This window comes from Lipophrys pholis, assembly GCF_963383615.2.
Source record: "Lipophrys pholis genome assembly, chromosome: 13".
In the NCBI taxonomy this organism is placed as follows: Eukaryota; Metazoa; Chordata; class Actinopteri; order Blenniiformes; family Blenniidae; genus Lipophrys; species Lipophrys pholis.
In genome coordinates, this window is record NC_137632.1 from 7,283,860 (window position 1) to 7,572,217 (window position 288,358).

General features: G+C 40.6%; 7 protein-coding genes across 18 annotated transcripts; 6 read left to right on the plus strand and 1 right to left on the minus strand.

The window, feature by feature from the left end:
* The first annotated feature begins 1,797 nt into the window (after positions 1-1,797).
* Positions 1,798-46,139, plus strand: itgbl1 (integrin, beta-like 1). Its single transcript, XM_080478404.1, has 11 exons — positions 1,798-2,090; positions 6,343-6,545; positions 14,938-15,084; positions 16,910-17,032; positions 17,905-18,045; positions 22,590-22,730; positions 22,919-23,065; positions 32,837-32,953; positions 39,140-39,286; positions 42,278-42,391; positions 45,790-46,139. The coding sequence occupies exons 1-11, from the start codon at positions 1,999-2,001 to the stop codon at positions 45,876-45,878; spliced, it is 1,461 nt and encodes a 486-aa protein (XP_080334530.1). The 5' UTR covers positions 1,798-1,998; the 3' UTR covers positions 45,879-46,139.
* Positions 46,140-49,547: 3,408 nt separating this feature from the next.
* On the minus strand, positions 49,548-162,595 carry fgf14 (fibroblast growth factor 14; the record flags this gene model as incomplete). 4 transcript variants are annotated; one of them, XM_080478408.1, is made up of 6 exons in its annotated part: positions 49,548-49,707; positions 49,973-50,077; positions 51,707-51,905; positions 78,791-78,894; positions 80,387-80,497; positions 161,623-162,595. In XM_080478408.1, the coding sequence occupies 6 exons, from the start codon at positions 161,828-161,830 to the stop codon at positions 49,694-49,696; spliced, it is 741 nt and encodes a 246-aa protein (XP_080334534.1). The 4 variants fall into 4 exon arrangements, with proteins under 4 accessions (XP_080334534.1, XP_080334533.1, XP_080334531.1 ...); XM_080478407.1 differs by lacking the exon at positions 161,623-162,595 and adding an exon at positions 90,926-92,146; XM_080478405.1 differs by lacking the exon at positions 49,548-49,707 and having other exon boundaries at positions 49,935-50,077; positions 161,623-161,830.
* Positions 162,596-175,270: 12,675 nt separating this feature from the next.
* On the plus strand, positions 175,271-175,929 carry cfap97d2 (CFAP97 domain containing 2; the record flags this gene model as incomplete). The annotated part of the gene is made up of 3 exons (XM_080478168.1): positions 175,271-175,366; positions 175,589-175,669; positions 175,807-175,929. 3 exons carry the CDS (start codon positions 175,271-175,273, stop codon positions 175,927-175,929), a joined length of 300 nt encoding a protein of 99 aa, XP_080334294.1.
* A 1,948-nt stretch (positions 175,930-177,877) lies between these two features.
* Positions 177,878-187,355, plus strand: cdc16 (cell division cycle 16 homolog). 2 transcript variants are annotated; one of them, XM_080477970.1, is made up of 18 exons: positions 177,878-178,057; positions 178,240-178,294; positions 178,517-178,614; positions 178,715-178,753; positions 178,860-179,000; positions 180,230-180,389; positions 180,513-180,607; positions 180,974-181,107; positions 181,445-181,524; positions 181,948-181,997; positions 182,096-182,169; positions 182,245-182,370; positions 183,334-183,486; positions 184,221-184,284; positions 184,366-184,427; positions 185,172-185,307; positions 185,390-185,480; positions 186,310-187,355. In XM_080477970.1, the coding sequence occupies exons 1-18, from the start codon at positions 178,010-178,012 to the stop codon at positions 186,561-186,563; spliced, it is 1,860 nt and encodes a 619-aa protein (XP_080334096.1). In that variant the 5' UTR covers positions 177,878-178,009; the 3' UTR covers positions 186,564-187,355. The 2 variants fall into 2 exon arrangements, with proteins under 2 accessions (XP_080334096.1, XP_080334097.1); XM_080477971.1 differs by having other exon boundaries at positions 186,316-187,354.
* Positions 187,356-250,942: 63,587 nt separating this feature from the next.
* On the plus strand, positions 250,943-258,404 carry upf3a (UPF3A regulator of nonsense mediated mRNA decay). 6 transcript variants are annotated; one of them, XM_080479211.1, is made up of 10 exons: positions 250,943-251,137; positions 252,172-252,278; positions 252,375-252,457; positions 252,611-252,709; positions 252,878-252,988; positions 253,082-253,137; positions 253,220-253,378; positions 253,481-253,614; positions 254,239-254,524; positions 257,157-258,404. In XM_080479211.1, the coding sequence occupies exons 1-10, from the start codon at positions 250,997-250,999 to the stop codon at positions 257,343-257,345; spliced, it is 1,365 nt and encodes a 454-aa protein (XP_080335337.1). In that variant the 5' UTR covers positions 250,943-250,996; the 3' UTR covers positions 257,346-258,404. The 6 variants fall into 6 exon arrangements, with proteins under 6 accessions (XP_080335337.1, XP_080335335.1, XP_080335333.1 ...); XM_080479209.1 differs by having other exon boundaries at positions 250,951-251,137; positions 252,351-252,457; XM_080479207.1 differs by having other exon boundaries at positions 250,951-251,137; positions 252,351-252,457; positions 253,463-253,614; positions 257,157-258,403.
* Positions 258,405-260,369: 1,965 nt separating this feature from the next.
* On the plus strand, positions 260,370-264,821 carry p2ry8 (P2Y receptor family member 8). Of its 2 annotated transcripts, none has more exons than XM_080479213.1 (3): positions 260,370-260,639; positions 262,120-262,439; positions 263,629-264,819. In XM_080479213.1, the coding sequence occupies exons 2-3, from the start codon at positions 262,147-262,149 to the stop codon at positions 264,362-264,364; spliced, it is 1,029 nt and encodes a 342-aa protein (XP_080335339.1). In that variant the 5' UTR covers positions 260,370-260,639; positions 262,120-262,146; the 3' UTR covers positions 264,365-264,819. The 2 variants fall into 2 exon arrangements, with proteins under 2 accessions (XP_080335339.1, XP_080335340.1); XM_080479214.1 differs by lacking the exon at positions 260,370-260,639 and adding an exon at positions 261,226-261,424 and having other exon boundaries at positions 263,629-264,821.
* Positions 264,822-266,438: 1,617 nt separating this feature from the next.
* asmtl (acetylserotonin O-methyltransferase-like) lies at positions 266,439-273,748 on the plus strand. Of its 2 annotated transcripts, none has more exons than XR_013935943.1 (15): positions 266,439-266,502; positions 267,168-267,283; positions 268,477-268,608; positions 268,700-268,747; positions 268,841-268,905; positions 268,986-269,050; positions 269,241-269,349; positions 270,144-270,381; positions 270,459-270,674; positions 271,157-271,319; positions 271,535-271,734; positions 271,820-271,952; positions 272,048-272,192; positions 272,539-272,658; positions 273,299-273,325. XR_013935943.1 is itself a non-coding variant. In XM_080479205.1 (15 exons), exons 2-15 carry the CDS (start codon positions 267,191-267,193, stop codon positions 273,502-273,504), a joined length of 1,932 nt encoding a protein of 643 aa, XP_080335331.1. In that variant the 5' UTR covers positions 266,439-266,502; positions 267,168-267,190; the 3' UTR covers positions 273,505-273,748. The 2 variants fall into 2 exon arrangements, 1 of the variants encoding a protein (XP_080335331.1); XM_080479205.1 differs by having other exon boundaries at positions 272,048-272,188; positions 272,536-272,658; positions 273,299-273,748.
* Positions 273,749-288,358: the final 14,610 nt, after the last annotated feature.

Here is a 288,358-nt window from a genome sequence, read left to right on the forward strand (position 1 = left end):
GTGGCGATCGGAAGAATAATGTAGCTGAGAATATAAGAAGTCAACGTTCATCCATCTATCTTGAGTGAATGTTTAATTGGAACATACAAATAGAAAAAAAGAAACATTTAAATGAATAAAACAAAAACAAAGGAAGAACACAATCTACTTGATCTACATTTGTTTGGATGTAAAGAAGTGGGCAGAAGTAAAAACGTATTTACTCCTACCCCTCAAACACGCCTATATCCCTGTCAACCACTCAGTGACATAAGTTCCTTACAATTTAATGTAACGCCAACAGTTCCACAGATGCTTCTAATAGACTATGGTACATTTGGATGCAATATTCTCCAGTGAACAAGCAAGCCCTCACACAACTATTGTACTCAAGAATCAGTTCTTTATATATTTTTTTTAAACTGACTTATATTTCATTTTAGTTTTATCTCCATTCCTAATTTATTCCACAGCATTACTCCACAGATGGTGACACAGAAACTTTTCAAAGTAGTATCTTTGAATAACAATTCATCCTGTGCAGGGTCACGGGGCGCTGAAGCCAATCCCAGCTGACTATGGGTAGAAGGCAGGATAAAGCCTGGACAGGTCGCCAGACCATCACAGGACAAAACACAGAGACAGACAACCGCACACACTCACAGGGCAACTTAGGGTCGCTCGTTAATGTTGATGAATGTTTTTAGACTGTGGGACGAAACCCATGCACACAGAGAACATGCAAACGCCGTACAAAAAGGCCTGAACTCGCCATGTAGGGAGAGCGCAAACCACTGCTCCACCGTGCGGCCCACCGCTGTAAGCCACCACCACAAAATGAATTGAACACTTACATCAAACCCTCAATGAAAAAATGTAATCAAAATCAAAAAGCCCAACAATGTGACTTTTTTTTAAGGAAAGTTTTGCAACCATGAGTTAAAATGGCCTCACAGTGACTTTTTATTGAGAGAATTACTATGCTAACAAATATTCAAATTTAATTGCAGATTTTCCAGCCAAAAAGGGACCATTTGTAATGAATGGTTTTCCAATTGGCGAAAAAAGGCCGGTGCCTTTTGTGGTGACATTTAATAATGTGCTGCATTGATTATTCTAAGTAAATATGAACATCTTAGCAAAAGGACTGGAGTCATTTGAAAACAGCTCCCACTGTAATTAGTATAAATCAGACCTTTGGGTTTCATGATCGAAAAGTTCACTACTTCTTCAATGCTTCAATTCTGCTTTCATTGATTCTGAGTTGTAAAGAAGAATATGCTTCATTACTCGCTCCACTTTTACTTTCATTCAGTCTTCAATTAGCAAGAAATGTCATTTAATTGAGGTCGTTCAATTATTTATAATCTGAAAGCATCATTATCCCTGTAGTCATGTTTTCCTCTGTTGATCCACTTATTTGGCATCCCCCTGCATTTGACAAGTATTATATCTTTGAGTATTTTAAAGGTGTTGCACTACTAAGTGTGCATTCAAAGCAAAAATGGTGTCGTTATTCTCATTTCAGTGTCCCCACCTGATGCTTTTAATGCGTCACGCCAAACTGTCTTCCAAGACAAAAGGATTACGATTCATTCTGGGTGTCATTTATCATGAATAGCATCAAAAGAGAAGCGAGAATCAGAACTACTGCTCCACAGAGAGATCATCTGGAAAAGAAAAGGGAAAAAAGAGAACCAAAAAAAATTAGAAAAACAGTCTGCTTCTAATTACATCTCAAACTGGTGACTTAACTTCTCATTTTTTGGCAGTTTTCCCCGTTCCAACTCCTGCCCAGGACTGTGTCTGAGAGTCAACACTAATCAAAGGCACTTGTACGGAGACGACTGTTGGCCTCTGAAGGGACTGAGCCAGTTCAGGCCAGCCCGCTGCTCTTTCTCTCCTTCGCTCTTTTTCTTCTCCCTCTCACTCTCTCTTCCTGTCCTGTGTGTTTAAGGAGAGGACGATTGGGAAATTCCTTCAAGCTACTTTACTTCAGGGTTTCTGTGGGATTTAAACATGCACACTGAGATTTTGGTGCAGTCCATGATAGCACCGTTGTGTCTGATCCTGCTCTCTGCCGTTGAGGAAACTTTGTTACAGTCTGTGAGGTGAGTTTTCACAAAGCTTTGTTTTGTTCTGGTTTATCTGAGAGTAGTCTGCAGAGCAAGAAGGAAGACGCTGGGGCAGGATGTCCTTTTCTTTTTTTTTTACAAAGACATATTTCAAGAGTTTTGGTAAAGTTTGTTAACACCTTTGCATAAAGTCTGAACTTAAAAGGTTTCTGAATAGTTTTATGGTGTTTTACTTACTGTTGATTACTTATATCACATGAAAATATTCTTCCACTGTGTTTTGATCCACAGTGCTTGTAAACTTTTTCATTTCAGTATGTTGTGGAAACAAAACAATGCTAAGAATGCTTTCATGAATGTGGGCTTAGTGCAAGAAGATGCACGAGTGACATTTTGGCAGAAGCAAGAGATACAGATTGAAACGTTTTTTACAAGAGGAATAATACGCCACGAGAAAGTAAGAAAGAAAAGGCAAATATGTCACTTAAGATTCGTGCAAAATGTTTTGCTGCAACTGGAAAGGACTACTTAACATCGCTTTCTACACTGAGTTGGAATCATTATGGAGAAGGAAACGAAATAACAAATATCGAATTGGTTTCTGTTTACCTTGGCCTTTTACTGTGTGGCAGCATTTAGCTGAACTGTAAATATTGTCAAAGGATTCAAACTTAACTCAGGTGCAGAGGGCTTCGCTTCAAGCAGGTGCACCATGCCTGTGTAACAATTATATTGTGAATGTCTTCCTGTACAGTTCAATTTTAATAAACAGCATTGGCAAGCCCACAAGTGGTTTCCATAAAGCAAAACCCCCAGAGAGCCCTGTGATTACAGTGTTTCCTCAGTTTTACCATTATTCGAATAATTGCTACCTTGTTTGCGGGTTATGTCATCATAATAATTTGGCATGTGAACAATATAAGGTGTGAAACACTGAGTCATGAGGGTCTGCTTTGCTTTCTCAGTTACCCGTGAGTATAGCTACGTTATGTAAGCATATGAAAATGATTTTAAAAGCACATATTCTTTATTTTGGGTTACATAACGCATTTATGACCCACCCACCCATTCATAAAACAATAATTCAAGAATAGTTTTATGTACATTTTTTATTCCAGCTATTATCAATCACTCAAATGTTGCTAAAATAAACAACATGGCCTACATAATTAATAGAAATATCTAAATATAAGATATGCAGCTACAAAACTAAGTAGATGACAGAATAATATAGGAAGCAGACTAAAGTATTGCATGCCGGGTCTTTTATCCAGTCTGTGGCAAAAGTGCATTTCAATCATATAACAGTCATATTGTATGGTGTTAAAATTAATTTGCTGGCTTTGTGGTTTTGGAATGGAGATTGTTGACAGCTTTGTTTTGTTTATATCATGTTGTGACAGAACATAAGTGCGTGTCAGTGGTAGGATATAAATTGTGCCTACAGTGGAGTGCTTGCTTATCATCAGACACATTGTCCCTCCAATTATGTCTTCCATCATGCTGATAGAACAGAAGTGGATCAGTATGCAGCAGGGCCAACGAGTTAGGAAGGCTAATACTGTGGCCTTGTGTTTACTGCAGTTGTAAACAAACAGTACATAACAAACCTATTCCATAGGCTACTTCCACGCATTGAATGTGAGACATACATTTCACTTTGAACCCTATGTCTTTTCTCAGGAAAGGTTGCGGTTTCAATCCACAACTTCCTGTAAATGAGGATTCGATTACTATTGAAAATCCTGAACCAAATATTCTATATGTATTGCCTACAACTGTCATCCAACCCATGTTTAGCTCTCACGGCTTTACTTGAAACCGTCAATTATAAAACTGCATTTAAAACTTTGTTTCTATCATTAATTCTAAATAAAAAATCTATGTAATAAGTCATGCTGGACAACACTAGTCTGCTTCTCAATGTTTTTCTCTTTCTACATGCGATCATCTCTCAGTTCCTGTTGTAGCTCACATGCATATCTTAGATTTATAATTACTTTTTTTCATAATTGAAAATCAAGCGGGTCTCCAGCTAGCTCAGTTGGTAGAGCATGAGACTCGCAAACTCAAGGTAGTGCACCTTTCCTGCACCACCTGCAGGAAAGGTTCTTAATCGGTGCAATGTGATCTGGGTGACAGTGCTCAGACTGTGACCCGGAAACAGATAAGCAGGAGAAGATGAATGGATGGAAAATCAAGCATTCTTTATACACTTGGTGGACCGCATGTATATCCACACGCACACATGAATTCATGCAATTGAAATCCCACTTCAGACTGAAGTCAAAGTTGTTTGTGCATGTGCATACTTTTCCCACCCAAAATTGACAAAAGTAGTGATTAAACAAAATGTAAGCAAAGTTGCTTGTCTCTGTCCTCATTTTTCCAACTGATCCATCCAAACACTGTTGTCCTCAATGTGAAACAAGATCCAATGGGACGGGCCACATATTTGAAGTGGAACGACTAGTTTAACAAACAGAGAGCCCAAGCTGCAAGGTCAGTGCCATGAACCAAGGAAGCTCCTAAATGGGCCAAACAGTATAGTTTAAGAGAACTTTGGGACTTGTGAGAATGATTTACTGGTAAATTGATACGCACACAGCAATATACAGATGGCAGGCCCCTCGGAGACAACCTTTTCACCCGTAAACACGTAAACACACTTCTCATCGGAACATAATCAAAAAACATCACATTTCAGTGTGGCTATAGTTTTGGGTACAGGGTTGTGATGAAGACTTTACAAGCGACTAGCAAGTTTGTTCAAAATCAAGTTAAGTCATAAAAAAATGTCTTCACCTTGTTTTCACTCTAGTGTGAGGCACGCAGCCATTTAAATTCAGTTGACGTTGTCGTAAAACATGTGCATTTGATTTCTTATTGCCTTCAACAATGGAAGTTATACTTTGACGTTAACCAAGATTAGCAGCAGTTAAACAAAACCTTATGGAAAAGATTTACGGATATGGGCACACAAACCTATAATGAAACGATTCCTACCACTTGTGCGGCTAAGGCGGGAAAAAAAATTTGGTAAATCACAAATCAAACAAACAAAGCTGGAAGAAGGCCAGTTAAATGCTACAGAGTCAAGTCATCTGAATGTCCCCATTTCTTACCAAAAGCAGCCATAACTGTTTCAAAACTTGTTTGAACCAGAAGTTTGTGTAACCTCGTTGTGACACCCAGAGCACACCCACTCTGTTTTTAATTTTAATGGGAGTGTCAGGAACACTTGATCTTTTTATTGTTTGGAATGTCTCTCAGTTTCCCAAACTGGACAGCTGGCCAATATCAAGAGAGTGTAGGAATAGAAAAAGAATGTCAGATGGCATCCAAGGGAAACAGCTCTCACTAAGAGACCCTATGGAGGAACAATGAAGTGCAGCTGCTCAAGTGTGCTCAGAGAAAGGTGAATTTGTTTCTGGGCAATTCAGACTTGTTTGATTTTCATTTTAAACTGTACGTCTAATATTGTTGTTAGGATCAAAATCTGTTGGCACAGTCACATAATGAGGACATAAAAAAAGTCATAGTAAGGTTGGGATTACATAAAGTAAGTAAGGAGGTTGTAGTTTCGACTGACTGTTGAGATGCAGGTAATAGAAGTAAATCAATGCAAGACTCCTGAGAGGCAAGAAAAGAACATCTGTTTATATGTGTGAGTGCATGCCTTTTGTATTATTAATGTTATGGGAATCTTATTCCCATGAAACATCCATGTTATAGGTCTGTAACATGAGTCACAACATAATCCCAACATAAAGCAACATAATGTTCCCTAAAGCCATGAAATGTACTCCCGGATTTGACTCAAAAAGATGAGCAGTATCTACTCTCTCGCCATGGCTGTCTTCTTCTCCTCAATATTTCATTGAAAAATCCTCAAACAATGAGGAACCAAGCTGAAAAAATGTTTTGGTTTGTTGGATCAGTTAATTTATGAAAATATAAATGACAGACAACAGAAAATGAAATTAAACCATGGAGAAATAAAAGTGTGTTATTATTCAAGGATACACATTTTGACAGGCAACTCAATAAAAGGCTTTATTGAACGAGGTAATTATTTCTATAACAGTGCATAAGCTGAGAGTAAACCTCCTGAGCAGATGTTTTTTTAATGTGTGAAGGTAGACTTTGCTGTTGGAGCCAAGCGAAGGTATTTTCGTTCCGACGCGGTATTTGGTATTTCAAATAGACACAGGTGGCGGCAAACTTAACCTCTGACCCCGGAGGTTTCCAAAGCTGCACAACAGCTGACCTTCTTTCTTCTTCCCAGCCAGGTGGGCGGTGTGTGCAAGCTGTCCACAGAGTCGTCACTGCGCCGCTGTAGGACACCTGATGGCAAAATCTGCAGTGGGAAGGGCAAATGTGACTGCGGCATCTGCGTTTGCCAGGCCACAGATCCAGGAAAATTCTACGGCCCACGCTGTGAATGCCACGACTGGGTCTGTGGCACATACAATGGGAAAGCTTGCAATGGTTTGTACCCTACCTTCATGACATATGCGTAGAGCATCGCATATTTCATCCCTGCCTGCTTTTTGGTTGAAGTCACATGTGACTCATAAGTTCTTTACAGGCTGCATATATTTTACTGCTTGAGCACGGTTGTTAGTGATGGGTCCATAAGTGATGCAGCAGCTCTACTTGACATCAGAGGAGCTTGGCAAATAGACTCTCCAGCCGAGGTTCTGGAAAGATGGAAGCATTAATATACAAAACGTTACTGAAGGAGTTTGGACCTTAGACCTAATGTTTGTCATTTTGCTAGGAAAAATTGTGGAATCGAATTTGAGTCATACTTTCTGCATTGTCACTGATGCAAGGTTCAATTCACAGCATTAGCTTGAGAGGCATTTTGAAAACTACATGTTGAGTACTGTTGATACTGCAGTGCTGGAACTGAGGAGTAGTATATAAAGAAGGTTTTCCTATGTTTTCACCACTCTTTCACATACGTACATTATATGGCAGAGTGAAGGACTAAAAAGAACACTATAAGCTCAGTAAGGAACACAAAGTGGAAAAATTTATATTTCTGATGAGCTTAGATGAAAACCGCAAGCTTTCCAGAAGTAGAATCCATTACAGGGCTGTGTTATTGGCTCTCAATAGAAATGTACAAGTGCCCGATGAGTGTGTATGTTTTCAAATAAAGGAACATATCTTGCAGAGCTGGAGTGGTTCTGGAGTATCTTGGTTTCCGCTGTTTCTTAATATTGCAAACTCGTAAGGATACATTATTGTGCGCTTGAAAGCCCAAATTGCTTGACAGCACTTCAAAGGTTGTTTTTTTTTTTTTTTAATAGTAACAGGTAGCTTCTTGTTTCAAAAACATCATAATGGCATATATACTTTTGTTGGAAGATGCAGCTTTGTTCATAACATGTTACCAGAGATTTGACACTTCAGAATGAATGATAATTAGCTTTATAATTTCTCCTCAAGCCAATATTTTTATATTTCACATATTCCTGCTACTGTTTGGTTCAATGTCATGACTAACATTTAGTTTTTTCATATTGCATTATTTTTTGTTGTTTTTTTGTTTGTTTTTTTTCCTTTTTTTGCTTTAGGCTGCCTCGTTTTTACTAAATTATTCATCATAAACTAGAAAATTTGCTAAATAACTAAATAATTTATATTTAAAAAAAAACAGAAATTTACATAAAATGCTTTATCAGGTGAGATATGTGAGAAGTTATTTATCAGGCTATGTGATTGCAGAGAACAAAAAAGTCACATCTTTTTGTCGAGTGTCCTCTATGGCCCTCTGTGGTTATAGGTGTCACAATCTAATGGAGATATGTGTGCATCCCGAACAGGTTTAATGGAGATCTGTGTGCCTATGTGTTTGTGTGGATGCATGCACGTGAAGGGTGGAATGATTTATTTGGGTAGACAAGTTGGCCGCTGTGAGGAGCTCATTATGGTTCAGCAGTCTGGAGCAAAGCCCTGCTTCAGCCTGATAATAGGGTTTCACTCACTCGTACACAGACTGCCAGTGGAACCGAGATGCATCAGAGTAGGGAGGTTTCATACACACACACACACACGCACAAGATCAGTCTAATTATCAGAGTGTAACACACGTGCAAAAATGCGACACCAGCCAAACACTTACACAATCATGTGGCTATGTCAATATGGAGAATAGCAATTACACTTAAAGTATATTGAGAGGTAAACCATCCTACCAGCGGCCCATGCAGCACGCATGGTGTGTTGTGTGAGATCAGCAGCCAATTTCTCTCCCCGTGGCTCCCTTATCTCAGTCTCTCACAACTGCCCACTGATAAGATCCGATAGATTTTTCTCTTTACGGATAAAGTGTGTGTTTTTCTTTTCCAAAAACATTAGCTTTCCTGGCATTGGGGTGTTTATTTATTCCTGGATTTGAACCAACACCGTCTAAATCAGATCCTCAAAAAAACAACAACATTGACGTGAAATGCTGGGGGTTTAATTACAGTTTTGAAATTTAGGGATGTTTGGAATATCTTTCAGATTGGAGGACAAATTGTCGACACAGTGAAGGAAACCCAGCTGAAATAATTCCGTGTTCTCTTTCTTTGTGGGGTTATGTAATAGGTAGGACTGCCACAGCAGGCGTCAGAAATTAGATCCCTGTTCCTTCGGGATTATGTTTCCATGGTTTTGTGTTGCCTTTATTTTCTTTGGATACAGTCAGTATACACACAAGTCTACTGAACACACAAATCTTTTATCGTGATTGGCTCAAAGACCTTTTGCTCAATGCATAGCGGGGTAGTTACATTGACGGAGCACTTGAATAGTTTATACTGAAATAATGTTTTCATGAGAAAAGGAAAATGTTATAAAGTTATTATATATTCATTTTTTTCTCGTCACAAAAGTAGCTGTGACCCTGGGAATGGATTCTTGGTATGTTTGGACAAAATCTCTGTCTCTCATTGTACAAGTTTACGATATTCTCTGACTTTAGCATACATTTATTCTAAATGTTCACACGTTTAAATGATAAGGTTGATCATGAACATCCAGCATTCAAGAGGAACTGTGGACTAGTAAATCAAACTTCCCAATACTGAACCTTTCATGTCTGGAGTCAATACTGTGTGCATGCAGTTGTGATTTTGTTCTATTCCAGGCCAGACTTGGTCAGAAAAAAACCAACTGGTATTTCCGTGATAAAATTGTAATCTTCACCCATTCTGTCACAACAGTTACTTTAAAGATCTAAAAAAACTAAAAAATACTAGCCCACCACGTTGGAGCTTAGTTCAATAAGCGCTGATTTTGTAGAATTCCCATAAAGCTCTGATGCTGTCATGTGTTTTTCTTCCCACACACATCCCATCAAGATTTTATAGCAGCGGAGCACTGGGCTCCTGACCTGAGCTAACATCTGTTCACCAACTGTGCAAAAGCGCTCTGTCATTTCACTCCTTTGTTTGTTTTTTTGACTGTTTAAATCTTCCTGTCTTTTACTTTTTTTTTTAATTCAAGCTAAAGTACACACAAAAAAAACAACAACACACAAGTGATCCAGCACTTCAGTGTTTAAATGGTTTGAAGTAGCATTAAAATCAACACTTGCGGGTATTTTGCAATGCCTGTGATAACTCTCCTGTTATTAAAGATGGAGGTCAACGTGGCAGAGTTTCCACTGTTCCACTTCTCTCTTTTTTCCGCTGCACTGATACATCATGTGGAAACATTCTTCCCTCAACTGTGTGGCTCGGTTTCTCTCAGCCACCACTTGTTTCAAATTTTGTGTGAACACTATGTTATTTAAACTTTGTTTGTTCAGAAAAAAGAACACAGATGGCCAAAGAGCTGTTCCCATTTTTCCCTGGTTTGAGTCTGGGCTTGTATGGAGTTGCATGTTCTCCCCGTGCCCGTGTGGGTTCTCTCAGGATACGTCTGGTTTTTCCAGTCCGAACACATGAGTTTTAGATTAACTGGTAAATCTAATCGAGTGTGGCTGTCTGTCTCTGTTTTCTCTGCGATGAAAGGGCGACCATAAAATGAAGGGATGCATGTATATCCCAACTGGTTATTAAAGAAAAATATTTTATATGATGTAATCTGTAGCCCAATCAAGGACACTGAAAACACATTACTAGATTCATTATTAGAGTTATTACTTTTTAGCGACATGCAATGTGTATCCTATCCTTGAGCGATCAGAGTAACTACAATTAAACCATTTGCCACTCAAATCAAAGCCTTCTTATTTGCAAACTCAAAAGGAATCTTATTGCAGAGAAGTATTACTGATTTCCTGACCTCATGTTCATAAAGAGACAATAATGCGGATGATTCTCCTTGTGGAGAATAAAGAAGAGATCTTATGGCAGGTTTTTTTCAGACTGAGACTGTCAACAAACCCAACTTCCGATTTGGATAGGTTTAGGGAAAATCTGGTGTGTAGAAAGCTGAGTGGATGCAAGCTGTGGGCCAAATGTGTGATGTAAGCGTGGTACCATGGGTCCTTGATTAAAAAAAAAAGAAAAAGAAAAGCAAGAACACAATGTATCATTTCCACAAGGCCTGGTTTCAGTTTGGTGCACATATCTGCACAATGAGATTTGCTTTTATTCACTCATATTCATTGGGCAAGCTCGCAGTAAGGCTTGCTACGATGGCTGGCTGTTGTAGGGAAAAACCTGAATGCACTAGTCAGACTTAAGTCTTTTTTCGGGTATCGGTCACACTGAGTTTTGTTTCCACAACCACCAGTGTTTGCTCATCAACTTTCCCCAGATTCCAGAAAGGTAGTTTTGCAGATTTATGGATTGACCGAAAAACTGTTTGAATTTTAGTATGATTATTCATTAAGTATGCTACATTTCTTCTAATAAATATATAAAATTAGGCCACACGGAGCAGCAGTGGTTAGCGTTATGACAGTTATGAGTTTAAATACAGCTCAGGCTTTTCCGTGTGAAGTTCGCACGTTCTCCCCATGTGTACATGGATTTCCTCCGGGTACTCCTGTTTCCTCTCACGGTCCAAAAAACACGCACAGGATAAAGTGTTATAGAAGACGGATGCATACAATAACTAATACAGACAATTCAGGAAAGATGTACTTTTATTTAACTAATTTAATTACATTAACACAACACATATTTAGCACAAGAAGGGGTTGTTTTCACCTCAAATTACCATTATCTCTGCATGCTCTAAAGGCTTGTTTTCTCTAACTGCTAAGATGCTTTTATAGATTTTTCTACCTGATCATCTGCTTTTGTATTTTTTCCACTATAGAGCAGTAGTTGCCAACTTGGCATCACAGAATTAGAAACACAATCATTATAAATCACAAAATAAGACACGTTTGAGAATCTGAACCAGACCAGCTGGAGAGAGTAGGTGTGTCCATCAGCATTTGGTTTCACTGTAGTTTAGAGAAAACGTATTGGAGAGACCAGTCCAAGAGGGAAAATGCTGGGAAGCACTCCTATTGTTTCAAGGTCTAAATTAAAATATCTGCAGTTTCATGTTGAGTTAAAATATTTCCTAGATTTTGACCTAGTTTTGTTTTTCCTCCCTATCAGGATCTTACAATATAGGATTTAATAACATCAGATGACTTTTGATTAACTTAATGATCAACATGTGGCCTGATTGAAACATCTTGATACAACAACTCTTACTGTAATGCCACAAAAAAAAAAGTTCAAACGTGGGTCAAGTGTTTTCTGTACTTTTCTGTACAAAAACCTCCATCCCCCCACAAGCACTGATGTGGACTGAGGCAAGGCAAGGCGAGCCAAGTACATCTGCAATTCAGAACAATCTGTAACTTTGCGATTTTCTGGCAGACTTTATCATATGCATGTGCTTCTCACCCTATCTCCAAGGACCAGTTGAAATGGAGAGGCGCAAGCATGAGAGCAAAAGCAGGTTTCCCCCGATGGATAGCTGTTTGGGTTTCTGTCAGAACACATTTTAGCCTCTGTACCTCTTTCTCTCTCTCCCACTGCCTCTCAGGCTATGATTTTTTAGAGCCTCAGTTCTTTCCTTGGCTTTGCCTTGAGCCTCTGTGCCCTCTTTCAGAGCCAAAGAAGATCCCACCCAGGGGGGCTGTTGTGTCAGAGGCACACATGAAGTCAGTTTGGCCAGTGCTGTTTCAAATCAAACTCTGCCAGAGGTACTTTCCCTCAGTGATACATAAGCTTATGATGTTGCCTCCAATGTAGACTCATTACAAACAGATTATTTAAACTAATCACGGGAGCGCCCCTTAGTATTGGTAATGTTTTTAAAGGTGCTAACAGGTTCACTGCATAATTACTGTAGAAGAGAACAAATAGCAGCAAATAGGCGGACACGGTGGAAAGCAGTCCCTGAGCTATTACAACCCATTAAATTCTTCATCTCCGTATTTCATTCTCGAGCCCATATTTTGACGTGCTCTTACTTAGATATTCTAAGCTTTGCTGGGCAGTGTGCCTGTGTGGTGAGTCACGTAATGATTCCAGCGTGGGCTGCGAGAAGAAAAAAGTCACTCAAGTCCATCCAAGGCTACAAGTACAAGGCAATTTTGATTGGGACCCATTATGGCTCCCAAGACTTCATCCTGTAGGAGCGAGTATTTTTGTATTATTTTGATATTGCCTAAAGTGACTTTCAAAATCTGTAGTTACCAGTGTTTGCGATGAATACCTCAGTAGAGTATTGTAAAAAATTAAATAAAATAAAAAAATACCTGAAAGGATAAAAGCAGGAGCCTCTTGTTATGAGGACAGCACAGACAGAAAATGAGTTATTACCTGGCGCAGTTCTCCTCGATCTTTTCCACAGAACACTAGCTGATGTGCTGTCGTTTCATGCTCCACAACCCACAGGCAGAGAGACGCGAGGAAGAATAATTACTTTGTGAAATGAGTATCATGTTAGGGAGAACTCAATCTAAACATAGGCAAAGAAATGAAGGAATGTCATTGAGAGAGGAAGAATCAAGTGCAAGTAATAAATGAGCTCAGAAACAGTCTCAGGGAGTTTCTGAATTGCTTTAGCTATATAATTTATGTCTTACATTACAATTTGTTTGCACTTGAAACCGCACTGATCCCAGAATAGCCTTAAAATTGTCTCTAATCTAAGTAATGCTGGTGTTCTCCTCTCATGGAACTTGATAAAGTAGCGGTACATACATTTAGCGACTACCAACAATTATAATGTTGCATAAATAAACATTTTCTTCTTTATCTCACTTCCACTAAAACACTTTGTTTATGATTAGGCACAAAACACCCCTAAACCTGAAATTACCTTGCTGCATGAGTCACCAACCCCTTCTCATCAGCAATTAATCATGGTAACCCTACATCACCTGTTATTAGTGCCATTGATGCTGGCACAAAAGCAATCGTTTATCCTCGCCCCATTGGCTGTATCCCAGCTCTGGCCAGGGATTCGATTGGCCGGGTGCATGTGTCCATCGATAGAGCGTAGGAAGGACCCCAAGGCCCTCACACCACAGAGAATTAGTGCTCAGGAAGCACCACAAAAGATAAACAGTCGACAGACAGGCACCTTCCCACCCACAGAAAAAATTGGCCCCGCAGACAAAGAGGGCCATTTTATATGTCACGTGATTGTCAAGCAGAGATTAATGGGGGCGAGTGGGTGGCACTGACTTGGTAATATTCTGCAGAATTAGGCTGGAGTGTGTCTAATCTAATTTAGTCCAACAACAGGGATTTCTTTTTTCTCAACACTTAAACAATTAATGCAGATTGACATACCACAAGCATAATCTGCTGGCACATAAATGAGTTAGTGGCAAGTGAATACAAAGTAAAATAAATCCTAATAAAGAACCAATCCGATAGCAAAAATGGACAAAACAATATGTGCTTAAATGAAAATAATATCCTTAAAATCGTAATTAGCTCCATGGCAGGTCTGGATGAAACATCCATAGGTAAGGAAATGTAGCTTAGTGGCATTTTTATTATATGCAGGTGAATTAAAGCAAATTGAATTTGTTTAAGAGAATCATATCTGTACACAGATGAATGTCAGATTTCTGCTCAGAAACCCACCAAACCATCTTCTTGTGGTCTTTCAGTTTGAATAGTTTATATTGCGACAAATACAAAAACCACTGAGATTTATTCATGACAATTTACACTCTGGGGTGCCGCTGTCTTTGAAGAGCACGTTCTTGATTCTTGTCTTCCTTGAACCTGTCTCCAAATGTCCCCTAGGATGTATCAATAATGAGGACAGACAGGGGGGCTCGCGTGTTGTTAATGACTGATGGATAGCCCTTGAAAAGGACACCACATTTACATGATGAACGAGTCAGAAGAATGATTGAGCGTGACATACAAGGCCCCTCACTGCTAAATGCAATGAGAGAAACATTTATAATAACTTGTCAACAGCTTTCATTTGCATCATATGGTTTTTTTTCAGCTTTTTCGCCTTGTTCACCATGAACAGCCGAATGATGAGAAATAGTGACACTGAGCTGCCTGTTATGGTCCTTTGAATACGGCAGAAGACAATGTTTTCCCTGAGTGATTGATGCAAGAAGCTTGCGTACAGTCTTCAAGTGTTGTTTCTTTAAACAAGAAAAGAAGTTAGTATTGCAAACAAAAACTTTGTGATCGAATGGAAAACTATATCGGAGCCATAGGAGTCTGTTCACTGCTTACTATTAAGAAATGTGGAAATCCCGAGGGAACCACAGTACATTTCACTTCCATTAAAACGGTTGCGCGCCACAAGATTCTGTTGCTGTCTTGGAAGAGCATCTATACGCATTTAGGATAACACTTGCAGAGTGTGTGCTTCTGTTTACAGGGGGATGGGAACGCATTTTAACACTGATAAACAGCGTGTGGTGTGTTGTGTTTACCCTCAGATCGTGGCTACTGTGACTGTGGGATGTGCGAGTGCGATGAAGGCTGGTACGGAGACGCCTGCCAGTTCCAGGAGGATTGTAACCTACCCAGCAAGAAGAGCAAGGAGCTCTGCAGAAACCAACAAGGGGTGGTCTGCTCCAACAGGGGTACTGCAACAACACAAACACACATGCTGTTTGCCCACATTTAGGAAAATAGACTCAACAATTGTCAATTCAATTGGCAGGGTAGTGTCTAGTTTCTAGTTTGTTTGTTTGTTTGTTTGTTTGTTTTTTAAAAAACATATGTGTATGATACATGCATTTTCAATACCCGTTTAGAAGGACATAAAAACAAAACACAAAATGACAACATCAACAAAAAAAGGACCCTTCCTTCTCTTCCTCCTCCCCTATCCTTTTCCTCCTATTGATATAGTCTTTTGTCATTAAGTAAATAAAAGAATAAAAAAATAAAAAAAATGAAAATTACCTTTTCAATATATACTTTCCACAGCATGCCCTCCATGCAAACAACCTTACTGGAGGTCTGTCAAAAAACCTTCCACCCAATCAAGAGAAGGGAAAAAAGACAGAGAAAGATGGATGCCCTCCGTATCCTTCCTATTCTGTGTGTCTCCCTCTATATCTATTTATTTTTCTCCCCCTTTCACCATGTGCCCAGACACCCGCTTCTTAGATTTCTAAATAACGTAATGAAAATATACTAAAACAAATCTGAGTAATGCAAACACAAAAAGTAAATACATTAGTTAGATATGTTCATTAAAATCAAAACAGACACACGGAGGAGTAGCAACATTCTTTTTTACCATTTTTAACTTCTATTAATATTATGAAGAACAAAACACAGCTTTTACTCCATTATTCTGGGTGTAATGGTGCTCTTTACTTTTAACTTCAGTATATGTAAATAATCTCATATTTTGCTGGCAGAGAGACTTTCGCCAGAGGCTCTATCACTTGTGACTAATCCAACAAAGTAATTTTGCACAGTAAAGTCATTTTCAAACTACTTTCTTGCACAGTACTGTAAATATGCACGCCGTTGTTTAGACTGTTATTGTATTACTTGAGCTCAGTCTCAGAATGCATTCTTCATTTGCAAATCACATGTAAAATAATGAATAATTTCTTTGCTTTCGAAAATCTGAGATTATGAAATCTTTGTGAATTTGTATGAGTGACCACTTATTTGAAAATAAGTTACTGAGCAAAACATGATATGTCATCATAATGAAACAACTTGTCAAATGTCAACACACTTTACTTCTACCCCCCCCCCCCCCCCCCCCCCCTTTTTATTTTTTAAGAAACCAAGCAAATTTCCTAACAATTGGGACATTATTGCTGCATTTTGAGTTTATAATGCTGTTATGTGAACTCTGAATTAATTTCAGGCTACACATTTGTGAAGTAGCATAAGAGTTTGATGCATACTGTGAGGTCACGCCTGGGTTAAAGTTATTTTCTACACACTGACAGTCCCTCACCCACCTGGGTTTAACCTCACCACTGGCCTGCCTGCTGCTAAATGAAGGAGAAACTTGTATTTGTGTGTCTGTGCCTGTGTGTGGATGTGTGTGTGTGCGTGCGTGCGTGCGTGCGTGCGTGCGTGCGTGCGCGGGGGGGGTAAATGCAAATGTAGTCACGGCATGTAGCTGTCTCCCCTTATGCTGCTATAGCACGCATGTACACACACACACACACACACCCACACACACCCACACACACACACACACACACACACACACACACACACACACACACACACACACACACACACACACACACAAATGAGCAGTCCAGACATGTTGGCACTAAATTCACAGCCATGTTCCTCTGGTTTCTTCATCATGTGCTGTAGTATATACAAATATGTACAAATCTTTCCATCTAGAACCAACCACTCTATAAATATTAATACACAATCTGATTAAATAACTAGACTTCAACTCTTTTTGATTCATAGGAACATGCCACTGTGGGAGTTGCATGTGTGCCAATAAGGACAACAGAGGTTTGGTGACTGGACGTTTCTGCGAGTGCGATGACAGCGAGTGTCTGGATGACGATACAGGAGAGGTTTGTGGAGGTATGCCAAGCGGTTGCTGACAAATTCTTTATTCTTTCCTGTAAAATAGAATATTAATTCTATTCGTCATATTCATTCGAAGACTGTCCAAATGTGTTTGTTCTGCATTGCTCTCTTTGATATTTTATGCTTGCAGCTGCCCAACCAACTAGAGTATTTTCTGTTTTGTATTAAATTGAAGAACCGGTACTACAAATTGCTTACCTGCCTGTCAGACCACATGAAAGTCATCCAGATATTCTCATCAAGCTAACAAGCTGGTCAAAAAGCAAAAAAATAAATAAAAAAAGTAAACCTCAACAGTATCAGTTTCAATTTCATTTATGGCCTATCGAGTGTATTCAACCTTTATTTTCCTTTTGTCATAATTTAACACCAGATTTCCAGCCAACCTCAACCCACTGAGGGTTAGGGTTCTATGGTTTCCTCCCACATTCCAAAAATATGCATGTAATCAGTAACGATTAAATGTCTTTTTTAAGACTGATGACCTGTCCTTTTTCTTTTGACACGTATTTTCACCGACGTCCAGACAAGGCGTGCATACAACATCCAAGAAAGACGTCTAAAAAAACATTCATTCTGGCCTGAGGACGTCTTCTGGATGTATAGAGATGACACCTTTTAGATGTGTTTTGGACCACTTTTTGCTCAGTGGGAATGTATAGATTTGATGCATTATTTCTTTTCCCTCTAGAAGACATGAAAATGTAATTCAAGAATAATATATATGAACATAATCAACTGAAAAACTAGATATTTAAACCTGAACATGGTGAACGAGGCTGAGTAGTAGTCTGTATAAATGACTGTCAGCCTTTCATTGGATCAGAGGTGCACTCAGCAGCTGTTGCATGTGTTTGTGCTTCCAGGCCATGGCCAATGTTACTGTGGAAACTGCTACTGTGCTGCTGGTTGGCATGGAGACAAATGTGAGTTCCAGTGTGACATCAGCCCATGGGAAAGCAAGCGGAGGTGCACATCCCCAGATGGCAAAATCTGCAGCAACAGAGGTATGTTTACCCACTTGAGTATATAGTGCCTGGTTAATCCTCCTGTTTGATTTAATTATGACAGCATGTTGCAAATGGTGTGCTCTGATCATATATAATGGAAAATGTATGCTTTTCAGAAATAAGCCATACGATGAAGACCACTGAAAAAGAGAGCCAATATTTTTCTTGGAATTGGGTATTAAATATTTGGCATGAGGTAAACATTTTGTCCTCAAAGTTGAAGTTAAGTGGATAGTAAATTGGTAAGCAAGCGGTTAAACAAGGCGGACACATCATAAACTGGGATAGTGAGACGAATCGGCCAACATCCCCAAGACTGCAACTCATGAGGATTTTTCTGCTCTGCAGTCGTCAATATCTATTAAACTGGTTCAAGAAATGAAAAGCACTGAGCCATCAACTGATTAATGGATGGCCAAGGCTCATTGATGCACATGAGGAGCACAGGCTGGCCCGCAGGGTCCAGTCCAACAGATGACCTACTGTAGCTTGTATTGCTGCATAAACCAGTTTGTTTTGTTCGGGGCTGTATAGTTGCAGAGCAGCCAGGGTTGCCAGGCTGACCCATTTCCACAAGCCTCCAACAGTGGGCGTGTGAGCATCACAGAAAATGGAGGAGCGTCTCCTGGTCTGATAGATCACTTCTTTTCCATCATATGGATGCCAAAGGGAACTCTTTGATAATGAGTAAAGGACAAGTCAGTGGAGCAAGTATGATGTTTTGGGCAGTGCTCCGCCATTTGCATAAATGTTACTCTGACATATATCACCTACCAAAGCATAGAGCATGCACGCCCTTACAGGGAAATGGTATTCCTTGACGGCAGCGGCCTCCCTCAGCAGGATAATGCACCTTGTCACGAAACAGAAATGGCTCGGGAATGGTCTGAGGAACACAACAACCAATTCAAGGGGTGGACTTGGCCTCCAGTTCTACACATCTGCAGATCTCAATCCATTCGCCCGATGCATCAACTGACAACTTGAAGGATCTGCTGTTGACATCTTGGTACCAGATATAACGATGTCTTGATCGGAGCAGACCACACGATATTCGTCAGGTTGCCATAATATTATTGCTGACCCATGTGGGATTTGTCTTTTTCAACCATTATGCTGACATTTATTGTCAGCCATTAAACATTGGACAGCAAGGGGCAGGATATTTCCATGCTCTTCTGCACAGTTTCAGATGGATCATAATAATACTTTCAATAGATTCATGTTGCTAGGAAACAGGAAACAAACAAAACAAATCAGGTTAAAGAAATTTCCTGTCCGCTTGCTCGGAGGACAAATACGAGGAAAAGACACTCCATTTCTTTGCATTAGTATAATATTCATGTGCTGTATAGTTATTTATTTTATTTTTCTAAACCCACATATACAAAATGACAAGATATATAGAAAACATATGCATGTGTTATCTTAGTGAAAGGTAAAGTAAATTATTCTCTAATCAACAGAGGTTGTTTGCTCCATTAGAATACTGAAGTGACGCAATTCAAACATTCTGGGTATAAATAATCACACACGCATTCTCATCGTTTGTATTTTGGAGTTGATCAGACAATGTGCTGAATTTCATACTACTGTTTCTTAATAAGCAGAAGTAAGCATACGTCATGATGAAGTTTGATTTGATTACAGTGTTTATCAGTCAGTATGGGATTGCACACCAGAGACATTCAGAACAAAAAAGAAAAAACCCAAAAGAGTCTTTCAGCACTCTATATAATCAGAACTGAGTTATCACAGACAAATTACAGCTTACATCAATTTTCAAACAAAATTGAAAAGGGATGTGAGGTCTCTTCCTTGCAATGAAAAATTATTTTAGATGTGAAGCTGGGTGATTGAGGTTATTTCATAGGCCAGCATGTGTAATAAGGGAACTCTCGGTCAAGGTGTATTTCTTTTTCATTTGACCGTCACAGATGAAATAGAGTCACCTTTACCATTTACCTTTGAAACTGAAAGGGTAGATGTGCAGAATGAAATAATCACGGCTAGAAAAAAGATTTAAGGAGAAGGGGCTGCCTAAAAAAAAAAGAAAAATCCTAAAAACCATTAGAGCTTGGCGAACAGGGAGTCAGGGAAAAAAGCTTAACCAACCTGGCTGAAGTGATCCAGCGGGATTTCAGTAAACCTCTCGGAAATTAATTACAGTGGACTGGCTGAGGGTGGGCTAAGTGGCAGGGTGAAATAGTAGGTTACATGGATGGTGCCCTATCGCAGACCTGTGGTTTGTGGTTAAATGCACAACTGACACCGCATGAAAAAACTATGTCTATGAAGTAGCATCATTTCCCTGCTCTTTTTCATAAAGGACAACTGGGAAAATCTTTTAATGTGAATGCAGCTGAAAGTGGTTTATAAATAGCCGTGGTTTATTCTAACCTATCTTATTTAAAGTTTGTCTAAACATCTGTTGTTGTTATTTTTTTTACCTTAGATCCTTATAGTGATAATAATATGTCTCAAACCTGTGCAACTCTTGCGTGAGTCTGAGTCCATTTTCTGAAGCTGATGTCAGTGGACTTTGGATAAAGGCAGGGTTGTCCGTGCACAGTTCTCCAGTCCATCAACAGGCAAACACAGAAAGACAGACAACCACACACTCGCATCCACACTTATAGGCAATTCAGAGTGACCAGTTAACCTCAAATAGTTTTTGGACTGTGGGAGGAAATCGAAGTACTCAGAGAAAATTGCACAGAAACCCAACTGGACTAAAACAACTGTGAAACAAGAGCTCTAATCACAACCCCACTGTGCAGCCTTATGTCACTTTATGTACAGCTTTTTAATGCTTTGGTTGAATCTCAGACCACATGGTGTTGTTTAAAGAATCTAATGTTACAGCATATATGAGATGATTTTCTGTTATTAAGAAAAGTGTGGTATTTATGCATGACAGAAGCCGCTGCATGTAGCTGGTATGTATTTATGGGGTATACTGTCATCAGTACTGTTTTACTTGCTGGAAATAGTACAAATGCTGCACTTTGCCAAATTGGCCACCTGCCACCTTGTTCCAAACTGCTAAAACACGCCAACACATTTGAACATCAATCAAGTCTGCTCCATTAAGGTGCTAAATATGATCTAAGAATCGGTGGTGATTATAATGAGAACGCTTCTCAGTTCCTATACCTTGGTGACATGCAACCATTTTAACCAGAATTAACCCTGCTTTAAAGCTCTGTGAAGATAATTCCCGGTGATTAAAGACAAAGGAAAATGATTACATTATATAAGGTTGATTTAATGTCATCATCCTGTGATGTGCTGAGGTGAGAGGTCTTGTATAAAACTGTCTTCTTTCTCTCTTTCACTTTGTTCGACAGCAATTTTAATATCCTGCTTGCACTTTGAAAAATCTGAGTATGATTTGACTGACAGCGTCCAATAGATTATTCTTTTTGATTCCTGCAAACTCTTAACCTGCCTGTCTCTTTTGGTTCACCTGGCTTCCACAGCAGAGATAATGATCCACTGGCTGGGACACACAAAGCCAGAGGCTAAATCCATGCATACATTGTATATAGGATTTCTTCTTGATCAAAACATTTTCCCTTTGACATGTCAGGGTTGTTCTACCCTTTGGTTAGAGATGGATGTTGCTTATAGCAATCCATCTCCTGTACCTGCTTTATCCAGCTCGGGCTTGTAGGTTGTAGCTGATCCCACCGGAATATAAGTGAAGGCAGGCTACATCTGGGACAAACACAGAAAAACCGACCCCCCTGCCCTGAAACATTCACTCATCCAGGGATCCAGGGAGTCACTATTTAATCCAAAGGCCATGTTTTTGAATGGTGGGAGGAACCCGGAGTACCCATGCATGCACAGGGAGAACATGCAAACTCTTCCAAGAGACCCCAAGCCCAGAATCAAACTGTGGGTTCCCCGCTGTGCTCACCGCTATTCCACCCTGTGGCTTAAATTCTAAATATTCAGGAGATTCCCTTACTTTTTATTGCCTAATATTCTGTGTTTTTGCAAATCATTTACAAGCAATAACAGTGAAGGTGCCGTAACCTGCTCCGCTGAAGCTCTGCTGTGACATTTGAGGCAGACATAAAAGTGCATGGGTCTATTAATCCAGGACTTCAGGGTATTGAGGGAGACCGAATCTAAGGCCAGGGGCCAGACAAGCGCCAGCCATAGCCCACAGGCTTGCCAGCTGGCCCGGATCCCCTGGGGTTCCCCAAGTTCTGTCACTGCCGATAAGAGAAAATGGGATTTCCACTGGCTGCTCCTCAGCTGATGTCCTGGCTGAGATGCAAAACAAATGACGAAAAGAGGAAACACAGACATGGATGGAGGAAAAGAGCAGTATTTAATGGAAGCACATATTCTCAAATCTTCTGCAATAATCAATTTTTATTTTTTTTTTTAAATCCCTGGATGATATCCATTTGATTTAGTCTTAAATGTTATGCTGTTAATTTTGTTGAACTGTACCACTGAAAATTAAAAAAAAACTATGGATTGACAGGTGTGTTTTTTTGTGCTTTGTTGACTGTGTTTGTTAGGTACCTGTGTGTGTGGAGAGTGTAACTGCTATGACGTCGACCCCTCTGGTGACTGGGGAGACATTCACGGTGACAGCTGTGAGTGTGACGAGAGGAACTGCCATGCGACTTACGACCGATACACAGATGACTTCTGCTCAGGTTAGAACAAAACTCTTTTCAAAATGACAAATACTATCAGAAACATGGTGGGTTGATTATTGCTGGTGAACATGATTTCTTCAAGATTTATATTTAGACGTACAGTTACTCCTTTCGTTCAAGTGAATAAACCACTTACAAACTTTGTTTAACTTACGGTTGTAACTCTTCTTTGACCCTGCTGGCAGGTCACGGCCAGTGTAACTGTGGCAGATGTGACTGCAAGGATGGATGGTCCGGGAAAAAGTGCGAACACCCGCTGTCCTGCTCCCTGTCTTTGGACAGCAGTTTAAAGAAGTGCAGAGGAACGTCCACTTTGCCCTGCTTCGGACGAGGTACCTGGTCTTTCCATTGCCATGGTTACTGTAGTAAACCTATAGTCCCTTTGTCCATCCCTGAGAGGACTCGGGAACTATTAGTGTGACCCAGCAATCAGATTGGAATATGTCTTTTGAGCAAATCGTGAGCTTAATCAGCAATCATTCATATTTGTCTTTAGTATCATACACATCAATTGTCAATTTGTCATAAAAAATAACAATTTATGCATCAATCTAAAATGGTGTCTATAACGGAGCCTTATGGTGTGTGCTCATCGATTCTATTGTCATGTGTAGTTGTGCATGGTGTGGACGCTTCAGATAGATTAAGGGGAACCTTTCACTTGTGATAATGTAAGCTGTGGCTGTGCCAGCTCTCTCAGTAGAACAGGCTGTGGGTCGATGTGTCGAGATTTATTACAGTCCTCTGTATGCTTCATTAGCAGCCCTTCTGGACAGTGGAACCTTGTTCTCACGGAGCCTCCAAATGTAAGTCTTAGTATTAATATTAGGTGCAAACACTGAACTAACAAAATAAAGGTCCAGGTTGTACTTGTCTCAGTCATGCACCCTTGAGCCGGTTGATGGATGATACTGAGTTGAAGGATCGGGAGCATTATATATTTATGAGGTTTAGAAACCCAATATACTATACAAGGTATGATGCTTTATTACTTCTATTCAAGAAATGTTTGCACTGGTGCCATGATTCATAATCTAATATTGAGGTCAATCAAGATCAAAGAAACTACCTTTGTTTGCTAATATTTATGAAGACGATATGACTTAATCCAATTAAGTAGCAAGTTCAAAGTTCATTTTTCAAGTTGGAAAGATGTGATGATTCAATTTGCTGACGAATCAATAAGGTGAGAGCATCTCCGAAATTGCTGCTCTTGTGAGTTGTTTGAGGTGTCTGATGTGGTCAGTGTCAAAAGTAGTGAACTGATGTCATGGCATGGGCAGTCAAGGCGCTTTGATACATGTTGAAAATGCAGACTGGCCTGTGTGATCTGATCTAAAAGACGAGCTGCTGCAGAAATCACAGCTGTTTCTGTTTGAAAGGTGTTAGAATATCACAGTTTCCTGTGTACGGTGCAGCAAAAAGCGAAGATCCACATGATATTAGGTGTCATGGCTGATCACTGTATAAATGGATTGTAATTTAGTCAATATATGCTTTTATGGACATGAGGTCCAGTATTACTATTCAATTCAGGGTGTATTATTTATTGTCATCGTAAGCGATAAGTGCAGCCCACTTGTGAAGTTGTGCACTAAATCAATGAGATTGATCTATCCTCAAATGAACTGTAGTGCATTAAGGACGAATTCATAATTGATAACTAATTATTTTCCTTCAACTTTGGTACAAATGTAGGTACTTCAAAAAAGTGAACACAGCCTCACAATGAGATTGTGTAAACATTTAGCATAGAAACCCAGATAATCTGAGTGAGCGTAAACGTGTGCAAAATGTACACTTTAACATGTGTGCAGACATAATTTCTCGAAAACGCCACTGAGAAATTATTTTAATGAGTATTAAGTGGACACACAAGGAAAACATATTGCACCCCTGGCCTTTGGCTTTCACCAGCAAGGAGGCATAAAAAAGATATTAAGGGATCATAGAGAGGTAAAGCATGAGACCATTAACTTGCCAACTCCTACATCATCAGCGTGCAAACCATTAATTAAGATTACCCTAAGCTTCTACAAATATACATAACCCAAAGCTCCTCAGTCAACAGAGAGAGAAACAAATTACCTACTTTTTGCAAGGCCGTGCTGCTTAATCTTTACAGGCAGTGAGCACAGTGGCCTCTGGCCACATGTAGCAAATATGTAGATTAATTTGAATTATAATAGAACTAATTACGTGATGTAAGAATCACACCATTGTGAAGACAAAACAAATGTACTCCACTGCAGGAGAGCAGTTTTAAAACTCTCCATGTTACTTTTAAGTAAAAGAGCAAGTTGATGAACCACAAAGATTGAAAAGGGACAGCGAGCCGACAGATATTTGTAGTCATTGGAGATGAAATACCCCCACCGTGCAAGCAAACAAGAGAGAATTACTCTCTCAAAGCAGGTATATTTTCAGTAAAACTTTGGAAAGCTAGTTTTTTTCTTTTTATCTCCGAGAAAAAACGACTTGAAACTTTCCATTTTACTTGAGGCTCCCAAAAAAGTAACAAGTGATTAAGTAAAGAGGAATGAATGACTCCGTTGGAGTTAATCAGAAGTTGCTCATGGGGAGTGAACTATATGAATAATAAATTACTTAATATTTCATCAATACAGCATTTCCAACTCGTTCATCGGTAGCAAATCATTATCTGATATGAAGTCCTTGATTCAGAGTAATTTCCCCAGGCAGCACTGTTGTGAGGCGGTTAGCGCTGCCTCAGACTTTCTGTGCGGAGTTTGCATGTTCTCCTTGTGCAGGAGGCAGATTTGTCGTTGTACTCCAATTTCCTGCCTCACTCCAAAGACATGCTGCGTTAATCGGTGAGTTTAAGTTGGCGGGACTGGTTTCCTGTCAAACGCCTGTAACCCTCGGATTAAGTGTTACAGATGTTCAAACTGTGTGTAATTCCAGTGGCGAGATTAGAAATTAAAGAACCGCTATCATCTACTTTGTTTATCAATGGATTGATTTGAACACCGATTTTCCTTCAATATGTTCAATCATTACACTCTTTTTTTTTTTCTTCATTCCAGTGCATAAAATTAGAGGTAGAAATAAACCTGAGAATAATAGAAAGACAGACAATTATTTAAAAACTCCAACATAGGGTTAAGGTGGTCAGTCCACATTTCAAACACATACACTCACATTTAAAAGCATTTTAAATAAGTGCCATTAAGTATGCAATCTCCAAACCAGAACAATGTGCTGAAATTTTTTGTCATGAAAATAAAATCCAAATCTAATTTACCAGACAACAGAGGAAATATTGTTCACGATGCACAATAGTCACATTCTAAATTCCAATACACTCGATGACTCCATACATTGTTCAAAAGTGTGCTCCGGCCATTTGTTAATAAGTCAAAGGAATGTCTTCAGAGGGATCTCTTGTACCCACATTTTACACCAATGCAGCAGCTTTAATCAATCAGCCTTACAGCTCTATATAGGCCATTGTTCAGCGCTCCTTTACTCCATTCATTGTGGCCTCGCCACTGTTGTTGATTTCGGAGGAATGCCTGTTAGTGTCTTTGTACTTCAGGAGTAGGAACAGTAAAGCCTCCTGTATTCTTCTGGTCTCAGTGATTCAGCTTAATAATGCAGTTGGTGGTGGGCGATGCTGCAAGGACACAATCTGCTCGGTCTCAGGGCTCTGAGGATTTGTCAGGGGTTAATGTGAAGCATTGATTTCATGTTTCATTTGACTGTGGGGGAAGTCGGTAGGGAATTCGCAGCTTTTCAACTCGCCAGTGCTCCAAATGAAAATAGAGGATATGCGAAATCTTGTTATTGTAGTGGCCGCGGATTTTCCTCCCTCACACCGGTGAGATCAGATACCCACAACCAGGTTTAGCTAAAGCCGCTACCATAGTGATAACCACATTAAAAAGTAAACACCTGCATGGACTAGCGGTGGAGCAAAAACAGCAAACGCACACAATTATAGTAGGACCATTTGGTGCTCTTTAATATATCAACTATTCATGAGGTTTTGTGTCAGGCTTTGATTTTTCACGGCCTTAAATTACGGCCACAACAACAGGACTGCAGACACGTTTTGCTGCCTTCCCCCCTCACATAATGAACCAGCAAAGATTAACTTGTGCTGGGAGAGTTAATTAGCTTTAATTCCTCCAGCAGCACCTTTAAATTATCTCCAAATGCTGCAACAAAATGGAACTTTAAATTACTCTGTGCAAAGGAACAATTAATGGGATTCATGAATTCTCCCCTTTCAAAACAGTACAGATATTTTTTTTATTCCATTAAGTGACAGTTTAAAGTGCTTATTTCTATCACCTAGAGCAGTTCTGAAAAAAAAATAAATAAAAAATGTCCTGTTCATGTGCCTGAAAGAGAAAATTGTGATAAAGACTTGAAATAAAACGCAGTTTTTCGAAGGGTTTCTATCACTTGCTTACGACAACTATATTCTATCTTGAAAGCCTTCACTGTACTTTATGTAAATTCATTATGTCTGCTTCTCCTCTGTAATTAGTAAATAATGTGTCGCCCTACACTGCTGTTCAGATGATCTAAGGGAAGCGGGATTTGTCAGAACGGTATCTCACCGTTTCTGGTGGCATGTGTGTTTCTATTAGCCGTCTTTTCCAGAGACTGCCCGCTTGGTTTAGTGCTTGGGAAATCACAGGATTTTGAAGGGAGTGAGCTTGTTTGGTGGCAAAATATGCGAACAAAAAGAAAAAACGGCCGACAGGAAGCCGGGCGAGAGGGTGAGAGACAGAGAGAGAGAGAGAGAGAGAGAGAGAGAGAGAGAGAGAGAGAGAAACTGAAGGAGACAGACGTAGAAAATCACTTAGGCATGGATGAATGCAGCGGGTGCAGATGGCAGCCTGAGCGGAAAAGCCTTGAAATTTGAAACAGCAGCTTCAGAGCTTTTCTATCTGAGAGATGGGGACAAGACGCTGGTGGACAGCACATTCTTTCTACTGTGGTATTTCCTCAAGGAAACACCTGCTTTCAACATCTTTCTGCTGATTCCTGGGATTCCTTTCTCTGCTCTCTGAAGACTGGCCTGTGGTAGACATTAACTATGAGTGTGATTGTTAATATTTAATAGCGCATACCTTTTGCAATACAGTGCTCCAGTGTCCCACCACGGAGGCATTACCTTGCTTAACCAGATGTTTAACGTATGGGCATTAAAGCCTGTATTTACCTTTAAAACAAAATCCTCTCCCGTTATAGCTAAACATATAGACGAAATAGACTATTTTGTCATACTAATATCAGCATTCGTTTGAGGTAGCCATTGCATACATCTTATATGACGGGTAATGCTTTCATTCACACTACAGGAGGAGCGCAGAAGGAGCCGCCATTAGGCTGAATTTATAATATTTGCTGTGATGATGGATTATAGAAAATCAAAGTGTTAGACATAACGACCAAGGGTTTTGTAATACTGTTAATAATATGTGCTGTTGGATGAGACGCCTCTTTTTGACAAACAAAATCAAAGTGTAGTTGTGGCCACTCTTTAGTTTCTGACGTGCAGCAGAAATCCGCGAGTATATTTACATTTCACGTGGCAACCTCAATGCATTGTTGAGTCAAGGAGCTCTGTTTGTCTCCAGGTACAAAGATGGAAGAAGGACTAATCAAGATGCAACGCAAGTGTTAGTTTCACAGCTCTATGGTGAGAGGAGTGTCACAGCTGTGGTCCTGTTTATGCAGATCAGGCACTGCAGCACAGTTTTGGTATTCATTTCACCATGACAATGGGTATTCATTCTCAATGTGCTCAGACCACGTCACTGAAAATGAGGAAAATGTGACACCATCGAGATCAAGGTTAGACAATTAATATTCCCTAGGTTCCACTTGCCAAGCCAGCACTGCTGCACAAGTCAATTCTGCTCAATGTTAGTATGTCTCTTAATACAATGATGTTCTTCCTGCTCTGCACCAGACAAGGCTTCATATCGTTCTTTGTATTTAGTCTAGAAATCTTTTCATTGTGAATCAATGTTTTTTCTTTTACTATGAAGGGACAATTTTATGGGAGAACAATTCTTACCACTTCATTGGACATGTATAAACTTACAGCCTCATGCACAGTCTCAATAATCCGAAAGAATTACACTCATCATTCACTCAAACTTAAATTTGATTCACAACTTCTCACTGATTTCTTTGAAGCCACACGTAGACAATCGAAGCACTGTCAGTGATCCACAATCCCCGGGTCTGGTCTCAATAATAAAATACCTAACAGAGATAATTTCACTTCATCCAAATCACATACAAATTCTTGAATTTTGCAGAAAACCATTAAAATAGCTATATGGATCTCTAGTTTTGTGGTTATAGACTGGCATCAAGTATTCTGCTATGATAGGAATTCTCAATGAACAAATTACAAATAAGTAATCTGTATTATAACGATAATACACACTCTTAATTAATAATCACAGACATTCTGCGGAGTAAAGAAGTAGTGTAGCAAAAGAAAGCCGCATTTCCAGAATGTTCCAACACTCACAGAGATTTGATTGGATGTCATGGTGTGTTCAAAGATATTGAGGACGTTACGTTGTTTACAATGAATTTAATCATATATAAACATGCATATCAAGACATGATTTTTGTTTGTCCATGCCAATGGAGTTGGACCTTCTACTTTTACACAATGTTGGCGGCCCCTTCCTTGAGTTAACTACGTTCCTGCAGCCATGTTCTTCCTGATGTCTCTGTGCATGATTTTACCACACTTCTAAAGGTTTCACTGTAGTTGGTCGGATTAATCAAGATTTAACCTGTTAGTGGCTGTAACATAACAGCAAAATACTATTTTATAATTTATATACACAATTTTACACACTGAGTCAAATGTAAGGTTAAAAAAAGAAGAACTTAGTAACCAGTTTAGAAAGGACCTTATCGAGCTCTGAAGATGGCGCTTTTACATTTGTCATCAAACTTGCTTTATCACTCATTAATCGGCTGTTTCCATATTTTTAATGGGAAATGTAGAAGTTGAAATGTTGTCCTGCTGGTCAAGCATTCATCCATTTTAATGTTTTGAGCAGATAATTCCAAATCTACCCATGTTCGATGTAGCATGTCTGAGTCTTCAACTCTTCTTACTGAAAGTGCTGATACTCTTTTATTTTTCCACGCACTCGCCTGTTCTGGTCTGTACACACGTGTGGCCCGTTGTGCAAAATCTCGTCCATAATTGCTTCAAGCTGGTGTTTGCTGATTGTCATTAAGGTGCTGTTAACCTTAAACAAATGAAACATTAACACACAGACATGCATGCACGCTCTGGTGTGAATGGTTTGACAACCGCTAGGGTAATCAATAAAGCAGGGGTATGATGCTATCATGGGTTGCCCGGGGTAACAGAGTGCTCAAGGCAGGGCTGACATATTTGAACCAACAAGAGTGTGTGTGTGTGTGTGTGTGTGTGTGTGTGTGTGTGTGTGTGTGTGTGTGTGTGTGTGTGTGTGTGTGTGTGTGTGTGTGTGTGTGTGTGTATGTGTGTGTGTGTGTGTGTGTGCGTGTGTGTGGTCATCAGAAGTGACGTTGACGTGCGCTTGGACCACATCGGGTGACGCTGCCAGTCGTGCCGCTGCCTTCTAAATTCATATTCTGCACTATTAAACGCCAGTCGTTTCACTCAGTGAGTCATCGCGAGATAAAGGCGGAAAACATACACATTATGGATATGTTTTTAAGTGTTATGTAGTGGCACTAAAAACAAAATGTACCCTGCAGGGGTACAAACAAGGGAAACACTCAGAGTGAATAATGATTGTGAACAAGGACGCACAGCTCAATAAAAAACAGGAGAAAAGAGAAAGAGAAGCACTCAGCGTGCTGTTTTTTTAACCATCTGTCTTCGCCGAGCTGGGAAATTCCCTTTGTGCTATTATTTTTCTTTGTGGGCAGGTTACCTACTTGTTAGCCCTTCTGGGTGTCTTTTGTCTGCAGCGCCAGTGAATAGGAACATTTAAAAGGTAACCAGCTGTGGGTGTCTTTCTCCTTTGTCAGTAAAGCACAGTATTAAAAAGGTACAGCCACCCCAGTGACACTGTTGCACTGCTTCCAATGAGGAAGACAAAAACACAACTCAGCTGTAGTATGTAACATACAACGCTTGTGACAAGATGAACATATTGAAAACATCATTTAAAGACCCCCGTTGTGAGCCGTATGGATGCATCTATTAGAATGTATGCTAGACTGTGTTGCTGTTCTTTATTAATGCACTGCTTTGTTAATGCAATGCAACAAGAGACAGACAGAAATTTTTAAAAGCACTCCTGTCATTTTTATTTGACCTTCATTCACGCAGATTATCTTGTTCTCAAGTGAGACCTGCCCCACATGTAAAGACAATCAGTGACATTTTATAAAGAACAACATATTTCAAATCACATTTTCAATAAAAGAAGAGATTCAACAACAGTTTAAAATGTTTGATGAAGCGAGTTGCATGTTGAGAGAGCTTAGTAGGAAAAATGCATTGTTGCTAAACTTTGAACGCACAAACGAGACAGTGAAGCAGATAGTGGCCCGTAAAAGTAGGGAGGTATGATGGGAGCAGTCCAGGGATTGATTTGTAGATGAAGGTGTAAAAGTGTAAAACTATGGGAGGATACTAAAGGCCAATTGACCAAAGATTGCAGTGAAGAGTGAACGATTTACATCCTGAACCATAATGCCAAATTTCATGATGAAGTGAAATGGCCAAGGAGTCACGCTTCAAGGACTACTGCTTTAATATTTCTCACCTGCTGTGTCTGGAGTAAAACTTGTCGGTATGGAGTAATTCTTGTGTGCTCGGGCCTACAAAACGCTGACACTTTGGTCAAAATATTGTCTTTCTGTCTGCCACGTCGGAACGGTTTAATGGCGCCGCCAGGATCTTGATGATAGGCGTAAATCAACATGTGGTCGCCAGGCGTTTTGGAGTTTCTCTTTGTGCATAAAGATAGTACTCCTATTGCAGTAATCTGTGTAATTTTACTGCGCCAATGAAGTGTTGAAGTCCTGGACAGAATGCCATAGTCACCAGAAATGAACCCAATAAATTTTTTTTTGTTTTTGTGGGAGCCCACTCAAATATTTCTAAAGAAAGTATGCAGGTACTCTGTCCAATATTTGATGTGGCAGAACATTACAGCTGAGCTAAATGACACCTTTCTAAAAAGTGCAATAGTCTTTTATTTAGCATGTGCATATCTATCTTCTCCAACTACAGAGCTTGTGTAAACGCTGTAATGTCTGTGGACATAAAAAGTACTTATCTGTTTAGGGGAGTCGGGAGGTTCTGTTGAGGTTGATTTCATCATTGATGAAATGAAAATGGGATTTGATGGATTGACAGAAAACACTAATACGTTCATGTTAATATTATCTGTGAATGTTGTCGCTCAATCAGACATTGCAATTCTAAAGTCATTCAGTTTATATTTAAGAAAATGTTTTTTCTGGCTTTATGTAAATGATGACTATCAAAATGTTCCCGTGTAAGCATACATCATAATACCTTATGAAGCATTATGAAGTGAGCATACCCTGTTTAAATACTTCATAGTGGGTATTTAAGTAAATATAACTGGTAAATCTCTACATATGTGTGGCCTACCCTCTGCACATAATTAATAGAGCTCTGAACAGAGTGGTGGAATGATCAATAGGCAGGTATGCTGCACACCTCCAACCATGGTTCAGAATAGATGATGTTTTTCTAATGAGCTTCACCATTAGCCGGCACGCTCGCTCGCTAACCTCCCCCGTGGCCTTCTTCACCGGCAGCTCGCTGATTGAAGTGGGATAGCGGCATCTTGAGATGTGTGCGCAAGTGTGTTCCCCTCGTGGGTGTTTATTGGAGGGAGTGACTTACACTCGAAATTATGTGACGAGAGGGAGTGTTGTCAGGTAGACTGAGTTTAAAACCAGCGCGTCGACTACCGGTACGCAAATCAAGCCCCCGAGTTTGGAAAAAAAGCGAGACCTCGCAAAGCACTCAAGGAATAGAAACAGAAACAGGAAACAGTTTCAAACAAAAACTGTACCAGCGCAGAGCTGAGAAAACGTCTCTGTTTTTCCAGGTCAGTGTCAGTGTGGACAGTGTACCTGCCACCCACCTGGGGACAGTCGTGTTCATGGCAAGAACTGCGAGTGTGACGATCGTCAGTGCGAGGACATCAGTGGGGAGGTCTGCGGAGGTGAGCGCACACACACACACACACACACACACACACACACACACACACACACACACACACACACACACACACACACACACACACACACACACACACACACTCATGTGCACTGCCCTCAGCAAGTTGTGTCAGTAAGAGAAACTTGATTGACAGAATGTGGCGATAAACAGTCCAGATGGTGAGTTTGAGTTTTAATATCTGTGTTGGTGTGTGGAGAAGTAGAAATGTTTTCCATGCATCCACTCTACCAGCTAGACACTGCTCATTTTCAGCATAGACAATAGACTTACTCAACACTACTTCCAGGTTGTCACACCACCTGCAATTGTCTTTTTAACCCCAAGACATGTTTGGATTACTCAAAAAGGGGCACTTTAATAGAATCAAGTGTGGGAATAATGGAATATTTCACAGTATTAACAGTTCAAAGAAGGTGGGGAGTGTATGTTATGACACTGGAACTAAACTAAAAGCTGCTAAACTGCATGTTTCAATTTGCCTGGGTTTTGCCGATGATTTACAAAGTTAACACAATGACTGACATTATGCAGAAGCAGGAGCATTTACTACTGCACTGTGAGCTTTAGATGTTTTTTTTTACAGGAGGATGATTAACTGGAAATGGCATCATTTCTGTGTTGGTTTGTTTGTGGTCAGCATGAAGTCATCGAATTAATCGAATTGGTCACTGAGGCTGCTCCTGCACAGACATGTGGAGTTGGACATGTTGGCCGAAGAAGTCCTCAAACATGTTACAGTAAAGCTGCGAACAAAAGTTGAGTCTCCTCACAATGCTCACTTCATCAGCAGCATCTGAGCTAGAGAGATCACTTAATTTCTCACTTTGGTACAGAGGGAAGTTTTGTTCTTCAAAGTGATCCGAGGCAGGTAATTCTTAACCTTTATCGGTGTGCCTCTTCACTTAATTCACTCTCTTATTATCTGGAGAAACTATTTTTGTTGTCACTGTCGTGCATGTAGCAGGAGTTACACAGTAGATTGACGTGAATCCAAATACATCAATGGTGTCTACTTTTTGATCAGTGACAGTATCAGATATGGCTCACTCTGTGTGTTTGTTATTTTTGAATTCAACAAAAAAAGTAGAAACGGTGAATTTACAAACACAAGATTAACACAGAATATTATCAAAGCTAAATTAAAGAAATCACAGCTCCTTAATCTATGCAGCAGGGCTTGAATAGGTACATTTCTATTATTATATAATCTAAAATACAGTCAAGTAGGACATAGTTAGATTCAACAATTTAGAGCCTCAGTTGCTTAGATCAAGTCATGGTGCTTATAATTCCATTGACTGGGATGTTGCTTATCTTTGCTTTGTGGCACCCCGAACACGCACGCGCACTTTGATACTATGCCAGTGGCATGTGGGTGAATTTGGAGATCCCATCATTGATATCCACAGAACCCTCTAAAAACCCTCGAGCCTAATTTGTGGGAAATTGCTTTAAGCCTTTGAAACTACTGTTTGAGGTCTCTGGAAGTTTTGTGCTCTTAATCTGAGGAATTTAGGCAGAGCCACTGTAATGGATGAATCACACGGAGACATTAGAGGCACAACTGAAATTTGATTTTTCTCAATGAAGCCCATTGCAGTCTTCAGTAGAGATCAGAGATCTGAAATGTGCAATGAAGTAAACGATAGTTTCCAAGAAAAGCGGGGGGGATTGTTGCAGAAATTTTTCTTTATGAGCAGAGTTCAGATGACATTGTGTCCTCTTAATAATATGTGACATTTACTTTTATGTTTATGTGAGGCTTAAAGTGTGGAACAAGTGTTAAAACATGACAAATTGAAATTGACACGTGTTCCGTGTCCCTGCTGTTACATACACTTTCAGTGTGTGTGTCTGTGTGTGTGTTTTTTTTTTTTAATGTTCCTGTGGGTCGTGCCATTTTGTGTAAGTGGTGCATTGCAGCATCTGAGGGTGCATTTCTCTTTTTTAAAGAGGGATGCAGTATTTATGTGAATGGGTTACTGGCACTCAATGCATCCTCGGCTGTCTGGAGACATTTCTCCATGAGACTTCTGGGAAGAGTCTGTCGCAGCACCAAACACCAACACAGTCAAACAAACACACAAACAAACCACAACTCATGCGGCACACACCCACCCCTCGACACCCACACACGCTGTGAGGCTGACAATTAAGTGTGTGTACTCACAGGCTTGAGGAAGGTATTGGGTGTTTTGAAGAACTGAGGGATGCTCGAAACTGCAATCCCAGTGAAAAGTGGGGAAACACATTTTCAGAACTTCATCCACATTGTTTTCTGATTTTCTGATTGATTTCTGGACTTTGCTGGAATTCTGTGTTTTTTTCATAGAAAAAGTTCTCAGTTAAGTCAAGTTGTTATTTTTCACATGGTTTCTGATCAGGAATGTGAAGAAAATGTCTTGTTTAACACACCAAAAAAAAGTAGCACAATAATTGTCTTGATTGGGTTTCCTGGTAATTTATGGACACAATAAGTACGGGATTAATGATCGTAAAGGTAATAACGCATCCCATGTTGGTGTTTTTTTTTTTGAACAATGTCTTTTTATTTTCAAATACAACCAATAAACAATATAATCACAGAACTTTTACATCAATTTCTCAATAACCCCACCCCACCCCACCCACCCACAGTTACTGGACCATCTGCAAGCTTACTAAGCACATTTGTAAACATATTGACAACAAAAAGGAAAATTAAAAATAACAGGTACATAGTCACTTGGGTTATGTTTCAATATTGGCAGCTGCCATGTTTTCCACAAAAGAGATAAATGGCTGCCAGGTAATATAGAATGTTCTGGTGGACCCCCTAATGGTATATCTAATTTTTTCTAAATGAATATGGCGCATGACTTCCCTTATCCATTGGCCATATGTAGGAGGCCGGGCATCCTTCCATTTAAATAGAATAAGTCTCCTGGCGAGCAGGGTGCAAAAGGCCATCATATTTCTGAAGTGCCCAGGGAGAGGAGTGGCCCCCGGGGCCACACCGAACAGTGAGATCATTGGAGAGGGATCTACTGTTGTTCCACATATTATAGAGAGTGTCTCAAAAATAGACCGCCAAAAACTGTACATCTTTGGGCATAGCCAGAACATGTGTAGTAATGTGGCTGAAGCTTGTTTGCAACGGTCACATGTAGGATCAATATCTTTATTAAACCTAGTTAGTCTTTCTTTGGTCCAGTGAAGACGGTGGACTATTTTAAATTGAACCACAGCATGTCTAAGGCATATTGAGGAGGAGTAAATTCTTTGTATTATTTGTTGCCACTTTGCTTCTGGAATTTTTTCATTTAAATCTTTTTCCCATCTGTGTTGGAGAGAGTCCAGATTATCCACATTAGATGTATTTAGTAATATGTACATTCTACTTATTATTTGTTTTGTGTTGACTTTACATTTGAGAATTGCTTCCAGTAGAGTTTCAGGTGGACGTAATGGAAATTGAGCAAAGTTAGAGGCCACAAAATCTCTGGTTTGTAGGTACCTGAAGAAATGGGACTTGGGGAGATTAAATTTCTGTGATAGTTGTTCAAATGAAGCAAACCTGTTCTCAACGTAGAGGTTAGATAATGCTCTTATTCCTCTTCTTGACCAAATATCAAATGCCTCATCCATCATTGATGGGGCAAACAAATGGTTTCTTAATATTGGTGCTGAACATGAAAGGTCGATAAGGTCAAAAGACCGCCGAAACTGATACCAGATTTTGAGTGAATGAATGACAACTGGATTTGAGGTAAAGGATGAGATAGGCTGATTTAGTGGTAACTTGGAACATAATAAAGCTACTGATGAAGTAGAACCAATGGAAGTTTTCTCTAGCACCGCCCATTCAGGGTCATTGACATCAATGCCATCATTCTTCACCCAGTATAACAATGCTCTTATATTGGCAGCCCAGTAGTAGTACACCATGTTGGTGTTTAAGCTTCATCATACAACAGTTATTACTGTTGATGGATTTATGAGCCTTTTGACTATCATAGCGTTAACAATACAGTGACAATTCAGCACTATACACATTGAATTAGAGATGTTATACCAGATATTTTAACATTTGCTGGATTTTTTTCAAGTACTTTCGTTATAAGAAGAGCTAAATCTTGTGTACTTTGCACAATAATTATGTGAACCCTCACCGGAAACTAACATGGCATTAGTGTTCAGACAGTTTGCAGGACTCCGCTCTGCTTTCTTGTTTTTATTAATGTGCACTTAACCAAAACTGATTCAACACAATAATTATTAAGCCCATGGAGCCACTGCTCATGTTTACACACTGATCACCCACACCATTAAGAGCACCAGCCCAATTATCTGCAGACACTGAGCTGTGGAGATGAGAAGTCTACAAGACCACTGAAAGTGTCTTAGAAAGACTGACTTATTTTGCAGACACGTCCCACAGATGCTCGGTTGGATTGAAATCTGTCAACACATAGCATTGTTTTGTCATGTTCCTCAAACTACTGAGGACATTTTCTTTTCTCAGTGTGAGAGGAGTCATCTTCCTGCTAAAAGAGGTCATTTCCACAGGGAGTAACACTGCAGTGTACGAGTGTGGGGTGGCATGCATCACAGCAGTATTGACTATGACTTTTCATTGTTGAAGGACAACTATGAATAAAGATAAAATTTCCACATACAAAATAGTGTAACTTGTCTCCTGTCCCTCACTTATTCCTTTGCCTTCGTCACAGTGCTCACGCTGTGCTCGCATTGTTTCCCTGTGATTAAGAATACTTAGCCTTCATCAGACTCGCTCTGCGTACGCTGCCAATCTTTGCTGGGCTGAACACCAATTTCACAATCGCCTCCCCTTCACCGTGCATGTCTAAATGCTGATGTACAATGCTTGCTCTGTGAGAGGCAGGTGCAGACTAATTGAATGAGGACTATGTTGCTGTTCCTCCAAAGCAATTAACCGCTCTTCCAAGCTGCCTGATTGAGGTAGCCATGCATGGCCTGCCATTGCTGCCACTCCACTGTGTGAGACAGAAGCTAGTTTCCTTTATAACATCGCACCACAACGTCCACATTAATGCATCTTTGCATCACCATTTCCCATTATACTTCCAATTAAGAAAACAACAACAACAAACATTTAAGGAATTTGGATGTAAGGTGACAAAGAGAGAGGAATAATTGTTTTTCCGCCTGGATCGGTCTATACCAGAGTGTGGCAGCTTGTAGGCCACACACAGCCCCAACACATCCCCCCGGTAGCAAATTCAATTTGCCGCTGTCACAAAACTATTCAAATGTCGCCTTCAACATTGATAACTTTGCTCAGTTTTTTGTTCCTGATTTTTTGTCACAGGAGTCTAACAATGTATTTGCATTATCAATGTGTAACTACAATTTGAATGTGTGACGCATTGAATAGCATTGAATAGCAGTCAAATCGAACAAAAAACGTGTTGAACGGCTGCTGGATTTCATCAATAAGCCTCTACATCAAACAATTTGCAGCAAGACCGTATAGATTTACCATGATGGAAATGATAGAAGAACCTTCTGCTCGTTACCACCTCTTCAACCTGACGTCTGCTACCAGATGTGAACATAAAGGAATCAATCAATGATGCAACTGCCTCTACATAAGATTTATATTGATCTACATCCAGAGATCCGGTGGTCTCACTGGCGATGAAGAGCATGAATTTGATCTTGCTTGTTATAAAACTACACGGATGCTAACAGCTATTAAAGCATCCCAGCACCCAACCGACTCTGTCAACCAATTAAACTACCATGGTTTCTGGAGTGTGTGTGTGTAAGAGAGGCCGCTATTGTCTGCCATTGCAATTCTTTGTTTTTCATCTCTCCCTCTGAAGTGCTTGAGATTTATTAAGGACAGTACAAGACCAGTGATGACAGCTCCTTTCATGTCCCTGGGGGAAATACAATAAGCTCCCCGCATCTCTCTCATCTTCCTGCAGCTCTGCCTCCTTGTACTGCCTATTAGTGTCAAGGTTCGATGTCTGCACTGTCAACCCTCTGTGTTCATATTCTTTATTGCTGTCTTTTTTTCCCCTCCACCAGCGTTTCTCTTGACTTTTTAAAAACTTCCTTTTATTTCTTGTGTTTTCCCATGGCCATGCCCCATATTCTGTCTCCTTTAAATGAAGGCCCTTCTGCCCTCCGCCGCCAGGTCACGGTTACTGTTCGTGCGGACGTTGCATTTGTGAAGAGGGCTGGTTCGGTAAGCATTGCCAGTTCGCGAGGTCCTGTGGCATGAGCGACGTGGAGAGCAAGGAGCTTTGTGAGACCTCGGATGGGGTTGTGTGCAGCGGAAAAGGTGAGCAAAAATATGTTTATTTCTACAGAGCTATCCATCATCTCCATGGAAAAGTTTGCATCAAAGATGTCAAGCGCCACATTACTTCAACTTTTTCAAAAGATTCACATCCATCCGTCTTCTATACCACATTATCTAACTTAGCAGTGCAGCTAGGGGTTAATGCAGTTTTTATACCCTGGACAGGTCACAAGCCTTCGTGAGGCAAACACAGAGAGACAACCACACACTCCTGTTTCTACACCAACAGCCAAGCTCGAGTCACAACTTCACCTCAAACACTCTCTTTTAAAGAAATCAACAAGATTATGTAGAAGAAACACATGTCAGAAAAGGCAGAGAGGTCCCAAAGCCTTAATGTTACTACACCATAGTGTGGCTCAGCCTTATCTAAAACCAGCATTTTACAAAAGTTACATCCAGTTCTGGGTTATCCAACGATTAGGAGACACAATTCAAGCCATTTATCTTCTGTTCCTGCTTCATCCGAATCCATCTATTATAGCTGACTATAAACAAGGCAGGCAACATTCAACAAGACACCAATCCAACCAAGGGAGTGGCACAACCACTCACCCAGCCTGGATGGTTGGAACCCTGATAAGTCACAGGAAGTATGTCCAAAGTATGTCCATAATCCATACAGTGGTCTACACACAGTGAGGCAGTGTAGCCCAGAAACCTGATTATACAGCCTTTACCATCCAAAATATATATTTGTATATGATCTTGTGAGAGACGGAATGCATGTGCACACACACAAACACGATATCAACATATACAAACATATACATTGCAAGACTAAACTGTGATGAATTATATTTCCCTGTACTATGTATTAAATCCTTGCAAATTCAAAGACAGAATATTAAATGTGTGAAAAAAAAAGGAATTAATTGTACTTTTACTGTAAGATGCAAAAAATGAATTGAAAAAAGTTAACTGAGTCACAGAATTTATAATCTCATACTTGATCGCCACAAAGGCAGAAGTTAGCAGCTTAAAAACAAGGAAAAATGGAAAACAGACACTGCTCATTAGCATCTAAAGGTACAGACACGTAAAAAAGCCTGTTCTCAATAGAGCTCACTAGAGGGACATTTAGATTGGCTGAAATTCAGGACCAAAGCTGGATTTGGGGCATTACACTTTGAATACAATGTTGCTGGAACTCTGACATCGTTGTGGAATTGTTGAAAAATAGTATATTTTCGGACCTTTAAACCACAATGTTTAAAAAAAAAAAAAAAAAAGTAGATTTCCATTCATAAATAGTACAATTGATTTCAGTGAGAAGAAAAAAATATGTTTTGTCAATTATTTCTTTGTTTTGACAAAGTTTTTTGGCAATAAATGGTAAACCAAATAATGCTACATTTGTAAGATCAGCATCAGAGCTGAGTACATGGGTTGTGCCAAATAAAAATGTTATTGATTACAATACACCTCGCTTTATTTATTTATTTAATTATTTATTTATTTATTTATTTGTCAGTGCTCACTGTTTTTTATTGTGATGTTGGTAAGACCTTTCTAGATATGTTTGCAACATAAATTATCAAATTATTTTCATTATTAATTTACTTTTTTATGCAAATATATTTTTTCTTTCTACATTCTCACGTTGAAACATGTCTGCTGTCTTCTTCAAATATTGATGCAAAGACAGAAACAGAAACAAACCAGAGAAGTGATTATGTATATTACTGTAAAGTAGCTGAATAAAATTACAAAACAGTTCACTCAAAGTGAGATTACGCCTTATCTCTGTCTCAGTGTCTCTGGTGGCCTCATACTTCATAAAATGCCCTCCTATGTCTGAGTTTATAATATAAAGTAATTACACAGACAGCAATGCTTAACAACAAATTGTACAAGATTAATCATCCAATTTCCATTCTGAGCCCAAGTGTGCTGCTCTGTCACAGGTTAATGCTGTTAATCTCTAACTAATCAAACAATAATCTAGACAATATCAAGGTGTCTGTAGTCTTTTACCTTCAAACCTCTTCAAAGGACATGAGCGAGTTACACAATAATCGTTTCATTGCAGTTTTATCAAGATATATGTGAAACTGACCAAATAACTGACAGAAACTGTTATTATTCAGACCATGCACTGATTATAAAGACCAAATATGTTATTGTTTTATCTTAGCCTATGCAATTACAATTGAGCTGCTTTCAGTTATTGTTGCACAAATATCACTTGCTTTGGTGGTGATGAATGATCAGCAAATTGAAATTTAAGCTTGTATGAATACAATGAAATAAGTAATTTTCATAATTGGTGAGTTGCAATGACAAGACATCATTAGTTGCAGCAGGTGCACCTGTCAGCTGTATCTTGTGCAGTTATTAGACTAGATTTTTTTGTCATTAGATGGAAAAGGACACGATACAACAAGCTTTTATGCAGCAGTGAATCTGCAGGAGCAGAGCAGCTGCAGTGACTCCAGCGCTGCAGAGCCGAGCAGGGTGTGAAAATGAAGATGAGCATGTTCATTCTCTATGCTTCACTAGATTCAGACACCACAACTATCTCCTCTCATCTGCTCCCCTTGTCTCACCTCTCTCTATCACCTCCCTCTCTTCACTTAATCCTCCCCCTCTTCTTAACCCAGCGTATGTGGGCTGAAAACACTCTTGTCAGACCTCTGGATGTGAGCTTTGGAAACAAAAGGAAAGCAGACAGCCATAGATTTGTTTTTCTCTTCCACTTATTATATACACCTTATTATACAGCTGCTGTCCTTCAGTGAGAAAGTCAGAGAGAGATGAGTAGACACTGAGGTTTGAAGTGTAGGTGGGCTGTTAGTATTTGTGGTGAAACTTTATTAGAAATGGTTTTCCCCTGGGAACATCTTATATCCCCTCCGCCCAACATGCACTGAAAAGATGCTGCACAGTCGAAACCTTAGCGTGGTAGCGATGTTAATTGTGTGTGTGTGTGTGTGTGTGTGCGTGCGTGCGTGTGTGTCTGTGTTACAGGATCATGCCACTGTGGCCAGTGCATCTGCTCGCCCCAAGATTGGTGGGTGTCTGGAGAGTACTGTGAGTGCGACGACAGAGAGTGTGATAAACATGACGGCCTCATCTGCACAGGTAACAACACACACATGCGCACACACACACACGCACGCACGTGCGCGCGGCTAATTAGACTGTTTGCAAACTGATCTGCAACATGTTTTCTCTCAATACTGCAATAATAGATTACTAATAACAAATGGGAGTGTATGGATTTAGATTTTTTACTACATGCTTTAAAAACTCATTTAAAAAGTAGAAAGGTCTGTAAATTAAATGTTACCAAGGCAGCCAGAACTCGCACTGGGAACAGAATAGCCTAACACCGGGTGTGACACAACAGGTATTGAGAAAGGTAACGAGGATGATTTGACTTGGACTCACACACGTTTTTAGCTGGGAACTGCAAAAATGCATGTCGGCTTACAACATGGAACTTCCCATTTGAAAAGTGGGCATTATCTCACAGCTTTGAATACTGTAGCTTTTATTTGCCCTTTACATGAGAAATAGAATTCCGTGATGGTGTACTCCATTATGGAAATAGTATATTCCCAACTGGTATCTTTGTGAGTTTCTGAGTAAACTAATGCACCATAACCAAGACATAGGTTTGACATATTAAATATGTTTTATAAAAGTATGTAAGTTTCACCAACTTTATGTTACTTTAGATCTGTATAACATTGCATTTTAAAAGTCTTATAGTCACAGTGCATTTTCTCCACTGTACATTCCTGTTTGGAAAGACACATCCCATAACATGAGCAGTTTTGGTTGTGTCGGATGAATTTGGACGAAACATACATACCTTCAGATTGTCGTTTATCCACCGGAGCTGGATACCCCCCCACCCCACCACCGCTGATAATGGAAAGCTCATTACGCACATCAGCATTTGTGCCCAAGGGTCTGCCAAAATCCAGATAGCAGCACACATGTGTGTTTCTCATTACGACTTGATGACTCCAAATGTCAGCATTAATGTCATTCAAACGGGCATCAGTGGGTTCAGAGGTAGAGCAACGTCGCCTGAAAACACATGAAAACAAGACGCAAAACAAAGCAAATGTCTCGTGACATCTGTTGAACGCTCTCAGCGGGTGTGTATACATGGAAATAACCATATGGAGGAGAATTACTTAAATGAAGTCATGTTTTATGGATTGAATACTTAGATATAACCTGCTTCATTTAGTCTGATAACAGCGATTAAGTCTTTTTTCCGACATTCAAGAGAGAGAAAAATTCTTTGTTACGTTTTTTTAGTAAACTCCTCTGCATCCAGAGATTTAATGGAGCCTCTAAAGCTCTAGATTCTCATTACACATACTACTGATGAGTGATGTGGAAAATTTAGCAAATTAGGAATGCTCGCTGGTTAATTTCATGCGATGAATATGATAATTTCAGAAACCGTCCCAGGAATCAGACTGAGAGGTCTGTGACACAGGTAAATGTGTATAAACAAATAAATTACAACACTTGGTCACAGTGCTGCACGTCTATGGGCATGTAATCATCCAGCGTTCGATTTTCCCTGTATTCATCAGTCTCAAATGATTATGTATCAGGAAGAATATCAACCATCTGATATGAGAAACTTCCAAATGAAATCCAGCATTGATTCTCTAAATATTCAGTTTTACACACATGGATCACTGTCACTTATTTTTCAATGTCAGGTGCGTCCCGTGAAAACATCCTGGGTGAATAGACATCAATGAAAAATTCTGTTCATGCATGTAAAGCTTGATATATGAGTCACATCCACTTTGCCACAGTCCTCCATTGTTGTCAAAACTCATTACAACACAACTGAGCCTGGCAACATGTTCCAACATAACGATGAACACGGACACTTTATAATAAACTGTCTCTTTACTAAAAAACCCACAGCGAATCTGGATCTGTCTGCCAATACATATACAAAACACTTGCTTAAAGATGTTTCAGTCCTTTTGGAAAAAAGAAATATAAAATCAGTTAAATTGCAATCACAAGAAGCCGGGCAGATCAAAAACGTTGGGGGACAGACAGCAAAAAGGCAATGTACTGAGAGAAAATAAGAAAACCCCCAAAATACTCCTAGACAGACACTGTGCTGGAAACCACTGCACAAGCTCAGGAACACTTCTACAACTCAATTTCCTTGAACACAGTTTACCTGAGCAAGTTAAGGAAAATCTCAAGTGCTACTGTCCTCTCTGGGTATAACCTATCGTAAAATGTTCTGTGCTCACTTTAATTAGCTTTTGCAATTATTTCAGAAAGCTACGGATATGTAAAAGTGAGAGGAACATGCAGCTTCTTTTCACTACATGGTCAATGGTATGGGTTTACATTATTGCCTATGCATGCACGTCATCAATGCTGAAAAGTACAGAGATTCTAGAGTAATGTCAGCTCCCATTAGATTACCATCTTTACAAGATTTTTGAATAGAAGAGTTGAAGTGGCGTATCTCCAGTCCATTCCTATCTGTAAACGACAATTAGATGAAGAAAAAACCTGTTGAGTCCTACATACGATGCTAAGAATTCATTCCCTGTGATCAAGTATTAGTATTTGGTTACTATGAGTGGGGATGCCTTAAAAATTATAAACATTTACTGGTCCAACTTTAGAGATATATTTCTGTAATCAAATTCAAAATGAGACTTTTCCCCTCAAATAACAAAATATTTCACATTCAGACTTCTATTGTAAAAACAAACTATAGCTACAAGATGCATCCTGTCTATCTTTTCGCATTGTAACATTTTTGGAAACGGGGATGTACTTACTCATTGCTGCTGCTCTAATCAGCACTTTTCTCTCCTGGGGCTCCTCCTTCCTCCCCCACAGGGATGTTGTGCAATAAATATGTCTTTTCAACGGTGTGACAGGAGGCCAGCAGGAGTCCTCTTCCTAACCTCGGGCTCCCTGTCTGTGACAGCTTGGGGAGCTGGAGGAGAGCTCGGGGGCATCGGTGTATTGCTCCTGCTGCAGGATGTTTTTCCTCTCAGAGCTTTTTTATGAACACATGCCTCACACACACATTAAACATGTTTTTTTTGGGGGGGAGATGTTGGTATTTCAATGTTGAAAACATGTCCAGTTATCTTCAGTGTTTACACACTGATCTGAGACTTTTGGTCTGTTTGCTGAGAACTTTATTATATCACTGCTCCAGGAGATGGAGAGTAGGAAAGACTGAGTTTTGTTCTAATGCGGTTGACTCTGACATACAAAGGATTCTTTTTTGTAAGGTAATTAAAACAGTCCCCCCCCCCCCCCCCCCCCCCCCCTTACACTGTGTGGGCAAACGCAGTGGAAAACCAGTCTTTCCTGAGCAGTGTAGTTGGCTTCCATCCCCTGTTGGAGTTCTGCACCCGGGGAAGCAGGGCGTGAAAAGAGGAACCTTGTTAAAGGTCAGGCATGATGGCACGGCTCTTTTAATTCACAGCTTTTCTTCTCACTTCTTCTCACAGGGAACGGGTTGTGCAATTGTGGAACCTGTGAGTGCTGGGACGGCTGGACAGGGAACGCGTGTGAGATCTGGGTGGGAGCAGATTACTGAGGAGGACTGGACAGCGGGGTTAGAGACTTGAGGCGAGGCTGCCCGCAGTGACCGGGGAGCTCCATCCAGCAGTCACGACCGAGCCGGTGAAGCACCTCAGCCTGGACACCGTGACAGGAGGGAGGGGACTCGTCATGGATGTAATTCTGCATATCAGCAACAGCATTCAGCGTTTCATTGTACTGGTTACAAATGGTCCTTCTTTTTACAGACAAAACGTTTAAAAAAAAAACATATAATAATGTAAACTTTTCTGCTTTCAAAACAGCTGTATGTATGATTCTTTTAAATATATATATATATATATATATATATATATATATATATATATATATATATATATATATATATATATATATATATATATATATATATATATATATATATAGAGTGTCTACATTAAATAGGACGCAGGAACACGACAAATCCAGATGCTGGAAACATGAGAACATGTGACATTTTTTTAAAGATTTGCGATGCTGCAGAGGATAATGTAGGTGTTTTTGATATGCAACGAAAATTTACTCCAAAGCTCCAGGCAGAAGGTTGCTCTTTGAGGTTTTTATTTCATTTCAATAATAAAACAGTAAAGGTGCCGCATGAGACAACATTTTGCATGGAAAACAATGCGAAGACCTTAATCATACATGATTACAAATTTGTTATAACATGACATAACTCCAATGGGCATACTTGCAATGGTATATATATATATTTTCTGAAAATAAATAATTTCAATAGTGCCTACTTTTCTCCACCAGAGACTCAAACCAAACATTCTGAGGTGTAATCTACACTGTCCTAGTGGTGATCAGATTAAATTCTAAGTGGAAAAGAAACAAAGAGAAGGGCATAAATAGTTCAGTTGTGGCATGCTGGATGTCCATGTCACTTCATCGGGTGGTTTCAGGGGATGAGAGCTGCATTGACATACGAGCTCAGTCAAAAAAGGACCAACAAGGAGTCACAAAGAAAATTTAATGTAAATTCTACTTTGGCCTTTTTCATGCTTAATCTAGCCAACCCCTCTGTTTTCTTTGTCCCATCCAAAAATGACAGGTGCAATAATATACTGCACACTATATTGCATTAAGTATGTTACTGACATTACAGTACACCTTTATATAAATATTTTTATTCAATATGTTGTATATGTGTATACAACAAACACAAACTGTATAGTGTAGACAAACTCGTTGCATATATGTAAAATTAGCGGTACATACCAACAGTTCTTGATAGACATAGCCTACTACATGCAGTTCATCAATGCCATCCTCTCCCCATGCAACAGATGGGACAATGTATAAAGTAAGAGGTTAAAAACAAAAGCAACAAGGGAACAAAATTCCTAAAATGATTTTTCAACACTTCTTTTTTTTTTTTTTTTTTTTCCCGAAGAAGAAATAGAATAAAAAGAAAAGTGATTGGGACAGCACACACGACCCGTATACCAGAGAAAAACCAAGGGCCAACTAAAAGAAGAAACGGTGGCTACAAAGATCCAAACATGATGTACATTTACACACTGGTCATTTACAAAAATAAAGTCAGCCTTGGAGGAGCCAGTTAGCTGGATTGCAGGGCTGGAGTGGTACCCAGCCCAGCATGTAGAGTTTGTAAGAGTGCAGGACGACCAGCCGTGAGGACGGAGATCAGCCCCGAACACGGCGACAGTGGTGTTCAACTCCTGCGAGTGTGTCTGTGTTAAAGCACGCCGTTTTGTTGTAGCATTAATAGCTTTGTACAGACAAATATAGAGGTCTAACGGATGTGCTTTGATGTGCAGTAACAAGAAATGGTCATGTATAACCCCAATAAACTAGATTTCGCAAATCAATTTCTCAATATAGTTGCAGTTTTAGCAGCATACAGCAGCAAGAATCTTAATATTCTACTTTTTATCCAACAAAACTCTCAGGGGAAAAGAAAGGCAAACATTATAAATGTATTGATCAGATCAGAGCTTTGATAAACTGCTAACAGTCATGATGACAATGCAAAACAAAGTGCAGTGAGTTACCTTCAGATTAGCCGTGAGTGTGCCGGAGCCTACGAACATGCCCATTCAACCCCCCCCACCCCCCACACAATGAACTTCAGTGCTCTTCAGTTTACATGGAGTGAAGAACAATGCCCACACCTTGATCTTTATAGAAAATACATGCATGTGAATATTTCAAGGTATACGTACTTCTCCAAAATGACATCAGTCAAGACCTTTAGGTGGTCTGAGCAGAGTTGATTCTTTCTGACAGAACAAGTGCTATCACAGTGAAAGCTTCGATGAATTGACTCAAATTAGTTTTTTTTCTAAAGAATCAGGTCTTGTTGGGATGAAAAAAGACTTTGGTCATTTCAGAATGAATACATCTGAGTGTGGTTTTTCCATGGATAATGCTACGTGTCCTCTACACGGATGTATCGGGTGGGTGAGGCACCTTTGGCCCAGTGGGGACTGGGAACCTGTTTTTGCATGCCGGGAATCAAGGTCCAAACAGGCACGTGATAGGCCAAGATGATCAGTACTGGACTCTGCATGCTGAGCTAGAAGACAAATCCTCTCAATATAATAATAATATCTAGTCCTTTAAAAAGTTATGATTTTTAATAGTCATTTTCCCTAGGTTTTTATACAGTGAAAATGTTACAATATAAGCCGTCTCTTGTATAACTGCTGCAAGAAGAGAGAACAGAATATTAACCTTGTCCATGCTTCAGTTTGCTGAACCAAATAGGGATGCAGCCAGTATAAATGTCACCTACTGGTTTTCAGCCATGTTGTTTTCTGGCTTTAAGTCGACTTTGCCATAAGATGGCTGCCAGTGTTGCAGTTCTAGACCATCTGGGTCAAAGCCACAAGCCTTGCCTCGTAGTCCAAAGAAGTCAGTCTGTGAGAGAGGGACAGAGGCCTACAAGGCCTAGAGATATTCCTAGAGCCCACGCTCTGAAATAAGATTAAAGAAAAATAGACTTCAGGTTTTTCTATTTACCAGAGAAGGCGGACTGAACCGCTGGTGGGACATAGATAGTGATATGTATACACCATTCCTTACAGCGCTCTCCCACCCACACGCACATCAGTTTATAAATGTGTGTATATGTGTGTTTGTATGTGTGTAGACAGCTCCTCGCATTGATTGCAGTGGCGGTAATTAGCACTTCATCAACTATGATTGCAGGAGCTATCCGCCAGCCTCCAGAGTGTTTTTATCGGCTGTAAGAAAGAAAAAAAAGAAAAGAAAAGAAAGAAAAGAAAAGAGCAACGTCTCGGATTTTCCGTATAAACTTTTTGTGTCTGTCTTTGAAGTGTGTGCAAATTGTAGGAAATTTGGACTGTTTTGTGTGTTGTGTGTCTGTTTGGATGCCACGTCTGTGTTAATGTGTTTCTTAGAAAATCACACAACACCCTTGCAAAATGTTTTTATCTTTTCTAGATTACTTGACAAAGAGAAAAGTGTGTGACGAGAGATAGAAAGAGAGGGAGAGGGGGAACATACTCGTAAAAAATAGAGGACAACAGTCCAAATATTTACTCTAACTATACAGTCTCTATCCCAGAACATAGCTGGTGAACTGTGGTATAGAAAATAGATCTGAGGGTACACAGACTCTGCTGCAACAGGGGTTTAGAGAGAGGGGCGAGGTTTTTCTTTTTTTTTCTTTTTTGGACAAACCGCCATCAAGCGAAGTACCACAGCGTCATTGAGAAACACGCCTTATTCACATGATATCTCACAGTTTCAGGGAAACCTGAAGGCTTTCCATGTTCAGGGGTCCTCGTCGCCTCCTGGTGCTGGGCAAACTTGAACGCCTCAGAATCCGTCCGCTAGAGAGGGAGGGGGGTGCGAGGCGGGGGATAAACGAGGAGGAGGAGGAGGAGGAGGAGGAGCAAGAGAAGAAAGGAAGGGAGATTCGCCAGGATCGGATCCACAGAGGAAATGGTCTGGAGTCTGGTTGGAGTAAAGCCCCACCTCCGTCACGTTCCCCCACTCCACACACGCACGCACACACACACACAGTCACACACACACACTGGGCACTGGTCAGGTGTGGCTATGTGGTGGGTTTATCGGGCTTGCTGACAGGTTTACCTCCGTTCATCACTGCTGGTTCAGTTGTGCTTTTACTGGGAGGTACTGCTGCCTTAGGCACAGTCTCTCCAACATCATGCAACGATGGCTCTCTGTACATGGCAACTGGAGGAGCAAACATGGGAAAAAGCAGAGAGAGAGCGAGAGAGTAGTAAGTTTTTTTCAAATGTACAATCATCAATGCATCTATTATATTTCTAGATCATCTCAATGCAGCACGCGCAGTGTACGGGCCCATCACAGACACACAATCATTCACTTTTAAGGCAATATAAAGATACCCATTCATCAAGCACATTTGTCTTTTGACTGCAGGATGAAACCAGAGAAAAGCCCAAATGAATAGGGAGAACATGTAAACTCCGTCCAGAAATATATTGTCTCTACAGGGTGGGAGGTGTAACCGCTACACCACGGCGCAGGTATCGTCCATTTCCTCTATCTCTCTTCACAGATACATGTTTTGCAGATGAAGCAACCAACAACGTCCTCATTTTGGCTATTCTGAAAGTAATAGCCAAATAATAGCATAATAACTTGTCATTACAGTATTAAAATATGAATATGAAAGGATTTGTTGTAGGGTTTCAGGGACTGTTCCCAATGACGACTATCCCATCCATTCTAACTATTTTTCTTAAACAAACTGCAAAACCTGTCAAAAAAAAAACCCACAAAACTAGTATTTCCAAGACATTCGGTCCTATTGCTGTATGATTACATTATTGGCTGCAGTTGTTACATTTTGAAAGGTGTTTTTAAATGCAAAGTCCATAAATTGTAGTTATATTGCTGTGTGGAATGATGAATATCACAAAGTGCTTCACAGTGAGACATGATGAGACCTCAATCATATAAACACTTATTACATTATTGGATAATTGTTATTACAGTTATCGATCAACTGTGTTATTACATTATGGGCAAGTTATTACATTAAGGACTTTATTACATTGACAAAGGCCAACATTATTACATTATAGGTCAACATTATTACATTATTGGTTGTTTCTTTCTATAATCATCCCACTAATCGTCTCACTGATCAAATGTGACTCTCATTGTCTACTTGGCATTTTTAAAATGTTGTCAAAAATGTCAAAAAAAGATCTAAAAAATGGATTGAAGATTATTTATAAATGAACAAAAGCACATATAGACATTTCCTGACTCTATTCTTCATCAGGACTGAATGTAAGAGCTTGCTTTTTTGATAAAATCCTAAAAAGTGTCTCATTATCCCCACTTTTCAGCCAGTACTCTACAGCTGTATTACTGCCTTGACAGGAGACTTCAGCTTGATTCTGTGTTTAAACGACGGGAAGCAATCAGCCTGATGGCTGACATGAGTGATCGTGGCATCCGCTGGACTACCGACATTTTCATGCTGCCCTGCCTCCGACACTGCATGCTTACAGCAGCAAAACAGAGGATAGGGACAGAAATATATTTTTAAAAATGTCAAAAATGTATATTTAATATAGAGTAACTGCATCATTGCTTAGTATACAGGCATGTCTTGCGGAATTAGCTGTCTTGTACTATGAAAGTACGCATGGTGGGGATAGTCATGCGTGTTATTCCTCCCACATACACCTGAACATCACTGCTCTGTGTTGTAAAACAGTGACAATTGAAACAATTTCTCAAAAACAAAAGCAGTCAGGACAGAAGAGATATCCAAGTTAAATGCTTTGGTTGCAGCTGCCTTGCTCTGTGTTTCTTGCAACATACCTTCTAATGGCTTGGGCAGGAAGTGAGCAGCTGGTTTCGTCTTTTTCACTCGGTTCCCCTTCATGGCCTGGCCATCTTTATTCAGACCTAAAAACCAAGCCCTCCCAGACTCCTGTTGTCTGTACAACATGGACGAGTAGATCACATAGTAGTTCTCGAACACCGACTCTTTGAACTTGCATTCTGCTGTGAAGAGTTCCTACAGAGACAGAAAAAAAAAGAAGAGATCCGGGTTATTTCTTTTCTTTTTCTAAATTCAGATGGGATTCTATCGGAGCTTTGTGTGGAAGAGATTCATCCAGGCTCAAATTCTTCATTCATATTGAGTATTGTGTAAAAATGAAACAGATGTCAGACTCATAATTCCTATCTGAACTGGCGTCAAGGTCACCATTACAAATCAAACCTGTTTCTTTTCTTTTTTTTCAATGCATACAACCAGAATAATGTTCTGGCAGGTAAAGAAACTGCCTCACAAGGTAAAATGCAGCTCACACCTCTATCTGTCTCCACAGAGATGAGCTCCTCTTCCTGTAATCATGTCTGATTTGAGCAGAGTCTAATGACCTGCTCTGATGAAATGCAACTCTCATTCTCTCCTTGGCCTTAACCTTGACATGAGACGTAAAAGCACTCGTTTAGTCAATTAGTTGATGCTCCCAGCAGAATGTATATATTGTTAGACTCTGACCTCAGGACACAGCACTGGCAATATCAGTGCCCCCATCTAAAGATGTCAAGCCAGACTCACTCTGCTGGCTCCCCTTTTTTTTTTATAATTGGGAAGACTCAAAGGGGTTCATTCTTCCCACATGCTGCGTCTGCTTTTAGCAATTTATCAATGACTGTGTTCTGAACTTTGTTCGAATAATGATAGCACTAATCAAGTGACTCTTCTATCCTTTACTCCTCAAACTGGCAATGACAAATGAACACAGAGGCACCACATCTCTCTCTGCTCTGCTGTTACCAATTCATTTCCAACCGGAAGGGTAATAAAAAGCACTTCCACGCTGTCCACCCTGCTCAGCTAAAAATAAAGGCATTCATCGGGGTGTATTAATCAAAGTGCACCCACCACACTCAGAGTTTCACTACATCTGTTTTGGACAGTTCACACAAAAATCTCTGGGACTGGATGTTAAATATCCCCAGACTCATCAGGGAAGTTCTGTGGTTCATCATATCAAAGTCTGAGGCCACTGATGTTAATCATCCGTCTTGATAAATACAAAAACCAAACAGTCACGTAACTTTCAGAAAGTATGTAAATATCAGACTGGACTTTACAGACTCATTTCACTGTTGCAGCCATCTTAACACACATGATCCGTCACATTCACCCATTCGAACACACAATCAGTCACACACTCACACAGCAAGGCAGCAGCTACGGTGCAAGGCGATCACACAGTGTGGAGCAACTGGGGGATTCTATGTGTTGCCCAAGGACACTTTGGCACATGGACAGGGTGAGATGGAGGCACCATAGTCACCTATGGTTATTACATACTACAGATCATATTAACGCTAACGTTTCCAAATTGGCACATGGCACGATATCTTAGGGTCCATACTTCTTTGGGTATTTGCTCAAAAACCAAGTTTAGGTGTCTGTATTATGTGGACTACAAGTCACACTATTTTTCAGTTGTCAAAATATACTTGAGCATATCGTCTGGGACCACTAGAGGGCACTGTATCTCAACAGAATGCAGCTACAGTACCACCACAAATTATTTTTTATTTATATTTATCAAAAAAAAAAAAAAAACAGAAACAAAGCAACAGAAAGTGTCTGAGAATCTTGTGAGGAGACAAGCATCTGTCTGGAGAAAAGCAGAGAAACGGTTTTTGATGGATGCAAATTAAACTCGGGTGACTTATAGTTCAGAAAATATGTTAAATATGGTCGTAGGATTAGATCTAATCTGGACAGTATACACGCCCTGCAAAGCCCTTTGGCTGTTCCTTATTGGCCGGGGAGAAGATATTATAAATCAAATGAAAGTCAATCCACATGGCTTTACCCATCTTTCCTTTGTCGACAGATTACAATTTGAATCATCATTATGAGACAAAACATGTATTGAATGTAAAGTTGTGAGTTTTCAGTAAAAGGAGTTCCAGTCGGTCGTTGATGGATCCCTTACAGTCCATCGCATACATAATCTGGGCAACATGATTCTCTGTTGAGTTCATTGTGGCAGTCTATCAGACAATGGATGTTGATGAATGTCATTAGAAATGTAAAAATGTTGATGTGATGAATGAAAAGTCGGATGAACAAGTCTCTCCGATTCATTCTGTGTGCACGATGAAAGCCTGCAATAAATTTCATGGACATTTATCCAGTTAATGTGAAGAAATTCCACAAAAATAGTCAGCGGGGTTTATCTCATAGAGCCATCACGGTCAAAAGCTTGTTGAAAGATTTCACTCTGGAAAGAAAGTAGTGACGTGACTGACTGAAGGTTCATGTTTCTCTGGAGTTTTAATGGCTGTAATGTGAGGATCCCCTCCTCATAAAGACCCTGTATTAGACAACTTTATGACGTTGTTTATGGGGTAAATGCTCAGCTTAGCACTTGACACGAGACACCATGATTATCATGTAATTAGCCCTTTGGTGAATTACCCCTGTCAGAGCTTCCCCTGCACACATTTATTAGCTGAAGACAGAGCGGCGCAGAGCAGGAAGGAGCAGAGAGACACTTGGGATGACAGTAATGATCTTGAGAAGCACCCGGCTGTATTGTGAGTGCCCTCTCCATCCTGGCTGGAGGACTTATTGGCCTTCCTGAGCGAGAACACACAAATGTGTGTTGCTCAGCATCGACTGACAGGTCCAGAAAGCTCCAGAAAAGGTGCTGCGATTCTGCACATTTACAGTTGGAAACAGTCGGAGCTGTCAGAGGAGGCATTGAGTGGTGAGCTGAGAGGTGTTGAGAAATTCAGATTTCTGTCTGCCTCGGCTGTGATTTCGTTACACAAGAGACTTATCTCCAGACTATTATGACGGTGCATGTAGGGATTAGAATCTCAACTATTAATGCTGTTTCTCCAGCAGACCTCTGAGACTGAGCAGAACAATCCATTGACAGGCAGACACATTGCAGTCTGAAGCAATAAAAAGCGCGCCTTACACGCTAAAACCCTGAGCACGAGGACATGGATTGCATTTCATATCGAATAAACAAACATTCCCCCAGGACGATGCACAAGCTCAACCCTCTGGTTATTTATTGTGTGTCAGCAGCACGCAGTAGTTTATCAAATGACTGCTTATTATGTCCAACTTGTCAGGAGGGGCTGGGATGTGTCCTGACTGCCAGAGAGGTGACAGAGTGCGAATTCACAGGCTGTGCACAATGCATACAGTGTAACAGACTAAAAACTTCAGAACCCTCTGAGGAGAGGGCTGTGATTTATATTTAAAAGACCTTCCTTAGGTGATCCTCAGCTCGCAACACAGAACAAAGACTTAATTGTCAAACTAAATGACCATTCTTCTGCTGGGAAAGTCAAACATGCTCTTTTCACGCCAAGGCGAACTTTGTTTCTGAGCCGATTAAAAGGAAGAGCAGTTTTACCTTCATGCTTGTGTGACATGCTTCAATTATGCGCTTAATTCGAGTTTTTCCTCATCGAGTGAGCGGCTCCAAAATGGCTGGTTTGCAGCTGTAATTGGACGCATCATTTTGATGTCGGTCCAGATTTAGCCCCGCACTGATTACTTTATATAACGCCTACAAAAACAGCCTCGGGTCAAAGTAATCATACAAGCTGGTGCCAGCGCTGTAATTGTGGCTAATCAAATACCTTTACACAAGCACACGTCTTTGTTTACAGACGCTAAACGGGTGGAGGTGCTTTGTTTGTGGAGTGACAGGGCCGCTCGCTGTAATCAGTTTGATTTGGATTTCAGAGCAGTCATTTCATTTTGTCAAGTATGAAAAGTAAAAGCTTTTCACATTATTAGTATTTTACACACACAAAAAAAATGTATTTATAATAAAACTAATTTCTTTTCCACAATGAAAAAGGGAACTGGACACTCAGCAAAAACTCTCACTGACCTCCATATTGTGACTATAATACTCTGAAAAGGTGAAGGGCTTCCCCAATTTTGCCACAAATGTAGAAATACGCTGCGGTCTGAGGCAGTTTGTTTTTCTTAATAATGTAGGAATAATTGCCACTACATGTGGGTTGTTCCAAGTGAGAAGCTTCGACAAAACCTATTAGACTCTTTCAGGTCTTTCTATTTCCAAACCACAGATTTGTTTCAGTAATGCTATACGCAATATAGCATTACTGAGTATAGCATTACTATATTTCAATATGTCCATTTCTCTGGCGATGATCCCAGCTGACTATGAATGAAGGCAGGTTACACCCCGGACAGATCCAGTTCATCACAGGGCAAACGCACGCAGACACAATCACACACACTCAAATTCACACCTATGGGCAACTTTAGACTCACCTGTGAAGCTCAAATTCACGTTTTTATTTCTAGTACAGGAAATGGTTTGACTGAGCTGATGCCATTACACTTTTTCATCCATTCATTACGCTTCATCCAACTACGCCCTGATCAGGTCACCAGTCTCATTCACATCTTTTACAACTGCCCTTTCACTTAAAACTGATTTTTTTTAGACTGTGTGAGGGACAAAAGAAAATCACCAGAAACCCTCAGGGAGAACATGCAAACTCTGCACAGAAACAACCCCAAGTCTTGAACCAAACCAGGGATTTCCTATTGTGAGGCAAGAGTGCCAACCACTACACCATAGTTAATATGTAATCCTAAAACACATTCACTGAAATGGAAAGGAAAAAAACAGTCAGTATTGAGTTTTCAGCTTGTTTTTGCAAATAAATTTGAATGATTAGATTTTAAGTTTTTATGTAGCCTGCTACTAATTTGCCGTAAAACGTGAATGTGTTTTTTTTGTTAAATGTTGTTATTTTAATATTCACCATGTCTAAATTGTTTGTGTTTCTTTTTAATTCTTTTTAACGCAGAGATGATAAAGGACTTTATGTCTGCGCAGATAAAATGTGTTTTATGGGACGTACTCAAAGTTTGACGGCATCCATCCTCGACAATCAAAAACATTAGTGTCGACAAAAAAACTAAACTCAAATCAAAACGGAATAGTGTCACAGCGTCTGCGATCGAGTGATTCACAGTTTTTAAAAGGAGCGGACGAACTGGAAACAGCCTTTTCCATACGGATCCACCGTCCGCGTAATTCATCCTGTTACCGAACTAATATTTTGCGACAATATGGGTGACATTGAAGGAGAACAAGGAGAAGGAGACCCAGACGCAGAGCGCACTTTCACACCAGTGGAAAATCAAATCATTTTTGAGGCACCAAACGGTTGATTTTCTTCCCGCTCGATCTCCCTCGCCTGGCGCTCCACATCAGTGGCTCCCCGGCTCCTGATTGGCCACGCTCTGAATGGGAAGGCCATAATTGACCTTGGCCACAGACAGCGCGGGGGCCAAAACTGCTCAGCCCTACATAATAAGCCCCAGTCACCAAAGCAAAAAGACAGGGACAGAAATAAGGAGCATTCACAGGCCACCCATATCGACTTAGAGAAATGAGACGAGAGAAAGAAAAAAAAAAAAAAGACAGGTTGACTCAAAGAGAGAAATGTGTGTGGTTGTGGAAGAGAAGAGAATTTACAGATTAGGAAAAAAAAAATAGGCACACAGATACAGAAGGATGGAGGGAGTAGGAGTTTAAAGAAAAAGGCCTTGACAAAGAGTGAATGCATATGCAAAAGGTAAGTAAAAAAAAAAGGTAGTGATTACAGAGCATGCCCATTGAAAAGGGTGTGAGCGGAGGTTCATGGGGGGGGGGGGGGGGGGGGGGGGGGGGGGGGGGGGTTACATATTAATATGCAGAGTGACTGCTCACTACTCCACTGTTGGAAACCAAGAAATTGTTTATTAATGCTGCCAGCATAAAACCTATTAATCCATGGAAAAAGGTCAACCTCCAGAAAGCTGAGCTGCATTCACAATGCTAAGCTGCTCTCATATGTATAAGAGTCACGTTGACAGTGTGTGCAGACAATGGGGGCTTCGGCAGACCTGTCTGATTATCAAACACAGGCGAGAGAACCGAGACAGGCTCCAAATGAGGAGAGCTAAACAGCTGGATGAATCATGTACACGGAGTACATTCTCCTTTTTTATTTTTTTTTTACCTTGGCTGCTCTGAATACAATTATTATTTGCATATGTGTTTAGAAATGAAACTAAAACGCAGAAAAATGACAAACGATATTTTAATAAAATAGTATGTACTTTGCAGGTTGGTATGTGAATTACATCGACAATATATTTGAATAAAGATCCTAATTTGTCTTGTTTATACCAACTTCATTGAAATATACTTCTGATCTCATGTATGTTAGTATATTGTTTGTATGTCATAGTTAAGCCACTACGCTACATTAGTCCTATTTCCAGCATTGAAATCACTTCTTCAACGCGTGATCGCTGATACAGATTTAACTGTATGGTCAGTTGGTCGACATTTTCAAGAGAAAACAGAATCGTTTCGTTGAACCTTGTGACCGCTTGTGAGGAAAGCCACAAATCTCAACACGGCACAGGCAAATAATGTCTTTGTTTGAAAGTTTTCTTTCTCTTTGTTTCGGGTAGAATTAATGCTCTTTCACAGGCCTCTGGTCTGTGCTGAAAACTGGACTTTAACAGTGACCACACGCTGATTTCCAAAGATGGGGACACGTGACCTCATGGTACTTACTCAAAGTTTACTCAGTTCACATGACTAGTACTAAAGTACTTTACTAATCCACGCAAGGCACCACTACATTTTACTACATGTTGGCTGGTCTCACGAAGCACAATGAAATTCAGACATTCTCACAAATTTATACCAAATGCTGAAACATACATTTTAACAAAAGCTAGTTACAGCTCAATACCATTTATCAAAGTATTTTTGCATTATTTAAGTGAATACAATCTCTTCTATCAGCTGCAGAAGATTGTAAAAGCCTTGAAGATTATTTAACAATTTAAAAACACTGTTTGTGAGGTAACAATCATATACTAACCTCAACATGCTACTGCAACACATCCATTTTAGACCAAGAGCATGTGTGCTTTACAACACCACTTTTTACAAGATGAATAACAACTAAAAAAAAAACCCAAAAAACAGTAACACCTTTAAAGTGTTTGGCCACCAGAAGCACTTAAGCTTTCAATAAGAATTTCCCTGAAGGTAGAGACCCTTTAACAGTGAACCAGTACAGCTCCCCTGGCTCATCTCTCTCTCTCTCTCTCTCACACACACACACACACACACACACCCACACACACACACACACACGCACACACGCACACGCACACACACACGCACACGCACACGCACACGCACACACGCACACACACACATACACGGACCTGTGGCACGCAATGTCCAAAAGGTGTGTTAAGGATTTAAAACAAAAGAAAAAAGTCTGTACTCTTGTTCTAATCAAATTTTAAGATTTAAATCAATTATCTGAAGTGAAGACTTTGTGAAAAACGATTCACAGCAATCATCGGTTTTTGCCATTTACACGTATTCAACATTATCTGCATGAGTTCCAAAGCATCCGTACAAAACGAGTCAAAAGCAGCTATATAGAATTGATTCTGTACATTGTAAGAAAAGGCAAGCCTGCGAAGTGGCAAAAAGGAGTGGGGAACTTCTGAAAAAGATAATCAATGCAGAGCGCTGTAAAGTCTGCAGGAAAAGGCTTTGCTCATGTGAGAGAAGAAAAGACTACATTGTGGGAGAGCCCGCTGGGGAGCGCACACACACACACACACACACACACACACACACACACACACACACACACACACACACACACACACACACACACACACACACACACACACACACACACACACACACAATGCAGCCACCCACGCCAGGATCAGCGGGGTTTCAAGAGAGCGTGTGTGTTTGTCCACTCTGCTGCTGTTGATCCGCAAATTGGTGCCAGATTGATGTCAAGGCAGCCAGATTTATTGTGAGATTGGCTAGTTATCTACTGTCAGGCAAGCCAGCAGTCTACCCTGTGCAACAAGGTGACAAGCACATCTCTGCAACACACACACACACACACACACACACACACACACACACACACACACACACACACACACACACACACACACACACACACACACACACACACACACACACACACACACACACACACACACACACACACACACACACACACCTGAAATACATACACACACACACACACCAGAAATACACAGGCACTCATAAGGCAGTGTGCATGGAAAAAAGTGTGTTTGCAGGTACAGAGCTTATTTGGTGTGTGTGTATGTGTGTGTGTATGTGTGTTGTTTACACCCTCAGGAACAGTGTCCCAGTTCTTTTTAAAGAGGAAGTGCACGGCGTCTGCTTGTAGATTTCCCTCCTCGATGATGCTCTCGAGCTACTTTGCACCCAAACATCTCCTTTATTCCTTCTCTCAGTTCTCGTAAACATTCATTCATGTGAACAGACTCCCAGCATGTCAGAAGAGAGCTTATGGCACATTAAACTGTAACACCTGAAACATGAACGTGCTAATGTGGTGTTAAAGACATTAGGTGCTCTGTCACTCATGTTGCTGCTCTATTTATGGGGCGTATCGTGTCATAGGTGCTGCTTTCTGGTAATAGACGATACTGTTAATGGGGTAATCCAGGGCTTAACTAAACATCAGCCCAAATATGTGAAGGCATTTTTTTTATCATTCTTCATTCAATCAGATTACATGGTAAACCAGAAAGAATAACATATTAAACTTGTTGCACACTAACAGTCTGATATGCTTTTCTTCCATAACACAAAACAATATTTCTGCGCAAAGATACCCGATTTAACCATAAATACTTCCTGTATTCATATTAGTGCATCAGATTGAAGACAAAAAAAAAAAAAGAAATCCCAAAACAAGCATCAAAACAGGCATACGGACTAATCTTGGGTTATATCTTAATAAAATCACACTGGTAAATTAATAAAATTAACCAATTCTAACTTTTCAAGGAGGGGCATTTTTTTCTCAAATTCTGGTAAGTATAAACTATACGTGGCTTCTTAGTGTGGGAACCTGATGACTTGCATTTTTATAGAAAGTAGTTATTTTAACAGTCAAAGTTCCTCCTTTTTGTCAACGTTAGTTTGAAAAATGTATTCTTTCTATATTTTGCTTGTAATCCTAGTAATGTGCTTTTAGCACAGATATTTTACCCACGTGACAATTAATGGTCAGACATGAACTAATAATCTGAGTAGTTTTCGGAGAGTATTTAAACTTTTTTTACGGCATTACATTTACTTTTAATTGGGTGGATTTTAAGCAGTGTAACACAAACTAATTCCTTCTTGTCTTCTCTCCTCTGGGTACCACTTCTTGTTCATGGGTTTTTTTTTCTAGTTGGACTTCGCTCCACTTAATTGAAACCCACATTTCAGATAGAGGAAATCCATTTTTACTAACTTCTTCCTGCAGTCAAAGTAAAAGAAAAACACAAAAACCAGCAGCGGCTGACAGACTGGCTGAACCTGACAGAACATATGTAAACATAATCTGACAAAAACCAGTATGAAAAATCAAAAACATGTACATTAATATCAGGTTCACATATTTAGTACAAGTGGGCAGAAATTCTGTTCTGCAGAAAGTTTTCAGTTATCTGATGGACTATATACAGACTGCTATTAGTAATATTCAGTCTTTTTTTAATAGGAGTGCTCATTTTATAATGTGAAAGGGCCACTGGTCTTTCAATCTCTTAACATCTGATGATAGCGCTTTGTTTAATTAGTTTTTTTGTGTTACGCGCTCGCCATTTGTTCGTAAACTGTTCTTTCCGTTCTGTTTCTACAAGCAATGCAAGACAGCAATGTTTGTGACAGGTCCACTTGTCCTTTGCATGTACGTCTCACAAACACACTGCCACCAGGAGGAAAAATTATAACTTCATGTTGCATTTGTTTATTTTGTCAGGAACTACCATATAAAATCTGACCCTGGGACTTTAGACATGGCTTGCCTATTTTGTATTCTGCATAGAATCTAGCTCATTTACACAGTGATTAAAACTATTTAAGCAGCATGAACAAAATTAAAAACTACATTTCAAACTCTACTTGAAGCAGTGCTCTCATGGATTTAAAGTCACCGCAAACTTGCATTCACACATAGAGTCAGCGATGAACTGAAAACTCATGTCTTTTGGACTTTTTGGACTATATAAGCACACAGATCTGAGGTACACATTAGTATGCGGATGATAATGTGCAGAAGAAACCACAGTGCAGAGGGAAGCAGGACGACGTGACGAGTCCAGAAGTGTCAACTTGATAATAAATGGCCCCTTCTTTTAAAGGCAACTCCACATCTCCTCACAGGATCACCGTGGACATGCTCCCGAACTATGAAATCATTTTTCATTGCTCACCCCAGGGATTTAACGTCACACTAACCATATTGTGCAGGAAAGAGCTGCACTGTACCTGCAGCAGAAATTTGCCATTATACCTTCAAATAAATCCCTCATCGGCCTGAAGGGTAAATAGCAGAGTCAGACCGAATACAGGTGCAACGCCATTTCTGCCAGGCACATCTGCATCTTTTTTTTTTTGGTCACTCTTTCGTCTTTTGTGGCACGTTACTGCATGCGGGTGGAATGACACAGCAGAGGTTGTGTTTATGCAGATGATATACAGTGCGGTGCAGTTTTGTACCAGTTTTGGCGTGAAATCGCGCTGGAGCGCCACCTTCCTTTACAAAGGCATGCACACACTCCAATTCACCATAGGTTAATTTGATGCCAGGTATGGAGACTAAATGATTCAGGGGGACGAGAAGCTTGACAAGGGTCTTTACATGTGATGAGAGTTTAAATGAGCTGTCTGTACAATTTCCACAGTACACTTGATTGTTGCACACTCGCCTACAGAAAATGTTGAATTGAAAAAAGCAACACTATACATGAGATCCAATTTTTTTTCGAAGATATCTGCTAAATGGGTGAACCACCTGTATCCTCGTCTGTATTCCTGCCTCTTTTATTCCCCTCCTGAAGTGTTTGGTTCTCCCTTGAGGAATGCGTTGTGTTTCTTTAGTGTGAGTAGCTTTTCTGTTTTTTAATGGACTTAGTTGGAATGGATGAACTAAGTGGAATTATAAAAAAAAAAAGGCAAACAATATTCACAGTGTGGTTCATGTTGACGCTCTCGTCACACAGTGCGAATGATTCAGAATATGGAAGTGTCCCGATACATCTTTCCCCAAACTGACCACTGTACAGCAAACAAGTCTTGTTTCAATCAAGCCAGAAAGAGTGCTGAGCTTTGCCGTCTGATATTTATTTGGAAAAACCTTGAGAATGTGTCAGGTTCACATGCGCATACACTTGGAAAAAAAAAAAAAAAAGTTCTACGGACAATATATTCATCATAAAAAAAAATGTTCTCTTCACTGAAAGCCATATCAATATATATGTCCAGATTTAATGTGGGAGAGATAACAGATGTCTGAGAAGCATGTCCAAAGTTGTCTTTAATGGTAATGTGATGAGGAGGATATGATTCATGTGTCAGTATTACATTTTTAGATGTAGCTGTAACCTTTGACATTAAGCTGGCATGACCAGGTTGTATCCAACATTTATCGTCACATTTTTGAAATACTGGAATCTTAAACAACTTTAAATGAAAAACCACATCACAATTGTGATTTGTTCATACTACCTTGTTAATTATGTACAATATGAATAGGGAACTTAGTAACAGAAAGCTTTCTCTTAGTGGTTATGAAACTGGGACTCAGGGACCATTTTACGCTGTCCGGCTCTTCTGAAGTCCTGCTGACAAGCAGCAAGAGCACTCAGCTCCAGCGCCTGTGCACGAGGGGAAGGCAGCAGAGGATTCCCTGACAGTCTGTCTCTCTCTGAGGATGAAATGTGGCATGGCTACAGCTGGAAGGCTAAGTGATTCAGCCATTCAGCCAGAAAGGAATCATGAAACCAACCAGCCTGCCCATCAGCAGTTCAACCACAAGCCAAATCCTGTTGATCATTCAGATAGAGAGCCTGTTTTTCATACATTACACACAAACTGAAATGTGAATGTACAGAAACTCTCACTGAAGCTCTTGATAAATTATTTGTGGGCACGTCAGACTTTGGCCGGTGTTTCACCTGCAGCCTGCCCTGGCCAAATCATAATTCAAACACATATTGCATATATAGGGTTCGATATCCAAGCAGCCACTGTTGGAAGAGGGTACTAATTATTTAGTAATCATAACTTCAGGGTCTCAATTGGTTTTGGAGAATTAGTTAAAATTGTCTTTGATATCTCTGGTGTTTAATATCAATCGGTGGAGAATAAGACCTATACACTTATCATTCAGGATATTATTCTGTAACCTGGCTTAACCTCCTGAGCATGGTTGATATCTGGCTACTATCTGACTCAGGGTTGGTCAACTGATAGGTTACATTTCAAGACCCGTGATGTTGGACGTGGTGCGACAAATCTCACCCAAATCGACGAGTCCGTCTGTTCCCGAGACAACAATGCAACATTTCCCATTGACATGCCCCGCAATTCATTGGAACAAGTAAATGGAAAGATATGTGTGACATATGCTCGACGTTTAAGCCGTAATTCAATGTGTGTACGTTCATTTTTTTAACTGGTATTTATGTTCTTGCTCTATCCACACCGTTGAATTAACCTGAGACTCGATTCTGGTGTTACCACTTCCCAGCCTGCGATGTTTCTGTCTGCTTGTCCAGAGACAATCAGCCCTGCTCCCCGTACTTGAACATTCAATTTAGCTTTTCATTTCACCCACAAAAACCTCTGCAGTGGTAACCCCCCTCCACCCACCTCCACCCACTGTCAGCCCTTTCTTTACTTGACTTGTTCTGACTAAACTGGTGTCATTTCTTCGCACCGCCAGATGTTCAGTTATGTAAAACACACCTGAATAAACGTGTTTCAAGTGAGAAACCCTAATGAAACAATGCACAAGATATTGTTAGTGTGAAGAATCCTAAGCTATTCTGGCAAAGGTTTCACCAAAAATGGTAAATTAGCTTTACTTAAAAATAACTTTTTACACACACACACACCATGCGTGTACTCGCATGTGTTGGAGGTTCAGTGTTTTGTCATGGGACACTTGGACAGGATGAGATGGGGAATCAAATCTAGGGGTTGGATGACGGCCCGCTCTATCAACTGAGCCACAGCTGCTCCAGACTGAGAAACAGCCACCTCAAAAAGGAAAGGGATATTGCCTTTGGCTCCGTTTTCAATTCCCAACACCACGTCTGCTTAGCGTCCGGTGCACCTCTATTTGCAACGTGCTGCGAGACATCTAATTTTGTTTGCATTCCCCTGCAGAATACCAGCCTTCAGAGGACTGTCCTTCACAGACTTTAGAAGGATTCATCTCCTAAATTTAGAAGCAGCTTTTTTTTGAACTCCTGTCAACAAAAAGGATTTCTTGTAGGATAACAGTTTCCAAAACCATGCTGAAAAATCCTAATTGTTTATGATCATAAAAAACATGTTTTTAACCTACTGACAATCAAATCAATCCTTACAACATATACTACTATATAATAAACTCCTGCAAGTTCTAATAAGAATATCTGGGTTTCCACTATGCTCGGTAGTGGTGATTTATGAGCCAGAACTACAAGGTACGATTTCAGCTCAGCTCGATTCTGGTGAGACTCTCGTTGGGTGCATGAATAAGATCTTAGGTGGTTGGGATTGGATGCTGTGGAGTGAACAGCCAGGTCAGGGCGTTCAAGTTAATTTTCTCCGCATGTTTGAGGTCAGCAGCTCTTGACAGTCACACGATGGTGTTCCCGGCTCTCAGACGACGTCCTTTCAAGGAGCCCCAAGCAGAGATTCCAAGAACACCACATTTCACAGAATTGCTCTTTGGTGTTCGGGGCACAAACAACACGTAACATGCAGGTGCACGGAGTCCAATCCTCCTGTTCCTCTGGAGGAAAACTGTATCGCAGACACATTCATCTTAGGGCATCATCAGAATCCCCTCACACAGCTGCTGCCTGTTTCATTTTCTCTGCAGGAAAAGCTACAATACAAAAACTCGGGAGTCACATTCCACTAAGTTGCTTATGCAGCGAACTCCTTTGGTGTCGAAGAAAATTTTTTATTTCTTTGCAAGAAAGCTCAAGTTTTAAAAGGCCTTATCGTAAATGAAATATGTGGCATTTAATAGCAGAGGAAAACTATCTGTGATAAGATTGTGAGTGTAGATATTCAGCTGTTGCTTGTATTTTTATCTAAAAGCTGTACAAGTCTTAGCTCCCACTTACTTTGTGCATGTTTCCTCGTATGTGTGGGCGGAACACAATAACTTCTCCTGACCCTGTTGGCCTCGGCAGGGAAGCTGCGGTGTAAGTATCGTAACCACAAGATGGTGTGGTACAAACACTCACATGTAACAGGTCAGAGCTATTTTCATGAGCGCCGAACAATCCTATTTGCATTCAGAATAAATGTGGTCTGAGATGTCTGATTAACTACAAAACACACGAGAAGGGGTAAAATATATCAGGGGTCTGACGTCGGATGAAGAGTTCAACTCCTTGACAAACAACGTAATCTTTTATTTCACATACGAGAACACAGTTTTGTCCCTGAGCCTGCCTTATCTTCACGCTCGTCCTGTATCTGCGGTGTTGACGGGTTCACAGTGTGAGGAGCTACAAACACTCAGGAGACAGGCTTAACTCTGATTTAGGAGAATGCATTTTCATGATTTACAGCCTTTCTGTAAGAGCGCTCACTGTATTGATTTTTGCGACTACAGGGGTGAAGCTGGATAAAATGTTACTTTCATTTCACGGGTGGAAACAGAAAAGGAAGAAGGATTCTTGGGGAGGGATAGGAGAGCACCGTGGCAATTACACCTGCTGCAGAGCTCAGCGCGGAGGGCTTTTCTGTCACAACAAAAGACCCTCCATCCTTCACACACACACTCACACACATCGATCCAACCACTCCGGAGAACTTGAGCAATACTTCAACCTGCACCTCTCTTATCGTAGCAAAACTATTGTTCTCTTTCAACCTCCTTTTATCTTACAGGATAATCAACTTTTCGCACATACAGTAGTATGTTGTAGTGAGGATGTCTTAATTGAGGGTTGCAGGGTGCTGGAGCTGGTCATGGGGGGGGGGGAGACCTCGAAGATCACCAGTCCATCACACACAAACTAAAAGTGTTTCCTGGGTGACATTTTAGTTCAGCGTGCTGTGTTTGCAAGAGTAGCTTACACACATGCATGCTTACGTTACGCCTGTAACAGATCCACAGTTACAGAATCGCTTGACCGAGGGGCAGCTACAAATGTGTGACATGGGCTGTGTTTGGGACTGAGACAGATCACGTTACTGTTTGGATACCGAGTTCCCAAGTACTACTTGTTGCATTTCGAGGTCTCATCTCTCTGCTGCTCATTTGCACATAACGCCACTCTTGAGGCAACGGGCACAAGTGTGCCATTTGTATTTGCATGGTGCTTGACATTTACACACTGGGAAAGCAATTAGGCTGAAACTCGGGTCGTTAATACAGTGCGCAGGCTAGACGTGTTTGCCGCGATAGCTGCCGCGATTTGCATTCATGGAGAAGTGACAATGATGCCATCTGCATTTCAACATACCAACGTATCCTCTGAGGGTCTCGCGGAAGAATAAAGATGAATTTCTCAACTGGCAGTTCCTCGCGCCTACTCTTCTTCTGTTTCTCCTTTATTCTGCGGCTCAGCGGTGCCAACACACACACACACGCACATGCACGCACGCACACATGCACGCACACACACACACACACACACACACAGACAAGCAAAGCCTTGCACACAATAAATCTGTCATTTTGTAAAACTGCATCCAAAATCTAAGCAATATAGAGAATTATTGCGACTCAACATGGCTTGTTAAACTCTTTAAATGCACATGAAACAACCCTGAAAATATACATAATAAGAAACTTATGGTGCTTTTGATTAAATATTGCTTATCATAGAGTAAATACGTTTTCAGTGTATGTCAGTACAATAGTCACACAAAATGGGAGAAAAAGTTTGACAAAGACAGTAGTGTGATGACAAGAAAATTAAAGTTAAATCAATTAACTTGCTTAAAATCACGCATACCTATCTGTGTGCATACTGAAACCGACATCGAGAAGAAAAGGTAGAAAAGAAAGACTGGTTTCGTAGTGTCACGCAGCAGAACCTCATCAGTAAGCCCTTTTAAGCACTTACTTATTTCCTGTGTATTTATTTTCAACGTGTTCCTACATAAAATGAAATAACAGTGAGTTTTTGTATAAGACAACTTAATGATGTGAATATTAGTTGTTTAGAGTTTTCAGAAAACAAGGCTTTACCTCATCTTCTGCAGAGCTTTAATCCAGAAACCACTTAAACTCCACCCAACTGTGCAACAGCAATAGCAAATGTTCATTTCAAATACAGTTTGCAGTGTTAAACTCCTACAAGTACCTGTGTCTAATGAACACACAAAGTATAACTTGAAACAAAGCTCAATGCGGAAATGTATTTTGGAAAGAGACCATTTTTAGTTTATGTGGTCTTAAAATATAGGGACACATTGTGGTAATTACTGAGATGAGCGTTCTTTTACAACTCTACGCTCCTATTTTACTCACGATAATGCATCTGATTAATACATATATCCTGAAAACATAAAAAAAAACTAGAAACTGTGCTTCAACAACAGGACTGGACACAAACTACTGTTCCAAACACACTCTCAATTAGTCATAATGCTTATTTGTATGGAGCACATTGCATTATAGGAACATCAATGATTCAGGCTTTAGGCAAAAAAGCCTATCTAGAGTCAGTTTAAAGAGATAATGGTGAAATATGTGGAATGTGGCCAGTTGTACACCACTAATGCAAAAGATTTAATTATATAACTGAAACTTTAAGTTGGTCACCACACTCTGTCCCCTATAAAGGTTTAAACTGTAAAACACAAAGAGTTAATGTTGCTGTCTGCTTTTTGTAGGTGGTCATTCCTTGCATGCAATCTATCACACAAAGGAACAAGAAATATTTGAATGTATTTGATCCATGTTGCATATTTATAGTTTTAAGTTACATGGAAAAACATTAAAAAAAAAAGATATTGATATGGAGACAGGCGATGAACCTCACAGTTAATATGAACAGTTTAAAAATATCCTGTTTAAATCAACATATATAAAAAAAACACCATTTATAAACAGCCACATTCGATAGATAGATCATTAAAATATCCAAAATGTGACAAATGATGCAATATGTAGCAAATTAGACATGATATGAAGCTTTCCTTAACTGGTTATAGGATTATAATAAGTGGATTAATACTTTTATGTGCGATTTAAAAGGCTGTATTGTTTTGTTTGGATAGTTTGCTCATAATTGTTAACGCCTTGAGGAAAAAGAACTCCAGACAAATGGTCGCTACGAGCTGAGATTGGCTGCACTCTCCACTGATTATATTGACAGTAGTGTGGCTTTCCCTGACAAACACACATTGGAGTTCCCTCTCTTCATTTCTCTCCAAACAGCCGGTCTCCAAACAGTCGGTCCACGACTTGGATCTTTTCTCATCTCCTGCTCTCTCATTATCTGTCCTCAGCAAACAAGCCGTAGCCTTCCCTGCAGCATCCACACCATGCCAGCTAACCACTGTTTTTGGCCGCTCATTTTCAGCAGAGATGTGAGGATTATCCCAGATGGATAAGGGAGACTCGATATAAGCTCGAGCTGGCAGATCGATAGTTGGCTAATGGCCACTTTGGTAGAAAGTCAGCCAACTGTGGGCGGAGAGATACCGCTGGAACATGCTTCGACCAGGAAACTTTTTGAGATGCAGAGGAAGGGATATCTGGGAAGCTCACAGATGCTTGCACAGTCTCCCTCAAGCCAGAGTACACATGTCTATATTTGTTGTATGTATTGAACTCCACTGGATTGTTAACGGAGATAAAAAAAAAAAGTGGGTTATCACAAGATTAAAGGTCAGAAACCGAAACGAAAATGGCAGATGGCTGAAGCAGATGCACAACGGAGCAATTCAATGAGTTTCTTAAAGCAAAGGGTAAATGTCACATTCACTGTGATTTAATGTTTCTATTGACTGCCTCATATTAGCAACTACTTACAGACATCACTATCCCACATTAGTTGAGAAAGGGGCTATTCATCACAGTTTGGATGTTTCTGGCACTATATCATCCTTCTCTCAAGCCGACGACTTCAGAATTGAATTCAACCAAACTTTACTGGTATTGAATCGCGACGCACTAAATTTATATATTGCAAAAGGTAGACTGATAAATTATGTTGCTATGCACTGTGCATTAACATATTTGGCCAATCAGACTTAGCCCTGCTGCCTGAGATGTGAGCGAGAGACGTAGACGTGAGTGGCTGAAGTCATAAGATGCCTGGAGAACTTAGTGAGACGAGCAACGTGTAAATTAAAGGCAAGAGAATGAGCACTGCTGGCAGATCCCAAAGAGCAAACACACTTACATAATCTATTGAAGTGTTTACATTCATTGTAAATCATGTTGTTATTGCAATACTCATGTTGACTTGCCATCATGCAGCCATACTACCTACACACACACTGTAGGTGACATCACTGGCGTGTAGGAACCAGGCATTTGTCCCGCACAAAAAAAATACCACATGGAGGATGTGTCACTTACTCTGGTCTGCATCATTTCAGTACATTGGTGACTGAGGCACTTTTGGATGATGTAAACCAGTGTCTCAATCATGGAACAAAACACACACAAAAAAAAACAACCTTCAACATGTGGTTGTTTTTCTGGTTTACAGGCGGAGATTAGTGACAATTAGTGTTGTAGAGTCTTGCGGGCTAAGGTACAATATTTAGATGAGTTCTCAAGTGAGACCACATTTCTGGATGTAAACTGATGTGAAGACACTATATGTTGCAGTATAAATCAACTTAAGTAGTTAGTAGTTCATATTGCAAAAGTTTTTTTTCAGGTGTATAAGTTCAGAGAGCAGGGCAACACAATCTGAAGGTGAGTTGATGTATGTTTTAAATATAAAGAAAAATAAATGATATACTGATTGTAGTTGTCATAAAGTACTGAAATATATTGCACACAGCCCATTTGCAATAACTTAAGAGTACGTCGTGTGGCTCCCAATGTTAGCCTTGTTTCTACAGTGTGAAAGGTGTTGGAATAACACATTCTTTTAGTTGCTCTAAAACCAATATAACAGACATCAGACTATAATCAACATCAGCTTCACCCTGTTTTCACAGTATCTAATATGATAATACTTGCCATTCTACTTGAGAGAAATTAAAAGTAAGTTTGCAGTAGCTGGTGGGTTTTTTTTGTTGTTGTGGCGCAAAGTATACATAATGAAAATCTTTGCAAAACCCAAAGAATTACAACCAAAATGTGATACAATCTCAACATAAAGCCAATTCTAATGACACTTTCTGGTGCAAAATAGAGTGAAATGTCCCAAAAACCTTTCCTATAGCTGCTGCATGATGAAATGTTTTTACAAACTCACCCTGACAGCATAGCTTTGAGGTAGTGAGCTTTCATGGCTGCATCCCTGAAATCTTAGCTTGGGTCTCAGTGTTGCGTTGTGTCCGCTACACGTAAGAAATTTGCTTTTAAAAAATCTATGTTTTCGTTGACATTTTTACAATTTGCTTGGTGTTTTGGCGACCCCGGATTAAAGCCTCTTGCTGATCAGCTTTGGCCCACAGGCCTTATTTTTGACACCCCTGGAGTAGAGTAACTTTATTACCAAATGTGACAAAGTGTTTACGGTTGTATTGTATTAATTATTATTAGGTACTTATTAATCTATTACAAAAAAAAAGAAATAATCTGTCTCACTTTCATTCTTTTTTTTTCCTTCCCAAACCCTGATGTCACCACACACTTCAATAAAATTTGAAACTGTGTTTTTGTGATTCAGATTTTTGGGCCCGTGACTAAACTGTTTCCTGGGTTAACTTACCCAGACATGGGGCGATCTTGATAAGTGTTAATACGAAACAGGTTAACAAAGGTATTTCAACATCGGTCGTTCAACTCAAGGTTTTTGCTTCAGGATCAGTGCGAGTTCACATGAAAAAGGCGGCGTTTGCAGCATCTGACCAATCACACACCCGGAGAAACCCTGCAGTGCAGATTACGTATTCAAGGAGCAGTTATTCTCCGGAAATATGAGCAATTCAAACACATCCACCAGGCTAAAAGCAACACTGTTCCCACAGCCAAAGCCAGAAAATCCCAGGCTTGTTAATGCATAAATTTGTGAGATTATACAATATTAATTCATCGGACAATATAAACAGGCAGGCACGGCATTGTGATCAATCTATTTATTACTTTATTACGGCAGAAACGTTTTAGGCAGAACTTCCTCACTGCTCTTCTTCTAGCTTATATTTTCCATCAAGTTGCCGAGAGTCCACTGCTCACTGTGATCTTATCCAGAACATAACCTGGTCCGGAGCAGGTTAGACATTCAGAATAAGTTACCGGGGTGATTTATCCGGGAAAGAAGTGAACAAGCGTCGCAATTCAGAAAACGCAGGGTTAATCCCTGAAGTCACCTTGATAGGAGAAAATCCAGAGTCGTAGTATAATGTTCATGAACGTGAAATTGGATCTACAGACATGGTGTATTTTATACAGTTTTGCTCACTTCCCCATGCCTTTCACGAGGGTACATCCTGTGTTGCTCTATCACACTCAGCAAAGCGCTGTGGCCGCGTCTCATGTCAATCGTGGGTTAATTACACATTTGCCACGACAAATAGCAAATGTGCCACTTAACATCACTTTAAATAAGCTCAATTTTCATGTTTCACCACTTTGTATTCTTTTCCGTTCGCAATAATAATCACTGTTCATCGATAAATCAATCACCAATTGGCAAAAAACGTAGTGCATCATTTGTGGCGCAAGTTAATATACTGACAAGCAAGAAGTTTTGGTTAGAATTTATCCGAATTAGGAGCATGTAAAAACCAGGGTAGAATAATTGAGGGAAAACCTTCAGCAAACTCACTACCATGAATAAATCAACAGACGAATACAAAAAACGTAGTTTATAAAGTCTTACTGAATGCTATTCGAATTAGCTTTTAGCACAGAAGCTAAGAAATGAGCTAATAATAATGAGGTAGCAAGTACAAATCAGATAACACAAGAACAGCATGTAGCTCACATAGCCTACTGTACAAACCCGAAATGCTTTGCAGGAATCTCTCTGAAACTGATTTATTCTTCCAGTCATAAATACGTGTCATGTAAACCAGTGGCTCAGAAAACAGCCGCACTCGCTGACTCTTAATTGCATTAAATAAACAGGGGAATAACAGAGAGGGAAATGTGACATTATTAGACCTTAAGCTGTTGACCTGGAAAGAGATGGAGGACAAATCAGGCGTGGTGTGTTTCATGATTTATTGTTCAGAGAAGTATAATCCCCACAGGTAGCGCCAAACACGCTGCACGGGGACTCCCTGTTTTAGAGTGTGCAAACTCACTGCAAACTCCAATCAGAGCTTCACAGAGCACAGCGATGGATCTGAAAGTGCAGTGTGGGACTCCCCTGGGGGGCAAAAGAGAACCTCTGGAGGGGCGTCACAGCAGGAGAAATCTGGGGGTCTCTCTTTTATTGCCTATTGAGCCCTGTTATCAATAATCTGTGTGTGTGGGGGGGGGACATACAACCCACAATTCCTCCAAAGAATGAGGAGATGTCAGATGAAAATATTCTGTAGGATCTTACATAAAGCCAAAAGTGTAAAGTCATTAATAACAACAGCGATAAAAAAAAAAAATGGCTGCGTGATCTATTCTTATCTGGTCTTGGCCCCCGAGCAGCAGTTCAACGGTTCAGCATTGACGTCTGCCTCCAACCTTGTTGTTTATTAATGCATGAAGCTGCTCTTCCTCCAGCCCCTCTGACCGCCTCACTCCCTCACACTGACACTGCATTAAAGGCAGTCGAGAACAACACTGGAAATAATGAGAGTCTCCACACTACAGCTCTGAGCCTGACACACCTTCACAAGAAAAAACACCTGAGTATGTCTGAGTAAGTGATGATGGAAAAGAATGTTTTTATTCTTTTTGTTGTTGTTGTTGTTGTTGTTGTTGTTGTTGTTGTTGTTGTTGTTGTTGTTAATTCACCTGCTATTCCTGAAGCCTTAAAGGAGCATCGTGCTGTCCAAAATGTCGACACGCCAGCAAAGCAGGGTTATATTAAAGCACATGTGTGACACAGCTCATAAACTGTGATAGATTCTACTCTTTGAAGGGGATTGGTTTTTTTTTTGGTTCTCTTAAATGTCAGCACTGTCAAGTTGGTGGGGGGATTGGTCAAAGGGGAAAAAAATGAAGTTCCACAGACGACGGAAGCAGCATTCACACAAAATATCTGTTGAATTTATTAACAATGAAAACAATCTTAGAATTTTCTCTGACCTCCCGTCGCAATGTTTTATGTCAGGTAAATGTGAATCCTTCACCCACAAAATATCATGTCAACTACAAGACCCCCGAAGAAGAACGCCGCGTCGAACACGGCAGCACATAGGAGAGGAGCGATTGAAGACGTCTCAGAGGTTGGGAGATGAACGGGAATGTTGAGAGGAAAATATCAAATAGCCGGGCTCCAGAGACTCTTGGCTTGAACATTCCCAAAGGACTCAGTTGGTTTCACACCACCGACTCCAGAACATGTAGCTCCACTCTATTCTTCCCGACACTCAACCACCCGACACTTTCATTTTCATATTGATGCGAACTGAAGGAGCCCTGGCGCCGGGCTTTCATACACTCTGAATGGGGCACTACAGGAAACAGATGCCCTCCGTCCTCTGTGTTCATTCGGCTGATGATACAGCCTGTAACAAGTGAAGCTAAAGCTGCCGCGCTGCTCTAGATTGGTCTTCTCAAGGATTTCATTTCCAAAAGGACCACTCAAGTGATGTGGCAAGTCAATTTGACAATCATGAAAGGTAGCACTAACAAGTGCAGGCTCCTGATAAAGAAAGCCCGCGGTGAGAGACTCCAGTGAAGTGAGGGAATGGGGAACTAGTTCTAAAGAAAACCAGCCAACCATGAAATGCCGAACCTTTACACTTGAGAGATGGTAGAAGACTGCTATTGCAGCATGGGAAAACGACAAGTGCACTATAGAGTTGCATTCTCAGCTAACACAATTTCGTCATTTGTAACAAAACTATACCATTCAACACTTCCTTTTTTTTGCTTTTACGGATTCATTATTGTTATCTCTGTAAAGTAATTAAGGTTTTTTTTATGTTCTATCTCCTTTGTATTTGCCTGTTTTTGCATTACGAGCTGTATTATAATCACTTAGAGGCTCTTAGAAACCCTGTTTCTGCTACCTCCTAAACAAGCTGGGAGAATTACGCTCCTCTTATTAGATTTCAGAAGAAATGCCCAATCCCAGGAGCAGCCTGGGAAAGAAATTAGCCAGGAGTTTATTGGCTCAGATACAAAAGGAGCAGATTGAAAAGGGGTGAGATGATTGAACTCTCCTTTATTCCATGGCGTGTCCTTTGTGCCAGGCTGCACAGTCACTTTGATGCTATCTCTGTCATTTGAGCCGCACACTGCACCTTGGGTTCTTCACACAAAAGAATATGATGCACCACTAGAGGCCTTGAAAGGGCTTTCCATCTATTTCCTGAAAGAGAGGAACTCTACTTTTGATTCACCTCGAGTGTCACTCATTATCAAAGTACATCATCATGGTAAAAGCCTCCGTAATGTATTTTATATTGTGATACAATGAAACTGGCCCCCCAACAATTCTGCTTATGTACAAATGACCCCAGTTTATAGAAATTCTAGTAGACAAGAGAAAGAATATTTTCCTACCTCATTTCTCTGTGCACTTCAATCATGTTTTTAAGGATTAAAAGCCAGCCTTCAAAGTAGCCTCTGAAAATGTGAGTGCACTAAAATCAAATATCGCTAATGGTCAAGAAAAGGTCGACTGCCAGATTGTCACTTATGAAGGAGCGGAGTGATAATAGGAGGAATGGCTGCACCTTGCTTACAGAGGCAAACCAAGGAGGCAGAGCGGAGGGGGTGGAGAAGATGGAGGAGGAAGAAGGACGGCTTACAAGGCCGCCATTACCAGGGTAATTCAAACACTAAGGAGCAAAAAAAAGAGACCTGTGAGTGGGTGGGTGGAGAGCGGAGGCCTGATCAGAACCGCCATTAGCGGAGAAATAAGCTGTAAAAGGAACGGCGGGAGGTTTGTGAGGAGAGACGCAGGGCAAACTGCGGCGGAGGAACATTGTGATCCGGCCGGCCAGAACAAGACCCACTTGACAGCACTCCTGTCTGGACTGAACATGTCAAGGGGCCACAGCGGGCACAGTAATAACAAACCACTTCATTTAACTCAAACCCAGGTACTAACGCTGCTGTCGGAGGGGGATCAACTCAATTAACAGCATTCATCAGCTTTTAAACATTTCAAGCAATCAACACTATAATACTATAATAATGAATAGTTTATGATAAAACAGGTGGAGCGGCTTTGAAAATCACACAAACATATAAGTCAAAGAGGCATCTAACCAACAGAAGGTTTCAGGGCTGCAAAATATCTGAACATCTGATGTGCAATAATGTTAAAACTGTGATCGAGGGATGATTTGTGAAAAAAACAAACACCTGGATAATGATGTTAATGTCATTGTGTGACATTTACTCTAACAGTAGTTTTTCCCCTGCAGCCCCAATTATAGCTGTAAATTATTCAATCATGCCATTTTTGTGAACTTGACTCAATCTCAGCTGACTATTGGTGAATGCAGGACAACATAGAGTCAGGATCCACAAGTCGGCAGGTAGTTTGAAACCCACATTTGTGGACTGTGTGAGGAAACCAGAGTACCCAGACAATATCCACAAAAGAAAAGTCCAATGGTTTCTACAAGTTGTACCATGAAGTACCTCACTTTAGCTACAAATTTATTGTATTTAGTTTATAATCATCACTTTGTATGATGAAAACAATCAGAAAACATCATATTAATTGACTAAACTTAATTTAGACATGACATATCTGTGGCCCTCATGATGATCAAAGTCACCCACACCCGATTAACCCATCATTGCAATCCAGCACAATGGCTCTGGCATTAGTTCTGCCTTTTGATCCCTACATTACCATTGTGTATGATGGGGAAAATATCACATGAAGCAGTGAGGCTGAGCAAGAAACCGCAAACAAAAAGTTGAACAAAGAAATAACTCGATTTAAATAATCTACTTTGAATTATTTCTGTCATCGAGCTAAACTGACTATCACTACCTTCCTATATTCAAAATTTGAGGAAGAGCAGTTGAACAGGATCATGTCACATTGTGCAAATGTACCGAATGAAGTGGTGGGAGAGAGCACATGATTGGAGCTGGAAATCAACACTTTGCATTCAAGCGTGTGGCAGGATGAAGTGCGTTTGCAAAGGAGACAGTTTGTGTGCAAGCAACAGTCGGAACCCTCGACAGCCTCTTCATTTTGTTTTGGGAGGAGATGAGTGTACTCATTGTTGATATATATTTATTGATTTATAATCCTCAGTGTGCAATTTGATGATAAAATCCATAGGATTCTAGGTCAATCCTCTTCAAATGAATTTCATTTCATGGCTTAAGTCAAGCAGTGATTAAGCGTTGGAGAAGTCTATTGGAATAGCGCTGCATGGTACAGTAGGTGAAGAGACCCTTTAAACCTCCCAGGTAATGAATGAGGAATAAGGTGGCTATTCACAGTCTGCGCTCTGAGGATTAGAAACATGAGGACAGCCGAGGGAAGAGGAGACAGTGATTCTGATGGATACGTCTGTCTAGAGGAGGGGGGCTACTCCCAATCTTCCTCCTACTGATTGATTTGAATGACTGGGGGAGGACTGATTGGAGGAGGGAGACCAGGAGCACTCTCTGTGCGGGGGTGAGGTCTTATCAATTCCCCGGCTGCCTTGCCCACTGAGGCCGGGTTAATTTTGAAGAGAGGCAGTCTCTAAAATGTAGGGAAAAAGAATGGCTGCCATCAAATGTACACGACTGCGCAATATTGTACCACAATGTTATCTAAATATCTAACACACAACTTCAATATATCATATACTTCATATCACATGACAACAGCATTTCCTGTTTATAGTGTATCACACCCAATTTGAGGGTTATATATTGCGTCCTGCTAATTTGCGTCACATAATACAAATTTGTTTTTCAGAAAGCAATTGAGAACATTTAACCTGATGAAATGAAATTGGTATGCATAGATTTCTTCTTAATGGGATCCCCAACCTTACTGCAAATACAATTATCCTGTTGCAAAAGTGTAAAATATTTCAGACATTTCCAGAGACCCTCACTGGGAATGGTGTCGAGCTTCTTATGAAGATTGATGACATTATACGTTACCGCATTTCAGTCTGTTTTACATTTATAAGGGAACGGGGGAAAAGGGACTCTGTTAATAGAATAGAATAGAATAGAATAGAATAGAATAGAATAGAATAGAATAGAATAGAATAGAATAGAAATAGTATAGCGCTATAAAGAAAAGAATATCCAGAGAATAGAAAAGAATAAACTGAAAAGAATGTCAGAGGTCTGAATAAAATTAAATAGAATAGGAAAAACAGGGAAGAATAGAATAGGATGGAACATGAAATAGAAAAAAGAGTTGAGTAGAATGGAGTTGGATGGAACAGCATGCGATAGAACAGAAAAAAATACAATTACATAGAATAGAATAGAATAGAATAGAATAGAATAGAATAGAATAGAATAGAATAGAATAGAATAGAATAGAATAGAATAGAATAGAAAAGTGCTTACTGATGTGTACAGATGGCCCTCCCCGTTCATTGCGATGTATAACCCTGTCTTCACGGACTGAATGGCGACGACTCTGAGGCCCACAGGAATAAGGTTGAACAAAGCTGGAAAAACACACACACACACACACACACACACACACACACACACACACACACACACACACACACACACACACACACACACACACACACACACACACACACACACACACACACACACACACACACACACACACACACACACACCAACAGAAGCAAACATCACTATGAATCATCAAGATTACAGACAGACAGACGTGATATTAACTCGGCACTAAACACATTAGGAAAAAAAAAAAACCCATGGGAATACAATTCATCATCTAAAGACGAGCTGTAAGTCATTAATGCTTCACAAAGTGCAGATAATACAATCGCTGGCTGTTGCATTTAGGTAATCTCAAAAGATGAATTGCAGTGCGGTCGGTGGACGTGACGAGTGCAGCATAGCCCCGGCCGCACCTGAGAAGCAGATGTAATTGAGGCCATTGCTGGTGTGTGGTGGATTTAATAGCACCTTTGTTGTTGTAGGTCTGCTGGGTAATAGAAACTGTTTGTACTGGTGTGAAACAACAGGAATGTCCTGGCTGTGGCATCAAGCATGTGTATAGCAGATACTTAAAAGTGCATATTGGTTTCTGCTGACCCTTGAAGTGATCGGTATTGGCAGGTCTGAAGCAGCCTGGGAGAAAGTATGAGAGAACGAAGTGAAAGACTTTGAATTTCTGGTCAATTTAAAGAAATAAAAAAAAAATGCAAAGCGTTGCAAAGACTGCCAACACCTGATTTGATCTCTGAGTTATACTGACACGATCTATCCCCAGTGCAATGCTTACTGTTTCAATAAACCCCCTCAGCTCCATCAGATGTGACATCGCCTCATAGTGGCAGGAGCAAGTGACACAATGTGGAGTGTCAGGCTTAGCGTTAGCACCGAGCCCAGGAATCAAATTAACCACCTCGCCTGGAGCAGGAGAGGAGCAGTGCCAGAACAAGCTAATAATACCTCTTTCTCCCTGTTAAGCCTACGGTTTCCTGGTCCACTTTCCCTCTCGGAGAGGAGGGCAAATCTGTGTAATCCTAAAGGTGGAAATCAGGAGGACATCTAAAAACAATAGATTGGTCTTGACTGGAGGTTTTTCCCTTCATCAGAAAGTGTCTCTTTGTTTAATTCTAAACTACAAATGGTAAAATAATGGAAATGATAGAATCACGAGAAAACTGTGGCGTTAATTATTGAGCGAGTTGTTTTCTTTGTGTATTTCCTATAGTAGCATAAACACCATAGGGTTTGACCTCTTGGCTCAAGCAAAACATATCCTACTACCAGTTAATACAACTTATTGATGTATAGAAAATACGGGGTTAATCTAGCTTCAAATATTGTTAGACTGGACTGTGTTAAAGTGTAATGCATAGTATAGTGTGGCCTTGTTTAAGGAATGTCTATTAACTTTCTGCGTCGCAGTTCACTTCATACTCTTTTATGATGTTTCTCAGACACCTTTCAAATGCTTCATCCACAAGGCTGAAAGTTAACATCAAGGGTACTCACAGGAATTACTGCTGTCATCCTTGGTCCCATCAAGAGAGCCATCGGGGTTCATTTGCAAGTAGTATCCCTGCCTGCAATATAACCTGGTCACTATACCCTTGAGCTGGGGATCTGTAAGAGATGAAAGAGAAAGAATGGTGAGAACGTATTTTGGACAAAACGACCACAAAACACCATGAAATACAGTGCAGATCTATTGTGACTCGTGTCTGTTTTATTGCCACAGACAACGGCCAACTTCCAGGCACATAAGCCCCATCCTGCTCAGAGATAGTCCGTCCAATTATAGGTGGCAGAATTAATCTGTGGTCGCCTGATTCCCACAATGAACCCAACAGCACCCTCTCTGGGCCTTCCGTGTGCAGGATGTGAGCGTCTAATCTCCGTCGCTTCGAGCTGACCCACCGGGGGAATAAGCCACATGCTGTAGTTACTGTAAATAAACCAAGTGCCATTAGATTGCACAGAGTCCGAGTCATGCTGCAGCTTGTTACAACATGAAAAAGTAAAAATGAAAAGAACACATTTTAATAAACTCGCGCGTGTATAAGCGCTCGCCGGAAAAATCCCTTGAAAAATAGAATATTGCTTGTACTCGCGCCGTGCAACAATATTCTTTTCGTGGTTGTGGGGTGGGGGGGTGGGGGGGGGTCTGGGGTCATATACCATCAACCTTATTGTAGAGACAGCCATCACACCAGATTTCATTTTATGAAAGCCCTGGGGAAAGTGAACAGTCAACTTCACCTGAGCCGAAAACCACCGTGCAACTGAGAGAGAGAGAGAGAGAGAGAGAGAGAGAGAGAGAGAGAGAGAGAGAGAGAGAGAGGACAACTCAAGAGGTCTTGCTGAGGGCAGAGTCAAGCTTTTTTTTTTTTTATGTTGCTGTGCAGCTCAGGGCATCCTCCTCTGAAATGGTTCTGTCAGGTGATGGCATGAGGTTGCTCTGAGACCTTTCCCTGCTGCCCGAGCGACAGAGAAAAGGCCTCTCTGCTGATGCGTCGCAGCAACACTGCTTCAGCATTCAATGCAGCCGCCGTGAACAGTGAAGCCGGCTGAAGCAGAATCGGACCGCTCTGCTTGACGCAGGCTGACAGGAGGGTGACGCTATCTTTCTGCTTTACATTAATACCGAGCTCGCTCTAAACTATTGCTGCCATTCAGCCCGAGACAGACGGCGGCTTTTCTCTGCTCGCTGCCATTACTGTAATACCTGACGACCTTTGGAGACATCAGACATCTTTTCAGCACGCAAACTCAATCTTACCTTCATATAGAAGGATTTCTGTCATAGAATATCAACTAATATAGGAAGAAATTTCTTGACAAGCTTAGAGAAAATGGGATTTTATGAAATAGCCTCCAAGTATAGTTGCAATAGAAACTGGACTGTTGATTAAAGCAGGGTAGGTCCTTGGACAGGCCACCAGTCCATCACAGGGTAAACACAGAAACAAACGCACACACTCACATTCACATGGTCAAGCAAGTTATAGTCACAAGTTGGCTGCAGAAAACTAATGGATGCAAGAAAACTCCACAAAGAAAAAAAATAATAACAACCTGTGATCTTCTCACTGCAACGTGCTAATCACTGATTTGATAAAACACAGTATTTGGATTCATTTGTTAGGTCGAATGATGATTCTAGCACTCGTAACAAGTGAGCCAAACATAGCTGAGATGAATGCATTTAAAGTAATAAATAAAGTTGTTTTTTTTAAAACATAAAGTTTACTTAGATGATGTAAAAAGGAGATAGTGGTCTTTTCAATGAATTCCAGGATTACCACACATGTGACGCACATGTGTAAAATAAAAGCTAAAATAAAGTGATGGGATGAAGAAGGGGATTGATTTTAGTGAGCAGCCACACAGAGAGAGAGCTGAGGATTACCACAGACGCACCAGTGATCACTTTACACCGGGTACTGTTACTCAGTGTGACCACAGGTATACACAATAATTATCTGCTGTCACTGATGAACAAGAGCAAACATCCACCGACATGGCAAACTGAGGCGTCACTGTCACATGTTAGTTGATAGTTTGTGCACAAATTATGATTGTGTTTGCAAAACCTGTTGGATATTTCATTTCGAGGCACACGTTTGGAGACAAGCACAAAATCTCAAAACGGTGATGCTCAATTCTAAGTATTTGCCAATTCTTTTAACCCATGAAACTTGGCTTATTGGCTCACATTTGTCTCTGGTGCAGCAAAAGCTGCTTGGTGGACTTTCAGGAGGGGTTAAAGCACAAGTGGACAAACAGCCCAACTCAAAGCTTCTCATGAGTGGGAGCAGTTCACAAAAAGCAAGTGGGAAGTGTGTAATCTGTAAACTCTGCAAGGGAAGCCGTGGCAATAAACTGAAGCACAGCAGGAAGACAAAAAGCCCCGAGGCAGTTCACTTTTGATAAAAAAAAACCTCACAAAACTTTGGAATCATAAATGTTAGTGTCTTTGGTAAATTGCTTCCTGCTCGTGATTTCTCAACGTCTCTCTTTATGAGCACAAAAGGTTTGATAGCATCTGCTCGTGCAGCGACGTTTAACCAACCAGGGAGCAGCAAAGCACTGGGAATTTAAAAACAATCATTGCTAAGTTGCTTTAACTTGTCACACACGGATCCATTTAATACTCTTCACTTAGGAGGAAGTAGATACTTGGAATAAAACAAGACTTGTGAAAGTATTCGTTTCACCTCTTCAAGTAAAACTAGAAAAATACAGGTTCTGAAATATACTCAAGGATAGAAGTATCATGTCTTTATCATTACAGATTGCCTATTTAAGACACCTTAAACCTTAAATATGGCTGGACTTTAAAAAAAACAAAATGCACTATGAATTCCAAGCAAAACTTTTACAGGAGGTCTTGGCATTCAGCCATTATGAAGTAACCTGATCACTACTAAATGTGTCAACTTCAGTATGAATAACTGTTACTGTTGGCTGCTTTAATCATATTAATACTTTAATCTTGATAAGGAGGAGAAGCTACAGTTCCCTCTGGCAGTGGAGAGGTTATGACTTGTTAATTGATCAATGATGCAGGTGAAGAGGTGGCGGGTCAGCAATGGATATTTAAGAGAGAGATTCTGGCTATTATCGTCAAGGTCTAAAATTCAAAGTTATTTTTCCATCCGATTCACGCGGTTTGAAGTAAACTTAGGATCCAAGCTAAACAGCCGTCGCTTCGACTGTTTTGTTTTGAGTGTGAACAGACTGAGAAATAAGCACCGATACTGAGAAAAAGGTGAATGAAAAAGCTCTCAAGGTCCTACCTGCCTGCAATACCACGAATTAATGGATAACTTTTTTTTTTTGTTTGTTTGATTGGTGATGATTATTCATTTAAAGGTTTAGAAAAGAAAAAAATATGCCATGGCTAAAAATAGATTTAAAAAAAACTAAACATTGAGAAGTTCCAATATGTTATTCTGTTCAACAACGAGCAAAATGAAAAAGCTGAAATAGAAGAAAAGCAATTCAATATTTTACTCAAGAAGTAATTTGATCAAACAAACCATTTTATATTGAAGTTTAGAATATAATGAGTTTATAATCAAATGAAGGAAAATGGTAAACGGGACAAACTTACAGCATCTGGAGGATGTGCAGAAATATTTCTCCTTTTTCAAATTTAAAAATCAACTACATTACATCTGTTGTCTTGAATCTTGCACTGTTATTTTTCAGAAAACGCAACATGTGCAGCCATTTTTTAAAAAAACTATTTTTTTTTTAAGTATTATAACAGCCACAAATCTAAATTTCTTAAAATTGTGGGATGCAAGTCGGCTCATTTATGTGATTATTTCTGGGACACGGTGAGCAATTACACAATTGCAAGGCATAGGGAAAAGTGCTATTTTTTTTTGAAGCAGCTGTTCCTGTTAAATTACTCATGTAATCACCTCCCATTATGTGGAGATAATGTTTAATTGAATTATCTTCACTTATATTCTGATTAAAAACTCACCTCAAAGTTGCAATCTATGAAAAAAAACTAAAACATTTTAGGACTTTACATTCAGGGATAATTTATTTAGTTTCAGATTAATGCAAAAGATTAGGCAACTCTTTTTAGATTATTATTTTTTTTTTTTCAAAATGAGACTAATTGCTCCTGTGACACTGTGATATGATCGAACAGGGGGTAATGAAACTCTAATTACATTGTAATGTGACAATTATACCAAATAATGTGTTCAATTCGGAATAAAATCTGGATTTTCTTTTTTAAATAATGGTGCCAAAGTGAGTGTCGGGGACCTGGGTCTTAATCACTGCAGTGAAATAGACACTCACAAAGGCATTTAAAGTAAATATTGCGATTTGGGTTTATTCAGGATCTTCAGTTCAACGGTTTGTCTTCTGTCGTGTGAAATAATGCCGCTGTGGAGAGCAGCAGGATAACATAAGACTGGTAAGAAAGCAGTAGGACATGAATACATCCCCATTCAATACAACCTCCTAAAAACTATAGGGTGAACATGCAGGGTGTTTCCCCCTGCAGGGAAACGTGACCCCATATTCCTATAAAGCGCTGTATTAGGGACAGAACGCTGATGATGGATCGGGCAGCCGCTTCTTCTCAATCCTCAAGCACCGTCCTGCGCACGTATTCACAGGGATTTTTAATGAGAGCACAATTACTCTGAGCAAATACTTTTGCGCAGAAGCACAAAGTTGGCAAACCTGTGATCGATTAATGACTTTGACCAGCATTTAAACACTGGCTGAGTGTGAGATTGATTCGGAGCACAAATCACTGGGGAGCAATCAGTAATAATTAAAACTGCATAACCATTGGCTGGATAGTTGATGTGTGCGTGTGTGTGCGTGTGTGTGCGTGTGTGAGTGTGTGTGTGTGTGGGTGTGTGTGTGTCTGCGTGTGTGTGTGTGTGTGCGTGTGTGTGCGTGTGTGTGTGTGTGTGTGTGTGTGTGTGTGTGTGTGTGTGTGTGTGTGTGTGTGTGTGTGTGTGTGTGTGTGTGTGTGTGTGTGTAACTTGGCTCCTCCATCATACTATAAATCATGTGACGCTGGCTGTGTCCCCTGAGGCGACCGATCCGGTATATATCTCTCACACACGCACATGTGCACGCGCACACGCACACACGCACACACACCCTCCAGCTTCAGTATATCTAAGTAGCTGGCAGTGAGCTGAAAAACCTGTAGAATTCCAGCTAATTCATCCAAACTGAAGCAGAGAAACATGTAGCATGGGTAAAATGTGAGACGGGCCTCAATAATATATGCTAATTGATGTCTAATCTTCTTCTGACTGGCGTCTGAATGAATAAGTCTGGGATTCAATCATGCCTTCAAGTGTATTATTTATGACTGACAGTTTAACATCAGACATTCATGTATGCCAGTTCATGCATTACCGTCACATAATGGCTTTTGTAGTTTTAATAAAGCTGGTAGCCAACTGATGCAACGCAGGTTGAAGGTCAAGCTCGCTTGCAGTCAATAGATGGTAATTTATTCTCATGTGAACCAAAAATCATTTATTTTCCCCAGTTTCCACACCACAGAGACTGTCACTTGTGTTGCAACATGTTTAGGAAATATGCATGAAAGAGGTTACAGGTAGAACAAGGTTAAGGGGAAGAAAATTACAACAAAAGTATGAGAATTGGATGATATTTTATGCATAAAATTACTGCAGCAGCAGTGCGTCTTGGCAATAAATCGTAATCGAATACCATCTGAAAGCTTGTTTATTTCGTCACGTTTGTAAGGATCATGCATTTGTGGGATGAGTAGCAGAGCTGAGAATATGGACTCGGTTGATTAAAAATCTTCTCTGTTAACGCTAAACAGCTTTCTTTGCTGTTGCCTCTTGTTTGGTTTTGTTAGATGGATTGAAGAATCAAAGAAATTACTGAAAAAAATACTAATTGTCGCTGTTTAACTATATATTTGAACGGGAGCATTGGTTTCATATGGAAGAATAGACTGCAATTGGATGATTGATATCTCTATCTCTCTCTATTGATATCTCTATTGGCAATTGATTGTCAGCACATGGAATACCAGAAGTTTAAACCAAGAGACAATAGCAACAGCAAAGAAAATCAATTGTCTATTTTTTCATGAATGCAACTCACATCCCACATGTGCTCTATTACACTACTGGCAAAAAGTATTGTTAAACAATAGAAAATGTCTACAAAATGGAAGTTTTCTCACTTCTTGCACTCTTCAAGTGAATATATAACACAGTGAAAACAAGCTTGCTGTGTTGCAAACTCTCTTTAAAAACCAGAGCTGATTTTTATTTTTTTTTATTTAAACCTCTGTGGTATAACTGAAGATGAGGTTGTTCACCTCCTCTGTGTCTCACTCCACTTGTCGGCCTGACTACTCACTTTGCATAACAGACCCAAATGGTAAAATAACAATGCTGTTTATCACAGATGGAGTACCCAGCTTCTACTCTAATTGGACTTTCCCTGTCGCACAGTCACACTTGGATTTTTTTTAAATTCCACAATAGGAGCACTGTGCACGTGTGTGTGTGTGTGTGTGTGTGTGTGTGTGTGTGTGTGTGAGTGTGTGTGTGTGTGTGTGTGTGTGTGTGTGTGTGTGTGTGTGTGTGTGTGTGTGTGTGTGTGTGTGTGTGTGTGTGTGTGTGTGTGTGTGTGTGTGTGCACTTCTTTGTTTCTAGGGAAACAGAGGGGAAGTTTGGCAGCAGCAGGGGGTTTCCTCAGAAAACTGCATCAAAACTGTAAGATCTCAAATTGTGTTGTTCTGCGGCAGAAGTCCTCTCCACATAGATTAATTGAACTCTCGTGAAAAAGATGTGTTTAAGTGGTCTCTCTGCACCCCCCCCCCCCCCCCCCCCCAAAAGATCCCTTATTTAGTGTTGTCATGCTTCTACACACACACACACACACACACACGCACCCAGCTGCAGCACTTGTAGACTGCCGTTGGTCCTGCCCTGCCTGACCCACTTTGAATGTTTCTGGAACAGTAGAAGGGCTTTTCCAGCCTGCAAAGGAAAAGGAAAAACCCCTCCATGCAGCTTCTGTTCTCACATAGAACTGGATCAAGCAAAGGTAAAGCGTCCCTCCCTCTCCGTTTCTCATGCATCAACAACATCTCTGACGTCTCACCAATATCTCTGGGAGCTGACTGATGATGCACTGCGTGTCCTGTCATGAATAAACAGGCATGGTGCAGGGAAGCCTTCGTGGCACACGGGTTCCTGATTCATGCGAGTTAATCTAATGGTTTGATCTGCGTAACATGATCTAGTAATTTATGGATCTAATCTACAGAGATAATTAGAGCCAGGGCATTGAGATTATGGACTAACCCAAGCTGGATATGCCCCCAGCTCTCTTACTGGGTTTCAGTGTAATAGGATTTACAACTCACATCTAATCCCTTAAAAAATCAGGGTGATCACTGGCTCTGCAGCTGCTGTCAAAATGCTTTGGTGATTTCAAATGAAAGCTGATATGACAGAGGACTCGAAGTGTTTCTACCTGTTCTGTAGTCTCTGCTCTCTCATCTCTGTCCTTTCTCTCTCGCTCTCTCTCTCTCTCTCTCTCTCTCTCTCTCTGGACCATCCTGCAAGATCGTTGGCTGTGGAAGCGGAGGTTCTTCATCTTTGCTCCATACTTCCACCAAGTCTGTGGCTCACGGGTTAACTTCCTGTGTGTTGTCAACTTGTTTGTTAGTTGTTTTCAGTCTTCTCCTTTCCTTACTATCTCATAACCCCAACCTGTGGCAACAGAAACCAGCCATAAAGTCTCGATCTGCTGGAGGCTGCTGATGCATTTTATTTTTTCTCCTAATTTGGGATTTTTTGATTTTTCTCTGTTTAATAGATTGTACCATCTATGCTCAAATCAGCACTATACAACTAAAAAAATACACGTAAAAATGCAAAACAACAACTAGAAATATTTTCTGCAATCTCAGCATTCCAGAACCGATCAAATTGATATTAAAAATTTAATTATGGGTGATTTTGAAAGATTTGTGAGAGTTAATTGAGAAGTTTTCTTTGTATGTAACCAAAACGCCCATGCATAAAACCACAGCGCCAGTCAATCAATGGAGCTCAGAAAAAGAGATAATGCCTCTCTCACTAAATCAATACTGAACTAAAATGTCTTTTTTTAAAGGCATTTAAATCCCTCATTCTGTCACATTTCAGGCAGAGTGTAGTTTCAATACACAGTCACAGTCTCGGTGGCCCAGAAGCTGCTCTGCTCTCTGCAGGCTCAGCTGCCTCAGTGAAACCCAGGGTGTTTTCTTCTTTTCTTTTTCTGCTTTTTTTTCCCACCTGGGAATTGAAGGCAGCTGTGTAAATCAGCCTGCGTTATCACAGCACATGTGATCAGTGGTGCATTCAGTTTTATTCACTTGCTAAAAAAAAAAAAAAAAAGTCCTTTCGGGGTCTAATATTAAATTAAACACCAAACAAGTCATTAGTCTTCCTAAGCTGTGTGCTCGTGTGATAATGGAGGAAATAAGGGAATAAGGGAGAGGAGAAAGGGGAGAGATATGGGGGTGTGAGGGGAGAAACGGTGGTGTGTGCGGAAAAAGTCTAATATCATTTGGTAAAGATTTTTCCTAATTCTCATGTGAGTGTGCAAATTAATGAAATATATTCCCACGAGGCCTTTAATCGCAAATAGTACAAAATTAAAACAAGAGAAAACAGAGTGTTTGCTCTGATTAGACTTTTAAAAATGAGGACAAAACTCCTTTGATAAATCAGCCTTTCCCTTCATTTTATTCGCATCTCAGTGGGAGTCTTTCTGATCTTCCAGGCGGCAGGGTGATACTTTTTGAAGATGTGACGCTGTGCACTAATACTGACACTGTTACTGTGGATTATCACTAACAGGGATTCTGGAGGCCTCCAAGTTGAGGCGTTTTCAGGTGTGATGTTTTCAGGATTTGCAGTGCAGGTTTACTTGGCTTCCACATTTCTCACCCACAGATTTATAACTGCCAAACCAAATATTTACACTGATTGCAACATAGACCAAACCTGGACAACATTTCAAGTTAACAAGGCCGGTTCACTTTCTTTTTTTTCACTTGGCACAGTTGATCCCCCAACCAAACAACCAACAGCATAATCTGTCCACATCTGTCATCTATGGGGCTTCTGGAGTAGTGAGAATTAAAATTAAAAAAAAAGATAGCTATGCAACAAGCTAATTGAGAGATGACTCAGGAGGACAAGCGGTTTAAGGACACAGATATTGGAGAGCCACACACAAACAGACAGATCCTAAAACATGCACGCAGTGAAACAGAAGCAGCAGCCTGAAGGACAGCTGATAATAATCTCCCATGCTGATGCACCCTGACCCGTGTCCAGATGTGTGCTCGATGGGCTATTATATAGATCCTGTTTTATCAAAGCCATTTTAATCCATGTAATCAGTAAGGGCTTCTGAGGGAGACATTTCACAGTGTTGTTTAATTTCAGTGTGAAACGAATGAATGAATTTATTTGGATTTTCTACATGTGCATACAAAATAAAACGTAGAAATATATATCAATCATTTTGATGACATGTTAAAAACCCGAGGATGACACAAAAACATCATAAATAAGACTTATTTCCACCGTGGTCCTCATAGCAGACGGGATGAGACGCTGATCTTCTAAAATGTTATTTTCGTCGTAAGACGAGACGTTCAAAATGTGTTCAATCTGTTGGAGTTACAGTATGTGTGGTGCAACAGGTCTGATGCCTGATGATTCAGAGAGGAACATGCATCTGCCTTTTGTCATTGAGTAACAAAGGAAAACAATCAAAGTCATTTCTTTCCTGGGTGAATTCTTCCTGTTTGTTTTTTGAAGGATAAATCTGCATTGGTGACACTGACTCTAGCAGTGAAATAACTGTTGACAGTGCTCTTTAACAACCTCAGGTTGCCAGATTACAGCAAAAATGTTCATGACATTTTCATAATTGGAGTGAATATCAGCTGGAGCAGTGGGAGGCCACTGGCCCCAGAATTGGTAATATTATGCGAGAAAAGATTACGTTTGGAAGGCGTAACCTCCATTCCATGGGAGAGATTGACCTTTTTACTTGCATAGGAATTAGTTTCATTTCTGGCTCTTGTGATGTGCCTAGCTACTAAACAGTTCTACCAATTTCTGCATGTGCTTCATAATGATCAAGCCCCTTTTTCACAACTGCAGAGGTGACAGCTCAGGAAAACCAGACTGGAGCATTTGTTACCACCATTTGTCAGGAGCCTGGGATGCTATGTAAATTGAAGGCAGCTTGGTTATTTTCAACTGATGAGCTTCACACAGAAAAAAAGTGTTCTGTTTTTAACTTTTTTAAGCTTTTTTAAGCTTAGTTAATGTGCATAACGAGCAGTGTGGGTTATCTTTACAGGTGTAATCACGGTAGCAACAGGCCTAATAATTGAACTGAATCAGTCAGTGTCTGGATGTATGCACATGTTTTTTGAAGACAAAACGCTCGAGGCGAACAAAGAAGGCACTTTGCACACTTAAGTTCCCAGACCTTGTCTCCGTAGTCTCCGCTTCCTGAGGCCAAATATGCGCACTTTAGAGAAGATGTCGACCAGGTTCCCATTGCAGAGCCCCTTGTTCTTGTTGGGGCTTTTCCTCCGTCGGTTGGTCGCGGGTCGGTCCAAATGCTGCTCCCGCGCCTGTCTCTTCTGTCTGATCAGCCCACTTGCGATAGCAGCAGCCATGGCTCAAAATGTCACAACTGCTCAGGTCCAGTCTGTACGCGGAGCGCAGACTACACAAACAGCCGCCTCTCGGAGCTCGCAGCCCGGGTCACAGTCCCATGTTGGCGGCTAAGTGGTCAGTTCCGCGATGTCAGATGTCAAAAAATTTGATTTTCAGTCGCTGGATTTGGTTTCTCTCCAAACACTACATGATAATTGCGATATTAAACCAGCTGTCATTATCATTCGAAGAATTAATGAGCATGGTGGGGAAATAATGGGATCAGTTCATGCGTAATTCCATACATCAGTGACCACAGCCTTGAAGAAGAGCTATGCCAAACTCGCGCAGCCCGAGATTTCAGAGGATTATTCGTACCGTTACAGTGTTGTATTTGTCCATTGTCTGTGAAATGTTCGGCAGCGTCGCCTCCATATATGTCCAACACCGGCTGCAGTCTTCACGCGGTAAATTCACCCACTCCTTCTTTCTTTCTTTTCTCCCTCCGTCTTCTCCTCCTTCAAGCCGTCGCTGTTGCTCTGTCACACTAAGTCACTGTTTAGGTTGCAGTGGGGACGCCTGTGCAATGTGCATGTGCGCCGCCAGCTATTAATCAAACACGACGGAGATCACCACCCGGCTGAAGGCGCAGCAGCCCGGACGAAGCGGAGACAACTCCAAGTTTGCAAAAGACGATCGGCGACGGGGATCCACAGCTGCCCGTTTGGAGACGCATAGAAATACGCAATCGTTGGTGATCTTCAAAGCTCAATTAACACCAAGTTATATATTCCAATCACCGGCCGATTTATCGGATGATACTCAGGAAACAGGGTTTTCTTCACTGTAATCCACACCAAAACATAAGCGGCGGGGTGAGAGAGGAGCCGGGGAGCGGGTGAAAAAGCATAACCAAAAGCTGATCGGAGTCCTGTGGAGATGACGTCTGCATTGTGTGACAGGCTGCATACACACATATATAGAAACTTGAACCCCCCGGTGATCAGCTCTCAATTCGACCCGTGCATTTTCCCGAGGAGCCGACAGCAAGGGAGAAAGAAAGAGAGAGAGCGAGAGAGAGAGAGAGAGAGAGAGAGAGAGAGAGAGAGAGAGAGAGAGAGAGAGAGAGAGAGAGAGAGACGCAAGTATGGCGATCAGTGCGTAACGGGGATAAAGGATGAAAGCAACGCCACGGAAGAACGGCGCAGTTTGTTTTCCCCCGCTCAAAGAAAGAGAAAAAGATGGGAAGTGGTGGTCAGTCGTTTCAGCCTATATATGCCCCAGATCAACAATCATTCCCCGTCAACAAGTCCTAACCATTCGTTTGCACACGCCTGAGAGAGGCGTATGCCCCCCCCCCCCCCCCCCCCCCCCCACTCCCTCCCTCGCGACCACCAAGACCCTGCTTGAAAGGGAATAAACAGCTGGTTTGCATGCTGCCATGAGAGTGTAAGATTTCACTCTTCAACGCTTCAGTGGGGCACATTTACTTTAAGAACAGAGATCAAGCTGAACCTGAGCTCAGAGAAACATGTGTGCACCCGCAGGCAAATCTGAAATGTAAATCTGAAAAATCCAAAAGGGTGATTTAACTTTTATTTATGTCGTGGCACAAACACCAGCCGCATGGTTCAGAGGCTCGCGCCTCATGCAGTCTGCGCTCGTTTGGCTCTGTGGTTTCAGCACCAAGGACAGCGCCTCTTATTTCAGCACCGCGCAGCTCCGAGACGGAGGAAACCAGAGACGTCTGGTTCAGTCGGACACCATAAACCTGTACCTGTACGTCCACCGTGTGATGTCTAAGGTACAAGATGCAGCTGCAACTGCACCCCACCCACTTTCTGCAGCTCAACGTGGAGCCTGAAACAGACGATTCTGTAAAAAAAGATATAAAATAAATAAAAAACGCAAGTCTAAATATGCGATCATATTCCTGATTTGGGAGGCGAATTACATCTAAGTCTCAATCACAGGAGCAGAAATTAAAACTCAAGAGAGCCATCTGCTGTTTGTGGCTGTAATTAAACATTCGGGCTCACGGGGGACTGCCGTGTTGTGTTACGCCGCTTTGGCGTGCGTTCTGTGCGTAAAGCAGCCTCACCTGTTGATATCCAGCTGGAAGAATATACGAAAGGACGTATGACTGAGTGACGTGGCAAACAAGTAACAAGGATGTTACTTACAACCACTGGGCAGTGAATGAATATGCTTTTCCCGAAAAAATGCACGCAATCCACACTGAAGTGCTCATTTGCGTTGTTGCAAGATGTTTACACTACAACATCCTGAAGGTAAAATCATCCGCAGGTGACGTGCAGCATAGGTTTGGCCACGCAATTCTCATCCTCACACATCTAGCAGCGGACAAACTTTATTCATGCCCAGAGAGTGTGTGTGTGTGTGTGTGTGTGTGTGTGTGTGTGTGTGTGTGTGTGTGTGTGTGTGTGTGTGTGTGTGTGTGTGTGTGTGTGTGTGTGTGTGTGTGTGTGTGTGTGTGTGTGTGTGTGTGTGTGTGTGTGTGTGTTCAGGTGCAGGCACAGACATGCAGTTAACGCTCCAACCAGCAGCGGACACTGTCAGCTCAACAATGGTCCCCACCACATCCTGCACAGCAGCGTTGCCACCATCACGCCCCTCAAGCTCACGGGGTTTCCATTTTCCTCACATGGATAATCAATTCTCTGCAGCGCTCTGGGCCACTTGCAATGCCTGACTTTGTAAGCAGTTTACCATCCTTGCAGCTCAAAAGAAAGAAGAAAAAAAACCAAAGAAAAAAACAATAGGATGCCATAAATTATGGAGTATTTACCCTGCAGGGTAGCCTTCTTCTGCAGATAAAAGTAAATTAGCAGTAGCATTTTTTTTCCTTCTTCTTTTATACAGAAAAAAAATCAATTCGAGTAAATACGGAGTTTTAGAAAAGTGACTCAGCAAAAAGCCAAAAGTACATTACCTAGTGCTTTACATATTGATATTGCTCAGCTATATTCTTTTTTATTCAGGATAAAACACAAATGATTTACAAGTGACATCTCATTGTAATTGCAACAGAACATAATAACATACATATATCTCAGTTACATGAGGGTACCCATATATAAAAAGTAAAGCATCGGATTGGGCTCAGTTCAGTCGTTATGAGGCCCTTAACTGAGGCTTTTCCTTTAAGTCAGACAGCGTGAGGTGAAACACATGGATGCCCTTCGACTGGTGAGACAAACATTCACATGCAAGACAGCAGAGTTAAAAGATCAACAAGGATTTCCTATGGTGTAAATAAGCATGTTACACTTCTTATGTACCCACCCAGCAAAACAAGTGCTCACATACCTACATTTTTTTTCCTCCTGCATGTAAATGTATGATGGTCCATTGCAGTCCCATTCCAAAGCCCTCTTAGCCAAGACTTTCCCTGCAACTCCTAATGCCCCATTTATACTTCCCCCTTCCAAGATCTAACATGGTTACGGTGAAGGGAGTCTGCCCCGAGCTCTTCACATCAATTTGTTTACCAGCACCTTAAACACTTCATTCATTCTTTAACTTGAGTCAAGGAGAGAGGCAGCTGGATTAACATGTTTGGACACTTTGTCTGTAGCTTCTTTACAAATGCAATAGGTCTAAATGTTGCCTTAGGACAGAATCTGCATGGAAGGAAGCAGCAGGTGCTAATAGGAAACAAATAAATGCAATACCGACTGGTTTCTGCACATCTGATATGAAGACAATATTGCCGTAAAATATCAGCAAACAGTGCACATCTGTCCTGCATAAAAGAAGATGACAAGTGAAATGAGCTAAGATTCAGCGAAGCAGGGGATACGACGTATGCAACAACAGCCTCATCAGGTCAGGACATTTAAATCCAATCTCCTCAGAGGAAATTAAATTATCTTAGCTTGATGTCCTGCTGCCAAGCCGAAACAAATGTCACCCAACAGAACCAGGGTAAACAACCCATTTGATTATTGCTATCACTTTGCTTCAGGGCCATGTTCTTTTATCACTCATCCCGATAGGAAAAACAGGCGGTGGGGCTCAGTGCTTCTGAGCCTCACTGAAATAACAGAAGCCAAATTTGCCGGGATTCAAATTGCATTGCTTTATCAAAAAGAGAGGGCTAATTTAATTTGCAATGAGAAGTGAGTTTGCGGAAATGGGATTTATGTCATTTTCTTTTCTCTTGTCTTTTTCTTCCTCCCAGTGCTTTAGCTGTTTAATCACTGAGCATCATGAGTCCATCTAATGCAGCAATAAAAGCAGAGAAAGCCCATTCATGGACTGTGTGTCCTACACTGCTTGTGTATGTGTCTCATTTGTTTTGATGAGTCTAATAGTTCGAGGTAATCGCAGGGCTGAGACAGACGAGTGCACATCAAGAGCTTGTAAAAAGAGAATAGATATGAGGAGCTTCTGTTAAGTGCTCATGAATTAAGTGTGTATGATGGGCATAAGCCACAAAGGTCAGGGGAGCCCAGCCTGAAGATAATGAGCATCAGCACCAGCATTTATGAAGTGTACTTGGAGATTGATGGACTCCCGCGGTGGTATAGTGGTTTGCACTATCGCATCACAGCAAGACTGTCTGCAGGTCGAGTCTGGATCGGATATTTAGGCCCTGCTGTGTGGAGTTTGCATATTCTGCTTGTGCATTTGCATGTTTTCTCTGGGTGCTCCAGTTTCCTCCCACAAAAATATGTGTTTTTGGGGATAACAGCTGACTCTAAATTGTTCCGAGGTGTGATTGTCTGTCTCTCTCTCTGTTTTCCTTGTGAAGGACTGACATCTTGTCCAGGTGTAACCTGCCTTTGCTCAGAGTCAGCTGAGATCAGCTTCAGCAACATGTGACCCCAAAACACAATAAAGCAGTACAGGCAATGAGGGATGAACGGATTTAAAAACAAATCATAGTGAAGTTTTTGCTGACACCATAAAACCTGTTCCCGTCAAATTCCTTAAGGATGACTGTCAGCACTGTTAGAAGCAGGTTTTGTTTTTTTACATCCTGTCTCCCCTGAAGTGAAACTGACATGTTATTCGGCCGAATCCATCAACATGCAGACTTAAAATACACGTTTGGAGTTGGCGTTTTGCTGCCGTTGGAAAAGTTGAAGCTGGAATGCAAGAATCACTCATCTTAGCGCAAGAATGTCGCTGGTTCGATTGCTGCTTTGGGGGACTTTGTGAGTGGAGTTTGCATGTTCTCCTTTGTGTATAAGTTTTCTTTGTGTGCAGCCCAGAAGGTGCTAAACTGTGTGAATGCGAGGGCGTGCAGTGGCCTGTGTTTCTATGTCAGCCATGTGAGTTGGGATAAGCTCCATCCTACAGCTACGAGTTGGATAAAGTGTAAAAGATGGATTGTGGTGGATTGGTTTTCTCTCTTACCTGAATGCTCAGTTAATAATTCAGTCACGTTTGTTTGACGGTGAAACTCGTGGCTAAACCTCAATGGTGGCGACTTAAAAAAAATGTTGCTGCAATGATGCTTTTATTTGTCTTTTTTTAATTGTGCACCGATACTGATCAGCATTCTGGCCACCTGCATGATTATGTGTACTGAAATGTTTCAAGCGGATTTCACAACTCTCAACTCCTGGAGGTTGAGAGGTGTGGCCACCATGAGACCACAAGCATTAATAAGCCTGCAAAGACCATGCCACTTGTTCACTGCTTGAATAATTTGAAATAAACTACAGCAGTTGCACTTGCTGAATAATACATCCCTCCCACTAACAGGTGCTGGTTACGGCAAAAGATAATCACCGTCATCCGCTTCAATTGTCCGTGGTCATTATGTTCTGGCTGATGAGTGTACACTGTAATGGTGCAGATTTATTTAGTGTGGTTGTTGGCAAATGGGCTGCATCAGCATCAGTGTGAGAGCATTCGTAGGCCCACGTCCATCTGTGGTGGCAGGTATTTTGTTGGATCATGCATTTCACCATGCACTGTGTCTTAAGTTTCTAATTTTAATACAACCTGGGTCTTGCTCTCCTGACATATAACAGCATCATTTCATTTGTTTGTTTTTTGATGCCCAATTTCACAGCATGCAAATCTTTCCGTGAAAATATAAATCCAAGGGTTTCAGGGTGCTGGAGCTGACTGAGGGTGGAGACAGGGTCCAGCCTGGACAAGTCACCAGTCCATCACTGTCTCACACACACAGTTACACCCATAGAAACCTTCTGAGTCAGAAATGAATCTCAACAAATTTGAGGGGGGGGGGGGGGGGGGGGGGGGGGGGGGGTTGAGTGAGGAAACCAGGGGAACACTTACTCTGTGAATGTTTTCACAGTGAGGCAAGAATGCTTCCCATTACACCAGTGTGTGGCCCTCAATGCATCAAACAGCCTTCAGAATTTACACAAAAGGACACATCCAGGCTTCTGCATGAGGAGAAAATGCTATTGAATATGAAAACTTTTCATAATAGAACGATTTTTATCTGCTTTGGTTCAGGTTGACCAGTAAAATCAGAACCTCTTTAAATCATCCAGGTTAGAAACGATTATCTAGTCATATAATGCAATCCAAATGGGATTGTCACTATAGGGATTACATGCTTTCATTCTCAACACTGAAACCCCAATATTACTGGTCATGAGCAATAACTGGATGGATGCTTTCAGTCACAGCGAACATGAAATTGAACCATTCAAATGCAGGATGAGGGCTTTTCTCATGACTATTGTTTCTCATTTGCAAGGGTTTCTTCGGGTTATTCCCTGCAGCCGTCTGATAACACGGATGGACGAATGAACGAATGAATGAATGAATGAATGAATGAATGAATGAATGAATGAATGAATGAATGATAGAGCTCCCTGAAGTGAAAAATCTAGACGAAATGTATGAATGCTGTTTTATTGCCAGTGGGATCACTCCTGCTTCACTGTGAATGAATGATGCATGTGAAAGGGTGAGAAAACAACCCTGGAGAGACATTAGGCTCCAAACAAGTGGAGCAGCTCCCCCGACGTCTGCTCACAGACCTTTTAATAGACGGTTCATCATCTCATGCAGAGAGTCATAAAATCACTTAACTATACGTCACATAATCGCCGTAAGGTACACTAAATATGCCACCGGAGAATATGTATAGCCACATTACAATATGTCCCTTTGTTGTGAGCGTGATGGAGTGCTGCCCTTCCCCCAGGGAGGAAAACTGGAGTGGGCCTGAGGCGTGGAGACCTCCGACGGTGACATTAATGAAACAGAGTGACTTCAAACTGTTAGCCCCACTTACCAACACCCTAAACCCAAATAAGAAACAAGACATTTTAACACTTGTATAGCTGAACTGCACATGCAGTAAAATGACTGACACACAGTAAGTATTTAATGAAGATGCGTTCTTCGTTTTTAGCGTGCATTTATATTACATCTTACTGCAGCTGCACCTGCAAGTAAAGACATGAGAGAGGGGGTGTTTGGGTAGGTAATGCTGGTCATGAAAGTAGAATGGTGTTCTAAAAGGGACATTTTGATTAGCTTGTGGAGCTAAGGCTAATGAAGGCTACTAATTATGTCTTCTTGACCACTATAGCTTTAGGATTAAAGGTCACTCAATAAGGAGAAAGGATAGATGCACCTGGGGGGCTTGGTTACCGCATATTGTGACTTTTCCACATTTAAAGAAAACCTGATTACAACAAGTGGAAGGAGAATAAAACGGGCACAAGTGGCAGTGATTAAACAAAGCCCTGTGGAACCCCCCCGTAGCAATGATTGGCTAAGTAGTGAGTAATGGCACAAATCACAAAACAACTCAGTTATATTGGTGCATGATTTAAGAGAAGGCAACTTGAGGATGTTTAAGGACTCTAATGTGAGAATGGAGGCAAATATAAAGACGGGAGACGGGAAAGCAAAAGGGAAATCAAAAGTAAAGGCTCAAAACCCAGACAGGCAGAGCCAAAAACACTGTCACAACTCACGAGGGAGTCCACATACTGGTGGCAGCCGTCCTCTCTGTTCTCCACTCTGTAGTTTTCTGTCGCACACGCACACGCGCACACACACACACATACGCTGCCTCTTCTTTTGATCCTATTTTAAGTCTGCAGCAGTGATGAAATGTGCCTTGTCAGCAGCATTGCAGAGTGAGGTTCCTTGGAGAAGCCCTGGGCAGTGTGGGAGAATATCAATTAGTCCAGACCCCTCTGGCAAGGCCTGCTTCTGGAGCTGAAGGCTGACACTAAGTGTGCATATGTGTGTGGGCGTTTATTGTTCACTATGCAGTGCACGGGGGTGTGGGGTGTGAGCAAAGACAATGCGCTTGTCCCGCTTGGAAATGCATGGTTGTTCACATTAATATGAATCATTTTCTAGTCCAGGTGAAGGGCCGGGGTGCGTTTCGATGCTTGGAGGCTTAATCGAATGGTAATGAGGGTGATTCCAGGTCATTTCTGTCGCTCCATTTACACATGCAGAGATGAGATATGAAGGAAATCAGGTCAGTAAATGCACCTGTGGCGCTAAAACGTATCAGCTTGGTTGTGACTGCGACGTGGGTGTGCTGGCAGTGAGTTTGCAAACACACAGGCGGCAAAGAATCTATGATATCATTTATGACAATGTGCCCATACCTGATAAATGTAGCAAAGCACAGCCACTTAGAACAAACACATTTGCAATAACCCCAGTTTATACCGTTTCTTGAAATGAATAGGACAGTGGGAATGTGCCTGTCTATCAAAGCAATTTTCTAAATGAGTCACTTGTTCAAATAAAAGCCGAGCCAATGACCTTCAGGTGTGGTCAGTCTATTTTTTTTAGTTGGCTTTCTGTCAAGATGGAGATTATACCTGATGGGATTGCAGGTGTACAAAAAGTACAGATCCATCAGATTTGATTTCCACCTTTGATAGCGTTACGAACAATGACAGCTCCTGTAAATGAGCATCAGATTACCACACACGGAAAAGGAGGGAAACGACTTCAGCGTCAGAAAGCTGGTTATGCAGAAGCTAAATTCGACACTACATTATAAGCAGAAGGTTTTTATCAAGACAGTTTCTTCAATCAAAACTTTTGTGACATTAAACTGAAAATTAAGTTCCAGAAGAAAAGCTGGAATGTGAACAGGGCATATTACCGCTGTGAGGAGAATGTGCTAACCACTGCCCCACCACTTGACCCAAATTAAATTAATATGATCTAAATACTTTGCCAAGGAACCGTGAAACTATAGAAAAACTGATCGAACAGGGATCTTCAACCTGAAGGAGTTAACATGTTTGTTTACTCTCATGGCTCCCTGCAGCTTTTCACAAAATCACATGTAAATAAACATACGACAAACACGCCTGTTTTGTTTTGTCATTTAAAATATGCATCGCACCGTACTATGCCACCACAAAGGCACCTTTTAATGCACATGATTAACATCGTGTTTCCAAACAAAAGCCCTTAATAAGCTAATATAATCACAGTGTTATCATGAAGCAGACTTTTGTTTCATTTCGACACTGGATTATCGTCCTGCCACAACTAGAAATCCAATCCTGGTTCCCCACATCCAAAGGTCAAGACTTCATCGCATGCACCATCCGGGTGAAGAGTAAGATACAAGTATAAACCGAAAAAGTTTACACAATAAAGTTTATGACAACAATAACAGTAAAGATTATGACGATAATAAATTAGAGAATGTCATACTTCGTACGTTCTTGCTGGCAGTTAGGAAAATGAAGGTTGACACCACAGAAGCGCCGCTCTGCCTCCTGCGTGATGCACATTCGGGGATTTTATGTGCAGAAGCGTCTTGCTGGGACCGTAAACCTCTCAAAAATTTCTTCTGGCTGTCTGGCAACTAGTCACAGCCAAAAATAATCTGGCACATAACTCCAGCAAGAATGACAAATTGTTGTTTTCACACATTGGCTCTTTTATGGAGGAAACAAATGAGATGTACCATAATAATTACTGAGCTTCAAAGGCGCTGGGAACAAATTGTCTTCCTGCTGCCCCAGTCTTATTGCAGAGCAAAGCAGCAGCAGGAGCAGCGGCAGAGGTGAGAGTGATACCTTCACAAAGATACCCAAAAAATATGACACACAGAAAAAAAATGCTCTTTTCAGTGGTTTAAGTCTACATCATTGTCTGGTGCAGTCAAAAGCCCTGATGAATAAAAACCTTCCTGGCCTAAGCTATAATTATGCAATTTAATCGACTCCAATAAATATAATCACAGAATAATGCTAACTGAATCTGCAAAGCTTTTATTAATACTTGTTGTATCAGGTCAGTGTTCACATTAAAGGAAGAGAATGATCTGAATAAGGACTCATTTGAAAATAATACCTAATGAAGCTTCACGTTTATGAGCTAATTTAACGAGGAATAAATGCACAGTCAAGCTTGTATAAACGGCCTCTGTAACCACATGACAAATGTCCACTTCTTAATGAGAGATTCACAGTCATAGCCATAAAAATTACACCTCAGTGAAATATTCCAATAGGTATGTTTCATATTGCTCTTATTTTAATGACTCTCCCGGAGGTTTTTGAAGGTGTGCTCATATGATATGCACCATAGATCTCCAATGAATGTAAATGGGACCTCGGCCCCCCGTCTGATTGAGAGCACCAATAAAGTTTTCCCCACGAGACAATGAAAGACTAATGACGCCTGTAAAGGCAGAAATTATGGGGCTAACTGTCATTAGTCGGGGCTGCACTCTGGCCGCTGTGACCCCTTCGACCATGAGAATAAAGTGAGGGGGAAAAAAAGAAGAAGAAAAAAAAAACAACAGATGATCCTCTGCTGCTTCGGAAGTAATGTGCATTTCCACAAGAGTTTGACTGTGAGTGACTGGAAGTGACGGGGGAACGAGAAGTGCAGTGATTAGTCTGAAAGGAGGAGGTTAATACTCTGGTATGACAGCGGTCATTAACCAGCAGACATTACGACACACTCAGACACCCATTAACACCCTCACAAATCAAATGTTAGCACAGCTCGGGATAGATCAAATACCTCACAATGCCAGGATCACAGCAGACGCTCTAATCACATGTGTACAACACTGATTTTATCAGTATTCCGACTCCTGATCTGAAAACTACGTTATACCGTTTACTTCTGATAACCATGCTGCTGCACATGCTTTGTTAACCTTTCAATCACATGTATTATAGCATATTAGTAGTTCAACAATTCGCACACATGCCATCTTAATACTAAAGGTACACTGATTTACATATTCAGAGGCGTATTTATGACATATGTATGTGGTGCTGCGGAGATTTTCTCATTATTCAATAACATAATGAACAAGTTATTCTCTCAGGAGTACTAACAGATGCTTTGTAATTGAACTGTATATCATGTGCTCGTTCTGTTCTTTCTTCATAACTTTTGTATTTTTTTTTTATATAATCCTAGACTTTTTAACAAGAGACTCTATATTGTACAGTTTACATTTGATGTGCATGATTGATATTTGTGTATTTAAGTACTTTGTATAAGCTTTTCGATATTTAGACAGTATTTTTTTATTTAGAAAAGATAATTCAGAACAACAATACTATGTAGCTGTAATGTTTACTACCTGCAAATAGCAATTAAAATGTGTCTGTTAATCTTAATACAACGTTCCAGCAAAGATTTCCTCAAAAAGAGGATCATTTTCCTCAGAACAATCAACAATAGGGTCTGGAAACAAACAATTCAGACAAATAATCTAAAATACTGTATGAGGAGAACTGGGTATTTTAACTGAGAAGACACCAGTTTCCCTCTCTTGTATCACACAGCAGCCCCGAGGGTGAAACAGCAGATGATCCTGTACTCTGAAGTAATGCATGAGGATTCACATGTGTGTCAAAACTGATTCCCATGTCACACACGCTCTGGTTTTCTAAAACACTCCTGTAGTTTAAAACCTTTTTTTCCAAGCCTTTTGGAGAATTTGCCACAGCTTTAGTGATTTAAGCTTGTCTCAGTGTTTCCTGTCTCTTCACGTAATCCCAGAGTGACTCAGTGATGTTGAGATCGCAGCTTTGTGTGAACCCTTCCATCTGTTGCAGGACTGCTTATTTTTCCTGCTGAAGAAGACGGCTTTTGATGACTTCAGTTGTATGCTTGGTGCCGAAGCATGTATTCTGGACTAAATGGAACCTAAGGTTTTGGTAGTTGTATGGATGAATGGGCAATCGAAAGCCCGCAAACCTCCGTATGGATACTGTGCATATGATACATGAATATAGCAGAATTGTGTTCATTGTAACATTCTAAAAACGTACATCATAGACTCTTTTGTAACAACAAGTAGATGCAGGAAATATGTTTTCCTTGCTGACGTAACCATCTTTCCTGCATCTACCTGTCGTTACAAAACAGTCAATAATATATACATGGATATAGTTCTTGCAGTAGGATGACGACCAATTCAGGCTCATTTGGACCAGATGCCAAATGAAAATACTCTAAATTACTGCATTACTTGGTTTATTTCAAGGTAAGTACAAAAAAAAAAATTAATTCCTTTTGATTTAAATGAAAGACGTACAACTACTTTAAATTAGCTGCCATAGCTACCACACGAATGTCCAAATGTTGTGGCTCCTCAAAAAAGATGAATATATGAAAGAAAATGGTTATCTTGTTTTTTTCTTTGTTCCTCTTGTGTTATTATTAACTTCTCTTGAATTTCCATATAGTTGTGATTGTCAAAAATGGAAGCTGAGTGTTTATACCGGCGCCTTTCAAACTGTCACACATGAGCGTATTAGATGCAATTACCCAGATCATACCCAGCATTTCTCCATCAGTTACAAACACATTGCCACCAGCTCACAAGTATACTGTGGTTTGTTTTGACAGCTTAGTGTGAACCTGCACTCCTGGAGTCATATCAAAGATAAAGCCTACTGTTTTAAAATGAAGATGTAAACACAGGTTTGGTTTTGGAGAAAATTATCCTTAAAATTGCTTTAGTACCCCTCCTCAAAGTGCCTTACTACTTATTGGCCACTAGAGAGCAGTGCAGAGCTCAGCAGGACACTGCTGCAGAATTATTGTGATGAGCAGAGAAGCTGCTCTGCACAGAGAATATGTGGCTCAAAATAAAAAAATATAAAACTTTTTTATTCACTCAGAAGAAAAAAATCCAAGTGGTCATGGAGATTCTAAAATGTCCAAAATAAAGACATATCTCATCTGATGTGCCACCTTCCTCTCGAATCTGAAGAGCAGCGAAGGCTCGTGTGAAAAAGATCCAGTGACTAAACACAGGCTGAGCACTGTGAAAGTCAGTGAAGATGATAACCTGTACAGAAAGGAGTCTTAACATTTAGACATGAGATGCTCCTCTGCATGTGGACAGCTATCCATCCCAGAACTGCACTAAACTACAACTGAAATAACAAGGCCTTGACAACAAAAAGAAAAGTCAAAAAGTCTTTTTTTTTTTTGGCAGGCTACCTCCCAAAGGTTTACTTTGGACGTGATGACTTTTGCTTCCTGTTAAATTCATAATTTTATATAAATAAACTTTCTCTGAAACATTTCTCACCAGGAAAGTTAATGGGAATCTGCTGTGTGCTGCAGGTAATATAAGAGCCAATAGTGTGAAATTATAATCTTATTGTTGGTTTGTAGGGGCCGTAAAACACTGATGGAGCCTCTTCTTTCCACTGGGTGTTGCTAAATAGTGAAATGTGGTTGTGTGTGAATGAGAGAGAGCGAGAAAGATCAATTTTCTGTCTTTGTAAGGTCTCAGAACTAAGAGTTCACTACAATGTTGTTGTCTGACTTACCTCATGGGTGCATTCTTTACACTTACAACGAATTGTAAGTGTAAAGAATGTCAATGTGTTATAGACGTACTGCAAACAGCAAAGAGGGAAACAGAATTAAGACAAAAAAAATCAGGACGGAAGTAATTGTTTTCATTTCTACGCGTTATGCAATGTCGTTACATGGTTCTGTACGACGCGTGGACCGGAGCCTGAGGACACACAGTTTCCAATATTGGTCAATATTGCAGTGCAGCAGCTTCACACAGTAACTGAGCCGATCACTGCTGGTGTGAGCGAGTGAACACAGCCCAATGACCAGAGTTGGCGCCGTCTGCATGCGGTTGATTTATGAAGAAAGCTGGCATTCGCCACCGCTAATCAATTCCTAACTCTCCAGCTACAATATGTCAAAACAATCACGTCTCCATAATGGCACAGGTTAAACACATAAATGCTGATTATTTCAGACCCTTTTAGCTCGCATATTCATCTTTGCTTTTGGCGTCATGAGTAAAAGGTCTTGGTTGAGATTCAAGTCGTGCGACGCGAGCCAAAGTGAAGAGGTGAAAAAAACAAACTGGTCAAACATGAGCAGCAACTGATGGAAAAAAAAGACCAAGAAAAAAAAAGAACAGGCGGTAAAACACCCGAATCAAAGCCCAAACAACATGCTTTCTGTTTCTCCCCAAAGGGCCTAATTAACATACATGCAAATGCAGATAATAAATTAATAATGACAGCGATGTGAGCCTCATCAAAATGGAGGCATGATTTCCTTAAAGCTGTTTTTTTTATTTTACTCTATATCAAACTAAAAGATAGAAAGAGTGGAGGAAAAGATTAAAAAAAAAAAAAAAAAAAGTCTCCCAAATGGAGTTTCATTTGCATGTCTGCTGTTAAGGCCTAATGAGAAATGACACATTTGTAATTACAGTGGACTATAATTAGCCAGTGTGTAAGTGAGATCCCAGAACTTAGGCCTTTGTGGCTGGGCTTCACGTTGGGGAGGGGTATTTTAAATAGATTTAGATGCATATTAAAAATGAAAGAAATGTTAATACCTCATTTTCAATGCCCGAGAAACAGACTGTTGAGGTGGGACACGGTTTGAGCGCCGGAGAAATAGGCAGGACAAAGCATGCAGCGTGGACATCCATGTTGGCCTCCGTTGTACCGCTGCAGCTCACTCACCTCCTCCATCCCGCCTACCTGCAGAAGAGTTGGAGGAGGACGAAGAGGAGGGACACGCTTTCATCCAGGGCCTCGGGATATTTAAGATGGAGGTTTTGGCAGAACGCAGAGCAGATGATGTTGATCGTGCTCCTGCAGAGCGACACACCTCTGACCTGCCGCCGAGGCTCCAAGCGAAATGTGTTTCACAGTGTCAAAACTCATGACAGGGGCAATGTATGCTCTCCAGTCAACTGAAAACAAAATAAGCTGATCTCTTGTTTACAAAGAAACCGGTCTCCTCAACTTGATCGGATGGCATACAGCGGATTGTGAAAACCCTAAATATCACACACTGCATTTGGGCTGCTTTGATTTGCACTGGTTTTCATGTTTCATCCAGAGTCCATTCACTAGGCCACTGTGCCACCAAATGAGCAAAACAAAACTGAATCAAACAGTGGAGACTAAATTGAATAATAGGTCCTACCTTTAAAATGAAACACACAAGTTTCCCTTCATTTTTTTCCCGCTTGAAATCTTTCCCCTCGCTTATGGAGAGAAGTCATCATTTCTACAACATGCAACTACTTTACACATTTGTGAGAAGTGAAAGTGTTGGGGTAGTTTTCTACATCACATTTCTTTATTGTGACTGCCTTTTTCTTAGCAGCCAGCTGGATCTCAAAAAGAAAAACAATGTTCATGCTCAGACCATCTGGAGGAATCCTATGAACTGGAGGTGATTTAAACATAAAACCTTCCAAAAGCATTCAACTGGTTTCTTTCTGATGGTCTGAATGGTCTGAATGGCCGGACTGACCGATTTTAAATCACCTTACCAAAAGAACAGTAACAGCTTTGGAAGCCAGTTTAGATGTCTGTTTGGTGGTATCAAAATCAAGTTCTTCCAACAGAAATCCCTCCAGGCTCTGAACTCAGTGGATAAATAAACTTTAGAAATATGTGTAGATTATTTTGTACCAGCATGTGCCAACAATGCCGCAGACACATTTTAACAAAACGACTATTAATCTTATAAATCAAAACAGTTGTTGACAACATCTGCCTGATTATTACACCTCAACTTTATTAGGAATTTTTCGTTTTTTTAAAGTTGCAAAATAAATGATGCAACAAGATATTCAGCACTGTGTTCCCACTTTCAATGGAGCCTTGCTGAGAAGAGCCTTAGTGGATTTTGAATAACTTATTTTAGACACAATTAGACTCGGAAGCCATTGGACACACGAGATAAACACTTAGACTCAAATCGACAACAACAAAAATCGTTACTGTGTTGACATTTTTAGAACAAAAGTAGTGCGAAAAAAGAAAAAGCTAAATTCTGAGTGGTTGGAACATAAAAAGTATTCTCCGTCACAAACGTGAGCCTGTAGAAAAGCAGCAGTTTCATGAAACATCACTGACTGACTTGATACTTCTATTTGAAACTTGTCAGACTCTAAACCCACTTAAGAGAACTTAATCCATCCACATCCTGCCGTTAAGCTGACAGCGGTGATAATTTGACAGTTAAAAGATGCTTCTGCTGTGTCATTTAGATAACAAAGCTCTTATTGAGTTTTTTCTAAACTAATCCAAAAATCTTGTAATTTTGTAAACGTGTATTCCTCATACCCTAAGATGGGTAGACAGATAAAGGGAAGCAGTTTTTCACATCCACACGGTTGATATTTAGTGTCGAGTTTCTCCTCAGGATGACGTGTGATGAAGCATGATGGTGACGGAGGGGAAATGAAAGCGGACCAATGAGAAATTTTCAGTGTTAAAACAAAACTCTCAGGCAAGTCATTAATAGCAGCCGACTGGATTAGCCACGCGTCACACCGTGTCATCGCTGTTTAGCATGATGTAAAGCGAGCGCCAGGTGACTCAGACAAAGCCGTGTCCACTTCCCATGGGATGCATGCTTTCTGGTGAAACGTCGTTTCAGTGTTTCTCCAGCCAATGGAGGAGCTGACCTTTCGACACGGCTCTAAAAATAGAAGCACTAAGAAAATAAAGGGGAGCTCCCGGGATAAGTGAGACGCTGGTGAAGTACGGACACACACAAAAGCTGGTCCACACGCACGCACGCACGCACGCACGCACGCACGCACGCACGCACACACACACACACACACACACATATTCACTCACGACATTTCCCTCTTCATCAGCCCCCTGACACCTGCTCAATTTCTGCTCAGAGAAATGTGCTGCTTTTCTTTTGACAATCGAGCATTAGAGGGGTTTAACACGTTGGCCTTAAGAAGTGTATGTCCAATAGAACATGCAAACGTCCCAGAGAGCGGTCATCAAGGCTGGAATCCAACCGCAGATATTCGCGCTCGCCTTTTGACTCAGCTACAGTCTTTGAAACAAACACTGAATGCAAACATAACACCTTTCATTGTTTGTAATTCAACTCCAACAGCCACAATAGAGCGTTGACTTGCCAGTGACTAGAGGTGTCAAACATACCGTACGCCCCACGGGACAAAACCAGGCAGCCAGCCAGAGCAGTCAAATCTGGCCATGAAGTGATTTTATACGTCATGAGAATGGAAAAAGACATTGATTGTAATTCTTAATTTGTCCGCCAAAGGCAGGTATAGAATACAATTTTTGAGACCAATGGCAGCAATCGTAACATTCCTTTTTGATAGCAAAAATGTATGAAAGTCACGCAGAGTGAGTTTGTGAAACCATGCATGCGATATGCAGCAGAAACAGTGTGACCCAGGAAGCAACAGTATCTCTGCCCATTTCTAAGGGTAGTTTAATATTGGTTTTAGTGAGTGAATTATAGCAAACACATTCAGAAGGTACTCTCATTTCATCTCAACAAAACTAGGCTCAAAGTCTGAGCTGTTATTATTCAGGCTATCTTTTACTGACCCTGTTAGGATCAAACTGGGCTGTATGTGACCACTGAAGTAAAATGAATGTGACTCTTGTGGACTCGATGGTGCAGTCAGGGAGCAGTTACACACACAGCTGCACGCAGGTGAACTTCTTCTCCTGAGTCGAGCTGGGCTCCCGGACTCTCCGTCACATCTGTTGATTCGCCACACAGTGAAGTCAGCTCTGTTTACCTCTTTCTGTTTCAGCCTTTGTTTCTCTCTCTCTTTTACAGTGTTTGTACACACACTCAAATATACATTTACAAAGTTACATACGAGAGGTTGAACACTAAAGGAAAGTCTGCCACGCAAGTACACTGTTGCTAAGTAACACTCAAGAAGCTCCCTGAAGTACGCCGAGGTAAGTCCAGTGGCTTGTCACAAGCCTACACATGTTGCACAGGTAAACACACTGAGTCAAGTTTGCACCTCTCTCACTGTGCAGTGAGCATCCCGAGGCACTTCTGCAGAAGGCGATTGCTTTTTGACAACGTTTACATGAGGGTGAACGACGTTACAACAGGGAGAAAACGTGAGAGACGAAGGAGAAGAAGGAGAATGAGTGAAGAGAGAGAGAGTGAGATGGAGGTAGAGAGAGAATTGCGCTGTGCTGTAGCAGCAGAAAAGCTGGGCCATGTAATTTATGGGCACCTATACTCATAAAACATGAATCTTGTCCATGAAGTGCTGAATCATTTGGTGTGCACACCCACCGATCTGCCTCCTGCTTCCCACATAAATGCATGTGTGTACACAGGCAAATATGCACAGTAGCCAGGACACACACACACACACACACACACACACACACACACACACACACACACACACACACACACACACACACACACACACACACACACCGCCTACAACAAGCTCTCATTCACACGCTTCAACATGATCCTTCTTCACACAAAAACAAACTGCCCATCTCTTTATACATACCGTGAACCTTTGAACATGTTTCATTGACAAACTAAAGATTTTAACACACAACTGTGGCTCAAGTGAATATATTCATTACCGTCACCATTTCTTCCTTACTCGTGGTAATCTCGTGAAAATAGTCACAGAATCTGAGTTCATACAGGTAAAACACACAACATATCCTATTTTTGGTACTTGACATGTATTTTGTATTTGTGATATATGACATTGTATGACAGTAGCACTCGCCAGTGTAAGCAGGCTGGGAGAACCTTTTATAGACATTTAATATGGAATCTTTCCTATTTAAAATATTTTTAAAGCTATAAATGAGGTAAAATGTGTGACTTTTGTCAGTTTCGTACTTCTTAATAGATTGAATTTTATAGAAATGTCATACATTTATTTTGTACTGTATACTGTTTCAAAGTTTCTAACATTAACTTATATATAATAAATATGATATACAATCCATCCTCCCCTGGCCTCTGTTTCAAATATCCATTATGATTCATTATTTTTATAACAGAGGATACATCTTATCCGCCCTTCTAGTTGTGTGTCACTCACACCAAGTAGTAAGCTTTGGTTAATGTCCGACTTCCTGAAAAATAGATTAACACTGTTTATGTTGTTGGGACTTTCTATATATTTAGAGGAATATTCATTTTAAGTATTATTGGGGTTTTAAAAGATCAGTAGTAATATTTTACTGTCATTTTGTTCGAAGTTCTTATTTGTTTTAGGCGAGTTGTGGTGTAAAGTAGCACAAAGCACTTCATTTTATTTTACTTAAATCTTAGTATGTCCATGCAGATATTGTCAACGCTTTCTTGAGTGTGCAGTATTCTGGAGGCTGACTGGAAGCTAAATCTAGATGAAGCATGAGGTTCATATATAGGCATGAGACCGTGGTGCCTGGCACGCTTAAGGTGTGAGGTCTGGTTGTATTATCTGAAACATCCCTCCCTCTGGTTTCATCACTCATTGCACCCTGCTTATAGTCACATCTTACCCCATGGACGCTTGTAAAACTGTGAGGGTCTCTTCATGTTGGCCCCACATAATAAAGACATTCTGCAAACTGTTAGAGCGCTTCCGGTTTTTGGACCTCACAACGACAGAACAACAAGACCACACACACATACACAGAAAGACACAAACAGCTCCTGTTTGCCCAGCCTACCTCCACCACCCCCGCCCCCGCAGCACCCTGCCCACCCACCTTCTCCTTCCTCCCACTGCATTTCCAATAAAACAGTTTTATTATAAGCCCTCTCCCTTTGGATCAAGTAAGTGGCTGAGTTCAGCTGTTCGGCCCAGCAGACACTCAATACTACCGTTAGCATGACTTCATCTAAATGAGCCAACCCAGCGCAGCATTAGCTGATTAAAGACGTTGCCACCTCAGCCATGTAAAATGGGATGGAAAAGAAGACGCACTCGACAGACACAACCTCACGTTCTCATGTTACAGAGGCATTTGGAAATAAATGAGATTTCAAACACAGAGTAACACCGACATCGTTTGGCTTAGTGCCGATCATTCGTCTGTAATAATAGCGACTAAACAATATATAAGGCTCGATATGTGCCGTTATTTCTCATAGATGAATGTAAATGATTGGAGGAAGACCAAATTAGAATAAAATTATTTGCCCGACAGCGTCACAGTCCAACTCTGCAGCCAATTAGAGAATGAGTACAAACTCATAAACTCAATATTTGTTTGGCATGCTGCTGAGAGGGAGTTGTTTCACTCTGGAGCTGTCCAAATGTTTAATTTTCCACTTATTCATGGTGAGCATTTAAGCACAGGTGTGGTGTCTACGGGGCATCGCTTCTACTGGGAAACAGCCAAGCGATGAGTGCACCGAACGACAAGCTGGAAACTTTTTTTTTCGTGACTCCTTCATGTGTCTTCTCCATCTTCTCTGCCTTCATCTTTATACTTCACATGATTACAGAAGAGTATCCACATGCAATCATCGCAGTGCAGTCCAGGCACAGTAAGAGAGAGATTAGACTGTGTTCACATGCAGAGGGCACACATTGATCTTTGGTGCATAGCAATACAGAGTGGACACTTTGTTGAATATTCATGGCCCTCCCTGCTCCAAGGTGATGTGTCTGGGGGTGGACAAGGGAAAAACCTGTCGGTGAGAGTACACTAGGACATCGGGGGAGACTGTGAATACTGTGGCTGGATCACTTTGCTCACTCCCTGGACTCCCTTACTTTTGCATTCAAAAGATTTGATAGCAAGCAAACAGCATCTTTCTAATAAACTGATCTGTGTGAGATCACCAACACCAAATTGGACATTACAAATAGATGTCATCAAGAAAAAAGTGCAGAACACCAAAAAATATCATTATAATATAAAATAACGTGTTTGTTTTAAGTATTCTGATCTGTCAAAAGTTCTCAGGTCAAATACAGAAAACATGCCTCGTATAATTAGCGGATCTCTCCTCAGCCTGTCACTGACACTGACTCGTATGTTTCATATAAACACCTCTGATCCTTTTCATTCAGGAGGGCGATGTAATATTGCCACCCCATGCTGTCGCCACTTATTCTCCGTTTGGCGTGAGAGAAATACAGGCCATTGTTTTCCACGTGTGACTGCTGTGCAGGTATTGTGTGAGTGTGACAACAACACTTTGACGTGTGTTATCTCATAACCACCAGGTAATTCATCATGCATGCTGCCCCAATAGAGGCCCACTCCTTTGTGCTAAAAGCCTCTACGACTGTGCTACACAGTGGTGTAAATCACCAGGACAGAATCAGGGCTGATACATGCTGTCTTGGCTTTCAAAATGCTCCTATCTGTTTTAAAATATCTTCCAGCCTTCGATAATAAACACTCCTCACTTAAAGAAAACCCACTTTAAGAGGCTGTTGAACAGTCTGAACTCATGCAGAAACATGCATTTGAGGTTAATTGGTGACTTTAGAATTCAATGTGAGACGTGAGCATGTGTGACCGACTGCCTCTCTGTGTTCGCCCTGTAATCGTCTTCCTGTCCAGAGCATAGCCAGGAATTTACTCTGGGTACTCTGGTTGCCTCCCACAGTCCAGGTTAATTGGTGCCTGAAATAACTAACCTAGATGTGAATGTGAAGTTGTCAGTCTCTCAGTTCGCTTTGTGATGGCGACCTGTCCAGGGTGTTCACCTATAGTCAGCTCGGATATGCTCCGGCAGAATGAAACCATAAGTAAGAGATATGGAGATGGATGGATGGGTGGGCGCCACTTGGTAAATCGGAATTCTACAACTCAGAGAAAAGCACTTTTTATACGAGAATACATTGTTGGTTGAAACACTGAACATGGTAGGGACTCATTTGCGAAATGCTCAGCAACAAGCTCCTTCTTTTTCCGTTAAGCATCTAACAGTTTCTGTACAAGCATGAGCGTATCAACCTAAACCAGGAGAAATAATGAACACATTTTCATAAAATAGTAAAACCCACACTCGCCCAAGTAGAACGGTTGTATACAAACCTTTTTGCCCCGTAATGAAATTTGACATTCAGCACATGAGTTCACCTTCTAGAAGCACTCTGTAAAAATAGTCAAAACAAACAGCCTTTGGAACACCAATTCAGTAAAGTTACTGTGACCCACTGTGGATTAATTAGGTACAGCTAGAAAAAAACCAGTAAGTATTTGTTACACAAAGTAACCAGAAGGAGCACTTGGTGGAGCACATACATTCACCAACACCACATTTGTCACAATGGAAACCAATGAATTCTGAGGTTATTTGATCCACCACACCATTCCCACCATCATTAATCATCGTTGTTTGAATTGCTTCATGTTGCTGCAATGTTAAGGTTAAATGATGATGTTCTCTGGGTTCCTATTATTTCGTGTTACTTGAGCGCACCGTTAGAGCGAGTTGGCGTGTGATTGGCTGAGCGTGGATGAAGGGGGTTAGGTCAGGTGTGCCGGGAGGAGAGTGCCTGTGTGAGCGACCGGCTGGAAAAGAATGAAGTGTCCACAATAGAGTAAATATGTTGCTTCTCCAGGAGCTGTTCGATCCCAAAATCTAATCGATTGGTCATTGGATGACGATAAATCATCTCAGAAGAGTTCATGCAATTCAGGTGAGTAGTTTTTTGCGAAAAGTTGGTCACATACATACACACATACATACATACACAACCTTCATTGGCGAAGGTAATCATCATGCAGGTCGGGTTTGGTCCACCTACAATATGTTTGATAATCCAGATGCCGACTCGACATCATGTGGTAGACACTGGCATGCAAAGAGCAGCCATGGCTTTGTTTTACATTCTAAAAAACAGCATAAAGTATAGTATTGTAGAAGGTAAACTTTGTGAAACCGCAGCATTCAACAAGAGCTCTTCACTTCATGTTCAGGAACTAGGAACAAATGAGACGCTATATAGGCATCCATGCAAAGGAAACAGAAGTTATAAGGGGAATTTAGCCAAGACTGCCCCTGTGAAATCCAGGGATCCTATAGAAGAACATATGCTCTCCTTCGGTAAACAGCCTTCCTGACAAAACACCTCATCAGCACCTGCAGGGTCTTTGAGGAAGTTACAGAAGACTTTGCCAAACATAATAGCACGCCTTACAGTGCTCATTATGCCCTGTAATACTATTTAAAAAAAAATAAAAAATCACCACCATTTTGTACGTCTGTGGCACATCACGTCTGTTGTAACCGCAGCAAGTTAATCCGACATGTAATGCACTACACTACAGTAGTTGTGGAAACACAGGAGTTTTTAAAGTCACCTTGAATTCAATAGGAAAGCCTTCAATCAAACACTTTGTGCCAGCCTGTAATTAAATGAATAAAGAGGCTCTCCAGTTTCTTCAAGAGCCTCACTTAACCTACAGGCAAGCTCCCAGGAGACCTGCAAACCTCCTACTCACCATCTACTCTCCAAAGATGCCTGGCTTCTATGTCTTTATCAGTTTCTATCTTTTTAAAACAGCATCTCCTGATCTGTATCCATCCATCTAGTCAAGCTATGACAACCAGATACATTATAGTGGGATTGGCTCCGAAAGAAATATTCTCAATCACAATAAATCATAGAAAGTGTGCATATTTAAAGTTGACAGCATGATGTCATGACTCTAACAGTATCCTGTATCCAAGCAAAAAGACATCACGCATACTGTAAATGTTGCTTTGAGCAATGGAACAGAAATTAACCATTCCAAATTAGCAAGTAGGATTAAGAAAATCGAGCAAATATGACAGATGACATTCAAATATTCAGCATGTAGCCTATATAATTGACTCTAAACTCCTAAGTTAAGTTTAGTTTCACCTCAATGTTAAACTCCCTGTCGGGGAAAAATGTGTTTTAGTTGACTGTTGAAGGGATTCAGGAGGTTTTAGGCTACTAATTTTAGTAATTCGTTAATATATATTATATTGATAAATAATAAAACACAATAAGTAAATATTACTTTGCACCTTGTGCATACCTTTTCTCTATTTGAACAATTCAAATCTAAACCTTCTAATTGTCTTCATTGTTACAAATCCGTCCTAAAACATTTGGACCTTAAACCACCAGAAATATAAAACAATTTGTAAAAATGCGAAATTATTGAGAGTATAAATAAATCGACTGCCCTTAGATAACAATTCATAGAATCTGATCGGTTTACAGTAATTTCATACAATACCACATCGTAGACAGATTGTGAAGCAGTTTACAGACATTTATAGTTTACCAGAAAATGTTTAATTTCACCCAATGTGAGAAACCATGTGTCTGTTTGTATGTTTATTTTTTTGTTTGTTTACATGCCTCTATATTTTATTTTTTCAACAGTTTTTATTTGTATATTTTAATTTTGTGTTCATTGACTGATTTTATGATTTTTAAATCTCGTACTTGTTACAATGATAATAAGGATTCTATTCTATTTTATTCTATTCTATTCTACGCTGACACTATTGCCTGTCCTCTGGCAGCCATGTTTACAAAAAGCTGCCTTTTTCTATGCCAGTGTTATGAGCGCCCACCCTGCACTTAGTCAGTGCGACTCTATCATTAGGATCGGTCACTGCGTCCAGGTATATGGCAGTAGAATATTGTGTTTTACTGCAGTTTCTCCTGTATGCTTGATGTTTGCGCTGCACTATGAGAGGTATGTGTTGTTTTTGTAGAGTTAAAAGCTGCTTGGTGGTAGTTTTGTTGTCAGATTGATCCCAACTCCGAGTGCCGTTTGAACGGGTTTACGAACCAAGAGTCAGGATCAGATGGGCGAGGGAACTGCTCTTCTGAGTGCCTCTTGTCATTACAGTGCTCTGTGGTTGCTACAGTAAGATTTGTGTGACATTCACTTGTTTGAGATGAAAACAATGCTGAGTTGTATTTTGTTTAAAATGGAAAATTATCCAAATTCACCTCATACCATATTACAAGTCTTCTGAAACCATCAGTGTTTCCTGCAGAAGATCAAAAATCACATTTCTTCCTGATATCATAGAACGGGATCCAGACAGGACTGAATTAACTTTAAAAAAAACAAAAAAACTGGAAAGTAACTCTGAATTTGATCCTGGCAGCTGGATCGAAGCTTCTAGTGGAGTTCATTTTCAGGGAGTAATTAACATTTTAGCAACTTCTTCTATTCTCACACATTTTTTTTTACATGCTTGAAAACAAGATGCTACAAGCAACAAGGCTTTCACTACATATTCAAGAAAACAAACATATTTTAGCTACCAAAAGATAAATACACACTTTTATTTGTTTGTTTGTTTGTTGGGGGGTTTGTGACGAACCTTTGTAAACATATGGTAAAAAGAAACATCTAAAGTTATTTTATTTTTCAGTTACAGGTTCAAATATTATGATGGCACAGGGAAAAGATGGTTGCAGGAGGAAAGTAGGTGTGAAACAATAAAAAAATGATAAAAAAAAAATGTGATTTGTATGTTGAAATGTATTTACAGAGATCAGTATTAAAAAAAGCTTTCCGATTCACTATGGCCCGAGTAATGAACGGATCAATGCAAGAGTCACAAAGGTGAAAGCCTGAGGCCTCATTTACTGTTGTAAATAGTTACCACATGCAATATATTCACCAAGCAGCCAACTAACAGATTTGGATGTGTGGGAGGGGTTTAAAGCAGTCGGGATTTGACATGTGGGGGCAGGCAATTTTTTTAGACATCTTGATGCATTTGAATCTGAGAGACAGGACTTCTAAAGAAAATAAAAAATCCATTCGTCTATCTTTTATCCAAAGTCTGACAATCCAACTTAGCGTTGCAGGTTGGAGTGATCACAGCTGGGTAAACGCAGGGTGTACTGTGGACCCCTGTCAATCACAAAGCGATCACATCACATAGAAAGAGACAATATTACACACTGGCAGGTGATTAAGAGTCTTATTTAACATGTTTGGATTGTTGGTAGAAGATACTGTGAATGCTCACCATGACACCATTAGAGCCATCTGACACATTAAGCTCACCAGCAACATCCTGACGTAGATACTCACTGGCCAGCCAAAACACACTCCAGATTTTTTTTTAAACATGTTTTGATAGCTGGCTTCGATGATGATGTAAATGTACTGAAGGTTATTGAAAATATGCAAAACAGAAGCTTTGTCAAAAAGACACTTGAAGCAGTAAACTGTGTGTCTTTAACTGTGATCTGCTCAGTGTTTGGATTGGGGTGACTGAGGAGACCAAACTTTTTGATTCCTCTTCGTAATGAATAACTTAAAATAGAAGATGTGGATTCCCTCCCATTCTGAGACTGACAGCTATTAGCATTAGGAAAAAGGAAAATGTATGCTCAAAAAGGGAATCGACTCTGTAAGGACTGCTTTTGATGGAAATACAACATGACAAAGCCACAGCCCCAAACTCTCAAACTAAAACTCTATCAATAATTCACTAAAAGGCATTTCAAGCCTCTCTCAACATTCTTCACACATTGCATTAATAACAAAGTACAAGTCGACAACAGCAGCGAGGAACATATAAGATATTAACTTAAAAAAACTTAAATATTAACTAACTGAAGGTTGCTGAAGTTCACATGGGCTAAGTTCACTGTTGTCATTTACAGCTGTGTGTGTGTTAAATAGACGTTAACGTAGCAAAAAAAAAAAGAGGGGGGGGGAACTTGAATCACCATCAGATAAAGAAGCATCATCACAATGACAGCTATTCACTGAAGTAACAGGTCTGAGACAAAGAAATATGCAGATGCTCCTGGTCAGGTCAGGGTGGGAGCACCTTAAGGCACTCTCTTTAAGCTCCTACCCCGCCGCCTCTGGTTCCTGACTGTGGTCGACTCGGCACCTGCAGGGCCCAGAGGCCACGAAGGCATCCAGTCATTGTCTCCACCCATCAGTCGGGGCCTGTGTTTTCAGTCGGAGAGTGAAGCACACCCAGCAAGCAGCTGGCAGTGCACTTATACATCTTTGTAAGTGCACTTCCGCCGCTTTCCACAACAAAAAGTCATCAAATATGTAGAGAATATCAGCTCATGAAAAAGTAAACGTGGTCTTACTTTGAGATATGAATGTGATGATTCATACTTTGTGTTAAATGTCATATTTCACATATTCAAACCATTAATAGGCTTAAAGATATATTTACTCAAACTGTAAACAGCAGGACCTTTCACAAAGCTGGCCGTCACTTCCAATTAATGATAAAAGAATTTCATGATTATAGCATGATTTTGCCATCTCAGCAGTCTGAAAGACTTTTGCATGATCAGTCATTTTCACACACACCTGCAGCACACACATCAACGGAGACAAAGCAGACATGCAAAGTGCTCACCCAATGGGAACAACTAAGACAGAGCCGGGTGCTGCTGGTCCTGAAGGACCATGGTCCTGCACATTTTCAATGTCTTCCTCCTTCGACACACATGAATGGGATGAATCTTTCATCATAAAACTCTGCAGGAAGCCTGATAACAAGACACGGGGAGTTGTAATGGGGGAGAGTTGATGACATGCAAATCAGTGGCTCTCAGGGTTTGAACCTCTGAACCAGAGGCTTATTGTCTTACCCAAGGAGGCCAAAGACAGAGAAGGAAATCAAACTGATTTTTGTGAATGGAAGACGACCTTCTCTATCGGCTCATGCTCGGACCAGCAAGGAATGTATACTTGTCTATTGTCGTTTTTAACTAGGAAAAATATGTAGAAAGAAACACTATTTTTCTCACAGCATTTTTGTTGATGTTGGTCAGTTTGGCGGTCGAGTGGGAGAGACGACGTTGAGATGACATGGTCACGTATCTAGGAAACATGATAGCTTTGCAGGAAAAAGGATGCTGAGGATGGAGCTGCCACACACGAGAAGCAGAGGGTGGAGGGGGAAGTTGATTCCACTGTGTGACTGTGGTGAAGTAGTAGACAGTTTTCCTCCAACTGCAAAGTTTGTGGTTCAATCCTCCGTCTCTGAACTCTGGACTCCCAAGTTCCTCAGGAGGTTAAGCAGCATTACAGCCTTCACCATTGACGTGTGAGTAAAAGTGTAAAGCACTACGACAACTGATGCGACATGATAAAAATACACGGAAGTGAAGTTTTTTCACCATCAGCTGCAGAAAACATCAACAAAAGAAATAAAAAGAAGAAATGCATGAAGACGAAGTTCTGTAGTGTTCACTTTACAAGTCTTCAGTATGCATCAAAAACAAACGTTAGAGATACACACAGATGCGTATGCAGGCCTGCATGAGGCTATCTGATTGGTCAGAGCCTCTCATCAGTCACTCCGACGACACACAAGCTGATTAAGCTGCAAGAGTCTGAATCCACCATGAGAGGAGAACAGCTGGGATGAAACTGAAACATTATTGATACTAGTGTGAAACAAATGGAAACTGAGTGAAATAACCATTTGGTACCTCGAACAGAAATCTGAGATGTGCCACAACACAAGAATATAATGTCTGCATTGGATTTATTCAAGGTTATTCAAGAAACACATATCAGAGAAAAAAAGCAAAATTTTTCTACCTTGAATTCATAATTTGATCCTCAATCGTGCACGCTTACATTCAGCCACATGCACACGGCTGAATCACCGGAAAAGCACAACAGCCAGAAGGGTTCAAATGAAGCAGAGAGCTGTAAAGGATCCAGTCTTGACCCACATTTTAACTACACTATCCAGGACAACCTGCTTTGCTTCACCCAACTGCTCTCTTATCATTACACAGTAAGTGGGTCTTGTCATTGTACACACAAATGCCACTCAGTACTTTTCAACATCCGCAGACACTCAACCTTAATATGCACAAACCTCATCTCTCAGTCAGACACTTCAAACCGACACAGGTATCATTCATACGTCCCCAGCCTCTCACTGAGAATTGTGCGTAAACTGCAGCAGCACAGAAGACAAAAAGGATAAAAATAGGTAATTATTTCACTTAATGAGGCAAAAGCAGATGATTAAATGTGAATTAATGGGCTTTTCAAGAGACAAAACTCAGGCTCATTCTAAAAGTTAGCAGAAGAATTATTTTTGAGTTTTGAGCAACTGCAGCAAAGCTACCGTAATAATTTTTTTCAAAATATGTTGGAAAAAGCAAAAACTAATGTCAATGGAAGTTTAATTTTAATGTTGTACATTCACCAAGTCAGTTGCATGTTTGATGAGTTGTTCTATTGCATTTTGTCCCATTTCTACTGCAATAAAATCTCCTCTTAGACAATCAGAAAACATTTAAGTAAATACGTACACGCCAAATTTTATCAAAATTCCTGGTAGGACTGGTATGTTATGAACATTAACAACAGTTTGCTGTTTGCTTTTCAAAGGAACATTAGCAGAGTCAATAAGCTCCCTTTCATTAAGATTCATTCAGGAATCTGAAAATCTGAAAACCTTTGTTCTGTGTTGTATTGTTTCTTTCTATTATTTTTATTTTTACGATGGATGACATAAACTGAAAAAAATAAATGAATAAAAAATGCACGTTCAACTGAGTATTGCGATCACAATATGACTTACAATAAATACTCGAGTACATGATGTCGATGTCTTTGATTTGGGATTTAATCGTGGTCTTTCTCTTCTTGGACCTAATTTTAATCCAGTTCAGTGCAGTTCAGATCAACAGTGTTTTAGGAACAATTGTTAACGAGGTTTTAGTCATTTCTTTCTTGATTGTTGTTTGTTAGCGCTTCTGTCATCTTTCCTTATGCCACCAAGTATTATGTGATGTTCAAAAATGTAAGTGACATATGATCTGTCATCAATTCCATCTGATTGGTCAAATATTATGACAAACAGCAAATCTTGTTGTAATGTTAATAGAGATGATGTTACATTTATGATATAGCATGCATCACGTTTTCGACAGTCGTCAAGTGGTTAGCTCATTCTCTAAACATGCTTCCTAATATGTGTTGAGTTTGCATGGTTTCCTGTGTATGTCTTCAGGGTTCCCCAACTGGTGACCTGTCCATGGTTTACCCTGCCTGATGTGCTTTATAAACTTTGACGTTGTCCAGCTGTGAGCAACCCCAATCTGAATGGAAATAAAAAGATGGTGTCTGAAACACGAGTAGAAGTGAATTATTTAGAAATCCTTCCCAACAAACTGTCATCACATCAATCCTCAAATTACAAAAACCAGAAATTCCTTTTAAATCCACTAAATAAAGTCTCATATTTACAATGGGTTAAAATGTTGATATTGGATCAGTGATTTTACCTTTTCTCACACTGTCAGGGTTTGATGCTTTAAAAGAAGATTTAAATTGAATCTGAGATCAGTAAAAACTCTTCACAAACTATCAGAAAACTCTTTAGAAAGTTTAGGTCCATGCGTTGACGTCAACATGCAAATGCTGAACGGGTTGACAACCAAAAAACCCCAAATAAATAGGAATGACTTTGTCTGGACCTTCAGTGTATTAGAAGCCCGATGTGGTCTGACACCTCCTCCTGTCTCTCTGGAGGACCGCCTTGTGTTGACTCTAAACAACAGATGGGCATGAATATGTCAAGCAGTTCCTAAATGCTCAACCATGAGCTACTGTAGCGCCATGTTCACACACAAGCCCGCACACACACACACTATACTGTAGGTCAGCCACCTCAGGCAACTTTTTTTTCTCCAAACCCCCCCACCCCACCCCCCCACCCACGTCTGAAACTGCTCTGTAATCAGACATAACAAACTGCATTATAATATTCAAGCATACTCCACAGAAAAATATACAGGTTTTATTTATGTAAGTAACTGTGTTCAAAGCTGCACATCACCGGACTTAACGCACTAAAATAGTAACGTATGTTATTTTATTATACTTGTTAAATAAATAATAAATTCTATCTTTAAAATGATCATAAGCAGTTACACAACTTCTATATATTAATTAGCACTGCAGTCAATATAGAAGTTGTGTAACTGCAGTGGTAATTAATGCATGCCATGCAACTCAGGGGAAAGAGAAATTACTTACTGAATACCTCACGTCACCCTTATTGCTCTTTTTCATGGCCAATAAAAGGTGCAAGTTATTATTATTTTTTTTTTACTTTTGCCCTACAATAAAAAAAAGCACGTGCCTCAAGTGTCACGTGTAGTTTTGGCGATACACTGTTGTCACAACAGTTACAGTTTCAGTATCTGAGACACACTTGATTCCAACAGCCCACACACATAAAGTCACTTTAAAAATAATGTGTACAAAATACAAGTTTTCAGAACATAAAACGATCAAATGTGGGAAAAGTGGTGGGAGGATGTTAACACATGCTACTGTATCAAAAAAACTAACAAAAAAAACAGTTTAGACTGAAATGTACTCTTTAATTTGAGTGTTTTAGTGTTACTTTACAAGAGCCAATAAAAAAAAAAAAGAAATACAATTTATCTGTTTTTGTAATTGAGCAGATTTCGAGCTAATATGGATCAAATGTGAAAAAAAAGAAAATAAATAAAGCATAGAAAACTATTTAATAGACACTTTTTTTAAAAACATGACAGAGCTAAAGTAATCCATCCCTCCATCCAGCCATTCATCCATCGAATCCACTTCATCTAGTTTATGGTCGCAGGAGGCTGGAATCAATCTCTGCTGAATCTGGGTGAACGCAGGCTGCATTCATTACAGGATCAACATACTGTCACACACTGACAACTGATTCACTGGGAGAACAAGGAAATTCCACATGGAAGATCCCAAAGCTTGGAGTCAAAAGACAGATTTCCTGGTGTGCGGTAAAATAGTGACCGAGGCGTAGATGATGACAAATTGATCAAATATACAATACTTTTGCAAAAATGTAGAATCCACTTTATTTCCCCCTCCTATTGAATATTCATATTCATAAGTAACAGACAACCATTGATATTTAGAAAAAAAGCTGAAGCACAGAAGCTTGTGCCCATATACTATTGATTAAGGTGGCCTCTAGGACTTCTGCAATACGGCCATCCAATCACACACAAGATTGATACGTTTGGTACAAGAGCTTGTCAAAAACACACAGTGATCTTGAATAACTGCCAGGTGTTGAAAGTTGGAAGTTAGGTGCAGAGGTGCTCACTCATCACACTTTTAAAAATAATCTGCAGCCACAATAGAAATAGATATGGACCCAGTCACCTGAATAGATTGTTCAGTCAACACATAAACTCACTTTGTCAATCCAAACTCAGTGAGAATCCTAAAAGTAGAACTTGAGTTGGGACCGATTGGCTAAACTATTGTTTTTAAAGTCAATCCCGAGCTCCAACCATATCGAAGAGGGGGGGCGTTCAAATCCATTTGCGGACATTGACCGAGTGATGCAGGTGAGATCTACAGAGCGCCTGTCGTCTGAGCTGAACTGATGTCAGCTGAGGATACCGAGCATGCACGGGGTGAAAATGCCTTGTGAACAGCAGGTCTTTGCTGGCCTTCCACCGTGCATGCCAAAATGTAACTACAAGATCTAAAAAAAAAAAAAAAAAAAAAAAGTCTACCTGGTGACCAAGTGACATCTTCAGTATCCCTTTACTTCCTCTCAGTCTCAGCACTTACATCACATCAAAAATATATGACTGCAACAAGATTCTCTGGCAACACCACCTGTTCTCTGTTGGCCATGAAGACGGCAAAAATAGTTAATGGTCAATTTGTCGCTTTTTGCATGATGGGCAGACCCCTCCTGAACGCACGGTGAACCTGAGACAGTGGCGACACCGCGCCAGTGAATCATCCGCGGTGGAGTCACAGTCTGTCGGAGCCATGCAGGGGCGCCACTTTCTGTCACTGAATGAGGTATTTAGGGGAGGTGATTGCAACGGTTCTGTCTGTAACCCTGGGAAGGCTTCTCACCTCCTGGAACATGATGAGAGCTGACTCACAAGGTGGGAAGATGGCACCTGAAAGTCATCTGTGAATCTATCACTTACAAATGCTGCAAAACAGGATGTGAAATTGTATTAAAAAAAAAAAGATAAAAAAATTTTTTATATATATATATATATAAGTCTCCTTGGTAGACACTGTAAATAGTAATGCCGCTCATGTACTTATTTAGCTATATTTATATGGTTTAGTCCTACTATTGCTCAAAATAAATAACACAAAATATGTAAAACCGGCCACAGCTGAGCCATTCAGCACATCTTTGTTGATGCCTGTTAAAATATTTGTATGCATGCATGCATGTAGGACCATATGCTCAAGTTTGCTCACAGTAAGTGAAGCTTTGCTAGACATTTACCAACATTCACGTCCTGAGCAGGAGTGAGTTTGCAGGATCTGTGTTACACAAATTAACCGTGCCAGGATGGCACTTGTTGTAGAAAAATCATATCTGATACATTAAAGAGGCAGAAATAGACAAGACAAGCAAAGGCAAAAAAAATTTAAATATGGATCATTTCAAGCAAAATTCCTCCCAATAAAAGAAAGAATTAATTGCAATGCAGTGTATGGTTCGTCTTCTTTAAGCAATGATAACAATACACACGTTAGTCAAAATTTCTAGGGAAATGGTCAATTTCATCTAGAAAACAAGCCTGATGTATTTCCAGAGAGGAAAATATTAAATTTTATGTCAAAGTAAATTTGCAATTGCCTTCATGAAAGTTGTTTTAGTGCAGCAACAAGATTTTTCCAGTGTTTGATTCACATTTCAGAACAGGCCCCCCAGCATTGACGTGGTTAGCACACAGTCCAGTTTGAGTCCAGGCTTGGGGGCCTTCTTGTTTGGACTTTGTATGCTCCCCCTGCACATGTGCGTAGGTTTTCTTCAGGTATTCCAGTTTCCTCCCACAGTCCAACAACATGAGGTTAATTAGTGACTGTAAAATTTCCTTCACCCACAGGCAACTAAGACGGGCTCAAGTGGCCCGCAACCCCAACCTGGAAGAAAGATGGATGGACGTGTTACACATTCATGCAAAATATAGGTACTGAAGCCTTAAACAGACTGTTGCATTGTAGTAAACACACAACAAAGAGGGTGTTGTGTGGGAAGACTTCATAACCCCCTGCTGGGAGCATTACCTGCCAGGCAAAGATACTCTGCAGTTGTTTACCAAACATTGCCTCCGGAGACACAAAGAAGTCTTAAGACGGTGGCAAATATTAAAGAAATGCAAAACCATGATACAACAAAGAATTGATTTACGCTTAGATAATCTATAATATTTATGATTCATTGAATCACTATATAACAGTAGGAACACTTTCCCAGACTGCACTGTGTTAGTCAACGCATCACAATGCTTTATATGTATATTTTAACCAATTACTGTGCATATTTTGGCCGATAAATCAAAAATCGACTCTAAATTTTACCCTATCAATGGAAGCCAGTGGATATGTACAATGCTGAACAACTATTTGATCTGTCTGAAACAACTAGTCACACTAACGAAGCAACACACATTTCTATTTCCATCTACCAGTTATCAGACAGGTTCCCCTGCACTACTTTGAGTAACAAATTAATAAGGAAACGATCGCAATAAGAGACAAAACGTCACTTGGAAAGCCAATGAGGTCATTATTTCACTCTTCCATATTTACATCTATAATGCAAGTCTGGATGTGAGTGTTTGAAACACTATTAGGATCATTTTCAGATGAAGTTTCTGCTACCAGACATGTCGCAGTAAAATCTCACAAATGTCTCTGTGTTTTCTTACTTTGGTCTTGATACTACCTGCTCGATCATAATAACTTTATACAAGGTTATTTTAAATGAAAACGAGTATGTGAGTCAAAGTCACTTCAAAAGCGATGACCTCTGCTTCCTTTCACAGAAAATCATTGAGGGGAGTTGTTTGGGTAAATATGTTACACTTGTAAACACTTCCAAGAGAGGCACGATGAGAAGACAAAGCCATTACACTCAGTTTGAAGCTCTATCCTTCCCAAAGTTGGTGAAAACTGAAGCCAGTTTTGTCTAAAATATATGCAAACTGTTTCCATCAACTATTAAAACCACTCTAGCATTTCTCTGGTGTCCTTCATCCATATTCTAGATCGAGTTTATCTAACTTGGTGTTGGCAAGGACACCATACTCACCGGACATGTCACCCATTGAGCAGGTTTGGGACGCCCCGGATCGGCGTATACGACAGAGAGTTCCAGTTCCGGCCACCGAAGAGGAGCGGACCAACATTCCACAGGCCACAATCAACAACCTGATCAACTCTGTGTGACTGCGAGGCAGATAGTGGACACACGAGACACCGAGCCTGCTGGACCCCCCCCCCACCCAATACAGTAAAACTGTACATTGTAGAGACAAATCTGTGCAATAACTCTGCCGTCTCATCAGCATATTCATGTGCCAAACCTGTGAGGTAGAAGTAGATGCGCTCACCAAGACACATTTGGACAAATGTGTGAACAATATTTAAGAGAAATAAGATTTTGTGTACAAAGAAAAAGTGTTGGCTCTTTCACTTCAGCTCATAAAAATTGGGAGCAAAAACAAAAGTGTTTATATTTTATGTTCAGTGTATTTGAAGCAGACGTAAACACAACATCATTAAAGGTTGAGCAAAATGAGATGACTTTCTTTCCATTCCTCCCTCAAAAATGAAGCTTCTTTCCTCCAGACGAGCCGGAATAATGCCCGTCCGCCCCAATGCAGTTTCCTTGTACAGCCGCTATGAATAAAGCATGCGGAGTGTATGACAAGGCTTATCCTCTGTGTCCAGTCACTTGTCAGTAAGGAGAGTGACACACACTAACTGCACTGTGTCACAATTACACTCACTTCACTTGGAATCTTAGCGCACATGACAAGTTTGTACCGCGGGCTAAAACACAAACAGCGGCTGCAGCGCAGCTCCCTGCCGCTGCAACTGCAACAGGACTTTTAACCACAGTCCTGTTTTCTAAAAACAGGCGCAGCTGCGTCTTGGACTTATTTTCAATCCTGTGTGTTTTTAGAGCGTGTCAGCAAGCCAAGTCTTTTTTTTATTTTTTATTTTTTCCCCTCTAGTAAGTTACCTCTGCAGTGAAAGTTTGGCCAGAAGATAACAAGCAGTGGTCCATCAAAATAAACAATTTTTCTTGAAAACCGTGCAAAATTACAACCTTCTCCATGTGCTTGAAAATGTATCATTTATTTATCACGTTAGTACAATGCACTAAGCACTACTCAGTGGTTTTCACTCTTCCTTCACATCGAGTCACCCCAGCGTTTGATTTCAGCCTCGCAGCTTTTAATGTGTTGTTTTCATGTTCTCACTCTGCACACGTGGGTTTTCTCCAAGAACATGAGATTTGTTTATCATGTCGGCCGAAATGACTCCAGCTCCCTAGAAGATGCATAGATTAAAATTTTCATTAAGCTCTTTTATCAAGCACAAATTATATCCTTGAATATGAATTAATGGATAACTTCCCATTGTAGTGATTTACTGATGTGACTTTTTTCTTTAATTAGTATACTGTAAATCCATACATATATCTTCTCATCCATCCGTCCTCTACACAGCTTAATCCTGTCCAGGAGCCAATCCCAGCTTACTGTGCTGAAGGGCAGACAATCACAAACTCACATTCATTGCAACGAGCATTTTTAGGGTAAATAAAGCTGAGATGCATGTTTTTGGTCTGTGGGATGAAACCAGAGTATACAGAGAAAACTCATTCACATATGAGGTGAACATGCAAACTCTAGATGGAAAAGACCTGGCTCGAACCGTCGACCTTCTCACTATGAAACGAGAGCAAAAATTACTGCAATCTGATCAAACTTTCACATATTTGATACTCCATTCATATCAATTAAATTAAACATATTTGAGAAGGTAATTCAATCAGGTCACCTGGACTTGGTCATATGTAATGAAAGACGTTTGGCTCCTTTTCCAAACGGATTCACGAGTTCATGCTGGTCCCTCGATTAGTCTGGCAGATCCACATGCCTGGAACAGACTTTAAAGAGGGCGAAAGCTCATCCTTGTAAGTTTGAAAGCAACAGAAAGGAAATCAAACCTAAAGGAGGGTCAATAGTCAAAAGTTCGCTTCATCGTGGCTCACTGGTGCAAAGTGTTTCAACAGTTTTCCAGTATCTTGGCGTCACATCACACGCTCCTGCACGGCACAGCCGCTGTAGCCTTTTGAGGACAACAGCGTTTGGCTTTCGCTGCCTGTTTCCTAAATCCCCTGCTGTGGCTGAGGCTCTCTGAGCAGAGTGGACGTAGCAGCTGACCCCTGATGAAGACAGTGCTAGATATATTTTTCATGGCAGCAAGTGCAACTAATAAAATACAGTATGTATGAATAGAAATATGAATGTAAACGAGTACCGCACTTTGCATGCATTTTTCAGGAAGCAGCAGAGAAATGACACTGGAGACAAACCCAGTCATTCACTGTAGCATTTACAGTCATAGTAAATGTCAAACTGTTATTAACCCCTGAGCCGTAGTCACAATAATCACAACATGGCGTGCTTGAGCAACAGGACGTTTAGATTTTATTTGCTCATGAGGTCATTTGTTCATATTTCTAAACTTGACAGTGCAACGTGAACTAAGATAAAGGAATACAAGGTTCAACGGACCAAGGCTTGAAACCAAACACACCCATGTTGCCATTTAGATCCATGGTTTTCATTGTGTGAAGCAAGTCGCCCATATGGGGAGCCAGAGATCTTCAGGGAGAGAGCAGCAGGGAAAATCTGGAGACTCAGCGATGCTTTTTCACAGCTTTGAAAGTTTGGGGAAAAAATCATGATGAAAAGAACAAAATGGAGTTCAAAGCTATTATTAGAACAGAAAAGAATATTTACAGTTTACTAATTTAAAAAAAATGTAGCATCAGTAAATTACTACAATGGGAAGTTATCCATTAATTCATATTCAAGGATATTGTTTAAAAATCGTTTGTGCAAAGTTAGAGGCTATGTAAAGACTTTATTTCACTTAAAAGCATCAATCTACCATAGATTTCTGCTTTTATTGCCTATTATTCTCTTTGTTGATATTTCCACTTATGAGTCACTATGGCGAATACCATATGATGGAGTGAGACTCCACTTACACTTTAAATGGACCACTAAAATGAGATCATGTTTGTCCCTTTGAAAAAAAAAAAGAGAAGAAGAGCAGGCAAAGGAATTATTATAATAGCCCAGGTCTGAGTCCCTGCCTTCCAGGAAAGCTTAAGATTAACCATGACTCAAATACCATCTTTGAAAATTCTGGGCTGGATTATCAACACAAAGAATGCAAACGGTCTCGATCTGCCTCTGCTTCTCTGCCCCCCCCCCCCCCTTCATATAATAGCATGCAGGCAGAGTACACAGTGTTTTCCACTGAATGAACCACATGTGTCATCACAGAAGATCCAGTGTATGATCAGCGGAGGGAGGCGAGAGGCACAGGAAAAACGTGGAAAGGTTAAGTGTACACAAAGATATTGACGTGTGACTCAGACAGAAGAAAGAGGAGAGGAAAGCTATCCAATAGTGAGGCATGACTAAAGAGAGAGAGACACAGGCAGGGCGGACCAGGAGAAGATGAGAGGCAGGTGGAAAGAGTGGAGGGTTAATGTAAGAGGCAGAGGGAGAAAGGGAGAGAGCGAGGGAGAGAGAGAGGGAGAAGTACAGTTGTGTGTCCCCTGTCCCTCTTGTGTCTAGTTGCACTAATCAGCAACACAGTGTCCCCCCGGGTGACTTAAGCTCCTGCAGAACAGGACTGTGGATGTCAACAACCCACTGATCCCCTGCTTCCTGGTGGAAAACACACATGCACGCACACACACACACACACACGTACACACACGTGCGAGCACTTGAGCAGTCACTCACTCATTTTGCAGCGGGCCAATGTAGGGCTGGCATCAATACATTATTATCAGCCCCATCAGGTGACATGGCTATTCTTAGAGTTTCCATAGGCACACATGAGGGGGATGTCAAGGGGTCAAAAAGGGAAACAGAGCTGGGATGAGCCTATTTCTACGGCCAGTGTGTTTCCAAGTGGTAGTAGAAGTCTTTTCAGTAAAAAGATATCTGATTGCCTAAATATGCTAGAAGTAAACAACCTGTAATCTCTATTAATTTGACTATTTAAACTGTATTGTAACTGGTTTTTGGCCGTTTTCTTTTTTCTGGATTAAAGGTCATAATTATAATTCTAGTAACTAGTCGTCAACAACATCCTTCGTCTTGTTCTTGTTTTTGCAGATCTGTCCTAATTACGCACATGTTTTTATCTCTTTATATTTGTTTTGTGCAAAACAATTAATTTGTGACAGTGTATACAAGCGAGAACACACATGCAGAAAAGTGCTCATAGGTATAGAACATGAAATTGAGGGGGACTGATGTAGAAAGCCTGAGAAGACGGCGGGGAGTGGTGGCTTTGCTGTGGGGAGAATCTGCACTGAAACAGATTCATCAGAGACAGAGCACTCTGGTCTGGATGGATTCCATTTGTATCTGAAGGCAGAACCACCCCACCACTATAACTCACAGACAGGACACTCACATAAATACTGAAATGAAATGTGCTTTCTCAAACTGCATGGCCACTACATTTTGATGTACAACACGAGCAAACAAGCACACACAATCACTCAAATGACACTAAATAAAGACACAAACTAGTTTAAGCACACAAATACATTCATGGAAACTCTGCCGCGGGGCTCCACCTTTGACGGTGTTTGCAAGGTTTGCAAAACGGGGCTCAATTATGTGCAGTATGCTAACACATAACGAGGGAAGGTACATTGAACTGCTCCCTGTAAGAATGAAACATTTGTACAGACGTGAATGACTTCTATCAAGTAACTTCATATAAACAAAACAAACATAAAAATGAATGACCAAGTTAACAAAAAACAACCAGACATCGGAAACTCTCCTCAAAAAAACACCTGAAGACATTTAAAGTTTGGAGGGATTAAAACATTAAAACAAAAATGAGACGTGAAATCTGTTTAATTTTAGCTAAATCTTGGGGTGAAAGTGCAGAAAACCCCCTGAAATGATGTTCATGCCCTCACCACTGCGGAGCCCCACACCATCAACACAGTGTGCTGATAAGCAACAAGGATGTTTTTCTTAATACTGAACAAATATTGTCACATATTTGCAGAATTACCTAGTTTTTTTATGGCTAAAGCTCGTTTACTCTCAGGTCTGTGTGTTGTGTCCGCTACTCTTTTTTTCTTTTTTCTTAAATCTACATTTTCACTGAATTTTTGAACCATTTACTTGGTACTTTGGCGGGCTCGACTGGAGCGTCTTGCAGGCCACTTTCGGCCCATGGGCCTTATGTTTGACAACAACTGGTTTCGACCCTGTGTCGAGCTGAATGCACTTGTCTCTGGAATTATTCTGCATGTCAAGATGTCAGGGAATGATTGCCTAAAATGTGTTGGAGCAATCTAAGATAGTGTGCTACCTAATTCTGAGGTTACACCATCAAACTGTTTGTGGACGGATCTGAAACAACAGGTTGATTATGTGCATGGCCATCCAGATAAAATGAGTGAACACGCCAGCTATTAAATGTTCCTCTATATGTACAGTACATCTTACTTGGAAAGCAGGACAAATAACAGCTTAGCATTATTAATTAGTATTAAAGAAGTGAGAATTGCCCCAATACGTTTTACACTAAAGTAATTCCTGTGCACTTTACATACGCTTATCAAAGAATACAGATATTTTAAGTACTGCCTGTTTCAGAACTTACTTTAACTTACTGCATGTGTGTGTTTTATCATAGTTAGTTACCGTTGCTGTTTTTCAGCTGGGGGTTGTTCATTTTTCAGATACTCTGTATTTGAGTTTGTATTTGCCTCGAATCCACTGCAGAGAGAAATGTTTTTTTTTAATACCAGTTGTGATGTTATTAAAAAGGTTTTTGCACTCAAACACATTGTAAAGTGACAAGCTGACACATAAACTATATGGCAACATTTACTGATAATTCCTTAATATTTTAATGGATAACGATGAGGCTATGATCTTGAATAAATGAATCTACTTGGACCAGCCGGAGCCTCGGTACATTTTCTAGTTGCCAGCAGTCGTTGGTGATAAATCAGATGTCTGAGCCAAACGCCCCGCTTCCTTTGCTGTGATGGATAGCATGGAGATGGAGGCTGATTTGACTTTAAGACAAGCAAGCCGTAAAAACACAATTAACTTTAATTAATTCAGTTTTTTTTTTTTCCAAGTACAAACATTAAAAAAAAGCCCGCAAATAGGTTGCAAATGCCGTGTTGGCTTTCTAAGAGACTTCAGTGCTCCACTATACAAGCACAGAAAAAAAAGAAATGTTTGCATCATTTTCGAATAAAAGAATTATTCCACCAACTGGTACGCGCTCATCAAACAAGTTTGTAGTGAAAAAAACACCTGCAGCTTGTAAAGCATTTGTATCATTCAGGAAACAGAAATAATCTTTTACACATGTAAAACTGATTAAATTAGCTCATGCAAATATGTTGTTGATTAAACTAGACAACACGATTTTTATTTAAGACCACTTATGTTCCTCAAAAAAGAGGAAAATATTAAATCTTGCACCATGTATTCAGACAGTAACTTCGTGAAGTCTATGCCTCACAAGATTTGCTTCCACTTGATTTTGTTGGTGTTGAGCTGTATTCTCCTCTCAGGTGAGACGAGACAACAGCATCTCCAGGTGATCTGTGACAAATAGGCCTGAGTGTGGCGGTCGTGTGTAGGTTAAACTCCAAACGCTTGATATGAATACGGTTGCTTCTTATGAGATGGTTTCTTTGGGTCACAGCTTAGAGGCTACAGTGTTTTCAAGATAATTGTCAGAGAAGTGACTTTGTAATGTTGATCTAACAGCGTCACAAACTAACGCCGCCTGCAACACTACCTTCAATTGAGTTACGTTTGACCTCCTTCTTCTCTCACTTTCCTTCATGGTTGTTTGTCCAGCCGTTTGTTTTTCAAATGTACTCAGTAGAGAAGCCAACAACATGCATTTTACTGCTACAAGATGTTATAGTAATGGGTGAGTGCAGGTGTGTGTTTCAGAACTTCTCATGTTATACAGCTGGAGTCACTATAATTTCTCACAGGAAAACTCAGTAACATTTCACTTCCTTTATTAAAGCAATAAGAGAATTCATGAGGAATAGTTATCAAATTTATAAGTACTGCGCTGAAGCTCGGTGAATGATTCATACTCATGCTTTTGTTTACTTTGCTTGCTAGAAAGCGGTTTCTCGGGAACAAAAGAGGTAATCATGATGGAAATAAATGTAAAAAGAACAATTGTCCATCATGAGCAACGCGGCCTGCGTATTAAAGCATGTCTTGCAGTAATTCAACATAGAACTGGAATGTGTTCATGAAAAGCCGTCAACGTTTTCTGCATTTCAACTTTCATCACTTGACAAAGTTAACACTATCCAGTGTATAACAATGAGCAATGTGGCTCCTGTTTACACAGACAAAAAGATCCAAGTTGCAGGCTGAGAGTCGATTTGTCATTTTCTGACACACAGACACAACAGTCACGTCTTTGCTTGCTCCATATTTATTAATGATTTTACTGGAACACCACAAAGCACGTCATGTGTATGGCCTGTAGTTTAAAAAACATCCGTTATATTCTTACCGTTACTTAAGAGCCTGCTTTAACATGCGTCTATACCCACAACAGGCAGTAAAAGTGGTTCCTGCTCCATGTTCTAAAGCAGAGAGGGGGTTAAAGCCATTATAAATTCAACAGTGCAGAGTGCAAGCAACAGCTGCTGTACTGTATTCAACTGTAAAGGGCCAAGACGGCTCGCCCGGAACACACGTGTGCAAAGATACACACATGTGCAGATGTCTCCTCTTTAACAGACGTGCAGAGAGTGCTATCCAAAGCATACTTCATATCTGATGTGTATTTAGAAACAAGATTGTTCTTTTAGAAAAAGCTTTCTGTAGACTGCGGTTCCTCATGGAATAACAGTAAAGCTTTGAAAGGAACATCAGGCTCCATTCATACTTGAATGCGATCGTTGTGAGCAGAAGGCAAGAAGCATGCGAATAAAACTCCACAGATGAATGTTGACTTCAGGCAGAAGCACATGTTTGCTGTACACACAAATATATTGACCCAGAAATAATTAGCTCCTATAATTTCCCAACAAGTCCAGACATGACTTGTTGGGAAACGATAGTCCGCCAATTAGGAGTGAGAAGCAACGCGAAGAGAGTCTGTGTGCATGCATGCACGAACGCGCATCTGTGTGAGTAATATGACCCTGGATGAAGTTGGATTCAATAAAAACATCAATGTGTTAAATGAATCCCGGGTGATTCAGAATCAAACGTGTGTGTGCACACTTCTTTCTGCACACCGAACAACCTTTTAATAGTTTGACTTTCTGCATGTCAGCGTTTCCTCTGTACTCCAGCTCTTCCACATGGAGACGCATAACACCTGCTATTACCTGTGGAAAAGCTTTTGTTCATTCATTAATGGAACCTATAGACAGGTATGCATGATTTTTACAAAAGGGTAATATACACAATAACAATCAATCAAAGCAAAACCCTTATTGTATGCATTCGACAGCAGGTGGGACCTCAGTGAATGAGCCTGTATTTTAGTAATCCACGACTGAGGTCACATTTCCCCAGCCTCACAACAAACAAACCAACTTTTAGCAAAAGCTGCATCACTGGTGGCAAAAGCCAGCCACTGGATTCCCAACACAAGCAGTGGTCTCCTTACTGTAACCAGAATATGGGACAGGGGGAGCTATGAAAACAAGGCCAGCATAGCTAAAACACTCCATAGGTGGAACAGCAGCCTTCTGCAGGACCCGGCTGTTTCCTAAGCGTGTTTGTCACACAGAAGCTTTCCCCTAATTTCCATCGCATGCAGCGCCTCAATGAATAACACATTTTCGAAGCCATGACAATTTCATTATGAATATTTCACAGTATTGTTTTTTATATTTAACATTACACACTGCTGAATAGTTAATGCTTCTCCAGCTTTGGCTAAGATCTCCTCCGAAAGAGCCTTTTACCTCTAAACACCTTCTAGAGCAGAGAGAAGTGTCAACTCATCACTTCACGTAGAGTTTGAATAGAGTTTAGTCTTTTTATAAGGGCAGCTGTGGCTCAGCTTGTAGAGTGTGTTGTTTTCCAATCCTATGATGGCGGGTTTGAGCCCACAGCTCCCCCTTTCCATATGTCGGAGTGTCCTTGAGCAAAGATGTTGAACCCTAAATTGCTCCCAATGGATTGCAGCAATACAAGTAAATGATGTATAGAACAGCTATACCCTCTCTGCTCCTGGAACCTACAGCTTAAGTTTACTGAGAGGGCTCCTAAAAGACAAAAACTACCTCATACCACCAAAATAACTAAATGTCTATAAAGCGTTTGGGCGCATGTTTTCCTCGGTTTCTGTCTGTGTTTTCGAAAGAAAAGCTCAATGAGAAAACCAAACTGGGTTCTACAGCTTAGTGTACTAAGCTTGGGTAAATATTCAACCTGAAAATCAGGATTCCAGTCTAAAGCCAAGATCATATCTGCAGGAGAGGAGAAGAAACCAGCAAGAGTTGTCCTTAATAGAGATGAAATATCTTTAAAAAGTCTACTTACATAGGCTGCATGGCCAGCCACAAAAGACTAACAGGAGCATTAAAAAAACAACAACACAAAACACTCATAAGGCAAAGAAGAACTAAAGCAAACACCCAAAGAAAGTATGTATATTCCAGCATAAAACTAAACAAGAAAAAGGAAAATAAAAGAGAAAGACTCCAGGCCAGACTGAACAGGAACAAGGCAATCTGATGCACGGAGCTGACATAACAGGCAAACTGAAGAAGGATTGAAGACGAGTGCAGCAGACACCAACAAGGAAAACAAGCAGCCCGTTAGAGTGGGACAGACAATTACAGACAGGAAAAGTATTGGGAATTCAGAAAGTAAAGGCATCAGTGTGACAAGATTTAAAACACAATATATATATACGTAAAACCCAAACTGGGAACATTGGAAAGAGTGGAAAGAACATAAGAAACAACAGCTTGCTGGTCTCTCAAGTGTGGAGTTTGAATGTTCTGCCTGTGCATGTGTGGGTTTGAATATCATGAAAATGTTCAATATTTTGTGTCACTCATTTCCGAAGGTCAAACCTAAATATGATATAGGTTCATGACACATAGAGTGAAAGATTTCAAGCCTTTATTTCTTGAAATGTTGATGATTATGGCTTACAGATAGTAAAAAAAAAAACAAATTCAGTGTCTCAGAAAATTTGAATATTACATAAGATCAAAACAAAAAGTGTATTTTAAATTTAAATTTAAGGCTTCTGAAAAGTATGTTCATTTCTATGCACTCAATACTTGGTTGGTTCCTTTTGCATGAATTACTGCGTCAATGCGGCGTGGCATGGAGGCCATGAACCTGTGGCACTGCTCAGGCGTAATGGAAGCCCAGGTTACTTTGATCGCAGCCTTCAGGTCATCTGCATTGTTGGTCTGGTGTCTCTCACCTTCCTCTTGACAATAGAACACAGATTCTCTCTGGGGTTCATCCATCCATTCATGTATTGTTGGGGGGCTCAGGGAGTAACCAACGCCTCGTGATGGCTTTTTTAGCAAGCACATAAAAGTGCACCAGTTAGTTATGTGTCTGATCGCGTCGTGGTAGGGGCTATGATTCCTAGGAATAGAGTGGGGAATTGAAGATGCAAATTGATATCTAGTATCACTTTTAAAGTCTTGTGAGTCTCAACCCAGAACAGAACAGTCTCAAAATATATGCCAATGGACTTTCATGCTCACTACTTTGTTTTCATTGTTTCTTTTGATGCATTTTCACTTGAAACATTGTGTAAAAGGGGCTTAGCTCAGATTGACTCCAGCATTTTGCAACCCAAAGGATGTCGATCTGCCATTCTGTGAACCACTTTGTTCCCCAAAAACATTTTAACTACTCAATGAATTGCAATAACATTTTGTACAAATGTATATTGTATTCAATCAAAAGTACATTTTCCTTTACACTTAACTAATGAGCAGCTGAAATCTGATATCTACCACCAAATCAAAAATAAACTGGTCCTTTGTGCCACCACTTAATGACAATTTACACACAGGAATTACCAGGAAAATTCTAATGGGTCCTGACATGTACACCTTTGAAAAGACGTGTCACTCCTGGTGATGAAAGGGGAGAACGGAATAACAAAACTACCTTAATGTTTTGGTCTATTTTCTGCAGTGAAGTTTGAAGCTGAATGGTAGCAGGTACCATATCGTATTTCATGGCTTAAGTGCTGTGTCCTCCACGCAACACATTACATGACAGGGCTTTAAGAATGGCCCCGACCACACATCCATCTATCTGCTCTGTGATATAGTGACCCACTAAAGTGGCATGATCCTCTTCTCACTGTGACATTACATGAATACTGGGACTGTAACACACACACGCACACACACACACGCACACGCACACGCACACACACACACACACACACACACACATAAATCAGTCATGTTATTTTATGGGCCACAAACACCTTGTGTACTACATTAAATAATGCGATGGCTTCAACTTATCACTTGACAGCAGCTGACATATTTATGACAAAGGTTAGTGTGCTCTGAAATCACTGAAGGGACAATTAAAATTTATTTCGCACCATTCATGTTTTATTCTATTTTAATTTCCCAGTGAAAATATTCCCATTATGATTACAGAAAATGTGTGACGTTGACATATCAGATGTGACAACATGCATATCTGGTACCTCACAGCATTAATGGACAGTTCTTTTTTTTTGCTTATGCTGTAGTTTTACACTACAATACCATTAACCCTCGAGTGTCCTGGCATCCACTTTCCCCTGCATAAATATACACTATATAGTGTTCGGCGGTCTATTCTGCCATCTATTTTTATCCAAGCACCTCTAATACGATTAGCTGAAAACACATATTAATATTGAGAGTCTGAGGAGGCAGTTTTCTGAAGAGCTCAGCACCAAGTAGTGGCACAGTGCAGGGTGTATATGACACAAGGACCTTGGTGCTTCACTCAGTGTCCTTGTCAGTAACTCCCCCCTTCCCTCACCATCAATGTTGCTTGCCAACGCTTCGCATCAATGGGGTAATCAAATAAATACCGGTGCGAATCAGTAAATCTGACAACTGGATTTAGAACCCATATGCGCGAGTGTGTCGCCAAAGTCGCAACACAGAAATAGTGTTTGGATAAGAATAGAACGAGTATCCTGGACATTATCTTCACCAGAGAACATGATTCATGCCTAAAAAAAAACATTTTTTTAAGATTTTCACAACCTGTTCAAAACATGATTGCACCACACTGCACTTCTGCAGCAGTTTTTGTGCCTGCAACCCTACGCACCACTATGGGATGTATCCTATTGAAAGAGTCTGAGAGTGAAGAGTGAAGGATAAAATGAGGCATTATCCATGTAACTTTACACCATCTCCTCAAATTTGACTGCATTTATTTAAAAAAAACAAAAAACAAAGCTAGACTTTTATCCAGACAGAAATTCTTAAACAGCCATAGCCACCATAGTATACTTTCAATGAGATATACCTAACAAAATTACATTAAGTTGAACAAATGGCAAAGGAATAGTGAAGTAAAACTTTCTGTTTACCAGTCTGAGTATTCCTCCTACTTTTACCTATGCTAGAATTGAGTTGATGGTATCACAGTTACAAGTGAGTGATATCAGTTTTCTTCTCAAGGCTGGTGGGCTGAAACCTTTGTGATAATGTGACAATCTCGATCAGCAGTGAAGCTGCTACTCCACCCTATTGGGAGAAACCAGTTGAGGTGATTGGGGCATTTAATGAGGGCGCCCCCTCCTGGATGCCACACGTTTAGCCCAGGAGACCTACTCGAATGGGTCTCTAGGTAGAGCGAGCGGTTCCTACGGTCCAACCACAGAAGCTGGATGAACATGATGTCTGAGCTTATTTTATTTATAAGATTAGCCATTAACTGCATGAATCAGCTCAAGCACCCTGCAACACGAAGTAAAGTGCTACAGAAGATGAGTGGATGGATTTGCTGCTGTCGTGTGGATTCTCAGGAGTGCGTCACATTGGATGAAAGCATTTGCGAAGTACAATTGTAGCATGGTAGAACCTAGAACAGACACAACTCAGGCTCTTTGAAAGTACACATTTGTTTGACAGTTTTACCACCGTAAAGCAGTTAAATTTATATCTACTGTAAAAGGAAAACAAAGATTTTGTTGAGGTTTCTTTTTTTTCAATCTATCCCCAAATCTGATGACTCAGTGTTTTGGTTGGGGGTTTTTTGTCTGCTTGAGAAAGTTAAGCAGTGGATGACACTCAGCTTCCCTGTCAATGCTCATTTCATTACACAGTTTGAAATTTGGCATATTTTCCTCCTGCTTTCATCGATCCACGATAGTCACACATCCCTATTCCAGCTCTATTCTCCCCACTCAGACACTGCTGATTTAGTTAGAGGGAAGTATATGCACCCCTCTGCTGTTGCATCCTCCTTTGTCACAGTCGACAGAATCTAGAGTTACTGTGGAGATATTAGGAGACCTTTTCTTGCTGCCGTTGGTGAGCTGGAGGGCACTGGGAGGACATTTGGCCCCCCATCAACAAGACTTTGGCATGCAAAAGACAAGTCCTGCTCAATCTAAAAGGATCAGATTTTACTGACGGGTCGTTTCGAAGCAGGTCTAGGGGAGCCAGTGTTGCCCTTGCAGGGAAAAGTGATACAGCAGAGAAGGAGAAAAAAGAAAGGAAGTGCACCACAAACAGATAAGGGGGAGATAAGGAGCCCACCACAGAGGCTGCAGTGGATTACACTGCTGGCTTAAAAAGGCAGAGAAACGTCTCATGGTGGCATACAAAATGCAAGTAAACGACAAATACACACCCCACCAGAGCTTTCATACAGAAAACTGAAGAAGATAAGGGTGATGGTGAACTTAATCTACAAAGTCTCTTTGTCACTTGACATTTGGCCCGGTAAAATCCCACATGTAGCTGGTGCACGGCATAAACCAGGAGAGCAGACAGCCGACAGCTCAGCTCTCTTTGCTTTCGTGCAGCAACCAAATGGGAGCGTCCTGAAAGTATCTACAAGTTAAATTGATCAATCGAGTTGGTTTGAAAAAACAACGTGAATTAAATGTAGTAATACAAATAAATACAGAACCAGCTACACACATGGAAAAACAACAGTGGAGAATTAAAAATGTACTTTCTTTCGTCTTTATTGTCAGTCTTATCATTTAAAAAAAAAAAGGATCAGTATTTGGGCTGTGAAAATTATCATGTCATGTATGGGGCTCGAAAACAACAACAAAAAAAGAACAGATGGCACCAACAACGTTTTATTTATCTGAAGGCAAAGGCTTTTTTAAATTTTCAATTGTAAATCGACATGAGAAGTTAGTTTCTGTACATGTATTTAAGTACCTGGAACAGTCTTTTAGAAGCAAGATATTATATTTCATTGTATCACTGTAGGGAAGACAATTATAAAAACACCAACAGTGTTTGAATTTCTGATTAGCTATTAAATGTCACACAACAAAACAAAAACAAAACCTCCGCATTCAAAGAAAACTAACAAAAACAACAAACCACAATTGAGAAAGTTGACTGGTACATTTCTTGTGATTTATCAAAGAAAATATGAGTAATTTATACAAGTGTTATAAATATATACATTTTGTTGTACGTAAGAAAAAGAAAGACACTCCTTCAACAAACCAAAGGAGTTTTGGGTTGTTTTTCTTTTGCTGGTCTGGCAAACCTGTTACATACTATACTTTCTAATCCCTCACAGAACAGTTTCTAATTGTAAATGTAAAATAACAAACAAGATAATGGATTTCATATTATGTTTTAGTGTTTTACTGCAAATGTTTAATTTTTTATTTTTTTTTAAAAAGGCAGAGACATATATCTACATATAAATCACCTTGTTTTCCCTAGTGTTCAAATCTTCCTTGAGGAGTTAGGATATAGTGAAATATATTGACAGTCTTTCAAATGTTTACTTTAAAGAAAACAGTTGAAAAGCACCTCATCGAGGAAGGGATACCTTTACTATGTTCCTTTTTTCAGAATAACTCCATTTATGAGTTTGACCAGCATCACTTTAAAAGAAGTGCATCTGAAGATACTGTGTAATTCTATGCAAAAGACAACACTGTTCAAGTATTTGTCAGTGCTATGAACCGCAAGAAACTGTCCCGTGACAAGTTTAATTTACCTGCAGGGCAGTTTATATTCTATGACATTTCACAAGTGATTGCCTCCCTCCACAGAATATCCATCACCGTTTTACACCACTGATTTGGAAGGACCCTACACTTCATTATAAAGTGGCTTGAAGCTTTTGCTCACCAGGTGGTGAGCTGGTGTACAGCTCTCAGTTTCCACTTGCACAAGGGTGGTGAATTTTTGATTCTCATCAAACTCTTTTCATTAAACTCTTTCAAAGAATCTGTGATGTGATTTTTAGCTGAAGCTCTCTTCATCTCGCCGGGGGAAATGTTGCACCTTTCTCTTACCCCTCTATTCCCCTCTGTTTCTAAATGTAATGCTCCTAATTTTGGATTATGTCCTCAGTGTTTTCGGAAGCTGTTGCTTCCCAACTGGAGGTGTGGGATGACCAATAGAGGGGCAATGCTATTAGGTTGTTCAGTTACATTTGTACAAGAAAACAATAATAAAGGTCTTCTTTCTATGTTTTACTGTAACTTGTATTTATATAAACGTATATATAATCATATTTTATGGTTTGTAATTAATTCTGTGAAGTGCTATACAAACAAATAAAGAAATAGATAATATAGCATCACTTTATATTCTAATTCAGCACACCTAAATAAAAACAAAAATCTATTGTCCACTGTGAGTTATAGAATTGCTGTTTTCCATTCGAATGAGTAATGTATATAAGAAAAGATCTAGAAAGGTATACTGGTAAGTAAGCCATATTAACAATGACAATAAAGGGATTAATCCTTTTCCTCAAGAATTATCCAATTTTAATCCAACAACATTCTTCCTGGAAGCATCTGGAAGCACATAAATGAAAGATTTGTGGCCCCAATTTCCTCGTTGATACGAGGCTCATTGGCGTGTGGGAGTCGTAATCCAATCCCTTTTCTTCTCTCCCTCCTTCCGAAAGACACCAATATTCAGGTCATCGAAGAAGAGCATAAGAGCAAGTTCAACCCACATGATACAAGCTCCACATACAGCCACTCCAAAGGTCTGAACAATGAAAATCTCCATGGAGCTTTTTAAGGTTAAGGGCATAAGGAGATAAAGCCTTAGATGCCTTTGTGTCTAATCTAAGGTTCTTTCTCTGGTGGGTTTAACTAAACTAAACTGATATAGATAGATAGATAGATAGATAGATAGATAGATAGATAGATAGATAGATAGATAGATAGATAGATAGATAGATAGATAGATAGATAGATAGATAGATAGATCTTTCTATGAAGTTCTTGTTTAAGTATGCATATAGCATGCAAGAGATGGAGAGAAAGAGGAAAGTTTCCCTTTTGTCCCTTTTGTTCCAATTGTTCTCTATAGATCTCTATAAAGATTTCCACGGCAGTATAGAATCATGTTGCACAGATGAACAAAACACGAGGAAGAAAAAGGAAGAGAACTAAATTTAGATCCTAATTATTCACACGCAGTAAAGGTTACTTTAGATAATCCATTTGTAATAAGAGTTTCTGACATTCATTTATAATAGATGTGCGACAAGTACACAAAATCAGGCATTCGTATTTCTATTTTCGGTTTGTTTTGCTTTGTGATGATTAAAGCTTTAATGTGTTGCACCCTAGTTTGTAATCTTATAACAAAATTGCATTTTGATTTAAAATTAGTTACAAAAATGACACAGGAACACATACAAAAGCTGGTAATGGTAGTTATGAAATCAGGTACTGCTGGCTATTTACTCCCCTCCATTTATTGTTTTCTGCAAAGTACCTTATATCACGTGACCGTGCCACATAGATCCTTAATCATCAGGACAATTTAGAGATCACAACCTGTAATCAGGATCTCACCAATTAGGAATTTCACTTTAACTTTGCGTGATCACTATGAAGCACCATGGTCAAGGGTTTTAAGTTGGGGGTATTTTTGTCCAATTTATTATGCGTGCTGTATCATAATTCACTCCTACATTCACGCAGCAAAACCAATTTCACAGGGAGGTTCAGAGAGCATCATTAAAACGCCACGTAAAACACCTAACGATACAGCAGAGAATACTGTCCATTTCACACCCACCAGAAAATGTGGGTGAAAATGGCGCAGAATTTAAATTGTAATTTATCAAAAACCCACATCTACTCTACTGTTTGTTTACAGGAGCAATCCCATGTCATTGCTCCTAAAACTGAGAATCCATACATATTTATTTGTAGTGTTGTTAATGAGAGTCAGGAGAAAAACTCCCATTTTCTTACAACTAATTATCATGGCTTGTTTGGATCAAATATTTTATCCCTGACCTTGAGGGAAAGCAAACATTTCAAGTCAAAAAACTCAATCCAATAGAAATTGTGTGGCCATAAAATATCTAGGAAAATAGTGAATCAAACTCTTATTTCTGTGATCTCAAACCTGAGGTTTGTCCTACACCTTGTAAGATGAGAGCAACACATCACGAGAGGTGGTGGGTGCACAAATCATTTGCCCCAAATCATAATAACACACATTCTACAATCTCAACCCAGGAAACTCCCAATTGATTTTTATTAAGATGTTGGTGAGAGTCCATGTGTCCACCAGTATTTGGCTTCACTGTGATGTTTTGGTCAATGAGAACTGTAAATCAATGAAGAAGAGAACTAAGTAAGACACAGACAAACAGAGATTCCACAGACATGCTACAATGGTCACACCTATAACTAATTAAACAACTCAATCTGTCCGATTTCATCCCAGTTCTCGAATTTGTTCAGCTCTTTCAGTGCTTGCATATCTACATGAATACAGGAAACCACAATAACGCTCTTAAATAAGCCTTAACTTGAAAGAGTAAATAGTGTCATAGTGATCAAGGGAAAAATCATGAGTACGCTGTATGATGATGTAAAAATGCTCGCCAATTTAGGTGGCAGACTTCCCACCTCAGCTGCAGAGGCATGAATATCTCTTCACACCACATCTGTGGCCTTTTTAAAGGCAGTGCATTGGTGTGCTGTATTACAACATTTGTTTTTAAGCCATTACATGACTCCTCAATGTACGTTTAAAGAGGAGTCTGGGAGAGATGATCCTTTTGAGAGCGCTACAATAGACAGTCCTGATGTTTGGCCTTGGAACTTGTGGATCGTGACTCAGTTGCTTTAAAAGCCGCTCTGTCTTATTAACCAAGTTTTAAGAGCAATTCTGTGGTTGCATGTTAGATAAGGTGCCGCAGCATTACTGCAGACAAGGCAAAGTGTTCGGCTGGCATAATGTCTCTTATGTAAGTGTGCATGTATGTCTATGAACATGTAAAGAAACAGAGCACCTTGGAGAGGAGAGGAGAGGAGAGGAGAGGGGAGGGGTGGGGAGGAGAGGAGAGGAGAGGAGAGGAGAGGAGAGGAGAGGAGAGAAGAGAAGAGAAGAGAAGAGAAGAGAAGAGAAGAGAAGAGAAGAGAAGAGAAGAGAAGAGAAGAGAGTCTGAGTTCAGAGTTACTGTAGATCTGAATCCATGCATCAATCAGCTTGGCTTCCATACGTGGCCTCGGAAACGGTTAATATTTAATGCAGGGCAAATAGTACGAAATCATATCCAGAAGCAGTGAATTCCTAATGAAATCTCCTCCTCCTGTTTGGCACAATGCTGCATAAAAAATAATTGGGAGAGTGAACCAACACACATCGACATGCATACACACACACACAGACAGACAGACACACACACACACACACACACACACACACTAGTCTGACCTTCAGGTGTGATCATCTGCAATGCAGTGATTAGTTTTATTGGTGTGGAAGGAGACTGCATTGATAAGACCGGCACACATGGATCATCAATCTACCTCTAATATGTTGCAGACTATTCATGTCAGTCATGCTGTAAATGGAGTAAGTGAACTGGTAGCAACAATGAGTATGTTCCATGTTCGACCTGTTGTCACGCCTATGCATTTGGAGGTAATATCAATGAAAGGGCAAAATATTTAATATGATATGTTGAGTAGGTTTGATCACAAATTGTTTATCAAACTCTTTGCTGGAACTCACCGTTCTCTTCTTCTGTCTTTATTGCCTTGAGAACACGCTGCTCCACAATCTTTGCAAAAGATGTTACTTCCATGGTTTGCAAAGCACTTCTATTTCAACTCTTTCAAACAACATATCTCTAACTATTCCAAATAAACATCTCCTTTTGAATGGCTCCTTATGTTCTCACACTCCGAACATCCCACAGAGCCCGACACAACCTTATAACTCAATCACACAAGCATGGCCACCTTCTCACACATTTATAACAACACACATACCTTGCCTGTCACGCACTTTAAAAGACCCCTCTGACATCTTCCCACCAGAGCCTTCCAACATGCAGATAGCCTAATCCAACAGATAGTATTAACACTTTTGCAGCTGGCTGAAGGTAACCAACAGAAATGTCAAGAGCTGCCATGTCACGGTTAAGTGGTGTTGGTGACATGGCAACTTACAAACTGCCTGTATGGCATGTGACATCATGTGCGGCGTTGCACTGAGACAACAACCAGAAAGAGCCATGTCTGAAAAATACTGGGCATCAGGTAAGTTTAGCTCCATTTTGTTTGTAGAGAAGTGTTTCAGGTCCACTATGTCCCCGGGTGCTGTATCTGCCTGGAGTCTGACATACTGTACCTGAGTGCCTCACCATCTCTAGCCTAGTGTGTATAACTGAAAACAACTGGCCTCTCTGTGCAGAGAGCCAAGCACTCACCACCACAAACAGGTTACTTAGTCACTGCCATCGTCTCTGCCTCGCTCTCTTTGTGTCTGAATAAAGGACGACAGCCACAGGGGGGGAACAGGCTGAAAATTGTGGGAACTGAACTTCAAGACAGCAATATGCAATAGGTGAAAACAAGATCAAAAATACAATCTTCCAAAAGGTCATCATAAAACTGTTGACAAAGCTTCAGAAGTGACCAAGGGGGGAAAAACAAAAAACTGAAAGCAACAAAGTGCAGGGTGTGATGAATGAGACAGAAGATTTAGGGCTAGTGTGTGTGTGTGTGTGTGTGTGTGTGTGTGTGTGTGTGTGTGTGTGTGTGTGTGTGTGTGTGTGTGTGTGTGTGTGTGTGTGTGTGTGTGTGTGTGTGTGTGTGTGTGTGTGTGTGTGTGTGTGTGTGTGTGTTTCATTCAGTGTTGCCTTTTTTTTTTAACCAGCCAAACTGTCTGGAAGTGTTCCATTGCTCCAAAACAATATACACAAAAAATGAATGCAAACAGGGAGAGAGAGAGAGAGAGAGAGAGAGAGAGAGAGAGAGAGAGAGAGAGAGAGAGAGAGAGAGAGAGAGAGAGAGAGAGAGAGAGAGAGAGAGGGAGAGGGAGAGGGAGAGCAGGAGAAAGACAGAGACAGCAGCACAATACTGCCTGCTGCACTGCAGCAAAAATCTACACAGCATACCATAGCCACCACACAACCTCCAGCACTGCACAGAGCAGACCGTGTACACAGGGAGAGCAGGGAGAGGAGTGATAGACACATGGAGCTAGATAGTGTGCATGTGTGTGTGAAACAAGCTGCAATGACAGTCGAGGAAGCGCAGTGCTATGTTTGATATGCGCTTCATCCAAGAGATTCAACAAATAACATCAATCTGTCACATCTATCAAGGCATTAGGAGACTGTCAGACATCTGCAAGTGTTGAAAAAAAAAATGTACATGTATATTTTTAAGGACATTGGACTACAAAGGAACACAAACAATGGGTGTGCTGAATTAGGTCAGTTTTCACTTTTAATCAGGCTTCAAAACAAAGTGATGAGATTCTATGAAGAGAATAAAGCCAATGAGTCCCAAACACCAATTGTTAAATAAAAAGACAAAAAAGCTTTGTCGTAACAAGAACGTGGAGAGGAGTCCTGCTCTTTCAGCTGGTCTTCAGCCTCAGCAGCCCTGCATCAAAAATGTGAAGGAGCAGGATGACCCAGCATTGTGGGCAGGCAAAAGCTGAGCCAACCCTGCAACCCTCTGCACCCCTGTTGCACCACTGACTGGTCCCATTCAAAGGAAGGACAGAGATTTTTCTTTGGGTTTTTTTCACCACTAAGCTGATGTGTATACAAAAACATACTCATGCGAAGTGTAAAGACACAATGAGTTGTGGACATCTGATAGATCTCAATCTAGTTCCAACCTAATTTTAGAAAGAAAAAGATATTAAATACCGGACTGATCACAACAACTCACAGTGAAGTTCAGTGCGATTTGGCACAGAACAGACAATGCAGAAGTTGTCTGGGCACAGTTAGCGCTTACAAAAAGTGCAGCTTTAAGGCTGAATGACCACAACCCGGCCAGAGAGACAAACCTGGCAGACTAAAGACAGCAGAGTCATTTCTGCCAAAAGACATTGCAACACAGCAGGATGTATAAAGAGAGAAGAAGCAATTTGTTAACCAGGACAAATTGTAAATATCAGGAACTCGACACACTCCCCAACAGAATGTTCTGAATTTAGTCACTGAACGGGTTAATAAAATCTGATGTTGTCTTGGAGGGAGTAAAACATAATGCGTCAAAGCAGGGAGAAGAACCTACATGCATATGTATGTATCTTAATGATTTTTTATTTTTTTTTAACCATCATTGTTAGATTCAATTATTGGTGAATATCAAGTGATTATAAGGGAACGACTCCATCGGGGGAGGTGTATCATTCATTTGCCCTGTTTGGGGTGCTAATGCTAATGCTCATAGTGTCCGTGGTGTTGCGTCTATGCCATCGTTGGACCACTTTCTTTAGTGTGACTCACACACTTCTTTACTCACAACCTTTCTCCTCTCTGTCTCCCTTCGTCATGTTGGTTGTGGATGTCAATGCATGTGTGTCTGCAGGTTTCTACTTGCAACCTTGTCGTGTTTTGTTGCACCCTACATTGCCCCGAGGTGTCAGAAGTAGTCCAAAAAAAATACTAATTTCAAAATGTGAAAGCCTCCACCCTGTCTTGTTTTTGTAACTTACAGGAAATTATTTTATTTTAATTGGAAGCCTTGCACTCTGGCAATATTGCCCTATAATGATGTTATAGCCACTGAAGTGAGAGTGAAGGAGAGAGGAAAAAAAAAAAAAAATGAAAGAGTGCATCCTGCTCCGCTGATTTCATCAGTAGGAACCCGGGTTGCATGATGGACAACAGTAATAAATGAGCTACAGGCCAGCAGTGAGTCATGAAATCATATCAGCAATCAATCATAATCAAATCATTAAAATGTACTTTCAGCACTGGAGAAAAGCACACAGAGTTCACGTTGCTTTGTGTTTTTCTGTCTTCACCGCTGTAGACGAGTCCGGCAGCGAGCTGTGGCGTGAGCGCTGCCCCTCTGGCTGTGTGATTTGTACTAACATATAGTGCGGTTCAATAGCACAAACACGCACCCATGTACAGCCCAGTATGTTGCGCGTGGAGCGTTTGATAAAGGTTAAAGACGCTACATAGCTGTCATCAGAGCCACAGGGAACATGACCCAACCTTCTCGCTGTATAGCATCAGAAACATGTTAATAGGTCTGTATCATCTCCTTTTTCTCCATCATAAATGGGGAAATTATTATTTTTTGACTAAATTGTTAACAATTTCTTGCTGAGTCAAGTTGTGAGTCGAATGCATTAAAAACAACAACCCATTTTAGTGGTTTCATAGTATTAATTTCTTTATATTGTTTCTGAATTAACTATGCAAGTTTTTTCTTTCTGTCTTTCATAGCCACGATGACGGATATCATCCTCCCGACAGTCAATAGAAGCCCTAAAGAGGAGTATCCACCTTGTTATTGATGAACAGATTTTCTGCATGGTTATATCAGTGCCAATGGCATGGCCATCTCACCAACTAAGATGTAATATTAATCATACCTTTGTAGCCTTTCAGAACATGTTGCGTTAAGTTATATGGCAGAAAGTACAGTTCTCCACCGTCTCATAAAATTCCTAAATTATTCCTTTGAAAACTTCTCCACTGTAATCATGTGAGCTTTCAGTATAAAGTGGAAACATTAGTATAGGTGAGGCTATTTAGGACTTAACTTGCTACCACAGACTAAACACGAATGAAGTAGACAGCCTATTGTGGCAGTTTACAATGACAACATAGAAATACTCTGCAGTTTTATCACTCACGATCCAGGTTTCAGATTTGGAAGGATAACAGGCTAAAAGGTTGACATGCCAACAAAAGAAAAGACGGTAATGTAAGAATAGTACGCAAGGTTTTCACTATGTTATGTATAACGTTCAAATACTAAGAACAGGAACAGGAACATTGTGTGAGTCAGAAGCTGATAACGACAACACTGTGAAAAGTGAGCATTGATTATTAACCAATGATTGTCTGACGCTCATTGGAAATGTTGGTTTTTAAAGGGCAAAAGAATCAAAAAGCTGCAAAAGTTATTACCCATTAAGATAACATAACATCAGGTGAACACAGAGATGTATGTGAAAGGGAGCGAATGCATTAGGTTCACATTACGGTTCTGCATGTTGTTGTTTTTTCTCTTCAGTGTTTATGAGTAACAAAGAAATTAGGAATTTTCCAACAACCACTCAGGAAAAACATCAGAGATCTGTCCCACTCAGAACTTGTCTTTCTTTAGATCATCTCGGAATGGCTTGGCCGTCTCTTATTATCATGTAAACTTGGAAGTTAAACTTTCCCAACTGGTAACTTCCCATCTTTCCGTGTTCATGAATGCACTAATCATTGTTATACAGTATGTGCTACAGTGGACGGTTGGGTTAAGAACAGAGAAAGGTGATGTCATGTTGTGGGTTTCTTAAGAAGGATATGGTACATATTATCAGCTCATCTCTTGAAGAAGACAAAGGCATAGTTTTGTCTTTGGTAGTACACATGCGAAGTTCTACAAATACTTTAGTAATGGACAGAAAGATGTAACAGAATGAGAAACACGACGCCCCTGGTGCTTCTCTCACCATTGCACAGCTGGCCTATCACAGTACGATATGAGTGTGAATGTCAAGTCGGTGGCGTCAGAAAGTTACAGCGACCGTTCAACACATACAACCCCTGTATGACACCAGGAAGGCGGGGGTGGAGAGTGGGGGGGATGGTGGCAGACATATAGTAGCTCACTCTATGACATGCAATTTGGAAAGACAATCATATTTTACACACCGGCTCTGAAAACAACAGCAGTCGTCCACTTAGGAATGTGGGGTATGTCACCAAGCTCCTACTATTAAGGCCAGAGGATGAGCCAAATTACAAGATGATTTATGGAGCCTCTGTAAGGCACAGGGCAGAAAACCAAATGGGGAAATGTACAGGCTACAAAACCTCCCGGTTGAGACTATTTTCAGATGGACCTCGATTTTTCAGGGTTTCTGGGAATAAAAACGTTCTCAAAATGGCCAAGTGTTTCTACACAGCAAGTTAAGATTTCCGAAAATAAGTCAAGTCTTTATAGCACGGCAAACTAAATAATGGAGATGTGAAGTATTATCTTTATATTATTTCTATTCAGTGCTGAATATTAAACAACATGCAGCTTTAAGTTGAGTCTAAAAAGTGCAGCACATGTCGCTGTAGGAGAATTTCCAATGGTTGTATTTATGTGTACACTAAAGACTTTATACTTATCGTTATCCATGTGGTGGTGCAAACAGCATGTCACATGTTTATAGCAGCAGAAATCGGATTAAGGCGACCAGATTTTTCCCCAAGACACCAATGTCATATTAACAGATATACAGTTGATGAATCCTTACTTCAGGAGGGAGGAGGAGACAAATTCTGTGTTAAATGAAATGAAAATTCTCAACAAAGCTAATACTAAGACCATAAGAATCACAATAGACAACAAGAAAAGACCAGGTGATTTTAAAATAACTGGAAATTTAAGTCTTACGTCACAAATGTACTTTGAAAGAAATTGGATCCAGGGTTGTAATGTGCAAACTGGGGTTCTTAAATTATCACATTTCTGAAAAGTATGTAAGCTCATCAGTTCGGATTCTAATAATTATCTATACAATAATCTACATTTACTCTTTCTTGTTGCATTTGATCATTTAAGCGACTTCACTGTCTTATCTGATCATCACGAACACTCACCTAACCTCAACCCTTACCCAACAGGCAACAGGGACATAAGTCTCTTAAGATGATATCCCCTATACACATCCTAGGAAGGAAAATGCTGAGTCAGCTGTTCAATGTTCAGTTCAACTGGGGGATTGAGCCTACATGAGCTTGAATGTACAGCTAATGAATCTAAACTTGACTAGTTCAGATTACAATCAAGAGAAAACCACTAGAAAGACTGAATGTCAATACAGATGAACGGAACAATAAACATTGTGTTTGTTTTATCATAAATCCATACAACCAAAATAACCAGCCAAATGTGAAAAAAAAAAGACAACAGTCCTCATGTCGTTCCAAGACCATTTGTAATGTGCTGCAGGTAAAGTCAGCAAGTCATCCAAGTTGTCCAAGCCAATGTAGCAACTTTCATTTTACACTCATCAAACAGTGACAGATGGAGCGACTTTTATCTGAGACTGACGTGAAAACATCATCCTCACTGCCCTCAGTGAGCAGCAGGCGCTGCTGTGGCCTCTCCCTCAGCCCGAAGCAGCCCTACGTGGCCCAGTAATCATACAGCTGGTTCGTCCCACGTGCAGTCAGAGCAGGACCCCTCTGCATTCACACTGCCAATTAATTGTGTCTCGCAAGAAGCCACTGCTGGCTGATCCCACTCTAATTTACAGTCGGTGGTATTTGTGCATAGCCAGTCTTTTTTTTCTTTTTTTTTAACTCACTTTCTGTCTCCCCCGCAGTCTTCTCACCGACAGCATCAATTACAATTATATGCATATAGTCAAATATGGAAATCTGTGGAATCTGTACCACTGCAACTACCAAAACAAGTGAAAACAAAACTTTGAAAGCAAAATGAAGAACTGAAGGGTGCTGGAGTCCTTCAACAATGCCACGTCATGTACAAGTAGTGCAGCAACTGAAAGTTCTCATAGTTCCCCGATAGGTTTTCTTATCAAGCTGGATTTCTTATGATACATTATTCCAGGTCTTAGGCAACAAGCGCTTTATCCACATCTTATTCCGTTGGTTAATGATGTGCTGTTTTTTCTCCCACTGGTGCAGTGCCGTGCGAACTCACTTTCAATCTGATTTGCTGTCATTCAATGGGAACGGTTCTTGAGATTAATTGATCAATTGGTCTCGGGGCTGCACTTGAGAACCGTGGTCAACATATCACTCACGGACTAACCAGAAATTTCACCGACCTTAAATGACACTTGAACACATAGAAGTTCATAAAACTGACAACTGTGAAAGAAAATTTATCACTGTGAAGTTATTCCCTCAGACTGAACAGCGCCGCGCCTGTATCCATCCACTAATGGCAAGATTCACCAGCCAGTGACAAACACACCTCAAAACAGAGACTGAAAACAAAGCTGCCACCCAAAACTGAGAAAAAGGGAGTCCTAAGTGCTGTTGAGCATTATTCACCGGAGGTTTTACAGGGCGGCTGCTTTGATTATGCTTTGTGTATTGCGTGCAGAAAGCCTGATAAAAGCAGCACATACAACGCTCCTTCACAAAGCGGTTTAATTCTGCTAAATCAGCATCATTCACAGTAATCACACTGTAATTCTCATTCAGCCGCACAGCAACCTTTCACACAACGGGGAGCACACTGTATCTATGACTCAGATCACAAAGCAATCAGCTAATTGTCACTCCTCGCTCACGCTCTACCTGCAGCTCCTACTGGTAATATTAAGTTGGCCTAACACTTCAATGTGCTTGATATTGCCTACTTACATGCGGTTGATCGTAATGCTGAACAACTTACACAACGCAGAGATGTCATCTTTCCAGCTTTATCGGAGAATGAAACGTGTAATAGAAAGTACACTAAAGCCTGGTATTGTTTTATTCATGTTTTATTCAGAACCAACACCATTCCTAGTACCTTTCAATCTACTAAGTGCAAGTTACAAAGAAAGGAGGAAAGTCTTGCTCAGTTTGCTATAATCATATTTGCACCCCCAGAACTTTACCAAAAATGCCCAAAACTGACAATTTCAGGATGTTATGATCCAATATACAGGTAAATATCAAGCCTGTTGCCTGACAGCGAATGGATCAGATGAGTCAAGTTGGCTTGAAAGGTCACGTGAAAAGAGGGATCTCAAATGACAACGTTCAGTCTACTCCGACTAGTGTGCTTCAGCCTCCATGTACTCTACTCTGCACAAAGTGCTGAACCCTGCAGAAACAACTAAACACAACACTGACATGATATCACTATTCAAGTTGATGTGTCCAACTCGTGAGCAAACAGCTGATCATTGACACCTTCAATGCATACGATTCATTCAGTGTAGGTCTGATAGTCATTGTACTGTTAGCTCTGGGATGACCTACATGAAGTCCTAATGGAAATATCTGATTCTCAAACTGCTAAACACTTTGCTTGCTAACCATCCCTTCGCCAACTTTGGGGCTTCAGTATTCAGCAATAGGAGGCTTGCAGTATAACCTAATTTGATTTGTTTATCTTTTTAAATTATTTTGTGGCGTTATTTTAAGTGACACGTATGAAAGTAGTAAGACTAAAAATGCCTAAACTTTCAGATGAAGAACAAAATAATGAGATGTGGATTCCTTTCAGAGATCATAATTTCTAATCTAAAGCAATTGTTTTAATAGCTTTAAATACAGAAATACTTAAAAAATTAAATAATAGATAATGCCAATAAAAAATACTGGCACTGTTTCTGTGAATAAATCTAGACTTTGTTCAGACTGCAGGAAAACATGGTCCATATCTGACTTTTCTTCATGATAGCCAGAACAGAGCAAATCCAATTTATTTAAATCAGATCCAGGCCACTTTCACATGTGGTTCATCTGACTTTTGAAGTGAAAATAGTGTTAGAATTCTGCCTCTGAACTGACTGGAAACAGCAAGAACACATTTAAACAATGGATGAATGTCCACATTCACATATTCAGCCTGTATTAAGACCTGTCATTTCATAACAGCACAATCCTAGAAACACTAAAGATCAAAGTATTGCGCAAACAAGAGATATTCTCTCTCTCTTTGTACTCTTGGACCATTTCTCAGTGCCAGCTCTTTAGGTGAGGTGAAAAGAGGGCAGCTTTGTCATTGCCCACTGAAACCATCCACCTGCAGCTCCAGTGGACAGAGTCACCCTCCGAGGCACCACATGTCGCATCCTTCCCCTGACCACTGCAATCAGCAACAGCAAGATGAGAGCATCCTCAGAGATGCTTGGTGTGAATTCATCTCTGCGGAGTTCACCTTTGAAAAGCAGCCACCCCTCGCTTCTTTCTTACGCCTAGTGTATATAACTATCATGGGATTTGTACGTAAGCTTATCTGCCTTACATTTGGTAGGTGAATGGCAGTTATCAAAGAGAGAACACGTACACCACAGATTAGTTCACACTGGAAAATAATCATTCCAGTGCCATGTCAGTGTCACACCAAAAAGAGAAGCAGGTTTTCTCAATGACCTGTGATGTATCGACTGCAACAACATACAACTCGATCTCTCTCACTAAATGGTCATAAAGCATGAACAGAATCACGGTTTATGAGTTCTCTCCAGAGAAGCTTATTATTACCCCCACACTTTCATCTTTTCTTCGGGTTCCGGTTCCATTATGAGGACGTGTGTGCTCTCGGCTATTTTTAGAAACAATAGGTTCATCGATGTGACACACAGTTTAAAGATGTAGCGGCTGTTTCAATACAGTCCTCGCACAGGACTATGCTGAACCTCTTAAGTGTACCTCTTGTTTGTGTTGTTTTCTTCAACAGTATGCACCCCCCCCCCCCCCCTTCCAAAAAAAAACAAAAAACATGCACGTGTGAAGCTACTGCAGCTTAGCCACTTACAAACTTACTGCAATGTTTTTATGTGAAACCTAGCAACATGCAACGGTGGTTGGAGGAGGATATTTTTAGTCAACCCTGCTGTTATTCTAATTGTAGGAGTTCTTGTTTGAGTCTTACCCATCCCCTTTAATTACACTGTGGTTTCTTTGTTAACATAAATCAAACAAGTGGGATTGTATTAAGCAAATAAATTAGGCTTTTGCATTTTTTAGACAGTAGAGAAACATTTAGAGTTTATTAAAACGTCAAACAAACAGGATTTTGAAGCATGTTAAGTTTTAGATAAGCTGTCCTGCATGTAGGAAAACCGTCAAAGCATTATATTCCAATGACTATATGACAGTCAAGGCATCTATACTGTAAAGACTCTATGACGTGGTCACCCAATATGTTAATTCAAATGAGTCTCTTTCTTTATAAAATGTATTACACGTTTAGCCATGAAGCTGTCAGCAACAATTGATTGTTAAATGAATATACTGTATACTGTGTAAACACGTGTCTTCACAACTTTGCTCTGGCTGCTTTGTGTTTATTTATGTCCCTCTATGTTGAGTTTTCAATCATTCAAAAATGATGTCATACACAATAAACCTACATGCGTAAATTAATTTTCGATGTTTTTTTGTGTGCCAAATAAAAAATGTCACAGCACTCAGTTCTAAGCTTCAACACAAGGTTATGGGCTCTTCAAGAGTGAGCGTAGTTGGTTATGGCAGGGACGTCTATAAATTATGTTGGGTGGCAGAAACCAGGGGCATATCTGAGCTCAGGTTCTGTCTACAGTTTTCCTATGAAATTGCATTACTTTTCAAGTGTTTACGCAGGTTAATATTTTCTTGTACATAGACTGAGCTTGGACGGACTAATTTTGGATGCAAATTATAGCGTACTATTGATGAATAAAAGTTGTATGTTGATTTGTTTACATGAATTTCACTGACACCCTCAACGTCTCTCTAAGCATATTAAAAATATCTAGCACTTCATTACATTACTGGGAAGAGAGAATCCTTGCCAAATCTGATTCGACCACCAACATTGACAGTGACAGCTCCAATGATTTATTGTTTGTACTTACGGAAGACTTTTTTGAAGCTAGGTAAAAAGAAATATGAATTAATGTAACAAACTGGATAACCGTGGTGTTGTTTTATTTTTAATATAATGATTCACTTCACAATGGTAGCAGTACTGTTGGACTATACAAGCAGTTTACATGCTTTAATATGAGCATAGTTTCAATTCTGATATCAGGTTTGTTTTAAGAGGCTATTTGGCTGGTTTTGTCGATTAAACCTGGCGACCCTGGTGATTATGAAGCTTTGGTTTGACCCCCTGGCTCTGTCACACACCATAGGCTTGAGTTTCACTTGATGCGCTATGAACCATCATCATGTGGATTCCCAGGTTCTCTTTGACCTGCACTGTCACTCTGCTGTCAATGAGAGGCTGCAGTGAGACTCTGAGGAAGCCACACTCTGGCTTTACACATCCACTGCAATTATACTCTTTGAGCAACCTGGCGATTATACTTGCAGGATTTTTCACAGTGTTTAAGACCAGGACATGTCAGTGAGTACCAATCAAATATGTGCCTTCATTACACATGGCAGTTCATGACATAACTCCCCCCTCAGCCATTTACCACAAATGCCCTAATTACACTACTGCCGCTCATAATGACTGTACGTACCATTGAGTGACATTCACAAAGTTTTATAATAACATCTATGTGGACTTTGACTCGGTCGACATCACTGCAAAAGCAGAGTGAAACTTATTGTATCGCCATCCTTTTCGCTCAGCTGATTCATTACTTAATTGAGTTAATGAAGTACATTTACTCCAAGACATGTACCCATACTGTTACACAAGAGTGAACATTAAGGATAAATCGGCAGTGCCAGCTGCACCAGACCACCAACCCTGAGGGCAGGGCAGCACAGATGAAACAACAAGCTTGCTGGAAAACATTGACACAGCTGGAGGAATCTTAGAGGGTCAGTGAGTATAAAGGCTCGCTGGCTTTATCTGATGGCAATTTTTCAAGAGTGCCAAAAGTGGACACATCGTCTTTACATAATGGCAAATTGCCACATCCACCAAGAATGTGAGTCACCGTGTAGTGTGCTGGACAGAGCTTTGCTCCAACGTTGCACTTGTATCAGAATGCAGCATCTCTCTGTGGCTTATCTTAACCTCATCCACGTGGAGCCGAGTACAAACAGTATATGAGACTCCAAAGATGCTTTAAACCCTACAGTGTCACCACAAGGCCCAATCCATTTAACAACGCAATCATGGCATTCGTGGTATTTTAATTATACTCTGAACCATGTGGTCTGCCTCGATAAGTACTCTATACATATCTATGTAGCTGCACATCAAAACAGCTGCCATGAATGCATCACCGCTTAGTTTTAAACAAGAGAGGGGATATTCGTCTTGACCTTTCCTGTACAATGAGGGTGGAAAATAAAACTAATGCAGATGGATTTTCAAAGAATCATCTAGATGTAGCGTAAATGTATGGTGAGTAAACAAAGCAGAAATGTCAAAATATATATTACTTTAAGTATATAGCTCTCGTGTGTCTGATGTAAACATTGTAATTGCAGATAAGGAAACAAATTCTGCACACACATTTTGGTTCATACAAAATAGTAAGAAATAAAATATGAAATGATAATGTCCTTAACAAGGAATTACTAACAATAATGGATATAATCAAGTCAAATCTACTGGAGCTTAACCGATTTGCTGCTTTCAACGTTTTACAATGAACTGATGATCTTCAAAAAGTGAGCCTTTGTGCATTGCAGAGATCATCTATGAATTATGAGACTGGTGTTTAGCTGTTGACTAACCCCGACTTCACTGATTCACTGTGGTTTGTGTATTTGCTCTGTGTTCTCACAGTTACATTGTTGTGTTTCTAAAAATACAGCCCAGGAGCTGGAGCACTATAACTAGGCCCTTGCAGCTCAGGATCTCTTCAGCGCTACAGTGGAGAGACTTGACAAAGGCCCACATGGTGGATTGACCTGTCCTGCTGTGAGAGAAGTATTAGGAAAGAAAAAAACAACTCGGCTTCTTAAGGCACTTCAGAAGATATTTCAGATCAGTTCATTGATGTGTCTGACAGTGCGAGTCATGGAAAAGTAGCTTTTAGTTTTGACAAACACTACTGCACCCCACTGGCACACTATGCATTCTGCCCTACTTCATTTCTTGGTCAATTACATGCTCTGTCTGCTACTTTGGCCCAAACCCCTGTCCATTTTGAGCATACATCTCCTCTTTAAAAGTCAATAATAATCCTCTACACGTTAAATATGGCCGACTCTCACAGTCGAAGACACATGGCTTCAAAATTCAGACACTGAAGCCCCTGCATTGATTGATTGCCTGCACCGAGTTGAGCACAAGTCAGAGTCTATTACTCTATCGCTGCAGCTTTTCCACTGAGCAGTGTTATGTCACTTATAAACCCCAGAGTCTACTGTTGCTTGCACATTACATGTAATCAACCAATCATCCTCTTTTCTCTGATATTGCATGACAACACAACAGTTATTGCACACCCAGCTCTTAAACAAGGCCATTTTTCTTTTTCTTTGTCCAACTTCAACTAACCTACTTACTTCCCACGGAAAAAAAACAAAAAAAAAACTAAACTTATTTTCATGGCTATTACATTATGGCTAAAACATGAAGTTATGAAATTCTGTCTACTTCTATTACATCAGGATAAGAAATGCTTGTAAACAATGCTTGACCAGCTTGTGATTGTGTGGATAAGTGCTGATTATGCCCTTTAACACATTTTATTTTTCAAACCTCACCATTTTATTTATTTTATTTTCTAGGGTATGTTGGTAACTTTATTCACAAATGGAGCAGAACTATTTATGAATGCCTGTAAGGTGTTTTCAGTGTTAGTTTTGCTAGCTCCCGAAAGCCCCTGTTAAGGCAACACAACACATCTTTTGAGAATTAAGTGAGAATAACAACATTAAAAACTTGATTTTTTTTACATATTTCAACTAGGACACAGCAAAATGTGACATAAAACCCATTTCTTTGGTATAAAATGTATGAATACAGACTGCAATCATAAAATAATGTCAATTCAGAACTGTAGGGTGCTTGTGTTCTTTACAAATATAAATTAAGCAGATTTTTTTCAAATGTGGCCACCTTTTTTTTTTGTAGTTAATTACTGTAAATCTAGTTGGATCAAATTATACAAAAGATGTGTAGCTGTACATTGGGAATCGAACTTTTAAATGTGGATGTTCAAAGCTTTCAGAGTTAACTTCTGCAGCTACTTAAAGCTCTTTTCTGGCTCAGTCACAACACTTCTATCACATTTAAATTGGAATCCACCTGCAATAAACAATCCCCCCCCCCCCCCCCCAGATTTTAACCTCGATTGGGATTTGGAGCTAATCTATGAAAGAGTTAAATGTGACAAAACTTTATTCTTTTGCAACCAAAACTATAAATAAAGCATGACATTATAATAGTATGCACTCTTCTAATAAAACAAATAAACTGGCAAACTGTATTTTGGTTTCAAAGAGAGATACATAGGAGTGATGTCTGCAGGTGAACCAACTTTTGTTATAGCTCGGAGTTTAAGAGCAATTTAGATGAACCTGGACAAAATATACTCTTCAGTAACACACCTCTCCTTCCTTCCTGTTAATTTTCTGAAGTGCCTTGAAAAAAAACGTATTACTGACCCTAAATTAGAGTTAAGTCTTTTCAAAAGGCCTCTGGGGTGATTCCAGAGTTAGTTCTGGTCGCTACAAAAGCCTTTGTTTGACTCTGGCACTGGAAAAATCCTCCTTACTCGTGAAAGGCTCAATCTAACCTTTGATACAAATGTTTACAACACTTAAAAACACCTACATTTAGCACCTACTGCAAGAATAGAATGCTGTAATCACAGAGCCTGTTTAGACGATAGCAGACACTGTTTTTGTTGTTGCTCCTGCAGTGTCTGCAAGACATAATAGTCCCACTACAGTATGATGATGATGATCTACTATACTGCAGCTGCAGTGTGGAGGAACTGTACTGCTGCTCAGCACATCATCTTCAAACTGCTGCTCCATGAGGTAACAAGTAGCCGCACTACATGCTGTCCACCTGGGGCTTTACAACAGCCTGTTGAAATCAACATTGCTCATCCACTGACCCTCTGCAGTACAATGCATAGCAGCGCTAATAACGACTGCTTCACAAACCACAGCCAGTGGTCGTGCATCGCCTTGCCCGCAGAATAAAGTCAACAATCTGAATTGAATGTGGACTGGCTCAAGTGCAGGGTTTGCATTTTAGTGCAGCGTTTTATTTCTCCATGCCCCACACGCACCTCTGCTCCCTAAAATCAACTCGAGTGCATACATTAAATCTGTCTTCAGCAGGATGGCATGATGAATATTGGCCTGCAAACAGCAGAGTGACAGACATGAAGGAATTGTCTGTCTCCTCCGGATGGTTTGCTGAAAACAGAGCGAGGAGCTCGTTTAATCGAGAAGTGGTGATGCAGAGGGGGGGAATGCTGCTGCAGTCAACCCGGGGATGGAATAATCTGGTTAGGGGGAATCACGTTGGACAGAAGGATATATAAAATAAGAAATTGTAATCCACTGAGTGTGGATGTGATGAAATAGCATCTCGTGTATGCAAGGGAAAGCGGCAGAGAGAGAGAGGGAGTCTTATTTAAAAAGTTAGAAGATCGTGGTGCCGTGGTGATGCAGGGGGGGTTGTGTGTCTGCGTGCTGCTGCTGCCCCCCCCCCCCCTCTCTCTCTCCCAAAAAAAAAAAAAAAAGATCGCCAATGTGGAAGCTGCACGGAATAAGTTGTTCTCCAGCGCCACTGCATGATCCACACTGCATTAATATGATTGCACGATCAGAACAAACAAACAAATAGCGCAGTCTCTCTTCCTCTCCCTCTCACACACACACACTCACACACGCATGCACACACAAACACACTCACACACGCGCACGCACGCGTAACGCCGGTTCACAGAGACGGAGGAGTATAATGGTGATAAGCTTACCACTTGGATTCTTGTTTTTCTTAAGACTCTTGCCACAAAGACACTGCAGCATATGCGTTCCTTTGCTGAAAATGTTCCAAAGAAACCACATTGATTTGGGCGAAGAGCAATCCAGTGGCTTAAACACCCAGATATAGATGAGATCCTTGCGGTTGCATAATAACACAATTGGATCAGTTCTCCCGAACAAGGCTACCAATTGTATCATAGAAAAAATAGGTATATCCAAGTCCTATGCGCTTTCATGCACGTGACAAAATAGTCAGTGTCTGTCAGACTTCGTGATAATGGTGTGTTTTCTTCTTCTGGGGTGTAAAGAATGCCTCCTCAACTAGTCGATCATAGAAAATACACTCTGTAAATTGCATGTGTCGCACCGGGAGGAGACGGGTCGCCAGTAAACAAACACAACTAACGTGAAAACAGTACACCACGGTGGACTTCCGAGGAGAAAATCATTGCCTATTAGTTCATCACTCTGAGGAGAGGAGGGTGGATCTGCACAGCATCAAAAGCCAAGGGAGGATGCATCCTAAGCACAGACTGCTGCAATGATAGCCCCAACAAAACAGCACATTGCCGGATCAAGTCCAATTCGTCTCTGGCGAGGTCAGGCTCCACCAGCCTCAGCTTTCATTTCTCTCCAGTCCCACGCTGCAACGTTTCTGCTCAAGCCAGTCTTGGGTTTCTTGGTGCGCGTGTCAGAGAGAGAGAGAGAGTGTGTGTGTGTGTGTGTGTGTGTGTGTGTGTGTGTGTGTGTGTGTGTGTGTGTGTGTGTGTGTGTGTGTGTGTGTGTGTGTGTGTGTGTGTGTGTGTGTGTGTGTGTGTGTGTGTGTGTGTGTGTGTGTGCTCGTGATTCCTGGAGTGTGCGTTTCTTTCCCTTTGTGGGGAATCTTCCTCAGGCGTCCTCAGCACCACGTTACTGGATGTCTCCAAAAGTCCGACGCGCCCGTATCAAAACATTTGCGTGTATTTCCTCCAGCGTCGGACCTCAGTTAGGAATAGGCGAGGAGGAGGGGTTAAATTGAAAGATTGGCTTTCCATTACGTAAACACGTGGTTTCTGCGCCGTCATATCAGTGATGCTCGGAATTATTATTTTTTTTCCTCCCCTCTGATCCGGCTGGGATCGTTGTCCCGAGCTGCTTCAGCTCGGACGCACGGACGTGACCGCGTCTGGGGGAGCACGTCAGAGAGCCCGCATCCACAAGCATCATCCCCCTGTCATTTCTTCCTCATGTATCACATCTTTGCCCCCAGTTACTCAAGTTGTCTCAGCTCTGTGCCCCCCTAGATGGATCTCAAGCGATGGATGAGCAGGTTTAAAGTCACAGGTGCCAAAAATAAAATAAAATAAAAAAACTCATCTATGTGGGTTAATGGGGAGTGAGCCACTTTGTCAATACCGTGAAAGATTTATTCAAATGTAACAAAACACAAACACTGCCATTCATAACTCCCAACATACAAGCACAAAATAAATGGAAATGTCAGGGCACATGCACACACACAAGTTGTGTCTGTTCCTCCATCCCTGAGGCCAGAGAACCAGTGAGTGTTGCTCATAGCTACTGTTTCCCCTCTACCATCAGAGTACTCCAGAGCTTCAGGTTAAAGATTTTCCATCACGTGCCAAAGGAAAAGAAGACAATGTTTTCACTTGATTATTCCTGCCCATCACCAAAGAGATGGGTAGTAGAGAGGTAAAGTATTGTGTTTGCACACTGAAGTTCACCGTTTCCAATAAGTACACGATGAGAATTGATTTTGAATGAGGGGTGTTTTTGTAGTTTGAAGCTCCCCTGTGCTTTCAGTCCTTCAGATGTTAGGGTATAATCACCCAATGACATCTGTCACCATGACTCCCTCTCAGCACAAATGTCAGAAGTCAGTTTGTCTGCCAGTGTTTGGAAAGAGGACCCATTTGTTGCTCGGTATACAGTTGACGCCACTCACAGGTGTTAGACACTGTTGCCAGTAAGTAATATTAACTGTAGTGCAAGCAGAACAAATAGCCATTTTGACAACCCGTAAGAATAAATTTCATATTTTCAGCTATAATGTTTGAATGATTTAAAAAAAAAAGTGCAGTTTTTACAAAAGAGTGAAACACTTAATGGATCCCCACTTATTACAAACGACCCCTAAAACCATGTGGTGTGTACAACTTTCACATCTGATACTTCTTTCTTGACTTGCATGGAGCATATCACCCAACCTCTTTACATCATTTATCTTTTCCATGTTCATTTCCTTCTATAATTACACCATACAGCTGCACATCTGCTTTTTTTTATTTTTTTTAAAGCTTTTTATATATCCAGCGTGATGTCGAGTGAGCAGTACGGAGAAAGAGCTGAGGTTTGTGTAAACAATATTAACCACAGCACAGGAAGCCTGATGAGAGACTGGAGGAGTTCATTAGTGGGGTTGTGTTGTGTGTTCATCTCCGAATTACAGCATTAATCCACTTTAATGACCTAGTTTTGTGGCGCCCAGGTCTTGTCAGTTGTCTGTGATAACTGGTTCCTCGGGGATGTGGGCCACTTTTGAAACAAAATGCTTCCTGATTGACTTTCTTAACGCAGCATTATATTTTTGCACTGTCACCATTTTGAAGACTCAGGATAAGATTGTTTTCTAATTGAATTCATCAGATGGCAGTCATTCTTTCAACGTATGCTTATTGAACAAAGTCCTCCACATTACCATGCTTGCTGCACATAGAATTTCATCGGACATTCATATAATGCCCATATTTGCCCCTTAACCCATACTTAGTGCCCAACTATAATCGAAACTTCACCTAATCTATTCATAACCATATTATCATACGTTAACCCTTATCAACTCCAACATTTTACATGCTGCAGACGTTGACCCCATTGTGTGATCAGCAGTCAGAAGCAGCGCACTGCAATCTCTCTGGCCCTCTCCCCCTGCAGAGGCTTTCCATGTCATCTTTGCTATCGATCCGTCTACTGTAATGTAAAGTATCATCGCACCCTGGAGGATATCGTCTGACTATTTTGTCAGGGATCATTAGAATACTTCTTTTTGATTGCTCAGCCTGCGGCCGGCAGGAAGTTGCTCCCCTGTGAGTTTTTAACAGCCTGTTTTCTCTCGATGGGAAAAAATAACTTGATTTAAGATGCATGGAGATAAATGGAGTGGTTCCAGTTTTACCCGTTGTCTCCGTGGTTTTACTGCACACGTTTAAATCCATCACACATGGGGAAGACTGCGCCAACGAGCCTCATCACTTAGAGATCGGTGGATTTGAATAGATCTGAATTTTTAATTTTAATGTGGAAAATAAAATACCAACAAAAATACATTAGAAAAAAGCATTTAGACTTCTTTCATAAAAAAAATTAATAAATAAAAAAAAAAGTCAAAGTAACGGTCAACATCTGCATGTTCATCAATTTTTTTTTCTAACAGCTTTAGTCAGACATAACAGGGAACCCTCTGTACAGTCAATCGTAACACTGACAACCAATTTAGACTCACCAATTAAGCAAACATGCATGTGTTTAGGAGTGTGACAGGAAGATCGGCTCCACAGTTAATGGAGGCACAGGGAAAACATGAAAACATGCAAACGCCACACAGACACAGGTCTGGCAGGATCCCATTCTTCCTAATGTGCTGCTTGTTTATACCACATATCGGCTACTAAAATCTCTCTGGCCTCTTGGGGGGAAAAAACATGTGTCCTAGTCAGTATGCATTTGTTTTTCAAGAAAACATTATTTTCAAATCAACACAGTAATTAAAAGAGTGGCGGAATAACCTATACATTAAGAGGAAATTCAGTAGTATATGTCTTGTGGAATTCTGGGTATTGATGGGTTAGAGGTACACAGGTGCAACTAAAGAAGAATATAATACAAGAGATAACACCATTCAAATATCACAATTGCCCCAAAAATTTACAATTAAATTTTTTAGAAATTTCAAGGAAAACATTTTTTTTTTTCAATAATTTTCTTATTATTTCTTGAGTGGGCTAAGATTCTTTCTAAAAAAAAATAAAAAAAATTAAAAATTAGCTTCACGTCGTACAGTTTGGATTTTTATCATCGTCTATGAGAGAAACACAAACTTAGACATGCATGCAGCGTTTAGCATTTCTTACCGGGCATGCCCACGGCAGAGATGTCTGTGGATCAGAGGAGAGACGTGTTTGGCACAGCTTGGAGAAAGTCATCCTTCATGAGCAGCTGATGTGAACCCAGCTCTCACTAAAGTCTTCACTCAAACACACACATATTGACATAAACACTGAGTCAATTCGGTACAAGCTTCTATTTTGACACTCGCTGTCTTGACAATTTGCCCAGTGAATGCCCTGTAACAAGTTGTTCATGACACAGCCGCAGACATCCAGCGTCCAAGCTGCCAGGCTCACAGCCACTTTCTATGCTTTCTCAAACTCAAGAAGCTCAAACGCTCTATATTAAGTTTCTTTCCTCAGTTACAGAGTGTGTACGTTTGCATGAAACATTGTACATGGAGCAAATGCACACTTGATGCTCTTGCACTTTTAATTTACTGTCGGCTCCCACTCAGCGATACTCTAGTAAAGTGTGACACCGTATTTGATGTTTAGACATCGTCTCTGAAACCTCTCCACTGCACCCACATTGTGAGTAATAAGGCAAAAGGCCAATGAAATAAATAGAGGAATCCCACACACATCAGAACAGACTCCTCTTTAAAAACCATTGTGACCAGCACTATTCATTATCGTTGACCGATGAAGGCGATGCCATCGGCCCGTCAGTTATCAGGGACCCTTCACAGGAAAGGCACACCAGCCCACATTAAAGTTAGTATACAGTTGCACATTAATTCTATTCATTAGGACTTTGATAATCCAAGGTCTGTGTATCTCTTTAATGTAAGGTTTATTATATATAGTTTTCCACAGCAAGAGGATGTTATAGTATAGAGTTTTATGAAAATATTTAAACACACCAGGTCACCCTTGTAAAAGAGATCTCGATCTCGTCTCCTGGTTAAATAAAGGTGAGATAAAACCTTGGCAACTATTATTAAAGACATAAATACGACACTAATAGAATAATGCAATCAGTAACATGCAGAGGCATTCAGAGCGCAAAGTGGATTACAATAACGACATATCACATATGTATATGTGTTTATGCTTGTGTGTATACATATATAACGTTGCTACTATGCACCATTACAGAAAATTGTTTTGCCTCCAGCAACTTCCTAAGTTCAGCATTTTGAAATTAAATGGAAAATGTGTTTTTACAAAGGTGTACATATGAATCTAAGGTTAACTGAAGTGTCCTGCTTCTCAGCTCAGTTTAGAGGTGTCAGATGGTGGTTCTGGACCCCCCTCAGTAGTGCAGGTTTTTCATGTCTCACTACTTCAACACTCTCAGATCTGATAAATTTGTCATCGTCCAGTTTGGCAGGAAATATCAGGTGTGGAACAGGAAACTGTGACAAACATGCAAGACTTTGGTCCTCCGGGATAACGGTTTAACACGACTTAATCAAGTCTTCATATCATGTTTTATCCTAGAGGTTTTTGAGGTTTGTATCGTTGAGTCTCTCTTTAGACACAGCTTGGAAAAACTATTGTTAATTTCCTTTTTTTTTTTGTTGCATTAAATGACGTCAGTGAAGTTATGTTTTTTATTCAACGACAGAGTCAGGAAAATGTTTCCACACATATCTTCAATCTATGTCTTCGTTACGGCCATAATGTTAAGATAAACCAAGACTACAGGAATGAAACAGCAGCTAAATATCAAGAAGGAAGCCAAAAAACAAGATTAATTTCAAATCCAAGATAGTTAATGCTTGACTGCAACCAGAAACAACAAAAAAAAGTTTTGTAGAACCAGTCCAAAATGAATAAAAAATAAGGAAAATCAGAATATGCGGTACCTTCAATCTACTTTACAAGGAACTGCACCTTCGACAATGGTTTTCAGCAACTATTACAACCAAACCACCAAATAAAATTCAAAGTTTTATGCATAATTACGTTTCAAAACAGGAATACCACACTTCATACATTTTCATGTATAGTTTCATGAATATTACTGAGGTTTCTGTTGCATTCTGGGAATTAATGAGCTTGATAGCCAGTTATATGTCTTCACTTTTTTAATGTTTTGGGGGATTTTCATGGTTCGTTCAACTGGGGTAAAACAAAAAAATGTAAATGACAAAATGTTTGAAAAACTATTTCAGTGTGACATTTCTCAGCAAGAACTGAAGAAATGTTGGCTGTGCGACACAATCCAAATTACTATGATTTATTTTATGTGTATTTCTTTTTTTAACACATCATTTCAGGAAAGCTGCAGGGAGCCATTACAGAAGGCTGAGGAGACGCAGGTCGCAGACCTCCGTCCCAGACAAACAAAAGATGAATCAGTGAGCTGCCAGTAATCTCCAGCCCAAATAAACAAAATCGTACAAATTAAAACTGGTCAATGTATTCTCCTTTATAGCTAATGTCTGCGTTTTGTCATTTCTATTGACTGATCTAATATTTAAACTGTCCACAGTTTGTTTGAGGAAGTCTACTTTCCATTGTTAAATAAAAAATCAAGAGTATATTGATTTTCTTCGAGGACATGTCGCCTTTTGAACACGTTTCCCTGGTTTTCAGATCTTCATGGTTTCAAAGTTGACTTGTAGTATCGTCTATATTTAGAGGAAACTGTCGCACAGCCATGTGGCTGAAACCGAGAAGAAGGTGGACGTCTTCTGTTTTGCTTTGCGATGAGGGAACGAGTGCCTTCAATAAATCGACACCCAACGCATGACCGAGGGTCAGCTGGTGAGCAGATGTCAGTACTGAATGCTACAGTCGTCACACTCATACCAGGGAAGCTGATAGAGCCTCTTCCACCACACCTTTTGATGGACTTCTCCCACAAGTAACACACCCATACACAGGTATGGGCTGAAACACTCTAATCTCATCCTTTTATGATCGTCTCTCTGGGACTTTCCTGTTCAGTGAGAATAGCCATAAGCAACATATTGCCTTCCTCATCATGAACACACTCTCTATTTTTAGCCATTGGGCGTTCTCCTGTACTGAGCTGCAATACTCTATATGGCTGCAACAATGCCGTTACATAGTCATGCTCGTGAAGCCAGAGTTTACCCGAACATACAGCCATGTGCTGTCATGCGATTGATTGGTTCCTGCAGTGCCAACAAGATAATCGATATTTCAGCTATTTCAACCCCTGCTTAACCACTGATCTGCCAGGAAGTGGACCATTTTGTTCTCATCTGTTCCATTCCTCCGGTACATATTTTAGAAGTGACTATAAGGGCATGGATAAGAGAGGATCTCGTACTACTTGTACCAGAGTAACGTTCAACGAGTAGGTGGGCCACCACTGTGATGGCATCGGGTAATTTTGAGGGCCGTTCATGAGGTGGATGTTTCTTCTGCTGGATTCTGATACAGTGTGCAGCTTTAAATGCATGACCTGCCAATAACAGAAAAAAAAATAATCATTGTTTCTACAGTTAGTGGTGTGATTCCCACATCTGGTTTTGTCCATATCTGGAAGTGAACTTGAAAAGAACAATGAACCACAAATTGTTTGAATGTTCTCCTTGTGCCTGAGTGGGTTGTTTTTTTTCTCCACAGTCCATAAACATACATGTAAGGTAGTTGGTGACCACAACTTGCCTGTAGGAATGAATGTGTGCGGTTATCTGTCTCGTTGTGTTTGCCTGTGACGGACTGGGACCTGGGTGTACCGTGCCTTCGCCCATAGTGAGCTGGAACCTGCTACAGTAACCCTCCACCTGGATGAAGTTGTGTAAGAGATGAATGGATGGAGGTCAACCAACTTGCATGGCAGCCCTACTTATAGTGTAGCTCTTATTATGGGTTGATATGTAATGACAAATATAACAACTATACATGCCGTTTACCATCATATGATCCCTTTCAGCTTTTGATATTCGACAATCATTTGTGAAGTACAGCTGCATTCGATTTCTCTGTAAGGAGGCACATTAATACACAATAATTAATTTCCACATAGATTTCTATACTGTACACATTAAAGACTGATTAAATTATAACTGATGTACTACATTGATTCCATACACATTTTATATTGTATGTTTTAATGTGAAGAATCGTCCGACTTATGATCCAAAAGGTGATATACAATCAAACTTTGGTTATAACCATATTGCGAAAAATTATCTGGGATTGGTGCCGGATATGATTAAACCTTTCCATAAACAATTTGTGTACTTAGTCGGGTGGTATCTAAATGAATACAATTAGCATTCTTTCACTGTTATTCCTTTGAGTTATCGTTATTTGATTGAGATTCCAGTAGATAAAATTCTCCAAAATCTGAAACGTTTCTGCATTGTCAAGAAACCTTGAGACTCAGACAGTGACCTATGTTCAAAAAGAATGATTATTCCCTCCAAATCATTTCTTTTTAACCAAAATACAAGTGAGCAGGACCTTTGCCAGTCACAGAGAAGCAGAGATGTTAAAAAGAGGTGAAGTTGCCAAGGGAAACAGAACATGTATGGTAGTGAAAGAAAAAAAACCTCAAAAAAACTTCAATTCAAAGGATAAATCTGCACTTAAATCTACATTTGTGTTCATGTAGTGCAGTCGATTAGTCCTGCATGTTAGCGTACGTGACCTTACTCCAGATAATTTGTTATCCTCATAACTCATCCCACTGTTATGTAACAGTGCTGTGGGTCTTTTTAAACTTGTAAAGACTGCAGCTTTCATTATTCATACGCTTTCATAGCACCGATCTATCTGGGATATAGGCCTGTATGGGTTTGCGTATTAAAAATGGGACAAACTTCTTGCATTTACAAGGAAGTGCAGCATGTATGCGCCAAGCTGCCGTCAAAAGAGCCACTTTTAGACGAATAAAGCCTATTTCTGATTCAAGGCATCCATCCCTATGTAGCTCGGAGCAGCAGCGGGACAGAGTATAGTGCCTGAGAGTCGTTACCCATTCTACCATCCATTAGCTGAAAATCATGTTGACTTTAAAACAACGTGAAATATATCAAGTCAGAAGGGTTTTCAGATTTTGTTAGAGTTACATTTTAAACAAGGGAACTGTGAGAGGATTCATCTACTTTGGGGAAAAATAAAAGGGTGGCTCATTTTACTTCTTTATAATAAAGTTTTTTTTTTCATATAATTTAGACTGTTATGTTACAATGATGAGTAGGGGGCTTTACTGTGTAGTGTGCATGCTTTCCTGATGCATGGAGGGGTTTTCAGTTTCCTCCCACAGTCTAAAAACATGTATTTGAGGTGAATTGGCTCCTCAGCATCAGCAGTACATGTGAACGTGAGTGTGTGTGACTGTCTTGTGATGACTTGTGACCTTTCAAGGGTGTATTCTGCCTTGACCCCTCGTCAGCAGGGATTGGCTCCAGCACCTGGGAATTTGATAAAGCTGTTTAAAAAAATGAATGGACTGATACTCTAAAATAACGCAGGAGCGTGCCTCGAGGCGTGTCCAATGTCTCTTTCTATTTTTGAAAAGGTCAAGACAGTGCTTGTAATGGATGTTTGATACCAATCTGATAGACAATCGCTTGGGAAGGCAAAGAAGACTCTAAAATGTCAAGCTGACTCGTTTTGCTTGAGTAAAGTTTAATGTCGAAACATTCTAAATTTGACAAGTTTTAACATGACTTTAGCACAGGGAGGTTATCCAGATCTGTAAATTAGAGAAAACAAGTGAAGGTTTTAGTAATAGAAATGTCTGCTCAGTCACCCTGACAAGCAGGAGGCTGGGAGCCAGTGTGATGCAACCACCTCTAAACAAGATCCTCTCATGGGACCCGTTACCATAGTCGCTTCCATCACACAGATGAAGAAAAAAGACTTCAGCTTGACCTTGGGGAATTTGCACAGACTCCTCCTGCTGATATGACTTCAGTTCTGGCCACAGGCATATATAAAAAAAAAAAAGACAATACGCAATATATGAGCTATGAGGAATCTCTGTGTATTTGTCTCAATCATAAGACAACATGGCCAACGTGGGTCACTGTTTTTGCTTCAGTAGAGATGGCGGAATGAACTAGAAAACTATTATAAAGAAATGAATTGACTTGGCAAAAACACAGCACTCCGCTCCTCTTCTTGCAAACTGATTCATATGCCACAGCTGACATAATGGAACAAACACAGCATCATGCAAAGAGCATGATGCTATAATATATGATGTCAGGCAATCTACATCTATTGCTATAGAGTCCACACAATCATTATTTTTCTTATTTGTTTGTAAATTAAAACACACACATGAAATCACATGTTAAGTTTCTCATCTGTTAACAGGAATATCAGATTGCAGTGTACCTCTTGCACTCTTCCCAAAGCGATGAGATCTCGACACATTTAGTCCCACAGCCGTGCAACAGATGGGTCACCGCTGAGACTTTGTGGAACAAGTTGCATCCCCTGATATACTGAATGGGACACGTAAACAAGCTTCATTAATGCATGTTAATTAATGATGGCACTTACAAAAACAAAAAAAAATGCTTGTTTTTGATGTTTCTTTTCTTAGTAACACGTCAACATAACTTTTGACAGCGTCTCATATTGTTTTGAAAAGCAAGTGGAAACTTAACATGTGCAGTACAATGAATATATTCGCTTGCATTTATTGCAAATACAGGATACAGTTATTGGATAAAGTGAAAACAGAAAAACTCCAAAACTTGGTAACAATGTGGCACAGAGATTACATATCGTTAATCATGTAATATTATCAGTTAAAAAGCAGATTCAGCATATTAATTCTCCACGAGGAGTTAAAGAATCATGAAAACAACAGATAAATCAACCAAAAGGCACCAATCAGGAAAAAGATACCAGAAGAATACTTAAGCACTATATATCGTGTGAGTAGCATGTTTTCTTTTGTGGACTTTGCATGTTGTTGTTTTCATTGTCAAATAAATATTGATAAACCACGTCATCAAACACGTATTTCCTTCATCTAACTTGTATCAAATGTGTGTAATTGTAGTATTATGCTATGAGGATTTTATACAGCAGTCCTTAGGCATGCTGTTAAGTTTTTATTATTAGCAGTAAAAAAAAAATTTTTTTTAGAATTATTCAACTCCAATTCAATATTTAAAGAGAAGCAAAAGACTGGCTGAAATCTTTAGTGTTTCCAGTTGAACATTGGTGACAAAACAAGACATAGTGATTATCTTTTTTCTTTCAAAGTGCGAGCGAAATGAGCCCAAAAAATAAATAAAATGTTATTTTATTACCTTGGTGTGCTCCATCTGTCCCATCAAGACGCCTTCTCTTATAAAACCAAATAACAAATTGGGCTGGAAACATTTTATTGCATATAATTCATTCATGAGAGCACTTCTCAGACTCTGAGCCAGGCTTCTGCTGGGAGGCGAGGGGCAATTAATTTGCCTCTGTGGGCATCTGAGGAAGGAAAGTCAGGCAATTAAAAAATTACCCTCAGGAATGGCAGCTTTACAACAACCCCTAAATTCGTGACAGCTGTATTATTGTGTAATACAGTCATTAAACTTATACTTCAGAAATGAATTGCTCATAGATTGGAATATATTTATGCTGGTCCTAACTCGCTTTGTTCGACTTTTAAAAAGCACTGTTGCAAAAAGATAACATTGTTAGATAACATGTCAGTATAAATGTGATATCATCATCCATCACACGTTAATCTGCCACGCTTTTCTGCGTGCTTTGGAAGTTCATTCTGGCGTGGGAATTGAATTATTAACACAGTTGGTCTTGGTTGAGTTAAAAGCTGCCATAGCCAGCTCCTGCCAGTAGGGGGAAGTGTTGCAACATAGATGTTCATTCATGAAGTCATATATCCTGAATGGATTCATTCAATAAATCTCTGATGAGTTCCTCCTTCCACTAGAATACAAATCAAAATGGCATATTATAAGAGAATATTATGTGGGTTATGTTTTCAGTTTTAGAAATGAACTCACTAAAAATTTTAAAAATGTAATTATGACTATGAGGTGTTATTGAAAGATGTTCCAATATTGCAAGACTTTTGTGTCAGTGCTAATAAACACGATTTTACGCTAATAAGTAATCAAATTAAATTACAAGTGGCATAAAACTATCAAAAATCACACATTTCTCATAATGTCAGTTAAGAACTCTTCATCGTGGCTTTATTAATCCCATAAGGACTTTACTACACCTCAGGGAGTCCTATTCTCCCACAGAGCAATGTGTTATTTACAACCACAACAAGAAAACACTATATAAGACTTTCTATCAAGCATATGTTTAAAAACAGACGTCATCACTTTGATTTGCACGTGCAGTTGTTTTTTCGTTGTGTACATTGCTGATTTGATTTTCAAACACAGTTTGTTCACATTGTTTTAAATAAATGCATCTATCAGGTGTTAGTAATAGGAGGTGCTTTGCTAAAACTATAGAGGCTATTATAAAAGTAACACCAATCTCAATAATTAGTACAACTATGTTTTCCTATCCTAGAATCTTTCAATTTTAACAGTTTGTTTTTCTAAATTAACAAATTTTAGTAAGTCAAAAAAAAAAAAAGAGAGAGAGATTCACAGCCTGCCAAATATGGTCACTTGTCCAATAAAGGGTTCATTTAAAAAAATAAATATCTTGAATTTTGCTTCTTTGTGATGGTCATGCATCAGCTCACAGTTTGATGTGTTGTGTGGTTGTCTTGTGAATAAACTATATAACATTAAGTGTTTCAGCTCAAGCTGCTTTTATTGCAAGTCTCCCCAGTAACTGTTACTAGGGTTGCAGGCGTCACGTAGAGAAATACAGTAATGCCTCGACTCATTCATCCAATCCAGTCATGGAGGGTTTACAGTTAACACAATAAAAATATATTTGTTTTTATCATTCACTGAACTGTTTCCGACATAAACCTGAGCCACAATTCAGATTCAAATCAGATGAATGCTGTGAATTGTGGTGGTTGATTTGCAGCTTTGAACTGCATGTAAAACAGTGTATTCACACAGCGGATCACTTTACAGTCGCCCGTCTCCTCACTAATTAGCCTCATCTATATGCCTGCATGTGCTCCTCTGTGTCGAACTTGCTAAACAAGCAGATTGTTCGAAACCACTCATTCATCTCAGCGCTCCCAAGCTGCTGTCATGGCAACCACGTATGAGTGGCAGTAAAACAGACTGCAGTGCGTGAGATTCAGTTCACCTGGATGGCTGAACACACTCTGAGCTCAGACACACTCACACTCACACACACACACACACACACTCACACTCACTCGGGCAGATGAAGACTTGTGATGCTGAGACGCCAGGACGGCCACAGACTGTGAGGTGAGTCAGAGAGCTCTGGTGCACCGATTTAGCAAGAGGAATGTTTACTCTAATGTCACTTGCAAACACACACCACCAGCTAGAAACACCCATATTCATCAGGTAATTGGAGGGTATCATTGGGAACATACAGAAAGAGAAATGTTGCTGGTTATATTGAGGCACAGGGTAAAGATTCTGTGGGTTTAACTTAGTCTTGCAGCCTAATTTTAAAATGTGTGCATTTTTCCAATAGGTGTGTTAGTTTTATGCTCGTGATGCAACACCAGGCATATCAGCCCCTGCTTCCCGTTGGAAACAAATACCTGCAGCAGAAGTGGGACAAGGCTTCGTATGATTTGCACAGAAGAAAGGTTAGCAGAAATGTGTATGTGGCTTTTGAAGTATTAGCCCAAGAATTATTACTCCTATAGCTCTCATTCTAAATGTCACGATCTCCAGCTTTAGTCATACCTCGAAACTAATCAAATTGACCTTTTTCTATATTCAGTTATCTGCAACTTAGGATTCTTACTGCCTCAGAGAAAGCTGGATTTGCTTTTTTGTTGATTTTTTTTTTTTTTTCTGTTCCCAAGGTGAAGTCAGCTAAACCAACCATAAACACAACTCCTCCAAGGACATTTGGTCACCTTGCTCTCAAGCTGAAGAAGCAGAAGGTGGTTGATGCTCAAATTAAAAGATGATGCTGCAGTAGAAATACAAACTTTGGGAGAATATTAGTTCTGGAGTGAGGCTAAATTATTCCTGATTGTCTCTTTAATTGTGTTTTAAATGTTTGGCTCATATTAAAAAGCTTGAAGAGGAGTGGGCGATGAAGATTCAAAGGGAAAACAACATGCTTAGAGAGAAGATCGCTCACATCATGAAGACAACGGGAGCCGTTGACGACAGGAATTTCTATAGCGCAAAGAGGTGAGCTAGGATTTTGAAAGATGAAGAGATATACAGTACATATACATACAGTGAATGAACTAGAAGCAAAGTCATGCAACCAGTTGTATTTCTTATTTCTAAGAAAATAGCAGCATTTAAAACTGAATCCCCAGTGGTATAACATTTATTTTTATTCATTGCAGCCTCGGCAAAGAAAAGCGACAACTGGAGTTGCTCCGCATTACAAAGGACAACGAAATGATCCTCCGTCGTCTGACCCAGTGCAAGTCTGACTATGATCGGAGGAGCTGGCATGAGGATTGGCTCAAAACTCTCAAAGTAATGGATAGTATCGCTCGTTACCCACGAGGAGGGGCAAATCAGCAAAAGGTTTGTTTGAGAATAAAAGACAAAGTACACTTAAACTGTCCCAGTAGCATTGTTTGCACGTAACTATGATGAATTCTTCATTTTCAGAGAGAAGAAAACCTCTGCCAGGAGAGCAGTGATTGTGATCAAGAACAAAAAACAATGAAAAACAAAGTTCATGCAAGAAGCAAAACAAAGAACAAGACAGGCTCTGGGGAAAATAAAGCAACAAAAGGGATGAGCAGGGAAAAGGATACTGACAAGGAAATTTGCATAGAATCCACTAGAGAAAGTCAAGAGACAACTCGTTCTCAATGAATATACGCCATCATTGTGCTGAAATACAATTACTCATGAAAGAATATAAATTGCCCCCCACTACTCTCAGACTTAAATTTAAACAAGTTTGCAAAAACACAATGTGGAAAGATAACTGGCACAATTGTTTTGGCAAGGTTTTATTTTCTTCCCAATATGGACATAACCATAATCAGTTTAGATGCTGTATGTCTTTTTTTTTTATTGTTTAATGTAAAATGAACCAGTTGTAAACAAGTACCCTGTGTAACTGTGGGATAATAGTATGTTCCTGTTATATCCAATGTATAATGTGCAAAATTGTTGTTTTGAAAAAATGTTCCTCTGATAACAAAGCTGAAAAGAATGAATAGATTCATCAACTACAGACACCAATACAGTAATACATATATCAATGAATCAAAGGAACTTTATTTATTTAAAAATATATATTTGTTTTTGTTCATTGAGTCAGTCAACACTATATGGCTGTGTCTCTGTTTGCATCCAAATAAAATCTACTAACAGGAACAACAAATTCACTGCAGTCATTTTAATTTGACAGTGTTTGGGGCAAACAAAGGAAATCACATATTAAACAATAGCTTCGTACTACTTTAGAAACGTTCTATAAAATGATTGCACTTTGCGAAGCATATCTGGACCAAAACATTAAACTGGGTGGCCTTTTGTAGACTTCAGCTTCGAGTGTGATTGAAGTAGGGATGATTAAACAAAAAACAAAAAACATAAAGGTTGCCCTATTTAGACTATGTGAAAAATATATTTTGAGTCATCCCTCAATCTTCTGTACCACATTATCCACCATTGTATTTTTTTTTGGAGCCTTCATTTTATCATGAACTTGTCCACCTTCAATAACCATATCAGGTTCATCTCCTTTTAAACATGTACTGTTACTCTGGCTGGGGGGAAAAACACATTAAACTCTGTTTGAACGATTTGCTACCATAGCACACAGTGACCTATATAGCAACCAAACATCCAGAAACAGGTTTAGCCAACCTGCTGCAATAAATTATAAACAAGCAGCAGCTCAATGCTTCTGGAAACACAGATTATACAGCATAACCCTGCATTGTGTAGTGACTCTACACAATGCAGGTGGATGGATGGAGGCCCGGCATGCTTGTATCATATGACAGCCACAGTAAATCCTCTCCTCTAACACAGAGAAACATGTACTCATCTATACAAAGTCCAAAATTACAACTTAGTCAAAGTTCCTGCACTGCCGTTAGTCACAAAAATATCATGCGGAACGTTTGTTCCGGGTCGAGTTTCCGCACGGCGCGCTTAGCTCCAGCACTCACTGCAGAAAGAAGCCGCGGGTTTGATTTTCACGCAACTAGCGGAGCTTTCACGGAATATTCTGCACCGTGTCTCAGAATGGCATACTTCTGATAATCAAAGGGTGTACTTTTCAAGCAATCACAATGAATCTCGACAGACTTCGAAAGCGAGTGCGGCAGTATATTGACCAGGTAAGGCGTAAAGACAGTTATATATGCGGGAATTCTGTGTTGCTAGCTCATGCTAGCTCGGTGAGATATCGTCTCGGTGGATATAAACATGTGTGATTCTCGAACAGGGCTGACGAACAGTCAGCTTTCATAAGCAATGCGTTTGCGTGACTATTCCTCTGCATGTGTCTATTTGTTTACAGCAACAGTATCAAAGTGCCCTGTTTTGGGCCGACAAGATAGCGTCACTTTCTCATGGTGAGTAAATATGAAAAGCTAAACTGACACAGTGGCGTTTTCTTTTCTTCTATTTTATTGTACAAACGGGCGTGTTAAAAGCTCGAAGGAAAAATCTTACCGGTGGTGATGGTGGATGACTTAAAAGCCTCCTCCTCACCAGCAGTATGGGTATCAGCTGTCACTTTGTGAAGTTTGAAGTGACTCGCTTTTGACTGATCTTTCATCTGTTTTAAATATTAGAAGATCCCCAGGACATCTATTGGCTCGCTCAGTGCCTTTACCTCACCTCTCAGTACCACAGAGCCTCCCATGCCCTGCGTTCACGAAAACTTGACAAGGTAGGTGATGTGCCTTCGTACCATGTGCGGGGATGTAAAAACCCCTCACCCTGTATGAGTTACTTCAGTTTAAAAGGAGCTCTTCTCTTCTTTCACACAGTTATATGGAGCTTGTCAGTATCTTGCTGCTAGGTGCCATGTAAGTAGTCCTTTGTTATACTCTTGTCGGTTTAATTTTAGTAGGATTGTGGTTCATTATCTTGAGAAGCATTTTAACTCTTCTTCTGTCTTTGATTATGTTCCAGTATGCTGCCAAAGAGTTCCAGCAGGCCTTGGACATCCTGGATTCAGAAGAACCAGCAAGTAAGAAGCTGCTGGACAGTAGTGTAAAAGAGGACATCGGTACAACCGAGTCGGCGAAGGATTGGGACATGTCCCCTGCCTCCGTAAGTTTGACATATTGTTGGAATTCTTGATTGAATTTGTACAATAAGTCCTGGTTCATTTATTCTCAAACTAGATCATAGTTGCAAATGATGCCTTCCAAAAATCATCCACCACACCACATTTCACTTAATGTTTTGATTATAAATAATAATTTGCTGTATGAGTGTAATGGAATGCATATTTCTTTGTGGGACTGAAACAAAGGGCCGTGGTGGACCCTAACAAAGCCGAAGCCACAATGAACCTCCTCTAAATGAGCTCAATTTTGCTATGATCATTTTGTGAAGAGTCACAATGATGGAGAAAGCTGAAGATTAGTAAATATACCTGCCAACACAATGTCCATTTATGGTGTCTTTTCTGCCAGTCTGAATATATTCTGTCCAATTTGAGAAATCAGATTGACTCCTTTCCATGAAGCCTGAATAAAGAGGTCAGAATGATGTCCTGGTTTATATGCTTCCAGAAATCTCATCCAATTTAGTCTGTGGATCAGTCCCATAATGCTGTGCTCTGTGATGTTGACTGTTTCTGACATGTGCACATGATCTCGCATCCAACTTCACCTGGGAACTCTATAACTTGCCATTTCAAAAGAAACACAAGCTTTATATCCGTAGACTTTTTTCAACTATATGACCCTTTAATTGTGTTTGAGAGCTTTGTGCCATGTGGCTACTGGGTGGTTTTACTGACTTGGAGAGAATATTCATGGTTTATTGCTTAAGATACTGCACCTTCTAGTGGCTGATTTAGCAGCTTACAACTATATTGACACCAGTGTTTGCGAAGAGTTCCTGAGTATGTGTATTATATGATTATATTTGCCAAGTCTACTTCATTGTGCATTTTGGTTTATAGTTTCAGACATTTGGATGCATTTCTTGTTTTTAGCCACCACTACCTAGAAGATGAAAAAAATATTATGAAGTTTTGGACTCAATTTTTACCTTTTTTTTTTTTGTTATTCATATTACGATGTTTAATAAAGAGTTTGTAGTGTCCCAAACTCAGAATAAAACATGTATTATGACTTTATGCAACCATTAAAAGATCTTTCACATGTTTACCATAAGATGCCCATCTGAGGATGTGTGATTTATCTCAAATTGCTGCCCGATCAAAAAAGAAATTTGAATTTTAAATGTGTTGAATGTTGTTTATGAATTCATGATCCGTTTTGGAGCTTCACTTTGTTTTCTTCATTTATCCCTATGAAATATTTCAGATTAACAGCTCCATCTGCCTCCTGCGAGGTAAAATCTATGACGCCATGGACAACAGGCCACTGGCCACCTCCAGCTACAAAGAGGCCTTGAAACTGGACGTGTACTGCTTTGAAGCGTTTGACCTTTTAACGTCCCACCACATGTTGACCGCACAGGAAGGTGTGGCTCACCTCTACTATTAATGTGCCACATGATAAAACATCCATTTCTGGCAGATGTTCTTTTTTTCAGCGCAATAACATGTAGAATGACTCCTTCTGTGTTGTTTTGCTCTTCAAATAGAGAAAGACTTTCTTGACTCGCTTCCTCTGAGTCAGCAGTGCAACGAGGAGGAGGAGGAGCTTTTACATTTCCTTTTTGAGAATAAATTAAAGAAGGTGAGTGTCGTTTGTTTTTTGTTTTTGGAGCTAATTTGAATTTTAATAAGTACATTTTCCCCCATCAGTTATCGTGCTCATTATTCAGTCATTATAATAACAATGACTGCCTTATTTAATTGTTATTGAGCCCAGAGAGAGCTAACAAACAAAGCATGCTTTCAGCCGTTGCCATTCATAGTCACTTAATTGTCAACATTTATATTCGGAGCTGTTTTATATTCAAGTGCATAATTGTTCTTTCTGGACCCTTTGTTTTCCTGAAGATCTTAGTCCATCTGTATAAAATTCTCTGGTTTCCACTTTGCTGTTTCCTATCTCTAACGGACATGAACTCAGACACTCTCTTGTTTGTTCCCTCTGCAGTACAACAAGCCGAGTGACTTGGTGGTGCCAGAGATGGTCAACGGGCTTCAGGACAACTTGGATGTAGTGGTGTCTCTCGCTGAGAGGCATTATTATAACTGTGACTTCAAGATGTGCTACAAACTCACCTCAACGTATGTGCACACATCTTCCTTCTGAGTTCGGAGTTGACTTGTTTGTGGTGAAGGAGCCAATATGTTTATAATTTTATAGGACTGAACCGCCTAAGATTTAAGGCAGGGTTTTTTTCTTTAACGCTTCACTCTTGTAATGTACAATCCAATTGTGAACGTTCTCTCTTATGAATACCAAAGTAAGTGTACATTTTGATTGTTGAAATACTGCTTGTTGTAGCACATTTTAATCAGCATTTGTTTGTTGCCCTTAGTGGAAAATATAATGTCCATTAACTTATATATACAAAACATGATTGTTGGAATTTTGGATTCAAACAAACTGTTTTCGTTTCAGGGTGATGGTTAAAGATCCCTTCCACGCCAACTGTTTACCAGTCCACATAGGAACGCTCGTAGAGCTTGGGAAAGCAAATGGTAAACTGTCCACAAGAGGCTTCACACTGTGTGATTTTTGTTAGTGGCTTCAAATCTGTGTTCTTCTGTCGAGAAGTGGGAATTGCATATAGCTGATGACAGAGTCATGAAACCACAGACTCACCACATTCCCCGTCTTTCTTCATATCAACCACATTCCCTGCACATAAACGCACGTCGGGCAGCTGTTTGCTTGGTTTGTTATGCCCCGATGGTGTACATTGACAGCCTCGGCTCTCACTCTCCCCGTAAAGCTCACTGTCAAATTCATGTTGTATAAACCATGTCGCTTGGTATAGCAGCTCAGAAACTTCTAAGACTGCTGAAAATCACACATCTGCAGGAATCTTAAACCTCCTTTACTCACATGAAATATTTATTGCGATTGCCTCATCTTTCCTTTTTTTTCTTCATATCTTGCAGAGTTGTTTTACCTCTCACACAAGCTTGTAGACCTGTATCCCAACAACCCGGTAAGTGTTTTTTCTTATCTTTTTAATGTATGTATTATGGTATTGCTCTGTTTGATTAAATGTACCTCATGTTAACCATTTGAAAACTTGGCTCTAAGGTGTCCTGGTTTGCTGTTGGATGCTACTATCTCATGGTCGGCCATAAAAATGAACATGCCCGGCGATATCTAAGGTATTTACAGTTTCAAGATGAACCACGTCAAGCCTTTTACCACAACCTCAACATCATGAATATATATCTATCCAGCAAAGCCACCACCCTGGAGAGGACTTATGGGCCCGCCTGGATTGCCTATGGCCATTCATTTGCGGTGGAGAGTGAACATGACCAAGCTATGGCTGCCTACTTCACTGCTGCACAACTGATGAAAGGGTAAATATAGAGACTAATGTATCAGGAGTGCCTCACACCATACACACGTATATGTTCTTATATTGTGGCCCGCCTAAGGAACACCGTGCAATAACCCTGCTGTCAAATCAACATGTTGATATGCCACACCGCTGAGGTGGATGGATTATTCCAGAAGTCTTCACTGACACAGATTTAGACACGTTTGGGAAGAATATTTATGTGAAATAAGCCTTTTGTGTACAGAGAAAAGGTGTTGCCTAAATGTTTATGCTGTGCCTGTTATGCAGTGTGGTTCGCGCTTTGTAAAGAGACGCGATCTCACACTTTAAGATCCACATCAATAATGTGTTTTATTCATCGCACATAACATGTGTACATGTTTCGCATCGTAACAACAGTTTTTATAGGCTAGAAGAATAAAAGAACTAATAGAAAAAATATAACTTAGAACACAAATGAAGAAAATAGCTCACTATATTCCAATATTATTAATGATAAAGGAAATTAAGGCACACAAAATAGAAATATAGGTCGACAAGTGTCAATAGTGCAAGTACACAATATATACAAGGCAGTTTGCCAGGTCTATTTTTCGAGGTTCAGCAGGCCGACAGCCTGAGAGAAGAAGCTCCTGCTCATTCTGTGTTTCCCTTCAGGCAGTGGTAACGCCGCCCTGCTGGCAGCAGACAGAACAGTCTGTGGCTGGGAAATTCTTGTTTCCTGTAAAATTGTTGGTTAGTTTGTCAGTTAAATATTATCGGGTTGATATCTAAGTTATTGTCATTCAATCTTTAATGAAATGTTTCCTTTACATTTGCCTTTTTCACTTGAGCAGTATGATGAAATAGAAAAATACAGACCAGAAACTTCTGGCTGAGTTGGGCTGATTGAGCCTTTCTCAGAACAAACTGAATCTAAATTGGTTTTATTGCTCTCAACACTGTTATCCTTGATGTTTCCGGCACGTCCTCTCTCCTGCAGGTGTCACTTGCCGATGCTCTACATCGGGCTGGAGTATGGTCTGACCAACAACTCCAAACTCGCTGAACGCTTCTTCAGCCAGGCGCTCAGCATCGCTCCAGAGGACCCGTTTGTTATTCACGAGGTGGCAGTGGTCGCTTTTCAAAATGGAGAGTGAGTGTGGAGCTTCAAATAAACAATACACACAGCATCTGTCAAGGTGGATGAATCTTTTCCAAAAACGTGCAACAAAACCTTGTATTCAAGCCAAGTGGAAAAAGTAAAAAGTGGTTTTAATGGAGTAAGAAGTTCTCTTTTGAAATACCTACGTTACATTAACCAGCAGCTGCTGTGCTTTTTCCTCAAGTGTTTTATTATTGCAGCTGTTTTCAGCCATTCATTTTCTCGGTCTAACAGCCGGCCAGATTGAGTACACAATGATACTATCGATATTTCTCAGATCGTGAAGCAACTCTCAATGATCAAGTTATACGATCTGATTAGAACAATCTGAAGCTGCTTTGGTAAATTAAAGATGTGTTTCCTCCTTTTACCCCATGCATATCCTGCAACACAAGTAGATTTATTCGAGAAGGTTTTGCCGTGAGTGCGCTAAAATGTTGTGAATTCGCAGACAATACCTCATAATCAATCAATTACTAGATGCAAAGTTAGTCACCACTTTTTGTACATATATTTATCTACATTTTTTAACATGGAGTTTATGTGTTGTGAATTGAAATCCAAGGACACTACGAATCTTACACTGAAAACTCTGGGCCTGGCACTTATCAAACATGGCACAGATAAAAATAAGTACCTTGTTAAGTCATAGTATGAAAGTGACTCAGAACGGCACAGTCTAATCTCATGTGCTCTAACGATGTTTCTCTCTTCTACACTTTCAGCTGGAAAACGGCAGAAAAACTCTTTCTGGATGCAATGGAGAAGATTAAAGCCATCGGCAATGAGGTAACTGCTAATATTGGTGCTGAAAACACGGACAGTTCTGTTGAGGAAATATTACATTGAATAAATTCTGTTTAATTGAAGGTAACTGTGGACAAGTGGGAGCCGTTGTTAAACAACCTGGGTCATGTGTGTCGGAAACTGAAGTAAGTACTTGCTGCGTGCAGCCGATGGCGAATCGTTCTGGTATCTAATCTTTCTCTTGGCAGGAAAGTACAATCTGCCTGCAGGTGCCGAATCTGTTTTTACATTTGACATATTCATAGTAGCGACAATTTACAGCCCGGCTCCTTCGTTCAAGAGAATGTAAAGGAAAAAAACATAAAGTAAAAAATATACACAGGAAGTTACTCTTTTACTGCAAATAAATTGTCGAGAGGTTAATTGGTGAATTGAAGCCGGATTTTACAATCGTTTTTCCTCAGTGGTTTGCATTTCGCTTCTTACTAGACGAATGATTGTCTATTTTCTGTAACGTGATGTTCAGCATTCGTATGTTTTTGTTGGACCTTTTAAGATTGTCATTGAAAAGCATTTTTACCTTTCTTAGTTCATTAGTGTTTGAATTACAGTGTATACACATCATTTCAGTTCATTTTCATCAGATCATTAAAAATATGATCACTAAGTTTTATTATTCACCTTTTGTTGGTCTGTTCAAGTGTTGATTAAAATGAGAGACATTACATGAGCACATTTCTACAGCTGCTTCTTTTCATTAAATGAGTTTTGATGATTGTAGATGTCGCAAGAAACTTTTGTGGCTCAAAGTTATTTTTTCTCTGTTAGAGAACGAGGCGAATGTTTTCAATTTTAATTTTTTTGTCTTTTGTCTTTTGAAAATGATTAAATGTCATATGCACGCATACTAACTGTGTTTTTCTTTGTAGAAAGTACGATCAGGCTCTGGAGTACCACCGGCAGGCGCTGGTGTTGATCCCTCAGCATGCCTCCACATACTCCGCCATCGGATACGTGCACAGCCTCATGGGTGACTTTGAAAGTGCCATTGACTACTTTCATACGGTCGGTGTCCAGAGACGCTCATCACCACTTTCTTTGTTTTATTGTTGCGTGATCGTAGATTGATCTTTGTTTTCTGTGGCAGGCACTTGGACTGAAAAGGGACGACACTTTCTCTGTGACGATGCTCGGCCACTGTATTGAGATGTACATCGGTGACACGGACGCCTATATCGGTGGGTTTTTAGCTTTTAATATTTGTTTTGACAGCCAAGTTTACAATTTTGTATACACCTTTTTTTTAATGGAGTGGCCTAAAAAAAATCATTACACTCATATTTCCCTTTGGTGTCATGAAATCTTTAGGGTGTCTTTTCTTTTTCCTGGGAACAGCAGGACATCAGAAACAAATGGGGGGGTGGGGGGTATAGTATTATTCAGGCTTAACTTCGCCTGTAGGATCAAATCACAGCACTAAAGACTTTTACCCCTGGAAGAACTCCTGCATATTAGTTCAAGGGTCATGAAAGTTTCTGAGATCTTTATTGAAAAATATTCTCCACTTGATCGCATTTATATAGAATATTTTGTTCAATATTTTTCAGTGACAGATTCCCATAGTGAGCCTTCGTCTATACAGCAACTTTAAACATCAAAATGCACCAATAAACAAAAAGTAAGGCTCTCAGAAAGTAAAACTGAAAAGAGATAAAAAAAAATAAAATTAAAAGTTGAGGAATATAATGGATTGAAAATGAGAGCTAAAACATGTTTAACTAGATGAACATTCATATTGTAAGTTTGTGCATTACACAGGGATAGAGAGAGGTTATAGAGTGAGAAGGTTTTAAGTTCATTATCAACCTATTTCAGATCTTTGAGATGCTCAAGCAGTTTGGAAAGGAGTGACTGAAACAAACACCATCATGTTTTTATTCTGTCTGAGAGGCTGTTCAAGTGATCTGGTGTAGCAATAAGCAGTGTTTTAGTGTCAGGCAGCCAGTGTGAGTCCGTTGGCTTTGTGGCGCCAAAGGAAATAAAATACCTTCAATTGTTTCCACCAAGGCACAGACATCAACGACAAAGTGCGGGGCAGCTTGAACACTCCGGCACTGATGAAGATGCTGAACACGTCCGAGTCCACCGACCTCCTCGCCACGCCGAGGCTAGAAGACACCAGCATCACGTCACTGGAGACGCCGCTGTCGAACCAAGACAAGATGATGCTGGAGACGCCCCTCCGACTCTCGTTGACGCTGGAGTGTGACATGTACGAGAACGACGTGATGCTGGACACGCTATCGGACACCAGCACGTAATCTCAGCACGCCGAGGTGCAACAGGTCGTCATAGGCACACATGGAAGCCCGAGGACAACGTTGAACTCAAAACCTTTAGCACCCGTCCTCCACCAAAGGTTTTCTGTGGATTCCCCTCTTGTGCATTATCTGGTTGTTTGAAGCAAAATGACGAAACATACAAGATGCAGATGTGAACTCTCTCTGTGTGTGTGTGTGTGTGTGTGTGTGTGTGTGTGTGTGTGTGTGTGTGTGTGTGTGTGTGTGTGTGTGTGTGTGTGTGTGTGTGTGTGTGTGTGTGTGTGTGTGTGTGTGTGTGTGTGTGTGTGTGTGTGTGTGTGTGTGTGTGTGTGTGTGGGCGCGCGCGCGCGTACGTGTGTACAGCGCTGTTGTATAACATTGATTTAGCAAGAATGCACTTTAAAAAGGGGAATTAGCACGTGCCTTTGTTAAAGGGTTGAGTACTTAGCTTAGCACTGGTGAAGGACTGAACCTTGGGCTTTAACACTGCGAACATGTGGTCCTCTGACACTTGGTTGAAAGAGCAAACACAGCCACACACACCTCACAAGTGAAAGACTAAGTGTAGTCACTTCTTGCTGCCCGTGGCAGGACCCTCTGTGTTGCTAAGCCTGTGGAGTTTCACCTTGAATAAGGAGCCAGCTCAATTCAAGCAGTTTTGTTGGAAGAGAGGAGAAAAAAAACAGCTGTTTTTCATATTCGTACAATAAACCATAAATTTTGTCTTTAAAAAAAAAAGAGAGAATTTTGTTTTTGTCTTAATCAAAATAAACTGTCTTATTTACAAAATCTAAACTGCATTTTTTGAGACAGTATTTGCTGTGTTCATATTTTTACTGTACTGTGCAAAATATTTCTATACGAGTGACGAACAATTGGGAAATCCTTTAAGTGTCGGCATTACAGCGGGACATGTCCACCTTTAATCAATCCCAAAGGAGCAGTGGACAGAACTGTAGGCTCCTGGGAGGGTTTAAGGGCTTTTGATCTGCTATTGCCACATTGACCAATCTATTTCTATTTCCATCCACTGGGAACAGGTTGAGGTTCAGTGTTTGCTCAAAGACACTTATGAACATATGAACCGGGGAGAATAGGATTTGACCACTCAACCCACCAAGCCATAGCTCACAGAACAGAAATCATCAATTATTAATTTGCATCACTTTCTGAATTCAACTCGGATGGCTTTTGGATATAAAGTGCTTGAGATTATTCTGTCACTTCATGTAATCCCAAATAGACTAAATAGTCACAACTCAGTAGAGGCCATACCATTACTTTTACTACCACTGATCAGTCTATAACGTACTTGAAAACACTGGATGTTTGATTGGGATCATTGTGGTCAGATGCAGGTTAAATCTAGAACAGTGGCTTTTCTTTGATTCATGGAAGGAGCCTGACCTTGTGTGGGAGGTAGAGAGATACCGTCTAGATATAGTCGGGCTCACTTCCACCCACATCTTGGACTCTGCAACCCAGCTCCTCGACAGGGGCTGGACACTCCACTTTTCTGGAATTGCCCGCAGTGAGAGGCGGTGGGCTTGCGTGGGCTTGCTTATTGCCCCACAGCTCAGCCGCCATGTGTAGGAGTTCACCCCAGTGAACGAGAGGGTCGCGTGTAGGGGACAGGTCTCTGACTGTTGTCTCGGCCTACTGACCGAACAGCAGTACAGAGTACCCGACCTTCTTGGAGTCCCTGGGAGGGGTGCTGGATAGTGTTCCAACTGGGGACTCCATTGTTGATTGGGTGATTCGGAGGAACGGCCTCCCTGATCTGAACTCGAGCGGTGTTCTGTTATTGGACTTCTGTGCTAGTCACAGTTTGGCCATAACAAACACCATGTTCGAGCAAAGGGGTGTCCATAAGTGCATTTGGCACCAGGACACCCGAGGCTAGAGGTCGATGATAGACTTCGTGGTCATGTCATCTGATCTCTGGCCACGTGTCTTGGACACTCGGGTGAAGAGAGGGGCAGAGCTGTCAACTGATCACCACCTGGTGGTGAGTTGGATGCGCTGGACGGGGAGGAAGCCGGACAGACTCGGCAGGCCCAAACGTAACATGCGAGTCTGTTGGGAACGCCTGGCCGAGCCCTCTGTCCGTGCAGTCTTCAACTCCCGCCTCCGGGAGAGCTTCTCACGGTTTCCGGGGGAGGTTGGAGACATTAGGTCCGAGTGGACTATGTTCTCCACCTCCATTATTGAAGCTGCTGCTCGGAGCTGTGGTCGCAGGGTCTCTGGTGCCTGTCGTGGTGGCAACCCCCGAACCCGGTGGTGGAAACCGGAAGTAAGGGATGCCGTCAAGCTGAAGAAGGAGTCCTATCGGGCGCTGTTAGCTCATAGGACTCCCGAGGCAGCTGACAGGTACCGACAGGCCAGGCGGGCCGCAGCCCGAGCCGTGGTGGAGGCAAAAACTCGGGTCTGGGAGGAGTTCGGGGAGGCCATGGAGGAGGACTATCGGTCGCCCCCGAGGAAATTCTGGCAAACCGTCCGGCGCCTCAGGAGGGGGAAACAGTTTTTCACCAACGCTGTTTACAGTGGCGGTGGGGAGGTGTTGACCTCAACTGGAGATGTCGTCGGGTGGTGGAAGGAATACTTCGAGGACCTCCCCAATCCCACCATCACATCTTCCGCTGAGGAAGCAGAGGCTGGGTTCTCAGAGGTAGACTCATCCATTACCCAAGCTGAAGTCACCGAGGTAGTTGCTAAGCTCCTCGGTGGCAAGGCACCGGGAGTGGATGAGATTCGCCCTGAGTTCCTTAAGTCTTTGGATGTGCAGGGACTGTCGTGGCTGACATGTCTCTCCAACGTTGCGTGGCGGTCGGGGACAGTGCCTCTGGAGTGGCAGACCGGGGTGGTGCTCCCTCTTTTTAAGAAGGGGGATTGGAAGGTGTGTTCCAACTACAGGGGATCACACTCCTCAGCCTCCAAAGGGCTGTCCTTTGTCACCGGTTCTATTCACAACTTTTATGGACAGAATTTCTAGGCACAGCCAGGGAACGGACGGGGTTCGGTTTGGGGACCACAGGATCTCGTCTCTGCTTTTTGCAGATGATGTGGTCCTGGTTACCCCCCCCCCCCCCCCCAGTCTTGTCAGTCCCAGTCTTTTCAGTCCTTTGGCATGGGTTGCCTTCTGTTTCCAGTCCCTTTGGCACGGGTTGCCTTCTGTTTGGAGTCTCTGTGGCCCTCGTCCCCGCCCTTGTCTTTGGGCCGTCAGGAGCCGGCCCTTGAAGGGGGGCTACTGTCAGATCTCTGTGTCTACACCTATGTGTCTCACCTCATGTTTCCAATTAACCAATGGCTTTATTCCTCTGTGTGCACCCATTGTTGTGTTCCACTTGTGTCCACCCCTTCCCAATATATTTAAACCCCTCTCCCTCTGTTGTCTGGGTCGGCTCGTCTTGTCTACGACATTGGTGCTGGAGGTCTTGTGTGGACCCCCATTTGAACCTCATGAGTTGGTTGATATGAAATTTCTTTCATACAAAACCGCTTTGCTCATGGCTCTGTGATCTGCTAAAGGAGTGGGTGATCTGCATGCTTTGTCAGTAATACCCTCCTGAGACGTCTCGACGGACGTCTTGTTTATCTGGTCGCTAAGCAACCGCCGCGTCCCCAGAAAGAGCGAGTCAAACGCCTCTCGTGGTCACGTGGGTCATCACAATCCCTCTTGACATCCACCCGGTGGACACATCAGGTTATTGCGCTCTCCCTCTGCGCGCCGCCGCACGCCCCTAGTGGTCGTCACAGTCACCGCATTGACCCGCCGACGTCTGCCTCCTCCTGGTGGACGTTCGAGGTCATTACACCCCCTCACATTGACCCGAGGACGTCTGCCTCCACCTGGTGGACGTTCGAGGTCATTACACCGCCACCCTCATCTCTCCAGACCCCACACACACACACACACACTTTGTACATAGTGGTTGCTGTTTGATAGATTGATGGGCGGGGCTTCAACACCCCTTTTGTTTCTCCACTTTAACACAACATACCTCAATGTCAAATAACCACTGCATCCTCCAGTCTGTGTTGTCACGACTGGAAATATGGTGTTTGGTTATGTATCAATGTAATACACACATGCTCACTCTGCATTGGGTTATGTTTCCACAGTTACCCCTGACTCACCCTGTATATCCTGTATGTTAAACTGCTGTTCGCTGGCAACTGCCTGACACGCCAAAAACAGTTTGAAAAAATACCTGCAGGTGGCACTGTGGAGACATGATTGTCCTTTGCGGGCCTGATTTAATGAGCGTTAGTGCGTGGAAAAACGTATAATAAATCAACAGAAGTGCATATGACCAAACCAGTGATCAACTTTTGGGTAAGCTCAGGGCTGGTTTGTTTTGTTTTTGTCATACTAGTTTGTTAATTTTATTATTTTGAGGAAAAATTAAATTGCTCGAAGAAAAACTTGAGGTTGAGCGATCAAAAATCATTGAACTCTGGTTGCTTCAGATGCCGGAAGTGCGTTATAATAATAGTAAAACACGAATTATACAAATATAACCCCATAACACATGTAAAGTAGGGTGAATCAAATCGTACGCAAAACTTTCAGCGATGAGTCCCCACATGCTCTGAGACCTTCATATGTTTTACCTGTTTGAGATCTCTTCCATCACAGATGAACTCCCTCTGCGAGGGATGGACCGCAGGACAATCATCTTGCAGTGTGTGATCTCTTCCCCCTCTGTCCCCTCTTTCCCCCAGGTGATGTCGAAACGCCAATGGATCTATGGCTTATTGGGCCGGCGGGGGACAACATGCACAACCTCAATTTGGAGCTCATTTTGGACATGCTCGAGCCTGCTCTGAATAACGTTTTTCATGTTATTATGTAATAAAATGTATGTGCTGAGCAATTCCACTTGTTTTGATTTGGTTTTATGTAAGAATTCAATGTCTGGATCGCATTAGTCAGTCTAAATTGTCATGATCTGGGGTTTGTAGTGCTTTCCACGTGTGTTTTGTTGTCTGTTTTCCCTGTCTGCTCCTCCTGTTTTCCCCCTTCCCCCCTGAGCTAGATTGGTTGCAGGTGCTTTCACAGGTGTGGATGATCATCATCAGCTCCACTACTTAAGCCGGCTCTCTCCATGCAGTCGGCGCCAGATTATTGTCTTCACTTCGTGGCTCTAAAGGAAGCAACGAGCCTCCTTTCCTTTGCTTATTGAGAATTCAGACAATCCTTATCCTGGCCGCCACACAAAACACTTCCGGGGTTAAGGAAAAGTCGATAGTTAAGGAGTTTGGAGGGACAATTCGGACGTGCCTTCGGTCAGCAGCTCTGAGCTGCACAAGTCCGTTCACCTCGTACAAATAAACCTCAGAAACAACACACATAATCTAGAACAAAGAGACCAGGGCCAATAAGTACACACTAGTGTACTTTAGTGTTTAGTGTCTTTCAGCATTTATACGTGATGCTCCCCCGTGGTTCGTAGCAGTTCAGCTGAGCCCCCAGCTCCTGGAGTGGGTGGAAATGGTGCGCATGTGCAACTGAATGAAATGACTCAAATGACACAGACAACCGATTCACTTGGATGAATGACTCAAAAACCTGTGAGTCAATTAAAGGAGTCTGGTTTCTCATCACTAAGGCTCAGTTTACACAACAACGAATTCGAGTGTATCCGCAAAACTTTCTTCACGTTTGGGGGGTCCGTTTACACGACACCAGTTTGCGGATGTACTGTATCTGGAAGGTTTTTAATCCGGCTCCCAAGGTGGAAAGATTCTTTCACGGCACAAATCCCTCCTGTAGAGACTGCCGGTGGCTACAGAGCCTGTTACTGCGCATACATATCTCTCCCCCTCCCTCCTGCTCGACTCTGCCCCGTTGTTAGCGGTCACAGCCCGAGCGTCTGACCAGGGTTTTAATCTGGAGCCCGGTGATGATCACGTCGTTCATCCTGGTGTACTGCTCCAGGTCTGCCACTCCGCCTTCCAGGTAGCTGATCCGCTTTTCCTTCTCTGCGTTCTGTAGCCGCAGAACTTTCACCTCCTCCACCAGGTCCAATATGCTCCTCTGCTGCAGTCTGACAGCAGAAGCTTCTTCAGATTGCAAATCGAGTGACTTTTTAATGTCCTCGACTTCCTCTGCTGCCAAGATCTTCCTCGGACCCATATCACCCGGTTATTACGGTGACCGGCGTGCTGCTGGCTCAGGGACTCCACGGTGCTCAGAGATCAGGCGGATGTGCAGCTGCTTATGTCACCATTGATGAGCTGCTGATGCCATTTCGGGGCCGCTGCACACGTCGTTTATTTAGTGTGTAATGGTCTTTATGAAAAATATAAAAATCTCTATGAAAATTACAGGAATTTTGCTCAATAGCTCCCAGGTCATGTGACCTATTGACTCCAAATCAGTGTTGGATTGTGTAACTAGTCATGATTGTTGAGACACACATGTAGTTTCAATGGTGTTCAATGGTCATTGTTTAAAAATATTCACATTTCCATGAATAAAACTGTAGTTTTGCTCAATATCTACTAGGTCATGTGACTTACTGACTCGATCACATAAGTACATATGATGAAGATATAACTTTTACTATAAACTTTTACTTCCTTTACAAATGTGAGACATTTCTCCAAAGGAACTTGAGGACATAATACCTCTAGTCCGGCGCTTTAGGTTGAAATTACTTACAGCTTTGCCTTCTATGTGTGAATTTAAAGGTTTTGGGAGTCATTTTTTCTCCCACTATGGAAAGTCTGGCCTCAGCAAACTCTGATTCAAAATTCAAATAATAATAAAATAAATACAATCAATGAAAATAACAATAAACCTTAACCCCTAAATAATAATAATAACAATAATAATAATAATAACCTCGCCCCCTGGCCCGTCGGGTCGGCCCAATCGTGGGCTCCGGCCCCTTTAAATGTTATTCACTTGAAAATCTCCCCAGGTGTCCCTGGCCTGGAATCTTCTCTGGAATCCCTCCTGCTCCTCCTCCTCCTGTCCCCCCTCTCCCTCCTGCTCCTCCTCCGCCTCCTCCTCCATTGCTATAATAACCTTGAAATTTACACTTTAAAGTTTTTCTTTGTTGTGTTCAGTGTATGTAATGAAATTCTCTATCTTTTTACAAGATCAAACAGTTCCTGAAAATGAAGTCAGTTTTAAAACATTCTGGTGCAAAATACACACTGTAACAAATTTCACTGTAAAATAACAGTAAAATACTGGCAGCAGGGACGCCTGTATTTTACTGATATTTTACGATACCACTCCTGTTATGTATTTTAACAGTATATTACCGTATTTTGAATTACGGTATATGACCGTAAAATAACGGTGGCAGTTGTGGTTATATTACAGTGCATCTACCGGAACTTATTTAACAGTATAATACTGTTTTTTGAATGACAGTACCTAACGGTAGGATAACAGGGTTGTCGTTATTTTACAGCGGATCCACTGTAATCTATTTAGCAGTATAATACCGTTTTTTGGATTACAGTACATGACAGTAGGATAACAGGGTTATTGTAATTTTACAGCATATCGACTGTAAATTATGTGACAGTATTTGGATTCCAGTACGTTGACAGTAGGAGAACTGCAGGTTCTGCTATATTTGCATTCTTAGAAATCCTCACAAATTTATAAACAAAGTATGCAGGGTTTATCAAATACCCAGACCTAATCACTGTTCATGTGTCTGAGCTGACCTGAAGGAAAGTAGCAGGAAAAGTTAGTGGCGGACTCGGAGCAGGAGATTATAGAGTGGACAGTACAGCGAGCGCTCACTCTGACGCTGTTTTCAGGAACCAAGAACCAGAACTCAGAGCAGAGCACTCACTCCAACACCGTTTCCCAGAACCAAAAGTACAGAGCTCTCACTTTAAATTTTTTCAATTTATAACTAATTTCACTCAATAACAAACTGTATCAGCTGTGTTTGCCTCAGTTTCTATCATCAACATAGGGTTTCTATGCATGCCGGCTCAATGAAAAGACGTATTCATTACAAATATCTTGTTAAAGCCAATCTTTCCTAACCTCTGACCTTGAATAAAACTCAGATACAAACCTTTAAGTAAGTTCGAGAGCCCTGGTATAGAACACAAGAGAATATATACATTGCTGTAGTTTATTACAAAGGGCTCATTTGTACAGCAGAATTTGTAAGATTGGTAACACAGAGAAAAAAAAACGTTTTTTTTTCTCTGTGTGGATGTACCCCCAGTTTACAACAACAACTAAAGAAAAAGCCGCACCGAAGCAGCAAACTCAGTGCAGCTTTAAAATAAAGGATTTTAAAATAAACGATAAGTACCCACAGGGGAGCGATATGGCGAAAAAAATAACCCAGAAGATTACGCTAGTTAGAAGGAAGACTGGGATATTCTGAAAAAGTTTTAGAGAGAACTATGTTCAGACTACTTTTGTCAAACAGGTTTTACCACTTTGAAGTGGCATTAAGTGTTTATAATTCACATTGAAATGTAAATGTTTTGTGACAATTCAGGTCAAACCTCTCATACTGCTTTAAGTTAAACTGAAATTAAATACACAAAGAAGTTACATTGCCTAAGAGCATTAATGTTTAAGTCATTCTGAGAAGACTTTTGATTCAATAAGTGAGTTTTACAATAATTTCTAGCTAAACAAACTTCTTCCAATACTGCCAGGGCGACTAAAAACCAGTGTGTACTTATTGTTTATTTTCCTCAGAAGTGTTTCAGGATTTATACGTGATGCTCCCCTGTGGTTTGTATAATTATGATATGAACCTTCCCTCTTGTTGAGACTGAGAAAATCCATGGCTCAACACAACAACATATCATAAATTTACTCTCTGTAGAAGTGTCTAATGCTAATTTAATCAAATATTAATGATTTTCTCATAATTTTACTGCAGCTAGTTATTACTCTCTAGGTTTCCTTCCAATATTAACTCAAATCAAAGCATATACCCCTCAGACATTAACAAAACACATTATAGAAGCTTTATTGTAAATAGTTTATCAATCCATTTAAAAGTTTAATCCTACATTTAGATAATCTAATTTGAGCCTCAAAAGTGATCTAATCCACAGTTAATTTACAAATCTATCTGAATGTTTATGTTTCCTCAGTTGGTCATCACCACTTCATGCAGTTCACTTCACATCATATCTTGTCGTCATCACATCACAATTGTCCAAGTTCTTAGGTCAATCCACCACTTCCACGATCCTCCTCACTCTGGTCCATCATCACTCCTCCAGCTCCTCTGGGCTCCACTAGAACCTGTTCTCTCTGTTCCATTGGGTGTTATCTGCTGTTAAAGCCGCATCTCCTGTTCTGCATAGAATCTCAACAGGGCAGAAAAAAACCCAACACAACACACAGTAGTCACCAAAACATGACAAAAAATCTGAATACAGTCACCTTCCTGCTTATAATCAAGTCTGTACTTAACATTCCAGTGAAGTCCACATCCTGAGTTGCTGTGATGATGGAGCAGAGTCGAGGACTGCAGACCGAGTGGCGATTGCCTATTCACAAATATGTAAAACAAACAAAACTCAAAGAACACAAACATTAGTAAATGGACTCACTTATATGGCACCTTTTCACTGACAGCAGCCCCAAAGCACTTTACATAGCTCATCACATTCAGCCATTCATACACACATTCAAACCTGCAAACTTCCAATTGGGAGACAATCGCTCTACCAACCGAGCGATGCTGCCCAGTAACATCATCTTTTTCACCACTCTATTAACAACGTGATCGGTCAACTACTCACAGTCACTCCTTAGCGTGCATACCACAACAGTTGTTACCATTCAGCATCATTATCACCTCAGCAGGTTAACAAGGAGAGCTGCAAAGTGATCTCATACACACAATCATCCAAACTCACAAACAAACAGAACAAACAAAAAAATCAATTTTTGCTGTATTTACACCATCCAATTCTTAATTTAACCATTTTATATTATCCCAGTTTAAAAATCCAAGAATTTGCTGAGTGTACCACTACTTTGATTAGCACTAAACAAGTTAACCACTCACTTTCCAAACCTTTAACGCTATTTTCACAGATTACACAGTATTTTAATTTTAAAACAGGCCTTTGTAGGCTGTAATTTTCACTCTAATTATCGTTCTATGGAGTAAAGAACTACCAATGATCACTGAAAAAAAAATGGCAGTCTTCTATAATTACACAAAAACACTTAATTTACACACAAATAGTGTTGCCAAGGGGTCCCTTTTCGCACTGAATGGGCCCATCTGTGTTCCATATCTGCAAAACATCTTAAATTAACTTTTACCATTAAGTAAGAAAGGGAAAAAATTGGGACCGGAGTACAAACCACCGTTTCGGACCTTACAGGCCGTTGGTCGGTGATCCGTCCTATTCTTCCCAAAGTCTCTAGGTTCCAGTGTTCCCCCCCAGTCTCTAGGTTCCTGTAGTCTCCCCCAGTCTCTAGGTTCCTATAGTCTCCCCCAGTCTCTAGGTTCCAGTGTTCCCCCCAAAGTCTCTATGTTCCTGTGTCCTCCCCCACATTCTCTAGGTCCCTTTGTCTCCCCCAGTCTCTTGGTTCTAGTGTTCCCCCAACCTCTAGGTTCTAGTGTTCCCCCAACCTCTAGGTTCCAGTGTTTCCCCCCAGTCTCTAGGTTCCTGTAGTCTCCCCCAGTCTCTAGGTTCCTGTAGTCTCCCTCAGTCTCTAGGTTCCAGTGTTCCCCCCAAAGTCTCTATGTTCCTGTGTCCTCCCCCACATTCTCTAGGTTCCTTTGTCTCTCCCAGTCTCTTGGTTCTAGTGTTCCCCCAACCTCTAGGTTCCAGTGTTCCCCCCAGTCTATAGGTTCCTGTTTTATCCCCCAGTCTCTAGGTTCCTGTGTTCTCCCCTAGCCTGTAGGTTCCAGTGTTCCCCCCAGTCTATAAGTTCCTGTTCACCCCCCCCCCCCAGTCTTGTCAGTCCCAGTCTTTTCAGTCCTTTGGCATGGGTTTCCTTCTGTTCCCAGTCCCTTTGGCACGGGTTGCCTTCTGTTTGGAGTCTCTGTGGCCCTCGTCCCCGCCCTTGTCTTTGGGCCGTCAGGAGCTGGCCCTTGAAGGGGGGCTATTGTCAGATCTCTGTGTCTACACCTATGTTTCTCACCTCATGTTTCCAATTAACAATGGCCTTATTCCTCAGTGTGCACCCATCATTGTGTTCCACTTGTGTCCACCCCTTCCCAATGTATTTAAACCCCTCTCCCTCTGTTGTCTGGGTCGGCTCGTCTTGTCTACGACATTGGTGCTGGAGGTCTTGTGTGGACCCCCATTTAAACCTCATGAGTCGGGTGATATGAAATTTCTTTCATACAAAACCGCTTTGCTCATGGCTCTGTGCTCTGCTAAAGGAGTGGGTGATCTGCATGCTTTGTCAGTAATACCCTCTTGTACCCAGTTCTCTGGTGATGGTTCCAAGGTTTCCTTACGCCCGAATGTGGCGTATTTACCAGAGGTCCTCCCTGAGGCCTACAGTTTGATGGCCCTTGAGCTCCTGAGCTTTTGCCCCTCTCCTTTTGAGTCTGAGGAACAGAGGTTATGCTTATTGTGTCCCATACGGCTTTACGCACGTACATTGACCACACCCAAAGCGTGCGGAGCCGGCAGATAGCTTAGTGTCTGAGCAGGTCGGGTTCGCCACTGTGCTCCTCCTGTTGCTCTTCTTCTCTGTCCTCCTGCTCCTGCTCCTCTGTGCTCCCAGTCCTCCACCACGTTCTGTCTATCCCCCGCTCCACCCAGAGGCGAATAAAGTGTCAAAAATACTGCCCAGGATGGTAAAAATCAAGAAAGGTGCCAGGATAGAGGTCAAGGCAAAAACTAGACCGTCCTTGATTTTTTCTTTGAGATTGGAAAAAAAGTGGGAAGTCATTTTCACAAGTAAAAAATTCAAAAATGTTAAATATATATATATGTATATATGAATAGCAAACTATAATGCTGTAAACTAATGCTCTTTGTCTGCGTTTGGGTTCTATATGCTAACTCATGTCTTTGTGATGTCATGAAAGTAGTGGAAAAGATCAAAGTGAAAAAAAGATTAAAGCTTTGATCTCCATGAGGTGCCTCCCCCATCTGCTCTGAATTGGACATTTTGTCGCTTTGTTCTTTTCCATTTTCTTTAAAAATATTTATTCAAAAACAGTTAAATATATTTTTGAAAAAAACATCTGTGTGTGTGTGTGTGTGTGTGTGTGTGTGTGTGTGTGTGTGTGTGTGTGTGTGTGTGTGTGTGTGTTTGATTTGATTTGATGTCATAATTATAATAATAAAGATTTGAATCACTATATGTGAATGCCTTGTGGTATGATATCTCATGTCCACACGTTTTCAAATAAAATTAAATAAATCTACCAAGTTGGATTGTTGTTACGGTGACTGTCAAAATAAACATCAAGTTGAATTGTTATTACGGTGACTGTCAAAATAAAAGTACCAAGTGCAAGAGAATATGGACTGAGAGTCATGACACCACGGAGGAAACTTTGTTCGGATTGGCTCTACTGAATATGTGCAGAAGAACTAGGTACTACTAATGTGGTGACCAGAGGCCTGTACTACTACCCTGATTAACATACCAGGATGTCTCTGTTACCTGGATTGACGTACCAGGATATCTCTGTTACGTGGATTAACATACCAGGATGTCTCTGTTACCTGTATTAACATACCAGGATATCTCTGTTACCTGGATTAACGTACCAGGATATCTGTGTTACCTGGATTAACATACCAGGATATCCATGTTACCTGGAGAATGAAAAAAGAACTTCCGCTGATGTCTTCTTGCATGCACAAAAAATATGTTGATTCACAAGGTTAGAAGCATGGAGATCACAGCTCGTATCTGCAAAGAGCTGCAGGATGACGCCAGAGCCAGAGTGCGTCCTCCAGAGCACCGGCCATCTGCGTGTTATATAGCATTCTGGCAGAAACTCCACCAGCCCAGAATGTCAGAACGTAGAGTTCCATATTAGGGAACAGAATACACAAGCCTCATGGACAGTGTGTCCAGCCATAATAGGACATGGAATCCCGCCTCGACACTCATTACCTAAACATTCCCTTCTCCAGGTCTCCCAGAGACGTGCTGATAAAAGGACGAAAAGGAAGAAATAAGAAAATAAGAAATCAGAAAATATACCTCAAATCCTCCCCTTCCAGAAATGGATATCACATACATGTTCAGAGCAATTGATGAAATAATAACAATAGAATTTGTCATTGAGCAGCACCGCACAGCCACTGCAAAGGTGTGGAGTATGGGAGCCAAAGACCTGTGAGTAGAAATCTATCCAAAAAATGCATATCAGTCAGTTTACAGGAAAAGGACTGTCACGGCCCCTCTGCCCAGGTGACCGCCTAATGCAGTCCAGCCCAAGTAAATGAGGATTGTTATAAAGAGTGATACAAAGGAATATGTATACATTAAGCAATGGTATATGGAAAACCCCAAAACACTCAAACCCTGCCTAGCCCCCGACATCTCTGATCGAAGAACAAAACAACTGAGGTTCAACAGCAGCCATAAATCCCCAAAAAGACAAGAATGTGAAAATGTAAAAATAAAAACACAAACGTGAACCAAAGCATTATGTCTCAACAAGGCTAGTATTATATTGATGTCCTCTATCAATACTAAATATTATATTAGATGTGATTTTTATATCTATTCTCTCGTGATTCTGCATGTTCCACAACTGTGGCTGACTATGGAAACAAATGATCTGAGATAGTTAAGAATTAACACAATTATTTATTAAACAAAGACATTCTCACCACATGGTCAGCTGTACAGGAACGGCCGCGCTCTCTCACCAACTTACGGCTGAGAAAGAGAGTGATTCTACACAAACACAGAGGCCATTTTCCAATTCTCAGAGTGCCAGTGTGTACTCGCCTACGTCACAAGAAACTACTTGCAAGGCGTCCTCGGAAGTGCGGAAATGCAAATTTACGAAGATGCTTCGGCGTTAATGGAGAATTGGAACACGAGCGTACTTGATGACGCGGTGGCTGTCATGGCTGGATGATGGACCTTCAAACTGAGGCGGAGGAGAAGGAGGAGGAACCTGTTTCCTCTCTGGTTCAGTAGGAAGGTGATTTGTACATGATATTTTATAGGATGATCTAAACTTTAGAACATTATTGAAAATAATACCTTTTCTGTCACATACATGCTGTGTATATTACAGTGTATAGATCAATGTACAGTACTATGTATAGTACCGTGTATAGTACTGTATAAAGTACAGTGTATAGTTCTGTGTATAGTACAGTGTTACCATTACTTCTGGCCTCCTATACTGCCTTCATTTTGCTATTCATCTCCTTGGAGTTCAGTAATAATAAAAGCAGCTGATCAGAAATGTACTGTTCATACAAATAACTATTTTACTGTTTGTTTTACTGAAGATCCCTGATGTATATTAAATGAATTAACCAGCTTTTCACATACCTGCTGCGTGTTGTCATCCTTCTGGCCATGTCAATGTTATGTACTGTGTTACATTTGTCTAATATACATCCTACAGTTAAGCACTCCAATCATTAGCTCTAATAATTTCTCTTTAGAATAAATACATAAATGGCTTATACTGTGTGAGAGTAAATACATAAATACACACATCGGTTACACTGTCCAGCAAAGAAAGATATCAAGAAGAAGATAAAGGAAACTTTATTGAATTAACTTCAGCAAAACCTACAACAGTAAAAACACAAGTTAGAAACATTATGTATATAGGAAAATTACATTGTTTTTAAACATTCCAAAGTTCTTTCTTTCCCTTCCCAGGAACCCCTGCAGTGATACACAGGTCAATAATGTCCCTATCCTGGACACTTTCTCTTCTGGAGGTGTCTTGACTCCAGCTTCAGGGTTTCTAGGAGCATCGTTATGTTGACACTGATGCTCCTGCTGGTCATCAGGCATTCCGCTGTACTGCTGGTTGATGGTGTCACGTTCTAATTCTTCCTCCTGCTGGGGCCGTTGATGGAGCCACGTTCTAATTCTTCCTCCTGCAGAGCCACAACACATCTGTTATCTAAACAGAAATCTTTTCCCCTCTATGATAGTGTAGTTTTTTGTGATGCCAAAGGAGGTTTATTGATAGTTGAATTGTGTTCATTTTGTCCTTCTAAACCTCATATATTATAGACTCTTTTTTAACGACAGGTATATGCAGGAAAGATTCTACCTTGCTGACATGTTTCAGCTGCATCCGTAGTCTTCCTCAGTTAGCAGTCACTTCCTTGTTTACATCGCAAAAGGCTATTCTCTCTAAGGGTACGTCTGAAAAGTCCCTCCTATCTCCTTATCTATCGACTTTACCTTAACCCCGTGGATGACGTCACGGAGTTAAGGAAAGGTGTTAGAAAGTTTCCCAAAATGGACTACAAAAAGGGCATTTGGGTTTTATATGATTTAAAGTTGTTCAAGGCAGATTATTGCTTTGGTAACTGACATGATCTGCTCCCTTTTTCCAACATGGTGAGTTTCAATGAACACTCGGATCAGCGGGTCCCTTTAAATGTTGTAGCTGCAAGGAATTGTGGGGCAGCATGAGCTCGCCTCCTTTGCGACAGGATGCATCGGTGGTTCCTATGCTAAAGGAGGCTCGAAAGGAAGCAACGACCCTCCTTTCCTTTGCTTATTGAGAATTCAGACAGTCCTTATCCTGGCCGCCACACAAAACACTTCCGAGGTTAAGGAAAAGTCGATAGTTAAGGAGTTTGGAGGGACAATTCGGACGTGCCTTCGGTCAGCAGCTCTGAGCTGCACAAGTCCGTTCACCTCGTACAAATAAACCTCAGAAACAACACACATAATCTAGAACAAAGAGACCAGGGCCACTAAAGTACACTAGTGTGTACTTATTGTTTATTTTCCTCAGAAGTCTTTCAGCATTTATACGTGATGCTCCCCCGTGGTTCGTAGCAGTTCAGCTGAGCCCCCAGCTCCTGGAGTGGGTGGAAATGGTGCGCATGTGCAACTGAATGAAATGACTCAAATGACTCAAATGACACAGACAACCGATTCACTTGGATGAATGACTCAAAAACCTGTGAGTCAATTAAAGGAGTCTGGTTTCTCATCACTAAGGCTCAGTTTACACAACAACGAATTCGAGTGTATCCGCAAAACTTTCTTCACTTTTGGGGGGTCCGTTTACACGACACCAGTTTGCGGATGTACTGTATCTGGAAGGTTTTTAATCCGGCTCCCAAGGTGGAAAGATTCTTTCACGGCACAAATCCCTCCTGTAGAGACTGCCGGTGGCTACAGAGCCTGTTACTGCGCATGCATATCTCTCCCCCTCCCTCCTGCTCGACTCTGCCCCGTTGTTAGCGGTCACAGCCCGAGCGTCTGACCAGGGTTTTAATCTGGAGCCCGGTGATGATCACGTCGTTCATCCTGGTGTACTGCTCCAGGTCTGCCACTCCGCCTTCCAGGTAGCTGATCCGCTTTTCCTTCTCTGCGTTCTGTAGCCGCAGAACTTTCACCTCCTCCACCAGGTCCAATATGCTCCTCTGCTGCAGTCTGACAGCAGAAGCTTCTTCAGATTGCAAATCGAGTGACTTTTTAATGTCCTCGACTTCCTCTGCTGCCAAGATCTTCCTCGGACCCATATCACCCGGTTATTACGGTGACCGGCGTGCTGCTGGCTCAGGGACTCCACGGTGCTCAGAGATCAGGCGGATGTGCAGCTGCTTATGTCACCATTGATGAGCTGCTGATGCTATTTCGGGGCCGCTGCACACGTCGTTTATTTAGTGTGTAATGGTCTTTATGAAAAATATAAAAATCTCTATGAAAATTACAGGAATTTTGCTCAATAGCTCCCAGGTCATGTGACCTATTGACTCCAAATCAGTGTTGGATTGTGTAACTAGTCATGATTGTTGAGACACACATGTAGTTTCAATGGTGTTCAATGGTCATTGTTTAAAAATATTCACATTTCCATGAATAAAACTGTAGTTTTGCTCAATATCTACTAGGTCATGTGACTTACTGACTCGATCACATAAGTACATATGATGAAGATATAACTTTTACTATAAACTTTTACTTCCTTTACAAATGTGAGACATTTCTCCAAAGGAACTTGAGGACATAATACCTCTAGTCCGGCGCTTTAGGTTGAAATTACTTACAGCTTTGCATTCTATGTGTGAATTTAAAGGTTTTGGGAGTCATTTTTTCTCCCACTATGGAAAGTCTGGCCTCAGCAAACTCTGATTCAAAATTCAAATAATAATAAAATAAATACAATCAATGAAAATAACAATAAACCTTAACCCCTAAATAATAATAATAACAATAATAATAATAATAACCTCGCCCCCTGGCCCGTCGGGTCGGCCCAATCGTGGGCTCCGGCCCCTTTAAATGTTATTCACTTGAAAATCTCCCCAGGTGTCCCTGGCCTGGAATCTTCTCTGGAATCCCTCCTGCTCCTCCTCCTCCTGTTCCCCCTCTCCCTCCTGCTCCTCCTCCGCCTCCTCCTCCATTGCTATAATAACCTTGAAATTTACACTTTAAAGTTTTTCTTTGTTGTGTTCAGTGTATGTAATGAAATTCTCTATCTTTTTACAAGATCAAACAGTTCCTGAAAATGAAGTCAGTTTTAAAACATTCTGGTGCAAAATACACACTGTAACAAATTTCACTGTAAAATAACAGTAAAATACTGGCAGCAGGGACGCCTGTATTTTACTGATATTTTACGATACCACTCCTGTTATGTATTTTAACAGTATATTACCGTATTTTGAATTACGGTATATGACCGTAAAATAACGGTGGCAGTTGTGGTTATATTACAGTGCATCTACCGGAACTTATTTAACAGTATAATACTGTTTTTTGAATGACAGTACCTAATGGTAGGATAACAGGGTTGTCGTTATTTTACAGCGGATCCACTGTAATCTATTTAGCAGTATAATACCGTTTTTTGGATTACAGTACATGACAGTAGGATAACAGGGTTATTGTAATTTTACAGCATATCGACTGTAAATTATGTGACAGTATTTGGATTCCAGTACGTTGACAGTAGGAGAACTGCAGGTTCTGCTATATTTGCATTCTTAGAAATCCTCACAAATTTATAAACAAAGTATGCAGGGTTTATCAAATACCCAGACCTAATCACTGTTCATGTGTCTGAGCTGACCTGAAGGAAAGTAGCAGGAAAAGTTAGTGGCGGACTCGGAGCAGGAGATTATAGAGTGGACAGTACAGCGAGCGCTCACTCTGACGCTGTTTTCAGGAACCAAGAACCAGAACTCAGAGCAGAGCACTCACTCCAACACCGTTTCCCAGAACCAAAAGTACAGAGCTCTCACTTTAAATTTTTTCAATTTATAACTAATTTCACTCAATAACAAACTGTATCAGCTGTGTTTGCCTCAGTTTCTATCATCAACATAGGGTTTCTATGCATGCCGGCTCAATGAAAAGACGTATTCATTACAAATATCTTGTTAAAGCCAATCTTTCCTAACCTCTGACCTTGAATAAAACTCAGATACAAACCTTTAAGTAAGTTCGAGAGCCCTGGTATAGAACACAAGAGAATATATACATTGCTGTAGTTTATTACAAAGGGCTCATTTGTACAGCAGAATTTGTAAGATTGGTAACACAGAGAAAAAAAAACGTTTTTTTTTCTCTGTGTGGATGTACCCCCAGTTTACAACAACAACTAAAGAAAAAGCCGCACCGAAGCAGCAAACTCAGTGCAGCTTTAAAATAAAGGATTTTAAAATAAACGATAAGTACCCACAGGGGAGCGATATGGCGAAAAAAATAACCCAGAAGATTACGCTAGTTAGAAGGAAGACTGGGATATTCTGAAAAAGTTTTAGAGAGAACTATGTTCAGACTACTTTTGTCAAACAGGTTTTACCACTTTGAAGTGGCATTAAGTGTTTATAATTCACATTGAAATGTAAATGTTTTGTGACAATTCAGGTCAAACCTCTCATACTGCTTTAAGTTAAACTGAAATTAAATACACAAAGAAGTTACATTGCCTAAGAGCATTAATGTTTAAGTCATTCTGAGAAGACTTTTGATTCAATAAGTGAGTTTTACAATAATTTCTAGCTAAACAAACTTCTTCCAATACTGCCAGGGCGACTAAAAACCAGTGTGTACTTATTGTTTATTTTCCTCAGAAGTGTTTCAGGATTTATACGTGATGCTCCCCTGTGGTTTGTATAATTATGATATGAACCTTCCCTCTTGTTGAGACTGAGAAAATCCATGGCTCAACACAACAACATATCATAAATTTACTCTCTGTAGAAGTGTCTAATGCTAATTTAATCAAATATTAATGATTTTCTCATAATTTTACTGCAGCTAGTTATTACTCTCTAGGTTTCCTTCCAATATTATCTCAAATCAAAGCATATACCCCTCAGACATTAACAAAACACATTATAGAAGCTTTATTGTAAATAGTTTATCAATCCATTTAAAAGTTTAATCCTACATTTAGATAATCTAATTTGAGCCTCAAAAGTGATCTAATCCACAGTTAATTTACAAATCTATCTGAATGTTTATGTTTCCTCAGTTGGTCATCACCACTTCATGCAGTTCACTTCACATCATATCTTGTCGTCATCACATCACAATTGTCCAAGTTCTTAGGTCAATCCACCACTTCCACGATCCTCCTCACTCTGGTCCATCATCACTCCTCCAGCTCCTCTGGGCTCCACTAGAACCTGTTCTCTCTGTTCCATTGGGTGTTATCTGCTGTTAAAGCCGCATCTCCTGTTCTGCATAGAATCTCAACAGGGCAGAAAAAAACCCAACACAACACACAGTAGTCACCAAAACATGACAAAAAATCTGAATACAGTCACCTTCCTGCTTATAATCAAGTCTGTACTTAACATTCCAGTGAAGTCCACATCCTGAGTTGCTGGTGATGATGGAGCAGAGTCGAGGACTGCAGACCGGAGTGGCGATTGCCTATTCACAAATATGTAAAACAAACAAAACTCAAAGAACACAAACATTAGTAAATGGACTCACTTATATGGCACCTTTTCACTGACAGCAGCCCCAAAGCACTTTACATAGCTCATCACATTCAGCCATTCATACACACATTCAAACCTGCAAACTTCCAATTGGGAGACAATCGCTCTACCAACCGAGCGATGCTGCCCAGTAACATCATCTTTTTCACCACTCTATTAACAACGTGATCGGTCAACTACTCACAGTCACTCCTTAGCGTGCATACCACAACAGTTGTTACCATTCAGCATCATTATCACCTCAGCAGGTTAACAAGGAGAGCTGCAAAGTGATCTCATACACACAATCATCCAAACTCACAAACAAACAGAACAAACAAAAAAATCAATTTTTGCTGTATTTACACCATCCAATTCTTAATTTAACCATTTTATATTATCCCAGTTTAAAAATCCAAGAATTTGCTGAGTGTACCACTACTTTGATTAGCACTAAACAAGTTAACCACTCACTTTCCAAACCTTTAACGCTATTTTCACAGATTACACAGTATTTTAATTTTAAAACAGGCCTTTGTAGGCTGTAATTTTCACTCTAATTATCGTTCTATGGAGTAAAGAACTACCAATGATCACTGAAAAAAAAATGGCAGTCTTCTATAATTACACAAAAACACTTAATTTACACACAAATAGTGTTGCCAAGGGGTCCCTTTTCGCACTGAATGGGCCCATCTGTGTTCCATATCTGCAAAACATCTTAAATTAACTTTTACCATTAAGTAAGAAAGGGAAAAAATTGGGACCGGAGTACAAACCACCGTTTCGGACCTTACAGGCCGTTGGTCGGTGATCCGTCCTATTCTTCCCAAAGTCTCTAGGTTCCAGTGTTCCCCCCCAGTCTCTAGGTTCCTGTAGTCTCCCCCAGTCTCTAGGTTCCTATAGTCTCCCCCAGTCTCTAGGTTCCAGTGTTCCCCCCAAAGTCTCTATGTTCCTGTGTCCTCCCCCACATTCTCTAGGTCCCTTTGTCTCCCCCAGTCTCTTGGTTCTAGTGTTCCCCCAACCTCTAGGTTCTAGTGTTCCCCCAACCTCTAGGTTCCAGTGTTTCCCCCCAGTCTCTAGGTTCCTGTAGTCTCCCCCAGTCTCTAGGTTCCTGTAGTCTCCCTCAGTCTCTAGGTTCCAGTGTTCCCCCCAAAGTCTCTATGTTCCTGTGTCCTCCCCCACATTCTCTAGGTTCCTTTGTCTCTCCCAGTCTCTTGGTTCTAGTGTTCCCCCAACCTCTAGGTTCCAGTGTTCCCCCCAGTCTATAAGTTCCTGTTTTATCCCCCAGTCTCTAGGTTCCTGTGTTCTCCCCTAGCCTGTAGGTTCCAGTGTTCCCCCCAGTCTATAAGTTCCTGTTCACCCCCCCCCCCCCCCCCCCAGTCTTGTCAGTCCCAGTCTTTTCAGTCCTTTGGCATGGGTTTCCTTCTGTTCCCAGTCCCTTTGGCACGGGTTGCCTTCTGTTTGGAGTCTCTGTGGCCCTCGTCCCCGCCCTTGTCTTTGGGCCGTCAGGAGCCGGCCCTTGAAGGGGGGCTATTGTCAGATCTCTGTGTCTACACCTATGTTTCTCACCTCATGTTTCCAATTAACAATGGCCTTATTCCTCAGTGTGCACCCATCATTGTGTTCCACTTGTGTCCACCCCTTCCCAATGTATTTAAACCCCTCTCCCTCTGTTGTCTGGGTCGGCTCGTCTTGTCTACGACATTGGTGCTGGAGGTCTTGTGTGGACCCCCATTTAAACCTCATGAGTCGGGTGATATGAAATTGCTTTCATACAAAACCGCTTTGCTCATGGCTCTGTGCTCTGCTAAAGGAGTGGGTGATCTGCATGCTTTGTCAGTAATACCCTCTTGTACCCAGTTCTCTGGTGATGGTTCCAAGGTTTCCTTACGCCCGAATGTGGCGTATTTACCAGAGGTCCTCCCTGAGGCCTACAGTTTGATGGCCCTTGAGCTCCTGAGCTTTTGCCCCTCTCCTTTTGAGTCTGAGGAACAGAGGTTATGCTTATTGTGTCCCATACGGCTCTACGCACGTACATTGACCACACCCAAAGCGTGCGGAGCCGGCAGATAGCTTAGTGTCTGAGCAGCTCGGGTTCGCCACTGTGCTCCTCCTGTTGCTCTTCTTCTCTGTCCTCCTGCTCCTGCTCCTCTGTGCTCCCAGTCCTCCACCACGTTCTGTCTATCCCCCGCTCCACCCAGAGGCGAATAAAGTGTCAAAAATACTGCCCAGGATGGTAAAAATCAAGAAAGGTGCCAGGATAGAGGTCAAGGCAAAAACTAGACCGTCCTTGATTTTTTCTTTGAGATTGGAAAAAAAGTGGGAAGTCATTTTCACAAGTAAAAAATTCAAAAATGTTAAATATATATATATGTATATATGAATAGCAAACTATAATGCTGTAAACTAATGCTCTTTGTCTGCGTTTGGGTTCTATATGCTAACTCATGTCTTTGTGATGTCATGAAAGTAGTGGAAAAGATCAAAGTGAAAAAAAGATTAAAGCTTTGATCTCCATGAGGTGCCTCCCCCATCTGCTCTGAATTGGACATTTTGTCGCTTTGTTCTTTTCCATTTTCTTTAAAAATATTTATTCAAAAACAGTTAAATATATTTTTGAAAAAAACATCTGTGTATGTGTGTGTGTGTGTGTGTGTGTGTGTGTGTGTGTGTGTGTGTGTGTGTGTGTGTGTGTGTGTGTGTGTTTGATTTGATTTGATGTCATAATTATAATAATAAAGATTTGAATCACTATATGTGAATGCCTTGTGGTATGATATCTCATGTCCACACGTTTTCAAATAAAATTAAATAAATCTACCAAGTTGGATTGTTGTTACGGTGACTGTCAAAATAAACATCAAGTTGAATTGTTATTACGGTGACTGTCAAAATAAAAGTACCAAGTGCAAGAGAATATGGACTGAGAGTCATGACACCACGGAGGAAACTTTGTTCGGATTGGCTCTACTGAATATGTGCAGAAGAACTAGGTACTACTAATGTGGTGACCAGAGGCCTGTACTACTACCCTGATTAACATACCAGGATGTCTCTGTTACCTGGATTGACGTACCAGGATATCTCTGTTACGTGGATTAACATACCAGGATGTCTCTGTTACCTGTATTAACATACCAGGATATCTCTGTTACCTGGATTAACGTACCAGGATATCTGTGTTACCTGGATTAACATACCAGGATATCCATGTTACCTGGAGAATGAAAAAAGAACTTCCGCTGATGTCTTCTTGCATGCACAAAAAATATGTTGATTCACAAGGTTAGAAGCATGGAGATCACAGCTCGTATCTGCAAAGAGCTGCAGGATGACGCCAGAGCCAGAGTGCGTCCTCCAGAGCACCGGCCATCTGCGTGTTATATAGCATTCTGGCAGAAACTCCACCAGCCCAGAATGTCAGAACGTAGAGTTCCATATTAGGGAACAGAATACACAAGCCTCATGGACAGTGTGTCCAGCCATAATAGGACATGGAATCCCGCCTCGACACTCATTACCTAAACATTCCCTTCTCCAGGTCTCCCAGAGACGTGCTGATAAAAGGACGAAAAGGAAGAAATAAGAAAATAAGAAATCAGAAAATATACCTCAAATCCTCCCCTTCCAGAAATGGATATCACATACATGTTCAGAGCAATTGATGAAATAATAACAATAGAATTTGTCATTGAGCAGCACCGCACAGCCACTGCAAAGGTGTGGAGTATGGGAGCCAAAGACCTGTGAGTAGAAATCTATCCAAAAAATGCATATCAGTCAGTTTACAGGAAAAGGACTGTCACGGCCCCTCTGCCCAGGTGACCGCCTAATGCAGTCCAGCCCAAGTAAATGAGGATTGTTATAAAGAGTGATACAAAGGAATATGTATACATTAAGCAATGGTATATGGAAAACCCCAAAACACTCAAACCCTGCCTAGCCCCCGACATCTCTGATCGAAGAACAAAACAACTGAGGTTCAACAGCAGCCATAAATCCCCAAAAAGACAAGAATGTGAAAATGTAAAAATAAAAACACAAACGTGAACCAAAGCATTATGTCTCAACAAGGCTAGTATTATATTGATGTCCTCTATCAATACTAAATATTATATTAGATGTGATTTTTATATCTATTCTCTCGTGATTCTGCATGTTCCACAACTGTGGCTGACTATGGAAACAAATGATCTGAGATAGTTAAGAATTAACACAATTATTTATTAAACAAAGACATTCTCACCACATGGTCAGCTGTACAGGAACGGCCGCGCTCTCTCACCAACTTACGGCTGAGAAAGAGAGTGATTCTACACAAACACAGAGGCCATTTTCCAATTCTCAGAGTGCCAGTGTGTACTCGCCTACGTCACAAGAAACTACTTGCAAGGCGTCCTCGGAAGTGCGGAAATGCAAATTTACGAAGATGCTTCGGCGTTAATGGAGAATTGGAACACGAGCGTACTTGATGACGCGGTGGCTGTCATGGCTGGATGATGGACCTTCAAACTGAGGCGGAGGAGAAGGAGGAGGAACCTGTTTCCTCTCTGGTTCAGTAGGAAGGTGATTTGTACATGATATTTTATAGGATGATCTAAACTTTAGAACATTATTGAAAATAATACCTTTTCTGTCACATACATGCTGTGTATATTACAGTGTATAGATCAATGTACAGTACTATGTATAGTACCGTGTATAGTACTGTATAAAGTACAGTGTATAGTTCTGTGTATAGTACAGTGTTACTATTACTTCTGGCCTCCTATAATGCCTTCATTTTGCTATTCATCTCCTTGGAGTTCAGTAATAATAAAAGCAGCTGATCAGAAATGTACTGTTCATACAAATAACTATTTTACTGTTTGTTTTACTGAAGATCCCTGATGTATATTAAATGAATTAACCAGCTTTTCACATACCTGCTGCGTGTTGTCATCCTTCTGGCCATGTCAATGTTATGTACTGTGTTACATTTGTCTAATATACATCCTACAGTTAAGCACTCCAATCATTAGCTCTAATAATTTCTCTTTAGAATAAATACATAAATGGCTTATACTGTGTGAGAGTAAATACATAAATACACACATCGGTTACACTGTCCAGCAAAGAAAGATATCAAGAAGAAGATAAAGGAAACTTTATTGAATTAACTTCAGCAAAACCTACAACAGTAAAAACACAAGTTAGAAACATTATGTATATAGGAAAATTACATTGTTTTTAAACATTCCAAAGTTCTTTCTTTCCCTTCCCAGGAACCCCTGCAGTGATACACAGGTCAATAATGTCCCTATCCTGGACACTTTCTCTTCTGGAGGTGTCTTGACTCCAGCTTCAGGGTTTCTAGGAGCATCGTTATGTTGACACTGATGCTCCTGCTGGTCATCAGGCATTCCGCTGTACTGCTGGTTGATGGTGTCACGTTCTAATTCTTCCTCCTGCTGGGGCCGTTGATGGAGCCACGTTCTAATTCTTCCTCCTGCAGAGCCACAACACATCTGTTATCTAAACAGAAATCTTTTCCCCTCTATGATAGTGTAGTTTTTTGTGATGCCAAAGGAGGTTTATTGATAGTTGAATTGTGTTCATTTTGTCCTTCTAAACCTCATATATTATAGACTCTTTTTTAACGACAGGTATATGCAGGAAAGATTCTACCTTGCTGACATGTTTCAGCTGCATCCGTAGTCTTCCTCAGTTAGCAGTCACTTCCTCGTTTACATCGCAAAAGGCTATTCTCTCTAAGGGTACGTCTGAAAAGTCCCTCCTATCTCCTTATCTATCGACTTTACCTTAACCCCGTGGATGACGTCACGGAGTTAAGGAAAGGTGTTAGAAAGTTTCCCAAAATGGACTACAAAAAGGGCATTTGGGTTTTATATGATTTAAAGTTGTTCAAGGCAGATTATTGCTTTGGTAACTGACATGATCTGCTCCCTTTTTCCAACATGGTGAGTTTCAATGAACACTCGGATCAGCGGGTCCCTTTAAATGTTGTAGCTGCAAGGAATTGTGGGGCAGCATGAGCTCGCCTCCTTTGCGACAGGATGCATCGGTGGTTCCTATGCTAAAGGAGGCTCGAAAGGAAGCAACGACCCTCCTTTCCTTTGCTTATTGAGAATTCAGACAGTCCTTATCCTGGCCGCCACACAAAACACTTCCGAGGTTAAGGAAAAGTCGATAGTTAAGGAGTTTGGAGGGACAATTCGGACGTGCCTTCGGTCAGCAGCTCTGAGCTGCACAAGTCCGTTCACCTCGTACAAATAAACCTCAGAAACAACACACATAATCTAGAACAAAGAGACCAGGGCCACTAAAGTACACTAGTGTGTACTTATTGTTTATTTTCCTCAGAAGTCTTTCAGCATTTATACGTGATGCTCCCCCGTGGTTCGTAGCAGTTCAGCTGAGCCCCCAGCTCCTGGAGTGGGTGGAAATGGTGCGCATGTGCAACTGAATGAAATGACTCAAATGACTCAAATGACACAGACAACCGATTCACTTGGATGAATGACTCAAAAACCTGTGAGTCAATTAAAGGAGTCTGGTTTCTCATCACTAAGGCTCAGTTTACACAACAACGAATTCGAGTGTATCCGCAAAACTTTCTTCACTTTTGGGGGGTCCGTTTACACGACACCAGTTTGCGGATGTACTGTATCTGGAAGGTTTTTAATCCGGCTCCCAAGGTGGAAAGATTCTTTCACGGCACAAATCCCTCCTGTAGAGACTGCCGGTGGCTACAGAGCCTGTTACTGCGCATGCATATCTCTCCCCCTCCCTCCTGCTCGACTCTGCCCCGTTGTTAGCGGTCACAGCCCGAGCGTCTGACCAGGGTTTTAATCTGGAGCCCGGTGATGATCACGTCGTTCATCCTGGTGTACTGCTCCAGGTCTGCCACTCCGCCTTCCAGGTAGCTGATCCGCTTTTCCTTCTCTGCGTTCTGTAGCCGCAGAACTTTCACCTCCTCCACCAGGTCCAATATGCTCCTCTGCTGCAGTCTGACAGCAGAAGCTTCTTCAGATTGCAAATCGAGTGACTTTTTAATGTCCTCGACTTCCTCTGCTGCCAAGATCTTCCTCGGACCCATATCACCCGGTTATTACGGTGACCGGCGTGCTGCTGGCTCAGGGACTCCACGGTGCTCAGAGATCAGGCGGATGTGCAGCTGCTTATGTCACCATTGATGAGCTGCTGATGCTATTTCGGGGCCGCTGCACACGTCGTTTATTTAGTGTGTAATGGTCTTTATGAAAAATATAAAAATCTCTATGAAAATTACAGGAATTTTGCTCAATAGCTCCCAGGTCATGTGACCTATTGACTCCAAATCAGTGTTGGATTGTGTAACTAGTCATGATTGTTGAGACACACATGTAGTTTCAATGGTGTTCAATGGTCATTGTTTAAAAATATTCACATTTCCATGAATAAAACTGTAGTTTTGCTCAATATCTACTAGGTCATGTGACTTACTGACTCGATCACATAAGTACATATGATGAAGATATAACTTTTACTATAAACTTTTACTTCCTTTACAAATGTGAGACATTTCTCCAAAGGAACTTGAGGACATAATACCTCTAGTCCGGCGCTTTAGGTTGAAATTACTTACAGCTTTGCATTCTATGTGTGAATTTAAAGGTTTTGGGAGTCATTTTTTCTCCCACTATGGAAAGTCTGGCCTCAGCAAACTCTGATTCAAAATTCAAATAATAATAAAATAAATACAATCAATGAAAATAACAATAAACCTTAACCCCTAAATAATAATAATAACAATAATAATAATAATAACCTCGCCCCCTGGCCCGTCGGGTCGGCCCAATCGTGGGCTCCGGCCCCTTTAAATGTTATTCACTTGAAAATCTCCCCAGGTGTCCCTGGCCTGGAATCTTCTCTGGAATCCCTCCTGCTCCTCCTCCTCCTGTCCCCCCTCTCCCTCCTGCTCCTCCTCCGCCTCCTCCTCCATTGCTATAATAACCTTGAAATTTACACTTTAAAGTTTTTCTTTGTTGTGTTCAGTGTATGTAATGAAATTCTCTATCTTTTTACAAGATCAAACAGTTCCTGAAAATGAAGTCAGTTTTAAAACATTCTGGTGCAAAATACACACTGTAACAAATTTCACTGTAAAATAACAGTAAAATACTGGCAGCAGGGATGCCTGTATTTTACTGATATTTTACGATACCACTCCTGTTATGTATTTTAACAGTATATTACCGTATTTTGAATTACGGTATATGACCGTAAAATAACGGTGGCAGTTGTGGTTATATTACAGTGCATCTACCGGAACTTATTTAACAGTATAATACTGTTTTTTGAATGACAGTACCTAACGGTAGGATAACAGGGTTGTCGTTATTTTACAGCGGATCCACTGTAATCTATTTAGCAGTATAATACCGTTTTTTGGATTACAGTACATGACAGTAGGATAACAGGGTTATTGTAATTTTACAGCATATCGACTGTAAATTATGTGACAGTATTTGGATTCCAGTACGTTGACAGTAGGAGAACTGCAGGTTCTGCTATATTTGCATTCTTAGAAATCCTCACAAATTTATAAACAAAGTATGCAGGGTTTATCAAATACCCAGACCTAATCACTGTTCATGTGTCTGAGCTGACCTGAAGGAAAGTAGCAGGAAAAGTTAGTGGCGGACTCGGAGCAGGAGATTATAGAGTGGACAGTACAGCGAGCGCTCACTCTGACGCTGTTTTCAGGAACCAAGAACCAGAACTCAGAGCAGAGCACTCACTCCAACACCGTTTCCCAGAACCAAAAGTACAGAGCTCTCACTTTAAATTTTTTCAATTTATAACTAATTTCACTCAATAACAAACTGTATCAGCTGTGTTTGCCTCAGTTTCTATCATCAACATAGGGTTTCTATGCATGCCGGCTCAATGAAAAGACGTATTCATTACAAATATCTTGTTAAAGCCAATCTTTCCTAACCTCTGACCTTGAATAAAACTCAGATACAAACCTTTAAGTAAGTTCGAGAGCCCTGGTATAGAACACAAGAGAATATATACATTGCTGTAGTTTATTACAAAGGGCTGATTTGTACAGCAGAATTTGTAAGATTGGTAACACAGAGAAAAAAAAACGTTTTTTTTTCGTCGTGTGGATGTACCCCCAGTTTACAACAACAACTAAAGAAAAAGCCGCACCGAAGCAGCAAACTCAGTGCAGCTTTAAAATAAAGGATTTTAAAATAAACGATAAGTACCCACAGGGGAGCGATATGGCGAAAAAAATAACCCAGAAGATTACGCTAGTTAGAAGGAAGACTGGGATATTCTGAAAAAGTTTTAGAGAGAACTATGTTCAGACTACTTTTGTCAAACAGGTTTTACCACTTTGAAGTGGCATTAAGTGTTTATAATTCACATTGAAATGTAAATGTTTTGTGACAATTCAGGTCAAACCTCTCATACTGCTTTAAGTTAAACTGAAATTAAATACACAAAGAAGTTACATTGCCTAAGAGCATTAATGTTTAAGTCATTCTGAGAAGACTTTTGATTCAATAAGTGAGTTTTACAATAATTTCTAGCTAAACAAACTTCTTCCAATACTGCCAGGGCGACTAAAAACCAGTGTGTACTTATTGTTTATTTTCCTCAGAAGTGTTTCAGGATTTATACGTGATGCTCCCCTGTGGTTTGTATAATTATGATATGAACCTTCCCTCTTGTTGAGACTGAGAAAATCCATGGCTCAACACAACAACATATCATAAATTTACTCTCTGTAGAAGTGTCTAATGCTAATTTAATCAAATATTAATGATTTTCTCATAATTTTACTGCAGCTAGTTATTACTCTCTAGGTTTCCTTCCAATATTATCTCAAATCAAAGCATATACCCCTCAGACATTAACAAAACACATTATAGAAGCTTTATTGTAAATAGTTTATCAATCCATTTAAAAGTTTAATCCTACATTTAGATAATCTAATTTGAGCCTCAAAAGTGATCTAATCCACAGTTAATTTACAAATCTATCTGAATGTTTATGTTTCCTCAGTTGGTCATCACCACTTCATGCAGTTCACTTCACATCATATCTTGTCGTCATCACATCACAATTGTCCAAGTTCTTAGGTCAATCCACCACTTCCACGATCCTCCTCACTCTGGTCCATCATCACTCCTCCAGCTCCTCTGGGCTCCACTAGAACCTGTTCTCTCTGTTCCATTGGGTGTTATCTGCTGTTAAAGCCGCATCTCCTGTTCTGCATAGAATCTCAACAGGGCAGAAAAAAAACCAACACAACACACAGTAGTCACCAAAACATGACAAAAAATCTGAATACAGTCACCTTCCTGCTTATAATCAAGTCTGTACTTAACATTCCAGTGAAGTCCACATCCTGAGTTGCTGGTGATGATGGAGCAGAGTCGAGGACTGCAGACCGGAGTGGCGATTGCCTATTCACAAATATGTAAAACAAACAAAACTCAAAGAACACAAACATTAGTAAATGGACTCACTTATATGGCACCTTTTCACTGACAGCAGCCCCAAAGCACTTTACATAGCTCATCACATTCAGCCATTCATACACACATTCAAACCTGCAAACTTCCAATTGGGAGACAATCGCTCTACCAACCGAGCGATGCTGCCCAGTAACATCATCTTTTTCACCACTCTATTAACAACGTGATCGGTCAACTACTCACAGTCACTCCTTAGCGTGCATACCACAACAGTTGTTACCATTCAGCATCATTATCACCTCAGCAGGTTAACAAGGAGAGCTGCAAAGTGATCTCATACACACAATCATCCAAACTCACAAACAAACAGAACAAACAAAAAAATCAATTTTTGCTGTATTTACACCATCCAATTCTTAATTTAACCATTTTATATTATCCCAGTTTAAAAATCCAAGAATTTGCTGAGTGTACCACTACTTTGATTAGCACTAAACAAGTTAACCACTCACTTTCCAAACCTTTAACGCTATTTTCACAGATTACACAGTATTTTAATTTTAAAACAGGCCTTTGTAGGCTGTAATTTTCACTCTAATTATCGTTCTATGGAGTAAAGAACTACCAATGATCACTGAAAAAAAAATGGCAGTCTTCTATAATTACACAAAAACACTTAATTTACACACAAATAGTGTTGCCAAGGGGTCCCTTTTCGCACTGAATGGGCCCATCTGTGTTCCATATCTGCAAAACATCTTAAATTAACTTTTACCATTAAGTAAGAAAGGGAAAAAATTGGGACCGGAGTACAAACCACCGTTTCGGACCTTACAGGCCGTTGGTCGGTGATCCGTCCTATTCTTCCCAAAGTCTCTAGGTTCCAGTGTTCCCCCCCAGTCTCTAGGTTCCTGTAGTCTCCCCCAGTCTCTAGGTTCCTATAGTCTCCCCCAGTCTCTAGGTTCCAGTGTTCCCCCCAAAGTCTCTATGTTCCTGTGTCCTCCCCCACATTCTCTAGGTCCCTTTGTCTCCCCCAGTCTCTTGGTTCTAGTGTTCCCCCAACCTCTAGGTTCTAGTGTTCCCCCAACCTCTAGGTTCCAGTGTTTCCCCCCAGTCTCTAGGTTCCTGTAGTCTCCCCAGTCTCTAGGTTCCTGTAGTCTCCCTCAGTCTCTAGGTTCCAGTGTTCCCCCCAAAGTCTCTATGTTCCTGTGTCCTCCCCCACATTCTCTAGGTTCCTTTGTCTCTCCCAGTCTCTTGGTTCTAGTGTTCCCCCAACCTCTAGGTTCCAGTGTTCCCCCCAGTCTATAAGTTCCTGTTTTATCCCCCAGTCTCTAGGTTCCTGTGTTCTCCCCTAGCCTGTAGGTTCCAGTGTTCCCCCCAGTCTATAAGTTCCTGTTCACCCCCCCCCCCCCCCCCCCCCCCCCAGTCTTGTCAGTCCCAGTCTTTTCAGTCCTTTGGCATGGGTTTCCTTCTGTTCCCAGTCCCTTTGGCACGGGTTGCCTTCTGTTTGGAGTCTCTGTGGCCCTCGTCCCCGCCCTTGTCTTTGGGCCGTCAGGAGCCGGCCCTTGAAGGGGGGCTATTGTCAGATCTCTGTGTCTACACCTATGTTTCTCACCTCATGTTTCCAATTAACAATGGCCTTATTCCTCAGTGTGCACCCATCATTGTGTTCCACTTGTGTCCACCCCTTCCCAATGTATTTAAACCCCTCTCCCTCTGTTGTCTGGGTCGGCTCGTCTTGTCTACGACATTGGTGCTGGAGGTCTTGTGTGGACCCCCATTTAAACCTCATGAGTCGGGTGATATGAAATTTCTTTCATACAAAACCGCTTTGCTCATGGCTCTGTGCTCTGCTAAAGGAGTGGGTGATCTGCATGCTTTGTCAGTAATACCCTCTTGTACCCAGTTCTCTGGTGATGGTTCCAAGGTTTCCTTACGCCCGAATGTGGCGTATTTACCAGAGGTCCTCCCTGAGGCCTACAGTTTGATGGCCCTTGAGCTCCTGAGCTTTTGCCCCTCTCCTTTTGAGTCTGAGGAACAGAGGTTATGCTTATTGTGTCCCATACGGCTCTACGCACGTACATTGACCACACCCAAAGCGTGCGGAGCCGGCAGATAGCTTAGTGTCTGAGCAGGTCGGGTTCGCCACTGTGCTCCTCCTGTTGCTCTTCTTCTCTGTCCTCCTGCTCCTGCTCCTCTGTGCTCCCAGTCCTCCACCACGTTCTGTCTATCCCCCGCTCCACCCAGAGGCGAATAAAGTGTCAAAAATACTGCCCAGGATGGTAAAAATCAAGAAAGGTGCCAGGATAGAGGTCAAGGCAAAAACTAGACCGTCCTTGATTTTTTCTTTGAGATTGGAAAAAAAGTGGGAAGTCATTTTCACAAGTAAAAAATTCAAAAATGTTAAATATATATATATGTATATATGAATAGCAAACTATAATGCTGTAAACTAATGCTCTTTGTCTGCGTTTGGGTTCTATATGCTAACTCATGTCTTTGTGATGTCATGAAAGTAGTGGAAAAGATCAAAGTGAAAAAAAGATTAAAGCTTTGATCTCCATGAGGTGCCTCCCCCATCTGCTCTGAATTGGACATTTTGTCGCTTTGTTCTTTTCCATTTTCTTTAAAAATATTTATTCAAAAACAGTTAAATATATTTTTGAAAAAAACATCTGTGTATGTGTGTGTGTGTGTGTGTGTGTGTGTGTGTGTGTGTGTGTGTGTGTGTGTGTGTGTGTGTGTGTGTGTGTGTGTGTGTGTGTGTGTGTGTGTGTGTGTGTGTGTGTGTGTTTGATTTGATTTGATGTCATAATTATAATAATAAAGATTTGAATCACTATATGTGAATGCCTTGTGGTATGATATCTCATGTCCACACGTTTTCAAATAAAATTAAATAAATCTACCAAGTTGGATTGTTGTTACGGTGACTGTCAAAATAAACATCAAGTTGAATTGTTATTACGGTGACTGTCAAAATAAAAGTACCAAGTGCAAGAGAATATGGACTGAGAGTCATGACACCACGGAGGAAACTTTGTTCGGATTGGCTCTACTGAATATGTGCAGAAGAACTAGGTACTACTAATGTGGTGACCAGAGGCCTGTACTACTACCCTGATTAACATACCAGGATGTCTCTGTTACCTGGATTGACGTACCAGGATATCTCTGTTACGTGGATTAACATACCAGGATGTCTCTGTTACCTGTATTAACATACCAGGATATCTCTGTTACCTGGATTAACGTACCAGGATATCTGTGTTACCTGGATTAACATACCAGGATATCCATGTTACCTGGAGAATGAAAAAAGAACTTCCGCTGATGTCTTCTTGCATGCACAAAAAATATGTTGATTCACAAGGTTAGAAGCATGGAGATCACAGCTCGTATCTGCAAAGAGCTGCAGGATGACGCCAGAGCCAGAGTGCGTCCTCCAGAGCACCGGCCATCTGCGTGTTATATAGCATTCTGGCAGAAACTCCACCAGCCCAGAATGTCAGAACGTAGAGTTCCATATTAGGGAACAGAATACACAAGCCTCATGGACAGTGTGTCCAGCCATAATAGGACATGGAATCCCGCCTCGACACTCATTACCTAAACATTCCCTTCTCCAGGTCTCCCAGAGACGTGCTGATAAAAGGACGAAAAGGAAGAAATAAGAAAATAAGAAATCAGAAAATATACCTCAAATCCTCCCCTTCCAGAAATGGATATCACATACATGTTCAGAGCAATTGATGAAATAATAACAATAGAATTTGTCATTGAGCAGCACCGCACAGCCACTGCAAAGGTGTGGAGTATGGGAGCCAAAGACCTGTGAGTAGAAATCTATCCAAAAAATGCATATCAGTCAGTTTACAGGAAAAGGACTGTCACGGCCCCTCTGCCCAGGTGACCGCCTAATGCAGTCCAGCCCAAGTAAATGAGGATTGTTATAAAGAGTGATACAAAGGAATATGTATACATTAAGCAATGGTATATGGAAAACCCCAAAACACTCAAACCCTGCCTAGCCCCCGACATCTCTGATCGAAGAACAAAACAACTGAGGTTCAACAGCAGCCATAAATCCCCAAAAAGACAAGAATGTGAAAATGTAAAAATAAAAACACAAACGTGAACCAAAGCATTATGTCTCAACAAGGCTAGTATTATATTGATGTCCTCTATCAATACTAAATATTATATTAGATGTGATTTTTATATCTATTCTCTCGTGATTCTGCATGTTCCACAACTGTGGCTGACTATGGAAACAAATGATCTGAGATAGTTAAGAATTAACACAATTATTTATTAAACAAAGACATTCTCACCACATGGTCAGCTGTACAGGAACGGCCGCGCTCTCTCACCAACTTACGGCTGAGAAAGAGAGTGATTCTACACAAACACAGAGGCCATTTTCCAATTCTCAGAGTGCCAGTGTGTACTCGCCTACGTCACAAGAAACTACTTGCAAGGCGTCCTCGGAAGTGCGGAAATGCAAATTTACGAAGATGCTTCGGCGTTAATGGAGAATTGGAACACGAGCGTACTTGATGACGCGGTGGCTGTCATGGCTGGATGATGGACCTTCAAACTGAGGCGGAGGAGAAGGAGGAGGAACCTGTTTCCTCTCTGGTTCAGTAGGAAGGTGATTTGTACATGATATTTTATAGGATGATCTAAACTTTAGAACATTATTGAAAATAATACCTTTTCTGTCACATACATGCTGTGTATATTACAGTGTATAGATCAATGTACAGTACTATGTATAGTACCGTGTATAGTACTGTATAAAGTACAGTGTATAGTTCTGTGTATAGTACAGTGTTACTATTACTTCTGGCCTCCTATACTGCCTTCATTTTGCTATTCATCTCCTTGGAGTTCAGTAATAATAAAAGCAGCTGATCAGAAATGTACTGTTCATACAAATAACTATTTTACTGTTTGTTTTACTGAAGATCCCTGATGTATATTAAATGAATTAACCAGCTTTTCACATACCTGCTGCGTGTTGTCATCCTTCTGGCCATGTCAATGTTATGTACTGTGTTACATTTGTCTAATATACATCCTACAGTTAAGCACTCCAATCATTAGCTCTAATAATTTCTCTTTAGAATAAATACATAAATGGCTTATACTGTGTGAGAGTAAATACATAAATACACACATCGGTTACACTGTCCAGCAAAGAAAGATATCAAGAAGAAGATAAAGGAAACTTTATTGAATTAACTTCAGCAAAACCTACAACAGTAAAAACACAAGTTAGAAACATTATGTATATAGGAAAATTACATTGTTTTTAAACATTCCAAAGTTCTTTCTTTCCCTTCCCAGGAACCCCTGCAGTGATACACAGGTCAATAATGTCCCTATCCTGGACAATTTCTCTTCTGGAGGTGTCTTGACTCCAGCTTCAGGGTTTCTAGGAGCATCGTTATGTTGACACTGATGCTCCTGCTGGTCATCAGGCATTCCGCTGTACTGCTGGTTGATGGTGTCACGTTCTAATTCTTCCTCCTGCTGGGGCCGTTGATGGAGCCACATTCTAATTCTTCCTCCTGCAGAGCCACAACACATCTGTTATCTAAACAGAAATCTTTTCCCCTCTATGATAGTGTAGTTTTTTGTGATGCCAAAGGAGGTTTATTGATAGTTGAATTGTGTTCATTTTGTCCTTCTAAACCTCATATATTATAGACTCTTTTTTAACGACAGGTATATGCAGGAAAGATTCTACCTTGCTGACATGTTTCAGCTGCATCCGTAGTCTTCCTCAGTTAGCAGTCACTTCCTTGTTTACATCGCAAAAGGCTATTCTCTCTAAGGGTACGTCTGAAAAGTCCCTCCTATCTCCTTATCTATCGACTTTACCTTAACCCCGTGGATGACGTCACGGAGTTAAGGAAAGGTGTTAGAAAGTTTCCCAAAATGGACTACAAAAAGGGCATTTGGGTTTTATATGATTTAAAGTTGTTCAAGGCAGATTATTGCTTTGGTAACTGACATGATCTGCTCCCTTTTTCCAACATGGTGAGTTTCAATGAACACTCGGATCAGCGGGTCCCTTTAAATGTTGTAGCTGCAAGGAATTGTGGGGCAGCATGAGCTCGCCTCCTTTGCGACAGGATGCATCGGTGGTTCCTATGCTAAAGGAGGCTCGAAAGGAAGCAACGACCCTCCTTTCCTTTGCTTATTGAGAATTCAGACAGTCCTTATCCTGGCCGCCACACAAAACACTTCCGAGGTTAAGGAAAAGTCGATAGTTAAGGAGTTTGGAGGGACAATTCGGACGTGCCTTCGGTCAGCAGCTCTGAGCTGCACAAGTCCGTTCACCTCGTACAAATAAACCTCAGAAACAACACACATAATCTAGAACAAAGAGACCAGGGCCACTAAAGTACACTAGTGTGTACTTATTGTTTATTTTCCTCAGAAGTCTTTCAGCATTTATACGTGATGCTCCCCCGTGGTTCGTAGCAGTTCAGCTGAGCCCCCAGCTCCTGGAGTGGGTGGAAATGGTGCGCATGTGCAACTGAATGAAATGACTCAAATGACTCAAATGACACAGACAACCGATTCACTTGGATGAATGACTCAAAAACCTGTGAGTCAATTAAAGGAGTCTGGTTTCTCATCACTAAGGCTCAGTTTACACAACAACGAATTCGAGTGTATCCGCAAAACTTTCTTCACTTTTGGGGGGTCCGTTTACACGACACCAGTTTGCGGATGTACTGTATCTGGAAGGTTTTTAATCCGGCTCCCAAGGTGGAAAGATTCTTTCACGGCACAAATCCCTCCTGTAGAGACTGCCGGTGGCTACAGAGCCTGTTACTGCGCATGCATATCTCTCCCCCTCCCTCCTGCTCGACTCTGCCCCGTTGTTAGCGGTCACAGCCCGAGCGTCTGACCAGGGTTTTAATCTGGAGCCCGGTGATGATCACGTCGTTCATCCTGGTGTACTGCTCCAGGTCTGCCACTCCGCCTTCCAGGTAGCTGATCCGCTTTTCCTTCTCTGCGTTCTGTAGCCGCAGAACTTTCACCTCCTCCACCAGGTCCAATATGCTCCTCTGCTGCAGTCTGACAGCAGAAGCTTCTTCAGATTGCAAATCGAGTGACTTTTTAATGTCCTCGACTTCCTCTGCTGCCAAGATCTTCCTCGGACCCATATCACCCGGTTATTACGGTGACCGGCGTGCTGCTGGCTCAGGGACTCCACGGTGCTCAGAGATCAGGCGGATGTGCAGCTGCTTATGTCACCATTGATGAGCTGCTGATGCTATTTCGGGGCCGCTGCACACGTCGTTTATTTAGTGTGTAATGGTCTTTATGAAAAATATAAAAATCTCTATGAAAATTACAGGAATTTTGCTCAATAGCTCCCAGGTCATGTGACCTATTGACTCCAAATCAGTGTTGGATTGTGTAACTAGTCATGATTGTTGAGACACACATGTAGTTTCAATGGTGTTCAATGGTCATTGTTTAAAAATATTCACATTTCCATGAATAAAACTGTAGTTTTGCTCAATATCTACTAGGTCATGTGACTTACTGACTCGATCACATAAGTACATATGATGAAGATATAACTTTTACTATAAACTTTTACTTCCTTTACAAATGTGAGACATTTCTCCAAAGGAACTTGAGGACATAATACCTCTAGTCCGGCGCTTTAGGTTGAAATTACTTACAGCTTTGCATTCTATGTGTGAATTTAAAGGTTTTGGGAGTCATTTTTTCTCCCACTATGGAAAGTCTGGCCTCAGCAAACTCTGATTCAAAATTCAAATAATAATAAAATAAATACAATCAATGAAAATAACAATAAACCTTAACCCCTAAATAATAATAATAACAATAATAATAATAATAACCTCGCCCCCTGGCCCGTCGGGTCGGCCCAATCGTGGGCTCCGGCCCCTTTAAATGTTATTCACTTGAAAATCTCCCCAGGTGTCCCTGGCCTGGAATCTTCTCTGGAATCCCTCCTGCTCCTCCTCCTCCTGTCCCCCCTCTCCCTCCTGCTCCTCCTCCGCCTCCTCCTCCATTGCTATAATAACCTTGAAATTTACACTTTAAAGTTTTTCTTTGTTGTGTTCAGTGTATGTAATGAAATTCTCTATCTTTTTACAAGATCAAACAGTTCCTGAAAATGAAGTCAGTTTTAAAACATTCTGGTGCAAAATACACACTGTAACAAATTTCACTGTAAAATAACAGTAAAATACTGGCAGCAGGGATGCCTGTATTTTACTGATATTTTACGATACCACTCCTGTTATGTATTTTAACAGTATATTACCGTATTTTGAATTACGGTATATGACCGTAAAATAACGGTGGCAGTTGTGGTTATATTACAGTGCATCTACCGGAACTTATTTAACAGTATAATACTGTTTTTTGAATGACAGTACCTAACGGTAGGATAACAGGGTTGTCGTTATTTTACAGCGGATCCACTGTAATCTATTTAGCAGTATAATACCGTTTTTTGGATTACAGTACATGACAGTAGGATAACAGGGTTATTGTAATTTTACAGCATATCGACTGTAAATTATGTGACAGTATTTGGATTCCAGTACGTTGACAGTAGGAGAACTGCAGGTTCTGCTATATTTGCATTCTTAGAAATCCTCACAAATTTATAAACAAAGTATGCAGGGTTTATCAAATACCCAGACCTAATCACTGTTCATGTGTCTGAGCTGACCTGAAGGAAAGTAGCAGGAAAAGTTAGTGGCGGACTCGGAGCAGGAGATTATAGAGTGGACAGTACAGCGAGCGCTCACTCTGACGCTGTTTTCAGGAACCAAGAACCAGAACTCAGAGCAGAGCACTCACTCCAACACCGTTTCCCAGAACCAAAAGTACAGAGCTCTCACTTTAAATTTTTTCAATTTATAACTAATTTCACTCAATAACAAACTGTATCAGCTGTGTTTGCCTCAGTTTCTATCATCAACATAGGGTTTCTATGCATGCCGGCTCAATGAAAAGACGTATTCATTACAAATATCTTGTTAAAGCCAATCTTTCCTAACCTCTGACCTTGAATAAAACTCAGATACAAACCTTTAAGTAAGTTCGAGAGCCCTGGTATAGAACACAAGAGAATATATACATTGCTGTAGTTTATTACAAAGGGCTGATTTGTACAGCAGAATTTGTAAGATTGGTAACACAGAGAAAAAAAAACGTTTTTTTTTCGTCGTGTGGATGTACCCCCAGTTTACAACAACAACTAAAGAAAAAGCCGCACCGAAGCAGCAAACTCAGTGCAGCTTTAAAATAAAGGATTTTAAAATAAACGATAAGTACCCACAGGGGAGCGATATGGCGAAAAAAATAACCCAGAAGATTACGCTAGTTAGAAGGAAGACTGGGATATTCTGAAAAAGTTTTAGAGAGAACTATGTTCAGACTACTTTTGTCAAACAGGTTTTACCACTTTGAAGTGGCATTAAGTGTTTATAATTCACATTGAAATGTAAATGTTTTGTGACAATTCAGGTCAAACCTCTCATACTGCTTTAAGTTAAACTGAAATTAAATACACAAAGAAGTTACATTGCCTAAGAGCATTAATGTTTAAGTCATTCTGAGAAGACTTTTGATTCAATAAGTGAGTTTTACAATAATTTCTAGCTAAACAAACTTCTTCCAATACTGCCAGGGCGACTAAAAACCAGTGTGTACTTATTGTTTATTTTCCTCAGAAGTGTTTCAGGATTTATACGTGATGCTCCCCTGTGGTTTGTATAATTATGATATGAACCTTCCCTCTTGTTGAGACTGAGAAAATCCATGGCTCAACACAACAACATATCATAAATTTACTCTCTGTAGAAGTGTCTAATGCTAATTTAATCAAATATTAATGATTTTCTCATAATTTTACTGCAGCTAGTTATTACTCTCTAGGTTTCCTTCCAATATTATCTCAAATCAAAGCATATACCCCTCAGACATTAACAAAACACATTATAGAAGCTTTATTGTAAATAGTTTATCAATCCATTTAAAAGTTTAATCCTACATTTAGATAATCTAATTTGAGCCTCAAAAGTGATCTAATCCACAGTTAATTTACAAATCTATCTGAATGTTTATGTTTCCTCAGTTGGTCATCACCACTTCATGCAGTTCACTTCACATCATATCTTGTCGTCATCACATCACAATTGTCCAAGTTCTTAGGTCAATCCACCACTTCCACGATCCTCCTCACTCTGGTCCATCATCACTCCTCCAGCTCCTCTGGGCTCCACTAGAACCTGTTCTCTCTGTTCCATTGGGTGTTATCTGCTGTTAAAGCCGCATCTCCTGTTCTGCATAGAATCTCAACAGGGCAGAAAAAAAACCAACACAACACACAGTAGTCACCAAAACATGACAAAAAATCTGAATACAGTCACCTTCCTGCTTATAATCAAGTCTGTACTTAACATTCCAGTGAAGTCCACATCCTGAGTTGCTGGTGATGATGGAGCAGAGTCGAGGACTGCAGACCGGAGTGGCGATTGCCTATTCACAAATATGTAAAACAAACAAAACTCAAAGAACACAAACATTAGTAAATGGACTCACTTATATGGCACCTTTTCACTGACAGCAGCCCCAAAGCACTTTACATAGCTCATCACATTCAGCCATTCATACACACATTCAAACCTGCAAACTTCCAATTGGGAGACAATCGCTCTACCAACCGAGCGATGCTGCCCAGTAACATCATCTTTTTCACCACTCTATTAACAACGTGATCGGTCAACTACTCACAGTCACTCCTTAGCGTGCATACCACAACAGTTGTTACCATTCAGCATCATTATCACCTCAGCAGGTTAACAAGGAGAGCTGCAAAGTGATCTCATACACACAATCATCCAAACTCACAAACAAACAGAACAAACAAAAAAATCAATTTTTGCTGTATTTACACCATCCAATTCTTAATTTAACCATTTTATATTATCCCAGTTTAAAAATCCAAGAATTTGCTGAGTGTACCACTACTTTGATTAGCACTAAACAAGTTAACCACTCACTTTCCAAACCTTTAACGCTATTTTCACAGATTACACAGTATTTTAATTTTAAAACAGGCCTTTGTAGGCTGTAATTTTCACTCTAATTATCGTTCTATGGAGTAAAGAACTACCAATGATCACTGAAAAAAAAATGGCAGTCTTCTATAATTACACAAAAACACTTAATTTACACACAAATAGTGTTGCCAAGGGGTCCCTTTTCGCACTGAATGGGCCCATCTGTGTTCCATATCTGCAAAACATCTTAAATTAACTTTTACCATTAAGTAAGAAAGGGAAAAAATTGGGACCGGAGTACAAACCACCGTTTCGGACCTTACAGGCCGTTGGTCGGTGATCCGTCCTATTCTTCCCAAAGTCTCTAGGTTCCAGTGTTCCCCCCCAGTCTCTAGGTTCCTGTAGTCTCCCCCAGTCTCTAGGTTCCTATAGTCTCCCCCAGTCTCTAGGTTCCAGTGTTCCCCCCAAAGTCTCTATGTTCCTGTGTCCTCCCCCACATTCTCTAGGTACCTTTGTCTCCCCCAGTCTCTTGGTTCTAGTGTTCCCCCAACCTCTAGGTTCTAGTGTTCCCCCAACCTCTAGGTTCCAGTGTTTCCCCCCAGTCTCTAGGTTCCTGTAGTCTCCCCCAGTCTCTAGGTTCCTGTAGTCTCCCTCAGTCTCTAGGTTCCAGTGTTCCCCCCAAAGTCTCTATGTTCCTGTGTCCTCCCCCACATTCTCTAGGTTCCTTTGTCTCTCCCAGTCTCTTGGTTCTAGTGTTCCCCCAACCTCTAGGTTCCAGTGTTCCCCCCAGTCTATAGGTTCCTGTTTTATCCCCCAGTCTCTAGGTTCCTGTGTTCTCCCCTAGCCTGTAGGTTCCAGTGTTCCCCCCAGTCTATAAGTTCCTGTTCACCCCCCCCCCCCCAGTCTTGTCAGTCCCAGTCTTTTCAGTCCTTTGGCATGGGTTTCCTTCTGTTCCCAGTCCCTTTGGCACGGGTTGCCTTCTGTTTGGAGTCTCTGTGGCCCTCGTCCCCGCCCTTGTCTTTGGGCCGTCAGGAGCCGGCCCTTGAAGGGGGGCTATTGTCAGATCTCTGTGTCTACACCTATGTTTCTCACCTCATGTTTCCAATTAACAATGGCCTTATTCCTCAGTGTGCACCCATCATTGTGTTCCACTTGTGTCCACCCCTTCCCAATGTATTTAAACCCCTCTCCCTCTGTTGTCTGGGTCGGCTCGTCTTGTCTACGACATTGGTGCTGGAGGTCTTGTGTGGACCCCCATTTAAACCTCATGAGTCGGGTGATATGAAATTTCTTTCATACAAAACCGCTTTGCTCATGGCTCTGTGCTCTGCTAAAGGAGTGGGTGATCTGCATGCTTTGTCAGTAATACCCTCTTGTACCCAGTTCTCTGGTGATGGTTCCAAGGTTTCCTTACGCCCGAATGTGGCGTATTTACCAGAGGTCCTCCCTGAGGCCTACAGTTTGATGGCCCTTGAGCTCCTGAGCTTTTGCCCCTCTCCTTTTGAGTCTGAGGAACAGAGGTTATGCTTATTGTGTCCCATACGGCTTTACGCACGTACATTGACCACACCCAAAGCGTGCGGAGCCGGCAGATAGCTTAGTGTCTGAGCAGGTCGGGTTCGCCACTGTGCTCCTCCTGTTGCTCTTCTTCTCTGTCCTCCTGCTCCTGCTCCTCTGTGCTCCCAGTCCTCCACCACGTTCTGTCTATCCCCCGCTCCACCCAGAGGCGAATAAAGTGTCAAAAATACTGCCCAGGATGGTAAAAATCAAGAAAGGTGCCAGGATAGAGGTCAAGGCAAAAACTAGACCGTCCTTGATTTTTTCTTTGAGATTGGAAAAAAAGTGGGAAGTCATTTTCACAAGTAAAAAATTCAAAAATGTTAAATATATATATATGTATATATGAATAGCAAACTATAATGCTGTAAACTAATGCTCTTTGTCTGCGTTTGGGTTCTATATGCTAACTCATGTCTTTGTGATGTCATGAAAGTAGTGGAAAAGATCAAAGTGAAAAAAAGATTAAAGCTTTGATCTCCATGAGGTGCCTCCCCCATCTGCTCTGAATTGGACATTTTGTCGCTTTGTTCTTTTCCATTTTCTTTAAAAATATTTATTCAAAAACAGTTAAATATATTTTTGAAAAAAACATCTGTGTATGTGTGTGTGTGTGTGTGTGTGTGTGTGTGTGTGTGTGTGTGTGTGTGTGTGTGTGTGTGTGTGTGTGTGTGTGTGTGTGTGTGTGTGTGTGTGTGTTTGATTTGATTTGATGTCATAATTATAATAATAAAGATTTGAATCACTATATGTGAATGCCTTGTGGTATGATATCTCATGTCCACACGTTTTCAAATAAAATTAAATAAATCTACCAAGTTGGATTGTTGTTACGGTGACTGTCAAAATAAACATCAAGTTGAATTGTTATTACGGTGACTGTCAAAATAAAAGTACCAAGTGCAAGAGAATATGGACTGAGAGTCATGACACCACGGAGGAAACTTTGTTCGGATTGGCTCTACTGAATATGTGCAGAAGAACTAGGTACTACTAATGTGGTGACCAGAGGCCTGTACTACTACCCTGATTAACATACCAGGATGTCTCTGTTACCTGGATTGACGTACCAGGATATCTCTGTTACGTGGATTAACATACCAGGATGTCTCTGTTACCTGTATTAACATACCAGGATATCTCTGTTACCTGGATTAACGTACCAGGATATCTGTGTTACCTGGATTAACATACCAGGATATCCATGTTACCTGGAGAATGAAAAAAGAACTTCCGCTGATGTCTTCTTGCATGCACAAAAAATATGTTGATTCACAAGGTTAGAAGCATGGAGATCACAGCTCGTATCTGCAAAGAGCTGCAGGATGACGCCAGAGCCAGAGTGCGTCCTCCAGAGCACCGGCCATCTGCGTGTTATATAGCATTCTGGCAGAAACTCCACCAGCCCAGAATGTCAGAACGTAGAGTTCCATATTAGGGAACAGAATACACAAGCCTCATGGACAGTGTGTCCAGCCATAATAGGACATGGAATCCCGCCTCGACACTCATTACCTAAACATTCCCTTCTCCAGGTCTCCCAGAGACGTGCTGATAAAAGGACGAAAAGGAAGAAATAAGAAAATAAGAAATCAGAAAATATACCTCAAATCCTCCCCTTCCAGAAATGGATATCACATACATGTTCAGAGCAATTGATGAAATAATAACAATAGAATTTGTCATTGAGCAGCACCGCACAGCCACTGCAAAGGTGTGGAGTATGGGAGCCAAAGACCTGTGAGTAGAAATCTATCCAAAAAATGCATATCAGTCAGTTTACAGGAAAAGGACTGTCACGGCCCCTCTGCCCAGGTGACCGCCTAATGCAGTCCAGCCCAAGTAAATGAGGATTGTTATAAAGAGTGATACAAAGGAATATGTATACATTAAGCAATGGTATATGGAAAACCCCAAAACACTCAAACCCTGCCTAGCCCCCGACATCTCTGATCGAAGAACAAAACAACTGAGGTTCAACAGCAGCCATAAATCCCCAAAAAGACAAGAATGTGAAAATGTAAAAATAAAAACACAAACGTGAACCAAAGCATTATGTCTCAACAAGGCTAGTATTATATTGATGTCCTCTATCAATACTAAATATTATATTAGATGTGATTTTTATATCTATTCTCTCGTGATTCTGCATGTTCCACAACTGTGGCTGACTATGGAAACAAATGATCTGAGATAGTTAAGAATTAACACAATTATTTATTAAACAAAGACATTCTCACCACATGGTCAGCTGTACAGGAACGGCCGCGCTCTCTCACCAACTTACGGCTGAGAAAGAGAGTGATTCTACACAAACACAGAGGCCATTTTCCAATTCTCAGAGTGCCAGTGTGTACTCGCCTACGTCACAAGAAACTACTTGCAAGGCGTCCTCGGAAGTGCGGAAATGCAAATTTACGAAGATGCTTCGGCGTTAATGGAGAATTGGAACACGAGCGTACTTGATGACGCGGTGGCTGTCATGGCTGGATGATGGACCTTCAAACTGAGGCGGAGGAGAAGGAGGAGGAACCTGTTTCCTCTCTGGTTCAGTAGGAAGGTGATTTGTACATGATATTTTATAGGATGATCTAAACTTTAGAACATTATTGAAAATAATACCTTTTCTGTCACATACATGCTGTGTATATTACAGTGTATAGATCAATGTACAGTACTATGTATAGTACCGTGTATAGTACTGTATAAAGTACAGTGTATAGTTCTGTGTATAGTACAGTGTTACTATTACTTCTGGCCTCCTATACTGCCTTCATTTTGCTATTCATCTCCTTGGAGTTCAGTAATAATAAAAGCAGCTGATCAGAAATGTACTGTTCATACAAATAACTATTTTACTGTTTGTTTTACTGAAGATCCCTGATGTATATTAAATGAATTAACCAGCTTTTCACATACCTGCTGCGTGTTGTCATCCTTCTGGCCATGTCAATGTTATGTACTGTGTTACATTTGTCTAATATACATCCTACAGTTAAGCACTCCAATCATTAGCTCTAATAATTTCTCTTTAGAATAAATACATAAATGGCTTATACTGTGTGAGAGTAAATACATAAATACACACATCGGTTACACTGTCCAGCAAAGAAAGATATCAAGAAGAAGATAAAGGAAACTTTATTGAATTAACTTCAGCAAAACCTACAACAGTAAAAACACAAGTTAGAAACATTATGTATATAGGAAAATTACATTGTTTTTAAACATTCCAAAGTTCTTTCTTTCCCTTCCCAGGAACCCCTGCAGTGATACACAGGTCAATAATGTCCCTATCCTGGACACTTTCTCTTCTGGAGGTGTCTTGACTCCAGCTTCAGGGTTTCTAGGAGCATCGTTATGTTGACACTGATGCTCCTGCTGGTCATCAGGCATTCCGCTGTACTGCTGGTTGATGGTGTCACGTTCTAATTCTTCCTCCTGCTGGGGCCGTTGATGGAGCCACATTCTAATTCTTCCTCCTGCAGAGCCACAACACATCTGTTATCTAAACAGAAATCTTTTCCCCTCTATGATAGTGTAGTTTTTTGTGATGCCAAAGGAGGTTTATTGATAGTTGAATTGTGTTCATTTTGTCCTTCTAAACCTCATATATTATAGACTCTTTTTTAACGACAGGTATATGCAGGAAAGATTCTACCTTGCTGACATGTTTCAGCTGCATCCGTAGTCTTCCTCAGTTAGCAGTCACTTCCTTGTTTACATCGCAAAAGGCTATTCTCTCTAAGGGTACGTCTGAAAAGTCCCTCCTATCTCCTTATCTATCGACTTTACCTTAACCCCGTGGATGACGTCACGGAGTTAAGGAAAGGTGTTAGAAAGTTTCCCAAAATGGACTACAAAAAGGGCATTTGGGTTTTATATGATTTAAAGTTGTTCAAGGCAGATTATTGCTTTGGTAACTGACATGATCTGCTCCCTTTTTCCAACATGGTGAGTTTCAATGAACACTCGGATCAGCGGGTCCCTTTAAATGTTGTAGCTGCAAGGAATTGTGGGGCAGCATGAGCTCGCCTCCTTTGCGACAGGATGCATCGGTGGTTCCTATGCTAAAGGAGGCTCGAAAGGAAGCAACGACCCTCCTTTCCTTTGCTTATTGAGAATTCAGACAGTCCTTATCCTGGCCGCCACACAAAACACTTCCGAGGTTAAGGAAAAGTCGATAGTTAAGGAGTTTGGAGGGACAATTCGGACGTGCCTTCGGTCAGCAGCTCTGAGCTGCACAAGTCCGTTCACCTCGTACAAATAAACCTCAGAAACAACACACATAATCTAGAACAAAGAGACCAGGGCCACTAAAGTACACTAGTGTGTACTTATTGTTTATTTTCCTCAGAAGTCTTTCAGCATTTATACGTGATGCTCCCCCGTGGTTCGTAGCAGTTCAGCTGAGCCCCCAGCTCCTGGAGTGGGTGGAAATGGTGCGCATGTGCAACTGAATGAAATGACTCAAATGACTCAAATGACACAGACAACCGATTCACTTGGATGAATGACTCAAAAACCTGTGAGTCAATTAAAGGAGTCTGGTTTCTCATCACTAAGGCTCAGTTTACACAACAACGAATTCGAGTGTATCCGCAAAACTTTCTTCACTTTTGGGGGGTCCGTTTACACGACACCAGTTTGCGGATGTACTGTATCTGGAAGGTTTTTAATCCGGCTCCCAAGGTGGAAAGATTCTTTCACGGCACAAATCCCTCCTGTAGAGACTGCCGGTGGCTACAGAGCCTGTTACTGCGCATGCATATCTCTCCCCCTCCCTCCTGCTCGACTCTGCCCCGTTGTTAGCGGTCACAGCCCGAGCGTCTGACCAGGGTTTTAATCTGGAGCCCGGTGATGATCACGTCGTTCATCCTGGTGTACTGCTCCAGGTCTGCCACTCCGCCTTCCAGGTAGCTGATCCGCTTTTCCTTCTCTGCGTTCTGTAGCCGCAGAACTTTCACCTCCTCCACCAGGTCCAATATGCTCCTCTGCTGCAGTCTGACAGCAGAAGCTTCTTCAGATTGCAAATCGAGTGACTTTTTAATGTCCTCGACTTCCTCTGCTGCCAAGATCTTCCTCGGACCCATATCACCCGGTTATTACGGTGACCGGCGTGCTGCTGGCTCAGGGACTCCACGGTGCTCAGAGATCAGGCGGATGTGCAGCTGCTTATGTCACCATTGATGAGCTGCTGATGCTATTTCGGGGCCGCTGCACACGTCGTTTATTTAGTGTGTAATGGTCTTTATGAAAAATATAAAAATCTCTATGAAAATTACAGGAATTTTGCTCAATAGCTCCCAGGTCATGTGACCTATTGACTCCAAATCAGTGTTGGATTGTGTAACTAGTCATGATTGTTGAGACACACATGTAGTTTCAATGGTGTTCAATGGTCATTGTTTAAAAATATTCACATTTCCATGAATAAAACTGTAGTTTTGCTCAATAGCTACTAGGTCATGTGACTTACTGACTCGATCACATAAGTACATATGATGAAGATATAACTTTTACTATAAACTTTTACTTCCTTTACAAATGTGAGACATTTCTCCAAAGGAACTTGAGGACATAATACCTCTAGTCCGGCGCTTTAGGTTGAAATTACTTACAGCTTTGCATTCTATGTGTGAATTTAAAGGTTTTGGGAGTCATTTTTTCTCCCACTATGGAAAGTCTGGCCTCAGCAAACTCTGATTCAAAATTCAAATAATAATAAAATAAATACAATCAATGAAAATAACAATAAACCTTAACCCCTAAATAATAATAATAACAATAATAATAATAATAACCTCGCCCCCTGGCCCGTCGGGTCGGCCCAATCGTGGGCTCCGGCCCCTTTAAATGTTATTCACTTGAAAATCTCCCCAGGTGTCCCTGGCCTGGAATCTTCTCTGGAATCCCTCCTGCTCCTCCTCCTCCTGTTCCCCCTCTCCCTCCTGCTCCTCCTCCGCCTCCTCCTCCATTGCTATAATAACCTTGAAATTTACACTTTAAAGTTTTTCTTTGTTGTGTTCAGTGTATGTAATGAAATTCTCTATCTTTTTACAAGATCAAACAGTTCCTGAAAATGAAGTCAGTTTTAAAACATTCTGGTGCAAAATACACACTGTAACAAATTTCACTGTAAAATAACAGTAAAATACTGGCAGCAGGGATGCCTGTATTTTACTGATATTTTACGATACCACTCCTGTTATGTATTTTAACAGTATATTACCGTATTTTGAATTACGGTATATGACCGTAAAATAACGGTGGCAGTTGTGGTTATATTACAGTGCATCTACCGGAACTTATTTAACAGTATAATACTGTTTTTTGAATGACAGTACCTAACGGTAGGATAACAGGGTTGTCGTTATTTTACAGCGGATCCACTGTAATCTATTTAGCAGTATAATACCGTTTTTTGGATTACAGTACATGACAGTAGGATAACAGGGTTATTGTAATTTTACAGCATATCGACTGTAAATTATGTGACAGTATTTGGATTCCAGTACGTTGACAGTAGGAGAACTGCAGGTTCTGCTATATTTGCATTCTTAGAAATCCTCACAAATTTATAAACAAAGTATGCAGGGTTTATCAAATACCCAGACCTAATCACTGTTCATGTGTCTGAGCTGACCTGAAGGAAAGTAGCAGGAAAAGTTAGTGGCGGACTCGGAGCAGGAGATTATAGAGTGGACAGTACAGCGAGCGCTCACTCTGACGCTGTTTTCAGGAACCAAGAACCAGAACTCAGAGCAGAGCACTCACTCCAACACCGTTTCCCAGAACCAAAAGTACAGAGCTCTCACTTTAAATTTTTTCAATTTATAACTAATTTCACTCAATAACAAACTGTATCAGCTGTGTTTGCCTCAGTTTCTATCATCAACATAGGGTTTCTATGCATGCCGGCTCAATGAAAAGACGTATTCATTACAAATATCTTGTTAAAGCCAATCTTTCCTAACCTCTGACCTTGAATAAAACTCAGATACAAACCTTTAAGTAAGTTCGAGAGCCCTGGTATAGAACACAAGAGAATATATACATTGCTGTAGTTTATTACAAAGGGCTGATTTGTACAGCAGAATTTGTAAGATTGGTAACACAGAGAAAAAAAAACGGTTTTTTTTCGTCGTGTGGATGTACCCCCAGTTTACAACAACAACTAAAGAAAAAGCCGCACCGAAGCAGCAAACTCAGTGCAGCTTTAAAATAAAGGATTTTAAAATAAACGATAAGTACCCACAGGGGAGCGATATGGCGAAAAAAATAACCCAGAAGATTACGCTAGTTAGAAGGAAGACTGGGATATTCTGAAAAAGTTTTAGAGAGAACTATGTTCAGACTACTTTTGTCAAACAGGTTTTACCACTTTGAAGTGGCATTAAGTGTTTATAATTCACATTGAAATGTAAATGTTTTGTGACAATTCAGGTCAAACCTCTCATACTGCTTTAAGTTAAACTGAAATTAAATACACAAAGAAGTTACATTGCCTAAGAGCATTAATGTTTAAGTCATTCTGAGAAGACTTTTGATTCAATAAGTGAGTTTTACAATAATTTCTAGCTAAACAAACTTCTTCCAATACTGCCAGGGCGACTAAAAACCAGTGTGTACTTATTGTTTATTTTCCTCAGAAGTGTTTCAGGATTTATACGTGATGCTCCCCTGTGGTTTGTATAATTATGATATGAACCTTCCCTCTTGTTGAGACTGAGAAAATCCATGGCTCAACACAACAACATATCATAAATTTACTCTCTGTAGAAGTGTCTAATGCTAATTTAATCAAATATTAATGATTTTCTCATAATTTTACTGCAGCTAGTTATTACTCTCTAGGTTTCCTTCCAATATTATCTCAAATCAAAGCATATACCCCTCAGACATTAACAAAACACATTATAGAAGCTTTATTGTAAATAGTTTATCAATCCATTTAAAAGTTTAATCCTACATTTAGATAATCTAATTTGAGCCTCAAAAGTGATCTAATCCACAGTTAATTTACAAATCTATCTGAATGTTTATGTTTCCTCAGTTGGTCATCACCACTTCATGCAGTTCACTTCACATCATATCTTGTCGTCATCACATCACAATTGTCCAAGTTCTTAGGTCAATCCACCACTTCCACGATCCTCCTCACTCTGGTCCATCATCACTCCTCCAGCTCCTCTGGGCTCCACTAGAACCTGTTCTCTCTGTTCCATTGGGTGTTATCTGCTGTTAAAGCCGCATCTCCTGTTCTGCATAGAATCTCAACAGGGCAGAAAAAAAACCAACACAACACACAGTAGTCACCAAAACATGACAAAAAATCTGAATACAGTCACCTTCCTGCTTATAATCAAGTCTGTACTTAACATTCCAGTGAAGTCCACATCCTGAGTTGCTGGTGATGATGGAGCAGAGTCGAGGACTGCAGACCGGAGTGGCGATTGCCTATTCACAAATATGTAAAACAAACAAAACTCAAAGAACACAAACATTAGTAAATGGACTCACTTATATGGCACCTTTTCACTGACAGCAGCCCCAAAGCACTTTACATAGCTCATCACATTCAGCCATTCATACACACATTCAAACCTGCAAACTTCCAATTGGGAGACAATCGCTCTACCAACCGAGCGATGCTGCCCAGTAACATCATCTTTTTCACCACTCTATTAACAACGTGATCGGTCAACTACTCACAGTCACTCCTTAGCGTGCATACCACAACAGTTGTTACCATTCAGCATCATTATCACCTCAGCAGGTTAACAAGGAGAGCTGCAAAGTGATCTCATACACACAATCATCCAAACTCACAAACAAACAGAACAAACAAAAAAATCAATTTTTGCTGTATTTACACCATCCAATTCTTAATTTAACCATTTTATATTATCCCAGTTTAAAAATCCAAGAATTTGCTGAGTGTACCACTACTTTGATTAGCACTAAACAAGTTAACCACTCACTTTCCAAACCTTTAACGCTATTTTCACAGATTACACAGTATTTTAATTTTAAAACAGGCCTTTGTAGGCTGTAATTTTCACTCTAATTATCGTTCTATGGAGTAAAGAACTACCAATGATCACTGAAAAAAAAATGGCAGTCTTCTATAATTACACAAAAACACTTAATTTACACACAAATAGTGTTGCCAAGGGGTCCCTTTTCGCACTGAATGGGCCCATCTGTGTTCCATATCTGCAAAACATCTTAAATTAACTTTTACCATTAAGTAAGAAAGGGAAAAAATTGGGACCGGAGTACAAACCACCGTTTCGGACCTTACAGGCCGTTGGTCGGTGATCCGTCCTATTCTTCCCAAAGTCTCTAGGTTCCAGTGTTCCCCCCCAGTCTCTAGGTTCCTGTAGTCTCCCCCAGTCTCTAGGTTCCTATAGTCTCCCCCAGTCTCTAGGTTCCAGTGTTCCCCCCAAAGTCTCTATGTTCCTGTGTCCTCCCCCACATTCTCTAGGTCCCTTTGTCTCCCCCAGTCTCTTGGTTCTAGTGTTCCCCCAACCTCTAGGTTCTAGTGTTCCCCCAACCTCTAGGTTCCAGTGTTTCCCCCCAGTCTCTAGGTTCCTGTAGTCTCCCCCAGTCTCTAGGTTCCTGTAGTCTCCCTCAGTCTCTAGGTTCCAGTGTTCCCCCCAAAGTCTCTATGTTCCTGTGTCCTCCCCCACATTCTCTAGGTTCCTTTGTCTCTCCCAGTCTCTTGGTTCTAGTGTTCCCCCAACCTCTAGGTTCCAGTGTTCCCCCCAGTCTATAGGTTCCTGTTTTATCCCCCAGTCTCTAGGTTCCTGTGTTCTCCCCTAGCCTGTAGGTTCCAGTGTTCCCCCCAGTCTATAAGTTCCTGTTCACCCCCCCCCCCCAGTCTTGTCAGTCCCAGTCTTTTCAGTCCTTTGGCATGGGTTTCCTTCTGTTCCCAGTCCCTTTGGCACGGGTTGCCTTCTGTTTGGAGTCTCTGTGGCCCTCGTCCCCGCCCTTGTCTTTGGGCCGTCAGGAGCCGGCCCTTGAAGGGGGGCTATTGTCAGATCTCTGTGTCTACACCTATGTTTCTCACCTCATGTTTCCAATTAACAATGGCCTTATTCCTCAGTGTGCACCCATCATTGTGTTCCACTTGTGTCCACCCCTTCCCAATGTATTTAAACCCCTCTCCCTCTGTTGTCTGGGTCGGCTCGTCTTGTCTACGACATTGGTGCTGGAGGTCTTGTGTGGACCCCCATTTAAACCTCATGAGTCGGGTGATATGAAATTTCTTTCATACAAAACCGCTTTGCTCATGGCTCTGTGCTCTGCTAAAGGAGTGGGTGATCTGCATGCTTTGTCAGTAATACCCTCTTGTACCCAGTTCTCTGGTGATGGTTCCAAGGTTTCCTTACGCCCGAATGTGGCGTATTTACCAGAGGTCCTCCCTGAGGCCTACAGTTTGATGGCCCTTGAGCTCCTGAGCTTTTGCCCCTCTCCTTTTGAGTCTGAGGAACAGAGGTTATGCTTATTGTGTCCCATACGGCTTTACGCACGTACATTGACCACACCCAAAGCGTGCGGAGCCGGCAGATAGCTTAGTGTCTGAGCAGGTCGGGTTCGCCACTGTGCTCCTCCTGTTGCTCTTCTTCTCTGTCCTCCTGCTCCTGCTCCTCTGTGCTCCCAGTCCTCCACCACGTTCTGTCTATCCCCCGCTCCACCCAGAGGCGAATAAAGTGTCAAAAATACTGCCCAGGATGGTAAAAATCAAGAAAGGTGCCAGGATAGAGGTCAAGGCAAAAACTAGACCGTCCTTGATTTTTTCTTTGAGATTGGAAAAAAAGTGGGAAGTCATTTTCACAAGTAAAAAATTCAAAAATGTTAAATATATATATATGTATATATGAATAGCAAACTATAATGCTGTAAACTAATGCTCTTTGTCTGCGTTTGGGTTCTATATGCTAACTCATGTCTTTGTGATGTCATGAAAGTAGTGGAAAAGATCAAAGTGAAAAAAAGATTAAAGCTTTGATCTCCATGAGGTGCCTCCCCCATCTGCTCTGAATTGGACATTTTGTCGCTTTGTTCTTTTCCATTTTCTTTAAAAATATTTATTCAAAAACAGTTAAATATATTTTTGAAAAAAACATCTGTGTGTGTGTGTGTGTGTGTGTGTGTGTGTGTGTGTGTGTGTGTGTGTGTGTGTGTGTGTGTGTGTGTGTGTGTGTGTGTGTGTGTGTGTGTGTGTGTGTGTGTGTGTGTGTGTGTGTGTTTGATTTGATTTGATGTCATAATTATAATAATAAAGATTTGAATCACTATATGTGAATGCCTTGTGGTATGATATCTCATGTCCACACGTTTTCAAATAAAATTAAATAAATCTACCAAGTTGGATTGTTGTTACGGTGACTGTCAAAATAAACATCAAGTTGAATTGTTATTACGGTGACTGTCAAAATAAAAGTACCAAGTGCAAGAGAATATGGACTGAGAGTCATGACACCACGGAGGAAACTTTGTTCGGATTGGCTCTACTGAATATGTGCAGAAGAACTAGGTACTACTAATGTGGTGACCAGAGGCCTGTACTACTACCCTGATTAACATACCAGGATGTCTCTGTTACCTGGATTGACGTACCAGGATATCTCTGTTACGTGGATTAACATACCAGGATGTCTCTGTTACCTGTATTAACATACCAGGATATCTCTGTTACCTGGATTAACGTACCAGGATATCTGTGTTACCTGGATTAACATACCAGGATATCCATGTTACCTGGAGAATGAAAAAAGAACTTCCGCTGATGTCTTCTTGCATGCACAAAAAATATGTTGATTCACAAGGTTAGAAGCATGGAGATCACAGCTCGTATCTGCAAAGAGCTGCAGGATGACGCCAGAGCCAGAGTGCGTCCTCCAGAGCACCGGCCATCTGCGTGTTATATAGCATTCTGGCAGAAACTCCACCAGCCCAGAATGTCAGAACGTAGAGTTCCATATTAGGGAACAGAATACACAAGCCTCATGGACAGTGTGTCCAGCCATAATAGGACATGGAATCCCGCCTCGACACTCATTACCTAAACATTCCCTTCTCCAGGTCTCCCAGAGACGTGCTGACAAAAGGACGAAAAGGAAGAAATAAGAAAATAAGAAATCAGAAAATATACCTCAAATCCTCCCCTTCCAGAAATGGATATCACATACATGTTCAGAGCAATTGATGAAATAATAACAATAGAATTTGTCATTGAGCAGCACCGCACAGCCACTGCAAAGGTGTGGAGTATGGGAGCCAAAGACCTGTGAGTAGAAATCTATCCAAAAAATGCATATCAGTCAGTTTACAGGAAAAGGACTGTCACGGCCCCTCTGCCCAGGTGACCGCCTAATGCAGTCCAGCCCAAGTAAATGAGGATTGTTATAAAGAGTGATACAAAGGAATATGTATACATTAAGCAATGGTATATGGAAAACCCCAAAACACTCAAACCCTGCCTAGCCCCCGACATCTCTGATCGAAGAACAAAACAACTGAGGTTCAACAGCAGCCATAAATCCCCAAAAAGACAAGAATGTGAAAATGTAAAAATAAAAACACAAACGTGAACCAAAGCATTATGTCTCAACAAGGCTAGTATTATATTGATGTCCTCTATCAATACTAAATATTATATTAGATGTGATTTTTATATCTATTCTCTCGTGATTCTGCATGTTCCACAACTGTGGCTGACTATGGAAACAAATGATCTGAGATAGTTAAGAATTAACACAATTATTTATTAAACAAAGACATTCTCACCACATGGTCAGCTGTACAGGAACGGCCGCGCTCTCTCACCAACTTACGGCTGAGAAAGAGAGTGATTCTACACAAACACAGAGGCCATTTTCCAATTCTCAGAGTGCCAGTGTGTACTCGCCTACGTCACAAGAAACTACTTGCAAGGCGTCCTCGGAAGTGCGGAAATGCAAATTTACGAAGATGCTTCGGCGTTAATGGAGAATTGGAACACGAGCGTACTTGATGACGCGGTGGCTGTCATGGCTGGATGATGGACCTTCAAACTGAGGCGGAGGAGAAGGAGGAGGAACCTGTTTCCTCTCTGGTTCAGTAGGAAGGTGATTTGTACATGATATTTTATAGGATGATCTAAACTTTAGAACATTATTGAAAATAATACCTTTTCTGTCACATACATGCTGTGTATATTACAGTGTATAGATCAATGTACAGTACTATGTATAGTACCGTGTATAGTACTGTATAAAGTACAGTGTATAGTTCTGTGTATAGTACAGTGTTACTATTACTTCTGGCCTCCTATACTGCCTTCATTTTGCTATTCATCTCCTTGGAGTTCAGTAATAATAAAAGCAGCTGATCAGAAATGTACTGTTCATACAAATAACTATTTTACTGTTTGTTTTACTGAAGATCCCTGATGTATATTAAATGAATTAACCAGCTTTTCACATACCTGCTGCGTGTTGTCATCCTTCTGGCCATGTCAATGTTATGTACTGTGTTACATTTGTCTAATATACATCCTACAGTTAAGCACTCCAATCATTAGCTCTAATAATTTCTCTTTAGAATAAATACATAAATGGCTTATACTGTGTGAGAGTAAATACATAAATACACACATCGGTTACACTGTCCAGCAAAGAAAGATATCAAGAAGAAGATAAAGGAAACTTTATTGAATTAACTTCAGCAAAACCTACAACAGTAAAAACACAAGTTAGAAACATTATGTATATAGGAAAATTACATTGTTTTTAAACATTCCAAAGTTCTTTCTTTCCCTTCCCAGGAACCCCTGCAGTGATACACAGGTCAATAATGTCCCTATCCTGGACACTTTCTCTTCTGGAGGTGTCTTGACTCCAGCTTCAGGGTTTCTAGGAGCATCGTTATGTTGACACTGATGCTCCTGCTGGTCATCAGGCATTCCGCTGTACTGCTGGTTGATGGTGTCACGTTCTAATTCTTCCTCCTGCTGGGGCCGTTGATGGAGCCACGTTCTAATTCTTCCTCCTGCAGAGCCACAACACATCTGTTATCTAAACAGAAATCTTTTCCCCTCTATGATAGTGTAGTTTTTTGTGATGCCAAAGGAGGTTTATTGATAGTTGAATTGTGTTCATTTTGTCCTTCTAAACCTCATATATTATAGACTCTTTTTTAACGACAGGTATATGCAGGAAAGATTCTACCTTGCTGACATGTTTCAGCTGCATCCGTAGTCTTCCTCAGTTAGCAGTCACTTCCTTGTTTACATCGCAAAAGGCTATTCTCTCTAAGGGTACGTCTGAAAAGTCCCTCCTATCTCCTTATCTATCGACTTTACCTTAACCCCGTGGATGACGTCACGGAGTTAAGGAAAGGTGTTCGAAAGTTTCCCAAAATGGACTACAAAAAGGGCATTTGGGTTTTATATGATTTAAAGTTGTTCAAGGCAGATTATTGCTTTGGTAACTGACATGATCTGCTCCCTTTTTCCAACATGGTGAGTTTCAATGAACACTCGGATCAGCGGGTCCCTTTAAATGTTGTAGCTGCAAGGAATTGTGGGGCAGCATGAGCTCGCCTCCTTTGCGACAGGATGCATCGGTGGTTCCTATGCTAAAGGAGGCTCAAAAGGAAGCAACGACCCTCCTTTCCTTTGCTTATTGAGAATTCAGACAGTCCTTATCCTGGCCGCCACACAAAACCCATTCTCTACTCATGTGTAAATATATGGAGACAGATGGATAAAGACAGAGAGATCGACAGACTGTAAATACTTCTATATGACTGTAAAACATAGAACTTAACATTTCTCTGTTTTATTTGATAAACAATGTAATGTTGCTTTAAAGAAGAAATTGTCTCGGGTGAATTTCAACAATTATGAGGTCTATGAGGAGGACATAAAACAAAAAGAATGACACACTACGAATTCAGTAAGTTATTAACTCATGTATGAATAAAATATATACATGTAATAATTCAAGCATCAAAAACAATTCTCACTCCCATCCTCATCTGGAGGAGTTCCTCTTCTCCACTGGATCAGGCTACAGGTTCCTCAGTAGCCCTGGATTCAAATAGTGCATGGTGTTAGTTTGAATCCACAGCATCCTCCAGTAGAACCTCCGGTAGAACCTCAAACAGAACCAGTAGAACCTCCAGTAGAACCTCCGGTAGAACCAGTAGAACCTCCAGTAAGCCAGTAAGCGACGAGAATCCTGATGTCAAAAAGTAAGCACGCGTATTTTTTTCATTTTCAGCTGAGAGAGAGAGAGAGAGAGAGAGAGAGAGAGAGAGAGAGAGAGAGAGAGAGAGAGAGAGAGAGAGAGAGAGAGAGAGAGAGAGAGAGAGAGAGAGAGAGAGAGAGAGAGAGAGAGATTGTCCGTGCTTCTTTAAGGCTCATTCATCTTTCTTTTATTAAACATTTAGACAGAGTGGCTAAATTAGCGGTGATTTTGCACTGTGTGCTGAAACATGTCAGATTTGACAGCTGTCACTCAGAGAGAGAGAGAGAGAGAGAGAGAGAGAAGGATGCGTTCCATACCGGCTGATTGTCCGTGGTTCTTTAACGCTGATTCATCATTCTTTTTTTAAACATTTAGGTTAATTGACTGTTTGTGTTCACATGATATTATTGGCCCGTTTAGTTAGCAAAAGGTGCTTTAAAAATAGAAGTATTCCGTAACATTTTTGTCTCTCTGTTGCCGCCGGAACAACACGCAGCCTGTGTTCCGGGACCTAATGATTTACAAATTACACTGAGCGTGACCGACATTTACTTTGCGCACACGCAGCCGCAAGGAGCAGGTCTCTCCACGCTACCAATGTCCTCAAGTGTTGCGAGTACGTGAGTGTCCATGTTCCAATCTGGGCTCACTTCCGTGTGCGTTCAATAACGTAACGTAACGATCCCGAAAATATCTCAACTTCTGCTGCCCGCTGTTCTGCACCTTTCCTAAAGTACGTTATGTTTCACTTAAGGAGTTCTGAGCCGTCTGGGTTGCCTTATTTGCTTTTAAATTGTGATTGTTCAGACGGGGACATGGTGAACCGCCGAATATACCGGACGGGGGGCGGATGATGATTTTGACGTCACGCGTACTCTCGCGGACACTCGCGGACATTGGTCGCACGAACAGCCCTTGAAAGTATGGAGGTATTATTGGTTAAATAGGTTTGTGCACTTGTAAAAGTGAATTTGTAGTTCTGTACCGTGAGCTGTGTACCTGTAGAATTGTTTTGTCTACCTGTAGATTTATTTTGTGTACCTGTAGAATTGTTTGGTGAAAAAGTACACAAACCTTTTTCACAAATGATACTTCCATATGAAAAGGCCTTTAAGAGAAATGATGTGAATAAAAGAGGAAGGACATCAAAGGTTAGTGACATCATGCCCTCACTTTAAATTCATCCTTTGATCCACAGCAAAATTGAACAGTATTCACAGTATCTTGAAGGACCACTTTGGATCGATCACACTTGCATTAAAAGACACACCACGTTGGATATTTGTGAGAGCTATAAAAGTATAAAAAATGGAACAATTTAATAACGGCCAGGGACAAATTGGTAGGGAAGACCACGTTATGTTTTGATTGTTTGATTTGTTGGCAAAATCCCCTCAATGAGAAACTAATAACACGTTTATTTCGTTGTGTGATTTCGGTCAGAAATAGGAGAGTTGCCTGATGCTGTGGAGGAAGTTAACAACCCAAACCCGAACCCTAACCCTAACCCTAACCCTAACCCTAACCCAATCCTAAACGCAAACCCAAACCCAGACCCAAACCCAATCCTAAACCCAGACCCAGACCCAAACCCAAACCCAAACCCAATCCTAAACCCAAACCCAATCCTAAACCCAAACCCGAATCCTAACCCAAACCCGAATGTTGTTCATGGCGAAGACCAAGGTACATTTGATATTTTCTGTTGTCATGGATGATGCACATTAACTGTGTCATTGATGGGCGGGGCTTCAACACCCCTTTTGTTTCTCCACTTTAACACAACATACCTCAATGTCAAATAACCACTGCATCCTCCAGTCTGTGTTGTCACGACTGGAAATATGGTGTTTGGTTATGTATCAATGTGATACACACATGCTCACTCTGCATTGGGTTATGTTTCCACAGTTACCCCTGACTCACCCTGTATATCCTGTATGTTAAACTGCTGTTCGCTGGCAACTGCCTGACACGCCAAAAACTGTTTGAAAAAATACCTGCAGGTGGCACTGTGGAGACATGATTGTCCTTTGCGGGCCTGATTTAATGAGCGTTAGTGTGTGGAAAAACGTATAATAAATCAACAGAAGTGCATATGACCAAACCAGTGATCAGCTTTTGGGTAAGCTCAGGGCTGGTTTGTTTTGTTTTTGTCATACTAGTTTGTTAATTTTATTATTTTGAGGAAAAATGAAATTGCTCGAAGAAAAACTTGAGGTTGAGCGATCAAAAATCATTGAACTCTGGTTGCTTCAGATGCCGGAAGTGCGTTATAATAATAGTAAAACACGAATTATACAAATATAACCCCATAACACATGTAAAGTAGGGTGAATCAAATCGTACGCAAAACTTTCAGCGATGAGTCCCCACATGCTCTGAGACCTTCATATGTTTTACCTGTTTGAGATCTCTTCCATCACAGATGAACTCCCTCTGCGAGGGATGGACCGCAGGACAATCATCTTGCAGTGTGTGATCTCTTCCCCCTCTGTCCCCTCTTTCCCCCAGGTGATGTCGAAACGCCAATGGATCTATGGCTTATTGGGCCGGCGGGGGACAACATGCACAACCTCAATTTGGAGCTCATTTTGGACATGCTCGAGCCTGCTCTGAATAACATTTTTCATGTTATCATGTAATAAAATGTATGTGCTGAGCAATTCCACTTGTTTTGATTTGGTTTTATGTAAGAATTCAATGTCTAGATCGCATTAGTCACTCTAAATTGTCATGAGCTGGGGTTTGTAGTGCTTTCCACGTGTGTTTTGTTGTCTGTTTTCCCTGTCTGCTCCTCCTGTTTTCCCCCTTCCCCCCTGAGCTAGATTGGTTGCAGGTGCTTTCACAGGTGTGGATGATCATCATCAGCTCCACTACTTAAGCCGGCTCTCTCCATGCAGTCGGCGCCAGATTATTGTCTTCACTTCGTGGCTCTAAAGGAAGCAACGAGCCTCCTTTCCTTTGCTTATTGAGAATTCAGACAATCCTTATCCTGGCTGCCACACAAAACACTTCCGGGGTTAAGGAAAAGTCGATAGTTAAGGAGTTTGGAGGGACAATTCGGACGTGCCTCCGGTCAGCAGCTCTGAGCTGCACAAGTCCGTTCACCTCGTACAAATAAACCTCAGAAACAACACACATAATCTAGAACAAAGAGACCAGGGCCACTAAAGTACACTAGTGTGTACTTATTGTTTATTTTCCTCAGAAGTCTTTCAGCATTTATACGTGATGCTCCCCCGTGGTTCGTAGCAGTTCAGCTAAGCCCCCAGCTCCTGGAGTGGGTGGAAATGGTGCGCATGTGCAACTGAATGAAATGACTCAAATGACACAGACAACCGATTCACTTGGATGAATGACTCAAAAACCTGTGAGTCAGTTAAAGGAGTCTGGTTTCTCATCACTAAGGCTCAGTTTACACAACAACGAATTCGAGTGTATCCGCAAAGCTTTCTTCACTTTTGGGGGGTCCGTTTACACGACACCAGTTTGCGGATGTACTGTATCTGGAAGGTTTTTAATCCGGCTCCCAAGGTGGAAAGATTCTTTCACGGCACAAATCCCTCCTGTAGAGACTGCCGGTGGCTACAGAGCCTGTTACTGCGCATGCATATTTCTCCCCCTCCCTCCTGCTCGACTCTGCCCCGTTGTTAGCGGTCACAGCCCGAGCGTCTGACCAGGGTTTTAATCTGGAGCCCGGTGATGATCACGTCGTTCATCCTGGTGTACTGCTCCAGGTCTGCCACTCCGCCTTCCAGGTAGCTGATCCGCTTTTCCTTCTCTGCGTTCTATAGCCGCAGAACTTTCACCTCCTCCACCAGGTCCAATATGCTCCTCTGCTGCAGTCTGACAGCAGAAGCTTCTTCAGATAGCAAATCGAGAGACTTTTTAATGTCCTCGACTTCCTCTGCTGCCAAGATCTTCCTCGGACCCATATCACCCGGTTATTACGGTGACCGGCGTGCTGCTGGCTCAGGGACTCCACGGTGCTCAGAGATCAGGCGGATGTGCAGCTGCTTATGTCACCATTGATGAGCTGCTAATGCCATTTCGGGGCCGCTGCACACGTCGTTTATTTAGTGTGTAATGGTCTTGATAAAAAATATTAAAATTTCTATGAAAATTACTGTAATTTTGCTCAATAGCTCCCAGGTCATGTGACCTACTGACCCGATCACATAAGTCCATATGCTGATGAAGATACAACTTTTTCTATAAACTTTTAATGGCTGTTTTTAATAATATTCACATATTTATGAATAAAATTCTTTATTTAAGCGTAATAACTCCCAGGTTCCAGATTCCAGAACTGTGTTGAATCACGTCTCCCACAACACGAATTTCTAATCAGTCCATATTCAAAAGACAACGTGGAACCCATATCATTTCAAAATGTCCTTTAATTTGAAAACCGAACGCTGCTGGCTTGACCGCAGTATCCAGAGGGGAATCCAAGGATTTTAGAGATGTAGGCATACAAAAGAAATGAAAATGAATTATGTGTCTCTTCAGATTTTAGACCATTATCCAGGAATATAACATGCAATCTGAGCAGCTGGGGTTAAAGGCCTTGGAATATTAACATCAGTTTGGACATGTCCTAGTTCAATTACTACTATTCTTACCAGTTTAAGGGCTGCAATAATAACATTTAAGCTGGGTCACTTATCACATGGAGTATCATTTATTTCAGTTTTCTTTTACTTCCTTTAAAAATGTGAGACATTTCTCCAAAGGGACTTGAGGACATACAACCTCTAGTCTGGCGCTTTAGCTTGAAATTACTTACAGCTTTGTATTCTATGTGTGAATTTAAGGGTTTGGGGAGTCTTTTTCCCCCCACTATGGAAAGTCTGGCCTAAGCAAACTCTGATTCAAAATTCAAATAACAATAAAATAAATACAATAAATGAAAATAACAACAAACTTTAGCCCCTTAATAATAATAATAATAATAATAATAATAATAATAATAATAATAAACCTCAAAGCTGTTTTAATTCAATCACAAAGTTTAAACAACTACAAAAGGATGTGATAGCAAGTAATTTGTTCATTGTGTTAAAGGTTTGGTAATTCACATGAACTTATTTTGAGTTCCAAGCATGGACTTGTGACCTGTTTCACAGCTATTTACCATTTAATAAAACACTCAGCTATTCAAAAATCGTATTTCGCTTTCAATCCAAATTATCTTCACGGAAGTCTTTTATGCAATACATTTTGAACACATTTAATTTGAAGTTCCTATAAACATGTCTATTTTTTGGCCTTTTTATCCTTTGTCCTGTCCAGTGGTTAGTGTACAAGCCCCACTTTGAGAAGGTCTTGGGTTTAAATGCTGGCCGGGCCTTCCTGTTTGGAGTTTGCATGTTCTCCACAGGTGTGTGTGGATTCCTCCAGGTACTCCAGTTTCCTCCCACAGTCGAAAAACATGCATGTGAGGTTAATTGGTGACCCCAAATTGTGCTTAGGTGGGAATGTGAGTGTGTGTGGTCGTTTGTCCAGTGATGAACTGGACATGTCCAGGGTGCATCCTGCCTTCGCTCATAAGCTGGATTGGCTCCGGCACCCTGCGACCCTGAACAGGCGACCCTGCACAGGATAGAGCTGTATTGAAGATGGAGGGACTCTTGCCCTGTCACCATTGGCATGATTTGACATGTTTCTCTCATAAATATAAATAAAATCATTCAAGTTTTTTTTTAACTGACAGAAGGCAGAGAAAGAGCTTTGTGTTCATTACTGTGGCAAACAGGACATTTCAGTCTAATCACAGAAAAGAGTGCATCACATATGTGTGAAATATGCTTCTCAAATACATTTACTAATATTTAACATCTGACAGGTATGCAACATTTTTGGACAATGCTACAGTAATGGACTCAAAATAAACCCAGTAGATGATGGGGGGGCATGAAGGGGTTAACCGCTCTCCTCTCGCGATATTTAACAGACTCTCGCGCGAACACGCAGGTTTAACAGAGAGGACGAAGAGAGGGAGATGGAGAGAGATGAGATCTGAAAAGGACCAGGCGCCCACGGGCAAGGACAGAGGCGTCGTGGAGATCCAGTTCAGGGACCTCCCCAGGGAGCAGGAGAACGCGCCAGGAAACCTCAAGCAGAAGGAGGAGAAGAAGGAGGTGTTCACGAAGGTGAGTGAGCCGCGCGTCGGAGCCGTGTCGCATTGTTTACAGAGCTGACATGGAGGAAGAGGAGGAGGACGAGAGGAGGAGGTTCAGCACCGCGGACAGCAACAGCACGGATCCACCTCATGCCTGTTTATATTACCACCTTTCTGGACCCGGAGGAGGTGGAGGAGGAGAAGGAGGAGGAGGAGGAAGAGCAGGGTTCAGCACCGCGGACAGCGACAGCACACTGACCCGCCTCACCTTCATCCTGCTCTCATATCAACACTGCTGTCCTCTGCACGCGCTGTTTACAAGAATGCACACAACATCAACCACATCCAGCCAGTCACTGCATTGTTTACAGTTCAAAATACACTCCACGACTATTTTAATTAATGGAACTGCTATTTTATTTAGCAATCACTTTATCAACCTAATTTTGTCCCGAACCCTAAAAGTAACAATGAGTTTGTGTAGGATTTGTGTAAAAAAAAATAAAAATAAAAAAGACAAGACAAGACACAAACACTGTTGAGTTTAGCTTTGGAAATGCACTTCTTACTCTCAGTGAGTGCACAAGGTCACTGGATAGAAGATTTGGTGACATGTTTAATCTGTAAATAAAGCGGTAATGGAGGCATTTGGGTATGTTTAGCCAGCTTTGTTGCAAATAACGTGACGGTGTGGGGCAGTCCAACAGAATGAGATATGTGTCAACACTCACAATTTTATGAACAGTAGGTCAAGGAATTTGTGTGAGACTTTGGTAAGTTGAAAAAACTGACATTTTCAGTTACCAGATACTGGATAATATCTCATGTAAAAATCCCGGAATATGATTTAAAAAAAATTAAATAAAACTGATAATAAACACTAGAGAAAATGAAGAAACAGGGAAAAAAAGCATGTGGATAGAAGTACAGAGACAATAACATCGTCTTCATTTGTAATGATTTCCTAAGTGTCCTATAAAAGGATTAAAGCCTGCGGCAGCACTTTCAGGAGTTTGACCTACGTTGCAGTTTGCGGCGCTCACTGGAGTAAACAACTGTTTACAGGTGGTGATTCGAAGGCTCCCTCCTTACCTGTCGAAGGACCAGCTCGAGGAGCAGCTCAGTCCGCTTCCATCGTACGACTATTTTGAGTTCTTCCCAGCGGATCAGAGGTATGAAAACGTCCACTGTCACTTCATGATTGCAACAACTTATTTATGAGATGCCTGTGTTTCTGTTTACAGCCTCTATCCTCACCTGTTCTCCAGAGCGTATATTAACTTTAAAAATCCAGAGGACATCCTGCTGTTCAGGGACCGGTTTGATGGCTACGTCTTCATCGACAACAAAGGTAGAACTAAACTTCTTTCAGCTAATTTTGCCTTTAGTGGCCTTGAGTGTTGACACACCTCTACAACTGCATATTTAATTGCAAACAAACAGACAAATCAATTCAGAGCACATGTTAGATTATTGACTGCATCCTATTTCAATATTTACTCAGGTCAGGAGTATCCTGCTGTAGTCGAGTTTGCCCCCTTCCAGAAGATTTCCAAGAAGAAGCTAAAAAAGAAAGATGCCAAAGCTGGAAGCATTGAGGAAGGTACTCAAATACACAGTTTTATTGATTAGGATCAATATTATTGACTGTTAAAGTGATGTTTGGCTTGTAAATACATTATATTTATTTAAGATTCTGTTCAATAAGCAAACATCACATATTTCTAAGTTGGTGGAAGTGAAATCCGTTCTGGCTGTGACACTTCTTCAGATCCGGAGTATAAACGGTTTTTGGAGAATTACTCCTGCGATGAAGAGAAGTCCATGGCCAACCCAGAGACTCTGCTGGGGGAGATAGAGGCCAAGACCAGAGAGCTCATAGGTACAGCAACACATGTACGCTTTATTCTCCTCATAATTAAAGATTAACTCTTCAACAGAGCAACTCTCTTCTTGTGTGCTGGTTTGATTTCAGCTAAAAAGACAACGCCACTGCTGGAGTACATCAAAAATAAGAAAATTGAGAAACAGGTAATATATGTACAGTTCCCGGAGGACAAGGAAGTACACATTTATTGGAAAATGTGAATAATCTCTTTCATTTTTCTAACAGAGGATACGAGAGGAGAAAAGAGAGGAGAGGAGGAGGAGAGAACTGGAAAAGAAGCGGCAACGAGAGGAGGAAAAGAGAAAGCGGAGAGAGGAGGAGCGACGCAAGAGAAAAGAGGCTGAGAAGCAAAGGAAATTATCAGATAAAGACATTAAGATAAAGGTAATCCTTAAAAAAAACCTAAAAATCACAGAGTTGCTGATTAATATGGGGTTGATTCTACCTGATGTTTGGATGCACATGGAGGATTCTCTGTACTTTCAGCTCCTAAAGAAGAGTGACAGGGATGATGACGTGGATTCAGACCGAATGAAGGACAAAACTGACACTGGAGAGACGACAGAGAGAGGGAAGTGGGAGAAAGGAGGAGCAATGAAGTCAAAGGACTCAAAAGAAAAGTAAGGGTTTGGATTTTTAGTGTGTTTGTTTGTGTGTGTGCGCGTGTGTGTGTGCGCGTGTGTGTGTGTGTGTGTGTGTGCGCGTGTGTGTGTGCGCGTGTGTGTGTGTGTGTGTGTGCGTGCGTGCGTGCGTGCGTGTGTGTGTGTGCGAAAGGGAAATGTAAAGTGAAGAAAACGTACTTTCCATTTCTTAGTAGTTTTCACTGCGTACCAATTGAACTGCAACTTTGACAGAAAATACAGACGTCACAGTATTTAATCATGAGCCTGATTGAGACTTTTTAATAAATAAATAAAAGGAATAGGTTGCATTAGTAAAATATAAACTACAACATTCATTCATTATAAAGGATCTCTTCTGATATTTCTTCACATGAACTGCATATATTAGATTTATAACTCATAAATGGAATATTATCAGCAGGATTTTGTTTTTATTCCTAATTTTGCTTTATAAGACTCAAAACACACAAAAATATTTTTTTAAACTATATTAAAATTTTGTTTTTATGATGAGTGCTGATTATTAGCAATGAACTTTTCAATGATCTTCAGATTTTTGTGAGACACACCTGTGTGAAATACTTAATCTGTAGTCTCTGCAATCTCCACTGTGACCACTAGAGGTCAGCCTGAGAGTGACAAGGAGCAGAGGGAGCAGCATGGACGCAGGCAAAGAGACAAGGACCACCGGGGGAAGGATGAGGAGAGGAAACGACAGCGGCACCACTACGAGTTTGACAAGTTCATGCGGCGGAAAGATGAGACCAAATGGGGGAAGGGTTACTGCCAGGATCGCGCCAAGAAAGAAGGGCACCACCACTACTCCTATTGCCCCGAGAGCGGAGACAAGATGGGAAAGGAGGACAGGGAGGAGCTGGTGAATAGGAAGGAGCGCCTCCGAAACAAGGTGAGCGAGAAGGTGAGCATGAGATTGGGAGACGATTTACTTTGTTTTACTTGATGCAGATTTAGAACTGTTTTTGATACAGACTGAATATATTGTGGAGATAAAAAATGGAATAAATCCAATCCAGAAAAGGATTTCTTTCCTCTCGGGGGCTCTGAAGGTTTGGATGAACATTTTTCCAGTTCCTCTTATAGTCTCTACTCATACTTCTCGGACTTCCCAGATCTTTCAGCTTCAAAAACATCACGTAATGACATGAGCCTGTTTCAAGGAGTGTATCAGACTTTGCGTAACATCCCCTCCGGAGAGACAGTACACATTTTCACCATATTCTCTTGTATTTTGAGCAAGAACCTGAAAAGATGCTCTTGTGTAAAATCACTTCTCCTTTAGAAAATTAGTAAGCTCTTTTAAGCTTGAAGAGCCCATTTCCTGATTCAGAAGACCGACTCACTCAGTCTGCTCTTAAAGGGGGAGGAATATCAACTCTTTTCTTCAATTGAAGTGCAACAAAAAAGATTCTGTAATTGTATATTTATTTTTTTTAATTATTTGCTACATGCTATTTCGAGCAAACATTACAATTTTGAGCTTTCTTGGATACAGCTGCAGTTATTATATATCTGTTAGTCAGTTTTTCCCCTTTCTGTGATGTTTAAAAACATAAAAACAAAAATACGTCTTTGTAGCTCTTTCTGCATACATTGGTTTGACAAAAGTACAACAATGTGTAAATATAAATGAAATGTGTTTATCGTGTAGAAAATGTGAGATGTGATGGTAGTGTTATATAGATTTTACATAGATGTATTTTATATATTTTTTTTAGAATTGTATTTTATTGGAGTTTTAGCCTAATTTGAAAGTACAGATCAATTCAAAAGCCATGCATACAGAGAAACTCCTTTTTTTTTTTTATAGTTGTATTTCTGCAAACAACTGATCAAGGAAAGGGGGGTGATTTCACAACAGTACATACTTGAATGAGAGATTATAGGACGATGGGGTTATCCATAATTTGTGTATGATTCCATAATGTATATTTCCCATATATTCCATTTAGAAGTATAAGATTATTCTATATGGTTTTAATTTGTGTCCATTGGCTATAGTCTGATTGCTCTGGGGTTTTTACCTCCATAACATCTGCTAAACTGTTCCCTTGCTTAATCCCCCTGCATATTTCAACACCTTGGTATTGGTAAAGAATATTTCAAGACCTACTTTGTTGCATTTTAACTTATAAAAAAAATCTGGTTGAAGAAATGACAACTAAATGTTATTTATATGTGATAAAGGCTGTTCTAAACTGTAAAACGGATCAAAAAGATCACAGTTCTCAACTAGCAGTTAAGAAAATACATCAGAACAGGTATAAATTCTCACTGGATGTCTTCAGAAGGTTTTCACAATCTCATCCTAATCACCACTTGGTACTAGGGTCCTGCAGAAAGGTGATCCGTTCTGTAAACTCTCTGTTTGCAAGAAACACGAACTGACCATATGGCGTTTCTAGTATTGTAACAGAGTATGCGTACTTCAGTACTAATACTCTCTGATATGTGGAGCATGCAGCTGGTCCACGTCCACACAGTCTCTCATTGCACTCTGAATAGTTACAACTTTGTTCAGAATTAGTAGGATGGCTCATTCTCTCAAGAGTAAACAGAGCTCCAGTCAGCTTTCGCCAGTAATCTAATTTCCTAATGAAAGCATATGCCGCTAATGTCAGAGGGTTGGGGAAAAACGAAACAAGCAAACTTTATTGCAGGTGTAAATTAACCCCAAAACACATATTCTCAAAAAGGTGGCAACACAAACAAACTAATCTAGAGACAGAAACTATTGTCCAGGAGGGGATGAACAAATGAAACTGTGGCATCTCACAGCCTGTTCTGATCGGGGCTATTATTCACTGCTGCTGAACCAGTGGGACCTCCAGTGGACAGATTTGGAACAGCTGCTATTTTTGTTGAAAAAAGTGCAGTCCATCCATCCATCCATCCATCCATCTTCTTCCGCTTATTCGTTTCCGGGTCGTGGGCGTGGCAGTCTGAGCACCGTCACCCAGATCACATTGCACCGATTAAGAACCTTCCCTGCGGGTGGTGAGCCCACGGGAAGGTGGTACCCGGCGTTGGACATGAACCCACTACCTTGAGATTGTGAGTCTCATGCTCTACCAGCTGAGCTAGCCGGGGGCAAAAAAGTGCAGTATCGGACTTATTTGTTATTTTTACACTTTTTTGATGTCGTCCCAGATTATATATTTTTGCAGGCCAATTAGGATCCCATTTCTGTCGCCCCTCCTCTGAAGCATCCAATAAATCCTATTCAGGATTATTTTTTGCAGATAACCACATATCATAGGACTCTTGAAATTGGCAACATATTTTTAGAAGTTTTTCCCAAATTGTTTGTGAATGAAGTAAGTTTTACACTTTACAACAGATGTTTTATTATTTGCTATAGGAATCTTTGTGGTTTCAGTCATTGCCCTACAAATGGTTAAAGGCATGTGAAAGGCTGAATAGACAAAGACTTTCAATGAGGGAGCTCACGTATGAATGCATGTATTGAAACCGGGTGCTGCCTGTGTCTCCCATGTCGCCGCTCTCTCGCCCCTCTGCAGGACCGCCCGGCCATGCAGCTCTACCAGCCGGGCGCACGCAACAGGAAGCGCATGAGCTCCGCGGGCAAAGGCTACGACTGCATCGCCGTGGGCCACTCGCCCGAGCCCCGGGCGGAGCACTGTTATGACGAGGTCGCCATGGCAACGGGGCTGGAGAAGGTGTTCGAGAAAGGCAAAGATGAGCAATGAGCAGTTGGGTTGTTCTGAGAGCGTACGACTGAATAATTCAGCATTCCAGCTGAGGTCGACTGACTGGAACGGTTTATCGTTGAACTTCCAAGACGAATCGCCCCAGAGAGGAAGACTTTTGCTTCAAAAGCAAACAGTCTCGCAGTAATTTCATCTGTATGTAGGTGTAATAGAGCTCAGAGCTTCGACTCCTGCTCAATTTTTTTTTTGTTTTGCAGGAGCATGAAGGTCTGAAATACCGTGAACTAACTTGTATTATTCCCCAGAATTAGAGCACAACAATCCATCTCCGTTTGTTTTTCTATTCTTCTGTTGTGTTTATGCACTTTATCGGTTCCGATCGGATTCACTAATTGGCACTGAAGTTTTGGTGTTTTAATGAAATTACTACCTGAGCTTTCCACTTTCATCAACTCCAGTGTCGCCCATTCAGCTCGTATTTTATGTAAGAGGCAGCTCAATAGTGACCGTTTGAAACCGAGACCTTTTCCTCTTTGTAAGCCTTTATAGAGTCTGCAGATCCCGCGTGTTTTTAATGATCCTACAGATTTTAATAAAACTGGATATGAGCAAGCAGCCCTTCTAGACGATGGATGTAGAAAATGTAAGGATGGAAATTTTATGTGCATAAAGCAGAGCTAATGAGATCATCCAATGGGTGTAAACTGTTCTATGTTTATTTACTGTTTTGTTTTGCAGACTTATTTTAAGGTGTCATACAGCAGAAACAGATTTTTTGTGAGCTGAGCTTTACATAGCCACTCATGAGCCAGGAAGAACACACTCTCTACATTTCTATAATTAGCAGTAAGTCAATCTGAAAAGTAGGACATTAGTTTGGATTATTAATAACTTTTCTATGCTGTTTGCATGGTTTTCTATTACCGCAGTCAAGAAGGATATAATAGATAAGTTGCAAATATTCATGAAAATAATATGACAAGCCTTGTATTACATTTTGCACATGACCTGACGTGTGTGTAGTACCTCTTGTATCGTTGTTTTCCCAAAGTTGTGAGAAAATAAAGCTCTTCTCTTCTAAGGGATTTTTACAATGTTTCCGTTATTCTTCTTTGACTGTTTGGGTGAGGCCTTGTTTGATTTCAACATAATACACATCAACAAGTGGCAGATATGAGTCATTTTGAGTGAGAAGAGTATTTAAAACTCATTTTTGTTATGGGGAAAGACGTCCCTCCCTGCTTCACAGGTCATACTGAAAGAAAGTCGAGCGTCTCTCAATAGTAGCTGTATTATAGTGATGCTGGAAGGCAGGATGTAGTTCGTTGCAGGATTTAGTTACATAAGTGTCAACAGATGAAAATGCTAATATGCCTGTCTTTACTCCTGCTAATACAGTCTTCAGTCTTTAATCCTGCTGATAACATAGTCTTTAGTCCCATTGAGGACAGTGTTTAGTCTTGCTGTATACAGTCTTACGTCCTGCTGTTGGCGGTCTTTAGTCTTTAGACCTGATACCACTGAGAAGCTTGAGTCTAGTAGTGGTTTGTGTGAGGGGTTATTTTAGTTTTAATCCAGTTCTTACAATCACACTTATACAACTCTAACTTTATTTATTTGAAGTGTTTTTTTACTACTACTATACTGTTGAGTTGAGGTGTGATTGGTATTTTGTTTTTTACTTGGACTGTTTAATGTATTTTTTTTTTTTTTAAATCCGAATGGGACTGTTACACTTGTACCCAGATAAAGCAGAACTATATCACAATCAACAGGAAGCCAGCAGCATAAGAACACACACATGCCTCCAGTCCCGTGAATGGGTGAAGAAAAACAGTCTCACTTCACTAAAAAAATATAACTTTCGTGTCGTTTGGTTTCTTTGGTATAATGAGCATGCAATATGTACTGTGTGTTTACGTGTGGCAGGAGATAGTGTGTCTTCACCAGGTTCTCTAAAAATGGGAGGATGAGTTTCCCCCAGGTTAGTTTTATTTTTTCAATTTAACTCCATTGACATACAAAACATTCAGGTCTGACGATGTGTGTTTTGATTAAATGACATGTATTTCTTTTCCTTATGATTTCGGTCTGAAAAATGAAAAGAGCAATAAGTAATGTGTGAAAGGGCAGCCCCCGGTCCCCAAGATTTTGCTTTGGCCCTCATGAAGCATTCCTAAAACAGCTTCTTTGCCAAAGGAAAAAAAACTAATTCAATATAAAACTGAATTTGGTGTCATTTTTGATCTGATTGACTTTGAACCACTGGTAAAACCATGTAGCTTACCTCAAAATTAACGAGTGAAGCTTTGCAACCACAACCTCGATATGAGTGTTTCTGTGTCAAATTGGTAGAGCACTATAGTCCAAATGTGACAAGTGAGTCAATGAAGGGTTTTTCTAAATTGCAGACTTGGGCGGTCCCTCGGGTTGTACCATAGCAGTGTGATGTTTCCTGGTGCAGACTCCTGTTGATGGCGTTTCCTCACCTGGTTCATCTATTTTCAGCCGCTTCAATGTGTTTAACTGTGTTTGTGGGTGTTCATTGGCGTGAAGGTTGTGTGAATTGAACGGCTTGAATGTAGAGATATACTGTAACTTCCCCCAGGGGATCAATAAACAATGGGTTTTTTTTCCCTTTCTTTCTTACATGGGTTTTGGTATTTTGTAATTTATTTGGTTGCTGTTGGGGAAAAAGGGACTTCTTCATTTTTGTGTTTTTTTTTCTTACCAGACTAGTACTTTGTTTCATGTGGGAGAGGTTTCCATCTGCCAACAATAGGGGACATTGATGTACTGCTGTTAAAAAGCTACAGGTACAGCTACTCTTCTCAAATCATTCATCTCACTCCTCTACTCTTTTCTTTTTCAATCTCTGTTGAATAGTAAAAATGAAAGTCACACCTCATTTGATGGGAATTCCCAAATCATTTAATTCAGCAGTTTCATTACGTCTCCACTTCCTTTAAGCTCTCTATACTGCTCAGTCACAATGTGGTTAATCCACCATTATAGAGAGAGAGTTTTTGTAGAGGTAATGACTGAACTACACGAGGAGGAAATAGGGAGACACACATGGTGACTGTGAGGAGTGAATGTGTGTGATCTCCATGCTGTGGAACATGAGGGGCGTTTCAGACATGACCGAGTCTTTAGTGTCATTTCCAAGACTGAATCTAACTGTATGACAGTTACAGCAGTTACTAGGATGAAGATTGTCACATGATCCATTTCCCCTCTCTGGCACTGTACCATTTCCTTTGCAGCCTGTCATAGTATCTGTACCTCCATCTACAACTGACATTCTTTTTGCCTCCTTTTGTCTTCACCAAGGTGAGTCCGCTAAGGCTACTTATTTCAACTTTATGATCAATACTGCATTTCTCCAGTAAAGATATTATACAACCTTCAAATAACCTGTAATTTCACCACGTGTCTCAACTCGTAATACTTTAGTGTTTCTTTTCCTTTTATTGCCAAATACAGTTAAGTTTAGGTTTGTTGATTTGATTTGGATTCCATAACTTAGCATCACATGTTAAAACTACATGTGATGCGATGCAACATGTGTGTTGATTTCCACACATAAAAGTAACAAAGTGAAATACAAAAGTAACTCAGTGTGAAAATGTTATTTAGAAATGTAAAAATATCACATCATAAGAATGTTTAGAAATTGTTTGCCACATGATAATGGCACAACAAATATTTATCATAATGAAAAAATGAACATTTGTAAACACTACTGTAGCATTTAAGGAAATTTACCAAAATGTATAATTTCTCTATTTTGGAACATGCCATTGTGTTTTGTAGCTACAGATTACGCAAGTTCAGCCACATTGCGGCTATTATGTACTTTCCATTGTGTAACTCTCAGGAACAGTGGCAGTGACAGAGAGGTACATGCCACAGGTTTGATTTGTTTGTGTTTCCTCAAACTCCACCACGTGTGAAAGAAATACCGCTCTCTGCTACTTTCTCTGACTCTGTTAACCAGAGGCAAAACTAAATTGCGCTTTATCTCTCAGTTTCATTGTGAAACAGGAGGTTGTTTTTTTTTAAAGGTTGGATGATGAGCTCCTCCCTGGAATAAGTTTAACTTTAATTTGCCTCTGGTGAGTCTGAATTTATTGATAAATGTGAAGAGATGAAGCAGTTCTCTTAAATGAATGGTTTTACATTATTAGATGGACTCTGGGCACTTCCAAATAATTCAGTTTTGACAGTTTCACCATCATTTTTTTTTATCATGATTTCTTCTGAAAATGTAAAAAAGACAAAGGGACTTTCCCCTGGTGCCTCGGTTTATCCTGCTGCTGAAGCCACGCGATTTGAAAACCACAGTTTTACGAGTTATCAAGAACAGTTTTCAGGGGGTTATCAAGAGCAGTTTTCAGGGGGTTATCAGCAACTCGTTTAGGGACGGTGCCCATAGTGACAGTTGGCACTCTGCACCACAAACCATGCATGTCCTTTTCCTGTGTGAAAACTCCACCCAACACGTGTGCTGCCACAAACAGCACAAAGCAACAGAGAGCTGGTATGAGTTGTAACCCTGGAAACTCCAGTTCACACCTTTGGGCAAAATCACTTTTGCAAACAAAAGATGTGCATGCATCACCTAAGATACGATGAATTTTCTTTGATCTCCGTTATGGTTTACAGTGAGATTTGTACCTTTTTTTCATTCAAATGCTGCAAACAAAAGCCCAACACTTTCACGAGAGGTGTATATGCTATTTGGTTTGAATCTTCACTTTGCAGGGGGAAAAAAATATCAACATCAATTTCCTAATCGTTTGTTTTACAGGTACACAGTGGCCGTTCCTCTTCAGTCATGGCTGTGAATTCCAGCATCAATAAGCTGGACAACGCCACCATATTCCTGCTCCAGGATGTAAACTCCAGCATCATCATTTCGGTCATCTACATGGTCGTCACTGCAATAAACCTGGCAGGAAACAGCCTGTCCATGTGGCTCCTCCTCTTTCGTACTTCGCCAAAGAGCCCCTCCATCATCTTCATGATTAATCTCACCTTGACCGACTTGGCTCTGGGCATTGCCCTGCCTTTTCAGGTTTCCTACCAACTCCAGGGATATCACTGGAATCTGGGACCACAGTGGTGCAGGTATTTTATTTAATTTTTTTCATTATAATTATCTTGACTGACCGATGCAGGATGATTAGGTTTGAGTAGTGAGAGGCAAGTTTCATCATAGTGAGGGCCAGAAAACAAATCTATCCTCATTTCCTGTAACTGATCTGAGGGGAGGCGGGATGCATGCAGACTATAAGTACCTTGTTATCTGTGGATGGGCTCCTGGAAAAACTTCCATCTCTTCTGAAACTCATATATAAAAAAAAAAAAAAAACTTTTATTATATATTTGTGAAAACTGGAATGTGAAGTTTAGATGTAAAGTTCTATAGTTAGTTTGATGAGGTCTAAACACTAAACCTGGCCTATATTGTGCAATCCACAAGCCATCTTTTCTAAAAATGAATAAATCGTTCCTCAAGTGACAGCACTGTGATGGTCATGTCAAACAAATTTGAACTTGGTAATAATTGAAATGACTTCAAATTACGGTGTCACTGAGTTATTTCAAAGGTAAACAAATACCATATCTGTGCTTGTTATTTGAAATTACAGCCATAAGTCATTATTATGTTACATTAGCTGCCATAACCTTCATAAATCATTGTGGTAGATGTGCTCAGTCAGACTTTAGCTTTTTGTTAGTGAGGGAGGGAATTTTGCAGCCCTCACGATGATCATTTTTGCCCATTCCTACTAATAATTTATTAGTCAGTTGATGATTCCAAACCTGGCTGTTTGATCATCTCACAAAGGCAGAAATTCACTGTTTTATTTACTCATCAACCTTCATTGATATTAAGATGTGCTTTTCTAAGAGAGCCCCGGCTACTCATATCACCAAATGTGTAGATTAAACATGACAGCCATCACTTCTTTGAACAATTCAGTTTGAGAGTGGAACTAACTTCCCTGAGCTGTACTGATGAAGACAAACTTACTATTCCATTTAGTGATTAGTCATTATAACTAAAAGGAAGGTCAAAACAAGGAATACCATGTTGGCAAGCAAAGATAGAGAAGTCACAAGAAAAAAAAAAACCTTAAGCCAAAGCAGACTCATCTGCCTTTATTCAATTCCTGGCAGAGATAGGTCAAAGGAAACAGTAACAGGATGGATGACGGCAAATGCAACACAATATACACATAGGGGAAGAAACTCCCAGCTATTTCACAACAGAAAAATATGAACACACTTTTCCCTGTGCTTCCATTTGCAGTTTATTGACCCTGGTTTTCTACACCAATATGTACTGCTCCATTCTGACCATGATGGCCATCAGCATTGACCGCTACCTGGGCATTGTGAGACCGATGAAATTCAGACAGTCCACCAAGAGAAAGTCCATGGCTGTCATCAGCTGCTTCCTGATGTGGGGTCTGGTGCTAAGTGTGTTGTACCCTCTGATGGCCACAGACCTGACATATCCCATCCCTGAACTTGGGATTACAACGTGTTTTGATGTACTGAAGAAAGATATGCTCCCCTCCACCCTGGCCTGGGCAGCCTTCCTCCTCACCATGGTGTTTGTGCTCTTTCTCTTCCCCTTCTGTGTCACAACGTTCTGCTACGTCAGTGTCATACGCAAGCTGGCAAGCGACTCCAAGACAGCCCAGAAAGGGAGGGCTATTCGTCTGGCCTTTGTTGTCCTCCTGGTATTCACACTCTGCTTTGCACCCAACAACATCCTCCTGTTCACTCACTCTGTGTTGAGACTCTTCTATGGCAAATCTGTCTACATGGCCTACAAGCTGTCGCTCTGTTTAAGCTGCCTGAATAGCTGCCTCGATCCATTTATCTACTACTTTGCTTCGAGAGACTTCCGACAAAAGCTAAGAGAGATAATGAATCTGCAGAGCATGAATAGTGCAGATTCAGTGAAGTTAGAGCAAAAAGAAAGCTTGCACTCGACACACTTGGCTTTTGAAGGCCAAAATACAGAAAAGTCTTTCTGATACCACTGCAGCCACAGGATGAGAGAAAAGTGAAAGACTGTGACAACGGAAGTGTGAATGGGAGTCAGAGTCTGTCTACTGCGTTCAACACCTTATCTTGGGGTGGATTACAAAATCAGTGTCATGAGTTCTTCTCACTAATGGCAGCTGAGTAAACTCAAATCTGAACTCACTTGTTGTACAGTTCAGACTGAAAGGCCATGCATTATGTATATATTTTTATATTTTCATCAAGAAATCAAATTGTATATTTTTGAAGAAAATGTGTTGCATTTAGAAGTGTAAATAAAATGTTAATAAAGCATATGTACTATTCTATTCTTTTTAAATATTGTTGGTATCACCTTTAACATTGGATATCAGTATCTATGTATATATCTCTGTATTGTCATTCCTATCCAAAGAATGTTTTGTTTTTGTTGTTCCATCGTGAAAAAATAAAAGCATTTTTAGTTATTATAGTGTTTGTCAAACTTTTTACAGAGTATACCGCATGAGAAAAGATTGAGTTCTCCAGCTATAGAGTCTAAAATCTTTGTAAAAAATGATTATTATCTTTGAATTATTCGCAATCACAGCCAAAGTGTGCAAAGCGGCAGCATTTTAACACGCACTTAAAACTCATTCTGAAGTTGCATCTGCAGTTATTCTCATAAATGCAATGAGTCTAGGTTGTGACAGAGTGTTAAAATGTCAGTCTATGTGTTTGTTATGCCCATAACTGACATGATCTCAAGACCTTTCATGTCCAGCCTATCACACTGACACAGAGACACATACAGTATGAGTATGAGTTGGGGGTGTTGGTGGTGGTGGTGGTGGTGGTTTGGGGGTTGAGATAGGGGCCTCTGCTGATGTTTGAGGTCCCACTCCTTCCTGTCTTTGTGGCTGCAATCTCCAGCCCCTTTTCTTTCAGTGCTTCGTTAATTTCCATACTTTGGAGGAAAATAAAGCCTGCCAGGTAAACCATATACCTGATTTGTCCTTTTGAATATGGTAGAGCCTTAACTTCGAATAGAAAAGTGAAACTCATGCGATTAACTCTAAGTTAACACTATTTGATGCAGTGGTTAGTGCTCTCACGTCACAGAGAGACTGTTCAAATGTGTGTGTGTGTGTGTGTGTGTGTGTGTGTGTGTGTGTGTGTGTGTGTGTGTGTGTGTGTGTGTGTGTGTGTGTGTGTGTGTGTGTGTGTGTGTGTGTGTGTGTGTGTGTGTGTGTGTGTGTGTGTGTGTGTGTGTGTGTGTTTGTGTTTCCTGTAGGTACCCTAGTTTCCTCCCACAGCCCCAAATACATGCGTGTGAGAATAATTGGTGACCCTGAATTGCCCTACTGTGAATGTGCATGTGTGTGGTTGTCTGTCTCTGTGGGGTTGTCCTATGATGGACTGGAGACCTGTCCAGGGTGTAGCCTTTCCTCATGCATAGTAAACTGGGATTGGCTCCAGAGCCCCATGACCCAACAGGATAAGTGATATGCTGTAGATGGATGGATTGATGGATGGATGGATGGATGGATGGATTAATGGATGGATGGATAGGTGGTTTTGTGCTCCCTCCTGCTAATGAGAAGGTTTTTGATTTAAATATCAGCCAGACATTTCTGTGCTGAGTGTTCATGTTTTCTTCTGGTACTGCTTACCTTTCACAGTAAAAATAACAAACAAAAAAAAAAAACATAAAACAAAAAGAAATGTAATTGGTGAACCCAAATTAGGCATGTTCATTTGTGTTTGTCTGTTAGTTGTTAAAAAAAAAAAAAAAAAAAAAAAAAAAAAAAGCAATATTGAAGATGGATTATTTCTTATTCAAAATTCTTGCCCATAGGCAATTAATTAGATTTACAAACTACAGTAAGACTCTAAAACCGGCTTATGTTTAACATTTATAATGGATTAACTTTATATTTTGTTTGCACATTTATAGCATAATCTTTCTGATGTTTCAAAGCTTCGTGTTTTGATTACATGAATGATATTTTAACACCCATGTTCACTCACTGCTCCTTTAACTGGACTCCAACTTTTCTTTCCCGCCCAACGTACGAGACGTCATAACGTCTGCGTAACGACGTTTTACGTCGGTCACGCGGCACGCAGCACGCAGCTTTCTTCGCGGTCGATTTCCGGACGTGTGCAGGTAGGACGTGGTGCAGTTTATAACTTTGAACGTATATCGACTGTCATAAAGAATTCAAAGCATGAAACTTTGTTAAAAGTCGTTCATGTCTTTACCTTTTATGGGCTTAACTCGCTCATAAGTTGACTTTTTCTCTCATTGCACGAGCAGAAAAGAGACTTAAGTGATCTGGTCAGATTCAGTCTCGTGAGCTGTGCAGGACATATTCTCACATCAATGTCTTATTTACGTGCTTTGTCGTGTTTTTATCCTGAGCGACTGCCTTAGGATTATTTATTGTCTTCTATCTCAGCAATGATACCACGCTGTGGGGTTCCTGCTTCCTGCTTCCTGCTCATTTTGAATGCATTTCTATTAAAGTCATTCCCACATGTATTATTGTATCAGTGTCACTGACAAGGTATCTTCAAGCTTGTCCAAAATCCAGCAGTATTTACCTAACTATAATGTACTATTAAACAATATAAAACAGCTGAAACAAGGGAGTGCTTTCTGCCATTCTTGATGAAAAATAATGAGTTGATTAACTGCCTGTAGATAATTTCATTATGTTGTACTTTAAGTTGACATGGTTACTCCGTGGACTGCTGCTGCCGCCTCGGTTTTTCTTGCTTTCTGACATAACTGAGGTCACGTCGGTAATGTTTTACTCTGTTCATCTTTAGGGCAGGTTCACAAGGAGGCCACCATGGTGCTGAACCCTGTCATTTCCAAGCTTTCCGGGAAACTGGTGGTACTGGCCAGCTCCTCTCCGAGCAGACTGGAGATACTCCGCAATGCAGTATGTACTATGTAGGCAGATGATCAGAATTGATTTAACTTAGGGTGTTTCGAGTCCTAAAAAAGAGAACACTTGACCTGACCTCGAGATACCAATAATAACTATCTATAACAAAACAAAGAAATTCAGATGGACTTTTTATTATGCCCCAAATAATCTCGTCAACGATAAAACTAATAATAATCTCTGGGAATAGATGATTTAATAAAAGATGCCTCTCATCTATAGAAAATCAAACTACAAGCTGTAGCAGCTCATTTTCAAGTCAAGAAAAAAGATGCATTAAAAGAACATGAAAGGCCGTCTTAAATTAAATAATGCAATCAATAAAACACATGGAATCTGTGGGCAGTTTAGTTGGGATGTTGCTCTGACATCTGCACCCTCTGTTTGTGTAGTCGAGCCATGCACAGGGCAGCTGCTTGTGGATTATGTCACACTAAACAAAGTGTTCAAGAACCAGTCCATTTAAATACATGCTTTAAAAGCCCTTGGAAAACAATGGATGTGACAGGCTGTGAAAAGTGGACATGTCTAGGGAAGAGTGCCAAAAACATCCTTATCCTTTTATCATTTTCGGCGTGAGGGTTAGTAAAAAAAAGTCACATTAAAAATGTTTTTGCCAAATAAAATAATGATAAGAATAAGGACACAGAGAGTCACTATATATAATTAACATGTAACATGAAAAATGGTTTGAAAGGACAATTAACAAAACTGGATAGTTTTACAGTGATCATTGACCTGTATTTCGTAAAAGGATGTGAGATGCAAAACTACTTGAAACAGAATGAGAAGTAAAGTAAAACTAATCCTACTTTGTCAATCCCTTTCCTATTTTCCGAATTGACCCATCGGTGGGCGGCCATGTTACCGCGCTCCAGGGAGCAGGTTGCGGCCTGTCTGCTGTGGGGACTGAGCCTTCGAGCTCCTGATCCTAAGTCTGCTTCTCCGGCCAAGTATTAGTAAAATCAAGAACTATGAATATAGACAAAAACAATTACAATGCCAGTATGCTGATATGTGCAGAAAACTGAGTGCAAATGTTGTGTTTCTTTTACTATAAAGCAACAACATGACATTGTTATTATAGAGGATTGATGAATATTATGTAAAAGGACTATTTGCAGTGTATGTCATCTATAAATTGTAAAAGCTTAGTCTTACTTTTGGCGTGATATCCTGTCTGTCAGGGTTTGCGCTTCGAGGTTGTACCATCCTGGTTTAAAGAAACCCTTGATAAGGGACTCTTTAAAGCTCCTCATGAGTACGCCGTGGAGACGGCCAAGCAGAAGGCCCTGGAGGTGGCGAGGAGGATGCCTGTCGTGAGTTAAACAGTCTTATTTTGAATGACAGAATGTATTACTTAACATTCAAACAGCATTTATTAACATCTTGCGTATTCGTTGGCTTTAGAAACACCGGAAGACTCCAGATATAGTAATTGGGGCAGACACGATTGTGGTAAGATTGATTAAAAGTTAACTTCTGGAAAATAAAGATTTTCTATGTATATTTTCGTTGTGAGCACTGGTTCATTTGCCGTAATTTCCTCAGACTGTAAATGGCATGATTTTGGAGAAGCCAGTGAACAAACATGACGCGTACAGGATGCTGTCAAGGTGAGTATCATGTACATGGCACCAGAATAGATATCGGAAGCATATTTACCTTAACATTTCTGTGTTTGTGTCTCATTTAGCCTGAGTGGGAAAGAGCACAGTGTCTATACTGGTGTTGCTATCATCGTGTGTCATGAGAAAGAGAGTGAGTCTCTGTGATGGTTTATGTCTCTGTCAAACATTTAACATATATCTGGGTTTTATTGTATTTTCAAATTCCTCAATAACCATATTTGCTTGCACAGAGTGGCTTTTCCACATTGCATGTCATTTTGAGTATCTGAGTGGTTGTTTTTATTTATATCAGATGACATGTTGTAATTATTTGGCTGCAGATGAAGAGGTGGATTATCAGTTGATGGACTTCTACGAAGAAACAAAGGTGAAGTTTGCTGATCTCTCCGAGGATATGCTGTGGGAATACATCAATAGTGGTGAACCCATGTGAGTATCAGCCCGTGAACTTTCACCCATGCAATAGGTATTGATCCCTCTCTGTTTACTGACCTTATTAAACATTTGATCAATGGAGGTCATTACACAGCTCGTGAGTGTCGTAGACCTGTTGCTTTTTAGACTTTGACTTTTGTTCCAGCTTTGTTTGCTTTGTCTGCTTTGCCATGTTAGTGTTCACTCGAAGTAAAGATTTGGACTCGAGTCAACGAGAACATAACATTTGATTCGATCTGAATGTCAAGATTGTATAATCGCATATCTAAAGATTCTTGCTTGTTGTTCAACCCTTTTTTCAATACTACAATATTATATAGGTGAGGGGTAAGGATATATGTTGAGTCCATAATCAAATCTCTTGTAAAGTGCCATAAAAATGACCAAAATCACAAACATTTCCCAATTTCCTTTGTCCTTTTCCTTCCTGAAACTATTGTTTACACATTGACTACTACTGTTATTTACAACAATAAAGCGCACTAAGTATGGCTCATGTTTAAAAATAGATGCTGTCATTTCCAGTAGTTTTCTGTGAACAGATGTTCAGGCCACATCTTTTTAGATAAATACTTCAATCAGGTGCACTAACTGGGAACAGGGGATGCTTTGCTAAAGCCAAGGGGCCAAACACTATGGGATTTATACTGTTTTAATCAAAACTAGGAAAATAACACTTATCTCAAAAAACTTAAAAACATCAGCACCAGTTACCAACTCCTGTCACAGCATTATGCTGATTGAAATCAATGTTTTACTGTAACCTATTTCTTTGTGTATTTGCGCAGGGACAAGGCTGGTGGTTATGGGATTCAGGCTCTTGGGGGCATGCTGGTGGAGTCTGTCCACGGAGACTTTCTCAACGTCGTGGGTTTCCCCCTCAACCACTTCTGCAAACAGCTTGACCTCATTTACAACCGGCCGACTTCCTCCTCAGAGGAGGAAAGCGAGCCTGTCCACCTGAGCCACAATGGCTCAGGTGGACAGCCAACAATGAGCAGCCCTTCAGCCAGTCCGGCTCATAAGGTTCCTTTGTCACCATTGTGTACAAATTCTATTTGTGCTTTCATCGTTATTTCAACAAAATATTATTTTCCCATAAGGTGAAAAAGACGATCAACGGAAGTGAAGCGAGTGAAGAGTCCTGGACGTTGATCAACAGCTTGTCTAAACATGATGACAGAGAGGCTGAGCTCCACGACTCGGACAATGCAACACGCAAACAGCAGCCGTTTGTTCCCGATGAGACAGAGTGCGCACCTAAAAAAGAAGACTTGGAGCAAATCACTAAACTGATGGATGGATTCAAAGCTTCAAAGGTAACTGGTGTCTGTGCATCAATCTATAGACCGCCGACAGCACAGTGTGGGTATTAAACATTTTGTCAATCATATTGGAGATATACAACCATTTCAAAAGGATTGTTGTACTTTATACTGATTGTGTACAATAAGTGGGACTTGAAAAAAATCTCTTCATGCAAATCACAAGTTCAGCAACATGCTGTTGCTGGAAGTGTAAAGATGACCTGATTACTAGAGGTTTGATGTGCTGGAAAACGACTTCCTGTTGTTGTAGAAACTAAAGTGTTGAACTACTTCACTTGAGAACTCATCGTTCAGACCTACAGGATGCTGCTCTGCTACGGAGCTGTGGTGAAACGCAGACTTTAAAGATCAGTTTGTCAACAGAAATCAGAGAACTTCTTCATTTTGTCTTCAGTGTTCAGCTCATCACACATCCCAACTGTAAAATGACCCAAATTGCGTCTATCTCTTTCTCTTTCCCGAAAATGTTGCAGGCACTGTTTACAGCGTCTAAGTTGAGTGTGTTTGACCTGCTGCACGATAAGCCGGGGCTCGACGCAGCTCAGGTGGCTCATGAGCTCAAAGCTTCGGTGAAGGGGACCCAATGCCTGCTGGAAGCTTGTGTGTCTCTGGGACTGCTGAAGAGCAAAGAGAGAAGTGAGTCGACACTCATCAGCTAAATAATGATCACATCTTCATATCATCAGGAGCAATTTAATACTGAAAAAAAAGTGAAATACTGAAATAAGAGTTTTCCATATGTGTTCTCATAAATATTTATATCCCGATGTATGTTTTTGCAAATATTTTTTTTCCTTCTTTTTCATGATCTGTCAGTCCTTTGTAATTAACTGTGATTTCACTTTCGGCAGCGAGCCAGAAGCCAGCGTACGAGAACACTGAACTGGCCACGCATTATTTGCGATCCGACGCTCGTTTCTCACTGCACGGATTCATCCAGCACTGTAACGACACAGTGTGGCCTCTTTTCTCCCACCTGGACAGTGCAGTGCAGGAGGGGGCGACTCAGCATGAGAGAGCCTTCAGCAAGAAAGCCAAGGACAACTTTCAGGTGATTATCCTCACGCTCATGCTGCTCAGCTGAGGTGCATGAACTTGGATATTTTTCACACTTTGTGTCTTCTCTGTATGTAAAGGGCGCTTGCTCCAGCAGTCGAGAGGTCAAACTGAGGTTTATGAAAGCGATGCACAGCATTGCTTCAGTTACGGGAGAAACTGTAGCGACGGCCTTTGACCTCTCCAGCTTTAAGACCGCCTGTGATCTCGGAGGTACGGAAATAAAGTCAAAGCTCACAGTTCAGCTTGTTAAAGGAGTTTCCATTTTACATCTTTCTCTTTTTTTTTTTTTTCTCCCCCCCATTCAGGATGCACTGGTGCCATGGCTTATGAGTTCACTAAAGCCCACCCTGGTTTGTCTGTGACTGTGTTTGACTTACCGACTGTTGTTGAGATGCGTGAACACTTCCAGCCTCGGCACGCCAACAACAGAGTGTCGTTTGCATCAGGTCAGTGATTAGATCAGTAATGGTTCAGCAAGACGTGTAGAAATATTTATGTGTGTTTGATCCCAAGTAACAAATATCATATACGAGCATCAAAAATATGTGAATGTCATCGGAATATTCCTTGTAACTTCATTTAGTTCCTAAGTCATGAAAATCAGTAATAAAGCCTTTACTTTTTCTTTTTTTTTAACAATAATTCAAAAGCTCAGACGACTTTCCTATTTCATTCTCTTGTTTATATGTTCAGTGACAAACTAACGGGCAAAACAATGAACATTTCAATGCTCCTGTGAATAACTCCTCTGTGATTCTTAACTATGCTGTTTCTTTTCTTTCTGTATGATCAGGAGACTTTTTTAAAGACGAACTACCCAAAGCAGACCTGTACATCCTGGCCAGAATCCTCCATGATTGGCCTGAGGAAAAGGTTCATATTCTGCTGAGTAAAATAGCAGATGCATGCACATCAGGTAAGTTGTTTTTCTCTTTTGGCTTAATGAAACATAAAAATATAGTTGTGTGTATATATAAGTATGATATTCTCAATTGTGTGTATGATGAACAATACATTTTCTCTTTTGTTTTCCTTGTGTGAGATTGTTGTATTGGTGGAAACTACTTCATAAAGGTTAGGAAAGCAAGCTGGTTTGAATCCCACCCCAGACAGATTATACTGTGAGTCATTGAGCAAGACCTTTAACCCTCAACCACTCAGGTTCTGAACATTGAAAAAACATTATAAAAGTTTAAGGCGTGTACACAAACGAGTACCTTCATCCCTCAGATTGCTTTTACAGCTATGGTAAACGGTTTTCACTTATATAGTGCTTTCAGTCCCAAAGTACTTTACGTCGTTAATCACATTTTCACGCACCAAAGGAGACTGCTGCCATGCAAGGCTGGGAGCAATTTGGGGTTCAGTGTCTTGCTCAGGGACACTTTGGGCATGCGGAAGTGTCATGTGAAGGGAATCGAACCTGGAACCTTCCAATTCAGACACGACCGCTCTACCAACCAAGCCATGCTGCTATAATATATAAGGAAATGAGTTGGTAAAGAAGCCCCAGTGTCGTCTAAAGTTGTGTTTTTACTCCTCCGTTATACCCCCAGGCTGTGGGCTGCTGCTCAGCGAGATCTTTCTGGATGAAGACCGGGTGGGCCCGAGCCGTGGACTGCTGCAGGCCCTCAGCATGAGCGAGGGGAAACAGAGGAGCGCTTCAGAATACAGTTTGCTTCTAAAGAGCCACGGTTTCATCACCACACACACCAGACACACAGACAACCTGCTGGACGCCATGCTTTGCATCAAAGCCTGACTGACGACAACCCCAATAACGCGACTTTGAAAGTCTCACGGTGCACAATACACTGTGTTGAAGGTAACGGCAGCACATTTACATGTTATGAAACGATGACAAACAAGAACGGTTGTTGTTATTTCACTTTTGTGTTTTTTGTAAAGCCATACTAATTATCGTTTTATATGGCGTTTTGGTCTTTTCATGTATTGATGATGGTGTGGTCTGGATTAATACTGAAATAAAGCCGCAGAATCAGGAAGCATTTTGTTCAGCTGCATTTCTTTTTTCAGGGGTGAAGAGAATATTCTTATGTATAGGTAATAGGCTTTCTAGTATGTTATTAACAAATTAATGCAAGTAAGTGTTCCAGTTGATCGTGTGTTGATTAATTCAATCTATTTTAATTATATACTAAGCAGTTTAACATGTATCTATTAGAAAAATGATTTGTTTTTGTTCATGTTTGTGCACATCAAAGATAAAAATGCAAACTCTATTTGTCTTAGTGGAAGTGTAAAGTTGCTGCATAGAGTATGTGTTGTAATTCCATTGTTTTATGCCACTCCCTGCAGTTCATCTTTAGAGTTGTAATGCATTACTTGTGTCTTTTATTATCCTGATAGCCTAATGTAGAATCTATTAGGATAAACTTATATTTATCCAGTACTAGATAATTAAAACTATAATGGCGCATGTTCAGATTTAGATACTGTGCTTTGCTAATACTACCAGTACAATGATAGTACACCTGGTCAGAAGGTTTGGTACACAAACGGTTAACGCAGCTCGGCGATAATAAATACCAAGTTGAGCCGTCAGGGACTGCTTGCTGTGTGGCTTTCGTCATTCTAAAAGCGCTCAAGCTGTGGTCAGCCGGATGATGGCTGTGGCTGCAGAGTGTGCATCCGGCCTCTAAACTGTCATCATGATGCAATCTGGATGCAATGAAGGAAAGAAGATTAAAGTAGAAATAATAGCATCTAAGCGGAGTTATCATGTGAGACGGATGTCATTTCAGTGTTCACCCTGTGGACATGACTTCATGTTTGCTTTGACTTTGTTTGAGGCTAAAAGAAGACTCTGCCAGTGATCAGGGAAGTCAAACTTGTATTTATATATCATGGATGCACTGTCAAATATACCCCAGGGAAAGGGTGGAGTTTTGGTTTGTGTGTGGATGAAGCTTCTGGGGTTAAAAATCACAGTCCACCATCTATTGCATGTGACGGTTATAATGTACTTTGAGAAAATCTTATTTCCCTCTCATGTTCGAAGTGAAGTTATTGCATAAAGTTCCCACCTTTAATTTTGTGATAAAAACTAAATAAAATACAAATCTGATCAATTAAACCAGCAGTGTAGTGGAGAACGTATTGTATGTTTTCCACCATACAAACTGAAATAAATGTCACACGATGTGAGAACTGACTGTTTACAAACAGTTGTTCTTGTTTTGCACGACTGAAGCTGCTGTTGGAAATCTCACTAATTGCACTGGAGAACAAGAGAATGATGTAACCAAAGGGGGACGAGTCCAACATGATATTAATATTGACAGTGGGAAATTAAGAAGTGTTATGCTTCGTCTTTACAAAGAGAGACAAAAACCCAGCTAATTCTACAAAAGATAAATAATTACGCTAAATGAACAAACAAACAACCCTTCGTGTTTATAATTTTGTGTGCCTCCACCTCAAGTTTGACTCATGTCTCCAGTGCATTTTCTAAAAGAAAAGCTAATTTCAGAAACTGATTTCCTTTTAATGATGTTTTCCTACTTTAATTACTTGTACTTTAAATCCTTAATTAGATTTGATATTCAGGAAACACAAACATTGGATTTGCTGCTGAATGACTGCAGGACGGCCTGAATGGAGCGATTTAGAATTATGGATGGAGCTTCACTGAATATTGTTGATATTAAAAACAGGCCTCGGTGTCAGCTTTCAGTTTGGTCTCTTTGGGAGGTCCCCACGTTTAACTCTTGCTACTCGTCTGCCTCGAAACCTCCACTGAATCTGTCCACGCTGTTTTTAACTTATTTGAACTTCAACCGACTTTTTTTTCCCTGCCAGTTGAGGACAGTTTTGCTTGGAGATGACGACGAACAAAGGAAATAGCTGCTTTTTGATAACTGCACTTTCAAAAAAAGGTGTGTTTTTGTTTTTTCAATTTAAATGTCATTACCCTACTTCTAAATATTGATCTTCTCATCCTCAATGAGTTTTTTTCCTTCTAAATGCAGCCCACTCATTGATTTGACAGTGGAATAACTGAAGGTGGGCCGCTAAGTCGTATAGTGGTTAATGCTCTCCCTTCATAGTGAGAATATTGTGCGTTTCCATGTTCTCTTGGGGCTTGGGTGGGTTTCCTCCCACAGTCCGATGCTAAGTGATCCCTCTCCATGACCTGAATGTTATTATCCGTCTCTCGGTGTTTGCTGAGTTTGACGAAGCAGCTACGATGAGTGAATGATGAATTTTGCAGCTGGAAAAAGTCAAGGGAATATTTCCCCGTTATGTCACTACATCTCCTCAAGATGGCACTAAAACCCCGCAGATCTCTTCTAGGACACATGAGCAGCCACAGAGATCCCTGTTTCGTTCAACAGCCTTAATTCTTTCCAGCAGCTGAAGCTTTATTTGTATAACAGTGATCAGCTGAACATTAAACGAGAGCAAACTATCCGAATTGGGCACGATGTTAGTTAGGTTTAGGAAATGAATGTGTGCTTTAAGCATTTGCTATGGTAGCATACTCTCACTTCTCGGAAGGATGTGACACTAGTCCCTAACAACTTGCAGATAAACTGCTTGGATTTCAGTTTTGAGGCAAAGCTGCAGGCGGCCAAACAGCTGAGGGGAATGTGGGAACATCTCTGGCCTCGATAAAGAGCTCTTATTCTTTATGACACAGAGAGTGTATCCGGATTACTCTTCATTCTGGATCCCTCTCTAAGTATTTTCCTAGGAAGGTAATAAGGGTGGTCATGTTATTCATGGCCATTTTCTTGTCAGTCCGGGCTCAGGCTCTTTGTGACATCTAACTGATTTCCATTACTCAGATTTTGCTCTGTGGATGAGGAGAGACAGGGTCAGGGTGGAATTGAGTTCAAATATGACACAGCGCGTAAATCACGCAAGATGTTTGCTTCACTGTGCCAACCAGATACATCCAAACAGCAGACAGTTGCAGTATTTTACTGGCATATCGATAGTGAAAACTAATATTGACTCAATAAATTCAGATTTCATAGTGTTTCGTTAATCAGATCCTTTTCAAGACACCAAATGGTTGTGCAGTAGGAGATCGTGAGACACAGACGAGCGTCACAAATCAAAGAGCGGGGTCTGCTTCCCTCAAAACATGATCAAGCATTTCCACAAGAACATTTGCATACTCAACTACTTTCAGTGTCCCAGCTGCACCCGCTCAGCCACAAATGCCTCCACTGTTGTGTACCAGTATCAACAGCAAAGACTGCGAGGCTTTCTAATGAAAACCATTCAAGTCAATCAAGTTCACCAGAGACCAAAGGCCAGTGTAATTTGGGAAAATTGCTGAAACTCCAAAGTAATCTTCTGTAATGTGATCTTGCCTATTGAACACTGGCTGTACTGTACGTGTCGGATAAGAGCTCAGTCATTTTCTTCAAATGCTGTCTTGACAAGCAGCATGGATATCCACCTGCAAGCAATCATCATTCTAGTGTTAAGTGCTTTGATATTAAAATGACTGATTTAAGACCATTTGCTGCTCGCAGATAGCGAATTGAAAGCATTTCCATATGTTGATAGTGGGGATAAGCTGAGTTTGTGAACTGGGTGGACTGGGTTTCCTCTGTGTTTACTGTAGAGGAGCCAGGGACAACAGATCACGGCAAAGTCATGACTTCATTTTTTTTTTTCCGGCGTCTCAGTTGAGAAAACGCACTTTACATTTGACAGGAACGAAGCCATTAAAGCCTGTTGAACGAAAAGAAGAAGTGTGTATGTGTATGTGGACGCCCATCAAGCTTGATGCAACTTTCAGTGTTGCCACATGGGGGCAACGTTGGCTCGAGGAAAACTCCACACAGATGTTGAGTTTATGGTTATACTGTTTGTTGACACTTCTCTCAAAGTGACAGGAGAAGACAGGCAATTTGAACGCTGGGGTGTTTGAGATTTTGTAAATATCCGTGTCAAATGCTTGTGTTGTCTGAGCTGAAAAATAAACAGCATCATTGTTTATGCCAAGATCCTCCCTGAGACTTTGGGAAGAATATGCAGAATCTGAGTGGTTGCACGCGGAATAACAAACATCCTCTAATCAGCCAGCTTTCTGAATTGCCTTCTCAAAACTGAACTCATGCTTGGGCACCTGTTTCAAAGAACAGGCTTGTTTATCAAAGTCCTCCTCTGTCAACAAACAGAATAAGTGCGATGATGGCTGGCTCCTCAACCCACATCTGATTTCAGCAAATGTGCAATTGTTCAAAGTGAGTTGTGCTTCATTGATTTGTTTCAAGGCAGAGGAAAAATAACCTCGGGGCTTCTACCAGTTAGAAATAACAATGGAGTCCTTCTCGGCTGTTTGTAGTTTTGCTGGCCTGACATCAGTGGTGGAACATGGAGGGTTTCTCACTTTAAGACTAACTATGTGGGGACTGTGCACAAGAACGCTTCTCATGGAGATGAAGCCTAATTTCCGTAATTAGATAAGTACATTTTACAGTCGGTTATGTTGCAGTTTATTCCCATGGATTTAATATTCATTCAGGTCTTTCTTTTTTCTTTTCATCTTCATATGATTCATATACTTTAATCTCTGGTTTAGAGTTATGATCTTCTCCTAAGTGTGTCCACTTTTTGTTATGTGATTATCTTATTTTGTAGCTCAGAATCCAATGGGATCTGTTCGCCAGCCAGTCAGTTCCTCAAGTTCAAGAATAGACTTAAAATGTATTAGACTAAAGCTTATGCACGATCTCATTGTGTTCGCTTTGTTCAGTACAGACACAGAAACACGTTACCTAATATACAAACTTGTGGTGTGGTATTGAAGACAGTTTTTTGTGTGTGTGTGTGACTTCACATCTGCAGGTTGTTGAGCCGTCAATACGACACCAAATGTAATATAGAGCTCTTTGCTGTTCTTGTTGTTTTCAACAGTCGCAATTTTAGGTTGCCCCACGTCGCACACAAACGCGTGACATAACGCTAACCGCTAATCATTTCACATTTCAAGAGGTGTCACATCAGCGGTGTCAAAATAAAAGATTAGAACTTGAGTGGGCCAGTTCAACGATAGCGTGATCGCTTCAATGCACAAATGTTCTGGATTTCTTGTATTGTTTTCCTGTATAACAGTTTGAAAAGATGTGATTCAACGAAATGCCATTTCACAAAACCTTAACAAGTTGAATGTTTTAAAGAAAAAATGATTTCAGCAAATTACCGTTTTCTGGTGTAAAATATAGTGAAATGACCATTTGTAGCATTCAGCACTGTTTTTTTTTGTTTTTGTTTTTTTTTGTTTGTTTTGAGGGTTTTTTTCCCCACAAATTCATCCTAACTGCCGATTTGGATGCTGATTCACTAACGAGGAAGCTTTCACAGCATCATCACTGATATCAACTCAGATGTCAGTATTGTTTTACTAAAACACTGTAATCCACAGTAACTAAATCAGAATGAACTTCTATGTAATAAAATCCAGATAGTGTCTTCTTCGTGAATTTTACACATTGCAAGGTCGCCCTACAGGCCGAACTGATCCCTCTCCCTCTGGCATTCCAGTTTGGGCCACCAGGCCTCATGTTGAACACCCCAGTGTTACTTAGTTAGTGATCAGGCGCCCTTTGAGGTGTTCTGGTTTCTGCCAGTGACCTTCGCTCAAACAAGTTAATATATATTTAGATGTATCAAAGTCCTCCTTATGACCACTGCATACATATTATTTACACATTCTGTATGTTTTAATGGAAAAATACATCACAACACATTTACGAGTGACTCAAGTGTGGTTCAGCAGCTTTTTAACTAGGATTTAAGTAGTGAGTAAGTTCATTCATTCACCAGATCCTTTAATTGTTTGTTTGATATCCTTTGAGCAGAGGTGTCCGTACTATGTGGGCCAATTGCAGCCAGAGACTAGTTCCTAAGTGGCCAACAGCAACTTAAAGATTAATTTACCTTCATTTGATAGAGCATGCTAACTTTACAACACGAGAGGTAAACTACTGTAGTAAAGTGATGCTACCGTCTATTGTATATTTTTGTGTACGTGACCCTTAGTTAAATATTTTGGACTTAGTACCAATAACTCTGTGGGAATAATCCAGTCTAAGGTTTGTCTAAATAAGAATAGTTTAACATGTGATCAATTTATTTATTTATTCTTCAAATTTGCAATTTTTATATGTCATAGTATTTTCTTAAAATTCTTTAGGTGCTAATTTACTTTTTAAAAGTTTTCATGTTGTAATATCAACCTCGTATTTTTTTTAAGGGATACTTATCATATTAAATGAACACAATTGGACTTTTAGACCCCTCATGATACTTAAGTGAACTTTTCCACTAGATTGCAGAGGCATTCAGTTCATGGTTCTTATGCAAGGCCGCATTGTTGAAAGTGATTTCCATCACACAGGTTGTAGAGTACATCAGAATCATGAGTGACATGGTGACACAGTGAACACGCTACCTTTCAGCTCACAATCGCAACTCACTTGGCCCCTACCAAAAGTCAGTCGTCTTATTAACATATGGAAATATTTGTTGCGGTCAAATGAGAGAGTCTGTCTCCCCGTCCTGTCTCGGTGTGATGTGTGAGGTGTCACTCAGTGATACAGTAGGGGAGGAGACTCTCTGAGCTGAAATGGCTGGTGACAGAGCTTTCATCCGACCCTCTGAGGACTCTTTGTTGTTATTTTGGGATCTCTCATGGGTGCAATCTGAGGGAGCGGGCGACAGGCTGGGTCCCATGTTTGCACGGGCACACACACACATGCATGGCAATAGGTACCTGCACATACAAAAAGGCGGTGGTGTTCTCACTGTTATGTCAGTCATTTTCTCTGGATATGTATGTACATGGGAATGCCATTAATTAAAGTGTAAGCAAAGATTTCACCACACCGGAATCGTTTTTCTTGTATTTGGTCTGACACCCTCACATAATCTGCACCGGTGCTTATTCCTACAAAAAGCTAAGACATATTAGAAATAAAAATAGACAACTCTTGGCAGGTCAAATTATTAATAGTCATAATAATTTTGACCCTGTGTCACACAATTTTACCTTAATAAGTAAACCTTTTGAGTTATATTTTCATTGTGTTAACTTTTAGTCTATTTTTTATCCCTCACAATAGTGAAACTCTTTGATTCAGACTTAACCAAAATGAGTTTGTTCTCAGTTTTCTTCGACAGGAGTCATTTCAATTGGTGTCAGTCAAGCTTCACTCAGAATCTGTCTGAGGCTTTAAACTCAGACACAAACAAAACTAAATTATATTTTCCTCTCTTCCCTTTACTGCCTCAGTAGTATACATCCAGTTGCAGCGGGCGTTTGTTTATTTATTGTTTTTTTTCCCTTCTCTTTTTAATTTGAAGTACTGATTTTGGGGGATTACTGTACTTTTATTACAGGCTCTTTCGAGATGACAGAGGAATGAAGCCCCAAAGGCTCCCTGCTACACACAAATCAGCTGCTTTGGTGCTTGTGGTTGTTGTGTTAATTCCTACAGAAAGCAAGCAGAGTAAGAATGAGTCCTGCAAAACTGTAGTTAACTACAACTAGGAAAATGGGATACATGTTTACTCAATTACAAGTAAAAATTATATTATATTATTTAAGTAAACGTAGAAAGTATATTTGTTTTAACCATGCAGATTTGTAATCAACCTTTGGACATTTTATGAGGTGGAAGGAGAACCAAATATTAATAATGTCACTTGGTCTTAATTGTGACTAGTTACACTAATTCACTGTACTTTGGTACGGGGAAATTACAGTTGTGAATCATTACTGAAGTAAAAGTAAGGAGAGTATTAGTTACTTTTTAACTTTTGTGTTTGTGTTATGACATCAAAAGAGGATTTAAAATCTAGATTTGAGTACAGTTGCATGGCAGAAATTGTACTTTGTTACAAGTAATAGTACAAAAAACTACTCTTCTAAAATGAGTAAGTATCAGTTATATTTTAAACTTTGGGCTTATTTGATGACGTGAAATCGCAGTTGGATGGCCTGAATTGTAAATTGTAAATCATTTACAAGTTAAAGTGGTTATAAAATACTTCCTTCTTGAATTACTTTGAGAGAAGTTGCTTTTGTTAAGTAGTTTGCTAGTATGAGGTGGAAAGAATTCATGTGCAAATACATTTACTTGGCCAACAAATAGAGGAAGAGAAGAAGAAGAAGGTTGCAGGGTGTAAATTCTGGTTAAATATGAGAAAATAACTAAACACCCACATTCATAGACACGGGTTACCAGTTAAATGTTTCTGGACTAGAGCTCACAAACACACACTGGGTGTGTGAGTATATACTGTACAACCAAATTGAATCTGTTTTCAGGGTGTTTTTGTGGTGATGAAGTTTCTTTTTCCCTCCAAAGAATCATTATGGCTTCATATCAAAAAAGCTCAGAGACAAATTTGGCTTTTTGTGATTTTGGCAAATTGACCCTGTAAAAAAAAAAAATAATCCTGGTATATAAAAGCCCGACACATTTGTGGCTCTGCAGCCGTCTTTGTTTGAAAATCCCACCACGTGAATGAAAATGAAAGTGTGCAGTTAACAGCCTAAGTCTTTTTGATTTCCCATTCAAACAGTAACAATGATCATAACCTCTGACAGTGTGAGATACAAAACAAATGTTTAGCCTATCAATGGTTTGTGGCGATAAGATATTTATGGGGTTGACAAAGTTGTCTTTGTGTCTGTCTCGCTGTCTGTTATCACAAGTTGAAGGTGCTTCTGCTGTGGCCTCTGACACAGATCACAGGCGGCTGCTGTTTAAAACAAGTGAGAAGATATATTCCTCTCACTGTGTGATGATGACCCTTGCTCTTAACCCCCTCCAGCAGCAGTTCATCCTCCAAACAATAACAATCAATTCCCTGCACATCTGACAAAGCCAGAGAACAACTTATAAATGATATGCATCTCCTGCTGGTCCCATGGCAACCGACTTGACTTTATTGTTGCGTTTCTTTGATCCCGCCAAGCTTTGATTCATTTCTCTTTCACCCTTTTAGCTAAACATATCATGTGAATTTGGAGCTTTGTTCCTGACAGGCCCCGTCTTACCTCGCTCTCTCCACAGGCTCCTGACGCCTCCCAGAGGAGCCGCGGAGGAGGAGAGGAATTCCACTGGATTCAAAGACTTCGCCGGGTTTCTTTTGACTCCTCCGTCTGCCTTGCCGTGCCTTCTCCCGCTCTTTATGTTGACCTGTTCCCCGTGATCCCCCTGCCAAACCATCTTCCTGGCCCTGAGGGACTGTGGCTGGATGTGCACAGGCACACACATGATGGGCATTTATTCAAGACATTTTCAGCAGCTGTCTCTTTGCCACGTCCAGGCCTTTGATTCAGTGAATAAGGAGCGTGAACTTTGGCCTAAATCATTGAGCGTTTTGCATCAGTGCTGGCGAGTTTGTTGACAAAAGCTTGGGATAAGTTATGAGGTTTCTCACAAACTTCAGTTCTGAATGTGTTCCCTTGGATTTCATTGAGAAACTCTCTGCAGGCAGCTTGACATTGTCTCATCTTCAAAAGACTGGGACATTACTTTTTAAGGACTTTCACCGAAATGAGCGCGTAATAAAAAATGAAAAGTGTGTTTTCACAGAACCGTCTGGTTTCAATTATGGCAATATCCTAAACATGGCCAGTTTCTTAAATCAGCTACCCTCAGTCTGCCTCCCAGACGTCAGGCACTCATTATTCCAGTCAGGCCTCTCTGACAGCTACACAAAGTCTAACTTCTCTTACCAGTAAAGCCCAAATAGGACTCTCCTCTTAGCTGCATAATCAGCTCATAACAGTTTCCAATATAAGATGAGATTGCATAGTTACTAAAACCTGGGTTTTGATCAGTTTTACACTTTTCTTTCCAGCCTCACTTAATGCACATCCTGACATAGTGAGGAATATATTAGAAACACATGACACATTATTAAGTATTTTTTTATGCGCTGGTCACATCCTCTCGATGACCTCATATAGTGTGTTGAAATGATAATCAGCCTTCTGAAATATCCACGTTGGCTTTGTGATTGCAGTCAAAGTGCACACTCAGCTCTAATCATTTTTATTTGTAATTGGAAATAGAAAAATCTGAAATATGTACATGGCAAAAGCAGCAGGAATAATATTGGAGAAACAAAACATCTGCAACTTCACAATCAGGAGGATATCAAAGGATACAAACATATAAATAAATAACAGATAGAAGGAGACCAAAAATGTGTCAGTTAAAGTTTGAGTCTAGGCTAGGGGGGAATTTGCATGTTCTCCGTGTGTGTGCGTGGGTTTTCTTCAGGTGCTGTTAATCAATACCACAACATCATGTATGTGAGGGTAATTTGTGACTTTAAAACTGCCTATAAGTGAAAATGTGAGTGTGTATGGTTGTGTGTTTACCCTGTGATGGTCTGGTGACATGTCCAGACTGCAACCTGCCTTCAGCAACAGTCAGCTGTAATTGGCTCCAGCAGCCATGATAGAACTTGGATAAAGTAGAAATGATGAATGATGGATGCCATAAAGGCTTTCAAAGACCCTAAATACTACCTAGACTGTACTGCATGACTTCCTGCCAACTAATAAACCAGCAGCATCTTTTCTATTAACATTCCTTAACCTTCTGAAAGAGCTTGTTGCCACTGGTTTGAAGCTTTACAAAACCTGACAATTAAGAGTTTCATTTCATGAGCTTGAATATTTCACCCCAATATCTGCTCTTTGTGATGGTAATATATGATAAAGTAAGCATTGGTCATATATCCTTTCTATTGTTTTGACCGCATCTCATCAATACATCTCAGATCAGAGTGAGGCTGGGTGGAGCGATTATAGGAACATATATACCAAGAACTATAATGAATGTGGGAGATTTTGAGTCCAAACAGATGCAAAAATGCCAAGATGATAATGACACTGAATATCACTGAAGCATAGGTACAATGACCCATATCTGACCCCTGCAGCCGTAAGACCATGAAACCCTTGTTCTGTAGTCATCTTTAGCTTAGGAGTCCACAATGTCAGATTTTTCAAGCATTTATCTAGAGATAAATATGTGTCATTAAAAGCCAGTAAATATCATGGCTTCTCGAGAGTCCATGGATCACTTTGTGAATGCACTGGCATTGCTATGTAATGGGAAGCACTCGCATGACACTGTGCAGTAACTCCTTGGGATAGAGAGCAGCATAAGTCTAAGCAAAAATGGTGACACTGATGGGAAGCAATTGGGAAAATGTTGCTTATGCACGAACCATAGTGCTTATATATTTTTGAAATTTGCTATAGTAAGTGCTCATACAGCAGCTTCTTATTTTTTAAAAGGAGGCAAAGTTAAGATTTAATACATGAGTAAGTAACCAATTTTCCTCTACTGACTTCTTTCTCCTCACAATTCATAATCTAAAGAAAGTAAACAATTTGATGCTCACGATGAATGAGACCACCAAAATTAGGTGCATGTTCAAAAGTAAAGCAAATATGTGCATGAACGTCAACTTTATGGACTCGTCAACACTAAATGTTTCAAATCTGTGATGATGCCATTATTTTCATGTACAATCAAAAGTGTAGTGGCTGTATAGCTTTTTTATTCTTCATCTTTATATCTGAAAATCTGAATTTGTGTCTGTTGATTTTATTGGATCCCAAAAAACCCTCTACAGTGTGGACGAGGCTGCCTTCGCATCCAGAACCTTTTGCACCTGTTCAAGAAGGCCTGGGTTCAACATCCAGACAGAGGCCTTCATGTTTGGAGTTTGCATATTTTCACCATGCCTGAGAGGCTTTTCTCTGGATAATTTGCTTTGCGAATGCATTTCAAAGAAATAAATGACCGTTAGGTTGAGTTGATACTGTTTACATGGAGCTTAACTGTGTGTCTCTCTGCGTAAACTGATGACTTGTCCACATTGTACCTGACACCTCACCCAGCTGGGGAAGGTGTCGTTTGAGAGCCGGGCTTGGGGTCGTTTCTGTGCTTGGTTTGCATATTCTCCCTGTGATTATCCTGCCTGTCACCCTTCCTTTGACCATAGCCAGCTGGTTGGCTGAAACATCCTGTGACCCCACGTTTGATGGGATAGAAGATGCATGAACGCTTCCATGAATTCCCCTCGATGACAACCATGTGTGCAATTCAACAAGTTTTGATTCACGCCACTGTACGTAATGAAAGCACTATTTTCCACTTGTTATGAGATAGAAGAGAACAGCAAGAAGTACTGGAAATAATTGGAACAGAAGTTTCTGCAATGACTACCCTGAGCTATGAGAAGAGCAATATTGTCTAATGGGCTGAATAAAACCACAGACATGCTGCTTTATGAAATGACATCCATCAATTCAAGGAAATAAATAAAAGGGAACGTTTTAAATGTTGACAAGGGTGGACTGTTGGACTCAATAAAAGAGTCAGTGGATGGAGTAAAACACCAGAAAACTATTTTTTTGAAGATTCAAGTGTGAAAAAAAAAAAAAATTAATAGCACTTACATTGAAACAGATACAGTCATGCTGAAGTCCCGCCATCTGGCAGCCATGAGTGCGTTACCCTGTGGGGAGCAAGGTGTTGGAAGGTTGAAATCATTGGATCAGATTTTGAGAAAAAGCAGTGCAGCATCACCATGAAAACCTCCAATAATACCTTTAATTAATAATTAGAACAAACTGCTACACGGCTATAAATCAAGTTGAACTGTCACCACAGACTTTGCGCAGTTGTTGTAGTATGAGTTGTGACCGATGGAGGGCAGTATGACTATGACTATACTACAAGCTGCATCATGCATGATGCTGGAGCCCAGATAGAGTCTGTTCACGCCTGCTGTGAGGGGGTAACAGTGCATCAAACTACACAAACTACATGGCAAATGTTGTGTCTTGGGCTATTCAGGCAGAGATATTTCAAGAAGTTTTAAATCGCTCTCATTATCGTAGATAAATGAAAAACAATAGATCATGAAGCAAAGGAAAATACATTTTGAAATGAACATTCATTTTTTTTCTGGATTATTCCTGTTTCACTTATTTTCCAAACATTATTACCAATCTTTTTTTTTTTTTCTTCTAAAGCACCTTGTGTTCTCAAATCAGGTGCGTTTCAGCACAATCTTATTACAGACTTTGCACATATTGAAATACTTGTCTCAATATCAAAAGTGGCTTAATACATATATTTTTCCACCACTCTGAATTTATTTTGCTTTACGAACAGCAAACTAGTTTCCAGCTAATGGCGCCTCACAAGCCCAGTTAAATCGCTTTTGTTATCTCCTTATTTCAACACACTTATGTTTTAAAATCAGACTTTGAAGAGCCCAGTGGAGCTCGGGGTTTGCTGGGGGGTGAGCTGAGCCCGGACAGCACACAGCACTTGTGAGCGAACCTCAAACCTGAGGGTGAGACCCACAACGTGACCTCCAGAGTCAGAGCGAAGAAACACAAAGAGACAAAGACTGTTTCCAAAATTACACAAAGACTGGAAGGGTAACACAGCTGCTCCCTCTGTACGCTATATTGCCTCATTCTTTTACTTATAAAGACTTTAAATGCTTTTTTTCCCCGGCTTTTGTTTACATTTGCTGTTACCTTCATTCATGCGATTGTTGCACAGGTTTGCGATAAAATAACACAATTTATTTTTCGTGTTCTTAGACACACAATTTCCCACTGAGTTGCTACTGTACCTCCTCTGCATTTCTCTGAAGAGCCACAGCAAACAGCTGCCTGATTAATAAGTTAGGTCCTCTAAATATGGCTCAGAGTCATGTATCTTTAAAAAGTACTTAATAATAGTAATCAAGATTATCAACAACGTACCAATTACATCTTTACACTTTCCTCTCTTAATTATGTATAGTTCCTTCTCACTGTGGATAAAAGAGCTGCTTTCTTGGTCTCAGGTGGATTGTTCATCTTAAGTGTTTATGATGGTGTATTTGTACCACCGCATGGCTATGCTCCCTTAAAGTGGCAGTGAGCTAAAAGGGTCCTATACCTCATCCGTGTGCGAATCAACCACAATGGAGGAGTTCCTATCTTTTATTTATTGATACGTTTTAGTGGGGGAAGACCTAACATTCATTATCATAAAGGCCTCTAGACATCAAGTTCCACACAAAAGACCCAGTCATCTCACACACACACACACACACACAAACACACGCACACACACACACACACAGGCTGATCAACAAGAGAGGAGCAGGCCGCTTCCCTGCTTCTCGCCAGCAACCATTGGTAGCTTCAGTGACAGACGTTGACACTGTCAAAGCATCTTTGTCTGCTGCACATAAACTGTCCCTGAAGCTGTCGATGTGAAAGAGATGTAAAACACAGCCCTTTTTTTTCCCCTTCATGGGGGAAGTTGTTTTCATTCCCCTCTTCAAGTTTTTTTTTTTTTTTTTTTAAATATGTCATATCTTTTCTGTCAGGGCCCTGGGGCGCCTGGTGGTGCTCATGCTAGAGGAGGAGGAGGGGGAGGAGTGCAAGCAATCGCTAACCCAGCGGAGTCTGACCATATTGTACCTGCGCTCGCTTATTTTGTCAAAAGCTCAAAGGCACACAAATTTCAGCACAAGTGTTGTCATCTGATCCGTATGTGTGCGACTCTTTATGTGTGTGTAAA

What these genes read in the sequence shown, in the direction of transcription:
- asmtl (XM_080479205.1), top strand. Translation starts at nt 267,191, where the DNA reads ATGGTGCTGAACCCTGTCATTTCCAAGCTTTCCGGGAAACTGGTGGTA. An exon ending in TGGCGAGGAGGATGCCTGTC is followed by an intron (nt 268,609 to 268,699) that starts GTGAGTTAAACA and finishes CGTTGGCTTTAG; the next exon opens with AAACACCGGAAGACTCCAGA. An exon ending in TTGGGGCAGACACGATTGTG is followed by an intron (nt 268,748 to 268,840) that starts GTAAGATTGATT and finishes TAATTTCCTCAG; the next exon opens with ACTGTAAATGGCATGATTTT.
- itgbl1 (XM_080478404.1), top strand. Translation starts at nt 1,999, where the DNA reads ATGCACACTGAGATTTTGGTGCAGTCCATGATAGCACCGTTGTGTCTG. An exon ending in TACAGGAGAGGTTTGTGGAG is followed by an intron (nt 17,033 to 17,904) that starts GTATGCCAAGCG and finishes TTGTGCTTCCAG; the next exon opens with GCCATGGCCAATGTTACTGT. An exon ending in CACAGATGACTTCTGCTCAG is followed by an intron (nt 22,731 to 22,918) that starts GTTAGAACAAAA and finishes CCCTGCTGGCAG; the next exon opens with GTCACGGCCAGTGTAACTGT.
- upf3a (XM_080479206.1), top strand. Translation starts at nt 250,997, where the DNA reads ATGAGATCTGAAAAGGACCAGGCGCCCACGGGCAAGGACAGAGGCGTC. An exon ending in AGAAGGAGGTGTTCACGAAG is followed by an intron (nt 251,138 to 252,171) that starts GTGAGTGAGCCG and finishes AACTGTTTACAG; the next exon opens with GTGGTGATTCGAAGGCTCCC. An exon ending in ATAAGAAAATTGAGAAACAG is followed by an intron (nt 253,138 to 253,219) that starts GTAATATATGTA and finishes TTTTTCTAACAG; the next exon opens with AGGATACGAGAGGAGAAAAG.
- p2ry8 (XM_080479213.1), top strand. Translation starts at nt 262,147, where the DNA reads ATGGCTGTGAATTCCAGCATCAATAAGCTGGACAACGCCACCATATTC. An exon ending in CTGGGACCACAGTGGTGCAG is followed by an intron (nt 262,440 to 263,628) that starts GTATTTTATTTA and finishes TTCCATTTGCAG; the next exon opens with TTTATTGACCCTGGTTTTCT.
- cdc16 (XM_080477970.1), top strand. Translation starts at nt 178,010, where the DNA reads ATGAATCTCGACAGACTTCGAAAGCGAGTGCGGCAGTATATTGACCAG. An exon ending in TTGAGAATAAATTAAAGAAG is followed by an intron (nt 180,608 to 180,973) that starts GTGAGTGTCGTT and finishes TTCCCTCTGCAG; the next exon opens with TACAACAAGCCGAGTGACTT. An exon ending in CATGCCCGGCGATATCTAAG is followed by an intron (nt 182,170 to 182,244) that starts GTATTTACAGTT and finishes ATATCTATCCAG; the next exon opens with CAAAGCCACCACCCTGGAGA.